Raw genomic sequence first — 288,358 nt, forward strand, 5'->3', positions numbered from 1 at the left:
TGAGGGAAAAAAAAGGTGTTAAAATACTTCATTTGGACTGTCCTCTGTCCCTAGCTTTTAATTCTGCTTTCTCTTTAATATTGTCCTTCTAAATCCTGTTCTCATCAATAATGCTGCTGTGAAACGGCTATGAGACAAAACTGGGAAACAGTACATATTTCTCCAAGTCTTTTCCATTTCCTGCCTGCCATTACAGTAATGTTCCTGGTATAAATGCTCAGACCAATGGTGGATGGGGAGGAGAAATGATAAGGTACGTTAGCCTCCTGTTAAAAGTACTCATGTTAATACAGTAGCAGTAAGAGCAGCTTTATCAGGTTATTATACTGGAGGACATACTGGCGAAACCATGTGATCTTTCTTTTGTGGTGTCATACAATGCTTTAAATGTGTGCTTCCCATAAGTCTTGCTGCAAGGGTCAAGTTTCTGTACTCTTCTTTATAAAATACCCCTCCAAAAAATATCACTCCTCATTTGAAATTTTACTGGAATCCTGTTAGCTTGACGATTAATGTGAGTTCTCCCAAATACTGTTATCAATGCACCAAAGTAAAACATGTGACATGGTAACTTCGCTGTGCAACCCAGAAATTCTGCAAGGCTTCCCTCTACTATCACTAGAAATTTGCATCTGTATTACCTAATGTTTCTCAGCCACTTCATTGTCCTTGATGAAAAATGAAAAGCAAAGAATTATTGACCAAGCAGCTTTCCCATGAAGGTAGTTGGAAGAGGTTTTATTCTATTATCTCTCTGCTAATGATATCCCACATTTCCCATATATCTTGATTACTCATTTGATTTATACACAGCCCTAATCATTGCTTTAGTAATTTACTTCATATCTGCATTACAAGTAAAGTAAACTATTTCTGTAGAAATATTGTAAACATACTTGTTTCCACTCATGCCTATTTTCACTTCTACCTTTTTTCACTTCAGAAATGTTAAATGACAAGACTGAGTAGTCAGTGTGTCTATTTTAAATATCAGAGAAGGTTAATAAGTGTAAATCAATTTCTTGGTGCTGGGGACAATGTTTTCCTACAAAAATATTAGTAAATTTAAAAGGAGGGGCAAAATTAATTTCTGAATTAGCTACTTCTGAGGAAAGCAACTTAAAACAGACTCAAAAGCAGTGAAATTCAATGGACACAGAAATGGAAGACCTTCAGTGACATGCAGTGATTAACCAATGCTGTGGATCAAACCGTGTCCTTGCTCCAGTCTTGACCACCAGCAAAGGACAAGTGCTGGCAACAGTGCCTAGCAATACAATCAAGCCATCTGCTTGCGCACGTCAGGTGCAGGAGGACTGCTGCAAGGCATCTCATTTGCTAGGTAGTGAGGTAACATATGGTGCCCTCACATCAACACCTGTGCAATACAGACCTGCAACCACACCTCCTGCACTACCGGGACCATTTCTTACCCTTTGTTCAGAAGGTGCTGCTGTAGGCAGGGGTTTGAGATATGCTAAAGCAGGTGCTTCTCAGGGTTTGCTCCTCCTTGCATCAGTGCATGCTTTGCCAGGCCAAGCATCACTCCACGAGGTGGCACACAGCTGGGCATCCTCTCCCAGTCCTTAACCAGAGGTGTTAGGAAATACTACGGGTGTAGTGGGATCAGTTGCATGCTAGGTTGGGATTATCCAGTAGTCTCTGCTCTCGGTCATTGAGAAATATCATGAGCTGAGCAGCAAAGAAAATGGCTAACAGCAATGGGTAGGGACAGCACTTTTTCAGACTCTCCAGGTCTCCTGCTTCAGCCACTGGCCCCTTCTCACTGGGGGAAACACAGGAGTGTCATGAGAGTACAAGGAGGGACAGGTGGCACAGAGATTAACCTGCAGAAAAATCTGTAAGTGAGAAGAGTGAAAGATCAACTGAAAGTAAATATTGACTTAATGCCTATATAAACATACACCTCTCCCTTCTTTTCAAAACCCTGGGGGAGAGACAAGCAAGTTTGAAACAAATCTCTCCAGCAGTGCGGCTGAGGCCGCTGCCCTGGTGTCATTCAAACCCCATCATTGTTAATCATTAGCAGAGATGAAAAGGTTAGCAGGGGAGAGACAGAGAAACAGAGCTCAACCCATAAATAGCACCTGCTTCCAAGAACCACCTAATGACCGCATCTTAGAAATCAGGGAGAGGCTGTCCAAATCCATTAAGGCACTTAGCATACATATGTATAACAGACCTGTCATTTTGGGTTAGGGAGAAAAGAGAACAAGTCTCCCAACACACTGGAAAAATATATAAAATTACAGACATTTTCAGTCAGACTGTGCAGTTCATGGTCTGTCAGCTTCTCCATTTAATCCCCATTTTCAAGCTGTTATTATTATTCAACTGATAAATTTGCTCTGGGTTAAGTCTTATCACAGAAGATTTTGGAAAAGAGCAAGCAAGCGACCTTTCTTTCATTATCCCTTTCTTCACAAGCGTTTGAAAACAATTTTGAAGCCATTTTAAATTTCAAGAGTGCAAGGGGCTACTATTTTACAGTAATAGGGTAAGGATTAACAAAATTAGGATGTGGGCAGCAATATTAAGACCTAAAGAAATGAAGCAGTATGAAATGCAAGTATACATTTAGACTGGAGACTGCAGTTTAACAGCTAAAACAGATTTCTGTCTATTGACAAGGGTAATGATGAAAACAATAAAAAAGTGAGCATAGATTAGAAATATCACACATAAACAGGGAAGTTGTGTTTGATTTTTTTTCCTGCCTTTTAACACATAAAATAAATTCACTTTTGGTGTAGCTCTTCAGAAAATGCTGGCACTTCTTCAGGAATTAATTTGGCCATTATGCTGCTAAGCTTACTCAGATAAACTGTTGCACCTGTGGGCCTATCCTGGGTATTTGGGAAGTAATGGAAACTTGAAAAGAGGTCAGTGATTTTTGCTGCACAACTCTGAAAAAACTTACAAGTACTTTTTTCAGATTGGTGTGCTAGGAATGGGGAGTATCACTTCCTGAAGGTGATTAAAAATGGGTAGTAACCCCTTAGCGTGTGCTACTGAAAGTGTGCTCCTTAACTCACATATTCACTATGGGTAATTTACCATACTACAGGTTTCACTCTCACCTAGATCAGTAGCAACCAAAGGTTGCTAACATATGGTCACCAGTTAGCAGCCAATGTAATGCACACTACCAGATGCAGGAAGCAGACCAAAATGAAATTGCTGTGAAAATGCATTTTCCTTGAAGAACTGCTGGTGCATATTTATGCTTTTTGAGTGTTATGCCTGCAGGAGCCCTGACTCCTCTGGGCAGAAACTAGGAATACTTGATCCTAAACGCATTCTCTTATGGATCCAGGCTTTACACCCGAGACTTTCACCTCACTTGGTTCCACAAACCCATTTTAAAGGACTGTTTAAGTTGATGGGAATTGTACTTGGGCATGCACACACACACACACACACGTTCTGCATGGCTCTCCCACAGGGACTGCACATTAATGCTGCTCCTGGTGCTGTTTCCAAGAGCAACATAAAGCCACAGATACCTGACAAAAGATCATACAAAAGAGTAGCACCTGTCAAAGAGCAGTGACAGATAAATAGTGCTTCTATTCCTATCATCAGTCTTTGAAAAACAGAGGTGAAACGTATTATGTGACAGCTTTGCTGATGCTGCTCAACTTGAAAAGAAAAGCAACTGGACTTTTTGCATAAGGACACAAAAAGCTCTTAGTTTCAGGATTGCATGGTATAAAGCAAGATTCTAAGAACAATTTTCTTTACATAATGCTTGGTAGGAAAGACTCAGATTTGGCAAAGTTTGCATAATGGAAATTTAATGTGCATGAATGTAAACTGTTACAGCTCTTAGTAGAAAACCACTACCGCTAACTGTTCCCTATGGTATACTTTCAGTTTCCTTTTTTAGGGTTTGTTGGGGTTCCTCTGCTTTCTGTGTTGTTACTCACTTTTCAAAAGCTACCTATTCTCTCCAGCATAATTTTTTCAGTCTTCCTCTATGTTTCTTCAACAAAGTCCCTGGCCATCTACTGAGTCTCTCTTTCCCCCCACATTGTCTCTTTTCTGCTCTCTTTTCCATCCCTTTTCCTTCCAGCTAACAAAATAACAGTAGTCCACAAGCAATCTGTAGTTCCTATCCAGTGGATGTCCTCTTCCTTCCCTCTGTTGTTCCTCAATCAGGACAGAGTCTCTTGTTTAGTTAAATTGACTTTCTTAGTGTTCCATCAAAATCACTGGAATTTTTGGCCTTACATGGAGCTAGGACTGGGCCATCTCTAATGTACCCTGACAGTAGCTGGGTCTCTGAATGAGATGTTCAGTATTTTTCATTCCTGGATTATTTTCTTTCTGTTGATTTGAAGCCATTGGTGACCCACAAAAGAGGGCCAGCAGGGTGAGGGTGACTGCAGTTCCTCAGGGACAGCAATCATTCATACAGTAGATTAAGTGCTGTACTTTGGCTGCAGCATGATGGAAAGCATCAAAGGTGTTGGCAGATAGCTCTGGAGGTTGTGTTGTCAAAAGCTTTGTTAGACACTTGCTATGAAATAATTCCACAAATATCATATCATCAGTACTTATATTTGCTTATTTTTGTGCTCTGTGAGCTCTGTGAAAGCTGAGACCTCGTTCCTGCAGAGAAAAATTATCATTCTCCACCACAATGTCCTGGTGCTGAGAAGTGTCAACAAATGAAACAGAAGTGAGATGGTCCAGAAACTACTCCACAAGTGGACTGTGTTGACTCCGCTGGTTTATGTTGCCAGAAGAGAAGTAGTTTACTCAGCGCTTTCTTCCCATCTGCATCTTACAGCTCTCAAGCATCACTTCTCTATGTGTCTGTCTGTGATATGAGCAATAAAAGGCAACGTCACCCAAATCTTCTTCCTTGATTTTTTTTCATGTGATATGACATCCAGGAATCATACTGTGAGGGAAGAAAATGGGAGCAAGTGCATGAAATCAGAGAGCAGCTGTAGTATTAACTATCCCTTTTCCTCATAGAGTTCTTGGCTGGCTTGAGTTTGCTAGAAGCAGCTCTTGAAATGCAGTAGCAACCAAAGTTATGATAGCAGATCATACTAATACTGTCTTTTTATCCAAGGATAAGAATAACTCTTATTTCTGCCTAAACTTGGCAGTGTTTCTAAACTATTCAGAACGTTTTCACTGAAATATTTACAGCAGGTAACAATTACAAGACAAAAGCCTATCATGCTATGATGTATTATAACAGATTGTGATTCCATGTACACAGAATCGAATTCTTTAAATCTATAAAATCACAAGAAGCACTCTTTTAACTGCTATCCTGAGTAAAATTACAGCACGTAATTTTTTCTTTCCAATGGTTAAGTTCAGTTCTCAGAACTCTCCATATCCAACCGTCTCTGTGGAAGACCTCAGTATATAATTTAGCAATTCCACATTTGCAGTGAAGAAAAGAGTGAGATCTTTCTTGCACTGAAAAAACATAATTTATTTGTGATATATGTTTACCCAGACTGAAGGACTTACTTCACACTCTTAAATTACATCAGAGCATCATCCACTGGGCACTTGATAACATGGTGCACTCTACCAAGAATTCAGCATTAGACTGGAACAGCATCAGTAATTAATAGTAACAACTTCACAGCAGAGCCAGTCAGAATCATCACCGGTCAGTGCTAGACTTACTGCATCTACATATCAAGCAGCTGCCTCAAGCTTGACTCAAAACAGGCCAGAACTGGTGCTGGCATGAAGAGAAGAAATGTCAGGGAGCTGTCCAAGAAACTGAACTTGCCCTTTATCTAGTTTATGTGCCAATAAGGAGAATGCGTATGTTAAGCTAGCTACTACACATTAACACACCAATAGCAACAGTGGTAAGAAATGCCTCCTTCTATCTTTAAGCCAAAAAAAATGTGTCATTTCCTCTTGGACCAGAGCCTTGCTACCATGATTCATGCTCAGCTCTGCTTGGTTACTACAACCCACTGCACCTTGAGCTACAGAGATGCAGAATAAAAAGCTAAAGAACCAGACACATTCATGAGAATCCTGACTGAGCAATGCCTTCGTCTACGAGGCCAGAGTAAGACTCATCCTGATACACTGAAAGTGTAATTTCAAACAAAGTCTTGGCAATAGCCCAGCCAATTTTTCTGAAGCAGATCATAACGGAACCATGGAAAAGTTCAAGGGAAGGTCTTTTATGTCAGCAACTAATTCAGTCACAGAATGGGTGAAGATATTTGATGTTACTCTCATGTTTACATCCATTGTCTAGACAGTCCAGTGAGAATAATGCAGACAGACGAAAGACAGAAATCTGTTCATCTCATACAAGGGAGTTCGCATTGCTTACATAGCCTCTAGAGCTTAAGGTACACTTTTTTTCCATAAACAATAAATTCTGTTAAGAAATAGCATTTTGGATTCCGCTTTCTTTGACTCATCTAGTGGATCTAGTTGGATGTGGTGTTGGGTGGGTTGTGGCTTGTTGTTGTTGTTGTGTGGCGTGGGTTTTGTGGTTTTTCTTTTTGTTCGTTTTTTTTGGGTGTGGTTTTGTTTGGTTTTTTTTTTTTTCCCCCCCCAGGTTGGACTCGATGATCTTACAGGTCTTTTCCAACCGTACTGATTCTGTGTGATTCTGTGATTCTGTGATCTCAGTCCAGTCGAGTCTCTCTCCAGACTGGGGGAATCTGAATTTTATCAGCTCCATGAATCACTACCGGCTTTCCTCACTTGTCTCCAAAGTCACCCAATTTCAATTCTTTGGACATGAACCAATTCAGCAACAATGTGAAATAAAGGGTGGAGGGTTCTTCTGATGCAGTGCCTGGCTGTGGAGTAGGGTTAGTCATCTAGAACCTGACAAAAGACTTAACAAGAAAGCTGAAGTAATGTCTAATTATTCAGAGGAGAACACTGAGTACATCCCATTCCAAAACAAGCAATGTCTTCCAGGCAAACTGATCACACTTCCTGTCATTTTCATGTAGTATCAATGATGTTCATAATTTTTATTAGATCAAATTATGAATCTAGTAACAAAAAGCATTCTTTATAGCATGAGTTTCTAGGATGACTATTACCATGCCTCATTTTGTTTTACCTCTAACATTTTTTTTAAATCAGGAGCATACTCATCTCTAGCTATTGAGATCAGGAACTGGTACACAGTCAATGGAGAGATGTAAGCAAATCTCTCTGCAGAAGTGCATATGGCTTTTCAATGAGTATACAGAAGGTCTAGGTAGACAGCTCTTCTGACTTAGGCACAGAATAGAGGCAAGTAATTGTCATAGGTATGTGGGATTGCTTTAGATCCAATTTCTTAACTTGCTAATAAATATTTAAAAGTTTCTTTCATTTTGTTTAGTGCCATATCCTCTATAAGAACAGAATTTTGTAACAAGCTCTATTTATAATATGTGATGGAAAACTTGTTTGTATTTTCTGTCACAGCATCTTTCAAAGATATGTAACCTGAGGAGAACCTCTGCATATCAGGCAGAGCCATCCAGTCAAGAACACATCTGAGGCACAGCCATACCCCTAATGGAAGTTTTCTGTCATTTCCAGGGAAGCCTAGAAAAATGTCCCACCACGTTGCCTCGCAAAACTTATTATGGCTTGAAGCTGCACAGACCAGGTATAAATCGACAAATTACCATGGCACCTGCAGCACTAACTGATGATGTAAAGCGGATGTATTTGTATGTACATAAGAGATTCAATATTGCATCTTTTAAAGACATATTTGCATTCTAATAGGATGTTGCCTAATGTTCTCATGTTAATATCATGCCATGCAGAACCATGCTGTTTGAATGCTGCTTATCAGTGCCAGCCAAAGCAGTCATAATCAGAATATAGAATTGACTTAAAAAGATATTTGGCTCTTACTAAGGTCATGCCTAATCAAATAGAATGAAAGAGTAATCCCCATCCAGTACCAGTTCAGATTTATGTGAGGTTTAACAAAGGATAGCCATTAAAATGAAGCAATTGGCTTTTACTGTTTCCAGTCATTCAGCATGGAAAGTCTTATCAAAACATCTGACACTGACTACCTTGAATTAATTTATTTCCTGAAATTAAATATGATTCACACTAATGAAAAATCTGGTGATTTACAACCAAGGTTGATTTTGTATTAAATCAACTGTTCTACACAGATCTTTAAAAAAAAAAAAAAAAAAAAAAAAAAAAGCGCCAGTCAAGGAATCTGTATTTAATCTAGTTAAGTAAGTTCACATAAAACTAACAAGTTGTACTACTGGCAGACCTAGGGTAAAATCTTCAGAAGTGTTGAGTCTAGAAGTAGGTTGCCAAATGTCTAGACATTTTAAAAAATGGGATGTAGGCTCCCAGCTCATTGCACTGATTGTCTAACACCTAATTTGTAAGTACTTTCCTTCCCACTCCACCCCCTGGCCCCAGGGTAAACACCTTGAGACAAATTTACAAAAGGACCAAGCACCTAATTTCAAGCCTCTAATCACCACTTTCTAATTTTAAGCAAAACAGTGTGTGTCTTCTAAAGTGCTGCCTCACTACTATTTATGCAGAAAGATACCTAAATACCAACACATCTGTGTTGTGAAGTGCCTTTGGTGAGTCTTAAGGGAGAAGCAGCTTCAGCTGTACTGGTGCAGCTCAGGGCCAAGACTTACCAGAAGGTTTTTCATTCCTCTGACTTCACCATACCTGTTTTCTTCCCCCATTCCTGTATCTGCAGCACTCTTACCCAATGTCCCATTTTCAAACAAACAGCTAATCCTGAAACTTCAGGTCACAAGCTCCAGCACGGCTCTCTGACAGCCCACAGGCTGTACTTGTGGATCACGGCCAACTCTATTGCTGTTATAATAACCTTTACGAAGAAAATCAACCTTAATTAAACAGAGAAGCACCATGCCTCCTATACCTTCAGCTCTTGCATTATTTCTTCTTGTCTATCTGTTGGCTTACCTGAATCCTGGGCTTCATACTGGCAGTCAAGTAGGGGGAACATCAACCATAAAGAACAGAAGACGCTATGGCAAATCCTGGTGGAACTTCTCTCTTGCTCTGGTGAATCTCTCATTTTTGAAGATGAGTGTGCTGTAGTGGCTATGAGCAAGCCACGCATAGTGGGTGTGAGCTAACGGTCCAGGCTATGTAAAATAAGCACCTTTGTTTGCATACGTTGAGCAATGGTTACTATACAAGTTAGTTAATTATCTGGTTAGTGTCCTGATACTGAGGGTGTCCTTCAGCCTGAGTAGTTTTCATGCTGTAATTGTCGCTTACCAAAAAAAAAGCTCATTTTGGCACTTTCTTGCCTTTCCAAGAAACTGTCCAGGCAGCAATATTGAAGTCCACTAGAACATCCTTAAAGAGATTTTTGGGGCAATTTTTACTCCATTCTTCACCTTGGCAAACAAGCATTTCCTGGGTACTCAGCTATCATCTGTCTGAACCGTGTTCCAGGCTCAACAGTGCCTTCATTGGTGTGTAACACCATGACTGAAACATAGCGTGTCCATCCTCTATTGCTTCATCACTAGTCAGCTGGTACACAGGTCACACAGCTTTGTTTTTTCTGCCTGATGGAGGCACCATCCAGACAAAGTCTAAATTTCTCCCCCTGTAGCAGGCTGGGAAGCAGAGAGCTCTGCACATCTTTGATTGGGATTTATGTTGCTGACAGTGGAAAAAAATACTATCAATCTAAATATAAAATTAATATTCAGAGACACTCTTAGGATAGGTAAGGAGAGGTAATCAGCTCTTGGTAGATTGTACAGCTGTACACACGGTAGATCTTTCCCAGAGAGTGATCTCTAAAAGAGGAGGCACCCCAGAAAAGTTCCTGAAAACTGTAAGTATTAAAGCTTCTTTACCTTTATTGGTATTCTCACTCCAAAATCCAACATTTAGAGAACTTTCAGATTTCTACATTTTGTGGAGAAGATGTGTGTCTCCCACAGACAGGCTTTAGTGTCCTACTGAAAGCAAGCGTGTGCCCTAGGAATACCTTTGTTCTGAGTCCCTGGTGCCTAAGGCTTATTTTGCTTTTTCTCTGCAGCTGGAGAAAATAGGAGCTAAAGTTTTACATAAAATGAATATAGAAGGAGGTTTACAAATTACAGTATATAACTACTATATATATGGAAAGAATGCTTATATTCCTTCCTCTTTTTTTGTTTTTGCCTTCTCTTTGCTCAAAAAGCTCCTCAAAAGCAGAGCTAGTCAATAGCATCCATCAAATGATGGGAGCAGGGGGGGTGCTCAGAGAAAAGATTGTGCAAATGTTTTGATTTAGTCAGCATTTCCTGGAGGTTTTTTCATTCCAATGAAACCATAGAAAATGAAAAATTTTGCTGCTGTTTTGCATGTTGAAAACTGGATTGGTTTTTTTTTGCTTTTTGTATTTGAGTTTCAAAACAGAAACATATCAGCAGAAAATATCTTGCTAATAGTAAAATCTTTCAGTTTAACTTTTTGTGGAAAGTCAATTTCTGAGAAAGAATGATGATTTTTTGACTGGTCATTCTTCGCATTGATCTTCCCCTGCCAGTGTGGAACATGTTGTCAGTGAATTATCACACAGAAGAAAATTACTTTCTTTCTTTACTGTTAGTAGTCACTAGGCCAGCTTGTCTCAAACAATATGAGGGACATCATTTACTTTAGTCCCAAATTGATTTATTCTACAGCAAGGCTGATGAATATACTGTTGACAATAGAAACACTGAAAATGAGCTAAAAAAAAAGTAATCTTACATGGACTGAGGAAATTCAAGTCTACCTCTGCTTGAAATATGTCCTTTACTTCGAGGTTATGCCATGTGCAACACTGGAAATGTTGGCTATTCAAGCCTGAGCAGGTTGAATTGACTAAGTTATGGTTTATGGCTCATAATGAAAAGGAATTACTTTAACACCGCTCATTTACTTCCCGACAGTAAAACTGTTATTTTGCCATTTCATGGCTCTGTCAGGTCATGTCACAGCCCTCTCTCTCACTTCAGGTCTTCCAGTTCAAATTAATATTTTACTATAGCCCATCCATTAGCAGTGTTATTGCCCCACCAATCTTATGCACCTAAGCACTAGCCAGTCAATATGTATAATTAAGTAATTAGATACAACTGAACTATTTGCCAACAGAAACAAGAATCACATTTAAAGCCCTGAATTACTACAGGCTGGGTTAAGGGATCTGAAAAGAAATACGGACTGTATGCTTATCACTTGTTTTCCCCACAAAAGCAGTTGTGTAAGGTCAGGATAAAACCTTGGCTCTGCCTCCTCAACACACTGAGCAGTGCAGCTGAACAGGCACAGTTGGTGTTTTTCTGCTGATTTGTTGCAAAATTGGATGCTGCTGGATAGCAGCATGAATGGATTTGTTTCAGCTTCATAAAGCTCCTAAGGTGCTCTAGGGTGATGGAGGTAGTATGACACTGTTTACTTCAAACAAGATAGGTAAAAGAAAAACACATATACCGTAATAACATATGTGCAGTCTTATTCTAAAGCATGCTACAGCCATGCAAATAGATTGCAAAAAAAGAAAATGTGGCCACACATTATTTAGGTAAGATACAGTAAAGACCTAACCTTCACCAGTGACTGCCTATGATGGGTGATGGGCTCAGAACCACATGGCACACATCTGCCTTTACTGCCAGTAAAATATGCCTGACTGGAAGTTAGCTCCTACCTTCAGCAGGGTATTTAGAGGTACACTCCAGGCCTGGAAGAGTAGCTGTGGAAGATATTAACAAATGAGAAGCTGGTTGCAATGGGGAGATTAATGTATACATTTTAGGATGAGCTGAAGTTTCTACTCTGTCTGAACAGAACTTCTACATTCTTCTGGGCCTCCTAACACCCCTTTTAATGCTGGAGAAGGAAAACAGAAGTCATCTGTACTGGACAGCCAGTGTGCTCGTGTGAGTACTTCATGCCAACAATATTCACACAGTAACACAGGAGGAGTTAGACAAGAGAGGAGCCACTAAACTACCTTTATCCAATTGCAATGTTCCAAATATCATGGGCAACTCCTGCAGAGAGGCTACAGACTCTCATCCCTCCTATAGACCAAAATACCAGCCACAAAGCAACCCTGTGCTTTAATGCAGAGGGCTGGAAATGTCACCTCGTCAGTCATTCCATATTCTGCTCACCCGTAGCTCCAGCCCTCAGGCCTGGTGTGGGTGAAGCTAGTTTCCCCTTTACAAGGGAAGGTAGCTTCAACCCTTGTCCCAACAGATTGAATGGGACAAAAGACACTTTGCAATGGTCCTTCTCTCTTGCTGTTATTGAACCATCTTGGGCTTTGTGTGCTATTTGGACAAAAAAACCTCACCCAGAGATATGTCTAACATGAGCAAATGTGCCTAAGCTTGAAATAAGGTAAAGTAGCTGCCTTGTGGTAATCATTTAATTGCTTTGTTATTCTAAGCTTTGTTTTTGCTGGCTCGGTGTGGCAGACAAAATAGTAAAAATGCATGTTTGATTTGTATTTGTCCTCTAATAATCTGCAGCTTAATTATACCATTTGGTTGATAGTCCCCTCTAGTAAGACAAATTCAAGAGAAAAGGATATGACAGAGCTGCATGAAAAAGACACAACTGTGAAAGTTCATAGTACAGGAAGCCATGGAAAGTAAATGGATGCATTTCTGATGGCAAAAGTAACCTAAACCTCTCCCAGGAAAACATAGTAATTTAGGCTTAAGGCATAACATTTATACTGGAAAGAAAAAATGCAACAGATTAAATAAAAACAGGCAGCGTGACTTGACGAGAAGTAGTTTGAAGGTTAAAGCGTGTCCTTGAGATAAGCAAAGGGGCAGGAGCTAATGGACAGAAAGGGACTCACTAACTGCCTGGCCCCATCTCAGAAGGCAGCTGAGGCTTGCTTTTTTTCTGGACACACTGCAGCAGTTTGAATTCCTGACCCACTTGGATGGAACAATTTGCCAAGAAGTCTCTGTCGCACAAGCCATCATCTGTATCCTGTGATTTAGCCAAACAAACCTTCTGTTTTGCCAGAAGCAAGACTCATCCAAGCTGTAGCAGGGGCCTTAGCACAAGCAGTATGGGTGGTGCTCTGATTCATCTGTAAAGTAGACTAGGACAGAAGGACTCTTCATCACTTTACTGCCTGCTTGAAACAAGAGAAGGAACAAACTTACTTAGTCTGGGCCACCATTCTAGGAGGCAAGTTGCTACAGAGCCATGAAAGTCATACAAATCCAGAAAAATGGGACTAGGAGGCACCTCAAGAGATTATCTAATTCATATCCTATCCCTATCATTGCATTGCTTGCTGCCACCAGAGATGTGGCTGTGAGGAAGCATTCACAAAAGAGAAAAATGTGAACCCAGGTGTGTACATACCCGCTCACAGCAATGGTGAAGGAATGGGAGACTGAATCTTATTTGCTACATATTTATTTTTGCCTTAGATTATGTAGCTTTTGTAAGTCCAGTCTAAAAATAAAATCAGAATGTTGGCTGATGTTACAAAGAACTTGATGAAAGGACTACAGAGCACTATTGAAGAATGAGTGATAAAATGATCCTTTTTTCCCACTGAGATTTTCACTCTATTCTTAACTCTGTTTATTTTCCCCCTCTGAAATGTTTTAATTACTTGAGAAGCAGAGCACACTTTTGAAGGAGAAGCTGAAAAATCCCATGTGTTTCCAAAAATTTCAAATTGTACTTCTGGTTTCTGGGCAGTCTACTTTATATCTGGGTATGGAAACAGCACAGCCTCAGGACGAAGATCCCTTAGAAAATTAATACCTAGGTTTAGTCTTGTTTGTTTATTTATTTTTTTTCCTGTTTTCTCAAAAGTACTTGTTCCAAATACAGTGTTGTAAACTCTCAATAGTATTTTTATTCAATATTGCAGTACTTTCACAGATGTTTTCAGTTTGGAAAAGAAAAGAATTGTTAGGAAGCAAAGACACAGTGTATCAGAGTATCAAAGCATGCAGATCTCTAAAAAGCTAAAGAAACTAGAAACTAATTACTGGTTTCCTGAGAGCTCTAAAGTGACTAAAGGAAGTTTTGTACATTTGCATCTTTTTTCTGGTGTTCAGTTCAAAGCTATGACTGCATATGTATTTTTAAAGAGGTTTCTTAATGTCTGCATCTGTAGTAATGCACTAGAGTAGCTGGGGGGGCTTTTCAAACATATTTGTTTTATTTATGAATTAGACACCCACTGTTCACTTTTGTTTTCTCTGGAAGCCTCTGTAAGTATGGGTAAGACAGTAGCTCATGTCATACATCTTTTAGATGCTTTCTTTTTCCTTGTCTGTGCAGAACTGGGCTACTTGAAATGAAAACTTTTTCATTTGTGAAGAGTTTGCTGCTAGATCTCTTTCACTTTTCCTCTAAAAATAGCTCTTCCACAGCTGAGTCATGGGTCGTGCTCTGATGTGAACAGCGACCAAAAAGCGCAGACCAGCACACAGCATTGCAACAGCAGAAAATATTTCAGCAACACAGCTTGGAAAAGATGCTCACACTACAGCTTCCATGAGTAGCAAAACTTTCAGGGTTACGCCTTTATGTGCCTTCCAGCACAACAGTCATAATACTGGCACATTCAGTCACTCCTTGCAAGAGCTGTAGGCTGACACCTTTACCATCTCAGAGCTGTTTTGCACTAAGTCATGGATTTTCCTGCAGCCTGAGTGAAGGGACATTGTTTTGAAACAATGAAACAACTATTAGTCTCTTCATCAATGACCTCAAGATGCCTCCAATGACCAATATCAGTCAAGAAAACTTTGTGGGAAGGTGTTTATTTCGTCTTAAGCCCTGACACAAGAAACATGGATGACTTACTCTTTTATAGCTGCTGCCCTACTCATCTCTGTTTGGAGTCCAAAGCCGGTTGCATTACTCATTGATTATGTCAGTCAACCTTTTCTTTAAAAGGGCAACCTATCAGCTTTGTCTGAATGTATGACTATAGTGCAGAGGGGACCTGATCTGGACTCCCACGTGTGCCCTGGCCACCCACTGCCCACTCAGACACAATGGCTGCCAACATGACAAGGCAGCAACATGCTGTGGTACGGCTTGTAAGGCTGGTCCCCAGGTGTACAGCACAGCCACATCCTTATTTCAGAACAACATAGATTAATGTAACCAATATAACTATCTCTTTGGAGACAGAGTGGCGAGAAAATCATACCCTCTAAAGATGTGGGTCTATGAACAATAGCTGAAAAACTTACATGTGGTCACCCTGGTCCTTCAGTGCCAAGATGAGCAAATGAGAGAAGTATCAATCCTCCAGACACAGTTTGTTACTGCTTTCCAAAGCTGGGCAACCCAAATAAGTACATGCTCCTAGCTTGTCACTTTGCAGTTGAAAATTCAACTGCTAGTGCTAGCAGTGGTGGAGGTCTACCAGGCAGTTGGTTGTGAGGTTTACTCAACAGTGGTGGGCATTTAGTAACATGGTTGAGATGAAAATTGGCTCAAGAGAATGTGTTTCTCGGCTGCTGTGGACCACCAGGTGCATCAGGGTGACCAAGAAGGACAAGAGCATCCTGGCCTGTATCAGAAACAGTGTGCCCAGCAGGAGTAGGGAAGTGATTGTCCCTCTGTACTCGACGCTGGTGAGGCCGCACCTCGAATACTGTGTTCAGTTTTGGGCCCCTCACTACAAGAAGGACATTGAGGTGCTGGAGCGTGTCCAGAGAAGGGCAATGAAGCTGGTGAGGGGTCTGGAGCACAAGTCTGATGAGGAGTGGCTGAGGGAACTGGGGTTTTTTAGTGTGGAGCAACGGAGGCTGAGGGGAGACCTTATCGCTCTCTACAACTACCTGAAAGGAGGTTGTAGCGAGGTGGGTGCTGGTCTCTTCTCCCAGGTGACAAATGATAGGACGAGAGGAAATGGCCTCAAGTTGCGCCAGGGGAAGTTTAGTTTGGATATCAGGAAAAATTTCTTCACCGAAAGGGTGAAGAGCAAATGTGTGTCAAACTTCGCCATGGACCAAAGGGCAAGTTGAAGAATCAGCTATAGCTGAGTAGCAGTGCATGACAGCAGGAAGTTTTGACAAGCCTCTGTTCTTTCAAAATAACTTTTGTCTCAGATCTACAACACATTAATTACTAGCATTCTCATCAGACACTTGACCCAGTCCATCAAGGTACTTAACGACATTAAGCCCCTTTTATTCAACACTGTCACCGAGTAAATATAAATGCACTGGCTAAGTGGCACATTCTGTGTTCAGGTGTTAGCCACCCTAAATGTAATCTTGTCAAATGATGGATGAACTGAAATGATTAAACTTTTGGGTAAGACTGGTTAACAGGTTAATTTACATTCTGAACAGTTGTTTTCAAAATTGTGTTCTACATTTTTGAAGGGGCACAGAAAATATGGCTCAATATAAGAGGTATATTTTTTTTCCCACCATGAATTATTTGTTGCCGGATTTACATCAAAGCATGTATCCGATGGTGTCCGATGAATCTTGAAAGCCAGCAACTGCAAATATACTATCAGAATATAGAAAATGGATTCACAGAGAGATTTATGTAAGGTTGTCTTGAAGTTATAAGAAGAAAAAATACCATACCAAACTTCTGCTGATTTGCCGTTATGAGTGCTTAGTCATGTATACATGTATAGTTCTAACAACATGTGGCTATGAGTGCATAAAATGGCATTTGCATTGATACCACCAGTTAAGAAAGTCAAGTCCACAATTAGGACAAAAATAAATTTTAATTACAAATGAAGGTTATATAAGTGTAAGTGCAGATGGAATAATTAGAACCTTTTTAGTGAAATCCTGAATGCTTATTCATGCAGCCATACAGAGTTATAACAACATCTGGTTTAATAAGAGAATAGAATATTCTTTTCATGTATTAAGTACCTGCTAATGTGAAAAGGAAACATTGCTCTGAACTGAATCACATGTGACGTGTACGCATCGCAGTGTTCTGTTCTGAAAATCATACTAGCATATTGCTAACTGATGCATGAATATTTTAAAGTAAGGAGCTGATAGGCAGTGCATAAAGTAGTAAATTAATTAATTTAATCTCTTAAACTGTGTCTCGTGTTGTCCAGGCAGTACTATGGCAAAAAAGTGACATCTTGCTGAAAAACAACAGACAGCACAAAGATGGAGACCACCCCTTTACAAACACTGCATTAAGAGTGTCCTTTAGAAGACTGTTCACCTTTTTTTGCTGTCTTTGATATCATTGTAACAAGACATACTGTAATTCCTTTTTAGCCTCTACTTACGACCACAGCAATCTGCCAACAAATTTTTTTATAAAAAAGGGCACATCGCTTCACAGTTACTGTGATGCTTTGATTACAAGACAAAATCCTGATGTTACACAGTCCGTAACAAATTTATGTGATTTTTGCTGTTAAAGGAAGAAATGCCCCTAATAAGAAAAATAGTTACACTTAGGATGTCATTGCACTGACCTCACCTGGTAATACTCCCAGAATGACTGTGCCCCAGAAGTATTTGCTAAATATCTCATAGAAGGAACAAGGAAATATAAACTGAAATAAAATTGCTCTCTATATTTTTCAATGTTAAAATTAATTTGACATGTGATTGTACTTCCTGTGTGAATGAAATATGCACAGGAAGTCTAGGAAGATAAGCTGTCTTTGGAGCTTAGTTTGGTCAAGAGAACTCGAAGAGTTTTACATTATTCTCTCTAGCTGGTGCTTTCTAAGTGGTTCCCTAAACACAGATAGCAAAGTTTCATTTTGAAACAATAAAAAAGAAATGCTGTATCTCAGTTTAGACTTGTAAACTGAAGACTTAGATTCCCTGAGAAAACAAAATTCTATTCCACAGAGTGATCTTTTTCAGGCTGTAAATACACTAACATTTCTAAACCTCACGTATACACTTCATTCATGCACCCTCCATATCTACTTCCTTAAAAGATGCCTTGTGAAAAAAATATTGCATTGACGCCAGCAACTAGAACTGTATGGAAAATATGAAGTATTGTGAGACTGATGTTAAAGATCACAAGAGCTAGCAAGAAAAAACACTCTCTTTCTGGAATACTACTATTCCAAGCAGTGTATTTTATAATAATTTTACCTTCTTTCCTTTCCTTTTTCAGTCTTACTTTTTTTACTTACAAAGTTACTTAAGAGCTATTATTTAATATCTAAATATACTTCTTGCCGCTTTTTTTTAGTAGCTCAGAGACCCCAAGGGTTTCCGCAGGTGAAAGTGATGCCACCTAAATACAGCTAAGGATAATTAGTTTCACACTACTTCATTCTAATTCAGCTTAGTTAAGGAGAGCAGATAGATCTTCCTAAATCTTCTGTGCTCCTGTACACAAATTCTGGATTAAATTAAGGCAAAGCCATCATAAGACTTCTCAGCAGTGTATGTAAGAATGGGTTTTGCCAACTGACTGTGGGGCAGAGGCGGGCTCTGTCCAGGACACAGGTTGGGAGTGGGGAGCCAAGCACTGTCAGGTTGCTGTGGCTTGCCAGAGCGGGGCTGGTGGTCATCACAGGGGCCGCAGCATCGCTCCTGTGCATCAGCAGCGGGTGGCTGACCCTTTCAGCCCTGGCACAGACAACGCAGCAGGGCCCTGGGCGTTCAGGTTCCCCATGCAGATTATCTTCTTTTTTGCGTATGTCTGTACGTGGTTCCGAAACAGCACTTCCCATGTAAACACAGAATACCCATAGGCACAGCAGCTTGTTGGATTGATCTGGATAGATTTAAATCCAGAACCAGTTCTAAGTCACAGGCAAAATTTGTTCCAGATAAAATGGTCCCAGTGCCACTGTAAAAAGATGATGAGGAAGTCGTGAATGGGAGAGATTTTGGGATACACTTGTCAGACAGAAGAAGGGGTTTGTTTATTTTACTGTTCTGGGACATCGGGTATCATTTCCTTCTCAGCAGCAGGTTACCTGCATTTGGGGACCCATTTGGAAAGATCAAGCTAGAGAAAAGCATCCACGTTTTCTTCACACTGGAGCTCTATTGACTAAAAATGTTTCATGAGTTGCATGCTTCGATTGAAGAGATCCATCTTAGTAAAGGCATAAAAGCAGCATAACAGCAAGAAAGAGCGCACTGAGATACGATTAAATTAGTATGATGCTTGCTAACCTTGTTTCAGTGAAGAAAAGGAGCCCTGAGTTTGAATCTGGGATTCTTTGTTCCCTTTATGGGCAGCAATTATTACGTTTTATATAGATATAGGTTGATTGCACACACGCACACACACAAATCCAACAAAAAAAAAAAAAAAGAAAGCAACAGAAAGAAGCCTTAAAAGTTTTTGCAGAAATTACTCGGAAATTCTCCAAATTTCTATCTGAGTCTAACTGAAGCAGTTGCATTCTCTGGCAGACCTTTTCTGAATGGTTTTAGTTCACTTTAATGTCTAACAATGTATTTATTTTTTGCGTTACGTAAGAACAGATTGACAGTGAAAGGTCCCCTATTACCAATTTGCAGAGCAGAACAGCTCTTTATGTGTACCTATTTTTTCTACCTTCTGCCAAATAACAACAGTTGTTTTTATCATCCAGACGATCTATGTATTTCATTAGATACCTGTTTGTACACCTCCAAAGTATTAAAAATACAAATGACCGTAAGAATCTCTTTCTCAGTCTCTCTCTCCTGTTTTTCCCAGAAGGACTAGCTTGATTATTTCACTCTATGCTTACTGTATTGTCTGTGTTTTTCTGAGTTGAGGTTTAGAATCTGAAAAATCACTTTAAGGGACAGTTAAATAACTACTTTTATATTTATTTGTATGAGAAAATCTGAGCCATTTTTGTTTCAGAAATGAGTGATCTAGTTCACATTCAGCTGCTATGGAAGTTCTGCCTTCATCACTTCTAAGCCTACCCCTATTTTATTGACCAAGCATACTGCAATTGTTGCAAAACATCTCTGTCAAAGCTATTTCTCATTACTAACCCCATGAAACAACTGAAAACACTACCCTACACAACCATTATTTTCAAAAGGAAGTGAATAGAAAATAGCAAACAGAAAATAAAGCACCAGCATAAATTTATCACATTGATTTTTGCTGCAAAGAAAACAGGCTGTTGCATTTCATACTTGCTGGAGCTTTATCAAGGTCCATAACTTTATTACTGGATATAATGGCCAACTGTCTTCCCTCTTCCACCAGTTTTGCATTTGTTGCATTATGTTCACTGGAGTATACTTCCAATATATCATGGTCTGGGATGACAGTCAGGGTCAATGAGAAGCCATAACCAGTTCCCTAGACATGATAAATATATCTTGTGATAACAGGAGCCAGGTCTGCCACCAAATGAATAGAAAATGGGCATTGTTTTAATTTTGTATTATTTTTGTTAAGTCATCAGAAGGTAGGTATGACTAATAATGTGAGAAATTATTGGTGCCAGAAATTCAAGAGCATTTTTGATGTTCCTGACACCACCGCCTTTGTTTGGACTGAATTGAATGGAGAGAGTGTATTTTGTCCTTGCTAGAGCCACATATTATTTGTATTACTATTTTCTTACCTTGCCACAGTAGCTCTCCCAGTGTACCTGTAGTGACCATGATCTCCGCGATACAGAAGACTGCATAACAGCATTCAGAGTTGAAAGGAAATAGCACAGTTCTCCATGCCTATTTATTCTTGCCCCCACATGAGTGCAAAGACCTATGCTATTCTAGCACTTATGCTATTCTAGCACTTTTGCTGTGTCGCACAGTCTGCTGGAAATGGAGAAGGACCGAGGAACAAGTTTGCCAGGTATAAGGGAGACCCAACATACAAAGAATGAATACACTTTCTTTTTTCTGTAGAAAGACAAAAATAATCTAAAAGAGCTGTTTCTGTGTCTGTCTCATTTGAACTCTGGCTGCCAGGGATCCCAGATGTAAGCAGCTTTGCGGTAGTGGCAGATGGCTTTTCTTAGCTTCTTGTCAGCTTGCTTACAAAACTCAAAACATCATTGCATCTCTTGTATCCATAGTGTTGTTTTAAGTGAAAAGGTGGATTCCCTTCATGACAATGGATTTCCAGTTGCTACAGGGATATTAGATGATGACGGCTTTTCCTAATAATCTGGAAAGGAAAGTATTTGGGAGTGAAAATATTTCCCCAGTTGCTATCAGGACTTTTGTTGTGTCTAGGCCTGCTTCTTTGAAGATGGTTGTTTTTCTTCTGGACTCACAGTTAGCTGATGTTACCGGAGGTACACAATGTCATTTTCCAGTTGAAAGGAATGCCTCACAAATTCTTAAGATGGGTTTAGGTTTACAGAAAAATTTCTTGTTTAGAAAAGTTTAAAAGGAAGATGGAACAACATTACTGAAGTTATAACCACAGCTCACTTCAAATAACCTGTCCCAGAGCTATGCTAAAATACAGATTAGACTTCTTTGATGATAAGCCTCATATCTGTTGCTCAAAGACTTCTATAACAAGCTAAATGGTAAGTAAGATTTTAAGTTATTGTGATGCCTTACACGGTCTCCAATCTTGGTAACACTGATAATGAACACACTACACATCTCAACGTTTTATAAAGTTTTGACATGGTTGTGCCATTATTCTCTGGAAAGACGATCGCATTTTTGTTCAAAACAGGACGCAGCCCATTTGAGTTGATATGGATTTAATTTTATAGATGCTATAAAAACCTAAAAATACCTCATGTTACTGATACTAAGAAGAACTCATTCTGGAGCTGTAGCAAGGCAATTTTCTGTTCATGCACTTCATTGATGGTGAATTCTCAGGAAAAAGGAAAGCATCACTTGTACCTGAGGTTTCAAAAGGCTTCTGAAGTCCCCAAACTGGATTGAACCTTCCACAATTCACATGGCAGGGATGATACAGGGATCTATGTGCTGTATTTCATCCCGAAGAATTAGCATGGAAGTTCTGAACATTGGCTTCACAAAACAACACTGCAATATTCTTTCTTTCAGAACCATGAAAGGCTTTTCCATAATCATAGATAAGTGGAACAGAAAGGAAAAAAATGAAATAGCAATGCATTTGGAGAAAACGAATTGATCTGGCTTCCTGTCACATGCCAAGCTTTGCTCTTTGCTTTGATGTTACCATAGCACCCCTTTTATCCTCCTTTGACAGTAGTAGAATGATGAAACTTCTTGAAACTTTGTGGAAAATCCTTTTTCTGTGTGTGAAGTTACTCCTTATTTCACCTATGGCTGGTTAAAGAGAGGGCTGTTACAAGAAAGCAACTGAAAGCAAATTGTTCTTGTCTTTCAGTGAGCAACCTTAGATGTGTTTGTTCACTATCTTGTTTAAAAGTTTTAGTCTCTGTAGCAGAAGCAGTTTCAGCATCCAGATCTTCCAAACCACGCTTTCTCTTCTTTTTCTTTTCCCTTCATGCTTATGTCACTGCTATAGCTTTCTGGCTCAGAGCTATCAGATTTTCAGCACTAAGGGTTCTCCTCTAGCTGACACCAAACTATAAGTTTATCTACACTCAACAACTGCAAACTCTCATCATGCTGTCACCACTGGTGCCCCAGATGATGGCAGTCACATAAATATAACTACTTCTAAACTGTAATAGCACAGTTTATGCCAGAAGTCCTCAGAAATATAATGTGAACGCAAATGAAAGAGGATAGTCCTCAATGCAAGTGTTGCCCACACTGATGGTGAAGCTCTTGTCATGAGATAAAACCAGTGTCCCCTGAAATTCTGATGCTGCCTCCAAAACATGCCCAAGAAGCCATCTAGTCTAAGTATTTCAGCTAAGCACTTGTAATAGAAAAAACAAGCTAATTCATATTTCTTGTCAGGTGAGTAAGTGAACTTTGGCACTTTTTCAAGGCACTTAGCTGGAGTTCCCTGGAAACAAAGAGCATTCTTACACCAAGGCTTTTTTTTTTGCCACAGAAGCAAAGAAACAGAAAAACCCAGTTTAATAACCCTCATAGCCAAAAATGACGATGCCTTTCCCTCACTGGATAAGCAGGAAACCCATGAGAATTTGTCTGAAGATGATGAGAAAAAGAAGCTGAAAACAGAACTGGGAGCTTAAATGTACCATTGCTGTAATATCACTGGCACTGCTTCAGCACTATAGTCAAGAAACAGCCTGAATTCAACAGAAGGAAAATTAATGCACTCCAGTACAAGCTTTGTGGAATTATCTTAACAGTTCTGTAATTTATGAGCTGAAAAAAACAGTATCAACTCAACTAATGAAGCATCAAATGCAGCTTGCTCTGAAGACATTAGATGATACAAATATAAGCAGGAATGGATTGAATTGAGTTTTGCTTAAGGAATTAATGGATAGTTAGAGCAGGTACAAAAAGGAGCTTTCATTGATCAGAAAGAATGCAACTCTGTGCCGCAAGAACTGAGAAATTAAATGTGAGTTTTAAAGGGACAAGTTGATGGTCTTGAGCACAGTTTTCAGGCCAGACCTCCTCACTCAAGGAAATTGGTTGGCAAAATCAAGAGAGTGCTGGATACATTTGTAAGACAACTAATCCTTGGAGAAATGAGGCTTGATAAACAGAAACTAAAATAGAAGATTTAATGAAAATGCCACTATAGCAAAATAACTCTTCCGGCAGCTATGAGACAGATACTCATGAAAGCTGTAATGAGTTTGATGAGTAACTTGCTTTTAATCAGCCAGCTTTTACATGATGACTTTTTAAAATATGCAATTTGGTAATAACACAAGCAAAATTTTTTAAGTAGCAGCTGGAGAATATGGCAGGAAACCTGAGGTAACAGAGACTTCAAAAATACTACTTGTTTGCATATTAGTCAGTTACTAGGTGGTTTGGTTTATCCGTATCTTGATTATATATTAACTGATGTGTTAAATGCCCCATTTGTTCAGATCACCAAAAGAAGCTGATTAGCATTGTGCTAATAATTCAGCACTTTTAACACAAAGCCTAAGAGTCTGCTAGGATACGGTTCCTCCTGGGTCCGGAGGCACAGTACTCATGACACCAAATGCCTTCACAATCTGTTCTTCCTTTGCTTTTAGAGATATCAAGCTCAAAATGACTGTTCTTATGCAGTCATTCAAATCTTAGGCATTTCCAAACAATTTCTCATCAGTGAATGCGATATCTGAGTCAAGAAGTGTCATTTTTGTCTTTGTTCAGATTGAATTTCTGGGCAGCTGTGGTTAGAAACTACAACTAGTTTCTACAACTAGAGGCCAGCTCTCCTGTATGTTGCTATCTCCATCTAAGGTAATCATGTTTAGGCACTGGTCTGGGCAGAAGAAGGGTGTTCTCCTTGGGAGCAGGATCTCAGGAGGCTTAGGCAGACTGGTTCATTCAAAAATCCAAAACAGTTGTAGGTACAAGCTGGGCACCATGTTCCTCTGCCATGACAAATCTGAGGTTCCTGTGGACCTGTAGAGAGGTAAACTGTTAGGAGGAGTAGAACTCCAAGGTGGCACACTGCAGTAGCTACAGCAGTTAGAGAGCAACAGAGGAGGGCTTACAGAAGTGCAGTTTTGGACTTGAATGCCTACATTTTTCCCTAGCTGCCCTACAGTCACCTTATCTTTTGCAGGACTTTTGAACTGAAGAATCATTATTAAAGATTCATTATAAGTTCTGACAAAAATTAATGAACTGAATAGTCTTGTTACTGTTCCATCTGGCCTTCCTGCCAAGACTATCTATCAAGTAGCTTTTCTGGTCCCAAGTCTTGGGACCCTATCAGCTTTCAATCTTCCTGAGACTGAACAGACCCTGCCTGACCTCTCTTGCCTCTCCTGTGAATGTCTCTTAATGATCTTCCAGGGACTCCTGCTTCCTTTTCTCCAGTCTTGGCTCCTAGACTGACTTTCTTATCCCCTCTGACAGGTGATATCTAAACAAGTCCTCTTCTCTTAGACTGCACTCTGGGAATCCAGATTTGGAAACGTCTTCCTTTGCACTACAGCCAGCTCAAGGTTCTGTTGCCCTTCCATGGGAATGAGCTATCATCAGGGTTGAAAAAGCATGATGGTCTCCCTCCTTAACCCTTACATGAAACAAGTACTTTTCCCGATGGTTTCTCCTTCCTGTTCAAGAAGAAAGGTATAGTGACAAAAAGAGTTTATTCTGGACAGTCTTAATGTTTTAGAAGCAAGGGACTACTCGAAAAATATAAAGGTATATACAAATCATCAGAGAAGTATGCAGATATATATTAATCCCTCATCAGTTTGTTAGTTAAATCATATTTGCCAACACAGCAGTTTATAATTTGACTGGTCTCAGACCACATACCCTGCAATCTAATGCAGTCATGTTGGCAGTGGCATATTCTTTTGCTAGACTTCTTACATGGAAACTCCTTCCTTTATAGTCAATGTTCTCTCTTTAGTTTACCAGTAGCATCCCAGTGCTGACCTGCACCCCAAATCAAGAGTGAACCATATTGCACTAGATAATGAAATAATGCAGAGCAGTAGGCAGTCTTTGTCCAAAGGTGCTTGTCACGTACTTCAGGCAAGTCACAGGCAGGGAGAACTGGGAGGAAAGACACGAAAGCCGTGGGTAGGATTGTGCAGTTGCAGTGACTCAGCCTGTGTAAGTAGGATTAGATGGTGGCTTTCATGTCATTACTCTATGTAAGGGGGAGTGCACAGGAGGAGCACCAAGCAAAGTTTGCTTCAAGAAGCTGTAGTCTTTCATGGGAATCTTTGTGCCCACAGGAATGAGTAATTCACTCATGCACTCTGCCCAGTTTATTTCTCAGGACAGAGCTTTCAGCACTCTTCCCACAGTACTGACTCAAAGCAAGAAGGGCTGGCACTCCCATGTTACAGAGATTGCTGGGTCGCATGAGGGGGAAGGAATTACCAGTCTAAATTCTGGCTCCAAGAAGAATTCTCTCTTCTATCTATACAGACACTCAAATATTAGATTACTTCAGTTAATGAAAGAGTACAATGTGTGTCGGTGTGCATGTGATAGAGATGACAATTAACTGCAACATTTCAATGCAGTCAAGGGTAAATACAGGTGAAAAGAGTTTATCTGCTTCTAATTTCAGCAAGAACAAGTTTATCTAGTTCTCATATATATCACACAATTAATTAATCCCTCTTATTTATTTACTTCTTCAACACTAATATAATGGTAGATAAATAATCTATTGCAATAGCAAAAGCAACTCACAAGGATAGCTGACAGTATAGTAAGGTTTTTGACAAATGTGGTTTTGAGAGTTTAATTTGAAAGATTTACTGTTTTCAAATCGATAATGAAAAGAAACTATCATTTTGGTGATAATAGTTTTCTTAATATTTTCTTACTAATGGATACACCTTGAACAGAATGATCTCTGATATTTTAAAGGATTCAAGTTATTCCTTAGCATCAGATCACTATGCACAGCTTTTTTTAAATGTGAACATTGTATTTGATACAATCCCAACTAGCTTAGTGATAGGTCATATTAAATCCTGGCACATTAAATCCTGAAACACAGCTGGTTGAATACAATACTTGCTGCAAAGGAGAGGTCTTCTATTCATTCATTAAAAAGACTCCAAATCCAGGATTATGTTCAGAAAACAAAAATGTCATACCCAAGGAAATGTAATGGCTTGGATTTGGGAACTGGGTAACCAGTAGCAACTGGGTTTTCTTTTCTCTTCTTTCAGCGGTGATGTAGCAATATTTGTTCCTTGAAATGACTGCTTGCAAAGGAATCAATGAATACAAGTATTGCAAAAGAAATCAAACACAGTAGAATAAAATCATACACTAGGAATTAGATGATAAACTATTAAGGAATCCAAAACCATCAAGTGCATTTCCCTACAAGCCATTCCTACTGCAGTAGCATAAACATCCTCAGTTCAACAATAAAAGGTTTCTTTATCGCACAACAGCTGAATTTACAGTCATCTTAGTTCTCAAGTCATGATCTTAAAAAGCAGCTTTAAAACTGACAGCAAGGAGACTAATAAATACAACTTTATATTGTTTTATCACTGGCATTGTAATGTTGGAGGCAGTGAAAGATACTTCAGTATTGTAATTCACAACTTTACCCTTGATACCTGACAGCCTTTTAGCCTCTACTAAAGAAAAACCCCTGGAGACAAAACACCAACTTGCTTACTTTCTTTACAAATGGGGCACTACTACAGCAAATTGTATTTTCCTTTAAAGCATAATAGCAATGTTCATTTTTGCTTCATCTCACCTAGGTCAATACAACTATTTTTTATACGTTTTGATAAAATCTTGATTTTATAAATACCAGAACTACTATTAAATGTCATACTGAAATGGCCACTGAAATGAGAAGTGTTAGACAATATTTTTTGCTGAGAGATTCTTCATGCTATCTTGATAGTTACTGAAATAATAGTCATGATTCCTATCACTGCATACAAATCAGTCATTCTGGACCTTTCACAGTACCTAATGAAAGAATACAGCCCTAAATTTGTTGACATACACAATTTGTTGCCACGGAAAGGAAGAGGAATACAAGCTGGGGCAGAGGTAACATACATGTACAGGTTACAGAGACGGGGAACTAGAAAGGGGAAACAGGAACTGCCTTTCGGTAGAAAGATATTTGGGAGAACATGGGACAGGAGGTGAGAGATGGGAATGGAGCTGCTTAGGGGACAGGCAAATAAAGTCTCGAACTAAAAACCAGGTCTGTAAAACTAGGACTGCAAAATACAGGTGCCCATCTCCATCGGATACAGAAGAATATGACTTTCTAACGGTTATCATATGCCAGGTTCTGTAGGGGTCCGTATAACATGCAGTTTTGTACTCCTTTCTATGCCTAGCCTATAGAGTTTTCCTTGACTGCTCTTCTCTCCTCTCCTTCTCAGCTCAGACCTCTCTTTCTCCCTCTCTTTCTCTTCTGGTCTATTATTCTTTCTGTCAATGTATTCCTTCTCCCTGCTGTTGATCACCTTCCCCTGGCCTTTATTCTCCCTTCCCCTCATAGCTCATTTCGTCTTCCTTTCCTCTCCTGCTTTCCTGGTGCCTGCTTCATGCCAGTGTCAGGCAGGGTGCCCTGTCTCCGCAGGCGGGGTGGGTGGATGCCTGCCGGAGGGGCTCCTCGGCATACAGCCACGCTCTGGTTGCTGCACAGCAGCTCTGGCTGGACAGAGCATCTTCCACACTGGAAAGCCAACAGCCAAACTCTGACAAGTCCCCACTGCACTCCTGAGAACTGACTTCTATTTTAGATTTATCATTTCTCTAAAATATATTTTGCAATGATGGCAAAAGGCACATTTCGGTTGGAAACTCCCACCCTTCCTGCCAAATTTCACAGCCTTGCTTCAAAGCATGGGCGTGCAGAGCTTCCACTGAATGACTGTATTGCTTATATTAACATGGAGGGGAACATGAGTATTTTTTGCCTCATACAGTTCTCAGATATGGCTCAACTTTGCAAAACGTTTAAATCTGAATATAAAAAAAAAGATTAAATGATACACTAATGAACACAGGGTTTTATAAGGCAATGTGCCAGGCAGAAATAGATAGGCTTCAACAACTTGCCTCGTTTAAAATACCATGATCTGATAGGAGCAAAGATACAGCTAAAGTGCTTAAATACAAAAGCTGAGAGGAAGTATTTAGAAGAGATAAACAACTGTAATGAAATAAAATTAAGGAATGGAAAATCTATAGCAGGAAAAAAATCTTCCCAGCATTGAAATTTGATTAGCCGTAGAATACTGTTCCTTTGGGGATGGTGTAAGCCCCATGACTCATCACCTAGTCTATAAAAATAGGTTAGACAAAATATTAGAAACATATGTCCTGCTGAATAACCCTGTGCTCTCAGAAGGAAGAACCAGATGACCGAATATGCCTTTTCCTTCTGTAATATCCATGAATCCAAGAGAATTTCTGTATGACTGTGCTATGGAGTTGAAGACTCTGTGGTTGAACAAACCAGAAACCTCACTGAAAGACCTGGTTCTGTCATCAGTGCTCGTGCCAATTAGCACCTTGCTCCACAGAAGCCCTCTCTCCTCTGAATTCCCCTCAAAACTGTATTCCAAGGGAAGAAGCTCATGGAAGAGAAGAAAATAAATGTGAAACTCCTTGTGTAGCAGTTCAAAAAATGTCTGAATTTCTTCCCCAGACAAAGGGGATGGAAATGCTAGAAAAGGGAAGGAAGAAGCAAGTACATAATCTGCTGAAAATTGCAGCTAGTCACCAAGGTCAGCACCTTGTCCTGCAACACCACGTCTCCTTCCCAGGAGCAACACTGCTGGCTCAGAGGCCTTATCATGCTGCTTACTCACTAGCAAATCTACACCTCCTCTCTCATCAGTAGAGGAATCTTTGCAAGGTGCTTTAATGACGATTCAGGAAGCAAAATTAATTTACAGTTTAAACGGCCACACAAAGCGCCATCATTAGAAGCACTCCTAACTGGCATGACCAACCTGCACTATGAAAAATGTCAAATACAAAGTTGCTCCAGAGAGCTCCCTGCAGCAGCAAAAGCAGATTGCCTAGTAAGAAAAAAGGCAAAAGTAAGGCAAAACAGAGGGTGATAAGAATTTTCATATTCAGTCATAAAAGTGCAAATGCTATACTTCCTACAAAGAGGGATGCGTGTCTCACTGCAATAGAATTGAAACAAGAATTTTCAAAGCAATAAACTGCACGAGGTTCAGTAAAAGGAGTGCAGAAATTTGTGTTGGTTGGTGAGCAGAATGAGGCTTAACAAATGGATCTGTTGCAAATGCTGCTTTTATTAAGCATTTGTAGAACCGGTTATTTGAAACAAATCATGCAGGTGAATTCTAATACTTAACAGGAAAAAACAGATACTTCAGTTGCCTTCTAAGAGTGATCATTTTGGATTACCTGCATTAAAAATTAGAAACATCATTATGAGGACTGACTCTTGAAATTATCATTTTGAGTTTACTTTCAAATCACAGGGACTATGTGAAAATCTGGACCTTTGCTTTTCACCAAACCAGACATAGATACATAAGCTTGTGCTGAAAGCATCATTTCTGGAACACCAATGTCTCTCTGGCCTGATACGCAACCTGTGTCGTTCAAATACAGCAGGGACTAAGCAGTGTCTTGTGACTGGGAGCTATGACTGGCTGTTGGATGCTCAGCATGGATGTGCCTACCCAAAATCTAAACTTTATTTGGTGCTTAAATAGCAGAAGCTGGAACTTCTTGAAAATCGTAGACTATCTAGTTCATGCTCTTCTAAGTCTCATTGATTTAATGGATACAGGTGTTTGTATTTGACAACATTCAGATATTGCTGATGACCAAAACTGCTGTTTCTCAAAAAAACTTTCCAACTCTGTTGGCAATGTCCTGAGTAGACAAAAACTTCTGTAGCAATGAAGTTGCGTTGATCAGTACTAGGTAGCTGAGGATCTTCCTGAATCCATCCTTCTCCTTTTGCTCCCTTACAGTATAACATTGGATCAGATGCTAGTAACTGACATTTGCATACAATCCCATACATTTGCTTTTGATTTTGCAGAAGTTGCCAACCAATTATACAGCTTGAGTTTCCACAGTTAATATAGAGACAAATTTTGCATTTAAAGCGGGAATTCAGCCACTTTTGTTATGCATGAGAAAGAAGCATAAATTCCATAATTATGACATCCGTTCTCCATTTTATGAAATGTAACTAGTAAAGCAAAGAGCATAAAAGAAAGGTTGGGGGATTTTGTCCTTTCTTTTTAAGGCCAATGAAACGGAAGGAGTCGGCAGTGGCAAAACACAGACAGAGAGAAGTAGAGGTGACCGGAGGGTTGGCATGACAAAAATGAGAGCATGCAGAGGCAGAGGGATATCCACTGTCTCTTCAAGAGTATCTGGCACAAACTGTTACTGTGAGCAGTTTGGCCTGACTAACATAACAAATGATGAAACCCAAGACTTAAATGCAGGTGGAGAAAATAACAGCGTTCAATAGAGATTTGTCATCATGATGGAGTGGAAAATGGGTAGGTAACCCAATACTGAGAGGTACCTGCTAGAGAAGAGGAGCAGAAGAATCCCTGGCTTAGACAGATTACCTCTGGAAGAACGTAAGGACAAAAGAAAGAGAGGAAGAAAGCTACCAGAGGAAAGATCACTGAGGAGGAGATTGGCTGCACTAAGGAGAAACAGAAGATGAGAACTATGAAGCAGCTCTTCCCAAAAGAGGGTGGAGAAGAAGAAATTAGGAAAATAGGCAAAGGATGAAACAGAAGGTGGCATAAGGATGATAGAGAAAAAATCACAAGAAAGAGGGCCAAATACGGAATGATATACAAACAGAAGGAAGAACATGCAGGGGAGGAACTTCATACGAACAGCAGAAGAAGCAGGTTTACATGACTCCTTAGGATAAATTGATGGGCCAACCCCAGAGCCGATTCTGAGAATGGGAGAGTGGACTGTCTGCCAATATTAAAAATGTGGGCATGTTTCTGAAAAGGTTCATCACAGGAGTGGAAGAGAAGGCAATGGGATGCATGACACTGACAGACTCCTACTGGAATGACTCAAAGACACTCATATACAACTGGAGAGGACTAGGAAAGAGATAGGGGGACTCATTGTCCAGTGCAATTCTTCTAGTCCCAGAAGAGACAAAAAGGTGGACAACGCTACAGGCTTGAGGACGAGTGGCTGGAAAGCTGCCCTGCAGAAAAGGACCCGGAGGTGTTGATTGACAGCCGGCTGAAGATGAGCCAGCAGTGTGCCCAGGTGGCCAAGAAGGCCAACGGCATCCTGGCCTGTATCAGAAACAGTGTGGCCAGCAGGACCAGGGAAGTGATCGTGCCCCTGTACTCGGCACTGGTGAGGCCGCATCTTCAATCCTGTGTTCAGTTTTGGGCCCCTCACTACAGGAAGGACATGGAGGTGCTGGAGCGTGTCCAGAGAAGGGCAACGAGGCTGGTGAGGGGTCTGGAGCACAAGTCTTATGAGGAGCACTTGAGACAGCCGGAGTTGTTTAGCCTGGAGAAGAGGAGGCTGAGGGGAGACCTCATTGCTCTCTACAACTACCTGAAAGGGGGTTGCAGAGAGGTGGGTGTTGGTTTCTTCTCCCAAGTGACTAGCGACAGGACAAGAGGAAATGGCCTCAAGTTGTGCCAGGGGAGGTTTAGGCTGGATATTAGGAAAAATGTCTTTCCTGAGAGAGTGGTGAAGCACTGGAACAGGCTGCCCAGGGAAGTGGTGGAGTCACCATCACTGGAGGTGTACAAGGAACGTGTGGATGAGGCATTGCGGGACATGTTTAATGGGCCTGGTGGTGTTAGTTGATGGTTGGACTTGATGATCTTACAGGTCTTTTCCAACCTTAGTGATTCTGTGATTCTGTGAAAATGTCAAAAAAAAAGTACAAAAAGATATTCAGTGAGAGACAAAAAACCAGAAACCCCTAAGAATGGATGCTACTCCATGGAAGACATTTTCTGACTTCCTTCTGTTTCTCCTGTATTCAGAGACACAGAACTTGTTCTAATTAAAAAAAAAAAAGTGTCAAAGTGTGTAACTTACTGAAGGCATCTCTCTTGCTACCAGCAATCCTCAGTATTCCACCCACCAAGTAAACACCTGGGTTGAAATGGGAACAGCAAGCTAAGACTAGCTATGGGGACTCTCCTTAAAAATAGCTTACTCCACTTAGGCAGTTCTTGCTGATGAATGCTGCCATGAGTGCAAGTAAGATAAAGGTCTGTGAGTTTGCATCTGTTTTTCAGGCCTCTGTCTGAAGTTAACTCTCCCAAGCCTCAGCTTTAAGATAGTTATTCTTCTCAAGTATGAGAAGTTTTGGTATTGTTTAAAGTAAATAATAAAACTGCCATATTTAAAATATTTATTTTGCTAAAAAAATAAGAAATCCATTTATGTTTCTGTGTTATGTTTTCCAGGTTCATTCTCCATCTTTAAAAAACACAAAATCTGTTCTCAATTTCCAGAATAGATTGAGAAAATTAAGAACATGGGTCTGATTAATGTTTCTGATTAACTTCTAAATTGGCAAATGAGAAACTTCATCTTGTGATAAGTTTAATCACTTACCATTTTTAATCACTACTAAATGCCAGTACCAGGCACTGGCATTAAAATATCCACTCTAAACTTGCATTACCTGAGGGGAGTAGAAACTTTTTTTGGAAACTCAGGGTATTTTTATCTGATCCTACACAAAATATGTTAGATTTGGCAGAAGGAGAAAGGAATTGTTTTCAATGCCAATGATAAATGAAGAAAGACAACTCATTTATAAAAGAAATGTATTGTGTGTTGTTGAGATAAAAGTCATCTTCTCAAATAATCTAACAATCAATACATTTTGAACCTTTGAAAGCTCTTTGGGAAAATACCATCTCTGCAATAGACCTCAGGTTGAAATCCTAATTATTTTAATGTATATATCTTCCAGCATTCACTTCTCTTGCTCCTTGTTAGCACGGCCCACATTCTGGGAAACCTACGTTTTTATGCACAAATGAAAAGCTTTTGTCCAAAGGATAAGTCGTGATCCTCTATATCCTCTCATTTTAGAAAGTAATGAGTATGGACAGCAAAACAAAAAGACAAAGAATGATTCTTTTGACTATCATCTGATGTATTCATAGCCCCTTAGTATTTACTCCACTCAGACACAAAAGGATTATTAACACTGTTAATACTATTAACTTTCCACTAAATGAGCCAGCAATTCACTGTAGGTGAAAACGTTTCTCACAATGACAAGATATGTTTGTGTGTTGTTAACATTTTATATGCAGAGAGAGAAACACACAGAGAGAGATTTCCATTCTGAAATGTTTAGCCTCAGAGACAGACATCTGCTACCATGATGTTTTAGGTCTTACTAATTTAAAACAGAAGAGTGACTTACATCTATGTGTAAGAATCACTTCAGATGTTCCCTCTTCAGCTGTTCCAGCCCATCTGCAGTTGCTGGTTACCAACATCCAAGGAGATATCTTGCCAAAGCACAGAACCACTGGGAAAGAATTATAATATCCTACTAATCCAAGCATGTACTTCTCCTTGGAGACCATATTTTGAAATTGTATTATTTGCCGTTTGTAAATGTCAGTCATGCTCTTAGACAATATGAGTTTCCTGGGGTAAAGAAGTAAGGATTTGTAGAAGAATTCATAGAGTGTAAACCAAGTCCAAATGTTCATTTCAACTTTCAAATGTTATCAGAATCATAAATGTAACTTAATTGGGAGATTAATTATTTCAGTGCTTCTCCCTTCAATCCTTTGTGGCCTCCATGTAAAGCAATACTTATCAATGAAGGAAAATGTCATCTTTTCTGATTTGTATTTCATTATTTTTATTTTTTTTTTTTTTAAATACTTTATTTACAAAAGAGAATGTATTTACATGGAAGTTTTCGTTATTACATTCACACTCTACATCAATACCTTTCTCATGATAAAGTATTGAAAACTCTACAGTATTAGAAAAGACTGCAATGTTTGGATATAGTCTCCTAACCCCAATAAAAGCAGCAGGTACTGATGATCACTGAAGTCTCCTAGGAGTACCATTAGGAACTACAAGGTGCAAAAGAGTGGATTGCATCACGTACAGTGAAGATTTCTTCCCAGCATCACTATTTACTTATCACTACTGAAGGTTTCTGTAGGATGGTTATTTTGCTAACAAATCCTATGCCATTAAAGAGGATGAAACTATGCCATCCTTTGCTTTAATCTCAATAGAATCTAGTGGAAAGGCAGCAGTGTTGCCAATGGACTAGTAACTTCACTTGGTAGGAGCACTCACTCCCGTTTTCTGCCTCCTGTTTCTCCCCTCCCCTTCCATCTTTCTCCCAGTGAGAAGACTAAAATGACCTTTGCAATAACATAAGGCTGTGTCATAACTTTCCACAGTAAATAGTGGATAAAGGAGATAATAGCTCCAGGACATGACAAACAGCCTTCCCTTTCTGAAGCTTTTCTTTTGAAGAGTAAATATGGAGCTATGTGAGGAAACCAGACTCCCAAATTCTTTGCATTCTAGACGTTTGACACAAGACATTCTGCAGTCTGTCCAATTTCTCCTTTCCAGCCATATATTTTCCATAGGGAAACCATACAACATAATATGTAATAAGAAGCCTTGCAGACATACTGTATTGGCTTCCACTAGGTTTTGCAAGGAAAATGCTGAACAAAGCAGCTGGTTCTCAGACCTGCCCCATTCCTGTCCAGACACACATGTGAGATCTTACTGAGACCCATCAGCATGGAGAATGGAACTGGAAAGAGGACAAAGGCACAAATGGGTGCTGAACTAGTAACTTTTCTACAGCTTAAAATAATCATTAGTCACTTCAAATAGGTGACCTCACCTTATAGAAATATTCATGATGTCATTAGAGTACTTAAGGTCAGGCTGTATAAGCTGGGGACAGCATGAGCTAAGTTGAATTCTATTCAGCTCAGATTTTGCCATCTATTCAGTCACAAAAGCTGTAGAAAAACTACAGCCACAGTGAGCAAATATGCTGTTGGATCTGCATAACTGATAACTTGCATCCCGGGAACAACTAGACTAAACCAGGCTAGTCACGTACAGAGAATTTTCATCACTAAAGTAGAGGGGATTATAGAAAGTATGAAGACAGGCTCATCTCATATGTGCAGTGAGGAAATGAGAGGCAACATCACAGCTTGCAGCAAAAGAAATTCTAACTGGATATAAGGAGAAAGCGTTCACCATGGGAATGGTTAAGCACCAGCACAGGTGCCCCAAGAAGGTATAGAATCTCCACCCTTGGAAGTGTCTTGTCCTCAGCTGGGCCAGGCCCTGAGCTGCCTGATCCAGCTTGGGTATGAGGTTGGACTAGATGATCTCCAGAGGACCTGCCTAAACTGATATTTTTTATGAAGTTAGCATTTCTACACAAAGGCTTTCTAACCAGGTTTAAACTCACTTATCTATCTCACTTTGATTTTAACATCTATCCGTACCAAAATTTTACCAATCAGGAAGCAAAGCACGTGAAATTGTAGATAAAATTCATCAGGTCCAAAGCACACTACACTATCTACCATCCCCAACTTCTCTTCTGACCACAGCCAGTTCGCATTTTTTCAGCCAAATTCAGACAAATTTTTTTGCCTTGAAGATTAGAACAACTTTGCAGAGCTTCTAGTTCAGGCCAGGCGAACCAGGAGCAGGGAGCTGATTTTGACACACTGGCAGTGGCTTTTATCTGCCTTTCTCCAAAACTGGCTCAGCCAGCTACCAGTCGCAGTTACTCAACAAGCTGACTGGCTCGTGCTACCAGCACATATATCCAAGGCGCCATTCACTGAACAAAAAGCACTAGGCTGAAATGCCACTTAGGCCAGGCCTACTCTACCCAATTCTGCTAGCAGAGCCACCCTGATCATGTGCCATGAGTCTGCAAGTGAGCAACAGCAGTAAATACAAACAGCTTCCTCAGGTGAAGCACTGTCTGATCTCCTCCGGAGAGATGAAACATTACTAGCACTCAGAGTCCTTTAGGCAAGAAAAGGTCCTTGCTCCTACCTTCCCTAGACAAACCTAGTACTGACTACCTCTAGACTGCAAATAAATTGGTGCAGAGCTCTTCCTCTCCCTTTAAAAAGGCTAGTCCCAGCCATACTGTGCACTTGGAACAGCTCCTGGACTGCTCCCAGAATTTGTCAAGGAAAGCCAACATTTACCAAAGCGAAAGTTGTGTCAAGGAGTCTCCTGACAGGCAGCACGAGAAACTGCAGTCCAGCACTTGGGTCAATGACTTGGCCCCGTTTGCCAGTGTAAAAAGAGCTAGCTTACCTTGGATATATCATTTACCAGAGCCTTGAGTATGATGTGTGCTACAGAAATCTCCACCTCTCACTTTTACCATACTTCAGAGGTTTGCTGAAGAGCTTTGTTTCAGCTCCCAACCTGCATTTCGTACCATGCCACGGTGCAGAACTCAGCACACAGGTAAAATTTCACAGTTGCCCAAGGGTTCATTCTAGCAGGCAATTGTATAGCAACCAATGCAATAGCAAACAAATGATGAATCATATTATATTAATGAGATATTGTGGGCAGCTCCTCTTCACAATATGATCTAATCTGTGGCAGGAATACTATAGAAAATTTGGAATTAACTGGATAAAGGTACTAAGAAGTTGAATCAGCTTGAATAGAGCACTTCAGAAGGCAATTTGAGCCAAAAGGTCATACCACAGAATCACAGAATCACAGAATCACTAAGGTTGGAAAAGACCTGTAAGATCATCAAGTCCAACCATCAACAAACACCACCAGGCCCACTAAACCATGTCACAATGCATCGTCCACACGTTCCTTGAACACCTCCAGTGATGGTGACTCCATCACTTCCCTGGGCAGCTTATTCCAGTGTTTCTGGAATACTCTGGAATACTGGAGAGTGTTTCACTCTCTCAGGAAAGACATTTTTCCTAATATCCAGCCTAAACCTCCCCTGGCACAACTTGAGGCCATTTCCTCTAGTCCTGTCACTAGTCACTTGGGAGAAGAGACCAACACCCACTTCTCTGCAACCCCCTTTCAGGTAGTTGTAGAGAGCGATAAGGTCTCCCCTCAGCCTCCGTTGCTCCACACTAAAAAACCCCAGTTCCCTCAGCCACTCCTCATCAGACTTGTGCTCCAGACCCCTCACCAGCTTCATTGCCCTTCTCTGGACACGCTCCAGCACCTCAATGTCCTTCTTGTAGTGAGGGGCCCAAAACTGAACACAGTATTCGAGGTGCGGCCTCACCAGCGCCGAGTACAGGGGCACGATCACCTCCCTACTCCTGCTGGCCACACTGTTTCTGATACAGGCCAGGATGCCGTTGGCCTTCTTGGCTACCTGGGCACACTGCTGGCTCATCTTCAGCCGGCTGTCAATCAACACCCCCAGGTCCTTTTCTGCGGGGCAGCTTTCCAGCCACTCGTCCCCAAGCCTGTAGCGTTGCATGGGGTTGTTGTGACCAAAGTGCAGGACCCGGCACTTGGCCTTGTTGAACCTCATACAATTGGCCTGAGCCCATGGATCCAGCCTGTCCAGATCCCTCTGCAGAGCCTTCCAACCCTTGAGCAGATCAACACTCCCACCCAACTTGGTGTTGTCTGTAAACTTGCTGAGGGAGCACTCAATGCCCTCATCCAGCTCATCGATAAAGATATTAAACAAGACCGGTCCCAAAACTGAGCCCTGGGGGACTCCGCTTGTGACCGGCCGCCAACTGGATTTTGCTCCATTCACCACGAGGACCAAAACCCAAGGATCAAAACTTTTATTTGCTAGGAAACTAGTAGGAAGTATGTCCCAGGGAGGTATGACACAGCAAATGACCTCCAAGTGCAGATATTGCAAGTGAAAATCCAATACTCATCTAGGTTTACACTACAAGGAATTTGCTTGGGAAGCGTATGAAGGTATGAAGAGTATGAAGCCCTACCCAACACAGTTATACTGACAAAAGACCTTACAGGAAAAACAACATTTTTTCTAAAGAATAGCTTTTTTCCCCTGGGGGCAGGTGAGTGGGAGGCCACAGTGGCTTTGCTATATATATAAATTGCAAATCTTTGCCTTTATATCCTTAGTGCTAATATACAACACTTATGTCTTTTCATTCCCGTAAAGCACTCCTTATGCAAACACAGGTTAAAGGTTAACAGTCTCCTGTAAAATTTTCTAGACTTTTATGTTTTAAAAAGCACCTTTCAGACAAAATTGGATAATCTGTGTGCATTTCTGAAGCTGTCATCCATGCAAAATTCTTTTGGCATGGCCAAGGCATGACCTCTTGAAGGAGATATTCTAGAATAAGCATATTGGTTTCATTCTCCTTCAAATGCAAGTAGGATATATACTATTTACTGCATAGGAAACACCACCATATAAGCAACCTGAAATTGTTGCTTGTTCAGGTTTGTAAGCTTTGGAGTAAAAATTAGTAAATCAAAACTACAAAAAAACAATCAACCATGTTCTCTGACAGCTAACAAGATTGAGTCAGATCTCTTGGAGGAGCTTGATAGTTGCCATATATCTGCATACGAAAATAGCCCCACTGCTGGCAGTGTCTATAACGGATGCTTCAGCATTTTCCTCCTCTGGTAAGCATGCTAACCTACCTGCACGGGGTTGCCATTTGAATTAAAACAGATTACTCTCTGTGTTCTTGGTCAGGGTACATTAAGCATGTTATTTAAAATGCAGAAATCATTTTTCCTGCTGACTTATCAAAAATGTTCCATATAAAAGTTTAGACTTAACTGGAACAAGATTTATTCTGGCCAAGTTTTTGGCTTGGCATCATGGAGAAGTCTGGGTAACTATTGTCTTATAGGGCCCCTGCATGGTGACCAAGTTTATCTAGCAATTGCCTTCAGTCATCTGCCAAACATAAAGCCAGGCAGAAATGTCTTCACAGACTTGAAACAAAACCGGAGGAGAAAGGGTTTAAAGAGGACTGCAACAAGCAGTTAGGCAGAACTGCAAGGGTTGTACATTTCAGCCAGGCATGTGTTCTTTTATTTATCTGGGTTTATAAGTGAAGATAACAAGAGGAGCCAAACTGTAAAGAACAAATTGTACATCTTTAGTACTTAAGTTCCACAAATATGTAATTCTGGATGTACTAGAAACAGATGCTGGGCCAAGACAGAGTCAGTTAAGAGCACTATAACAAAAAAGGAGAAAAACAAAAAGGAAGTATCAATAATATATTTCCATACCACAAAAGAGCTGTAGATCATCTTAAGCAATTGTGATCACATGGGCTTTTCATATTGTATTCCAATTTCTTCCACTATATTACTTATGGGACAGAAAAAACCTCTACAGGATTTTAAGCATCCTTCATGAAGAATATGCTAGTTTCAAATTAAATCCTGCCTATATGTATCCATTTATATAAAATACAACTGTGCAAAAAGCAGACCTGTGCTGCTCTGTGGCAAAGGTCCTTACCTTCCATCTACAGGCACAAAGGATACATCTGTCGCATTCGTGAAGGATGCCCCAAGGCAAGGTTCAAGGCCAAATGCACAGTTCACACACAGAGAAAGTACAGCCCCAGGTGCAGCCAAAGGCCACTTTATGAAGCATACCATGTGCCCAGGCATGTCCAATACGTTAGCGAGCTTCTGGACATCTTAATATGCACCTTATAGGAGACAGGCTCCCCATGGGCTGCCTGTAGGAAACCAGTGCAGCAGTTGTGTGGATTAGGAAGAGAAGTCGATCCTAATGGTGGTGTTTTCTGACACCGCTCGCAAAGCATGACATAGATAAAGCCATAGGATTCAAGTTCTATGTGACTGCAATTCTACTGAGCAAGGAAGAGCAAGATGTCTAAAGTTTCACCTGTTTTCTTCCACTTTGGTTCCTTCTACGCAAAGCACAAACTATTCTAGTCTACACAAAGAACGGGTCTGGCAAATGAATCCACAACTGAGGCAACCACCATAAAGATGAAAGTGAGCTCCTAGCTAGTGCTCACAGGCATGACCACAGACAGAATACACTACACTGCCATGGGCATATGAGATAGTGGATAATGGAGTCCCTTCCTTTCTAGCCAGACCAGAAGGGCCTTGTGAACATCCTGTCTTGTACAGACTGTGGGAGATCCAGATATAGAGTTTCTTCTGTTTTTCCTGTGTTGTTCCATCACATTTTTTCTAAAATAGGGCACATGCTATAGCCTGACCTGCAGCCCACTGGCTAGGTCTTTGGTGTTACACAGCAATTCCAAAATAGTAATGTTCTATGATCTGTGTTTTTCCATGTATATCTTTTACCATATTTGCTTAATTAGGTTCTGCATTATTATTTTCCCTATTAACACTTGTTCAAAGACAAGTTAAACCATCCCCTTGGCTAGTCTGTTTTCTTACCTGAAAATAGGTGTCATGAAGCATTAGGTTTCATTCCTAATACTACATTAAGATGAATGACTTATGAATGCCATGTTTCCATTTGTGTAGACTTGTGAGTAAACATCACCTCCTAAACAACAACAAAAAAACCCAGCAGAATATGGAGTGGATCAGAAATCTCTGACTAATTTCTCCTTATTCCTTGTTTTAAATGTATAAAATTCTTGCCTTTTTTATTATTATTTATTTGATTTGTACTCATGGCATTTGATTCATCCTCAGATTCACTAGAAATAGCCTTCTTTCCTTGTTTAACACAGGAGAGATGTTGGTCTTAGTTCACATTTGAAAATGAGTAATGCCACTGCTCAGTATCTCAGTCCTTGTGAGTTCCCACTCCCTGTGGGTGAAATTAATCTTCATGGGTGAGGGTGAGGGAAGAGGAGGATCTGCCCCGGACCTATGCATCATTTTAGTCCAAACAATAGGGTCTACCGGGAGCTAGCATGAAGCTAATATTTAACCCTTCCCATCAGAAACTGACAAGTCATCTACTAGTTTAAAGCCACGAATCTGAGGATGGCTGTCATCCCAGACCCTTGTCACCACGAAGGTGCAGCAGTCTGCTCATAGCCTTCATGTTACAGATCCAAGCCTATGACTCAGACCCATAAAAGGACTTAGATTTGTGAAGTAAGGCATAACCAGAGCTTCAGGCAAAACATGCAAGCCTCGTGACCTTTGTCTAAACAATCTGCTAAGTAAATCTTAGAGACCCGTAAGATTTGAGGCAGGCAGTTTAACCGGTGCTTCTGGCGCAGCTCAGCATCTGTGCGGACATGACTTAGAAACGTCACTGCTGAATTCAGTGCCTGACCCCCTCCAGTGAGGTCCATCAAAGCCCACGGATGCTCCCTACCTCAGTCCCAAGGTGCTGAGTTTAGCAGGCATGCTCAAATTAGGCCCAACACACCCCAACAGCTTCAGGCTCCACACCAAGCACAAGATCAGTGATTATGGCTGTGTTCAAACCTACGGTCAGCCAAGAGAAAGCTAGTGACAGCATGCATATCTGACAACAGCATACTCACTAGGTGTCTACTGGCGTATTTTGATGCCACTTGCCAAGCTTAGGACACACAGCTCCCAAAATGAGTAGTTCACAATACACTAAATTATTTTGGTTGGTGCCAGAAGTAGTAAGAAGTGCACTGATACCTCCAGGACCGGCCAGAAGTTTTGTATTTCAAAATTAAATTCTGAAAGAAATCACAGATCTGGTTCTCCAAAAATCAGACTTTAGTTTTCTCACCTGGACACTGCCTATTACAACTTTTCACCAGCTTAAACTTTGTTCCTCTCTCTGAAATTTCCATCAGCCATCACAGCTTTTCATGGAAAATTTCTATGACCGCACGTACAAATTACACATGTAAATTAGTGAATTATAGAGTGAGATGAGGAATATTCACTCATAATCAAGGACAGATTTACAGACAAATATTTCTGGAATAAAGAGCATTAGAAAAAAAGAATCCCATATATGTAGTGATATACTCAACGCCTGCTTTGAGGCTAGTAAACACTGAAATGTTATTATGTAGCTAATTTTACTGCCATTAATTACAATTGTCTTCCACCTAGAATGATATCTTGCACATGATAATAATGCTGCCTGACTGATGCAAAAATGAAATGAAATTATTTTTAAAAATCTTCAACGAATTTTATATTGCCTCTCAGTTAAGTATGTGCCATATACAAAATAAATAATGATGGGGTGTATATTACTGGCTGGAATGACATACTTACAGTGTGATTTTATTAACTTAGTCCTGAAACCATCCTAGACAAGTTTACAAGCTAATACAAGTTTACATCATATAGCATGCACTACCATCATACAGCCTGTACTTGAAGTTACCCACATTTCATGGCAACAATGAACAAAGTGATCAGCATTTCAAATATCACAGGAATCATCAATGTAATTAGTCACTAAGGAATGACTAGTACACATAACAGAATGTACTGAATAACTACCATCTACAGTGCTAATGAAAAGCACATCTATAGCTTATCTCATGATTAAAGTAACAATTAATTCAGACCCTGAGCCTTCACTCATACTAAAAACATGACTGTTAAATCAGATACTACAGGTCAGTTCTGTTCTCCATCACATCAGCTAATCTGAGGAGCTGTATAATTATAATCAGGAAATGCATAATTATAACTCGTAGTATAATTTGATCCAATGAATCAAAATATGTTTTGTATTCAATTAATTTGTATGCTCCCAAGAAAAGCAGAAAACATGAGATCATCTACCTGTTACTATTAGCCCTTTCCACGAACTCTTGTATCTTTATGTACCAACCTGAGGATCCCCTACTTAGTCACTGATTTCTTATACTACAAGATAGGTCTCTCTGCAACAGGATTTTCTTTCTTAGCTTCAGAAGCATCCTATATCACATTTACATTTTAATGGCTATGTAGCCTGCGGATTGTAATTTTCATATAGGTAAAGGTAGTAGTACAATTCAGAATTACTTTTCTCTTCAATGAAATTTGTCCATTTTTTTAATGTTTTGTTATTTCATGAGCATCTTGTGCACTACTCCACTAAATGAACTGGTACAGATTTTCAAATTTGACTACATTTTTAATGCATCAATTTTAGATGCATTAAGAAGACATCAATCTCTAAAAAAATCTCTTTAACAGTATCCAAGTTTGGGCACCCAAAGTTTGAATCCCCAACTCAGACTCACCAGTCGCTTTTGGAAATCAAATGGTCTTCTTTTTGATGTTCAATAGAATTTAAAATCAATTTCTCTTTCACCAATTTCCATTGGATGAAAACTGGATGATCTACTAGTGTTATCTACCCAGTTCTGTATTTGCATTAGCCAGCAATACCCACCCCAAGTTTTTGCTTTCATGCCAGCTATTAAAGTTGGAGCTTTCAGCTTCTAAGCCCTGTCCCAGTGAAAGTTTCACCAGAATCTTGAAGCTGATCTTCCCCTGGTACAGAAGAATTCAGATCAACTTTTTCAACATAATATTACTGTTCTTTCTTGCAATGAAGAAATTTATACAATTATTGAAAAAAGGCTATGAAACTCAGTTTAAACTAGCATACAGGAGTAGGCTCATCCACAACTATAAATTGTTTATATGGATATTTCTGATGTAGCAGTGCAAAACAGATGTTCAAGAGCCTGTCCGAGGATGATTCAAACCAAGTACTCGGGTGTAAAGCACCCTTGCAGGCAGAGAACATGACAGTACATCTCAAAACTCTTCCAGTGCTCAAAAGTAAAAGTCATCCCACATTTGAACTGTGCAATGGGACCTATTAGGAAACCTTTCCAAAGCTTACAGTTCCAACTGGAGGTTGTACAAGGCTTGATTGGGAGGACAGGGCAAGAGTTCTTCAATTTCTCATTGTATTGTTAAGGAGATCTGTAACCGTCTTACAATTTCATGTTCAATTATGAGCCGAGTTTAAGAATTAAAATAAGGGACAGATTTTCAAAACTTCTTAGCTCCCATAATTGAGGCCAGATTTTCAGAAAAGCCATGTATATCAAGCACAAAGTCCTTGGGAGTCCAGTCATTGGTGTCACAATGGGAATTGCTAAGCAATGAGCATTTAAAAAAAAAAAAAAATGATGGGCCTAAACTGGTTATTGCAATAGGAATTGAATGCACATAGCATGACATACTTCTCATTTTCAAAAGATCAGGGACAGATCTTTGACTCCTGTCAAAATTTTGACAAGAGTAAAAATTTTCTCTTGCTTAAGCAAGGCTCATGATCCTTTGACTCACAATCTTTCAGGTTATAAATCAGGAATGGGGTGGAAATGAATTTTTATCAAATTTCAAGATGCAGGATGGTGTCTGAATCACTTCCCCAAATCTGTAGTGCTTAGAAGATGGGTAGTGTGGAGGAAGAGTATATTTCTGATCAATCCTTTTAAATATTTGCTTGATGTCAATATTCCATTTATTCCAGATTTATTCTACTTAAACAAATCCACAGATGCAGTTACATTCTAAATTATTAGTTGGCTTAAAAATTGCACTTAAAAATGTTATTTTAAAACTGGTTTTCATCTAAAACTTCCCAGTGGTCTCTGGGAACTGCTATATACAGTTCTGGCAAGCACTGGCTTCACAGCTGCTATGAGCTATTTATTTATTTATTTATGCACCATCCTACTTGGCACAATGGGTTTGATTTTGTTAAAGGCATAGTGAATGGGCACAAATCAGGATTTTGAAATTAATACATTACTGTCAACTGTTAATGTTAGTGGCTGAAAGCCATTGCTCAGACCCAGAAGTGCAAAAGCCATAGAGGTTGCTCAGCCTTCCTCTCTCAAATCTAACACAGACCCTAACTTGGAAGGACCATCTCTAGCATCTCAGGCTCTAGGCCAACACATGCCTGACTAGAAAAAGCTCACAGAAATTACCTTAGTGGGAATATTTGGATCAGGAGTCATTTTCAGAACCAGAGCCTTAACTTTTGATCTTGCATCTATCATGTCCAAGTAGGCAGCTGACAAAGCACGAAGGGTGGATCTTACAGCAGGAAACACTTCTCACTGGAGAGGGGCTGAAACTCAGCTTTCCTCAGACTACCCAGTAGCTGTCAGAGTCTGTGGGGCTTTCTGTCACTGGTGACTTCAACTGTATTTAAAGCTGTAATTTCAACCCAGTGAAGTCACCAGACAGCATGCGTTGGGGCAGATGTGGTGGTGTTCACGGGTCAGCGATGGGGAACTGCGTAAAGCCTCTTGCTGATGCTGCGAGAGTGGCGCACCCCAACGGTGCCCGACAGAGCACATTACGATACCGGCCGGTACTTCACACCGGTCAGCTGTTTGGTACTTAGGGTCTGTATCAGAAAAAAATTACCCAGCAGATGACATAACTTTGCAGCCCATCCTGATGGTAAATACTAACTCTGCTTCTGAGGACTCTTGGGAGAAGTGCCTGGAAGGTGAGGCAGGACATTTTCAGCTGCAACTGGCATTTGCTGTGAAACGCAGGATGAACTATCCATCTCTGCACACTGTAATCAAACTGGAATGTTGTCCAACACTGATCATTGCTACAGTTACAGGGCCTGATCTATTTTGGGTCTAAAATTATAAGGAAATGTAGAATTTCATCAATTTGTAGGCTGGCCAGATACAAGCATTAAAAATGTGTATGGTAAATCAAGTAACTAAACAGAGGCAGGCAGACAGATATGTGGATTTTGAAATGCAAAACATTACGCCTATCTGTTTTGGTTGAATGACACATCCTTCAGCATATGATCTGGCACGTTTATCTGTAAAGCACCATGTGCATTTGTGGTATTGTGTAAGTAATACACTTCAGGCAATAACCATTAACTAACTGAAACAAAGAAAAATCACACAAAAATTATGGCACAAGTACTGTTTTATTTCTTAAAAAAATTTAAAAAGTAGGAAATAGAACATTCTGTATAAATTGTGGAGTAACACGTCTGTATATTACTCTTTTTTTTATTAGCAGTACACACTGTACTATGGTGTACTGATTGGAATTCTTAAAAATGCAATCAGTCTGATCACATTAAATGGGAAGGTTTCCGTAAAAACTGTCTTGCCCATGAAATGGAAAGCTATGCTGTTAATAATTTAAATATCATCTACCAATACTGCAGTGTCCCACTGAATAATTCAGAAGGATATTAGGTTCATGTTATGAGATTTCAAAATTAATATTTGCATTTTGCAGCCACCCTTTCTAACCAAGTTTCCATAAACATCCTGATGAAGGTAAATGAATCCATAATTTGATGTTTTGTGCTGGTAAGTAAGTGCAACTAGTTTGCAGGCTAATTTAAAGTTGGGGTTATGTCTAAATAACCACTGCTTCGGTCAAACCTCCTTTTGAATCAGTTGCTCATGTCACACTGCTACTGAAAGCTAAACCATTTTTAAGACCAGAAATGTGGGATCCCTACAAAATGAAAATACTAAGAAAGCTGCCCTAAGCAAGAAGATAAAGACTGCCATTCCTTAGAGAATTGAACTGGTACCCACTTTGGGCTCTTCATTTCCAACAAAGGGACCTGGCAAAGCAGAACAAGAGAGCACAGCTGAAGACTGCTGTCTTCTAGTGATTTGGGATAGCAGAATAGTCCTCAAGCAGCCTGTTACCACACTACCCACCTCACACACCAGGAGCTTCCAACACTAGGGACTCAGAAACAGCTGAAAAGACAGTTTTCCCTTCTCCCTCCTTGATTTTCCCCACAGCGTCAGACAGACCAGGATTCTGGTCCCCACATCACTCATTCCTAACATCAAAATCAGATCAGTTTAGCCCACATCCTCAAAAGTATTTGCACACAGCCACATTCTGTTTTGTTCACAGAAGCACTGATGAAGGGCTTGCTGATACCCCACTTTTTGCCTGACACCTGTCAGACTCACCGGGGCAACCACAGGCAAGGCAGTCTGGCTGTCCCTCTGCTCTATCCTGCTCATGAACCTGGTGCTCTGCACCTCAGTGACTCACTCATGAGCTACATGCCCAGGCTTCCTACAGGCAGACTGTTTACCACCTGTTTTCAGTGATTACTCCCCGCGCTATTGATTCTTCCCCCACTGATTCAGTGCTTGTTTGGCGTCACTTCTTCACTGTCTCACCATACTTGTGTCACTTCGCCTCCTCCTTCTTCCTCCTAATGGCTTGCACTTTTGTCTTCTATCTTTTTCCTTCCTCCTCCTTGCCTCATGCCTGTTCTAATCGCTTGTTCTCTTTCTCACAGCATTGTGTTTCCACCATCTCTTCTGCTCTGCTCTCCCTATCTATACAAAGCAAGCTTTTCTTGCTTCTTCCTTGCCATTTGTCTTGCTCAACCTTGGCACTGTTTCCTACCTCATTATCATCTCTGCTCTTCCATGATTTCCCACTCAAGCCTCACTTCTATATTCTTGTTTGTCTCCCTCCTGCGCCATGTAACATTTCACCCATTTTCAGAAGTCAGCTACAGTGTCTAAATGTCTCCCTTGGCCCTAGATCCCTGCAATTAATAAAACCACATTTTTATGTTGGCCTTTTGTTTTCCCCTTCACTCTGCCCATTGACATTCCTAACAAAAAATAGCTGGAGCATCAGGTTTCTCTTTTCCCGTTCACATCACTTCTAGCTGTCTCTTCATGCTCTTGTATGTCATACGCAAGTCATGACCTCCTCAAATCTGGCTTTTCTAAGTCACAAACCTTGTGCTGTGCATATCTCAAACAGTTATTAAAATGTTCCTTCTATTAAGACTTTCCCCCTGTTCCTTCCCTTGCTCTTTTTACTTCCAGTTGGATACATTTAGTGTGAGAAGATTTAATTTGATTGTAAAGTCCTGGAGGATGTTCCTGACATGCTCCGGTTTTATTTACTGTCTTCTATACTCAGGTTTCAGTACTGCTTGGGACTTACATGTACCTCTAAGTGACAAAGAATAAATGCAAGTAATAAGATTCAGTTCCACTGCAGTCTGCAAGTACATTGCTGGTTTATCACTGTTCTAGTCTTTCTCTTGGTATGACTACCTTTTCCAGTCACAAGTTTGAGAAATTACAAAAGCAGAATGATAGGGAGAATACAAAGACAGAGCAGGGGACTACCAGACAGGAAGAAATTAATAAACTAAAAAAGCAAACACAGGAAGGAAAGCATCTGGTGCACTTGCCAGTTGGTGGCCGTATCCAAGATCTTCTGTGATCAAAGACTCATGCTTATTGCATTCACTGAAAAAGTGTCTTGCATATTCCTGAAGCTGAAAGCAAAGCCCTGGGCCCATTACAGTGACTAAATTTGAGATGTTGAAACATTGACTGATTTCTGAAAATTTGTCCTCGTTGTCAGAAAGACAACATTTGACTCAGTGAGACTGGTGGAAGCCTCTTTTCCAGTTAAACTACAAAAAAACCTCACAAAAAATTTAAGTCCCCCTGATGGCAATATACTTCCTGCCCATCTCCTGACGACTTGAGACAAATGAAACAAAACTTAAGGACCATTTCTGACTAGCTCTTCATGAATTATAGAAAACATATCTTATTCTTCCCCCATTGTGTGTTAACTGATCTAGGAGAACGGGTATCTTCTCTCCAAAGACATTTTATTTGGTATGAAGGGAAGCAACATATTTGAAAAAATGCTCTAGAAAATTCATGAAGTACCTGGAACTTTCCTTCAATGGGGTTTCCTAAAAGTTGTGGTTTCCTGGCCCCTTTACTGGGCCATAGCAAATGACAACACACCTCCTCCTGGTCTACCTTCTTCTGATTTGCAGTTCACCATTGTACTGGGACTAGAGCATGAGATGCTGTTATGACGTACACTTGCTGTCCTTGAACCTTATTGCACATAGTAAATCCATAGCTGTGTAAGATGAACTTGCTTGGGGATCATCATTTAGATAATCAGAATAGCAGAGGACAAAATTTAATCTAGGATGGAAATTAATGTTGTGGAGAGAATACAGGAAGATTTCTCCTATTACTTACCACTGCAGCCAATATAAAATCAGTGGTTTCTAACCTGCCATTTGCGGTTTTGCTGATGCAGCCTAGATTGTCACAGGTTATTGCTTCAACAAAGTCTCTAATCTACACCTGCATTACTCGTTTGTTCTCACTGGCTGTACAGAGGTTTACTTCATACACCCTTAAAGATGTGGCCAAATGTGCCCCTGCATTGCCACTGTAGTATCGATCAGAAGGCATTTTGAGCACCACGCAACATTTACTCCACTAAGCTGGCAGCAACAATCTGTGCACAAAATGCATCTCACAGCCTACTTTCAACAATTCCACTCTGGCCAACAGTTTTCCAAGTGGAGAGTAAACATCTGCAGGCATATTTGCGTACCTATACAACCATAACCACAGGCATGGATAGCATCTGTCTCTGTCCCTCTTACAAATGTAACCATCAGTGGTTACTGCTCAGCTCAAATTGGTGGGGCTTGGAAACACTGCTGCTCTTAAAATTATTTTTTTCATGTGCATCTGTTGCCTTGAGATCCTCTACAATCTTCACTGCAGTCCAAGTGTGGGAATAGGAGTGAGACCATGTTCATGTCTGCAGGCCACTGAAGTATCAGAACAGCCCACACCCTGGCCCCAGGACAATCGCACCTGCAGCTTTCTATAATGTGCAAAAAATTTTCCTAAGGAATAAGGAGTGAATTAATTTTGCATTTTTCTTCCTCTTCATTGCATCTCAGTTGCTCTTTCAGTCTGCATTTTATCTGCAGTACCTGCAACACCATTTTGAAAAAGAAAAGGTATTTACCACCAGGGAAGGAAATAATTACAGGTTCTGGGTGTACTGAAGTACGTGGTTAGCTGCAAGGGAGATATGCATGCTTCAGTGTTGCTTGAGATGGAAGCAGGTAGAATTACAGAAACTACTGGTCAAAAAGGCTAGTGTGACCTTTTGAGAACCATGTGTAATGTTACACGACCAGGCAGGAATATAATGTTTATAAACAAACGGAACAATAATCCTACCAAGGCCTTTTGCTGAGACAGTTACCAAACAAGCTGAGTAAAGTCTGCCCACAAAAAAGCACAAGATAATGCAGCCATTAGTCAGCCTGAATGACTGTATCACAATTAAACCATCATTATATGAGGGGCATTACAGCAAAAGCAATGTACTAAGAACTGCCTCGGTATAGCATGAGTTTGTTGCTAATACAGATCACATTCCAAATCCACTTCAGCATGTGGCACACAGCCAAGTGGAAGAGTATCTGCTGTGAGCTCATCGTCCAGGGGGAGAGGGAGTGGGCTGCAGGAAGCAAGCTATAGCGAACAGCCAGTGCTGACCGGGTGAGCCTTCTTCTCACTCAGCCGGTGGCTCCCAGTGGTTTAAGATCCGCTGCCACCTCCAGTGATTACTACGCAGAGGTGTTCATGAAAGCATTTGCAACCACATTCTGCCTCTAGCTTTCTTTCACTCGTCTCTCATTCTTCTTACTGGAATTAACTCTTCTGAGGCTACTCAGTGCTTTAATCATCCTTCACACTACTGTCTTGCAGTGGCTGTGATCGTGGATTGTTTATTAATCTCAGAATAGCTAGAAGAGAAGTGCTTCTGGGGCACCTGACTCTTAACTGCCCAAGGCTTTTCTCTTTCCACCCTTCTCAGTACCTTCTAAACTCAAGAAAAGTACACCTCTCTGCACCTGAGCACATACACTTCACTGAGACAAATGAGAGAGCTGTTTGTACTAGTCTGCTGCAAAGGCGTCTGTGTACAGCTTCAGTTTTCAGGGAGTTGCAACTGAGGAAGCCTTCCCATTTGTACAGTTGTCTCCTCTTTTCTTCCACCTTGTTCAACTCATCTGTCACTGACTACATAGGTAATCTCAAAAATAACTAACTTCTTTCAGCTTAAAGTGAAATCCACTTCACTTTAAAGTCTTCTTTTGTGTGATGTGCTGCAGAATATTGCACCACTGCTTACTGCAGTATTAATCATTCTTGTCCCAAGGCAGCATATCCTGAAAGATCTGTCTCACACCACATGGTTGCTGAGGCAATTGCAGTTATTTCAACGTGCTAAGTTTGGCATCTAGGTCCAGGAGCCTATCCAGAGGGTTAGGTCCCACTGAATCACCTGGGAGTCCTCAGTAAACCTTTTAAGGGTTGAGACTATGGTGTAAGTGAGGTGATACCTTGTGCTTGAGCTGAAAATACTTGTACAATCTGAGATGCAGACAAATTCTCACACTGTTCCTGTGGGTTTGCATCTTGTGGCTTTCACTAAAACTTTGGGTTTAGGCAAGTTCTTACTTTGTCTGTTTTTATGAAACTAGCCATGCCTTCAGCTACTGTCTGAACTTATGTCCGTAACACCCTGTTTTATCAACTGGGAAAATTCCTCCTTTGCTTTATCTGCCATTTTTGCTGTTGAATCCTTATGCGAGACACCTCTGCTTCTCCCACACATGCACAGACCTCTCATAAGAGGAGCTAATAACACCATGGCCTTAAATTTCTTGGCTAGGGCGTGAAAGTTGGACTTATCGCTAAATATTGAAAATAAGTATCTACATTCTCAAGCCGCTACAGTTATCTCTGGATCCTTGGGTTTACTTATGCTCTGTATGTCACAGAACCTGAGTTAGAGGGAGGCCACCTAACCCTGGAGCCATACTAGATCTTTGCCCAAGACAGATCAGCATTACTGCTGACCTTAAATTATACCCAGTTTCAATGGCCACTGCGCAGCTTTCCAAGCAGCAGGGAACAGCCGTAATGCTGCAGCCGTGCACATTTCCCACAGTGTGCCTTCCGTCCTGAAGCAGTCAGGAGACAGGACCCAGGGGAAGCATGTGCTACCAGCCAAGCAGAAAACTGAGTAGTCACGGGCAGAACAGGTACCTAAAATTTAATTTGTACTGGACTACCTACAAAAATTTCTGGTCTATTAAGCTATATCATTCCCTGTGCTTTGACACCATTACTCACAAGTGACCTCACTGACCATTTAGAAAGAGTTCTGGGTCAGATGCAATTCTGCTCTGTTATTATATTTTATGCACCATTACTTTCTCTGGTTTTTGTGATATGTATTTTTTTTCAGCATGAATCCCCATGGGAAGCAGTAAAGTGAAAGACAATACCAAACTGTGCTAGGTTAGATCCTGTCAACCTCGTAATCCATCCCTGAGAAGTGCAACACCCGACTGCAGTACAGCACAGAAATGCTTTGTTTTCATTATAGCTGATTGTGTTTGTTCAATTAAATTAAGGCACACAATAGTTCTGTCTAAATCAGTGCTTTCAGTTTTGTTTGCACAGGCAAAGGGAAACCTCAACCCTTTCAATACAACCAAGAGCTACCTATTCAAGCAGAAGGTCCCGAAAGAAAACATTCCCAAAAGGGAAACCAGAATTTAAAACCTGTTAAAACCTTCAAGCTTCAATGCAATCTGTTTTGTGGTCCCATTGTTTCTGCAGAAATTTCTTCAATACACAGTCTAGACGGTAGCCTCGACAGGCTTATCTTTTATTCATGGAAGACGAGGGGAGAGCAGGAAAAGAGAGATGATCTGGCTGTTGCAGATTTCATTGTACACCCACTCAATTCTTCTTGTTTCTGTTTTGCTGACATCAGTGTGTTTTGTCCTTTTGCATCTATATCCATCACCATATGTCCTCTGTTCACACATATGATCCTCAGGGAATCAAATAGCAAAGTATTCCAAATATCAGATATTCAGATTTCCAAATGGTCTGTCCCTTGGACCATACGCACACTCATTAGGTGCATGTCCCCGCAACAGAACAGATGCAGGTTTTCACTCAAAGTTTTAGACCTCTTTTCCACAAACCATGGCAACATGGGGCTTTTGGGTCAGTCTGTGTTTAACTTCAACTTATGTTGTCAGTCCCGCACAGCGCTGACGCAGGCAGTGCCCAGTCTGCACAATGCAGAAGCTAAAAGACTTCCACTGCCCTCTCCTGATCGCCGGGGGGCAGGGAGAAGGGGGGCATTTTTATGCCCTGCAAACAACTTTCCTTTTTCTGCCATGGGAGCAAGTTGAGGCCAAGCCATGTCCCCAAATCCTTCTGTCCTCCCCCTCACTCCACCACTGACCGAGGACTAACATCTCCACAGGGCAAATCTGGGGAGCAGCAAGAGCAGGGCTCTAAGCTGAGCAGGAGGAACACACCTTGGCAAGGCACCAGCAGCCTGCAATTGTCTGCATGCCGTGGTGTCCTCCGGTCTACCTCAAGCCACCCTTGTACCAAGCAGAAGGAAATGGAGGAACAGCACATAGGCCCAGATTCTTCTGTGACTGCGGGCATGCTTCCTACTTTAATGGGGGTCTTGAGCTCCCCCTGGGAAGTCTCCATTGCTTTAATGAAACACAGGTTGCACGCTTCATGCGCCCAGAATCTTCTCATCGGTCTGGTTCCTGGGCTTAAAAAAACCCCAGCTCTGCTGGTAGCCGTGACTTCTAGCAGAGAAGTGATATTTTTGAAATAGAAGGCAAGGAGATTCCAAGGGAAAAACAGGATGCCTGATTGTGCACCTCAGGGAGAGACTGAGTAATGCCCGGTGGCAGTAAACCTCCGCTCACTGCTGAGAGGGACAACTGTGGACACGGGTGGAAGGTGGGGAAATGACACCAGAGAGAGGGGAATATAAATAAGTTTGTATTCTTCCACTGTATGCCACACTAGAAATTATTTTCCAATTGCCACATTCTTAGGCATCAGAGAATGAGGAAATTCAACCTTCTCTCCCTTTTAACATGTTACACTTTGGCAGCTCACAGCAGTTCATTTGGCAGGCGTGTGCACCAAATGTTCCTTTCAGTCTTGTAACAGATGGAGTACATTACACACAGTACTGCATGCTTCACGTACAATATCTAATACTTGAACTAGGGAAGGACATCCAGCAGATCCCACTGACCACAAAACTGCTTCCATATCGCTGGGAGGGAAGAAGTCTATAAATGAGTTAGAAGTAAATATTTTCTCCACATGGTAAATAAAGGTATACGCCTGATTCTGCAGCCTTTGTTTTCAGAGAAGCAAACAATTTATTCTTGCATCCATATTTTACTTTGGGTATGTCCCACCTGACATCTAAACCTAAATAATTAAATATCCTCTGACCTACTTACATTTATGGTATAATTCTTGCAGGAAGAATGAGTATCAGATCATTTTACTGGCTGTTTGATTTTAGTGGCTTTCGTGTTATATTGTTATGTATGCCAAAATAAAATATTAGCCACACAAAACTGTCCAGGACCATAGGCTTTTGATTAAATTACAGATTAAGAAATTTTACTCAACGCATAGATCAAATCTAAAGTTACTGGCAGTTTCAAGTACAACTTAGAGAAGATTTTCAGAAATGCTCCTAGCAGACTGATGGTTTCTGAGTGCCCACAACAGATCAGTTGACAGAGCTAAAGAAAGCACCTCTCAAAACATGGCAGCTACCAGGTGCACGTCTACTGTCAACCAGGAAGGAACAGTAAGTGGGTAGAATGAGAAAAAATAACAGAAGGACAAAATATTAAAATATAAACACTCATGGGTTTATTATTTATATATTCAGAAACTGAAGGAGGGATTCACACAGCTGTGAATCACACAGCAAGTTAGAAACTACCCATGAGTGTTTAATATATACAATGTAACACCCAGTACAATTTAACATATGTATTTAATATATATTAAACACTCACGGATCGTTTCTAATTTGCTGTGTGATTTGAGGTGAGCTATTCAATCCCTCCTTCAGTTTCAGAATCTGTCAGATGGGGACAAAAATATTTGTTGCTATCACTGGTCCAGTCTGAGGATGCCCTCATATTTGAACAGCAGCTATTCATGTGTACAGTGTTACAGTTATTCTCACTGAATTATAGATAGACCTGTGAGTACTTCAGCTACTCAAACACCCATATAAGCCATCGACAGGAAATCCTATCTTTTTCACTGCGGAGCGGTACTTAAGAAACAGACTATGGGTCCATTTTCTGCTCTGTGATCAACATCGCCTCATCTAGAGCAGGGTGGACTGCAGTGACAAAGAAGTTCACTGTAACATGTATGCTGCAGTGTTAGCTGCTGCTCAAAATGGCTTATCGGAGATCATGGGAGACTTCCTACCCTCCCCTGAGATATATGGGGAAAAGTTAATGTCTGCATTTTTTTTATACATGTATATATGATTAGCTCCATATTGATATACATCCTGATATGAAATAAGTCTGGTATATAGCAAAAGTTAACGCTTCATTTATGAACATAACGATGCATTGCTTGACCTGTCTGATCCCAATTATCTGGTGGACAACTGCATATGCAATTAGACAGTAAATATACATACATGAACAGGTTTACAGTACAGAAAGTTTCAACAAAGTAGTTGACTTTATTTATTTTCCTCTTATTGAAGATAACAATATTAGATCTACAAGAAAACCTCCAGAGCCAAATACTTTTCTTCAAAAAATTCATTTCCTGCTGCCACAGAAACAGTCGTAAACTGAGCAAAGCAGAGGTACAAAGTTAGTGTTCATTGAATTCTTACATTCCAACAACTTATCCAGGCCATGAAGACAAGATAATCGGCAAGGGCAAATAGAAACTCTTAATTCCTGGAAAGAGAATAAGAATTTACAAAGAGGAATATTTCTGCGTTCAGCCAAGCCTTGCCTCTTTGCTCCAAGTGCAGATGGATTTTATTGTAGGGAAAAGAAGTGCCAATAAAGCAAGTAAGTTCACACATCTCTGTAAGATACAAAAAACGCTGTTTACAACAACATCAGTATGTAGATGTATCATTTCAGAATGAACGTATTACAAATCATTTCAGGCATGAAACTTCAATCCTGCTTGAGAACTCAGCTGCACCTATAAAAAAAGTTAAAACAGAGCAGGCAAAAAAAAGAGTAAAAAGCATAGCAGACTGGCTGTGACCAGTCCAAGTCCTCTCCTCTCACACACAGACACATATGAATCTCTCTGGTTCTGCTACGCTGTTGAAGCTAAACAGGGGAAGAATTGTGCCTCACAGCCCGGACCACTCTTCGGGACAGGGCTCTTGACTGTAGAGTGGCATTACGAGAGTGCTGAGGACTGTGGAGCCCTAAGCATGACCAGGGCCTGAAGGGGGCTTTTATAGTGTTAATAATAATGATGATATGGACAAAAGCGTTGATGACAACGCACCACTAGCAGTCAGACACGGAGCTGTGCTACTAACAAAAACACTGCAACAGATAAATTACCAAGCCTGGGCTGCCAGAGCTCTTTGCATTTGCTGGGGCTTTTTCGTACATGCAGTCATTTATCTGGCCTTCTTCGTTCACTATTTATGTGCAAGACAGCAGCTGGTCTAAGCAATGCCATGCTGTTGTGCTCTGAGGTGAGCTAAGCTTATTGATTTCCTTATGCATTAGATCTAACTCCAGAGAGAAGAGGATAAACACGTGCAATATATATAGAAGGTGTAGGACTTATCTGCACAGTTCAGTGACAGTAGTCCAGAACTTGCTCTGCCCACAACCATGACTTGGCAAGTCGTAAGGCAGGTCCTCTCTAGAAGCCACAGGAACACACTGACACCATGCTGTGCCTGTGCCCTGCTGAGTACTCTGACTCGTGGTTATTGTCACAGTTAGATGACATATGTCACAGATCAAAGAGTGATCACTCTCAGCTTATCTATCACCTACCAAGCAGTAGTGGCAAGAAGGGCAGCGTGTCCCCCTTCAGCAGCAGCAGTTCACAGCCAGACCATTGACTTGACCTGACGTGAATATGAGGGAGCCAGCAGCTGGGGTACAGCACAGTCTCTTGCAAGACTTCTGGTGGAAGCTGTTGCATCTAGCCCAGCTAAGACCAAAAGGGAGCCTAATGAGAGCTCAGACATAGACACATTCCTATTGTTTGACCCATCTTAGAGCACTGCAGCATCTGGTTTGCAGATAAACATGTAGGTATGCCCTTAAAATATCTGGAAGAAATGTACTCATAATGGAGCACATCTTTCCAGTATGTATGCTCCTGTCTTCTGTTTCTAGTACACTGAACACAAACCTACAGTGTGGATTTGCTGTACAAAGACTGAAAACTGACCATTGAAACAGCAAGCATCTTAAAAAAACCCAAACAAACAAACAAAAACACGAAACACAACATCAACAAAACAGCAGTGGTTTTAGCCAATTTTCACTCACAGTTACAAAAGCTGTGCAAAAATATTAATTCAATACCTGTACTTATGCCCACAGGCATGAACATTTTTGTTTCTATATGCTGAGGGTCTCAACCATCACTTTAAAAGTTTATTAAGACAATAAAAATATGTTAGCCTGTGGGTTGATATTAGTCCTGAAGGCCTTTGCTAAAACTGTGAACAGAGTTGAAGAAACTACAGGTTTGAACTAGGTCATATCAGATGTCATCTGCTTTCTTTACAGTCTGTATTTCATTCTTTTTGCTCTCCCTTCTATTTGATTTAAAAAACGTTTTTAATCCTGGTCCCATCAGTGTAGCCTTCTCAAAGAACATTTCTCATGATACAGAAGGTTTACATATGGGTGAAGGTAATGAAAAAGTCATTTATTTCCAGCTTTGGGGCAATTCACAGAAACCTGCCTAGTGACTATGCAGGTTTGTAAAAACAAATCATTTGAGTTCTTCAGGCCCTAGGCTTCTTGACAGGTTATGTCTTGGCAGGCATCTATTTTATCTTTCCGAATATTTGACAGAATTTGCATGGCTTTTTGACAGCTAAACTCAATGTTGCTGGGAGCTATTATTTTACTGCAGCCCTGGTTCATCCTCCTCTATCTGCTCAACCATCCTCCATCTGATGTGGGTAAGGATTTTAAGACCAAATGCAGCTGCTTCAACAGGAATTCTGCCCTGTCTTCAAACCTGATACCATTCTTTTCAGCCCACAGAATGAACAGTTTTGGCACAACTTTATGGTGTTGACTCTTGAAGAGAGGATGATGCTGTTAGGTAGCTACAGCAGTTTTGGTTTCCAGTTGTATGCCCTGCCCTCCTAGAGGTCACCAACATGCAACAGTGACATCTGAACTCTAGGTGGAACAGCTCCCAGTTCATGCCTTGGAATACTAGTTGAACCTGGACCAAGTTTTATATTGCTGCTGTAATGGGCTGGAAACAGCAGTGGCCCCAGTGGCTTCACCGGTCATCATCCAGATGTTGTTCTTTGCCATAAAGGTGGGGATCTCCAAGAGGGGGCTGGGAAATAGCTGGGGGCAGTATGCCTTCAGCACTGGGACTTAAACCCACTGCTTTAGCCCCCTATGAAAAACTATGATTGTCCAAAAAAGTCAACTGTTCATTTGACCTCTACTCCCACTTAGTAATAATAAATACCTTAACACACATTAACAAATTATTTTTATGCTTCTTTATCTTGTTTACAAGGCCTTTGCTAGATTCTAAGTTGGCTGAGATAATCTTATTACTTCAGTGGCCAAGGCAGCTCCTTCCTGTTGATGTCTGGTCCTGGGCCTAGAACAAAGATTTCGAGTTTAGACCTCTCTGTTGCTATCCACACCTTACTCTTACTTACCTTATTGTGCTGCAGTGTGGTCTTAATCATGTTTCCTCTTCCAAACTTAAAAAAGTTATAATGGATTTGCTTTTTAATCACTATCACTTCCTGAGAGTGCATGGGACTGGCATTCTTTGACTCTAATTAGTCATCTGTTGGATTCTAGATGACATTTAACAGCATAATCTCTGACCATAATACCAGCGTGAGAGCTGCCTATTTGGAAAAATGACTCTTTTCTCATGGGATACTGTTACTGCTTCTGCTAAAGGTGCTGCTCCAGCTGGAGCCCTAAAAATAAAAGAAAGGGAATGATGACAGCTGTTTTCTTATAGGGTCTAAGCTCCAGGACATCTTCATCTTTCAACTAAAACTGCAATGGGTATTGTTTGACACTGAATTAAATCTTGTTGAACCTGGGAAGTTCAACCACTTCCCTTCACTGAAGATAGATGTAGCAAACATTAAGTACATTTTCCTGCTGAAAACAAAGGCAAAGGAATGCTGTTGCTATAGGTAAAGGGGATTTGATATGTTTTTATGGATGCTGGGAAGTTCAGGTAGAAAAGGAGTAAGATGCTAATAGAAGACAAAAAAAAAGTAGATTTGCTTGGGTCCCAAAAGGGGTATGAAGACAGGCTTGGTCCCAAACAAAAAGACTGTGAGGAGGAAATGATTGGATTCCTCCTCTACTCAAAAAACCCACATTTTCTGTGTCATTACGAATAAACAAACCAGCACAAACTAACCCAGCTCTACACATGCTCTCTCCTTCTCACTGGAATATCCTAAAAAGTCCCAAACATTTTCTAGGTACTTGGACCAAAAGGAAGACAATTATCTGTGTTACGTCTTTCGGGAAGAAGGAGAATTTGTGTGGGTAGATCTATTCCCTGCTGTTCTACATTTGTTCATATTTCTGATGAGTGTATTCTGGTTAATTAAGCTTTACATAATTTGTTATTTAAATAATTGCTAAATCATTTAATTGTTAAGTAATTGTAGGGTCTAGATCTGGAAACAGGTGGAAAAAAGAAATAGCATAGTTGCCCATGGAACATTTTCAGTCAGGTATTTTACTCTTCTCCCATTCTCTCCCTCTTCTTTCCCTATCTCTCAGGAGGATGGGGGTATTCCATAACTTGACCCCAATTACACCTTTGCTCCAGTTATCTGACTTTTCCCTCTCTCTTACTGTAACCAACATGTCATAGTTGTATATGTGTGTATATATATAAGTTGTATAGTGTGTGTATATATATAAAAAACAATCATTACTTGGAGACACCTGGAAGATTTTCCTAAAAGAAAAGCAGGGAGAAATGAGCAGAAGACCATGTTTTATAGCCCACCCAGAAGACCAAAAGCTTTCTCTTTTCAAAACAATACCCCAAGAGCCTGTTCTGTAAATAAAGCCAGGGCCCAGATCCAATGAAAAAAATAAATCAAGAATAATTAAGAGAACTTTACAGAAAAAAAACCTTGAAAGTTACCTTAGCTTCCTAAACTGTCCATTACTGACCTGTATCAAACTAAACTTCCTTGTTTAAAATGAAATATAATTTCATTATCAAAACGATTTGACTTCTCTCTATCCATCATTCTTTTCTCCACCCACAGTGGGTTGCCACATGTTTAGAGCTCACTGAAGTGGGATGCTTACAGAAGAGAAAGGAGCTTTTCTACTAAGTAAGTGCCAGCAAAACCACATGTTAAAGACCCTCTTCCTTTCTTACAGAAGGGGAGAGCCAATGATATAATTACCATGGATGGTGCATGGAGCACACTAGTCTTACACTTTACAGTTTTTATTTTTCATGATAGACTTCCTGTATCTTATTCTTCTGGGTAATTTCATGGTTTGTGCTTTTAAAGGGGGAAATGGAACTAGTTTCATCACAGGTGTTGTTGACTGATAAAGACAGAGAATAAAGTCTATTTTTAGAGCTAGCTAGCTAATAAGGAGTTTAATTGTTTATCACTGATGTTCCAAGACTCAGATGTTGTGCTAATTGCAATAGATGGTCTGAAGCGCAAGCAACAGATGCCATAAGTGACAAGACATGAAAATGTTACATCAATGTACTTAATATATCCTACCATCTACTTCAAAAAAAAAAAAAGAAAAAAAATAAAATCTCAAAATGTAAAGCTTTTCTTCAAAAAGATCTATTACAGTTGGAATTGAGCTTCATCCAAAATACCACTTAGATTACCTGATTTTTAACACTTACTAAATGCAAGAAAAAGATTTTGAAAATACAAAGTCCATGGAACATGAGTAGTGCTTGGGGAAATTTCACCGGGAATTTTTAGATTTGTCTGTCTCCTCATCTTGTTCACATTTACTCTTTATTCAAGTTGAATCACTTTAAATTGTCCCTGGATGTCATCTAGTCCAAACTTTACCCAAAGCAGGGCTAGCCTCCAAGTTGGATTAGGTTGCTCAGGGCCTGGCCCAGGAGACAGAATCTCCAGGGATGAACATTGAGCATCTTCTTGGGGCACCTGTTTAATCACTCCCATGACGGACAGGTTTTTTTCCCCTTAGAAACCCAGTTATAATCTCTTTTGCTGCAATTTGGGACTGTTTTCTTTTGTCCTTCAAGCATAGACCCCTGAGAGGAGTATGGTTTCATCTTCTCAACAGCCCTCATTTTGCAGCTGAAGACTGCAATAAGAACCTCTCTTAGTATTCTGAAAACTAAGCCAAACAAACACCTCTCCCTCAGTCATGGAATATGTTATGTGCTCCTGGCATCTTAGTGACCTTCTGCTGAGCTCTCTCAAGCTTGGCAGTATTCTTCCTGTACTGGGGTCCCAAAATTGGATACAGTACTCCAGATGTGGCCTCACAAGTGCATAAACAGAAGGGACTAATCACTGGTGGTTGCATTCTGGCCAATGCAGCCCATCTTTCATATACAGTGCCCATCTAACTCACAGTGCTGCTAGTACTTAATATTTGTCTTTATAGGCACTCAGGATCCAAACAGGCCAAAAATTTGTATTTGTGTAAAGCCCAGTTGAAATAAAATCTATAATATCACTTCCTTAAGGAATCAGTAAACAAGTGTTTAATGTAGTATCTCTTCAGAGAGTGTCTGATAAGGGGAATAAATCTACATGCCTGAATCTAAGATCATAAACCCTTAAACCACGTCACACGGAAGTCTTGCTATTTCAAAACCTCTTCTAACCTCAAGTCTCCAGCCACTAATACACTATGCAGAAAGCAATGTTTAGTACAGTTCCAAAATAGCTGGAGTTAGAAACTAAACCAAGCATTGGACTTTAAACTGGTTTGATGACGATGTTGTTGTCACTACTGTTATTCTAAAATGTGCATTTACTCTGAATAACTGCTAGTAATTGAAGACTAATTTTTGCTGGCAATTTGAAAGGTGTAATTCATCATGGAACATTTCTTCTGTTCCACTCAGATAATTGTACATATCGGTCAGTATGGTAATTTCTTTTCTTTATAAGAAGAGCTGGTGACATGTTGAGTATGCCTGTGTACACAAACTTGAAGTATTTATTTCAAGATATTTCCTTAAGTTATTCACTTGTTTGCACAAATAGGTTCTACAAGTAACTGAAAAGCAGTGGACAACCAAGTCTTCATTTCCTCTCTTACATGTGCACTGGATTCTTCTTACTAAACAGAGCTTCCCAGAATGTTTTATGTACAGTCTATTTAAACATATAGATATTACATAGTAATGTAATTGCTAGTCTTCTAGAGTAAGTGATGGCCTTAGATAATTTTCTTTAACTTGCTTTACACTATCTCTTCCTAAGCATAAACTACTTGTCCACTAAGCAACATCTGTCAAACATAAGGTATAAAAAAAAGGAAGATGATTTATTTTGTTTGCTATGACAGTTTTCGGGAAGGATCTAAAATGCTGTCCGAATGAGATCTTTTTCATGCAATGTGTTTTCAAAGTCTATATAGGCACAAACAGTGATTTTGATAAAGTTTACAATAATGTAGGGATTGAACTAATAGTTTCTCTGGTCAACTACCAAAACATTAGACAGAATTGATAAGCAATTACCTATATGATTCTGAAGCCAAAACTGATCTTGCTGTTGTGAGAAAGCACAACCACAAAATGAAGGATAGAAAACATTTTTACATAAGAAGGCAAATTCTATTCATGTTGGTATCACTGAAACTAGAGAATTAATTGTCTCAACCTTGGGGTAGAAAAAAGTGAAAAAATAGCTGTTCACCTATGCAGAAAGAGCCTGTATCTCTGAAAGGCACATCAGGGAGAGCAAAGACAGTCTCCACCATTTACTACTTTTGTTTACCAATCGGCATCTCCATTTCTCTCTTGAAGTTTAATTCTTCGAGTCCTGTGCTTCTAGCACACTGCAGCCACACATCTAGACATGTTGGTCAGTGTCATAGTGTCAAAAATAGTTAAAGACATATTTCATCCGGAAAAAAGAAAAAAAAAAAAAAGGCTTTTGCTGGTATATGTTAGTAAATTTGCTTATAAATTGCAGCTTTGTTAGGAAAACCTGTTGGTTCAGCTAAACTCACGAACACTATACTGGCAAATTCTTTCTATTGGACATGAGTCCTTTTTCCAGGATATCTTACAGAGGAATGGAAACTACTTAAAGCCAACCCATCTCCCAGGAGTCTGAAACTGCTGACAGGGCAGTCAGGCTACTGGTGGCCAAAAGCAACCCAGCTAACTGTGCGAACCACACTTCTTCAGAGCAGAACTAAATTACACCATGCTTAACACCAGTGTCTGGGTACACTCAGTGTCAACACTCAGGGAACAACCCTGTCAGAAAAACATTTTAAAAATTCATGTAGACACCTCCTACATAAAGGAGAACTTATAACAGCAGATATGGGGGAAGGAAAAGGAGTATGACTGAGGGGAAAAAAGAGCACAAAGTTACATAAAAAGTCAGTGCACAGAAGAATCTGCAGAGTTCTACGGAGCAGAAACAGGTATTTCCACTCTGAAATGTAGCTTGCCAATGAGAACAGTTCAGTTACAAAAAATTCACTTGGAGCAACTGTGCAGCCTAGATTAAAACTGTGAATTCACAGAGGAATTTAGCTTCCATGGCTGTCAGTCCAGTATATTTGATGCTCACTAAACATTAGAAAAAAACCTAAAATTTTTAAATATCATATTAAGCAAAAGATTATGGTCATCATGAAGAAGACGGATATTTAAGAGAAACTAGAATACAAAGCCAAGCAGCCTGAATTGTCCATATTTGATTAATTCACAGAAAAAATACCCAGCTGTATTTCAGTTTCAGCCTTTATAAAAACAGCTACTTCTTCATCTACCAGAACAAATTTTGCACCCACCTGTCAAGAAACTGATCAACAAAATACGCTGTAAAAATTGCTTAAGATTCCTAAATAGACTATGGAAAAAACAAATCCTAACTTAGTGACCCTTCCCAAATTTTCAGTATTCCACTCGTAGCAGAAGTGCATTTCACTGCATAGATCCTCTTTGAAACACTAAGGTCATATATTGTCAAATAAATTGCTTCCTAATTAATCAGCTTGGGAAAAAAATCCTCCAAGAAATCCTGTTACAGCATGCTCAAGTAAGAAATTTAATTCCTTTTGCCTTCTTATATTCAACAAATATTATAATAAATGAGTGTGCAGATGGGAATGTTGCCCAGAACAGGGCCTGTTAAGTGAATATCCAAAAATTAAAAGTATTCACATTAAACACATGAACCTGAGAAAGAAGGAAATTTCTTAAGGGAAGAGAAACATATCTGATGTACAGGGAAAAGCACTACACCATATCATGTGACCGCTCTTTTCAATCAAAACTAATAAGCCTTTTCAATGTCATATATTAAGTAAGTACAAAGAAGTACTCAGAAATTATATTACCAGAAATTGCTTAGCAACTTATTTCAAATAACAGACAAATACAAAGAAACCACAAATCCTTCACAGTTAATAGAAAGAGAACATATTCATTTAATATATGATTTGAATCAAATTATTGTCTTGCATCTCCCAGTTCAAGTTTCCATGACAACTTTTTTTTGCTCATGAATAGCAGGTAGTACCAAAGTATGATTCAGATGTACTCTACATTTTGAGTTTATAAAGTAAGAGCCTTAGTAAAGAGAATATAAAATACACGCTTATGACGTTCATTTTACAAAGTACATCAACGTGCGTTACAAAAAACACCACAACTGTGATGTGATAGTAATTATTTCAATTTAAACTCCTGACTGCTGGCAACAGTGGCAAATACTGAAAAAGCAAAATTTTGGATTAGTTGAGGTTCATCATTCCAAATCAAGCCTATGTTTACAAAATATTTAATTGCTATAAATGAGGCTAGTCAAATTTCTTTCAAATTTGAACAAGTTTTGCTTGCGACTGAAATATTTCCATATGTAGTAGGTCTAATCTTGAAAACCATAAAGCAACTAAAACTCTTGTTAATGTCAAAGTATCAGTATATGAATGACCAGCATGAGAAAGTACAAGGCTATTCTACACTCATTATGTGAGCTGAGTGGTAAATGAAAAGCAAAAAGTTTATAGTAAAAGTAGCTTTTTTGTCCCTCCACTGACTGTGGTGTCATCAAACAGAAAATATTTTAAATAAATGTATGATTTTGGGGCCTTTAGTACCTTTGTATCCAAAAATACCCCAACTTTTGAGGATGATAGGGTTAAAAGCCTTGAAGCTGATACAGCATGAGACAAGGAGCTTTGCAATATAAATAAATGAGCTGGACTTATTGTTCAGGATAAATTCTTCTTACTCGATTCTCTACCTGAGTTCATCAATTTGAAAACCTCCTAGAATTAGTAGGGTAGATTTAAAAGAAAGCATTTGCAGTTACCAAAAAGGAAGTGTTCAGCTTTCCCCGAAGGACACATCTTTTTTTCTGTCTCCTGAAGTAGCTCTGGAGACAGGTGCAGAGACACATGAGCTTGCTCAGCACAGCTTATTAACTCAGACTCAGAGCCATGGTAATGAAGCTGTATGATCTGCAGGCCAACACTGGCCCACTTCCAGGCAACTTTAAGTGCAGTCACAGCAATCATATTCACTTTTTGCATCTGTCCATAAAAATGTACTCACAGCCAACATTTCAGCTTCAGGTATTCGTTCTGGTTGTCTCCATGTTTAGAAGCTCAGCATGAGATACACCAGGAGTGAGTTTTAGAGAAGTTAAGCACTGTGCACATTTAGGCATCAGCCATGTTAATTCCCAGGAAAAGAGCTGTTTGTTTGTCTGAGTTTACTGGCCACATTTGAAAAGACTGGCCATGGTCAGTGGTTTTCAACCCGAGGACTCATGCATTATTTCTAACGAAGAAAACCAAGCCTATTCTCAACAGGTTAAGGTTGAGAATAAAAGGGACATCTAGCAGAGTGCTTTTTAAAGGATCTGCAAGGTGAAAAACACTGGCAGCTCTACCCAGGAAGGTATTCTGCTCACTGCCATGGAGCATCACTCCCCATCTCCCACTGACTGTACTGAGACTTCTCATTCCACTGAGTCACTGAAAACACAGATCACGTGCAGAAATTTTTCTGCCCTCTATTTGTCAGTAACATTTTCCTCTATGACTAATGTCTGTGCATGGCATTGTTACTTAGCTTTCTGTATCTGCACAGGGCATCTGTTTTCTGTCGCCTTGTGCTAATGAGTATTTACTCACAAAAGATTGTCACCAAGCACTACTTCAATCTGTTGCAGAGAAATGCTGATTTCAAGTGTTTCAGAGTGTTTGCCTGAGGCATTCATTTGACCAAGGCCCTTCACTTACTTGTGAAAGAACACATTTTTAGGCACTCTTAACCAGCTTCTGTTGTCTTTTGTCCTTCATCCAGAGATGTTAAGAATCAAATTCTGTAAATAAAAAAGTAGGTTTATCACATCACATTTGTACCACATAAACTCTTTCCCCAATAGTCTGTACACAGGCTTTCTCAGGTGGTGTTTAGAAGGGCTGATTTACTAACATGAGTCAAAGTCACAAGTAAGAGGTAGATAATATCCCAATTCAGAACTGTGTTGACTGATCTCAACACAAGAAAACAATAGGAAGAAAACATGGAGCACAGTCGAGTCCCGAATAGTTAATCCTAGTATTTTAAAGGCAAGCTCAGTTGTTCTTCTATTACATATATAGTTATATTATCAGCAATTTCTACCAAAAAAAAGGCATTAAGAATACTACTAAATATTAAGAAAACCACTGAATGAGGTGTTATGCAATTCCTTATAGTGTCTATACCATGTCATCTCACTTCTATACACTACACACACCATATGTATAAAAATAGAATTCATGAACACTAAAATACAACATTGTATAGGATCTGCAATGTTTTTCTCTGTTTACAATATTTTTTTTATGTATCATGTATCCAAATTTTTGTGCTACAGAGGAATCATAAAGCCATCAATAAACTATATAAGCTAGCTTTTCTAAAAAAAATACTGATTTGAAGTTTTAAGTCTTTTAAAACATAACAGTTTTCAAATGTACTAAACATCGCAGCTTTAAGGCATATTTCTCCAAAAAATTCCAAAGCTAGAACAAGTACTGGATTAAATTATATTAATAATGGTTCATGAATAGAGATTATTTTGGAGAAAAAACCTACATAACTATGTATTTTGAAAAAGAGAAGGAAACAGTTCTTTGTCATGCTCTTGTTTTCCCCCAATCATCTGTGTGTTTAGTGATTTCAAAAGTTGGAATAAACCTTGTAGATGATAAATTAATGGGCACTGCACATTACTGTGATCAAAGTCACCAGATAAATTGTAGGGGGTTGGCCTATTTATCAGATGAATAATCCCACATTCATATAAATTTTTAGGTAGGCCAGATGGAATGCAGCATGAGTAAGTCTCTCTACCGAGGTTTTACCTGGAAAATACCTCAATATTGCAGCACTATACAAAACATGACAGGTCCAAGATAAAGAATGATATTCTCTTTTGCACAATGTAATGGGCAATTTATATTTTGTGACATTACACATCTTTATAAAAAACCCCAAGGATGTGCTTACAAATATTTAAAATCCAGAGAATATTCCAACAACCTGTATGTGTCATCTTTTGGACCTAAACCCACTTCCTACCAGTGACCTTTTCTATTAAGACCATAATGAGATAAACACATGGTGACTATCTTTCTTTAAACAAAGGCTTGATTTTGATGTATTAGGTTATCTCTACAGCAAAGAACACAAACGACTGAACTTGAGTAGAAAGTCGTAAGTGCTCCATTAGCTCCATTTTGTGCAAACAGTTCAGTGAACCATACTGAATTGTAGTAATGAAGCAGCAAATATTTTCAGCACAACGCATAATGAGTGCCTTGACTTGGAAGTTAATTCACAGAATGCACAAAAAATATTACCTGTATTCACTTCACGACGAATTTCTGTGTGCATGTATGTTTGCAAAAGGGGGTGAGCAAAACTCTACAGAAACAAAGAGGTTATGTTTTCATGGCAGCCATGTGAAGTACAATTGTGATGGCTGAACAGATCAAGGGCCTGGCATAATTACGTTAAACTATCATTCTCTACAAGACCACATGTATTAGAAAGTTTTACTCTGCCAGGAGGAAAAATCTGCTTGCTCTCCTCTCCATCTGCTTCCAGTCTCCCAGGGCGACCGTGAGGACACAAAGGGATCCTCTTCACACAGCCCCTATTCACACTGCACACTATTCCACGCACAGCAGCTGATGCAAAGCTTTGTGCCACACACTTGTGTAGCTTTATGTGCTGAACTGTGTGAGCTGCACAAGCTGTGTGAGCCATGGGTTCTGATCTTTGGAAGTTAACTATGTTACCTGTCTAGGGATAAGAAGGGCTCAGTCTGTGCAGAGCATGTTCTCTCAGGCTGAGGTACTGCACCTCACTCTGAATCAGACAGAAGTAACTCTGAAGGTGCTCAGCAACTCCCAGCATCAAGCCCAAAACTTAGAAAAATAAAGATTGGTTCTGCAGTGGTGGAACAAGTGAGAGCTTTCTCACACGCTCAAAAGAAGATATAGCATTTAAACTGGTCAGAAGTGGCTGACTTAATATGGCTGCAAATTATAGCCAACAAGCCTTGGCATCATGACTGCTTAGAAATTACGCCTAAATATCAGCAATCTTCAGCACGAGAGTGACACAACCCAGCTTTGCACATCTTTAATTTTATTTTCCTCCACTCTAGACACAATAAGTGTTATATTAAAAAGTAAAACAAAACACTTCACAAGCTACTTTAAAAGTATATTCAAAGGTTTTGGTTATTTTGCATAGAGATAAAAACAAAAAAGGGGTAGAATCATGATTTCTAAGGATTCCACTACTTATGGAATCTCTCCATCACTCCTCCACACTCTTAACGTGCCCAAAGCCATATCAAGCCCTCCATATGATCTTCAGCATCTCCATCACCTTTTAGCGTACATGACCAAGAAGGTCCTTGTCCTTCAAAATGAAGGTCATGCAGTTGTTTCTTTTTCTGCTTCTTAGGACAAGTTTCCATTTATAAAGTTGTGTAGTGCTTCACTTAAATCACAACACATGATGATGACTTTCATAAAAAAGCACATGCAAGGACACATGATTTTGTCATGCAAAAACACAATTTGGTTGACGATGCAACACAGCAAACTTTGCTGAACTTCTTCCAGATCATTTCAAAGCAAACATAAAGGTATGGCCAAATTTTCAATTCACTTGAACCTATGCGCCTAAGTCCTCATCTTCTTGACAGTATATATGAGCTTCTGTTTAGTATTATAGCACTGGAATCAAGACGATTTTCCTTTCTAGTGTAGTATGTTGCTGCCAAGAGTGAGTCATCTTAATCACATGGCTTTTTAAATAGCTAGTACTTGCTTTTTGAGTTGAATAAATTAAGCTTTCTGCAAGCCTGACCTGCTGTGGCCTCTTTTTAATGTAACTGTTTATCTTTCTAAGATCAGATAATGATAATACACAAATGCCTAGTTTCTGAGATCACTTACATTTGTGTAAATCTGCAGTTTTGCATCTGAGTTCAGTGGAGTTATTCCAGGGATAAAGTGACATGAGTTTGTGAATGTCGCTTGACTCAAAATAGTGCTTTCTTTGACAGTTTTTTAACCCAGGCCTAAAATACAACTATCCCCTAAAATCCTCCAAGTTATGGCTTCCATGCTAGCTCAAATATGCAGCATGTATAGTGCCCTACAAAAAAAAGAGAGGGAAGACACCCCAGCACTAACAAAATTATGTTTTGGTCCAATCTGCCTTCAACTGCATTTTTCTAGAGATGGTCAGGAAGCAGCTTAGTTATGCAGTGCACTCTAGCAGTCAAGTGCATTGTATTGCTTCTTTAGAAGCTAAGGTACTCTCCACTTAAAATAAAAAAAATCCACATATCAGTATTTTATTTTTCCCTCAGTAACTAACTTGTCTTTTAGCTAAATGCTTTTCATACCTAAGCTAACTGGTATCTGCTTTTACTTTCCATTTTTAAACAACTATATAATAGCAATGTAAGGAATGTAAAAGTATATGGACATATTTTCAGATTACCTTTAACATTCAGATTTAATTGTATCCCTCTTCTCTTTATTTTCAAATCACTTACTTTCTTAGGCCCAGATCTTACATTTATGCACATTTAACCTTAAGCACACAACTAATAGCACTGTTACCCTGCAGGCATGCAGGTAGTCTAATGAAACTATTTTCACTAGCTCTTCACTACAGATCAGGCCTTCAGACAAGTTCTTGAGGCTGGAAACGGCATTTTTAAGGATTTTATTCACATGTAGGACAGCAGGCCTCCATTCTTATTTGAGTCATCTGAGCACTACTGAAAATGGAGAGGTAATGGGCAGAGATCTCTGAAAAAACAGCCTAGATTTAACACGTGATTTCAGTTTGAACCTTGCATGTTTCTTGGTTTATCTGTAAAGAGCGGAAAAAGGAGATTAGCCTCAAAAATACAAAAGTATGTCCATAAGCAACCTAGGATTTGGGGAAGCATCCAGAATGAGCATCAGGCTGTGCTAGAGTACACGTCTGGCTAGGCTTCAGCATCAGTGCTTATCAATTACTGGGGCTTCCACACACACTCACGGATTCCCCCATTTCAGGGGCAAATGCATGATCTGACACTCACCTTCAGGGCTGCGCACAGTGGGCAATAACATAGCTACTCTGCAGTCAGAGGTTTTCCTGGAGATGATCCAAGCAGGCTTTATAGAGGTAACTGCAATTTCAGCAGTGTGGGGTTCTGTACAATCTGTCCCCACAAATAAACACTTGTGCTTCTAGCTTCTGCAATGCTGCACACTGCTAAGGCTACATTATTGTTAATGCCCGAATGGCCCAATTTAACCTTGCATGTCTGCATAAGCGAAGGTCATACATCCCTCTACATGTGCAGTAAAAGAAGTCAAGACTTAGACCCAACCTCCTATCCCCCTACAATACTACAGGATGTTCTTGTTTGTTCTGGGTGAATATTATTAATTTTTCTGGTTTAATATTCTTTAATGTTCCCCATGTAGATCTGGCCAGCCCGATACATCAGCAGTCTTGAAGAAAGATCTTACTTACATTTCACATTGGAAGAATTTCTGGTTTGAAAATATTGATTTTCTCATCATCTAAAAGTGTATTACAGGGTGTTCTGTGGGTACCAGACCTAACAAGAGGGCTTCCTATGGGCTTGTGTCCTTTGTTCTCTGCACCCTTAGACAAAGCCCTCACAAATCAAGAAACAGAACACGCAGCCGCTAATATGCAACTGCACGGGTGACTGTTGGCTGCCTAACGGGCTGCCAAACAGAACATCTCACAGCTGAGTTGTCTGTCTTTTTTTCTCAGTGAGGGCTTCTGCTTCTACAAACCCACTAGTTTTCACTGTATCTGTAGGAATATACTTCATGCTAAGTTTTTTTTTCTCCCCTCTTGAAATCAGTTGATGTCCAAAATGGTTTAATAACTATGGGAAGGCCTGGCAGCCAGAAAGTCTGATCACAAAGGTTTAGCTTCCTTAGGAAAACAGGCTGACAAAAAATACTTGTAATAATAATAAAAAAGGAACTTATAATGGGTTCTTCCTTCTGAAAAATCCTTCTGGACAAAAACTGAAGAAATGATTAGATCTTTCACTTAAGCAAAAGCATAGACTGTAGGCTTTTTTACACTCTACTTCCATTGAGTGGAACAGTTGTGAGGCTTAAAGAATTTCTGGCAAGGGAAAAGTTCTAAAAAAATGATTTGATATGCAAAATCTCTAATATTTACCACATTTAAAGACAACATATTATTATATACATTGTGATAGCTAGTCTTTGCAGTAACTGTGCCTGTGTTCCAGCTGCTTGGCTGCTCCAGCACAAGTTATCTGTTGCCTGCTTCTGGGTTGTAAACACTTCATGCGGTATGGGGCTATCAACTATCATTTTCCACATATTAGCACACTGCATAGAGCTTTCAAGCCTTGCTGGTCATTAGAGGTACTACTAGCTTTAAATATTAAACAAAAAAGAAAAAGCAGTGCCGATAAAGTAAATCTATCATTCTTTTAAGCTACTCAGCTGCAATTCAGGCATGGCACACTATCCGTCTTTAGCTTTTCATGGTAGTCTTTCCTTCACATAAGCACACAAAACCGAAGATTATTTGGTAACTCCAGACATTCTGCCTCCTATTCATTAAAGCAAAAAACCCAGCAACTTCAGTGCACGTTACTTTTGATAGCTTGGGTTTTGGAAGTGGTTGAGTGATAACATACTATCTCCCTTATAGCCATATGCCAAGGAAGTTCCCTATGAAGAACTACAGTGACAGCTCTTTCTGGGAATCAGACCATCACACATTTGAGATGTATACAGATCTATTCTCTCGGCTACTTATGTTCCTGCCCATCTGCTGGAGTGGCAAGGTGCCTGCTTGTAGACTGACGTGGCAGTTTCAATAAAGCAAAAATAACAATTAAAGAGGAAAAAAAAAAGCTTCCAGCTGATGCAATACTTCCAGCACTCGTACTTCCACAAGGAATCCCTCCTCAGTCACAGTGATACCATATGCTTCTTTCACACAACACCTAGTGACACTTGTGCCACATTTCAGTGGCAGGAGAAAAGAAGACCGTGAGTTCACAGCTGCCAGGATGACAGACTGTATATAGCAGCAGAAACCTGAGAAGTACACTAAGGCAACATGTGGTGTCCAAACATGTCACAAAGAAGCAAAACTGATATCTGTGGCTGGTAAAAACATTTATCTGTGAAGTGTATCAATTGTAACTGAGATGTTCCAATTTGTCTTCTCTAACTCCTTATTAAAAAAATAATGTAAAATAATTTCTTTAACTTGTGTCTCTTAGGCAGGTTTTTTGAGCATTCTGTATTTATTACTCTCCTGGAACCTTCGTATCAGTATGTCTGCATTAAAATGAAGTAATTTCTGACAAACCCAAATTTAGTATGGGATTTGAAAGGCAAGATGACTTAATTCCTGTTTGCGTATCATCATGATAACAAACATTCAGCAAGAGAGATTTTGCTTTTGTGCAGGAACAGGGAAACCCATTGTTTTCAAAGGACTTACACAAGTTGACATTCAGTAAGCAACTCCATGAAGAATGTACAAAAAAGGGGATTCAATTTATTCCTTTTAGATGAGCTGACTCTAAGGTTAACAGGAAGAAAAGTTGGTTAACGCTCGTTTATCCTACCCTCCCTGAATCCAGTGAGCAGATCTGCTGAGAAACAAAAGCCTTTCCTGTAGTCACTTCCTGGGACAGAACAGAGTTTTTAAGTTTGAAGTAAATGTAATTTTGGGCGAAATACTATCTCAAAATGCCGTATCTGGTTGCCAGTTTAGAGGTAAACTTCCAGAGTAGCTGCATATATTCTAGATTTTAACCAGTTGAGATGGTTAATACAACACCACTAGGGTATTGTATGTCACGTTTGGAAATCTGCATTTATTCCAAACATTTAAATAACAAATTTGAACCTGATTAGGTAACAGCAGAGTCCTCCATTGAGAAGTCTGAGTGAACCAGCAAGTATACATTGGTAAGCAAAGCCAGCACTAACTAGTGATAAAGAGGCCAACCAGCATAGTGAAATAGTGACATCTATGTTTGAAAACTGTTTTCATATAGATATCAGGGTGCTCTGAAAGGCTTCCAACTTCATGCCCCTATCGCATCATATGTGCAGGTCTTACTGCATCCCAGTGCAGAATCAGGACTTGGTTGACCATAGGTCAGATCCACAGAGGAATATAGGCACCACTATGCTGAGTGTACTACAGTGATACCACATAGCCCTTGGCTTTAAAGCCTATCTCTCTCTACCCTGCAAAGGAGGAGTTAAATATTTCAGAATGAGCACCAGAAAAAAAACAGTATTTTGAGGAAGTACTACCTTTAATGGTCAATAGAAAGGCTATGACAAAAGTCTTACACTTCCGTTTCCAGAGTTTTGGCATTGAATTTACTCCAGCAAGAAGGCGTATCTGCAAGGAGGTGTGGGTATTTGAGGGATCTAGCTCCTCAGTTGGCTCAGCCTGGCATGCAATCAATGTGCATGCCTGCATTGCAGCTGGGTATGTCCTCAACGTTCCCTCAACACAAACATCATCTATAGTATGGACACCTGTGGCCAGTGACTATTCTAGTCTAAATTACAGCCAATAGCTCTCGAGGACAAGTGAAAACTTGTATCCCACTTTCCTGGTGAATAAAGCTATGGAGGTTTTCATATACATGGGACAAGAACTGAAAACCTATTTGTGTTGCAGTACAGATGAATACCACAGTGCATAATTTATCATTTATAATTCATAGCTCATAATTGCTCTTAGTGAATGGGACAAATATTGTAGATTAATACTGACATTTTTCTTATTGCAGCCTGAAAGGATCTTCTACTCTGCAATTTCCTAATTAAACAGGATGTGCAATCACAGAATGAAAGAAAAGCTCTGATTATCTTAGCCTATGTCAGACCAACACATTTTTCCAGTGAAACTACAATGGTGAGGGTTAATGAGCAGCATTAGTGTAAAATAATGTTAATGCTGCATTTTACCACCAGCAGATAACATTATTTCTCAACTACTGCAGTCTCACAACTGAAAACTTCATTCTCTGAATCACACAGTGCTGCCATTTAAAAAGAAAAATCTCCTGGGATTTTACATCCTACTCAGAAAGAATATATTAAAATAGACTGAAACATCCAAAAGATCAATGGTCATCAAAGAATATTATAGAGGTGCATGGCAGAAGAAGGGGAGGGAGAAAGAAAGAATAAAAATGCATGGATTAAACTGATTTCCAGTCCTGTGGGCTATTTGCAGCAAGCCAAGGCAATTTCTCCAGCCTGTACTTTCCTTCCAGCTGCCCTCTTTCCTGAGGGCTCAGTGAAAGCAGGTCACAAGATGCATGCATTGTTACGACAGCTGCAGCCGCAGCCTGCACCTAGCTGCCTCCTTTTGAAGGATCCCTAAGAAATTGTCACTGATCTATTCCAGATTTCTAGGAAGTATCAGCTCTACCATGTAAGCTGAAGAGCACTGTAGTATATGCATAACTGCTTTTTCTGGTCAGGGGCTGAGAAGTAGGGCTCACTGCTACCATTAGGGAAAACAACACTGCACACTGCCTAGAAAAATTGGCCATCAGGCAAACCTAGGTATGTGTCAAAATATTCTGGATTTATAAGGGCACTACTTCTTTCCTTATTTGTCCAAATTAGGCAATTCCTAAGCACATCAGGACTAGGAACTTCTAGCAGGGACACATGAGGACCAGAAATGGAAATGTCAGAACACTACAGAAAAGGCAAGATGCAAGACTTGAAGTGTCATTTGTTAACTTTTTTGAGGTGGCCATTTTAAATACTCCTCTCACCAGAAACTTTGTGTGTCTGTTCCACACACTCCTATGCTTCCATTTCCCCTGCTTCCCAGTGACCCAGAAACACAATGACTTATAAGGTAAGTCATTTTATATAGACAGCAGCTTTTACAGTAATGATATGCCAGCACCCTTTTCAGAGTGAGCAATGCTGGCAGCGCAGTGAGTGCAGGAGGAACTGTGACAACCTCTTAAACCTATACAGAACCAAAAGGCAGAACACTGATGCATTGCTTTGCAACACAACCATGGGCTCCATTCTGACAAAGCCAGAGGAGCCGTGATTATGGAACATATTTGCCAAGGAAACCTACTGGTAATTTGAGTACCCAGATGCCCTCTCCTGATTAGTTGGACAAGAACAAACAAGCCCTTTTCTGTACAACAAACCTAGGATCTCTTCCACTCCTTTCACTAGAAAGTGAAAAACAGGGAAGAAACAAGTAGGTGTCCCTGGACCTGTTCAAGGGACTCTGCAAACAGAACACACACTGAAGACAAGTCAAGATATTGCCATCTTTCTCACTGTTGTCCTGCTATTTCCACAGGGCAAGAAGAACCTTATTCCAAGAAAACAGAAAAAAAGGGGTCAAGCAAAACCTAGAAGCCATACTTCAAATGTGCCCAGTGCCAAATGAACTGAACACCCTACTCCTGGCTAGCATGCAAAGTGCTGTAATAAGACTGAACTTCTGTGGGAAGAAGAAAACTACTTTCACAAACCATCCTGAAAAGCTACCAGCACTACCACTACTACACAGTGGTAATTTAGAGAAACAAATAGTTATTATGTTTACTCAGTGCCCACTTTGACTGAGCTTCTCAACAACAACTAAACAGTTCAAAGCCATAACAATGCCGGCAAGGGTGAGTGGGTGTATGTTTACGTTAACTAATGTTTTGAAAATAAAAGCTATTTCTAGAATGTGTGAATGTATCAGGAATTAGAGTTAACTTTTCCAAAACAAGTGCAGTGTATATACCATATACAGAGCAAGAGAGTGCCAATATACACACAAAACGGCTTGCTCTGAAATGAATGGGTCCTCCTACACAAAAATTAACCATCTTTTGGCTTCACAAAAGACGCATTCTCACAAACAGAAGCCGGGGCAGGTTCACTTACCAGCTCCACAGAGCAGCTGAGCAGTTCACACCAGGCTGCCGAGCAGAATTGTGTACACTCCACGCCAGGGACTAACACGTCATTTTCCTGCACCAGTTTCAAGCTTTCTTCTTAACTCAAGAGTAAAAAGACATAAACTGCTGTGGAGATCTCTGCACCAAGCAATTCCTGTACTGACTTTCTGTGGCTTTTTCAATAAGTGTAAGAATTATTTATGTCTACCTGTGGAAACATGTTAGCCTCAAGGCATATCTGAGGGAGCAGTCTGTGATTTGGCACTGGCACCCCGATTCACACATTAGTAAATGAGCCCTCTTTCGGGAATGCTCAGAGTGTTTGAAAATCCAGTTTACTAACTCATTTGCCTGAGCCTGGGTTAGGTAATTCTTGTACTTGTTTCTGCCAAACTTCCAGTCCTAGAAAGAAGTACCACAAAAGAAAGAGTCAATAGGTGGATTCACATCACAGGGGAGAAAAGACACTTGGTCAAAATCTTTTTTTCATCCAGGATTACCTAGTCTATTGACTTGTTCATAGTAAAAGAAATCATAGAACAGGAAAGAAAAACTCTTCATGCTGAGGAAACAAGCTCCAAATGCAATCCACCAGATGAAAACTTGTGATACAGAGTGGCTACAGAAATTTCTGAAAGAAAAAAGTATCACACATTTAACAGAATTCTTAAAGCACCAGTATTTTACTGGGTTTTATAATTAAACATAGTTAGTTATTCAGGCTACCAATAGAAGCTGAGAGGAACTTCAGAAGAGCCTGCACAAGTCAGCTGAATAGGCAAATACAATGGCAAACAAATTCAGTAACAACAAATAAGAAGTAAAATATAATGGAGAAAAAACTTTACCCTAGGAGTCCAAAAATGTTTCCAATTAATATGGAATCAGAGAATAGAATCATAGTATCATTTAGGTTGGAAAAGACCTTTAAGATCATCAAGTCCAACCATTAACCTTACACTGCCAAGTCCACAACTAAACCATGTCCCTAAGCGCCTCATCCACACGTCTTTTTAAATACCTCCAGGGATGGTGACTCCACCACCTCCCTGGGCAGCCTGTTCCAATGTCTGACAACCCTTTCAGTGAAGAAGGTTTTCCTAATATCCAAATCTAAACCTCCCCTAGTGCAACTCTTGTCCTATCACTTGTCACTTGGGAGAAGAGACCAGCATTCACCTCGCTACAACCTCCTTTCAGGTAGTTGTAGAAGGCGATAAGGTTTCCCCTCAGCCTCCTCTTCTCCAGACTGAACAACCCCAGCTCCCTCAGCTGCTCCTCATAAGACTTGTGCTCCAGACCCCTCACCAGCTTCGTTGCCCTTCTCTGGACACACTCCAGCACCTCAATGTCCTTCTTGTAGTGAGGGGCCCAAAACTGAACACAGGATTCGAGGTGCGGCCTCACCAGTGCCGAGTACAGGGGCATGATCACCTCCCTGCTCCTGCTGGCCACACCATTTCTGATACAGGCCAGGATGCCATTGGCCTTCTTGGCCACCTGGGCACACTGCTGGCTCATATTCAGCCGGCTGTCGATCAACACCCCCAGGTCCTTTTCTGCAGGGCAGCTTTCCAGCCACTCGTCCCCAAGCCTGTAGCATTGCATGGGGTTGTTGTGACTCAAGTGTGGAACTCGGCACGGCCTTGTTGAACTTCATCCAATTGGCCTGGGCCCATTGATCCAGCCTGTCCAGATCCCTCTGCAGAGCCTTCCTACCCTCAAGCAGATCAACACATGCACACAATTTGGTGTCTTCTGCAAACTTACTGAGGGTGCACTCGATCCCCTCATCCAGATCATTCATAAAGGTACTAAAAAAAACTGGCCCCAGTACCGAGCCCTGGGGAACACCACTTGTGACCGGCCGCCAACTGGATTTAACTCCATTCACCACAACTCTCTGGGCTCAGCCATCCAGACAGTCTTTTACCCAGCAAAGAGTGCACCTGTCTGAGCCACGATTCGCCAGCTTCTCCAGGAGAATACTGTGGGAGACAGTGTCGAAGGCTTTACTAAAGTCCAGGCAGACAACATCCACAGCATTTCCCTTGTTCACTAAGCGGGTCACCTGGTCATAGGAGGAGATCAGGTTAGTCAGGCAGGACCTGCCTTTCATAAACCCATGCTGACTGGGCCTGATCACCTGGTTGTCCCATACGTGCTGCGTGATAGCACTCCAGATGATCTGCTCCATAATCTTCCCTGGCACCGAGGTCAGGCTGACAGGCCTGTAGTTCCCCAGATCATCTTGCCAGCCCTTCTTGAAGATGGGCGTCACATTTGCTAACCTCCAGCCCTCTGGGACCTTCCCGGTTAGCCAGGACTGCTGGTACATGATGGAAAGTGGCTTGGTGAGCACTCCAGCCAGCTCCCTCCCCTGCATGGATCCCATCCGGTCCCATAGACTTGTGGGTGTCTAAGTGGGGCAGCAGGTCGCTAACCATTTCCCCTTGGATTGTGGGGGCTTCAGTCTGCTCCCCATCCCTATCTTCCACCTCAGGTGGCTGGGTACCTGGAGAAAATTGGTCTTACCATTAAAGACTGAGGCAAAGAAGGCATTAAGTACTTCAGCCTTTTCCTCAGCCTTTGTCACTGTTTCCCCCCACATCCAGTAAGGGATGAAGATTCTCCTTAGCCCTCCTTTTGTCACTAATATATTTACAGAAACATTTTTTGTTGTCTTTTACAGCCATCGCCAGGTTAAGTTCTAGTTGGGCTTTGGCCCTTCTAATTTTCTCCCTGCAAAACCTCACAACATCCTTGTAGTCCCGAAGGAAACTGTCATGCCACTGTAGCCCAGTGAAGACCTTTATTTAACGAACAGGTGCTGTTAGGAAAAGGAAGGGAAACATACAAGTCCATTAATGAATGGGAGATGGACAATAATAAAAATAATACAGCACTTCTGTATAACCAGTAGTGCAGACTCAGCTGGAATTTTGTATGCCATTACCAAGCATTCTACCTCAAAACTGTTGGGATTATTTCCTAACAAGCTCAAGAAAAAAAAAATAAGAATAATGAAAAAGAGAGCCTGAAAGACAGGAATGCCCCTCTTCCATGGAACACTGGTAAATCGGTAATAATATGTAAAATAATGAAGGCACAAATCCCAGGAACTTCTTTATCCTGCCTCCTAATACAAGAACATAGAGCTGAATAAAAGGTGAGAAACTGAATATCAAACAAATTATTTTCTTATTCAAACTGCAAATATGCTGTGACCTGTGTTAGCACAAGGAGCTACTGAGACAAGAGCTTAGCAAGACTTGGCCATTTCTTTGGCTCTCCAGAATATCTGGAATGCTGCTAATTGATGTTAACATCCTTTGAAAGATATAGCAAGCTTCATGCTTCTGGAGTTTAGTCAACCTCTAACAGACTCACAATCCACAGGTGCCTTCCCCTAATTCAATTGGTACTGACAAAAAACAAGGTATGCTGCTAGACAGATCACTGCTGCACTCAGGTAATTCCTATGATCCCAGCAACGAGCAGAAACTTGGCATTATTGTCCTGTCCCTATTCCTCAGCATTCTTGGCATTACACTGACCTCTGGTGGGTTGCAGGAAAAAAGAAGGTAGAGAAATGAAGTGGACAAAAAGCTAAGGAAATCACACCTGGCAACTTTGGTGGGAATTCAGGGAGGGCATGCAGAAAGCCTGGTGTTGGAAAGTGCTCCAAATCACTCAAGACAACAGGCCAGGAGCAATATCACACTAATGACTCACTGGTCCCAAAGCACTTTAGAGAGATCTGTGCTTCTACTCACAATGCTCCCTCAAGATACTCTATCAGCTTGTGTTAGGATTTTCCTATAATATCACTAAAATACTGTGTACACAGCAGGCCCTTATTCTGTATGAGGAAGAAAAGAACAGGCGGATCTGCAAGCTTGTTATGCAACGCACATCCCAAACTAAAGTGCGTACGTTAAACTCTAACCTTTCTTGGCTCTACTAAGGTTATATTTAATTATTGTGGTTTATTTTATTTTCTTCTTGCACATTTTAATTGTGCCTGAAGCCAAATCACTTTGTTTTAGGAGTCCTCATAGTTTCAGTGACCTGTTTTGTGGTGTGCTGCCACAAATACTGGCACTGACAAAACTCATGGAGCAGTTAATTGATGCTGGGAACAGGAACAAGAGGCTACAAGGGCAGGAACTGGTTTTCTTGCTGAAGAAAGCACAACAGTGAATTATACCTTTACAGGGTAGTGTTGGAATTCACTCAGGAAAACTAAGGACACACCCAGACAGAGTGGAACAAAACAAGACGTTTATTACAGATTCAGATTTTGAGTGCTTATTACTGTCCCAGGAAATCAATGACTACTGAAAGGGATGAGGAGCCAGAACTGTTCCTACTGCACTGCTCCTGCAGAGTGAGACTGAATATTGAATTGGGTCAGATTATTAACTTCACTCTTCCTTGCATGTAGTGGTAAATGTATAAGAAACTAATGTAATTTGACATGACACTTTCAGTGGGAAAAAAAAGCGCCCTCATCTGAGGATGTCAGTTGCTGGCTGTTGAATTATACTTTGAAAATAGGAAATAAGAGTGAATGAAGAGCTCATTGCTGCTGCACAGTACTTTCTAGAACTGAAGCCAATGCCGTCAAAAGCCTAAATAAGCTCCTTCAGTGCTCACTTGTCAGAAATATTCTCAGGTCTGGTAAGATACTTTAGTGATAAGAAGATGCCTTGTGTGCACGCTCAGGAAGTAAGTGCTCAACAATATTTAAACAGAAAGGGAAAACCTCACGTCAGTGCTGGATTCTAAGCAGCTCAGTGGAGCTGGGAAACACAACTCCTGTCCACACCTACTTAGAGACACAGGCACCTCGCTGCTGGAAGACTGCAGGTGTCACTCACAAGCTGGCTTTATGGATTTAAAAGAAAATTTTGGAGAAGTATACATCAGTGAGTGTAGATATTACTACCACTCCCTCCCATGTTTTCTCCATTTGGCAGAATGACAAGTAGTGCATGCAACACTCTGCAGGTCTTTTGGCTAGCCAGATGATGATTTTTCACAAAACCTTTAAGAACTTAGTATCTCTTTAGCCCTGTGACAAATCTGGCTGAAAACAGCTTTAAAAATATCACTAACTGACACAAAGCAAAATAATTTCAGTGATTAAATCATTAATCACATCTTTAGGAAACCACACAGAAAATACTATCTCACTATTAAGATCAAAGCCAAAAACGGCTGAGTGTCTAATGTCTCAAGTCTTTCACTAGGTAGGTAAGCTTTGCCATCTTAATCGCTGCAGGGTCAAGTTCTCCCCTTGTGCCCTGTGGCTAAATTGACAGACCAGAATACCTCAGCCACTGCATGCTGCAGGTCAGTGGTTTAGCTCAGATTCCCTGTAAGAGGCCACAAAAGATACAACAGGGCTTTGTATGAGAGCAGCTAATTCACTTCTGCTAACCATGCAACATGTACAGTCATCTGTGGCACAACAACGAGGCAGACTGCTGGGACAGCAATGTCTTAACCTGCCAAAGCACGATTCACAAGCACCTTCTGTTAAAGCTCCTAGATACTTAATGTGGCAGCAAGGTTTTCATTTCCACCACAAGAGTATATTCTTATCCACTAGATAACTACGAATTACTGTTAATTATGCCCTCAATTTAGCAAGTCCTGGTTTCATGAGGACAGTAGTAACAAACAAAATGTTCACAGATTCAGAGATTAGGAATTCATTCACTGTCATCATCTAGAATAGAGGCCACAGAACTGACTGACATGAAGTCATTCCTTTTTTAATTATATTGCCACTTTCAGAAAAATCCTATCCTGGATTGGACTATATCAATCAGATTAAAAAAAAAAAAAATCCAGTAATGCAGAATCACTTCCTGTTCTTTGTAAATTGTTCCACTGATTATTTTTACTGTCTTGCAAGTTGTTCAGTAAGGAGAGGAACCACGGGATTTCTGACCAATGTCCCTACCCCATGTCTATCATATGAAAATAACTTTGGCCACTGTTTTCTTATGGTATCTGATTGTTTCAGCAAGTTTGTGGACGACACCAAGCTGATAGGCTTGAGGGAAAGGATGCCATTCAGAGGGACCTTGACAGACTCAAGAAGTGGGCCCATGTGAACCTCATGAGGTTCAACAAGGCCAAGTGCAAAGTCCTGCACCTGGGTCCAGGCAATCCCCAATATCAACAGAGACTAGGGGATGAATGGATTGAGAGCAGCCCTGCAGAGAAGGACCTGGGGATCCTGGTGGATGAAAAATTGGACATGAGGTGGCAATATGTGCTTGCAGCCCAGAAAGCCAATCATATCCTGGGCTACCTAAAAAGAAGTGTAACCAGCAGGTTGAGGGAAGCGATTCTCCTCCTCTACTCTGCTCTTGGGAAACCCCACCTGGGGTACTGCATCCAGCTCTGGAGTCCTCAGCACAAGAAAGACCTGGACCTGTTAAGAATGAGTCCAGAGGAGGGACAAGAAAATGGTCAGAGGGATGGAACACCTCTCCTATGAAGAAAGGCTGAGACTTGGGATTGTTCAGCCTGGAAAAGAGAAGGCTCCAGGGAGACCTTATTGTCTGTCAATACTTAAAGGGAGCTTATAAGAAAGACATAGACAGGCTTTTTACCAGGTCCTGTGACAGGACAAGGGGTAATGGTTTTAAACTAAAAGAGGGGAGATTTAGATTGGACACAAGGAAGAAATTCTTTACTCTGAGGGTGGTGAGACCCTGGAACACATTGCCCAGAGAAGCTGTGGATGTCCCATCCCTGGAAATGTTCAAGGTCAGGTTGGACAGGGCTTTGAGCAACCTGATCTAGTGAAAGATGTCCCTGCCCATGGCAGAGGGGTTGGACTAAATGATCTTTAAAGGTCTCTTCCAACCCAAATCATTCTGTGACTCTATAATTCAGTAAGAACTTCTGGGGACACCTGAAATGACCAAGTTTTTCATATAGTCAGTTAGTGTTTTATAGATAGAATGTTTTCTTATGTAGCGATTCGAGCTCTCCTGTATCCCCAGGCACAAATAACAAACGTCACAAACATTAAAGATTTTTTCTTCACTATACTGTTCACTTATGTAATCAAATCTGGACTAGTTCCATTTGACTTGAACTTCTGTCCAGGCAGCTGTCTGAGCTGCAAACCAACACGTGACTCTGTCAGCAACACAGAGTAACAGATCTCCACTGACTTACTAGCTTGACTGCCAGGAACAATCTGATGGGTATCCTCTGCAAGACCAACTACTTCTGTATTTTAAGTATCACTTTACTCAAAGTGCTGACCTTTATGCATGCAGAAGTTAGGCTTGAGGCAATGCTTGACACAATCTTCTTTATGGAGAAAACAGAATTTTGCACGACAAGCCAAAGCTACTGAAGGTGAATCTGCTTAAAATTAACGTTATTTTTTAGTTTTGCTATAAACTTAAACAAAGAACTAATACACCCTGCCTCTTTCAGAGATACGTCTAAGCATAGTAACACAAAACCTAGTTTCTTTAAAGCAAACTGAGCCTAAATTACCAAAGGAAGAATCCTGCACTCCTGCAAGTCTGTACACTTCTCCAGAATGCTGTGAGTGGTGACATTTGCTTGCCCCTCAGCTTTTTCTTATTTTTTTTCCCCCAACTATCAAGGCTGCAATGAATCATGCCTCTTCTGTAACACTTGGTCATTAAGCAGCCCTTTTATGACCTCCTGTAATTTAGCTAAGACGTCACACATCAGGCTGTCCTGTGGAAGTGACTTCGCAACTGTGCCTTCTGGACGCTAGAGGTAACCACTCCCTCTGCTACTCCCAGGTTAGGAGGAGCTAGAAGATGCAAGCAGGCCACAACAGCTGTAAGAAGCAGAGCAAGAAAGGCAGGTAAGAGAGTCGTACAGGTCTCAAGTTTCTCTACCAGTAGCCTCATTCCGCTTTTTCTCCAGACAGTCCCAGCTTACACTCCTGGTGTATGTAACTGCTCTATTCCCCCCTTCTTACAGTCTTTCAAACATGGTATGTACAGCCTCCACCTACAGGGTCAGCAAATCTAGGAACTGTGCACTCAGAACTGAGCCTCTGCCAGCATTCAAGATGTCCAGGGCTATTGCACACTTTGCCTACCTGAACTGAGGTTGGTTACTTTGCACGTGCTCCTCCAGCTGGGAAGCAAACAGCAGGGCACTACCAATACTATCACAAATGAGCAATACACAAGATCAGGATGTTTAGGTGCAGTGGTCTCACTATGAACCTCACGACCTTTCATGAGAGCTACTGCAAAAACGCATACCCAGCATGCTCAGAAGGGAAACTTAATGCGGCCTGTGAGCACAAGGATCACCTCCCACCATGCGAATCCTCCAGAGAGTGCTGCCCTAGAGGACGCCGTGCCTGCAGCAGGGAAGCATAATGGAATGAGAGCTTCAGACACGAGAGTCTTCTGAGGCAGCGTAACTGTACCATCACGGGCCCAGCGTGGACCAGCCACACTGGTGGAGGCCCCACAGCGTGGACAGCTCGCTGACGTAAATACGCCCCGCACGCGGCAGCCTCCTTGCCACAGGAGAACAGTCACACCGCTACACTTCCCACCCCAGCCATTTCAGCTCCAAAACCCGCGGCAGCGGCGCCGGGGGAGCAACCGACCGCCACCGCCCCCGGGCAGGGAGCGACCGCCACCGGCGGCACGCCCCCCACGCTCCGGCCAGCTGCGCCGAGGTGAGCGCGCTCCGCAGCCCACCCCAGCCTGTGCGCCACGCCCGGGCGGCGGCACTGCGCATGCACAGATGGCTCGAGGAGCTGAGGGGGGGGGGGAGCGCGCCCCGCCCCTTCTCCCCGGGGTGCCTCCATCGCCGCGTTCGCGCAGGTGGGCAGGAGCGGTGTTGTCCCAGACCTCTCCGCCTCGCTCCCGACGCATTCGCTTGCTCGGGACTCCGCCTGCTGAAGGGATGGAGCCTGTAGCCTCGCGTCTGTGGAAGACCCGGCACGGGGCCTCTGCGCTGCGGGAGGGGCTGGCGCAGGGCGTCCCCCTCCCCTTGCGTGAATATTGGTTCACCCCTCTTGAGGCACGCTGAGCGCAGCAGGGGGCGCTGGTCTCTTCCTCAGGGCGCGCGGAGGCTGTTCGGGGGTGGTTGGGGCGCGGGGCCGGCACGCGCTCGCGAGGGGGAGGGTGGGGACGGGGGGGCCGGGCCCGCCGGGGCGGAACTGAGGCGCCTCAACGGTCCTCAGCCTGACTGGTGTCCGCTGGCGGCGGCCGCCCGTGTCAGGGTGCTCGCTGAAGAGGTAGGCCAAGCTGGGGCGGGCGGGGCGGGGGTCCGGGGCGGGCTGAGCCGGTAACGGGAGAGGGGGGTGGCGGGCCTTGAAAAGGCCTCCCCGCTGCGGGAGGTGCAGAGGGCACGGGAGCTGGGAGGGCTCGGCCGGGGCTGGAGTGCTGTTTTGCGAGAGGAGCAGTCGTGCCGCTTTAGCAGACGAACGATCTGTCCTTCCCTCTCGTTAGTCTTGTCTCCATGAAACAAAGCATTGCGTGAATCGGTGGCCCTTCTCCCTCTGGAGTTTGTAGTTCCGAAGGTTTCTGTGTAGGCTTCTCACTCGGGAGAACTCTCCGAAAGCTTACCTTTCGGAAAAGTCAGTTTTCTACTTCCTTTACGTAGTTGGTTTATGCTGAACTCTTCTGGGCAGGCTTTTGCCATGCGGCCAGCACTGCGTAATCTTAAATGCACCGTATCCCTCGATAGAAGGACCACCCATTTTAAAGGAACACTTTTGCAGTAATCCGGAAAAGATGAGTAAGGCTGTCATACAGTCACCTGTGCCTGGCTTTCTGAGATGTTGATGGGTTTCCACATAATTCCTGGTTGCTGTAGCAGGCTACTGGAACTCGTCTAATAGAGCAGCCCTTAATCTTAAAGTGTGCTGATCGGGATGATTGGGGCCTTTTTTTCCGGGGCGGGGGGCATAGACTCTGCTGTCTGTCCTTTGAAATCGGGCAATTATTTCAAATATTTCTTTTTAGGCTCCTTGCACTGTTTGTGTATCTCAGTCACTTTTCCAAGTGAAAGCGTGTTCTGCCTTTTCTTTCAGATGAAAGCAGTGGAAGTCTGTCCGTGGCCTAAGCAAGCACCAACGTGACCACAAGATGTCCCAAGAGCGTGGTGTGCTTGGCTTTTCTTATTAAATGCTTACTTTGTGTAAAACATTATTTACTTGTGAATTTTTAAGTATTTGCTTGTTGATGAATTGATCTTTTTATATGCTGTTAATTTAATTTTGCAGAGATGATCAGTTCTGATACTTAGTTTTTTGCCTTTGTGTTGCCCATTCATTCCTGTCCAGAATGAATGTGGTGTCAAAAAAGGCAAACAGGAATTCTTGCTCAAACTTAAGGAGCTGGTTGTTTACCTTTCTCCTCCCTGTTTTTGCAAGGACAAAAAAAATCCCTAGAAATTGTATGGTTGAGCAGTTACATAGTAGATTTTATGCTTCAGTCTTTTTAAATGAAGAATCTGACAGTTATTAAAAGAGAAAAAACTAAAATGATAATGGCCAAGTCTAGCATTGTTTAGCTGTCTTGTCTATCATGATAACTTACATCTGTGCTGGCAAGTAATCACTACATAATTCAGACTCCTGCAGTGGCCTCTAGTTTTTCTATTGCAAAAGGATATCTCCAGCTTCAGAATACTCAGCTACAGAAAAGATTGAAATCTTCTTTAACAGGGAAAAATGTGTTTTGCCTTTGTGCATTTGCCCTTTTGTTATTTATGTCTGGTGTCAGAAAAGTATAAAGAGAATCCCTCTGTAGGCCTGTTCGGTATTGGATAATAATGTATTCAACTCCTTTGCTGTACATAGAACAGTCTTTCCTTGATGCACTTTTGAAAGTGTGAAGTATACTTTAATATTGCTAGCAGCAGTGGCTCTTACCTTGGTGATCGTGGGGTCTGTTCCTACCAGAAAGCTTAATGCTGTGAACGCTTCTTACAGAGTTGTAGTGTGTTTTGCTGGAAGTTCAGAAGCTCACAGAGATAGCCCTGTGTGGTGAAAGCCTCTGAGCATGAGAAGGGCATATAGGAAAAAGTTACAAAGTACTGATTGCTCAGCTGTGCTGCAACTTCCATCATGAGGTGAGTGACAATAATTTCTTGTGCAGCTGTGTCCTTCGACCTTGTCTTATAATGAAGCAGACTTTCTGTTGAAAAAGTTCTGCAGAATGACTTTGGAGCAGAAATGAGAATTGAAACATTGCGAGTGAGTTTAGCCTGATGACTATGTTCTCAACAACAAAAGCAAAGTGGAAACCCTAAAGTAAAAATTTTGGTGTGAGTGGCTTATTAAAAGCAGTGCATGGCTGCCAGTGTGTCCAAGAGGAGTCTGTGCTTTTCCATGTTTGGTTTTTGGGGGTAATACTGTGGAGCAGTTCAGAATACAATGACTGAATGTGTTCAAAGACTGGTGAAACATGAAAGCTCAGAATCTTATATGCAAAATGTTACTTCACTGTAAAGTCTTGGAAAAGCCAACACTATTGAAAAGTTGAGTAGTGCCTGTGAGCATGAAACTCAGTGGTACAAACAAGGCATTAATAAAAATTGCGTGTATTATCAAAGATTTCTTCAGTGCTGAAACTGTGGTTTGTGTAACCTGTGTACCCACAGGCATGACAAGTAATCCAAGTCTTTGAAGCCAGGAACTTCTTGGTCAATATTGGAAATGTAGTGTAAGAGTGACCCAGTACTGAGAAATCATTATGGTAACTTACCTGCATTTCAGGGGATGTAAACCATACTGAGTAAAGACAGCCTACTCTAAATTTATAGAGACTAAATTGAAGGTGAAATTCAGAGTTCAAACTTAAGTTTCAAGCCAAGCTGAAGAAATGACTGATTTTCTTGTAAATTAGAAAGGGTCATAATATTATGCCACATGCTACAGAGTGGTGTTCTTGTTGACTACTTTGTGCAGTACTTGGTGAAAGGAAAAAGTGCTGGAGGGGTTTTTTTGTTTGCAGCAGCAGCTGACTTTTATGACTGTGAACAGACTAGTTGCCCAAACATAGGAAAGTGCAGCAGTGATGAAAGGGTAGATTGAATGCAGTAGAAAACCAATGAAAGATGTCGTGCTCACACATCTTGTGCAATTATGCTTCATTTAAATCTCATTATGCAGGAGCTATGTTCCAGGACACAAAAAGAACCAAAAGTACCTTTTGCATATTTGTTTGCATTCTTGTTTTTGTTGTTTCACTGATGCATCCACCTCTCTTAGGGACATAGTGAAGAGGAGGGTGCTGAGACATAGTGCTGCACAGTGATATTTCCAGGGGAGAAATTTAAATACTGTTCAAGAAAACTTGGAAGAGATAAAAGTTACGGAGAAGTTTCGGGAAGAATCGGGGTGGCATTTGGCACCCATTAATGAGTCTTTCGGATTATTCAGGCTTTTGAGTGATAAAAAATTTTGTTGCCCTCTTTTTTGTTTGTTCTTTTTTCACTGTGCTAGAAATTGAAAATACTGTACAAACTACTACAGAGAGAAATATAGATTGTATAATTGTGTGGTGTTTGCAGTAGCAGGTTTCAAAATGTGATTGCAGCTCTGGGAGAGCAGACTGATTATTTGGCAGCTGCTCACAAAGACAACATGACAAGCTCTTAAGCCAAGCTGTGCAAACTGAGCTGAGTCAAGTTCTGAAGGAAGTCTTTGATCCAATAGTTGTCCGTGCTGAAGACAGATATTCAGAAAAGTGATTTCACAGCAGCTACCAGACTGGTTGATTTGGAACTGTTTAAAGAATATATGCTATTTCCTGATGAGAAATTACTCGAGTAACTTTTTGGGAAAAATAAATACTGAACCACCTTCAGTTTATGCATGAACATGCACATGTTCATATGTGATGCAAGATCCACTACATCACTGTTGGTTTCCTTGCAGGAAGGAATGTACCAGAAATCTTCAGTGGAGTGATGCAATTCCTTCAAGCTGGTCACAGTGCCCTTGAAAATACTAGAATCGGAAAGTTTCATGCATTGAAATGTGAAGATCTACTTGAGCAACGTGAAAAACACAGATGCACTTAATGCTTTACCAGTGCTGTTGATGGAAAATGAACTGGTGAAATGTATCCCAGACCTCTAGCACCATAGGCACTGGGGGTTTTTGGAAGGCTGAAGAATAAGATGGGCACTCTTTTTATGCGAATCTGTCAGACACTGGGAAGCGAAATGTGTATTCCACTGTAAGTAATGTATCTAATAACAGGTTCGCTACTTGTTTTTCAACATAAAATTACTAAATCTCATATTTCTATTATTGGCTTACTGTTTTCTTAAACTGTCATACCATGCACAGATGTATCTGTGCATGAGTTACAAAACTTCCTATTGATTTCTACCAGCTAGAAAGTGTTAGAACTGCTGCCAACTTGTAGTTAGGATCTGAAATCTTGCTTAGATGGGCAAAGAGCCTCTTTTGCATGTAGGCTCTTTAAAAATTAGATTTGCAGATTTTAGCTTTTGACTTTTTTCCAAAGGGATGAGGGGGAAGCTGATCCTTGTAACTTTCTACCAGCCTCAGGGATCTAGAGGATGTTACTGAAAACAGCTGTGTGCTACATGTGTCCAATCTCATACTGTATTTATGTTTTTCCCTAGGAAGAATTTTTAGAACCAGCCTGACATCAGTGGCAGTCAATGCCAGACTACTCCGTAAGAAACAAAAAGCTGTTAAAAAGATGGAATATTAAGCCTGCATGTAGTACCACAGGGTGCTTTTAACTGTATTGGGGCAGTGTCTGGTAATGTTTATATAGACAAAAAATAAAGATTTGTGTTTCTGTTCTCAAAGTTTCTGTCTTTCCCAAGCTATAATAGCAGTTGCTTCTGTTTGACGATTCTGACTTTCTCTACGTTGTTTTTGGGATACCAGTTAACCCCTTCGGACTAAATAAAACCTAGGAGCTATTAAGTAGATGGGAGGTGATCAATGAAACCATGGTCTTCTGTAGTACTTAAGAGATTGGGTTAGCTGAGATGTGTATTGTGGTGAGGAAAAGTAGAAATTAAAATTCAGCAAGCCCGGGTTTAAAAATAGCAGGAATGGTATTTCTCTAAGATGGAAAACTGCAAGCTTGGTTTATTATTACCTTCATCAGCTGTGTAGTATGGTACTTGACGTAGAGTGAAATACTGTGGGGATAACAACTGGAATCCCTGCTTGTTTTTTCAGGAAGACTTATCATAAAATAATTTTATCAGAAGAGCAAATGCTGAAATTACCTATCTTGCAATGTCTGATTTTTCAGTACTGAATGTAAGCAAATTACTAATGCGGAGTCTAAGCCTAAGTTAGTTTTTGGTTTGTCAAGAGGGAAGGAGGTTTAGACAAGAGTAATTAATTTTTAGTGATCCAACATGTAATTATTGGATGCACTTGAAAGCTTAAGGGTTTCTGTTAGGGATTATATTCCCTGAAGATACCATCTGTTCAGGAGTTTTGCTCATGGGTCTTTGTTCTTAAAGTGCAAGACTGGCAGGAATAGCTTATAAGACTTTTTTTTTAAACTCTTGAGAGCAACAGCTAATGCCAAGTTTAATGATGGCTGTCTAAAATGCTAATTCCCTTTCAACAAAAAAAACTGTAGAATCTTAAGCTTCAGTGTGTTAATACGTGTTTCATAGTGTGGTAGAACAAAGGAAAAGTGAGGTAGAGGGAGGAATAGGTGGGTGTAAGGGGTGCTGGTGACTAAAATAGTAAAGCTGGTAAATGTTAAGATGGTGTTAAGCATTAGGACTGCCTTTTAATTTTTATGAGTGGCTAACTGGATGTACCCTTGGGAAAAAACCTTAATACTCCTCCTTTTTTTTTTTTCCCCTTCCCGTGTTTTACATGAACACAATGCCTGCCTGACTGTTGAAGTTGATAGTATTAAAAACTAGAAAGGAGGACAGATTCTGAGGTGGTCTAGGACAGCAAGAGAACAAAGATCTGTGCAATGGGTTGGTGTTGCACCAACCCTCCTTTCTGATACCTGCCTCCAGTGCTCTGTGGAAGAGAGCTGTCAGTATTAAAGGCTGCAAATCAGAACTCTTGAGAGGTGTGCACCGAAAGAAAACTGGCTTGTACTGAATTCTTCTTTAACATTTTAGCATGCTGCACCTCAGTCAACTAAGGCTAGCTCTATTAAATGAAAAGTCTGTATCAGTGGGTGACCTGTGGGGACATTGTTGAATGTAAATCTTACCTCTTTTGCCTAGCAAAGGGGCTCATCTCTAGTAAATTTAACAGTAGTATTTTATGAAGAATATCAAGTACACTCTGATGTCCTCACTGAGGAAATAACTGCATAGCCCTAGCTATTTTTGAGATCTTAACATTACAGCAAGTAAGGTGTATCATCACATTTTGACCAGCTGGGAGGGCAGTGGTTTTCTTCACTCTTGTGTTGGGTCTGGCTGAGATGGAGTTTATTTTCCCCACAGCAGCCCTCGTAGTGCTTTGCTTCGTATTGGTAGCTAGAAAGGTGTTGATCACACACCAGTGTTTTGGCTACTGCTGAGCAGTGCTCACACAGCATCCATGCTGTCTCTCCAGCATTCCCCCCTCACCAGTAGGCTGGGGGGGCAAGAGACTGGGAGGGGACACAGCCAGAACAGCTGACCCAAACTGACCAAAGGGACATTCCATACCATATGATGTCTGCTCAGCAATAAAAGGTAAGAGAATGGGGTGGGGGAGGGCATTTGTTTTAGTGTTTGTCTTCTGGGGCAACTGCTAGGCATACTGAAGCTCTGCTTCCTGGGAAATGGCTGGACATCACCTGCTGAGGGGAAGTAGAGAAAAAATCTTTTGTTTTCCTTTGCTTCTGCATGTGGCCTTTGCTTTTACTTTTAAACTGCCTTTCTCTTGACCCACAAGGTTTTTTTCCATCTTCTTTTCACTCCCCCCACCCCGTCCTGCTGAGGAGGGGAGTGATAGAGGAGCTTGGTGGGCACCTGGCATCCAGCCTAGGTCAACCCACCACACCTCTTACAAAGGAAACAAGTGCAGTAGAGAAATTAAAGCAGGCACATTAAGGAGAGAGCATCTGCCACACTGGCTCTGCATTTCTATGTTTGGTTTGACAGCTTATGTAGTCTACTGTTGCTTTCTGGTGATTTTTAGGTAAGAAAGGGAACTGTAATATGGATGTGTACTGGAAGTATAAAACTTAAGCTGACAATTTTCTTCTACCAGGAAAAATACTTAATCTGGAGAAGCTGTATCCTCAAGTGGATTTTAATTGGTACTACACCTGTTTTTACCAGATGGTGTTGTCAAATGAATCTGTGTTTCTGAAGGCTTTGCTCCTTAGTGTAATGTAAATAAAGCACACAGGCAACAGTGGAATGCCCTAAAAATTCAAGTTTTACTTGACTTTTAAATAACCTGGACACAAGTATTGACACAGCCATCTATCAAACTCAATGTAAAATAAAGCACACAGTTGCTTCATGAATACTTAATGTACATAGAACATACGCATCACATTGATATGTTTATGTATGCTGTTTTCAAACATTTTTCTAGGGAGCTTTGAATTAAACAGGCTTTCCCAAAAGAAAATGCTATCTATTCAGTTCACTACTCACCTGCATAAAGATGATTGATTTGGCAACTTAAATGGTAGTGATTTTTTTTTCCCCCCCATCTTCAGTGTAATGAGCTCAATTAGAATACAAGTTGCAAGGTTATGGATATTTTAAGAAGTGCAGTGTAGAAAGGCTAGCTCCTAATAAAAGAAACCAGCTAACAAGCAAGGGGACCAATACAGGCTATACAAAACTGCTTTTGTGGTGTGGTTAGCAAGCCCTCTTTATTGTATAAAATACATGTGTTGCAAAGAGGTATATCTATGTTGTACGTGTTGCTAATTAATAAGTGAGGGAGTTCCATAACTTACCTATTCTTAGCACTTACAGAAGTCTCAGAAGAGCTAAATGCAGAGGCACAAAGTTAAAATCGTTGGCCTGAGACCAATTCAGCAGACTAGAAACAATTAGGATGAGAATGTCTTAAATATCAGTCCTTGTGAGGACAGGTCTGTATGGCATCCAATCCCAGGGTAAACTTTGACTGACATGGTTATACATCTCCTGTCTTTTGCCTGACTCATCAGGAGGTACAAGCACTTTGGACTGACCTCCAAATTCCAGGTCTGAAAACATAACTGCCTCTAGGCCATGAAAGCCCCAAGAAAGCTGGGGAAGGGTAGCAACAGTGGAAAGAGCAAGGTGTAGCTCAGAGTTGTAAGAGGCCAGCCACTTACAGATGTTGGAGGGCTGGTTTAGGGCTACAGAGCATAGCTGGCACAGTGAGTGCTTTCAGTGATCAATCACTTGTTAGGTATCATCTCTCACAAAAATAACAAGATCACAAGAAAAGGTGCCTTTCCTCAAATGACTTGAGGAAAAGAAGCTTGACAGGAAAGGAGGCTTACGTATATTGAAGAAGTTTCTTTGCACTACTAGCTGACAGTGACATCCTTGTCCAAGTTTTGCCTTGTTCTGGCCCTGACAACATGCAATACAGGTGCTAAGCTTAGTTTTTCTTTTGTGGATACAAAACTGTATTGTAGTGCCCCAAACTGAGCATTAGACTTGCTAAAACCTGCTTCCTACAGTCTCATGGGAGAAAAGACCACTAACTCAAATCCAGGATTTTTTGTAAATTTATGATTTAAATGCAAAAATATTTTGGCTTGATTACAAAACAACTCTCCTGTGACTTGAGGATTGAAACCTATCACTATTAGACTAGACAGAAGCCTATTTTCTGATGTAGTGGGATAAGTAAAATACCACACACTTGGCTGATGGTATCCAGCAAGAATACACAAAAGCCCACAGGCAGATGACAACATACAGGAAAAAATGAGGCTGGATATAAACCTTACAAGTAATTTTCTTCTTTATCAATACTTGAGAATAGGCAAGATACAGACACTATGTACAGACAATTCTCAAATAGTAACACCACAAATCCTCCTAAAGTAGTAGATATGTTCTACTTGCCTGTGCCTGAGTAAGGAATGCAGAATAATAGTAATGATTTAGAAAGCAACAAACTACAAGCAAGTGCATAGTGCTCCAGCTTGGAACACCTTGAAGAAATAAGGAGTGGCTTTCATTGTAAACACTGTAACCAGTTCTTGTGTGGTTTGTCCTCTTTCAGTATCTTCCAAAAGATTGTGATGCTCTAGATTAATATGTATCACCACAATCTTTGCCACAGTGATGGGTTTTTTTGTGGATTTTGTTTGTTTGTTTTTTTAACTGGTGCTTGTGAGACTACTACACAAGGTCATAAATAGATCCTAAAGGATCACTTTAAATCAGAGCAATAATGAAACCATTTAACAGACGTACTTACAAAACAATTTGAGCAAACACTTTAGGCCAAGCCCAACAACACCCTAGGATGAAATTCATAGTATATTCAGAAAATGCCGAAGAACCTCCATGAAAACAGAATTTTTACTACAGAGGGGTTCTAAGCTCTTTCCTTCCCTTAGATTTGTTCACTGTGGCTGAGGAAGCAGAATTGTCCAAAACAAGTGATCAAAGAAAAACATTTAGTGGTCTGGCTTCCCTGGCACGATGCAACATCTCCCAACCTGCAGACCAATCCATGCTGCGATAGGAATATACAAACTGTATGGCTACCACCCTGGCTAGTAGCATCCACCTGACCACCTGAGATCATGAAGCAATAAAGAATCAAAAAATGAAGTGGTAAATAAAACACATCATACAAGGTTTCACTTCCCATTTTTTTTTTTAGTTAAAATGTGTATTAGTAATCCCATGCCTCTTGTAAAGCATAACTTAGATGCCTTATGCTCACTCCAGTTCTCAAACAGTACTGCTTTTCTGACAAGGCTGCAGTCCCCTGGTACGATGTTGCTAGGGGTAGAAGACAGACACAGGATCACTGCCAATCACTGAAGGTGGTGGGGGTTGAGTTTAAGGAGGACATGCAAAAAGGCACAAGAACTACTACAGCTGTTTCCAATGCTGTTTGATAAAGTCAATATTTAGTTTGGGGATTACACTTAGCAAAAGTTACTTTCACATCACAAAGATTTTACTAAGCTTCTTCATGAGTTAGCAACACCAGAAGGCTCATTCATGTACTGAGTGTGGACAAATGGGAGGCAGAGGAATGGCTTCAGCTATTTGTACAGAGGGATAGGACAGGAGAAGAGCTAGGCATGACTTCAGATACAAACTAGAAGAGAACCTGCTCAGTGTGCAGCATCATTAAAACTTACTATTCCTACCGTGACAACAGAAAAAAATTGCAATCAGCATGCCTGAAATACTGCCTTTGTCATTTTATCGTAGTAGAAATGGCTCAGAGAAAGTATTGGAAGGTACTAGCATTGATTATTTCATATGAAAAGAGATTAAGGCAGACTTTGCTAATCTAGTTTAAAAAAAAAAAAAAAGGTTATTTGCTAGCTGTCTTAAATCCTACTCTACAAGTTTCATTTAACCAGTCCTTAAGTGCCTTGCTAAGCAATCTTAATACAGTGGGTCAGTAAATATTCTCCAGTTTTTTTCCAAGTGTGGTTTACTATAAGGTGATAGATGTATTTCTATGGTATGGAATGTGCAATTAAATAGTCCCTCTACATAAAAGGGCATTCAAAATTGAGAACACTTAAAACTACCAAGGGAAACTAAGTCTGTATCACCTCTGGAACTCTCTGCTACAGGGTGTTACTGAGTCTATTACTTTTGAGATAAAACGGATTGAGTCAACATTTGTATTAACAATACAAGCATCTGTTGTTGTGCTAGGCTAAAATAAACCTTGTAAGAGCTATCAGTCCTTATGTCTCAGGACACAAGTTGATCCCCATATAAAATTGTGAAGATAATTCTCCCCATATCACACTGTATTGCACAATTGGCCAAAAACATGACTATTTTGCTCCTCTTGAAGCATCTGGTCCTGATCACGTCAGTTAACAGTCATTTTTTGGAAAAAGGCTATTCAGTTACAGAGCAGACCATAAAGCCTGTTTTGTTGCAGCAATTTTTTTTGTTCGTTTTTTGGAAATGTAACTGCTGATCATTCAGTTTTGCTACGACTTTTCTTTTTGGTTTTCTAATTAGGCAGCTTCTTCTCGATCAGTCACACCACTAGAACGGTGTAGGTGATGAAAGCATTGCTTGGCCTTCCCAGCAAACAGGCTGCGCTTCTGAGTGTCCTGAAGAAATTGCTACCGTGTCAACTTCAGTTCCTTCCCTTGCACACACATACAAATTCTCAGTTTCCAAAGAATAAAATCCATTCACCATCTTCAGTTACGGCAGTCAAGTCTCCACCTTGGAGCGTGACACCTGCACAGTTTTTATGATCTTAGTGGTGGACTTTCCATCAATGTTGTTAGTGGATAGCTGAGATGCTTCTTCTATTAGGCTGTCTTTAGATCCATTCTGTCTCTGAAGAAAACAAATTAAAACATGTTGTTGAAAAGGTACAACAGAATTTACTGTATTTTGATAACTGCTGCTATGACAGCCTTAGGCTAAGTATATAGCAATTTTTATATATATATATACATAAATATATACACAACACCCCACCCCCCCCCCCCCCCCCCCCCCCCCCCCCCAGGAATATTGAAGTCTCTACATTTATTTGATCAAACAGAACTTTTTCCCCCTCTTGCCTCCTCTCTCCCCTGCCAGCTGCTGCCCCTCTGTGGTATTTGGATTAATATTCCCTATTCAGGAAATGCCACCACTAATTATTTGGTATTTAGCAAAACACTGAAAGCAAGCGCTCACAACGAATTAGTGGCCACTGTTGCTAGGGGGTCTGGGGCAGAGGGAAAAGAGAGGTGTTTGTGGACACCGAACATTGTAACATTAATTCCTTCCAGGGGATGAATTCAAGCCACATTGTATTGGATAAGAATGGAAATAAGACAATGTGAATTTTGTATTGGATAAGAATGGAAATAAGACTGTGAATTTTGAACAAGACTCAATCACACAAGTTACGTATTTCTACAAAGCACGTGAACGTGCTTAGCCTTAAATATACCAACTTCCCCTTCGCTGCTGGAGCAAGTCCTTACAGACACATCAAGGTTAGCTCCTATTTTTCAATTTCCATCACATGCAGGAATACAAATAGCCTTGAACTTAATTCCTATCAAAGAACAGGTAGTCTGTTAGCTAGCCTTAAAGTGAAAAATACCTGTTTATTGTTTTAAAATTGTTCAAGCTTAAGTTAGTCTAACTGCTTATAAGACATGACATGTTTTGCTGGTTGTATTCTGTGCAGTTTCCACACCACATACAGTATCAGCATGCGGTTTTGGTATATCCACATGCCAGATTAACAGACATCATGACTCGTGTGGGAAGTTAGATAGAAATGTATCTGGAATTCTCCCTTCCATGTTTTGGTTTTCCTTTTGTGTGCTTGTACAATTGTCCTGCAAGTGCTTTTTTGAATATCATTTGCTTCTCGCATGCTGAGCTTAATAAAACTATCAAAGCTGAAAGATACGGTACCATAATTTATGATGAAAGCCAGTGATTACAATTAAAAAGGCAAGTTCTATCCTTTTTAGATCTGAATAACGTAAAAACCTATTCAGCATTTGGGGCAATAAAAGAATAAAGAAAAAAAAAAGCAATGCTTCAAGCCCAAGCAAAAAAACTCTAAGAAAAGCTCTAAGAAAAGGTGAATAAATGATAGTTGTGATTACCACTGCATCCTAAGCACACCTGCATATTATAACAAATTGTGAAAGTTGATTCTCCTCCTGTGGAGAACAGGGTATCATCTTAAGGAAGCATCAAACTCAAACTGGGAAAGAGTCCTCCAGTAGCAGAAGCAGATGTTCGCAGGGGCATATGCTACAAAACTACATGTATTTGGAAATAAAGTAGCGAGACGGCAAAATGTAAAATTTCAAGTCACACTGCTGCTGAAAAAACCTCAGCCAGCTTTAATTTTCACTGAAAAACAAAGATCTAATTTAAATAAAGCACTAGTCCCTCCCTTCCCTCCAAAAAAGGAAAATTGCAAAGGATGCACCATTACTAACCTGTTGAGTCAACTGGATACTGGGACCTCTAGCATCTGAAGATCGTGTAACAGGCAGTGGAGGCACCAGATCAGTTTTTGCACTGGAATTACAACATTACAGAATGGATATTGCTATAATGAAGTAAACTAAAACTGTGCACAGAAGAATAATGAAGCTGACCCAGAGAGCTACATAGTTCTGAAAGGCAAAATCCAAAATGCTTATCATCTGAGCTGAGACATCCGAAAGCTATCGCGCTGATCCTCAGTAGTAAGCGGGCATCTTCGGGGTATAGGTCGTCCCATCCCTTCTTAAGGGGCCTGTCTCCCCCTGGTCTACAGAGGCAGCCCAACTTCATGAGAGATGAGTCTCACCTGAAATCATGGGTGTGCCACACCTCCTTCAGGGTGCAATCCAGGTAAAACTAGCCTCTCAAGTGGGCGATATCATCAGGGGACTGTTTTTGATATTGAAGGCCTTAATAAAATTGAGAATGGGTCTGTCACTTTTCCATTCGTAAGTACACCCTTTACAAATCAGTCTTCTAGGAAAGACTGATCCACCCATTGCTGAAGAGGGTTGTATTAGATTTCCCATGAAAGAAATTACAGAGTTAATACAGATGACATCTTAACTCTATTAAGGATGAAGTTATCTGGAAAGCAATTCATGAGTTCTCATCCCTTAAACAACTTCATGACCTACCACTGAACAGCAGTATAGGTTTATTTTGGCTTTTTCAGTTTTTCCCTCTTCCGAGTAGATCAAGCAAGCCTCTGTGGCCCAAAATAGACCAGAAATGTTTTTGTACTTGTTTGAGTCATTTAGCTCTCAAGACCTACTATTTAGAGGGTTGCCTAAATCCTATGCCAGCAACCAACCACGTTTATGCCACTTGTAATCTAACCATGATCTTTGAACAACTTTTGGGCCATACTAAACCAGTCCATTGCTAATAACCACATTCACATACTTCACTTCAGACAGGACAGATCTTTCACCATCAGAGCACTGGGACCGCCGATACTGACGGTAGCTTCGAGGGGAATGTGAATGCCTGATGCGGATCGGGTCACCTTGAGTCCTAAGAGAGACACAGAATTCACAATGGTAAGTTAGCAAACCAGATCTTTGGCACAAAAACATAAATTCAACTGCAGACTGAGAGATCCTCCCACCTCTTATTAAAATACAACAGATGGCTTCTTGCACTGGCTGAATTTAAAAGGCTGATGCTTTTCTTACGAGTCTGTATTTGGGATTCAATGCTTTAGAAGTGCAAAGGTCACAAACTGGCACACCCATATTTGAGAATGAAACTACTTAATAAAGAATGCATTAATAAATACAGCTTCAACATCGGCCTTTTCTGTTTAGTGGTGCTGTGGAAGCACATTATAATGCAAACCGGGATCCCATTTCTGCCACACGCAGCTGCTTGCACTGTCACATGGCATCCCAAATGGGCAATTATCACAGTGAAATAGATGGCCATTCTTAGGGAAATAGCTATGCCCTGGCAGCTGCCCATGACAAGTAAGGAAATGGGTTGAACAGGTCAAACAGTGCCTTAGATGATCGGAATAAAAATTTAAAAGGAAGTAGAAATTTAAGAAATAAATGGATTTGCTTCTTTGCGTTCAGTTCTCTCTGTTTCTATAGTGTCTAACGTAAAACAGATTGATGGATGGCATAGGGAGACACACAGAACACACAGACAGCCGGCTGGTTCATGAGTGTGTGGGAGAGACAGGGAGACATGAAGATGACTTTTTTTGTACTTTGGAAAGAGAAAATACCGGGTTTTAAAATTATAAAGTATCCCCACCCAACCCATCCTAGATGAACATTTGGAGTATATAAAAGCTTAGAGATTATGTGTAAACCCACTCCTATTTCAGTATGACAGAGATCACTGCAAAATAAGAAAAGTGGGCTTTTATATTCACAAAGAAAAATCCTGATATAAACTCACTCTATTTTAGTGTATGGAATTTCTTTCAGTTGCTCCTCAGACAGGCCAGATGGATCTACAAGCTCCTTCCTAGAAAGGATCGGGCAAATAAAAAAACGTAACAGTAGCTACCAACTGCAAAACCATTCTCATTTTTATTATATTAGGCTGAAAAGATTTACTGAAACAAGCTGTTGTCAGCCCTGAAGCTATCTTGACATCAAAATCAGAAACCAATTAAGAAATGTCTAACTTCACCTTGATTGCTTCAACTGCGTGTCGCATCCTGTTCCACCTCCCTCTCACCTCCCTGCAAATCTGATCTTGTTACTTCACAATATATATGAACATTGTTTATACCGAACATCGAATATGCTCTGGAATAGCTAACTATCTTCCTAACTGGTAGTTCTATAGCACGTGGGGCCTCATCCTTAAAGCGTCAGTATTACAAACAAGGACATTTTGGAAGCTCCAGAGGAATAAATGTCTAAAATGCTGTATTCTTCTTTGATAATTCACCTACATAGAATGGTCATCTGTATTCAGTGCATTCAGTGATCCGCAGTATCTTCTACACATAGCAGATCTTTAACATCTGCATAATTTACTGTGGCACATAACTAAATCGGAATGTAATGCCTTACAGCCACAGTGCAGGGGATGTGAATAACTACATTAGAGGCAAACCAAGCCGCCACTCGGACCCTAAAAGCACCGTACTTACTGAATATGTTTCCACAGTTCTTCTTTAGCTTGTACATCTGGGCTTCTCCTATAAATACCAACAAAGACAAAAAAGGCAGAATTGTGAAAACCATCGTCTAACATGTTGCTGTTCCAATAACTTCTAACAGCACAGACCCTGCACTGAAATCATGGTAAATGTAATCTACCAGTGACTTCAATTTTAAGGTTTGTTATCTCAGAAAATGCATTAAACTTTGTCACTTTATTTCAACTGAAAAGTCATTTCTTGAACAACAGGCTCTCAATCACAAGTCCTGTTCCGCTAGCCTTCAGCAAGAGAATGCATAAAACATAGACCACAGCAGAACTTCCCGAGCCAAATCAGTGCCGAGCTACCGCCACCCCTTATCCAGCTGCAGACAATGCTTTTTGGAATAACACTTTTTTTGAAAGGCCGTCAGAAATGTCCTGTGGCCCACAGAGCCCTTCGTGGGCAGGAGGAGGGACAGGCCACACCAGGCTGACACACCAGTAATCTTTGGCCATCCCCAGTGAACACCAGTAAAGAGGACCCGTTGCTCAGCTGTGATCGCAGTACAGCCTCTCACTTTCTCGTCTTTTCCAAGAAGGGTTTCTGCTCACTTCATTTACCTTTGTGATGTCCAGGACAAAAAAACAACGACGAAAACCAAACCATCAACCATGCATACTCACGCACACAAATATTTCAGCAATTATTTCATTCATGGAGAAAGTACTTAGCCAAAATTGTCATTTCCCTGTTGCAGACACAGAGATGTAGTGAAGCAAGCCTGAATGGCATGCCTCACATTTTCCACTGAATTACAGAAGATACCATCTCCAAAGTGGATCCCCTTTATTTTTATTTTTATCTTATTTTATTGCAGGGTTAGTGCAAAACCACCACTGTTGCTGAAGTGGCATCTAGAATTCACCAAAACCCATGCAGCGTAACAGACTGCGTTAAGCATTTTACACAGTGGCAGGGACTACATTTGCATGGAAAGATCAGGTAACTTTTTTCATTGGGATTATATAAACTCGGTGTCGACAGCTAGACAGTTTCACACCATCTGAGATGTGAGGGATGCAACTTTTAGACAGATTCAGCATGCATAAATGCTCCCACTGAAGTCACAGTTTCTCAAAGATCGTCTTACATCATTAGATCATATAATTTGCTTATTTTTCCTTAAACAAAAGGAGCTATCATATTCAAATATGCTTTTGGAGTGATATAATTCAAATTTAAATGAAGATCAAGGAGGACAGCAGAGTTCTGCATTTCAGCATCTGTTAAATAGGCTCTCTCTTGCCCAGTGACAGAGCTGTATTGGAAATAATTCCAAATTGCTCTCCAGCACTAACAGTTTCACTGTTTTCTTATTTCACCATTACTGTGTTTGGCTCGTTTCCAGACTTCAGCCTAGGAATAATGTTCGGAGACACCTATATTGCAATAAATGTTTTACAGTTGTGTAAAGGCATGGTAATGTTTTGAGGGGATTTTTTTAGATTCTACAGCTGCAGAAGTACTGGGAGATATTAGTTTACTGCTTTATAAATACCAGAGAGACAGAAGGGTGAGAACAACCCTACATTTGTGATTCCCTTGTGGCACTAATATGAACTAATCCATAACCTTCTCAGGCTCCAAGGCAGCAGTGGCTTTCCAGGCAGCATGATGCAGCCGCCCTAGACGATTCCTGTCCTTGATGAACCACTCTGCTGTCCGACCCGACTGCATGGCAACATGTCCGTCCTCATGATGGCAACAGCTATGGCCATGAGTTGCTTGCAATCTGATTTTTCTCAGCGTTCAGAGCTTTTTGTGGCTTTATGTGTTTATTATAATGCATTTAGTTTTCTCTGATGTTCATTTCTCCTATCTCTCCTCCTCCCTTCTTGCATTTACTTCTCCTTCTCTCCTTTTTACATCTGTCCATCTGTTTTTAACTCCCTGATGCAGTAGTTTGGTATGCAGTGGCATTTAACAGCATTTTTCACCCCTCAGTTTTGAATTGATTTCTCCTTCCATGCAACCCCCTGCTCACAAAATAGCAGCTGCAAACTCTGCATTCACCCTGGGGCTGGGAAGATAGGCATTCTCTTCTGAGGCTGAATAATCAGGCAGTGGGGAATGTGAAAGCTCCCTGAAAAACTCCAGCTTCTCCAGGGAGGCTTTGTAATGCTTACAAGCCCCAGTTTGCCTGAGGAAGCAAAGCCTCAAGGTCGCTCCCAAACCCAAGATCCCCACAAAGGAGGGCATTGTGCACACCACTGACCCACCATCTGAGCACATCACGGCTTTTACTTATTCATGGAAATACAACAGTTCAGGATGTGTCCTTAAGTCTTGCGTATCACCAAACATCATGTGAAGCCTCACCTACAGTAAGAAATATTAATTTGTGGGGCAGCGTGGAAAGAGAGTGGTTAAACTAGAAGTCATCTTCCTTTCTCTGTTTTCTAGGAACTGTGCCTCCTGCTTTCTGTGGCCAATTCCAGGCATTTAATTCTGTGATCTCTGCCATTCTCGCTCCTTCCACCCCGGCAACTACGCTAATAAGGAAGCCACTGCTGTAAACCACAGGTTTAGCAATAGGGCATCCCATGGAAAAAAAAAAAAAAAAGGAAAAGGGCTAAACACAGTGCTTCCTCAGAGCAAACTGCTTTTATGAATTCCCATCTTGACATTATTTATCTTCCATCTGTTTAAGAAGTGTTACCATACTGGGATAACTTGACGGCATTTATTCAAGTTAACTCCCCACAAAAGAATATCCAGAAATACGATACAGATGAGGTATCTTAATAAAAGCATTTTCCTTCCAAAGGCCTGTTCCTGCTTCCTTTGAAGGCAAAATGAAGAAAAGCTTACAAAAAGAAAGGTCTTGGTAAAGTGAAATGTAGGTATTGCATATACTGCACAGGACATTCATGTTTGCATAGTTCTTAACAGCCCACAACAAAGCAATCCTTCTACTAAATCTTTAAAGCCAGGTCACAATCCCTCTTTCACTTTGTTTTCATCTTCTTACTGTCAATTGTTTTAGAACTCACAGTTTTGACATATAATGTATACTCAGATTGTCCTATTGCGGTATCTGAATCAATAGCTTCTGGACAATTTGTACGCTAATCAGATTCTCCAATGCACAAGAAACCTAATGGGAATTCCCATTAAGTGATGAGTCTCCAGGGGGTTTTTTGTTTATTTTCATTTTGTTTTCAAAAGCTCGAACAACTCTACACATTAATAAGGTGTACATTATTTTTGTGCCTGCATCTGCACCCTTGTTAATATTTCAGTTTGAGTCACAAATGGTAAATTTAAATAGCCATGGAATTTTAATGGCCATTCCTCTTAATTATAAAAAGCCCTTTGGCTACACAGATGTTTTACATGAACTCTTGAAAATAAACCCTGTAGAACTAGAATTGGGAGCTCTCTCTATTTGCTGATTCCTTTAGGAGAAAGAAAGGTCAAATACTTGTCAAATATTTTTATTCCTGAGACCAAGGAAACACCACCCCCCCACCACCAATGATTAATATTACTCATTATCAAACAAATGAAATGCACTGTGCAAGGCACAGTAACAAATATTTCAGCCATCAGTTTACACTTCCGAAGTGAACCTCTAGTTAAGCTGGCTGCCGTACGGAACTTAATGTGAAAGACTTATCTGTACTACTAAAATGAAGTGTTTGTATCAACTGTTAAATGTGCAAACTGAAATGACCAGATTTAAAAATAAAACCAACCATACCCTACACCCTAGGGAATCACATGTTTCCCTTACCTCTGACCCGCATCCAGTCATGTAAGCAAACAGCTGAGCCAAACTAAATTAAATAAATGCTTATACCCTACTGCAGGTTAACAGTTAAATGCCTTTTACTAAACTTTTTTTAAAGCACTTTGAAAGGAAATCCCATTTTACTTTTTTTTAGTTCCTACTTGCATATATTAAGGATCTCTGCCACACTCGGGAGATTTGGGCTTATTTCGTTGCTTTGGTTTTGTTTTTTTAAACTGAAGAGTGAGACAAAAAGGAGGAATATATTAATCACTAACACAATAGGGAAAAGAAATGAGAAGCCATCCAAAATCTTCAGGATTTCCTCATTTCTTTGCTTCCTCTAGGATCTTTCCTTGTTAAGTAAGATGCTACATGTTTACGTTTACTGCTAATAGTAGTTTAAATAAAATATAACTCAGAATGTCACTGTGCTGGAAAATAAAAGCCACTTCATAAGTTAAGTTAGCCACAAGAGGGAGCCCATGCTGTCCAAGCAATGAAATTTACTTGGCCTATGGGAAAAAAGAAAAGTTGGCTATAAATTTAATCTAACCATTATTAACTGAGTACATTTCCTAGTTTACAGCACTTTCTGTATAGAGTAAAAAAATGTAAATCAAACTTAATCAGCTATATTTTGTGGATTCCATACAAGTGAGCTTTAATATTCCTGATTTTTAGTAATATATCATTGTATAATTACACCTAATAACGTTTGACTTTTGTGCAGCTGAAAGTGAACAAGTCCGTACAAAGACAGTTAAAGTAGAAATTCCAACATTTGGAATTTTAATGGCAAATTCTATTTCTCATAAAAGAATGAAAACTGTGCACTATGAAACTGGAGACAGAAATGAGTTCTAGGAACACGGGCAACTGAAAACAGAACTCAAGTGGATTTTAATACTGGAAACTTCAGTCCGGATTACAGTTTCAATCAGTATGAATGAAATAATCATTTAAGGCACTATACAGTTTCCCCTGGAAAGTGTTATCATGAAAGGTGAATTTAAGAAAAGACATGAATGGGAAGTATCTATGTAAGTGTGTTACAGAGGTCACAGGTTACATCATCAGCATCAGGGCTGGACAACTCATCCATTTTAGCCAGGCAATGAGGGTGGGGATACAGTTTCAAAGACTGCTCTCTTGCCTTCTCTCCCAGTGCCTCACAGCTGCTCTCCTGGCACTCTTCAACACCGCTGGCCCTGCCCTGCCTTGCCTTGCCCTGCCCTGCCTTGCCCTGCCCTGCCTTGCCTGCCAGGCATGCTGATGCTGGCGCTGCTCTGGGTGGTTGCTTGGATGGCAGACTAGGCTGGACACAAACATGATACAAAACAGTGTGTCTATACCCCAAAAACAGGCCATTAAAAGAAAAACATAAACTAAAAGAAACCAGCATTTTCATTAATTTAAGAAAATTAATTTTAGAAGCTGACAACTTCACTATGTCAAAACCGGCTGTCAGCAGAACATCCCTGTCTGGCAGCACAGCTCCATCATGGAAATCCTGACATCAGGGTGCAATAAATCACTGACTGCTGCTTGCCAATGGTAATTTGACATGGAGACATCAGTAGCTGGTCTCATCTGGAACAATACCATAGACATTATATGATTAAACAAGTGTGCATGCATTTCACAAAAATGCCTGCACCTATCGTACAAAATCTGAATGCTTTCACAGACATGTTGCCCAGAAGAGGGGAATCACCGTCCTCATTACAGAACTAATGTTCAATGAGCCACAAAACCATCCAGGACTCCATTCAAGGTGATGGAGAGAGTTCCTGACGAGCCCAGTTACAAAGCCCTTCACGTGTTATTTGTACCCTAAATTGAAATCGCTGTACGAAGGGAGTTTGACCACAAAGATAAATCTGCTAATGTGAGAACATGCCACGTGAAAGTCTCTGTTCCTCAGCAGCTGAGAGCCATCGCTATGCTGGAGTTATTCCTCCTGCTTTTTAACATGCTACAGAAGCATTCTTTTTCCTTTCAAAGAGGGCAACAGTTACATACGATCGAGATCTGTGCCTGGATCGTCGGTAGTTTGGATCCACCTGGTTTTTCTCCTTTTGTCGCCGTAGTACAGCTTCCCACTGAGGAGCTGAGTCAACCATGTCATTTTCTTGCCGTAATCTGCAGAAGAAGTACCGGGAGTTTAGTCTGAGGTCTCTGACACAGGATGCTCTGAGAAGCAATGGAGTATTTTTTTCCCCCACAAAAATCCAGCTCCTGCAATTCAATACTTTAACTTTTTATCTTGCTAAACTTTAACTAATGTTCCCAAACTACATTAAAATGTAAGAATCTGTATCAAAGAAAACTCACTGCTTTGCTACTTAGAAACAGCGTAAGCCAAAAATGAGATGACCCTTTAAAAAACAGGATTACAACTTGAATTCAATTTATCTTCCCAGCCCAAGCCAAACATCTAGAATTTTTTTCCTGCTTAAGTATTCAAGCCCACCTCATCTACAGCAAGTGTAAACCCAACATAATGATACAAGGCTCTACTACTACAACTTTTCCAAATACTTTGTTGCAGCACACACCTTCCTGTGATCCAGGGAAAATCCCCCAGGGATGCCCTTGGTGAGTTCCTGCTCAGAGGAAGTGATCCCTTCACCCTGACCTGCAACAAAGCCCAGCATGCATGCAGATCCCCCCAGCTGCCCCAGACACACATAATCCTGCCATTGTCACTCCTTCTGCACTGTCCCCTGTGGCTTCAGCCCCTGTCTCTGCTTGTGTGCTTCTAAACGACGTAACATGTCTTTTATTTTTTCTTTTCTTTTTTTTAAATTCATGAATCCATTATTGGAATGTAGTATAGATTAAACTAATGTCAAAATTCACCACGTTTGTTAGCAGGCTGAAGTAACTCTATGATGACACAACCAGCCAGGGCAACCAGCGTGCCAGTGTTTGGCCATTCAAAGCTCTACTGATGTTTCACAGTTTTGAGGTTGCAGATATGAGTGGTGTGATGAAATGCTGAAATGAAACAAATGGATATGCCTGGTCACAGCAGTGAATTTAAAATTCAGCAGGGATTTAGAAAGAACCCTGGAAAATATCACTCCAAGAGTGGGTTCTCTGATAGGACAGTACGACTGGTATACTGAAGAAACCAGAGGAGCTTAACAAAAAATGGGAAGACTGACAGGTAAAACAAAAAAGCCAACAGAGATAAAGGGATTACACTGGAGACGTGACTGATAAGAAATGCAAAGCATGCTGTTGTTGGTGCTCTTCACTATAGATGTACCTTTATCCTTGAGTTTTGATAACTAATCAGGCTAAACTGGCTATGCATGCTGCTGCTTTTCCTTTAATCAGACCTTCTCTCACATGCATAATGAATTTTGAGCTGGACCCCAACTACTGTAAACAGCCACAGCTCTACCAAATGGCACTGAGCATCTGGAGAAGACTGCAACATCAGGTTTTGATTTCTAAGCAAGTCTTCTTAAACCAGTAATCTGGTGACAGGGATTAACATAAACTATCTAAGGATTTCGTGGAAGAACTCACACAGCAACAAGTAATGAATTGTGATTTTCATCCTAAATAATCCACTTTGTGGAGACAGCAGTCATCCCACATGGTATAAACACTAACAACTGCCTCACACATACGGCAGTCACTTGCACAAAAAGAACACATGCGGCTACCAGACCAGCACTGCTGCTGTGGGTGGTGGGTCTGCCCGCTTGCCAGCACCTCACCCCATCTCTTCCGAACAACAATTCCTCTAACAGGTCAAGTAGGCAGCTGTGCTCTAAGTAGGCAGCTGTGCTCTGAAGGAGGCATTTGGATGCTTGCCATAAAATAACCAAGAGCTACTCATTCTTCTCAGGGAACCCACACAATACAGCAGAACACAAGGTCCGTACTGTGGCACGGAGCACATGAGATCCTGCACCTCCGTGTTCGAAGCCACGCTTCCACATCGACCACAAATGACCTCTTGTTAAAGGGAGTAAACACATCATTTCTGCTCTGGTCCATTCTACTAATCTAGTAGATTAGCATTTACTGCTGTGTGGCAAGCACAGTCCTTAGCAACAGATTCATTTATCTCCAAATACTTCATATTTCTACTCTGCTTCCTTTCTTCTATTTGTTGTAACATACAACAGTGTTCACCATTGTTACTTATCTCTTTAATTTGAGCAAAATACCAAAAATCTAAATATATAAAGTAGCATGGCACCTATTAAAACAAGCAGTGTCAGCACACTCAAAGTACTGTTGTACCACAGCAGAACTCTACTAGATGGAGATGGAAAGCAATAAAGCATTCACTTCGCAGCTACAAAGAAAGGTACTATGTTCATATTTAACAATGTGAAGGATGACCAAGGTAACAAAATCTCTACACAAAATATATTATTTAGATGCAATGATCAAATCACAACAATTTGGGGGCTAAATCTTTAGCTCTTTGGCAACAGAGATGAAGACAACAACAAAAAAAAAACCAAGAAGTGGAAAGAAATTTAACTCAAAACCTAAATTTCTATTTAAAAATACTTTTGACAAAAAAGTGTTGCCCTTGTACTCCAAATCCATTAGAACTTCCCTTTCATTCTTTTCACTTTTTGGTCCCAAAAGGAAATAAGTTGATTTATGTCCTATGGAAAAAAAATCCTTGTTACTGGCATGTGAAATAAATCCAGTTGAGATTAATAGCTATCAAAGTGACAAATTAGGCATTGTTTGCAGAAAGACTTGATAGTAAAATGAAAAGTCATAAGACTATCATCATTAATCTGTTGACTTAGAGATGTTTTTTCCCCTTTTCAGGTGATACAATAGCAAGCTACGTTTATGCAATGATAAATTCTCTTAAGCAACTCTGAAGTCTTGATTCTTGAAATCTCATTCAAAATATTTGAGCGTGAACTTATCATTTAGGTACAATGTACAACAATGAGGGGCTCATTGGGGATGTGAAGGTCAAAGGCAGCCTTGGCTGCATGAGATGGTAGAATTCAGAACCCTGAGAGGAGGGCAAAAAACAAGATCACAACCCTGAACTTCAGGAGAGCAGGCTCTGGCCTCTTCAAAGATCTCCTTGGAAAAGTCTAGTGGCATAAGGCCCTGGAGAGAAAAGGGGCCCAAGAAAGCTGGTTAATATTCAAGGATCATCTCCCCCAGGCTCAGGAGAAGTCCATCCCAGTGAGTAGGAAGTCAGGCAAAAATGCCAGGAGGCCTGCATGGATGAATAAGGAGCTCCTGGCAAAACTCAAACACAAAAAGGAAGCATGCAGAAAGTGGAAGCAGGGGCAGGTAATGTGTGAGAAATATAGAGACATTACCCAAGCATGTAGGGATGACGTTAAGAAAGCCAAAGCTCAAATGGAATTGAATCTGGCCGGGGATGTCAAAGGCAACAAGAAGGGTTTCTCTAAGTAGAGAGGTGACAAAAGGAAGGCTAGGGCCTGCTGCTGAATGAGGCAGGGGACCTGGTGACACAGGACATGGAAAAGGCTGAGGTACTGAATGCCTTCTTCACCTCAGTCTTTACTAGCAAGACTGGCCTTCAGGAATCTCAGGCCCCAGAGACCAGGGGAAAAGCTGGAGCAAGGAAGACATAACCTTGGTGGAAGAGGATGAGGTCAGGGAAAACTTAAGCAAACTGGGCATACATAAGTCCAGGGGTCCATGGGTGCAGAGAGGGCTGGTTGATGTCATTGCAAGGCCTCTCTCAATGATCTTTGAATGATCATGGCAATTGGCAGAAGTGCCCAAAGACTAGAGGAAAGCAAATGTCACTCATGTCTTCAAGAAGAGCAAGAAGGAGCATCCAGGGAACTACAGGCTGGTCAGTCTAACCTCGATCTCCAGAAAGGTGATGGAGCTGCTAATCCTGAAAATCACTTCCAGGCATATGAAGGACAAGAAAGTAACCAGGAGTAGTCAGCATGGATTCACTAAGGGGAAGTCATGCTTTACCAACTTGAGAAACTTGTACAACGAAATGACTGGCTTGGTAGATGAGGGCAGAGCAGGGGATATCGTCCACTTGGACTTGAGGAAGGCTTTCGATGCTGTGTCCCCACAAGATCCTCATAGAGAAGCCGCTGAAGTATGGGCTGGATGAGCAGACAATGAGGTGCATTAAAAACTGGTTGAAGAGCCGGACCAGAGGATGGTGATCAGTAGCACAAAGTCTGGTTGGAGACCAGTAACTAGCAGTTACCCCAGGGGTCCAATCAGTTTAACATATTCATGAATGATCTGGATGATGGGACACAGTGCACCCTCAGCAAGTTTGCAGATGACAGCAAACTGGGAGGAGGGGCTGATACACCAGAGGGTCGTGCTGCCATCCAGAGGGACCTGGACAGGCTGGAGAAATGGGCTGACAGGAACCTCATGCAGTTCAACAAGGGAAAGTGCGAAGTCCTGCACACGGGGAGGAACAACCCCAGGAACCAGTACATGCCAGGGGCTGCCCAGCTGGAAAGCAGCTTTGCAGAAAAGGAGCTGGGCATGCCAGTGGACACTAAGTTGAACATGAGCCAGCAGTGCGCACTTGCAGCAAAGAAGCTGAATGGTATGCTGGGCTGCATTAGGCAAATTATTGCAGCAGGTTGAGGAAGGTGATCCTTCCCCTCTATTCAGCACTGGTGAAGCAACACCTGGAGTACTGTGTCCAGTGCTGGGATCGCCAGTACAAGAGAGATATGGACACACTGGAGACAGTCCAGCCAAGGGCCACCAAGATGATGAAGGGACTGGAGCACCTCTCCTAAGACAAAAGGCTGAGAGAGCTGGGACTCTTCAGCCTGGAGAAGAGAAGGCTCAGGGGAATCTCATCAGTGTATGTAAATACCTGCAGGGAGGGTGCAAAGAGGACAGAACCAGGCTCTTTTCAGTGGTGCCCAGGGACAGGACTAGAGGCAGGTTCCCTCTGAACATCAGGAATCACTTTTTCACTGTGAGGGTGAGCACTTGCACAGGTGGCCCAGGGAGGTGGTGGAATCTCCCTCCTTGGAGATACTCAAAAGCCATCTGGAAATGGTCCTGGGCAACTGGCTCTACATGGCCCTGCTTGAGCAAGGGCGTTGGACCAGATGACCTCCAGAGGACCCTGCCAACATCAACCATTCATTCTGTGATTCTAATCAGATGGATCTTCTAAGTATAGTCAAGTAGAAGACTATGCTCCAGTACACGCTGTCTACTAATTTAATATATTTTTATCCATACAATAAATTTTGACCACAGAATTAAAAAAAGCAAACAGGTTTCTTCTGTGATTGAAATATGCTCATCATAGGTTCTTCCTTAATTTTGTATGAATATCTGCTTAGGGTAAAACATTCACATGACGGAGTGAACCTCAAAGACTGATTGAGATCAAGTAAAGAGTTTCTCCCTAACCTTTTTCCAGTGTTTTACTTTCAAAAGTTCTCACCTGCATTTCTGTTTTTCTCTGATAATTTGTTTTCATCTGATAAATAGTTCACAGTGATCTATTCTCATGTGAACAATAAATTCTAGCTTTCTGTGTTCAGAAGCAGATTCTTTTGGGTAATGTGAGTATCCAGTTATTTTAATCCAATAAAATAATACAACTTTGTGTCTGCTTGTGCCAGGGACTTGGATTATCATACTGGGAAATAAATTAGTATTAATCTATGCAACAGGTAAAACTTGAGTAACAACAGTTGCAAGCCTTATTATATTGTCCCATTTAACCCTGTTAGGGCTGGCTCACCTCTGCTAACAGAAAACCTATTCAGTGCCTCTGCCCTTTCAGCTTATTATATTCCTGCTGTGGCTACTAACAAAATGCAGAAATTCATTATGACTGGTGGTTTTCCTGCACCTGATGACAAGGAACAAGTCTGAGACCTCCAGCTCATTGAGTACTTGTTTACTTTAACATTGATAATGACTTTTGATCTGGTCTGATTTCAAGTAACCACCTAAGACCAAGAGATGCTGCAACATTAACATTTTTGATATATCTTACATTTCTGAAAATGTGAAAAACATATGAACAATACACACAAATTGTTTTTTCTTTTTAAGTACTTTTCCATGAGGTGAGGAAGGGATGGTAAAGGCTCTTTTATTCTTCAGAAAATTATAAGCAGTACTTAATCCTTCTTACAATTCAATCTTTATATTGCAAGAAGCTCCTAAAAACATTTTTGTGTTTAGTCTCTAATCTCCTTCACTTGCTAGTGGAGCTCCCTGAACAAGAAGTTTCACAGGAGAAAAAACCTGGCAAGAGTGTTCTAAGAGAAAGGGATACAAAATACGATTTACCTACTCATTATTGAAACTATACTCAGCATTTCATTCAGACTTCAGAGCTCACCTAGAAAACAAATCTTCCATGCACATTAGGTTGTTGTTAGCCAAGTATCTCACAAGACTGTGCTCTGATTTAAATAAACTCCAAAGATATCTCATGGCTTGGCTATGCTTATACCAGCCCATGTGAATGTCAAAATTATTTTTTAGTCTCTCTTTAACTACTGCAAGACATGCTTAAAATAGTATTATACTGCATACTTCCGCAGCACTATCTAGTATGTAATTATTTCTAAGAGCTTCCAAATATCTGAAAATCATTTATCACTCACACTACTGCACGTGAGACAACAGGAAACTATGGCAACTTGTGCAGACAGCTTCTTAGAAAACTTGCCTTACACAATTCTTCTTTTGTTCAGTGACAGTTCTTTTACACTCCGTTTATGCAATATGAAGAAATTCTATGTGCTTTTTAAAAATACATTTTCATAAATAACTCTCAAATACTGTTATCTCATGCGCAACATAAAAGTCGCCGTTTTAAAGGAAATTTTTTGCTACAATAAATCAGTTGTTATGCTAACATTTTCATATCAGCAACAAGAAAAATAGAATATAAAACCAAAACTTGCTAGCATGACTTAATATTAACTACTGTTGTCCTATTAAAAGCTGACACTGTACACATTTTGGGTTTAAGCCCACACTTTACATTTTGAAAATTAAAAATATTTATACAATTAAATGCATGTATTTAAAAACAACACCGAGTTTCAGATCCATTAAAATATTTTGACTATTCTCAAAAGCTTTTTTTTTTGCTAAAATTCTGCAGTTGAAATTTTTGAGATATTGAAGTATACGCTGTGAATATCTTGTCATCAACATGAGCCACTTTATTTGCATTAATATTGCAAGTATTTTGTAAATGTGCCCCATATTTGATTTTGCAGTTCATTAATGGAGGGTATGCATTCATTGCATACACCTATGATGTACTTGTATTTTGGCAATTATCTCTCTTCTTATTCAAAAAAGGACCTTAAGCTGTCTCAAGGGGACTGTATACACATAAAATATGTTAGATTCCTTCTTACTAGGTCTATCTCAGAAAAGTCCATCTCCATTTGTTTGTGTTTTCATGTCTCTGTGTCTAAAATACACAAAGGTCACCTGTTTCTCTTCTTCCGATGTTCTCTGTTGGAATTTTCTGATTCACTGCCACTGCTGGTGTTACAGCGAGACCGTGATCTGGAAAGGAGAAAAGCAACATCTCAAGGTCAATTTATCTACTAACACCTGAAGTACTGAAGTTCTAAACAAGGAATGAACAACACTGTGAAGACATTACGAGGAAAATCACATTTAAAAGACTACAGAGGGCTTGTCTACACCTGAAAGTCTTACTATCTTTTTCTCATTAATAGACTGGGAATAACTGCTTCGAAGGTAGTGCGCCCAGAGTGCAGTGTCAGGTGAGTGCTATTTTCCTTTTGCATCATTGGACTGCATTTTTGTTTTTTCGTTTTATTTTATCTCTCAGCATTCTTTCTGTATATGCCACAGTGAAATGTTTCTTTGAGCTGTGAAATGTTTTGTCTTTAAACTGCACGCATTCTGACTCTCTTCTTGTATATTGTGGGACACCCAACAGCACACTAATTCTGGTTTTGCAGGCAAAACAAAATGCTCACCAGATCTGTCTTTTTCTATTCACTGCAACTTCCATCTGGCTTCAAGTAAGTTCATATCATTTTTCAAGTGTCAGGCAGTATGGAAGAAACACCACTTACACTGTGGTTCTGCTGATCTTTATGAATACAGAAAGGCTGAAGTCTACACATCGGCAGGTGTGTGCATCAGTACAGCTTTGGGATGACCTGATGCACAACTATAAAGATGATGCATCATGTGAGGAAAAAGAACTAAAGCAGTTACTTCTGTATCACCTCTGACTGTGAAGCTTCAAATGGTAAGGTGACAGTTATGGCTCCGATTATTTATTACTGAAAAAGACGGGTGGAACAGGCTGATGCTGAACTTCAAGAAGAAAATGGGCATATGTCTACCTACAAGCAAACTCCTCTCAGTACAGAGAAGAGCTTGGCCACTACTATCTGAGACCTTTAAATCCCTGATTGCCACCAATCAACATTTTGGAGCAGACAGACCAGCTATCAGAGCTCCGGTCCTAGAAACCAGGACTCTGTTACTATACCACTGGGCTAGGTCCTAAAAAATGGCACTCTCATCAAAACCTGATCTGGACCATTCCTTAGTGTGATGATGGTCTGTGAATGCCTCCAAAGACAGACACGTTTGTCTGCAGCACTGACAGCCCAGCTGATTAATGCGGAAAGTTGACCAATATTAGCATGAGCTGGCCTAGAAGGATTTAGGATATCAGGAGTTAGAATCAGCGATGATTTTGCTACAATGGAAAACAGAAATTCTCTTCTGAGGTCTCTGGGCATGAAATAGGAGATATAAAAGGATGACTCCTGATGCTGCTGGCAGACACATACTTTCTCGTGCCTCCTGGCTTTTCCCTTGCTCTTTGATGAGCCACTTTCATAAGAGAACAGATTTGTTAAACTACACCTCAAACAAGCTGAGGAGTGAAGGCAGTTCATTAGATGTAGGTAACAGGTAAGGGGAAGCGTTTCATGACAAGGTTGGAGGCTATTGACAAGCACCTGTTCACTGCATGTTCTAACAGTTTAGGGAGAAGAGCCCAAACAGAGCAGACAAGAGAGACTTCCTAGGGAACAGAATACCTGCAGCACGGACCTCCCCTGAGTGTCCTGTCTGGTCAGGGACACATCACTCTACCTGCTGTCTCTGAAACTAAGACACTCTTATAGATGTCCTTCTGACACTGCTGAGAGTCTCATGAATTTGCCCATAATACCAGTGAATTATGGTTGGTTTTATCAAATTGCTGTGTCACTGAATGCCTCAGAGTCTACGGAGTCTGGCCTCCCACCTCTCCCAAACTAGGAAATCATTAACTCAAATAGCTCCCATTCAAACAGAAATGTTTTAGAATAATAGGACAATCAAAGCTGAGGAAAATCAGTTCAATCCAGCTTGTCTGTAGGGAATAGGCTTGGAAAATTGAAACTTTCCCAGAGGAGAAGCAGAAACCTCTCCCCATCCCCAATTTCCATGGCTCATAATTTAAAGCTATTGAGAGGCTCAGGATAGCCAGTTTCCCAGGTAAAAATGCACATTTCTGGGTGAACCTGAAAGTGGGGATAAGAAAGATGTATGTTACTACAGAAGAACGTAACCCTGAAGAAAGAAGGAAGATTAAAAGTTAGTGTCCAAAAGATAGTGGCTCATGCACAGAGAGTTCAGATCAGTAAATGTCCCAGAACTGCAGCAGACCTTACATGCCCAAAAGTATACCTTTTTTTCCCCAAAAAATCTTCTCAGATATTTAATAAATATTCCACTAATCTTGAATCTTAACATTACTAGGTCATCCAAGCAACACTGTTCTTTCACACTTCCATGTCATCGCAGCAACTCTGTTCTTTTACATTTCTCAGCATTTCAAGTATTTTTTCACTCTGATCTAAGCAATTTACCCTGTAAGGTACCATGGCAGGAAAAAAAAAAAAAAAAAAAAATCACACTGTGGCAGACGAAGTGTAAGATAAAACATCCTATTTGCTCAAATTCAAGATAAGCTTTTCTCTAGCTTTTCAGGAATGGAAATCTGATCCAGCTTTTGCATACTGCACATCAAATTACCTTGCATTCCCTGTCAGGAAAGCACTTGCAGGGAGACAGCAGGGCTGCTGAGCTGTCAGCTGAGTGGCAGCTGCTCATGCTGGCTGTCAGAATATTATCTTTCACTGAATATTAAACAACAGCTTTTACTGAACTGAATAAAATACCAAAAATGGAAACAAAGGTGGTTTCCTAAGTCACGTGCAAGAACACGTGAGATCATCCTGACCTCTGACAATCACAGAGCACCTTTCATCCTTTTCTCATGTCTTCTTGGTCACGCAATATATTTTATATTTTGCAGGTGGTATATCTATATGGTCTGACACGGTGGGTGTTGGTCTCTTCTCCCAAGTGACAAGTGATAGGATAAGAGGAAATGGCCTCAAGTTGCACCAGGGGAGGGTTACACTGGATATTAGGAAAAACTTCTTCACCGAAAGGGTTGTCAAACACTGGAACAGGCTGTCCAGGGAGGTGGTGGAGTCACCATCCCTGGAGGTATTTAAAAGACGTGTGGATGAGGCGCTTAGGGACACGGTTTAGTGGTAGACGTGGCAGTGTTAGGTTAATGGTTGGGCTTGATGATCTTAAAGGTCTTTTCCAACCTAAACAATTCTATGATTCTATGACACAAGGAGCAAGAATGAAGGCATAGCCAGTTTAGCAAGAGAGACAGAACAAATTCTGCCCAGGAAGGGGCTTGGGGGATGGGGTGGGTTGCAGGATTTGGTACTTCAGAGAAAATGTTGACAGAGAAGGCTCATATTCTGCTGCAGTCCTTTTCTGATTAAAATGAGAGAAAAGTAGCAGAATTGTGAGGAAGTGAAGAAGGTCTATTCCAATATACAATAACAAACCTGTACATTTGTACTGTAATACAGCAGGCACAGCCTTCAGGAAGGCCCCTTCTGAGCACTGGGGTTTTCCACCTGAGATGCCTAACTAAATCCTCTCAGTTTTATGTGCTGGGCATCCACCATGGGACTATCACTGGGAGCCTGTAATGGTAACATCCTTCAGGAAAATAATCTGTTATCTAATAGGTGCAAAGTACATGAGCCCTTTCCCTGACTTCCTGTGATTGTCCCCGAGATGTTTGTATCTCTGCCAGAGCTCTTTTCCCATGCTGCAGCAATGAATCAGATCCTGGGAGTGCCTCCTCTTCTTCGCAAGCTTCAAGAAACTCTGACATCAAATGTACTGCACTGCCTCCTTTTTCCTGCAGCCAGGGCAGGAGCACAGGAGCAAGGAGAAGCACAGCACAGAGTCATGGCAGGCAAATGTGGCACTAGAGAACTCCAGACGCAAAAATCTGTCAAAAGCTGAAGTTGTCGAAGTTGGCACACCCAAATTCATATCAGCTTTTTATTTGGAAATGTGACAACTCAAGACTGCACTGGAAAAAAAAAGACGCTTAAGAAAAAATTCAGCAAAAAATGCACAAGACAGTGAGAAGACTGTAAGAAGTTGCATATGCCTCTGCACCTACCTTTTGCAGGACAATGCAGCTCAAATGATGGTACAATTGCTTTCAAAACAGATTAATTAAAAGTGAACTGGGAGCCTGGAGAACTCAAAACAAAATCTGCAAATGCAAAATCCAAAAGCTAGAACTTCTGGGATTGACTTTCAAGTTGCAGACAAGCCTTCAGTAAACTTCCACAAACTGCTTCTAGTACGGTGTAGTAACAATGTGGACGGCAGCTTGTAGGAATCTGTGCTGTAATGAAGTTATGCTACAGAGCATTTTAGCAAAAGTAAGGTAGGAAAGAAAAAATTAAATGGGCGGAACACAACAAGCCTTTTAAACCTTTAAGAAGATGGGGGGAAGGAAGGAAGGGAGGGGACGCAGGGAACTAAAATATGATCAGTACCTGTGCTATCATTTCATGGCTGCTATAGAATATATATTTACCTTCTCCTTTGCTTTAAATCTGAATCTTCACCACTGTTTTGATTTTTCCTGTGACATTAAGGAAGTTTTAATGAAATACCATCAGGTCACTTAACACAAATACACAAAAACTCCCATCTTTAAAAAAAAAAAACTTTACAAAGTTTTTTTTTCAGTATGCTTTAAGGCAGAGAAAAAAGGGCATGTGCTTGTTTTAAACTCTTCAGGAAACCTCTACAATAAGTTGTGAAGACAGGATCCCATTCAAGCTTTCATTGCAAACCCCTGACTTGCAAGGTTAAGCACGGTATGTAGCCTTTAGAGTTTCCTACTGTTACCAGCATAGCAAAGCCTGAGGTTTTCCTCTTAATTCCAGTAAAGAGTGCATAAACAACACAGCTATTGTTATTAAACAGTTGAAAAGGAAAGTGCACGAATAAAACCAAGATTCAGGAAGACATAATTAGGTTAGAATCTACCTACTATTGTCAGTCTTCACAGTCTCACATATGAGATAAGACTTAAAAACACTTTGTTGGTGTGGTGGCCCAAGAGAAAACTTGCTATTGGCATGACCACCTGTCCACCGAGTAGATCAGCCAAATGCAAATCCCAGATGACAAACACTTGACATCTCAAAAAATTTCCTACTGCATAGTGTTCTTTTCTTGGTACAAGACAGTTTTGCACTGCACATCTTTATTCCTTTGTTTTTACAGAGCCCAACAAGTCCTTCTGACAATTAAGCTAGCAATGAATCAGAAAACCCATTCAGGAAAAACATTGCTATTAACATTTACAAGGACTCTATCCAAAAGGGTAAATCAACATAACCCTATTGTCTTACAGAGCGCCATGCTGATTTACTTTAACTCAGGCATGAGGTCACTAGACATACACCATGGCTGAGTTTTTTCACTCCTGTTCTAGACAGCTAATGGCAGATAAAAGGTCTGGAGCAGCTCAGAAACCTGACAAATATAAAAGCTCCACATCTAACTACATTTCCTCATAGCTATAGCTGCATCTTCAGAGATTCCTTTGCAAACCCTGGTTTTGAAAGCCAAACAGGTGATCACTTTAGAGCTGACAGAAGCAGATGTCACTCCGAAGCGCTGGCTAGTAAGGCCATCCTAGAAGACTGTGATGAATATGGCACAGTAGCTATGCTTGTCTATACTTCACAGCAGATCACAGCACCAAGGCACCTTAGTGACAAAAGCAGCTTCTCAGCAGGACAAATCATCCCAGGTAACATGTAGTCTCTCAAAACTTCAGAACTGTCCCTGTAATTTGCATTTTGGACACACTCCAGGACACAGAGTACAGAATCTCCATCAATTTAATTTTACTTCTCTAAGTTACTCAATTCAGCACTCACCCATTAAAAACACATTAAATATCTCATATTTGTATTTTTGCTGGCATACTCTCTAATGTAAAGTAATTTACACATGGGACTGTTGAAGACAGCTTTATGGCTCATTCATTTAATCTTTTTTGCCCTTAAAGCAAAGCAATGTACTTAAAACAAAACACCGCTCTGTATTAGAAGCTCGTTGTCAAGCAAGCAACATCCATCAATCCTTTCCTTCACATGGGAAAAACAGCTGCAGCAACTGAAAGTAGCTTGCACATGCCAGTAACACAATTTCTCATATTTTTAACATCATTTTGCTAGTACCCAGAACAGCACAAAAGCAAAAAGCTGATAAAAGCTTCCTTTCCAAAAGCAGATCTGGTATTTTTGCTCAGGTTTTTTTTGGACTAACAACTGGCCCCTAGAGCACCCCTTTTCCCAGGACCCAACTGTGTCTCCAAAACCTTTACTGAACACAGAGCATGCAGGACCTCAAACTTTCCTCTGTGAGAAGCTAAGAGTAATTAACCCCGGCACTCTTACCTCCTCCGGACTGGCTGCCCAGACTCATTCTCACTGCCACCTGATGGGTTCCGTCGCCGAGAGTAGGGAAACTTCGGTGATTTATTGCGATCACTGGGAGAATTATACAGCCCACTAGGGTTAAAAAGGAAGAGCAAACACTCGGCTTTAAAACTTCCAGGAGAATTAGGCCAGCTAACTGAGATTCAGCCTACAAAAATGAGAAGGCTCACAACACACGTTTATATATATATTCAGCTATACATGTATGTATGTGTGTGTGCATGCTATGTAAATACAGATGGTACTGCTTTCCAGCAATAAATACTTTACACTGAACCTTGAAAATGTAGGAGAGAGACCTCCCAGCATTGCCACGCCAACAGCTCTAAGCTTACAAAATGTAGAACCAAGTATATACATATTCTTTTAGCATAATAAAATTTCTGTGCTTTAGTATGAGTTATCCAACCCAGAGCTAGGCATTCAAATGCACCTCTGTTCTTTATGTTTTCCATAGAAGACATACGTCTTCATCACAAAGCTAATGCTTGGGACAGTCAAACTATTTTAGCTCCAGCTCTCTACTGTTCATCCATGCAATCCACTGCCAATGGTCTGAAGGTGTTTCAAGCTTCAGGTTATGTACTTAAGCCTGGGTGGGACCCAATGGGTTGGATTGTTACCAAACTAGATGTAGACTATCAAATGCCTGTATAGATTATCCTGTGATACCTTCCTGTGGACGTATAAGGATCTCTTTCAACAGTGTAACAGAGCCTGCGACGGAGTACCTATCACTCTAAGGTGGTTTATTGATATTCCACGACTTTTTGGAGGAAGGATACTAAACTTAACTACACACCTTTATCTAACATTACTTAGCCCTTTTCACAACAGCTATGTGGTAAATATAATATTCTCACCAAATTCCAGTTAAGGTGTTTCTTTCTGTTTTCTTAAAACCCTCTGGCCTTCAAATTGGATACATTCTTCTTCACCTGCTTTTGCAGACTGCTGATTACAGCACTGCTGAACGGCTGAAAAGTTGCCACAGTTCATCTCAATGAGAATTATTATTAGAAGCTGTGAAAGTCTCTGTGCAGCATACAGCCTGCTTATGTGTCTAAAACTGCGTAGTCCTTTAGAACAGATGGACTTGCAAAAACCCAATCCTACAATTCTTTGGCTCCTGAGAGCAATTTTAACACTGGAGCCATAATGTGGCAAGCTAACACCACTTCTTCTTTAAAACTCACGAACGAACATCTATCGTGGCAAGAGAATATTTGCACACTGCCTCTGAAAACTATTGATGTTTACAGAAGGAGCACAAAGTGTAAACCATCATGGTGGCCCAAAAGATACACCATGGATGGATCTGAATCATCACATAAAAGCAGGGCCATACTGGATTACACTTAATGCGTCGTCTAGTTCAGTGGCCTGTTTCCAACAGTGTCTGTAAGCAACCACCTATAGGAAGCAAGAATTTGAATACGTATGACAGCTCCCCAGTGCTCCCTCAGTCCCCCACTATTCCCAGTCCAGGGGACTTACTGAGCCAGCTGCTATACCTCTGTCTTCAGAAGCCCTTGGGGATTTCTCTTCCACACTCACTCAGCTTCTCCCAGGAATCCATTAACTTCCAGCATCCCTTCTAAAGGAGGACCACAGGTCTCCTACTCACAGTGAGTCACTACTCACTGCCTTTCTCAACACTTTTAAACCACCTCTAATAGCTTCATCTGAAGATCCCAAGTTCTTATGCTGGAAAAATACAACCCTGATCTCCTTCTCCTTTCTCTGTACTACTCATGATTTTCTAGACCACATCCCCTGAAGTTATCTCTTTCCCAGACTGAAGAAAGAATCCTGCCTGGCGTATGCTCCTTGTATAGATTTCCTGCACAGCCATTCACACCTCTGATTACCCTTTGCTGCCCCTCTCAAAGCCTTTTCCTTTTCCTGAGATAAGGACATCAGAACTGCACTCACAATTCATGGAGCAAACATGTGATCCACAAATTTATGTAATGGCATATTGCCGTTATCTTGCTTTCCTAATAATTGCTAATTGTTTTCTGACTGCTACATAGTTGATGTTTTCATGAAGTTATTCATCGTAACTCCACAGCACCTCATTTTACTCAGAAATCTAGGGTTATTTTTTTGCCCCCATGTGCCTCCCTTTACACTTACTCACTCAGCATCATCCACCATCTAGTGACTTGTCACTCATACTTTAGGGATCTTTCTGCCACTCTTCACAGACAACTTTCACTCTCACTATGCTAAACAATACTGTCCCATCACCAAACCTTACCACCCCTTTTCCAGGTCTTTGACAAATATAGTCAATCGCAGAGGTCTATGAAGAGATCTCTGTGGAAAGCCACTGGTGACTGTTATCCACTGACCACTTCCTCCTACACCTACTTTCCTAATTTTTAACAGATTATTTATCCATGACAGGACCTATCTTTTTATATACAATACAGATTTATTGTGACCCTGTTAATGCATTAATAGACTATATCAATATCCTTCAACCAATTGCCATGGCATGATATTTACCATTGCGCAATACCCAAGACATCATGCCTCGCCTTACCTCTGTGGCCCATTTTCCTCCCACGGTGCGCTTGTTTTACTTCTTTGGGTTTCTGGACTGTTTTCATTTTTCATCTTTTTAAAGCTAAATAAAAGTACAGATACTTTTTTTTTAAAACCCATAGTGTACAGACCACATGCTCTCTCCCCCTGACCTCTTAAAAATTAATCTTAAAGGCACAGTCATTACAGAGACGCACCCTGGCATATAGCTGTTTGCCTGCTATGTGAAAGAGGGCAAACAGCTGCTGTGTTGAACAATCTCTCCTAAAAAGAGAGATTGGAAGGAAAAAAACCAAGAATTGAAAATCAGCTCTACAAGCTCATAATTATGGCTGCACTGAGTCAGAAAAAAGGTCAATTGTGTCTCAGAATAAACAAGAACAGATGCTTAGGCAAAAAGTCTAGCAATAGGGCAAATATACAATATGCTCTCACAGTCTTCCACAACATGCAGTTAACAGATTATTGAACCAGAGACTTTATCTGCTTCTTATTCTACATAGCTCTTGATGGAACTTTCTTCCATGGATTTACTTAAAGACCTCTTGAACATTTTTGAATTTTTGGCATAAATAGTGCCTGGTCTAGCACTATGCTCCGGTATATAACTATGGCACAAACAATTATTTAATTTTGTTTCACAACTTGCATCCTGTCTTCCTCACTAGTTCTACGCTTACAGAAAGAAAAAAAAGCCCTATGAATGATGGTTGCCTAATCACAAACTCCACCCTGTAATTTTTTTTATAGATTTTTAACAACTGTCTCATCTCTTTTCCAAGAGAAAGAATCACAGACTATTTAATCTCTCCCAGTATAAGAGTCACCCCAAACGTCTGATTATCCTTATTATACTTCTCTATCATTTTTCCAGGTCTACAGTACCTTCTTTAAAATGGGAGCAACAAAGGCAGAGATGATAACCATTCAAAATGTGACAGACTACAGGTTCATAGAGTAGCATATCCTTCTCATTCCTTGCCCAGTAACTCCTGATGTTTTCTCTTTGCTAGACACTAAGCATAGATCTGACAGCGTGAAGGAGCTGTCTTCACTGACTGCTGCAAGGTAAAGCACCAGGACAGTCAAGATAGTCACCTGGCTTAAGAGATATATCAGTGTTTGTAACCAGTCTCCCATTGTACCTACGGGAGACAGGGGAAAAACAGCAGGATGCTCCAATTCTTCCTATTCCTACCATTCTCACAGTGTCAGGTTTTACAACTTCCAACCCACTAATGCTCCTAGATAGACTGCTCACTGCCAGTCCAAGTGCTGCAAGGTGGCTTCCAGCTGGAGCACCTATCTTGCGCCAATCGTCGCACCCATCTTTGCGCCAATGGCTAGTCATGCTTTTCCTGCACCATCACCTCTACAGCTCACTTTCTACATGAACATGCAAGTTCACCTTATACAGAACTAGATAGCCACATTGATTTCCACTAAGCTCTTCAAGAAGTATTACTGACAACAACCCACTACAAGCATTAATACCACATATCTTTCCAAAGTGCAACTTAAGCAGCAAAAAAAAAGCTTTACAGATGCTTACAGAGAGGAAGACATAAGCCAGAGTTCTTTGCCCAGAGCAGGAGGTGACAGACTCGGCTTTATGAAGGAATTGTGACTACTTAACTCACTAATCCATTTTTAACCTCAGCCTTTGGTTACTACAGGTCACTGAGTTAATAATTTAATTCTCACATAGAAAACAAAATGCAAAGCTATGGTAAGTCATCAGGAAAAGAAATTAAATCACACTTTATCAGGTAATTCATTTTCTTAATACCGCACCCATTAATTATTGACTCATGTGCATACAATCTATTCCCAGGCTTAAAAACATGTGCCTGCTACAGACTAAGCAAGTAACTCAGGTAAGTATGTTTCAGTCCTGTATTGCAAAAAAGCAATTGTTTTTGCACAGCATAAACTACTGATTGAAGTTGGGCTTAAATAAATTTGAATAGTATTCTCAAATCTTAAAAAAGAGAGAGAGAGAAATGATCTTGGGAGGTGAATTCACTGCATTAGATTCCGCAGTCATTATTCATTCAGAGCAGACAAATACTTTACAGCTAGAGAGCTACAGCATGGCAGCTCTTTAGATAGTGGTATTATCTCCAGGAATGCAGTTGCAAAAGAGACTGAGTTCATTCAAAGTATTTGAAAAGGTTAGGATCTGAATTTCATGTGAGATTACTGCTGTTGGGAGTTTTAATGATTTACCTTGAATTTATACCACTTATGCAGAAGTGACCAACTATGTATCTCAAGAGTGAATGAGATGTTAAACTATGAAAACTCAGTTTGTAAGAGCTGCTGAAAAGATGCTTTGCAAGCATGACTGACAATTAATGTCAGAATTACATAGGATGGAGTAAACTACCAAACTGTAAATGCTTCACAAAGTATGTGTGCTGTCTGTCACGCATACTAAGCCTGGCAGACCGGAAAGGTGTTTTACATGTGCAGACAGACACACAAAGATAAACAAATCAATTTCTAAACAGGAAGCATGCAAGAAGAACAACTTCCAACACTTTTTTGCTGGAAGTGACTAAAAACCTCCTGTGTTTCAGTCTGTGCCCATTGCCTCTGGTCCTGTCCCTGGGCACCACTGAAAAGAGCCTGGCTCTGTCCTCTTTGCACCCTCCCTGCAGGTATCTATATACCTTTGTATTGTTTTCTGCTCAATGGCCTAGCTTCAGCCTGACCAAGTGGCATATTTCTTCTAACCCATGATCAGTATTATTTTCTAAGCGCTAGAATAGTTGATTCAATTTCCCTCAAACTGAGGAAGCAATTGAACTCAGTTCTTCTTTTTTTGGGGCAACTGTTCTAAATATTAGGCAATAGGAAACACTATCCACCAAGTACTTGCAGTAAATCTTTTAGACCCTTCTTCAGAGGTCAGTCCAGATACCTAGTATGTGAAGCCCACAGCTTCAATGGAGATATAAGGCCAGAGGTGCTGAGCTCAAAAAAGCCTGTCAGGGTTACTGGGCATGCAGAGACAGACATTCAGGCAACTAAGCAGAAAAGTTAGGTGCCAAGTTTTTGACTCACTCTTTTGTCAGATCACTCTTTTTTGATTCTGGCACCCATATTCCACCTAAAGTTAAGGGTGGAGGTATAAATCCTTTTCTGAATCTGAGCCTCGCCACTTTCTCTCAAATATGCCTAATAACCTGTGCACTTCAGCAGTGATAATTAAACACAGCAGACCATGCAAGTCCAGAGGACCCCTGGCAATTCACTTCTCCCAAGGATCACGCACACTCACTCATGAGTTTTGCTCTGGATTTACTGGTGTAATGGGTAATGGACTGCAAGATAACAGCACTGCTCAGAGAGAGGCCATGCCCAGCTCTTCCCTGCCCACACATCCCAAGCAGAGCTTGCCCTGTGCAGAGGCAGAAGACGCATGCCCTGAGGGCCCTGCAGCCAGCCCACAGCTCCCAGGGGGGAGACACATAGGACTTCACAGGGCTATCCTGACCAATGCCCCTTGGGCCATTATTTGGTTTTTTATCTTTAAAACTGAGACTGTTTGCATTCCTGTTAACTTGTCCAGATTCATGGGTTTCCAAACTCTGTGTCACCTGGAACCCCCGTTCCAGGTTCCTCAGAAGATCAGGGTTTGTTAAAATGAATTACTGGGCAACATTCTCTGACCTTTGTCAACAGAAGATCAGACAGTCCTAAACCTAATGACAGGATAAACTGTTACTAATGATTACTGAATGTGTTGCTCTATCCAATGCAACACACAATCTCTTAAAAGCTGGAAGGGAACTGCTGGTCTACGTACCTTTTCACAGGGGAAGGTGCAATTATTTTGGTAGTTCCTTCATTTTCCCCATTTGTTGCAATCTGGCTCATGTTCTTAGATCCTGAAAAAAAACCCATAAACAGAACAGTCCTGTAGCATATATGCTTGCACACCTATTCAGCACAATCACCTACTGAACACAGTGCAGCATGAGAGATAAAATGATACACAAGACATCTGGTGCATGCTCTACTGGCTAAGGGTGTATAAGGATCATACTTCTGTGTCTTATCCTTATTTCTAGTTATACTACATCACAAGAAAGTTTAACATGGGCAACATTCATTACTCTTCCACATGAGACAGAGGCGTTTGAAGCTGTTCTCACAGGGATACTATGCCATTGCCACCAGAAGGGAATTCCCTGTTCAGTCACCGATGAGAAGAAAGGTGTGAGGAGAATACAGGGTAAGAAAAAGCTTGGGGATCTCCAAGATTATCACCTCCAGAAACAGATGTTAAGTAAAACAACAAAGTAACATCACTGATGATGTACATTAGCTCTGGAGAGGATTCTGAGCATGTTCATTGAAGATAATGAAACAGATTGACTGAAGCCAATAAGACTGTTAACAAGAAAATACTACATCCTCTGGACACAAGCAACAGCATCATAGCGTTGTTAATATAGCGGTACAAACTGAAAGCCGCCTTGTTTGGCTAAAACTAAAATGTAATGTCTGAAATTAACCTGTGGCAAGATTTTGCATTATAAGCTTTCTCCACAATCTCCCTCAACTTTCCATACCACCCCTTTGACATACAAAGTCTCTGGACTCTCCTCTACTTCTACACAAACACTTGAGATATCCTAAGGCATCTTGTCTCGCCATGAGGTTAAATCACCTCTCCTACAGGTCAAATCTGCTAGTCTTCTGCAGATGCCTCATACGCTGCAGAGGGTCTCAAGTGGCATTAGTCACCCTTGCTTAAGCAACTCAGCCAAGCCCTTTACATGTTTGACCTTACCACTTCCAATGATGTATTTTACTCCTTTCCCTACTTAGTTTTTCAAACTAATGGCTGGCAGCGGAGGGGAGCAGCCTGGGTCCTGTCTTGTACAGTATTTGCTCCTTCAAGGCATTTTTTGCTGTTTACGCAAGCATAAGCACTAGGAAGAATTTGGAATATTCTGAGAAAGGAAAAGCAGAATGGGCACAGATTCACAGACAGAAAGGAAAGTAAAGTTTTGGCATTCTGAACGAATTCTCTATTTTATATAGTAGGAGACAACCAATTCTCCAGACTCTCTGAAGCACTGCACATCTGCCCGTACAGTTATTATCTGTTATCAGGAAGGAAGCAATAGCTACACTGCCACTATGACCTGCTTGGTAAAAAGACAGAATTACTGGACAAAAAACTTTCTTGAATTAGTGTGGATAAGAAAATGATGAGAAAAAGAATCCCCGACCTTCATTAAGGCCATAAAAGACTGCTACAAAAATTCTTCCTCTGACCTCTAAAAAGAGAAGGATGCCTACAGTCAAAAATCACAAATAAATAAAGACAACAGCACATAAGAGCAGGAAGCAGAAATTTCCCACCTTTAAGGAAGGTACTGGTAGTGAAATGAAAATGGAGTAGGTCAAAGTGTTAAACTACAAGGGTATCTCTGGGTTACTGACCATACCTTTTTGCATGCAGATACATTTAGCTTGCCTTTCCTAGGCTGTCAAATACGTAAGATAAAATAACCCACTACAGTAATTTGGCCCACAGAAGTACTGAAATCAGAAAAGATAGGCCTTTTTCAAACAAAGGAAATAAGTTCAGGACTTCACTTATTACTGAGTAATTCAGGTAGCTTCCAATTAAGCCCATCAGAGAGCTCATAACTTGATGGAGCAGTAAGAACTCATGTTCCAAAACAGGTCATAGCTATGAAACAACTGCCAGAGAAAGAGCCAAGGGTCAAGTGCTATAAAAGTAATAGCCACCTCCAGAACTGATCCTTTGCTAAGTTTGGCAGTAGCCTTACCGTTCTGCTGACACCCGGTCATCTCTGGGTGTCAGGTGATGGGTTTATGCGATGCAGAGTCAGTCCACCCGAGTGCAGAAAGTCTGTGATCCCTTTGCAACTGCTTGAGTGCCCTGCACAAAGGCTAGTGCTGCAGAGCCTGCATGGAGCACCTCAGCTTTTTGAGCAGCCAATATTAGTAAATCCTTACAAAAGCAGCAGCTCCTTCTCACTGTTGAGTTCCCTGGTTACCACTCTGCTATATTAACAAGTACTTAGTTGAGGGAAAACCAAAGAAAATACAACGTACCAATGACTATCACACAGAGGCATAATCCACACAGAAATACAAAATAGGTTTCTACTGAGACAAGACCTCCTTTAGCCATGTTTGACTCCACTGCTGCCCACAACGAGGACTTTTGCTTTGATTTTTTAAAAAAAGCTCTTGCTGTACAATTCTTCTGTACAAATAACAAGCTTGATTAGGAGCTTTCTGTCCACACTTACAGAAACTGTAATAATTGTCTTTAAGTATGTTCCACCTTGTGTATCTTTTACTAACTACAGTACTGTTCTACCAACATAGACCTCTGTATGATACAGTATCTCTAACATAAAAGAATAGACTCCAGAAAAACTGCCCAAACACTAACACCATTGCAATAACTTATCTACACCACTGTTCCTTGCATGCCAAGGTAAAAGGCCTCTCAAAAATACCTTAGATAGCCAGAAATCTTGAACATCTCACTTGTAGCAGGTTTTCTTGATTGTTTACCTTTTGTCAGATAAGTTACTGTCAGCATTCACTGCACTGAACTTTTCCAATAAGGTAAATGCACACACTTCAGTTCCCTTTTACAGCCTTCTTGATGCTGATTTGCGCATTCAATTTAAATAGACTATTACATTTTTAAAAACTCAAATTTCCAAAACCTCAGGAGCCTGGCAAGCTAATTAGCTTGTCATGCCTGTTTCTTATCAACTAATCAACTAAAACCATTTCACTGACATTATCTGGAAGTAGTGTTTGTATTTAAATCTATTAATGAGAGCAGAAGATAGTGTGATCAAGAGGAAAACATGCCGTAAGAGCTCATGCCTTGCACTGTGTGTTACTAAGAGCCTATAAAAATGAATGGACTTCCATATGTCTACACTAGCATAGCATACTCTGTGATTATGCTTCTTTTCCAAATTAGTTTCCAATCATGTAGCCTCAAAGGTCTGTGCATCTCACACCACATGCATGAAATGCAGAATCGGTCACATCCATCCTTCTACAAAACCTAGGATTTAAAATAAACTTTAAAGTGTAAAGCTCAAAGTAAATAAATAAGTAAATAGATAAAATTGCCCCAAGATTCATTTTCTAAAATTTAACTTTCAAACCCAGTCTCACAACTTTCTGGGAAAAGATTCGTGACTTTGAATGCCCAGACCAACAGTTCTAGCTACCATGACTAAGGTTGGCAAAGCAGGGTAATGATAGGCGCCTGTGGTAATATGTAAGTTAGTCAGGGCAGGGACTGTGACTGCCTGAGATTGCTTAGGGACTATTATAATAGAGACAGTACTGTAATTTTAATACCTACTCCCGATTCTCTACCTGGCTTTTAAATCAGAATGGCAGCACTTACTTTACACTAGTTTATACAACTACGCAATGTGCAATGCAGGGACAAATCAAGTCCTCAGCTACCAAATAACAACAAACCCTAAGCAATGTGTTTTCCACCACTGAATAAACTCAGACCCACGGCAACATGTCTGGCCACGTCAATGTTCGTCTAGAGAGGACGTTCCCAAGGAGCTTTTCATGTGCAGCAGTGAAGAATAATGAATACTTTCACCCTACACACTGTTGCAAAAGCTGAACATTATCGGTCTTGCCCTAAGAGGGTAAGACAGAATAATGAGGGATCTTGTTCCATGTTTGTGTTTATGATTTGCAACCAGAACAAAACACAACTGTAACTCCCTCTCAGCTGAAATGAAACGGGGAGAATAAGCCAACGAAACAAACTATGCATATCTAACATGTAAGACTTTACAGAACAAAACAAAAAGATCCTTCTCCAACTGAACACCAACTTGAACGCCAGCCTAAACACACACCAAAAAAAATAATGCACTAATATAAAAACATTGATTGCGTAGCCATTGAAGTTTCCCCGGCCAGACTTTTCCACTAACCCTAGAACAACTGAGATATGAAACATATTAAGCAAGTGGCAAACGGGAGGTTACTGCATTTTAAACCACTGTAATCTGGATTCTAGGAAAATAATCTGCCATGGTAAAGCCAAACTGTCTACACTGTCTATCCTATCAGGGGAATCAGCCATTGGTAGTGGCTTTTACACAAGAAAGCTAGTTTCCCTTTGTTCGCAGTATCATCTCCTCCAAACCCTCTCTTAAAGCACAAATATTTTTACTGAAAACATAAAAGTAAGTGTTTTCTGTCATTGTCTTGGCACCCAACCCAGGGTTCACCAAGTGGCTGCACTCCTAATGACTTTAGCGTACTTTAATGGACCAATGAGATAAAGAAACTATTAGCTGCTCAGCACTGCGAAAGATAGCTAACCACTACCTTCAGGTGACAGAAAAAAAAAATGTAACAAACACATACTACCTAACTGCGAATAACACCAGAACATGTATACAAAAAGAAGAAACAAGGGAAAACGTTTTCATGAGATGCCAGAGGTTAAAGGCTTTAGCACTTCACACACACCTCTACAATGGAGGCAATGCAGACTGCACACGCTACAGCCATGCATTTGTAGCTACTGGTTCATCCAATTGCCCCCAAAACCACTGCTCTGGCTGGTCCCATTATTGGCACCAACAGATAAAAAACCAAAACAAAACCAAAATGCCTAATTGAACTGGCTGCAAAAAGGAAGCTTTTCATGCACTTAACTCTGCGATCTTAAGGAAAAAAAATAAAGAAGCAGGTGAGGAAAGATGCTGAACTCGGAGAAGGTGGAAGGAAGATAACTGCATAACAACTAATTGTAAGTTGCTACTGGGTTTTGGGAGAATAAATGGAACTCTGATTTTCATTCCAAAAAGCTAAATTATAAGCCATGTCCTGCTGGATGCTAATTTAAGTGGCATTTGGCAGAAAACACCTTAAGAAATATGTAATACATGCAAACTAAAATCACCCTGTTTAAAATGTTGAACAAGGCATATTTCATCTTATGACACCATACTATAAACACAAAATTAAGAACAAAGGACTAGCCATCAATGACAACCATCGGCATAATCTCATTATGCAAAAGGAATATTTATTTTAAGAAGAAATGTCATATTAGTCTCTCAAACATTTCAGTCAGGGAAAGTTTTAAGTAATTCATAAGACTGTTTACACACCACCAGGCTCATTTCTGAGATAAAAATTATTCTGTAAAAGTAAAATCCACATTGGATTAGTGTTTTTAAACAAGTGATGCTTCAAATCCATCAAACAGACTTGATTCATTGTGTGAAATGGACTTTGCTGTATCCAAGAAGCAGTTTAGGTGAAAAGGGGTGGATTTATCCTAGTAACACGCAACAGACTGTCACACAGTGTCTGACACATGGAGAAGGTAGTCTGCCTTCAGCATCTCAAAGACCATTTAAATGGAGAAAGATTACTAGATGATTATCATTGTGAATACCCAAATACAAAATGAAAAGAATAAAGAGTAAAAAATATGCTCATTTATAGGGAAAGATGGCATTTGAATGACATAGCTCTCTTCTTTTAGCCCATATTTTAAGTGGGAAGTGAAACAAATTCATTTAATTTAAAAATCATTTGAGGTAATACATCTGCCCCAGTGGAAAATGACTGCACACTTGGAACACACGAGTAATCAATAAAGTTGAATTGAAAGCAAAACAACCCAGATGGGAGGATATAGACTACACAAATACATACGAGTAAGATGGTGAAAAAGGAGCCTTTTCATTTTAAAGTAAAACAAAGTATTTAAATCCACCAAAACAACAAACAAGCATTACCCAAAGAATGCTGCCTCACATTACAGCAGCAGAATAGGCCTTGGGAAGATTTCAGTTTTCCTCACAATTCCAGTCAAAGAGACCAAAAAAAAAATCAACGAACACAACACTCACAGGCTTGGAGCAATATAGACTGACTTTCACTGCTGCGCTAAGGGAAACATTATTTTCGACTAAGGGCTGAGTTTCGGCTGACAAGTTTACCTCTGAATAGCCACACAATTTTCTGCACAACTGAACTGGGGACTAATGAGGTGGGAAATGCTGTTCATCTTGAACTACTACCCTAAGAATGGGACAGTCCAGCTGAACAAAAGTTTAAGTCACTACTAGGTTCAAGGGTGAACAGCTTCTTGTCCTCTTAGGCACCCATTGACAAACGCAAACACAACAAAAAGGTATCATAATCAGAAAGCAAAGCAATCCTTCTCTTCTTAACTAAATAAAATAAAATTTTTTAAAAATTCTGTCGTAAACTGCTTGTATTTTCCAAGGGCAATACTTTTAATTACAATACACTTCAAGACCTACTGCAGCTAAAAGGTAGAACACAGCAGCTTTGTTTCTGAGTCAAAAGCCAGCATCCAGAATAAACATGGGAGGCTTCCAGATGTATAAACCTCTTCTCTTTTTAAAAATGGGGACTCTTAAAAGTTTATGATACTGTACTAACCCATGATGAAGAGAAATCTTGCTTACATTTTAAAGCCTAGGTAAGTTTTTTTCTCAAACTGCTAACAGACATACATATGTACTTAACTCCACGCACGAGTTTGACTGAAATCTGCATGACTGCTGTCATAGATGAAGCTAAGCATACACACGTAATCACATGTACAACTGGAGCTTGACATTAGAAAAGCTTTTTGCCTCTATTACTAAATTTCAGGAAACATCCATTATTATGGGCATGACTCCTGTGATCCGTGTTTAATCTCATACATTTCCTCTGACACCTGTAAAAACTTCTAGCTTCCCCTGACATCTTCAGCATGCAGAACAGATTTCCAGCTCACACATCTGAAGCATGTTAAAATTGCAGAGGGCATGGCACTAACTTCTGTTCCACTTAATATCAAAATAAAGGGATAGTGCCCTTGAATTGGGAAGAGGATGTACGAAAGAGACACCTTGGGTCAAGCAGCTGGAACAATGCGATACCAACCAAGACATACAGGTATAAAATTCTTTAGCGAGGGACAGGACTCCTGAAAAAAACCCCCATGTTCTCACTGCCTGTTTTCAAACTTCCCTTTCATACTTTACATTAGACCTACAAACATGGGGTTTTATCATGTTTGATCCACACCATCTCTTTTATCCACAAAGCTGGAGTTTTTAGATCCAGTTAAGGTTAGGTATAAATAGTGACCTAAGGCAAAAGAGAGCATCTGTTCTGAGAGATCCTTGAGGACAATGCATCAGTTCTGAGTTGCCTCTCGAAAACTAAATGAACCAAAGAAGACACCTCTCCACAGGCCCAGCAGAGAAGGACTTACCGGTCTGTTGTGCTCTTTTGGGGTATGTCTTGCTGCGGCTTCTTTCAATGCACTGGTCAGGCCGCGGGAGCTGCACAGAAGCGTCTCTGGTCATTTGCAAAGATGTCCTGCCACTTCAAAACATGACAAAATCATGGGAAAACACTTGGAAAAATGGTCAAAGAAACAGAGGATCTTTAGAATGAAAAAAATACATAGTGTTCGGGCAGCATGTTTTGTTAGCTGTTCCCTTCTCATCCTAGCTATGGTTCTCCTGCAGAGTAGCACTACCCTGACTTTTGCTTTGAATCAGTCGTTGGAAGAATCATCAACAGATTGTACCAATCTCTTCTAGATACTGGGTATTTTCAGGAGGAACTAAGCAACTAAACCAAAATGCTGGTTTATTGGGAAGAGGCTAAGATAGTGTGACCTTTTGAAACCTTGAATATTCTAACATAAGACTTTCTTAAATAATTTGATTACTTCCTCAATTCTTTAACTTTTTATCTCAGGAAAACACATACTTAACATTGTTCCGTTCCAGTCAGTAAGGGGCTACTTCTCTGCCATGTGGCATGACAACTTAAAGGGCACGGAAAACCCTGTGCAAAGCAAACTGTAATAAAGTACTCTTGCTAGCACAGGCCCAAATGGTAATAAATTGTGTAGAAGTCCTGATTCCAGTTTACAGTAAGGCTCTTCTTCATTGCACAATTTAAATGAGCTATTAAGTTTAAATACATTTTTTAATGCTCATTTTAATGTCCATCTTCATGTGACTAAGCAGAATAAAGTCCTCATAACAAAAACTGAAAACAGGCCTCATATTCATCCCCAAAACTCTATGTTTGCTTGTGGAAACTTAATACACAAGAGAAGTAATTGTTAGTGTTAACTCACAGTTGCTTAAACACCTGCAGTTCAATGATTTAGAAGTAAACAGGTAATATACCAGCAAGTGCCAAGCAACTACACAGGGACTACATATGTAGATTTTCTGAGTTATGCAAATAGGCTCCACTAGGATGATCGTGTTCTCACCAACAGCCCCACAGGGGTAGTCAGCACTGCAGAATTTTTATCTTCTCAAAATTTGTAAAAGAATTAAAGGACAAAACCCCCCGAAATTCTAACATTACATCAGAGTAATGCTGTTTTTTGATATTCAGTTTAATGGTTTTTTTGCTCCCAAGTTAGCCAGAAAACACTTCTACTTCTAAGTTCAGCAAAACATGCCAGTCCTGCAAATTCCAATTTTAACAAAACATCTGGGGATAAGACCTTCCACTCACACTAACACCTCCAGGTATTAACCAGAGCATCTGATCTTAAGACAAGGAAACTGCTTTCCTGAAAACTGTCTGCCACCTAATGAGAAGTACCTAGAAGATTTAAGAAAAAACAAAGAAAAAAAAAAGGCAAAAGACAATATTATGGCCCCCTTACATACACAGTCAGACGGCGCTTTTGGCTAATGATGTATACAGATACACAACACCGTCACTGCTTTTGATGCTACAACAGGGACCAAAGGCAAAGAGGGAAGACAGTCAAAGCTGGTGGACAAGCAAAGAGAAGATTCTCGAAGCACATGACAATGCTGCGACTGCTGCTCTGAATTCCAAGACGAGAGTTAACACGTCAAACACCAATTGATTACCACTATTTATCATTAACACTGTATAATCAATATGGTGCAACTAGATGTCACAACCCACGATTACTAGATCATCCACTGAGGTCACAGGGAGTCCTCAAGAATCCCTGCAGCAAAAGAGGGAACAATTCATACTAGAAGGGAAACATATACTTTAATATGTTTTAGACAAAACTAACATTATAAACATAGCTGTCAGTAACGACCATCATCCCAACATGGCAATCCATACCACAGATCACCCTTGAAAACTTCTTAAAAATGGAAGATGAACTTAAATGCACCACCAGCAGGAATAACTCAAACGTAGTTAACTGCTTCATGGTGTTTTTTTAAAATTGATTGGAAGGTCCTGGTAAGTACAAAGCTTTCTCCTCCCCAGCACCAGTGTCCTGCTCCAATTTGCCAAAATGGTCCAACATAGGAAACTCTCATCCGCAGTACTCTGGCAGGAATCCACTGAACTCCTGTCTAATTTCACAGATAGGGTTACATGGGTCAGGATCCAACTAGAAATCCCTAAGGAAGTACAATCATTCCCCTATTATCTACAGTAAGAAGAAGCTGGATCATGCCAGATAATGCGATAACCCAAATAATCTGTATTATTGTGAAACACGTTGAAGAAGATGGGGCAGAAACACACCGGTGATCCTGGCTGGAGACAGTCAAGATTCAGTCACATGAGCTCAGGCTCAGCACTGGCATAGTCATCTCTCCATCAGTTACATCTTCCTTACAAGCAAGATCTTACATCCAAGGGTAACAGACAGTTGACTATGAATTCTGACTGACTGATGACAAGCGTAATAGAGCTACTATTACACACTGCTATTAGTACTTACCACAGATACTAACTCCAATCCAGGAGCTGCTAGAGAAATTGGGGGTTATGGTTTTCTTGGTTTTAGAAAAGTCTTCCCAAGAGGCAGTGACAAAGAACTGCCCAACTAATGATTTTCAGCCTTATCCATTATGATCCATGTATTTCTTGAGTGATGGTGGAAATACAGACAGGAAGGAGACACAGATAGAAAAGCCAAAATAAACCTAAACAAACCTGGTATATTTGCAGGCCATGGAAAAAAAAACCCAGTAGGATTTGCCATTATAGTAAATAGGGCCTTTTCACCCAGCAGCTTCAAAATAACTACAAAAGATGGAAAACTATTTTTGTCCACGCTTGGCCAACAGGGAAAACAAAAATGAAAATGGAGAAAGAAAGGGGCCTGGCTTTCAGATGTGGTTTCGATTTGCTGGTTTCCACCCTCCCTTTCAGGTTCACTGAATAGGCAACTCTAAAGCAATTCTAAAAATCAGACCATAAATTGGTCTGATCAAACCATAGATCAGGCTCAAAATTGCTCAGCCAATGTGACCGAATTGGATCTAAAACAGCGGTCACCAATTGCCAAATCAAGTGCCTTACTCACTAGACAAAGACCCTGTCATTTCGACAGACTTAAAAACATAAAGTCTCAATAAAACTCAGTAAAAACTATTGGGTTTTTGACATCTTACAATTTTAACTACATCCTATATTCTGCTAGTCCTTTGTAGTACAGCAGCTAGAGGATCTTAAACCCACTCCCTCTGCCACATCTTCCTCTGTATCACAGTATTATCTGCCCTTTCTGTCACACTGTCTGCTTGGTTAACTCAGGCTAAAATTGAGACTAAGTGCTCCCTATACACCCTTAGTCTGAGGTTTACTGCATCTTTCAAGGCTTGCAGCCTTGAATGCTTATCCCATTTTGACAGCTATTCCAGTTAGAAAAGTATCCCCATCTCCCTTCAGATCCGCCCTCATTTTTATTATCAAATCAACAGCACTGCACCACCAGTACTGCTACAGGATTAGACATAACCATGCAGATCGAGAGCCCCTGCCATAGCTCAACTGCAGCTGTAAAGAAGGGCATCACGGTTACAGACTTTATACGCTTCTTTGCACCAACCCTTTGCTAATTCCCAGAAAAAAGGCGGCAGCCAACGTGCCTCCTCGTTTTGGTATTCCCCAGTTGTCAGGAAAAGCCCTTTAGGACATGAACACCATTTCAGGACTTATAAGGAAATTTTGACTTAAAGCATTGCCAATGCTGCTCTCACTTTCACTATGGGCTACAGCAAGCCCTAGCCAACTCTGGGGATCTGGAAAATGAGAAGTAACTCACATTTGCCCCAAAACTGCCAGACTCCCAAGGGGAGTCTGTTAAAAAGGCCCCGATTCAGGCTTTTTCAGCAAAACTGCTCTGAGTCATCGTCTGGGTGGGGTTTTTCTTTCATTGGAAGAAAAGAGGAGAAAAGAAGGTATGAAGAGGAATTAATTGAAGTTTAAACAATGAAATAAATTCACCTGTACCGATGTTTATAACCTATGGATCCAAACTTGCTGAATTTTCTTGACAGAGAGTTTGATTCATTCTCTGGCACTCTACGTAATTTGAAAAATAAAACAACAGCGTAAGTTACATAGATAGGTCTCAATTACAGTCCCCTTCCCAAGAAAAGAGAAATACAAACTTCAGGTTCCAAAAAAATAATTTTCTGCTAGTTCCTCTTCATCCCTACCTCCAGGCAGACTCCAGTGGGTTGACAGCCCCATAAAACCACATGTTTATGCCCTCCCCTTTTGTCTACATTCCTCTTTATTTCAGGGTCTACTGTAAATTGCTGGCAACAGCAGCCTTTTGCTTAATATATCACAGGAGCAGGCAAAAACATCATGCCACAGTAATGAGACTGCAGGAGGGATTCTGAGCTTACTCATTTACAGCCCCACAAAAGCCAGCCCGAAGCATCCCATCGACCAGTTCCTAGCTAGACACCTTTACACATTCCTGTTAGTGTTTTTGCAACAGTAAAAGAAAGTGTTTTGAGATGTGTAATGTTGGAAACATTTTACACACTTCAATAAATAAGCAAAACATTATGGAAATTCAATGAGTCATTTCTATCAAAAAAACAAAATTTCTGTGCACTGTAGGAAATAGTAATGTCTGAAATCCAAAGGCTTTACTCAAGACAATGCTGCTACAGAAGATTTGATGGTTAAATATGTAAAAACATACACAGCAGCTTAAATCCTGCCATATACGTTTGTGGATACTTCTGTTAAAGCCTACTTTATGCAACCTGAGATACTATTTCAGGAAGAGTTCTAAGACAAAAGAAACAACCAAACTACCCAATTTTAAAATTACTGTTTCCATCATTGTAAGAAAAGGGAAGGCATCAGCTTTTAAGAGCATTCTATAACCAAGAGCAAAAATGTGTTTCCAGGAAGCAAGTCTGTGTTACACCACTCTGTAAGTATAACAAAGTTCTTACTCAATATAGTCTCCCTCCTTTTGGTAACAAAACCACAACAACTTCTGCATCACTCACCTGAAAAAGGTATGATGTTCTACACAGCATTTCCAGAGATGTTTGCATGTGATCTTGTTACGTGCTTCAAAAAAAAAGGAGGTTTCATTGCACTGAAAACAAAACAAAGCAATACTGCTATGAGGGTTCTGCCAGTGAAGTGAATCTTCATTTACTGAACAGAAGAACCAACCATCTCATATCAATGCACATAAGAAAAGGCACCAGTATGAAGAAAAGCAGATTCTATAATTCTGCAGAACTCTTCATTTAAAAGAGGTTTTCTTTTTGGTTTCTCATTGCCTGAAAATAATTATTTAAAGAATCAATTACTTAGATACAGAAAAACAGAAGAGAAAGGAGATTACTGAAACACTTCTGGTCCTTCATTCTTGTTTGTAGATATCAGCTTTTTTCCTAATTAAAAAGCACAAAGTTTTTTTCAAATAGTATGTTTCTGTTGTTTTCTGAAACTGCACCTCAGCTGTCAAGAAAAAAAAAATATTCCAAGGCTCTGTTTTACAGTATACAAAAAGGCAAAAATAAGTGAAAGAAAGAAACTCAAAATTTGTGATAAACTAATATGAAACAACAACCCAGAGAGAAAAAGCACTAAGGATACGTGTAGAGAAGAATGAAGGTAAAACTGGAAATAAAAAAGATGAGAGGAAGGAAAGATAAAAAAATAAATAAAATTACCTAACTTCAGAATAATTCAAAATACTAGGAAAAAGGTCAAAGGTAAAAGCCACAAAATCCATCTTAAAACCTCTTAAGGAAGACAACAAAAAAGAATATTCAAAGCTTAAAATCTAATGACTGGAAATTGGCAGTCAATACAGCAGACGTGAGAAAAAGGCAAGGAGAGATGAAAGAGAAGTCAGACATATACAAAGTATAAAATACTTCCAGCAGATAAGAAGAAGCAACCGACACATCACATTGCTTGTTTCCAACAAGCTAAACATTCAAAGATGTTCACATAAAACACACTTCCATGTATCTATCACTCAGCAAACTTAAGTGCTCAGTTTTGTATCTGAGATTTGCACAAAGAATGAGTAGCATGTTACGATACCGTCTGTAACAAAACTGAGTCCTAAAACCATTTCCCCAATATGTGAATTACAAAGGGAGTATGATTCATACCACTTTAGGCAGCTGATTTTGTGTTAGTTATACTTCTGCAGTGCCATGCATATGTAGGCAAGAGCTCTGGCAAGTTTCTCCCACTCTTCATTTAATGACTTATGGTGACCTGCAAGCACCTTGCAAATTGTGAACTAATTCAGAATGTTCTCTAGAATTCAAAATTTCATCTCTAACAAAAGCCAATTGTATCTCTATTAACGGTTGTCAGGCAGCCTCACAAAAATCACAAATTACCTGCTCAAGCAGCCTTTCCTCCACCTTGAAACAAGTAACAGTAAAAATGACAAAACTTTGCACCTGTGGTTAGAATAATTGAGATTTCATTCCCTGAACAAAAAAAAAAAAAAAAATTGGAGACATACACATGAGCTTATTTTCTCCCATGGATTATTTTAGCTAGTTTAATGGCTGGCTGGAAGAGCATATCCAAGGAATGAAAATCATCTTTAGTCTTCTCTCAAAAGCACATTTTCCTCTCTAGGGCATCACACCAAGAAAGAGGAGTACAGTAAGACATACAACCACCGAGAATACTGAAAACCGGGATTTATCTTAGATTGCTATGCATAGCATAAAATGATTATATAGTAGATTAAACCCATAAATATATTCCTACAGTTCCTTCAAATACAATTTCAGGCTTGATAGGGATCTTCATCTCTCTGCAGGACTCACAAGGTTTTTAACTTGGAGCAAAAATAAATTTAATTCATAAAAAGTAAAACCAGAAACTTAAAAACTGAAGCTCTTTTAAAACAGAAACAGAATCTAAGTAACTGGAGAAAAAAGAAAAAAAAAAGCTTTCTGGAGAATCTTGAAGATTGTCAAGGAGAAAAACCTATTTCCACCAGAATTTAAGAGTAACCATATTGTTCTTGTTCCTCTGGCAACCAGAAACAAGGGTCTACCCACTGAAAGATCATACTGCATTTTTACAAAGTTTTAAGGAAGACATGTCATGGGGTACTTTTCATTTGCTTATTTTACATGTAACAGAAACGTAGCTTCAGATTTTATAATTTAATTTACATTACAGTTTCTAGATCAGACTGTCATCTGATGTGATCTCATACAAACCCACACAACTATAGTCACCAGTGCACTTTTAAAGAATAATGTCAGATCAGGCCTGTGGTATTGCAAACTTTATGCAATACGATGAGTCAGTTTAACTTCTGTTAGGAAAGAACTAAATGACTCACTTTTAATATGCAGGATCTTGATCCTCCTTTGTCCACTCATAAATTTTACTTTTAGGCAAAGAATCCTCCACTGCACTTAAATTTATTTAATTACATAACCTCAGAGGAGAGAGTTTGTGGGTTGGGGGAAGGGAGGGGCAGAAAGAAACCAGGGGTGTTCTGTTTTTTTTTTAAGGTGACTTTTTAAAATAAGGTATTTCTGCCATATCTTATTATTAGCCCAGCTTGAATACCACTGGACTTCAGGGAAAGAGTCCCATCAAGGAAAATGTTCTACTTGGCCATTTTTCCTTCATTTTTAACTTAAAGTTTTAGAATTTTCCCATATACAGAAGAAACGGCACATAACACATGAAAATCAGTAAGTGACTGAAGAAAGATGGACAGTATTGCCGTATGATTGAAAGATCTGACCACCAAACATTACTGATTCCATCACTTGAAGGCATTATTTTCATAAATGGTGGCAGAAAGCTCATCTCAGCTGGTAAGAAAAAAATTTTGATGATTAACTATGTGCTGAAACATCTATACTTAGTATGCAGCAATCAAAGGCACTCAGGAAAAAACAGCACAGCCCTACAGATCAAATTTATCAACAAGGTATGGTATTCAGATCTGGAAAATGAAACAACTGTTTAAAAAACAGGGGATGGACCACCAAGCTTTCTGATAACACACTGAGGTTTATTTATTTGAATTTGAAGGAAAAGCACATGTCTGAAAACAATCGCCTCAGAACGGATGCTTGTAATAAGTCAAATAGCACAGTTAAATTTTACTGAAGAGAAAGGAAGCCTAAAATGTTCCTCTCCAAGGTCTTTCACCAACACAGACAATTCATAGTTCTTTTACCATATTTCACCTTTTATATGAAGGATTCAGTAACTTACTGCAGCTAAGTCCAATATGACATTGCACACAGCATATTTAGGTTTAGGACTTCCTCCACTTACTTTTTAAGACTTTTAAAGGCTTGCAAGAGAACTGTGATTACCCTCACAGTTTATAAATGCATATATTAAAATTAAGCAGTACTGAAGGCAGTAATATCTTCCACGTTTAATCTTTCTCCCCTAAGGGAGTAAATTGATTTGTATAGGTAAAGCGAGGACAACCTTACCTGTTAACACCACAAACTTTTTTTTCCAGTAAAAGGCAACATTTTTAGCATCTTGAACAATTGTAATTTCTTACAAATAGTGAGAGTTAGCTGGGGTTTTTTCTTATTATTCTCATCTATCTGAACCAAAAGAAACAAAGTCCTGTTGTACTTTTACTAATGATTTATAGGAAATGACAATTCCAAACTCATTCGGTGTTGTTTGGTACCTCACAAGCTACTCCCTGCTACTCATCCTGTTGCTTTTGGAGTGCCCAGTGTACTAAAGGTGAGGCATTGTGAACCGTGATGGCTCACTGTTTCCAGAGCAGTCCTGGTCGTCTGCACACCCTGAAGATCTCCTCTCTCCTTTCAACCAGCTTTGGTGTTTGTCTATTCTTTCAGGAAGCCACCTGTGCTCACCAAACAAGCAGAAACCCACTTATTTTTGTACAGTATTTTTTTATCACATTTGTGACTTGCACCAGCAAGGGAGGGGGCAGGACCACATCGCCAGAGGCTGCAAAAGGAGAGGCATACCCGCTGCAGCAGTATCTCGTTGTTGAGCTCTTTGACTACCTTCTCCTAATCCTGAAAAAGGCAAGGCACTAAAGAACTGTGAGGACAAACATGAAATACTCCTCTCCTTTTAAATGCTTTAAAAGCTTGTCCTGTAGTCTCCAAAACACGCCAAAACTCATACTGCCATAGCCTCACTACCATTTTTACCCACAGGAGGAGAGATAGACTAGCACAGGGGTTGCAGATAGCTTGACTATAGTATTGGCTTATAAATAGACGGGCACCTAAACATGTAGCCACAGCCCTTATCTGTTTTATGCTGCCTCTCAAGTCAGCCAGAAGACTGATCTGGCAGAGCCGCTGAAATCTCCACTAAACAGCTGGTGATCAGCACAGCGCTCCACCACAACCCCCCCAACACTTAACTGAAAGACTGAAAGCGTGTTACTAATGCCTTCGAAGGAGACAAGTCAGAGGGGTCATTGCTCTACTTAACCGCAAAATGCCTCTGGAACTGCTAGAGCTGACATACTAGTCCAGGAGTGCCCACACTGCCCTTTGCAAACAGCTCCCAGCTTGCTTTGCCACGCCAGCATGATTACACAACTTTCAAGCTCAGAGCTGCTTTGTGCCCAGCTAGCCTTTTGTGCCTCGGCAGGGCAAGCTCAAGTCCACCTGAAGAAAAGACACATGCTTAAAACAACAGTTCTTCCCTCCGGGGGCCAGAAGATCCCTTGTTTGTGAAGTTCATGGATTACTCCAATGGTAAGTGGGCCACTGTCAGTAGACTTACACCCATTTCGTGGAGCACTGCACCCATCTACAGATCAAAAACACTTGGAAAACCTATGATTCAGAGCAGGCTTTAGCAGCTATAACTTACGACAAGACATATATTAGTTCCCACCAATCCAGGCTCAGAAAATGAAGAAGAAAAACTCAAACACAAAACCACAGTAGGAACCCTGCCAGGTCACACACCACTCTTCCTAGTCAAACTGAATATTAATATAGCATAAGGAGGGATCTTGCCCCATTACAGAGCACACTGCAGGTACATGTAATATACATGCATGTACATGGAACAGAAATATTAACACTAGCTCTGAAGCTACTGTTTCCCAACATTATTCTTCGCCACATTAGGCTCATACCTGGATACTATCAATCATTAACTCCAATAGGAAATACTCTGTCTTTACATATTTACATAATGCATACCAATCATAGCTTATGTAACAGACAACATATTCTTACTGGTTACACAAGGTCAATCTTTAAGAACATTATACAAGTCAGGAATTAAAATTAATAATGCTGTGCCAGTTTGCATAAAGCATGTCAAGATTGAAACAAACATCTCAGCCTCATATTATACCAATTAAAAAAAAGACTAAAGAAGCACTTACAAAAAAAAGCTGACAGTAACACCTTAGATGAATTTAAGTTTATGCAGGAATTTTAATCCTAGGTCTCCTTCAAAAATGTTCATTACCGAAGATTTTGCTATCAAGCCTTGAGCCAATCTTACAATCCTTCTACGATGGCTCAGAAAGTGGTTAAGAAAAGGCAAGAAAACCTCCAACCAACCAGAACACACCAAAACCATTCTATATGATGTACTAACACTGCTGTGCTTGCTCACCTCCACCCTCCACTACCACTCTGGCTTAAGTGGGTGCAAATGCAAATGATACAAAAGTAATTTGTAATTCTTAAACCATAATAAAGATCAAAATGCAATTCTTGTCTGGAACTGAAATCTAAGCAAACTTGGACTTTAGAATGGGAGGTACATCTCTTCAAACCCTGTTCAATCTTCCCAAGAAATTGCTAGAGGAATAAATCAAGTTCCTGCCTAGGACTTGTAACTCAAGATGGAATATAGTGTGTGACAGGGCAAGAAAGGGTACAGCTGAACCACCTTATTAATGTAATCCCTTTTCAGACTTCTGACACTTACAAAAGACAGATTAAAAAAAATAAAGCATATTTCCCAGGTTTTGTGAGAGAATTTAAAAGAACACAAAAATCTTATATTCAGACAACTTTCAGCCACCAGAATGGGGAGCATTACGTGCTTTGGAATTGCCCTAAACTTCCTCTAGCATGCATCAGTGGTTGCTACTGCGCCTGGAAACAGTCTTTACCAACTTCACCTTGTGAATTCAGCTGAGCTGGGCCTCTTCATCTGACTAAGCAAGACTGCAGAGGAAGGCATGTCTTGAAAACGTGTAAATCATTTTCAATTGCACAGTTTGGGGGTTTGTTCTGACTTGAAAGAACCCAGATTTCAAAATCCCTCAGAACAAAAATTTCAGACTTCGAAAAGACCCATCTCTTACAACAGAAAATAATTAAAGGAAGTGCTTTGCACATGCAACACTTTCTGGTTTGGTGAAAGAGAAACATGAAAAGTAACAAGTACAGAAGCTTTGCATAAACTCTGTGAAGGAGTGAAATCATTCACTTGCATGTTCAGACACAGTGCAACCAAAGTAAAAGGTGCTGTTACAGAAAACAGTATGGGGTTGTGGGGAAGAGCACAGAAGTACTTGGTACCTACAGGCAAAAAAGCTCCACATCTCTCACTCCTGCATATTATTACGTTTATGTTCCCAGCCTACAAAATCTATCAAAGCACGTTTTTTCTCTATTTTGTTTCATGTCCTTAGTTGAGAAAGAAATCTAGGAAGCAAGCCGTGTTCCTCACACGGGGAAAGCAGAGGAGGTGTGCTGTGCACCCCCTCGATCACCCACTTCCACGTAGTGCATCCATTGCGCTTAGGCTCTGTTTTGCTGCATCGGGGCAGGGTTGGCCTTTGGCAGCCACCTGTATGGATGGATCATTTCCAGCAAGGTTGCTCAACAGACATCTATGCTACCAGGAATTGTGCATAGGCATCAGATGCATCTCTCAGTTTTCTTAAAGGGAACTGCACGAAAATACACTTTTCTCACCTTCAAAAATTCTTTGCAATTGTTTGTCATGTTCAGGGAATCCTTCCGTGCAGTCCTAGCAGGGGGAGGGTTCCTAGTTTCATGCTGATACTTAGTGGTTTCATGGAAAGCCTAACATGTTTCTAGCTCAGAATTCACAGCACGAGTCTACTCGGGGGACAACGAAATACTGATTCAATGATTATCACCAGTGAAAAACTCAGCTGCTCCAGGTCATTAGTCTCACATGTCAGGGTAAGTCATGGATGGCCAAATATTAAGGGCAGCATATTGTTTATGAAGGAGCAATAGTAATACCTTTAGGGAGAAAACATATAATACAAGCAAATTAGTGAAAGACAAAACTAAAATACCGATGGTCGTGCTTGCACACAATAGCAACATGTATGCAGGAAAAATATTCAAAAGTTAAATATATAGGAAATGTTCTCATGGAAGAGATATGAAGAAGTACAAGAGATTACACTACAAAACAGGAAAGGTGAAGCACCTTTATTGTAAGACAGTAAGCATAAATACCTTCTGCTCAGTAAACCATCAAGTTTGTGAAGAGTAAAACAATGTAAATAACAAACTCATCAGCCATAAACATGGCTGACACAGGCACCCCACAGTGTATTTTTTAGGTAGCCAAAGGACATGGACCTGTACGTTTAGACTGCCATGTCTGCCACCTCTGAAGGAGATCAGGATGCCCACTTCCACCCCTTTAGTGGGAAGCACACATTCAGATTCTTTTGGTAGGTCTGAAAAGATCTCAAACAAATTTATTGAAAGGGAGAACAAAGAAGTTGCTACAAGTAACCTCAGGCAGGGGAAGAGCAACACTTCATCGGTACTAAAAGCACCAACAGCTTCCTCTTGATGAGCAGGGGTACCCGTGAAAGGTGCCCATCAGTGTGAATAAAGGTAGCTAGTGTGTGGAATCATGAACCAAAATCCAGCCTACACAGAGTTTTCACTACAATATGGAAAATGTGATTCATAAAAAGCAGTCAATATACTCAGAAATAACCTGCTCTTCTTACTACATTACGATAACTCCTTTGCTATATACTCTTCCTGAACCTTTTCTGGCATTCTCTCCAATTAGCTGGAAACATGTAACACAGTCCAGACTTGGTATACCACATCTGAAACAAGGAAAGTATTAATTCCCTGGGCTGTAAAGTGACATCCCAGGAGGCAGGATGAAGTAAAAAAGGCACATTTACTCTATCATATACTGCAAACTCATGTCCCACATGGAAGGACAAAGTGATAGCATTTATTCCAAAAAACAGAGGAATAAAAGAAACCTGTGAATTAAGTTTTCAAGGAATACTGGAACATACAGTCGTATAAATACACTGATGAGCTTTTCCTCCTCTGGGTGCAGAACAGCATAAATTATTATGATGGCTTTAATCCAGAGACTAAGGTTACTGTTTAATTATTCCAATAAATAATTTTGTTCAAAGTAACACCAGCAGAATGTTTAAAAAAAAGGGACAGGAAGATTTTTCTGGGCCATTTTGGCTTTTCCTGATCTATGAAGCACTGCAGAAACACTTTAAATTAGTATTAGTGGCAAAGGAAATTTTAATGATGGTACACACCCTTGTACTTGCTGTTCTCTTGAACAATTGCCTAGAAGTACCTGTTGAGACTTGAAATTTCCAAGTTCTGTCAAAGTGTTTACCTTATGATCACAAGTGTTCACCAGCCATCAACATTCACAGTCTGAACTTAAGCACATTGTCGAAAGCTTCCAGATTTTCTGCTCAGAATGTTAAACTGTTGCAATTCCACATGGTTCAGACAAAAAACTATACATATGTGGCATCAAACAGAAACTACAGCATCACTTCAACGCAATTCACTCTAAGTCAAACTCGGACTTGTTTATACATGAACAGGCATTCACCCTTCTCATGAAACATTGAGAAAAGTTTTCCCAACCTTCAAACAACTCTCCGATTTCAACAAACACACCATCAGAAATAAAATTCCCATAGATCACCACACCAAATAGAAACAAACCACTTGGGAGTAACAAAAGCAAAAGTTGCCAATACATCTGTAGAGGCACAAGAAATGCTGTCCATGACAGAACCAAGACAACCAGTCAGGGGCACAGTTACATTTCTCAGAAAGTACTGAACGTACCAAACGGCCTCATGGAAAAATCATGGATGAGACTAACAACCACTACATAGATAAATGAAGATACATAGATAATCAGTAAAGGGGAATACTGCCAGCAGGTTAATATTTCTTCAAAACTATAAACTTTCAGTCCTGATATTCCAAAGAGACCTACAAAGCATTTTTAAAAAATAACTCAGCAAACTAAACTTGTAACTCAACCAGATACCAAAAATCACAGACTGACTGCAACTATTTGACTTATTACACTTCATAATTTTCCCTACATCCTCAACACTCTCCTCCTCCCCACCTGCCCCACATGTTTCATAGGTGATAAATATCTTCCTCTTTTTTCCACTGACTCTATCTTAAAACCTCGTCTCTTGCTATCAACGTGCTATCCTTGCTCCTCTGGAACCAACACTGCTTTCTCTCAAATGGTCTAACAGCACAATGAAGTTAGCCTCTGACAAAAGCTACATTGTGTTGCTGCTTCTGTTTCCAAGCTACAAAATTACTTGTCCCTCACAGCTTTGTGAGTTTTCCTCCATCCACATTTTGGTTAATATTAGCTTTCCCTGGAGATTTAGCCTAGTTTAAAAGCATTATGTAACACCGTAAACAAGGCATTGCAGAAGTAGTCTACTCTAATTTACAGAGCAAGATATAAAATGATAAAGGTTTGTTGTAAAATTCCTACTTCAGCACTGTTCTGCTGAAGTTCTCTCCCCTTGCCTGCAAAACATGGACAGAAAATCGTTCTTCCCCCTCTTTAATAAAACTGCAAGCACCATCAGGAACACACTACACTTGAGGATAAGGTAATTTTCTTGCAGTAACTATCAATAAAATTAATTTCACTTTGATGGTTTCTTGCAGTAAGTTTCAATAAAATAAATTAGACTTTGATGGACACACAGAATTTCTCAGTTCATTAGACCTGCGATTACTTTTTTTTTTTCTTTCAGGCTTAAATAAAAACTTACATCTTTTCCCAGGACTCTAAGTTCAAACTGTGTTTCCTTGAAGTGAACTTTTGTAATTCTAGGCCTGTAATATTGGAAAAAAAAAGACAGAACTTCATGAGACTTTAAATTCATGCATAATAAAAACATAAAGTTGTATATATTTACATACAAAGACAAAAAGGAATTCACAGGTAGATTATTTTTCTTCCAGGTACACACCAGATATCAACAGCAAATTAGCAGTATTTAGACATTTCAGCGTGACTGTGGTAAAGGTGAACTATTTTTTTCAATACTTGGATTATCAAAGAATTACTAAAAACCTGTATAATCCAGACAAAGATTAGGAATTCCAACCACACTTTTTTTTTTTAATACAATTAAACTTTCATGTAGAGATCACAAATCATACATTTCCAGACAACAATACTGTTACTGGTTTAGCACAGACTGCACATTTAAATTATACATACCAGAAATATTTTCCTACTTGTTTTTTATTCTTGTAGACAACAACTCCTATGGGTGTTAATCCTAAAAAATATTCAGATTTGTTTTCACCCTAGAAAGTAAAAATATATGTCATTCATACAGTTGCAAGTTGTATCACTGTAGCAGTGAGGTCTAGTGAGGAAGTCAGCCTAATGACTGACTTGAAAATACTGTTTCACTCTTTGTGCAAATGGGAAAATAGTACTTGATCTACTGATGAAAACTCCTGTATGTAAGCTTGTAGGCATAGAGGCAAAGAGGCAAGAAAGAATGGCAGTGAGGGAAAGAATGGGAGATTCTACATGCCATGGTGAAAAAGAAAAATAACTTTTTTTTTTTTAAGGAATTACTTTTGGCTATTTGGCAAATGGCCAAAACTCAGAAACTAAACTCTTTATTCAGCTACGAATGCAACAGACATCCAAACTTTCAGCTGAAGCTAAACAGTTATTTTCTGACCTGTTCTACTATAATATAACCTCACAGCTGCCTTCTCCCTCCTAAAATAGTATCACCTGCATACTACTACCAAGTGAATTAGTTCCTTTGAGAGATTCAGACCATTTTTTTGTTCAGAATGGGTAGCGACATGCAAGGAACAGCCGCATGCATCATCTCCTCCAAAAGGAAACCGTTCCTGAGGTCAGTATCCAAATCGCAAACAGCGTCAGGAGAGAACAGGGTGAAAACCCTAGCATCGAGTGGCAGAAGGCCCCCGCCTCCCCGATTTACGATCAATAACCAAAATCAGATGCACCCGACACTTGAAACAATGCAAACCTTAGTGCATGAGGTTAAAACAAAGTCAGCTGCAAAAGCTCATTCATCTGCCTACTTGAGGCAGCGATGAAGAGCCCTGCAAGCTCTAATCCAGCAGAGCACAAACTGCAAAAAATATCAACTGAGATGGACTGACTGTAGAAAGTGTCCTTCTGTGCGACTACTGAAAGCTGCAGCACACCTCCGTGAGCCCCGCCTGCGCTCCTCAGTGAACTAACTGCTAAAGGCAACTTTACTTTTAATATGACCAAGCAAGGAAAAGAACTACATCTCTTCACATGTTCAGCTTCAGTCTCAAATGAGGGCTTCTGTTGCTGTTGTAATATAAATAGAAGTGATGATATTAATGGGTCAGACCTGGGCATATTACAACTCACCCCTCATTACCCAGGCAGGGATCTCATTGCACAGCAAAAGCAAGCTAAGAGAAAAAAAAATTCCAGGCTCTGCTAATTTAATATGATTTTGTTGGATCATGTTGAATCTTGTTCCAGTAACTCCCCGAGCTTTCTATGGGTGGGAAGGGCACAGAGCATGGGATAGAAATACAATTAAGCCACAGGGTGCATTAAAAAATACTTCATAGTGTGGGCTACACAATTTTCAGCAGGAAATACATACTTAATCTTCTGGTAGTATCTTCATTTCTTTATTTTCTTTCAAGGAATTTTACAAAGTACTGACATCTAGCTCAGGGAACTATCTATATTACAACTCCCCACTTGAACCTCTGATTTTCTTTTACTCAAAAAAACCTGCCACAAGCACAGTTATTCAAACAAGACAGAATGATGTTTCCACCACGAGCACATAGCCTCCAGGTGATAACTTGGATCCAATCCTAACATACATACTGTTTTACAAAAGAAGTGGAGGGTTTTGCTGAGCCAATACAGACAACTTGCAAGGCTGCATCATACAGCAGAGGAAAAGCTGGAAACCTACTCTGGATCTTTAGCAAAACCTTAACAACAAATATTAAAAAAAGCCAGGCATGCTGCTGGTACCCCACCCTAGTTTTTGCAATGGTATTGAAAAGGTTTCAGGACATACTTGCTGTTATTTACACAAGAATAACGTGCAAATTCCTGTGTCAAAGGCAAAGGTTATAACCCTCTCTCGTCTCTCCTGACACTTGTACTGATTACTTCTTATTTATCTGAATTGCTTTTTCCAGAGTATAACTGATTGTCTTTTATAGATGTAATACAATCACAGCCTTTCATCTGAAAACCATTAGGCTTCTGTATGTATGAATGACTGAATCCCCTCAGCCTGTAAATATGTCTTCCTTCGCATTTCTTAAGTACAGTGTTTCCTTTCAAGTTATTCTGTGGCAACTAAACTATATAAATACTGTCCCCCACATTAGTACAAGAAATTTTTTTTCATTGTTACCAAGTTTAAAATTTTTAAACAATACTTACATAAACAGGATGGAGATCCACTCCATACATTTCCAGGGATTTGGCTACCCCTAAGTAGTTCACTTCTGCCTCAGCAGGAACTTGACCCCTGTAAACAAAATTCTGTGTAAGAAAGAACTTTGCACTTCCAGTCAACATATTAAAATAGATCATAATAATACAGTTTGCTGGACAGCTATGCAACCCTTTCTACCATTTGTTTAGACTGTCATTATCCTTTCAGCACTCTACTTCGGCTCGCTCCAACTGAGACTGGACAGTAGGCACAAACTTTTACTAAACTCCCTGCTGTAAGATCCTACCACAGATATATGCTATCATATATATAAAGTATGCCTACTACAGTGCCTAATCTTTTCCCTGCTGTCACAAACACACTTCAGACATTCCATTTTTAGGCTTAAATATGCAAAATAGTTTTTTTTCCAATAACTACATGATTATTAATAAAGCAGGAATGGAATCATTGACTGGGGTACTATTTCCCCACAGCAGTGCTGTGAAGTCACAAAGGATTTCTGAAAGCAGGGTTCATGACTTCAGATAAAGTATTTCTTTCTTCACAAAATCTTGCCTACAGGAAGTCTGTAACTGGTAATACCCAAGTCTGCTACTGTTAAAACAAAGTTTGGAGTCCGTCTCAAGAGATTACCAGTTTCAAAGATCCAGCTTGCCTTCCTATCTGCAAATATCAATTCATCAGTTAAAAACTACCATCAGCTGCATGCTGGCAGGAAACAATGGGGGAAAACTGGTGGGGAAAAAAACCAACTGGCTACTAGCAACATATTTGACATTACTGAGGAAGGATTTATTTTCAAAAAGAACAAAATGGATAAATAAATTCAACAGACATCCTCAGAATTTAATTTGTTCTTCCCTTAATAACTGCCATTGATACAAGAGCAAGACACTGTTGCAAGGCTGAAATAATTGAAGCTGCATTTTCACCTTCATTCCTTTTTGATACTTCTGTGAAAGCTACTGGACTGTTTTTGGGAAAGTACGGCACATCTTGTGAAAACATCAACTCAAAAAGATGCATCTCCTGCTTCACCCTGTGATTGTTTTCTTGGGGGAATACTTCAGTGCATTTGCTACTTTTCAAATTCAAGGTGTGAAGCAGAGCTCAACATTTTGACTCAACACCTGAAAAAGCCCTGCAATGTGTACATTCTTGCTTCTTGTTTCCCTATTCTCTCCAGCCTAGCAGCTACTTCCCAGGTTTTTCCAACTTTGTGTTATGCCTGACAAGGTGAAAAACACATCCAATGTGAAAGACATGAAACAGCAGTGCTAGCGTAAATTCAATAGCATAGGTATTTAAAATGCCTTCTTTCTATCTGGGAGATGGGCTGCTTCAGCCCATCTTACCCACATAGCAGCACTGATACTGTTTCAGGTGTTAGCCCTTCTATGCAGAACACTGGATATTCAGCACCTCAGTGTTGTCACATCTGACATGTCTTTTATCCACTTCTGCTATAAAAATCTACTCCACAGCTTGATTTTTTGTAAATTTTGTTGGTAGCTCGCATAAATGTAAGCAAAATGCTCACTGGAGCAGTATTGTCTTACTGAGTTCCCAAGCAGGCTAAATAACAGTCGTGAGCAAAGTGGATTACCCCATTACCGAATTAGTGCTAGAATCCAACACCAATTAAAATACCATTGTTAGTGTTTCCTTACTGAACATACTTAGAAAAATGCTGATGTGCTTATCTCACTATTCTCACCTGTCTCTGGAAGTACCAAAAAGCTCAAATGTCAAATAAGTGTGTGCATGTGTATAAATATTTTCACAGTAATACATAATTTATAAGAAAGCGTATTTGCAAAAATATTAAAGGAAGTAAAGATGTGAGCTGGAGCTCCTGAAGGAAGCAGATGGAAGCTGCAGGAAGAAGTCCTCCCAAATGCAGATGGACAAGACAAAACATGAGGGGGAGAGAGGAATGTCAGGGACTGAAACAATTCCCACCATTACAAAGGGTAATTGTTTCATTTTTACCATGTATGAAAACACAAACTCTACTCAGCATCATACAACCTGACAATTCACCCCAAAACTAAAACAGTCTTTGCAATTGGTAATGACAGAGCAGGCAATGTAACAGCCGTGCAGCTGACATGCACGGTTCATTTAGGTGGACAAAGACCACCTGTGTGCCACTGATGGCCCTGAACAATATCGAAAGCTACTCTCAAAGCCAACTATCAGGGGCATTTTAGCTTTCCTTATGCCCCACTGTCAGCATGTAATACTGATTCAAAATACGCCAACAGCTGACTTGTGAAGGATCAGTTAGTCCCAGATCTGCTGCAGTCTGGAGCAGGCAGTGTTAGAAGGCCAATACAAGCTCTCCCATTTGCACTGAGCGATCATATATCCCTCCTCCAGCACCACAAGTGTCCAATTCCTCACATGCAAGCCCTGAAGCCACTGCTTGCTCCTCCAGATACGCATGACAACATAAGGTCACCTTACTCTGCTATATGACCTTGGGATTGTCATGCTGGTTTATAGATGGGATGACAGTCGCAGTAGGCAGGCTGCAGAGACTAGACAGAGTCAGAACCGCCTCCCCACCTCTGACTTCCCTCACCTTGCTTTAGAAACTTGCTCAAAAAACATTCCTGAATGAATCCCTGGATAGCTATTTTGCTGTGGAAAAAAACTGAGAGAACCTGCAACCAAAACTAGTTTATCTGGACATAACTAGCTGAAGTAAGGTACATAAAGTGCAACAGCTGTCTTGCAAAAAAATCTCAACATTTCCATGCTGGGCTCCAGAAAGGACAAAGAAGTTCTTCCAAACCATATCACAAACCTGTCTCTAACATGCCTCTGGTAGGCGAGATAATTTGGCGTATGGTCTCAGCCATTCTAGCTTCAAACTTCTTAACTAAACAGACTGCTGTCACCTGTGCAGAAGTCAATGCTAGCAGTGCCGATGATGACAGTCAGGCTGAACTAGCAATGGGTACGCTTTAGGTTTCACACTCTTTTCTGATGCTGCTAAATCCCTGACACCTAACTGTAGCCAAGCAGCAAAAGAGTATCAGAGCTCTAGATCAATAAGCGTATAGAAACACTAGAGACAGTGTTAAGACAGTTACCACTCCTCTTCGCAACCACTGTTCCCCCGGCTTCTGAATTTCATCGTCAAGGCTATAAACTTTTTGAGGCAAATGGGTCTTTATCTGTTTTACTACACTCATGACTACACAAACTTGAGAGAGAGGAATGAAGGTTGCTTAGTATCAGCGGCCTGGTACATAGCAACTCATCTCAAGTTTCATTTCTTAAACACAACCTCTGTGATGTTGAACTAAACAAACTCTCTGTGACTCAGTTTCCAGTCTCTGGAACAGAAAAAACCAGTACTTTTTTACTTCACAAAAGGACCTGTAGTAAGGCTCTCCTTACGCATCAATTACTGTAAGGCAGTCAGGCAACCACACAGAAATTATTATTGAACCACAGACCCGGTTCCCTGAAAGAGAAAGCTCAGGTCATTGTGGCAACTGGCACAGACTCCAATTACAGCAGAACTTTTCAAAGAGAACAGCTGTTCCTCTGAGTTAATACCTATTCTCATTAAACAAGGCACAAATAACACTAACATGCAAAACTACAGGCAAGAAATTGTTTAACCTTTACCCAGACTGTGGCCTCATTATAGCAAGAGAATCAAGAAATCTAAATCTACATACAAGATGGATAGCTCTGATTATCTCTAAATTACTTTGACAAAGGGTATGATGAACATACTCATTACTGTTCTCATCTTAATAGAACTGCACCTGACTTGGATTTGTTAGAACAGGCTTCTTGACACTTACCAGGAACATGAACTTGGAGATAAGCAAGTAAATGTTTATTTTGGCTTTATATACGGTTGAACTTCTGGCATATGTTTTATTTTCAAAACCAATTCCACATTTTGCATTTTTGAAGGCACTGTGGTCTAATATTTGGAACGGCAAGTTGGGAAGTCAAATTTCTCTGACTTCCAGTGCTTTCACACAGTGACTGGTCGTTCGGCCTCTGTTACTCATACACCAAGAGTACTTCAGTCTAAAATTAATATCACTGAAAGTATTTCTTATGTAGAAGGCCATTTCTAAAAATGAGTAAGTGGGGCAAAAAGTGGCTCTGAATTGCTGGGGATTTTTTTACATTCTTTGAACACCTAGAGCCAGTGTAGAGTTAAACCTCCTCTTTAAGACAACTACTTACACAGCTGCTGCAAATGCATCTAGTATTTAAGCTATATTCACACAGGATCACTTTCTGGCTCTGCCTTCTTTACCAGAAATTATGTTCTTTGCTCCAACTTCCCTATGTGATTGCTATGTTTTTCCTCTCTCTGTTGCTGCTTTTGTTCCTCTCTCAAGCACTGACAGAACCGATGGGGCCAGAGGTTACCCGTTCTTATCTTGCTTTATTTGCTGGGCACTCCCGTCCATCTCCTGGTTGTCCTTGCAGTTTTGCTTTGCACTTCATTGACAAGTAAACAAGGACGGCACTCTATGCACAAATTAGTCTGACAGAAAATCAACTGACTCCGAAAGCAGCATCTTGGGATCCACCATCAGGCAGAGATTATCCAGAATGTCAATGACAGTGCAACTCACATGTTTTGTGTCCAAGGTGATTATGATGCCAATAACTGGAAGATGGCAAATTGAAGTTTTGCAGTCTCTTATAAAAATGAATCTGTCTTTTCCACCTTTTGCGAAGGTTAAGTTGGGATTGCATGAATCTCCCAGGTCTGTCGACATACATGTTTCAGATCTCTGCAGCTCTCCTTTGTCTTGTCTGCAGTGCGCCTAATATTCTCCTCCTGCAATGTCTTCAACAGTTGCCCCTGACAAGTACCATTAACTCTAGCTTATTCCCGCCTTCTCAGCTCCTTCTCATACGTAAGAAATGTTATCAGGTACAGTTTCAATGTCTGTGAACTTCTGTAGTGCCTTGTGCAGTTTAAAGCAAGATTATTTCGAGGCCCACCAGATACCCTGTGTTTCTTTAAGGTCACATGCAAAGTTTTGGAATTTCTTTGTTTTTTGTCCAGAAACAAGCATTTTAAATGCCCTGTGTTATTCAGTGCTGCCTGATGACTCTGTTTCTAGGTGCTACTTTTTTTCTTACAAATCATATGTTCTTCCTTACAGTGGAATCCATTATACTGACCACTGCCAATTCATTTTATGTAAGACATGTTCGTTAATAAAATGAAGGGACTGCATGCTTATAAAACCAAACTGTCTCTTTAATTCACACAGATGTTGCAACTGAGATTATCACTTAAACCATGGACATACAAACTGCTTTCCTGGTACCTCTTGCAATGTGAGCTGCTCCCACAAAGATTCATGCAGGTTGCTACAAGCACTCCTTCATTACCCCAGCTAAGGATCTGGCAAGAAAATAGAGGCTCCATTGTATGAAGCGCTGTACATTACCAGTTTAAAAGCAGTTTTGTCCTAACAGTTCATTTGAATACAGAGGGCAGTACAAAGAAAAGAAATGTTATTATCCCCATTTTACAGACAGCAGACTGAGGCATGGGCAAATAAGTAATTTGTCCATAATTATGCAGGAAATCTGTCCTGGAACAGGGAACTGAACTCACAGATTTTTATTTCATTCTTTTTGACTACAAAACTAAAGGGAAACCAGAGCGCTATTAAAACTGCTGGTTCTGAAACACCCATACCTAGGTCTGACAGACATCGTATTTCCAGTTACTGTCCTACTCAGTTCCTAAAGGAACAACTCCAAGTACATAAAATGTTTTCTGTTTCTGACGGACATAACTGGATGCCCTGTGTTTCTTCCTCGGTTCTAGAGACCTCCAGTCTGCACCACAAGGTGCTCCCTTCCCCACCTACCAAGCGCCTCCGAATCTGATGTTACCTGCCAAGTTCCCAAGAGTACTGAATTCTTACATCAGAGTTTTGTGTATCCGCTCTATGGCATCCTCCAGCTCTTCTTTCTGGTCTGGAACAAAGCGGTACTCCGAGACATAACCTGCAGTGTGCTTATACGGGTCATAGTCCCCCAGCTCAGCTAGAGGACACAAGAAGAAAAGAAAGGTCACCTATTTTCAATGCTTTATGTTAACCAAAACCTACATTATATAATCTACTTATTTGTTGCCAAGCCACCTCTTTCCAACTGACTGTCAATTGACCATGCAGTCATTTGAAAAACCCAAAGACAGTACAGAACTGTTCATATTAGCACACATAAAACAATAAAAAATGTCTTCAGTCATTTTAAAAGAGAAATGGAAGGTGCAAAGAGCTAGCGGTTTTGACAGGAAATCTACCACTTCTACAGGACTAGATTGTATCTACAGGACTAGATATAATTTTGTCTAATTAGAAGAAGCATAGAAGCAAAGTCTAGTTTTTGGAATACCTATGCCCTCACGATAAGCTGTAATATTACAGACAGAACTGATCCATATTCTCATGGGGACTCCTAACACAAATGTCAGTGTGGGAATGCGAATGGAGACAAATATCCTGAGACACCTAGAGGTACGCCCTTCTAAGGGTAAGCATCATTTCTTGTGAGGAAACCCAAGACTTCATTTTTCAATAAAATATTGATATATTTCCTGAACATTAAATTCGCTTTCCAAATCAAAATAATTTTAAAAAGAATTTTCTTTAAAAAAACCACTAATGAATAGACGATATATTTTTCTTTGAAACAACCTTGAATTTGCATACATTTGTCTTATCAGTTTACATGTTGCCATGCAATTATAAAATAAATACACACCTTGGTCAGAACTCACTTCTACTGATCTTAACTCTAACTGCATCTATCTGAGAAAGTCTGCGAAAGTTACTATTTCAAATTTTTAATAACTCTGAGTAAAGTGTGTATAGACTGGGCTTCTCTAAGAAAAGCTTCATGGAAGGTTTCTATCTAATGCCCACTAAGCCAAAAACATAGCCGAAAGGAGGCTTCACGAGCCAAGAAGAAAAAGACTCATCTAATAACTCATGTTTCTTTCCAGAATTTAATGGTGTTTCTAGAACAAGACAGTGATCTGCTCAGCAGAGATGTTGAGAAGTTTCTCTAGAAAACCTCCTTAAAAACAACGTGGTCCTTGCCCATAGCAGGAACAAGAATAGGAATGTCTACAACAGCAGCCACTCGAGCATTCCCAGTAGGAAAATTGGTATACCATGCAAACTGTGCCATGGGTACTGATTTTTCCACCACCACCACTATCGTAGTCTGCAGTCTTGCAGGAGGAAACAATTCATGTGCTAAGGACAAGATCTGCCCAGAGACAAAAGATGACAGGCAGGCACAACCTGCACAGCAAAAGCAGGGCCCACAGCTGGAGCAGGACATGGGTAGAGGACTCTGGGAGAACATGTGGCCCTGGCTCCTCCTGCAGATGTCGGCAGCTGCTAGCTCCACTGGGGAAGACACCACTGATATCATTACAGAAGCAGAGCTTCTCAGCTGTTACTGAATTCCCACAAACGCACTCCATCTCAGTTTGGAAAAGAAAAAAGCACAGTCTGGCACATCACCCTTGGAAAGGCTGTTGGCCTTGGTGTGATGCTTTGGGTTCATACTTTCAGTATGTGACACAGACATTCCTCAGGTGTCTTTATATACTTTGAACAACTGCAGGCCCTAAATAAAAGGACAAAGCTTTTTACAGAGTCAGTGGGAATGTATGCTTGCTGGTGCCAGGACTAACTTTAACCCACTGTATGTAATCTTTGCCATGCTTTAACTTTCCTCTCTCACGTGAGGTTCCTCATTGTTTTCCAGTAGAATATCTGAGATTAGAATCACAGGAAGAGGATTTTACACTAAAACAACTACTCCCCATACTCTAACCACCTTACAAAGTGACTAAAGGACAAGAATTTATTCTTTTTACTCACTTCTCATAATATGATTAAGAAGTTGCCATCATTACACATTTTCCTTCTTCATACTTGCTGTATTTTTTCAGGGAGGGCACATATGCCAGTAAAGTGGAATGTTGCATGGCAAACAGTTTTTCAGAGTATGGTATGTGACATTTCTTAGATGGCAAAATTAAGTTAAAAATAATTGTACAGAAATAAAAACTGCCTGAAATTTTAGCTTTTTGGAAACATATATAACACACCATGAAATTCTGTATAATGCTTACTCCCATTTCATACACAAGTTATTCTGCCTTGTTCATGTAATACGGAAATGAAAGGAGGACTGGTTTTTATGTTGCATTAAGTGTTGTTGAGTCACACTTGGAACACCAATAATACAAATAATCTTTGCTTAATACATATCACTCATGAGAAATCTAAATCTAACATAGAACAAATTACAGGTGCAGGTCCCAGCATGGCTCATCACACGATTTTTGGTTACCAATTGTGTTTGAATACAGAGCTTGAGCTGTAATGTGAAAGGAATAACTAACTGGTAGACATACAGCTCCTTTCTAATTGATTGCTAGTTCTATCAAGTATGCAGGATATAACATTCATTTCTGAAAAGCTAACTACTGATGGGTGAATGCAGATAAATGACAGACAGAATTAAAATTCTTCACTTCAGGTCAAAACACATCCTCCCTTCAAGCACAGGCGCATTCATTCCAACATAATGTAATTTTTGAAAGAATCTTTTGACAGACTTTGTCAAATAGCCTTTGGAGGCTGCCAATAGCCCGTCAAATTTCTAAACCTCCTGACGAAGGTTTTGTCATGCTCTATATGCAGCCCGGAGTAAGTCATAAAGTCTTAAGTACATGATAAGGTATTCCTCAGCAAGGCAAAGAGTGTTTGGCAGACTCTTCAGACTGACTTTTCAGTTTCTTCTTCACATTAACTTCTACATTGCTTCCATATTATCTGTTCAGAATGGTCATCTATTTACAGTTCTTTAGCTGGAATCAGTCATACTAGTTTTGTTCTGTTTTGAAATGAATGCATAAAGTGTTAGTGAAATCTTCAGTCACCACTTAAAATTAATCATAATACAGGATTAAAAGAAATAAGCTCTCAGTTGGTCAGACGAACTTACACTGAATTACATATGCTCCCAGCTGTGCTGCAGTGTTGATTGGACAAGGCAAGCGACCCTGTAAAACATCTTGCTTGACCTGCAAGAAAAACTGATACCTAAAACACAGAGAGAAAACAAAGCCATTATTTCACTATTGAGTCTGATGCGCCAAGTAATGTTTCATCATCTTCCAGTTTACTGAAGACATACCACGTACCATAACTATGCAACAGTCAAAAACTGTATTCTCGGAATGACTTTTCCCCTATTGACCTTGAAGTAAGAACTAAGTTTAATCTAGTGAAAGAACCTAGGTAGGGGAGCACTCTGCAGTTTTCCCGCCTGCTTATACTGTGCACATACATGTCATTTTACTCCTAAAAATGAAATTTCTCTCTTTTGACTTTCATAGAACAGTCAGGAAGTGGGAAGAGGGTTAGGAATCAGTAAAATTGAACAAGAAACCTACCAAAGGGGTATTGGATACTTCTTGTCCCAAAGGTTTCCTCTCCACACACCAGAGTATCAACTCTACAGCAGCAAGCAGATTTGATGGAGTCCATACTCCATGACAAAAAAAAATTGGATGGGCATACCATGAGCAGCTAACTGTATCTGTCATAGCATAGGGTACTCCCCTTCTTGGAATCGAGTATCAAGGGTAAAAATGTAATTTTCAAAGTCATAACCTGCTTCTACACTTGATGAAGCACATACTGAGACCACTTACACTGAAACAATATGCACAAAACAGATGGGAAAGTAAGGACAAGAAAACAAGCCATCATACAAAGGATCTGCTTTGCAGACCTTTTTTGCAACTCCCCATACTCATTTATATGGAAACTTTTAAACGCTGTTTGGGTTTTGTCTGGTTTTATTGCAACAGATTTACGAAGTATTTCACATCATCTTAAGCGAATTTCTTGACCAAGTTCATACAAAAGGTTACAATACTGAGAAGGTAACTTTTTAAAGAAAAAAATCGTCATCCATACAAGCATATAGCTTTTTCAATATTCACTAATTCAACTATATCTACATAAAGCCATTCACCTACACTGCAAATCCTTTATTCTGTGTTAGTACAAGTTTCTCATGAAAGCACCTTGGAACGATCTGTAAGTTCAAAGTGCATCTACGCTGATTTCAGGGACGTTTGCAAACTGCAGGTTATATGACAGCTGATCCACAAATCATTTAAGATCCAGTGAAGTTTACTAGACTTTATCAGCCCAGATGAGCCTCTGAATAAGAACACTAGTGGCTTTCTGGTTAATAATCCCCCAGAATTTGCGCTGTGACAGATATTACAGTAGGAATGTCCATCTTTAACAAAATGGCTAATATTGTCCACCTTAAAGGATCAGGGCACTGCTTAAGAATTTTCTGGGAATGTCATTAGGCAACACAAACCACACACACTCTGTGTTTCTTCACTCTAATCAGTATCTCAGTACTGCTTCTAGCTTATGCTTGCCAGCCCTACCTAGACAAATCTTCTCTGTATGAATAATGGTAATGACCAAGATGATTTTACATCTACTGTCACGTATACAGGATCTTCTTTTTGTCAGGAAATGCATTTCTGATATGCACCTGTCTTTCTGTTAGCACTTCTGCATCTCTACAGTGCAGAGCTTCATAGGAGATGATGCTACAAATGTCTTTTCCATGTAGCAGGTATCTCTATTTCTACATTCTCATAGTGTAGTCTCAAAATAAAGCAGGATAGGAAACTGCAAAAAAAGACACACCTCCCTGCAAAAAACAGTTAGAGCCAACTGTTAAGTGCTTAAGTGACTCCCATAAAGTGAACGATCTCAATTCCCAGTGAAGCTGTTAAGCTTCTCACAAAACCAAGCCTTTTGTCCAAACTTGTAGCTAAAGCGCTCATCTTGTGTGCTGTCAAGTGTGTCATGCGTATGTAATAGTGCCTAAGCACTAGTTTGCTCTAGCAAACACATCCAGCAAATGTTAATATGAATCACCACAGCATTAGCTTTTGCTTACAAGCCAGACAGATTTTGCTGTGAAGCAATTACAAATTTGACAGGTTTTCATTATTTGCAAATAGTAATCATGTAACACCACAGATCATCAACATTTAGTAACAACAGACTGCTCTCTCAGTCCATTAAAATAACAAACACACGCTCCAAAGAAACATATAGCTTAGCACAAAACGGTTAACACCACCACTGGAATTACACACTGAGGCAGGAAATTATTATAAAGAAAAACTGGGCCTCTAATCACTCCTAAGCAGAAGGAGGTTTTATTACTGTTAAATTTTTTTTCTGAAAAGGTATACTTTCCTTCCAAGGTTTAAGAGCATACAGGAATAAATGCTCAGAAACGTTGAGGGCATGTGACGATTCAATGTGTTTTGTTGAAGCGTGTCAATGCAAGCATACTGCTTTCTTATGCCCTCCCTCTGTACTTTTTAAGGTGCAAATTCTGCGTGACCAAACACTGCGCAGACATGAACAGAGGCTTACTAATTATACCAAAAATGCTTCTCAACTAGATTTGCACACCTAATCAGCAGTGCAAATCACTGCCTGACCTTACCACAAGGCAAAGAGAAACAGTTTTTGAAAATTTAGCCCCTGTCAATTCCCAGACAGAAATCCACCCTGCCTCCCAGGTAGCAATCACAATAGGTTCACTGGACGAAGCTCCCTTCCCAGGGCTATCTGTCTTTCCCTGTAAGCAGGGTTGAAAGTGCTTCTGGAAAAGTACAGGAAAATGCATCAAACTTTCACAGTACAGGGACATCACACTGAAGCCAGCTTATGCTCTTTTACCTGCAAAGTCACAGCGTTTATTGTTTTTACCAGGCTAGCCTCAATCTTGTTATACTGGAGACTTCTGTTCTCGCTGTGCCAGTATGGAAATAAAAGAATTTTCTCACTCTGGTACAAGAAAAACATTCTGCCTGTGCTGCAACAACTGCCACCTTTGATTAAGGAAAATTAAAAACCCTGTGTGCATTCTAATGAATTCTCATGTGTCATATTCCTAGGACATCAAAAGAAATATGTTGGCATTAGTGTGCAAGCCAGCACACCAATTTTGTCCACCTACCTACCCAAATTCTCAAATTTCCTTTTGAACCTAAAACTAATTGTCTCAGACCTTTCATATATAAAGCAAACAGAAAACCCTGTGCGTGAGAGTTAAGGCAAGTATGTGTGTGTATGTGTCTGTGTGCATGCGTGTGCATGTGTTAGTGTGTGCATTCTCATATTTTGTAGAGGCCAAGCTTAGTTAAAAGAATCAAAAGCATGCAACTCTTCAATTTCCTTCGCATATTTTTAGAAAGACCAAAATAAGTCCTATTGAAAAACAGTTCTGGAATTTAAGCTATGGCCAATAAAAAAGAAAATATCCTGTATTTATATTTGATATCCAAATAAACTCTAAACTTGATTATAGCACAATATAAATGCAGATGTGACAACGCATTCCTTAAAAAAAACCCCCACAAATGCACATCAAGTCCCTTTGATTTTTGATGCACCAGAGAGCACCTTTTCATCTTGGGCTTCCAAATAGTTGTCCATACCAACCACTGTGAAGCTAGTCACAATTCTCTTTCTACACATACATGTTCAAGCAAAAACGTTCACATGCTCAAGCAAAAAAAACCCAACAAACCTGCCACACTGCAACAACATGCACATGGCTGGAACAGATTACCACCATGAAATCAACACACTATACTCTTATTAAGTACTGTACCTTGTTATTTCTTCTTTAAGTTTACATGGATCCTCTGCATAGAATTTAATGCCAAAATACAGAGTGTACGGTGGTCCAGCTGAGGGAAAAAAATATTCGGTGCAAAAGTTAGTTGTTTTGAACTGTTAATTGTTATGAATTGTTACTAGCTGACTACAGAACAGCTACTAAGAAGCCTATCTTAGTATTTTATGAAACTTGAAAGTTTCAGAAAAAAAATCTTATATCCATATAGCAAATCTGTACATCTATACTCATTATACATGAGGAAAAAAAATAAGAAAAGGATTTTTATTATTATTTTTCTAGTCTTGTGTTTAGTTATTCACAGCTTGTCTGTCTACTTGGAGTTTTTGCTTATTTTGGAGATCTGACTTTAGATTTCATTGCTAACTTACTATTTCTCCAAGATTATTTTTTTTTTACTCCTTAATTTTGACCTTTAGATACTTCGTCCATTGCAACTTTTTGAAAAATGTAATTGTGCATGAAATGTGATTCCCTGCCATAACTAGTAATACAGAATACTAATCCCTTCCACACTTTTAAATATCTTAAGAAGCAACTTCAATTATGTGCCACTTTAATTAAGAAATATTTGGAAAAGCTTTTCTAATTCACCTTTTAAAGATGTTATTCTCCCAAAAGATTCTGTTAACTCAGAACTGAAATTCTTACAGCTACATTCATGCCATGCATGCTCCACTGTGCGTCTTTTTATAGAAGGTCTCCAAATCCTTAGGTAAAATAATTTTATTATATTCTTTAATTATAATAAAAATAACAGATCTTACATCCCTGATATCTGAAGAGTGACAGTAAGAGCAGACATTCTATTACCAGTAAGAGGCACTACTTTACTTTCAGAAGAAGAAAGGTACCTAAGTTGATTATGGTATGGTACAATATGGTAGAGGTATCACAGCTACTATAAAATTATACAAGTTAAGAAGAACACCATTTATTATTCTATTACCAGTAAGAGGCACTACTTTACTTTCAGAAGAAGAAAGGAATCTAAGTTGGTTATGGTATGGTACAATATGGTAGAGGTATCACAGCTACTATAAAATTATACAAGTTAAGAAGAACACCATTTATTATTCTAAAGTAAAATTTAAGCACAGAGAAATCTTTGGACAATAATCACAAAAATTATTGGAAAATGATGGTATGTTCAACCTATGTGTGAAGTTTTGATACAGCTATGAACTACAGTAATAAACTTGTTTAAGAACCATCAGTCTGTTGTGGCTAGAATATAAATGTTGTACAGGTTGTATATATAGAACATTGCCTCGGTTACTTATCTTCAGATACATTCTTTAAGGTCAAATTAAATACATACTGTTTATCAATTCTTTATGTTCAGCAAGGGTCTTTGCAGGATCCAGCCAGTACTGTGAGACACATAATTATGGAAATTAGTCACTTAACATGGAAAATTAATACAGAACAATTGCAATTCTATATTTATTCACATATTTATATTTATTAGCAGACTGTCACAATTCAGTCTGCTAATGACAAACTTGTGCCAGCTTCTGATAAGAGAAACACTGTCTGTACAAGTCTAATGCTGCATATCTTCTCTGGGGGTAGGGGTCTTCCTGAAATGAAATCTGTTTGGTAAAAGCCACCACATCTCAGGCTCGTGACAAGCTGGCTCTACAGAAGTATCATTCTAAGTACCCGTTGGTGTCTCATCTGCTATTGCTAGTATATGGATATGCAACCTTGCCATTTTCTTCCTGGAAGATTAACCTAAGTAGAGTAACTCTACATTTAAACAGCAATAACGAAGCATGTAAGACAGGACCTACGAGGAAAGAATGAAAGGGCTTCACCTGTTTTCTGAAAAACAAAAGACCGTAGGGGGAATCGGCATAACAGCACTCTTCCAACACCTGAGAAATTGCTGTAAGAACATAGTGATGAGTTTCTCTTCATGTCCACTAAGTATGAAGAAATTACTTAACTAGAAGCAAAGAAAAATTACTTTCGATTTTCAGAAATGGTTTCTAGTAGCAGGAGAGTGGATGACTGGAAATTGGCACCAAGGTAGGGAGGGCAGAGACTCTTCCACTAGGTGGTTTACAGGACTAGTTGGAGAAATGCGTCAGAGGTGATCGAGGTACGCTTAGTACACCACAGAGGGATGAACTGTTACAAGGGTTCCCATGTCATTTGATCAACAGACAATCCGTAGTATAATTTCTCACTTACTACTCTGCCCCACCTTTATCAAACTTCTCATAAAAGTCATTCTGATGTTACTGCTGACTACAGACCAGCTGTGTACTTTTCATTATGACTACACAGGTCACCAGCACGCTGCTCTCGTAATGCCTCCAGCAACTTATTTCTTCCTTAGTGTGACATTTCAATGATTCAGTTGTGGAAGAAAGTGCAGAGGCAGCTGCCAAGATAATTCTCATCTTCCTTTTTTTCCAGTCCTCTTCCCTCATACACAAACTTTTTGGACCAGCTGAGATTGGCACCCCTTCTTAAAACACTGGAAACAAAAGGGCTGCAGAACACAGCTGCTACAAAATGATTCATCAAAAAATATCCCCCCCTCTATCCAAGGAGCTTCTATTAGAAGGAGTAGCATGAAGAAGGGAGGGAAAAAGACTACAAAGCATTTGAGTGGAAAATTTCAAGCAACTGATTTCGTAAGTGGTTGTAAACAACGGTCATTATTTTGACAAAACATGAAAACAAACTACTTCCATTAGCTGCTGAACCACCTGCAATAGAAACAGCTGTATGTCTTGCTCTTGGCCATTGCTATTTCAAATCCAGGAATGTTTGTTAAGAAAATTTCCTAAATGTTGAAGGAAAAAAAAATTCAGTACATGCTTGTATCGAATACATCCAATAACTACTCAAATATAAACATTCTTAACCTCAACAGAAGGTGGGAAGGAAAGAAAAACTTGTCACACTTGTTCAAACATCCTGCTAGAACTCCCTATCAGCAATAATCTGAGCCAGCACAATAGGCTGATAAAGAGATTTTACAGTCAACAGGTGGAAAAAAGGCAAAATTACTCTGCAGCGCACATTCTGGCTATGCAACACGGTCAGAATGTGGTCTGACCTCTTCCCAAAAGTGGCATCACAGTATGAACAACATATTGTCAAGCTAGCTTGCTTATCATTGACAGCTTTGTGTTACGTTGCAGGAGTTTCAAAATCAGATCAAAAGCTATCACAGAATAATTCCCTCTTTAAGTTCTCCTGAAGTAAACTGAAATCAGCTTCAGGATACATTGTCTTACAGTCCTCTCTGCAGGTAAGCATTACATGCATAGGCAGGTTGATTATTTGTAAAAAAAAAAATATAAATATTATATTGACGAAACATCATTCAAGTTTGCAAGTTACAGATTTCTGGTTGTCCCTGAAACCTGAATTACGTGACCTTTTGTATCCATGTGATTCACTTGCTGCCGTGAGACAAAGCAGAACTGAGCCAGGTCATTAAAGACTGTATGGGCACTTGTAGACAATAAAATCAAAACAGAGTTACATTAGAAGTCTTAATCCTCACTGGGCTGTACTTGACTTGCAAATCAAATTATATTGTTTGTATGGTCTTCTGAAGGCAATTTCCAAGCTTGTAGGAAGGAGGCAAAATTCAGAGGGAAAACTGCAAGTTCAGACTCAGAGGGAATCTGAAGAGAAGAGAGGGAATGCATCTGGTTACTTGTGTTGCTAAATATTTCCTTTCCTGCCCCCAAAACTGAGCCGGCAAGAGGAACTGCACTCTCAGCCATCATCCCTGTAAGCAGATTGCTGCTACTCGTGCTAGTGAAAATAAGCATCAGCTGGCACAAGGAAATACGCTCTACCAAGGCTACCACAGACCTCAAGATCTGTATGCTGCATAGGTGAAGTTGAACACTTCAGCTCAGACCAGTTTACTGCTGGGACAGAGAGAGGTGGGGAAGAGGCAAGAATCTTGTCTTCTCATTTCTCCAGTAAGTATTTAGCATTGTGGCAATGCCACAAACCCACACTTAAAATCACTGTGTAGCTATTTATTATTTCAAAGGCTGCCAAAATTTTCCTGAAGAATGCAAGGGGTGGGGGAAGGAGAGGGAGATTTCTGACATTTTATTTGTAAGCCAAAGACAAATGGAATTTTATGGATAATGAAAAGGCATTTTTCAATCCTATTTTAAACAATAGACATGACAACATTTACAAAACCAAAAACCCAGACAACAGAGCCCTCTAAGCATACATACGCAGGCATACATAATAATGTGTATTAGATACCTGTTAAATGTTTGCATATACATATAAATAGTGTTGGCTATAGTTACAGTTTTGAGCTCATATGTTAAAGTGCCAAGAGAAATGGAACAAAAAACCGGAGTGTCTTATTAACCCAGTACACTTGCACAGCAGGTGCAGACAACAGACCCTGAGTCCGTGAATGCCAAAGTAGCTCCAACATGCAGCCTCACTCTTGTTATCTGTTTGGCAGCCAGCGTGCCACTACTCAGGGATTTCCCACCTGTATCTCTCCTGCACAGACAGCAAAGGTTATCTGACTTATAAACAGCTCACCACTAGTGCAATGAGGCAGCCCAGCATATACCCATTCAACTTCAGGGGATAGATTTTGTGAATCTGAAAGGGGAATTTAACATCTACAGAAGATACAGGAAAAAAATAATGATTTCTAAATAGTCCTTATCAATGCAACCATCCAATTACTAAAGTGATGGCTGCTAGTGTACTAATTGTTATTTACAAAGACTATATAGGTTTAGTTTAATAATTTTTTTATTTACTAGGACTGATCATAAATGTACGATGTTACTAAAGAAGATAATTCCCTTTTAATTTCTACATAGAAATTATAAAAAAAGATCTTTTAAAGTACAGCTTATCTAAGAATAAAAAGGCTCTACTGTCCTTTGTATTTTTACAGATCTGGCTCCCATACGAGCCAAGTGTGTAAGCAGTATGCATCCAAGCGCCATGCAGTATTTTGTATTTAGCCCTTTTAAATGACTGCAAGCATTTTTCCACAAATCTGGAATCTTCATTCCTTGTATCTCATAGGGTTAAATCTGGGTCAAATTCCATGAACCTGTTTGAAACAAAATATTAACTAGATTGAAATGTTTGCTGTGGTATCAATCAATGAAGTGCCTGGTGGAGAGAAATGTATCAACTTCAAACTAAATCCTGGGCTGTCTTAATTAGATTCTTACGAAGCTGTACCCATCATGCCACACATGCCAGTTTTTGTTTACATTTACAACAGGAAAAAACACAACTTTGAAGAGAAATCCCAGTATTTTTCAATTATGATTTGAAATTATCAAGATTTTTCCACAATCTAAAGCAACACTAACAATTAGAACTATTTTGTCAGTTTTTTCTGCAAACTTTTAGTGCAAATAATCTAAATCTGCTAAGCTCAAGACATCCTTATGATATAAGAAACATATAAATCATCAGGCAATTCCTACATACAAACATGTATTTAATACTTCTGTCTTTTCTTTATTAGAATCTGAAGTTATATTGATTACATTTAGTATTAGATCACCAGTGTGAGTATCCCGTGGATCCTGCTACACTCTCAAAGTTTACTCTTACCACCTTTAACTCACCTGACCATCAGCTTTGTCTAGGTTCTTTTAATCCATTAACAATCTTCTAAAATATCTAGCTTCTAATCAATATTATCAGTCTCCATTTTCTTTCCACTGGCTATGCCATCTATTTTAACAAGCACAACAAGTCTTTTTTCTTTCTATATAATTTAGTATACCACGCTTGTGGGCAAATGTCAAAACACAAAACCAAAAATACATATAAAAACAAAATACAAGCTAAGTACAGTTCAACTGTTTTTCTAAGATCTTGACATCAAATATACACTACATTGTATGACAGTAATTCCCTAGAGAACAGACATTTTTGACTGTAAACAAATCTTCTGTTAAAATCGTGCCCTTCTTTCCATCGTTAAGTTACATACAGCCTGTTCCATCTGTTACTCTATCCAGTTCGGTATAGTAACCTGGCAATCTGAGCACACTGCAGTTACTTTATTAATCACGCTGGTTGGATCAAGAAACATCTCTCCAATATATGAGTTTGCACAGCAGGGATATGCAACTCATGGCACAGGCTTCTGCGCTCAGCTTTGCCACAGCTGGCCTGACGGATCGCTGCAGCACAGCGGCTCACAGCAGAAAGCTCAGCTTCACAAGAAACTGAGACCAGCATCTCCCCTCTGACTCTATGTGCCCTCTGGGCTACGCAGCTGCACAATATATTGCCATGGGCTACCTCCTACCCGCTGTGCTCTCACATCTGTACGCTCAAAACACAGCTTCCTCATAGCAGGGGGGGGGAAAAGACATCTATGCTACAAAGTGGATGCATGGTACAGGGACAGAGCGCTGCCCATCTCATGTTAGCTCCAGATCTTGGAGCAGTACACGTGTGTTAGCACAGCCCTACGCTTGAACTAACTGGGGCAGGGGAAATGAGCTTGGCTGCAACACTGAATTAACATGGTGATATGGCTTTCTGTATTTCTATTTCTCCCCTTAGAGCCCTAAGAGAATATCAGTATGCTGTACATTGTGAATACAGTATCTCAGATTAGCATTCTATAGGACAAGAAAAGACGGAAATTTGCATCACAGCCTGCTGTACAATGCAGACATGCCTCCTGCAGCTTTAGGTTAAGCAGGTTTACCATGAGAGTTCAGATAGGGATGGCGAGGGGGCAACCTCACCAATGTGAGATTGTGAAGTGCAGCCAGGTTTCTGGAAATAAAAAAAAAAAGTTTTTATTATCAACAAACCTTTAAAATGCTTTTGGATCAACAAACCTTTAAAATGCTTTTGGATCAACAAACCTTTAAAATGCCTTTGGATCAACAAACCTTTAAAATGCTTTTGGATCTCTAGTTTTCTTCAATAAGGGAGTTTCAAAATCTATTTTGTAAGAGAAGTTCTAATAGCGTGACTCTTTTCAGCACGCTTTTGTGATTTGACAAGGGAATGCCTTTGGAGTTCAAAAGTGCCCTTTCCCTCATCAAATCCTGCTCAGCTTTTCCTGAGGTACTATGCGTTAAAATCGCCATTTCCATTCTGTCTTTCGTGTGCCTCAAGAAAATACTGGCCTCCTGCCAGAAGAGTAATTAATTAGCAGGACTATCCTAAGGCACGCTGGAGAAGGCACGAAGGCAGCAGCAGAGGGACTACCTGGGGAGCACCTGGGAGCTGCAGCACAGTGGGAACCAGAAGTGAGAGGGGCAGGGGACCTGCACGGCCCTCCCAACACGGCTTACCCAGCACGCGGCCTCTCCTCCACTAAAGGAGAGGTACATCACTGGGCTGCTCCTTTCCCCAAATACTAAAGCCATGAGAGACTAAAAGGCAGGACAGCGTTTCCTCAGCCACCTTCAGCTTCTGCAGCACAGATTCTGCTGACCGCGTGTCTCACCCGAAAATAGCGGATGGGGCACAATGTCCCGCATTTCTGGCAGATGAGGCAGAAGACAAAAATGCCCTGTCAATCACCACCCAGCTGACCATCCACATGAAGAAGCATAAAGACTATCTGGTCTCAGCTTAGCCTAACTTGAGCATCAGCAGTCTCTGCAGCAAGGCAAAAGGCACAGGTGAAGGGCTGATGGCGAAGCACACTGAGACATTCAGTGGCACTCAAAGAAAACTGCCTTTTAAAGTATTTGCACCAACAAAGGTGCTCATGTACTACACTGAAAAGCACCATGCAGTTTGTCAACCAAAGTACTCAGAGGTTAGGAAACACTGCTGACAAGCTAGAGCATTAATCCAACCCCTCTGTTCATTCGGGTGTAGTTTTACACTGTAAGATTTTTAACTCATTATTAAATGTTATATTTTTATTAATCATTACAAGATACTTTTTGTTTTTCCTTAGGAGTCCTGTCTTGTTCAGAGCACAAGATAGATACAGCTTACGCTGTTCTGGCAACTTGTATTCTTCCAGAGCTCAATTCTGCAAATTAAATACTGTCCTTTTACCATGGGAGAGTTTGGGGGAACCTGGAATGTCAATAAAGTGAAATTTGTGCAATATGACCAAATTACTACCCTAGAGACAGTGTCATCCAATTTATGCTTTATCCTCCTGTTCACGGTCTTTCCAGTGCCATGCAGTTCTGTCAATCTGTTTGCCCCATCCAGCTATTCTCTCTCACATGCTAATTAGTTTATTAGCTGTTCAGGAAGAGGCCATTTAATGTTATGCATTCATATACTACATAGCGCAGTGAAACCTTATTCACTGATTAGGGCCCTACTGGTACTACTAAAATAAATATGATACCACCCACGTTAAGAGGTAGCACACCAATACAGCATTTAAAAGACCACCTGGAAGTGCTGAGGCATGCAGAAGTAATGGGTAAAATGACTAAACAAGTTCTTTCAAACCCTTAATAAAAAAATGTTTCTTTTGTCACTGGGTTGCATTCTTTATAATACATAGTTTTGCCCACCCTGCTTTATTCATCATTCAGTTAAATACATGGTGTGACGAAAAAACTGACAGAGCAAATAATAAAATATCCCCCACCACAAGCAATGTATTAATAGGCAGCCAAACCTCCAAACACATTTCTCTGTCTGAGACTAACTCAGGAGCATGGTTTTAAAACTAATTAGCAAGGTAACCTTTTTCCCCTTCCCTTAGGAAAACTACTGTGGCCGATCCAAAACATAACCAATCCAAAATTCAAATCTAGGCTCCTTGCCAACCATTACAGGACTAATTCCGACAACAGCCCAAAGAGTTTTAGCCATATTCAGTGTGCAACTGGATATATGTTTACAGCTAAAGCACAAGGTGTTGTTTGCTGCGTGGAAGCTTTCCCTTTATACTGGCCGTTCTTAAGAGCTCACAAGATTTCACTACAAATAGCAAGCTAGCAACAATTGTCATGAAACATGTAAAACTGAACACAGCAGCATGGGTTTACTCATTTATGAACCTTCCAGATAACACAGCATCAACTTTTAATTACCCATACGCAGACAAACAACAGGAACAGGCATTTTCACAATAGTTTGCTAAGACACAGCCCAGGTGCAAAGCCTGCATCACAAACCTGGCACCTACATGGTGGCATCTACATGGCGGGGCAGGCGCACTCTGTAACGTGCCCCACCGTTGTGGGCTCTGGTTGTACCTCCTGGCTGCTTCCCAGCTGCGTGTCAGGACAGAGCTATGTGTGCACCCCTCTCCCACACACCTGGGATTTCCCTGCGAAGAAAACCCACAGGCTGGGGGAGACCCACCTTGCTCCCGTCAGGGGACCGAACGCAGGCAGGCGGCAGAGATGCCTGCCCACCGGTGCAGAAGCCAAGCGAAACATGGGCTGGTAGACCTCTACGGAGAGGGAGGCTGGAGCTCCATGTCTGTGCTAGTGCAAACTGTATCCCCACGGCATGACTGCTGTCGGTGCAAGAGCAGGCAAATGAGGAAAGTGGGATGAACGCCTTCCTAATCCATGGGAAAAATCAAGAAGCACGGTGGCTTCCTGACCTTGGGCTGGCCAGAGAATAAAGACAAAGGCTAACATTAAATTTACACCAGTAGAGCGTCATGTGAGAGAAAAAGGCAAAAAGGCTGTATTTGTATTTGGAGAGGCTGAGTTAACAGGGTTACAGCCTACAGCTCACGCACACTACCATAACACAAAATGCACTGGTATCATATAATCAAATCATCTAGTCTGTTAGCAAGATGCATCCTAAAATGTGCCTTTATGTGTTAAGCCTTTCACAGAAGAGATTTAATCTTCTCTTATTTTCATAATGCCATATTCACCATTACACAGCATGTATACCTCTGGAAATGTTCCCAGCCATAGCCATTTCTATTTTATTTGCCTCTACAGGAAAAACAGAAACACTTTTGAGAGCAAAAGATACCCACCTGCTCTTCACTCACATCTCAATTTCCTCAGGAAATCAAAAATACTGTTTTTAACAGTCTACCTTTAGTTCACAGCTGAATCTGACTTTCATCTCCACAGAATGAAACTTGGTTAGAAGCTTATCAAGGAACTGAATTCATAAATGTCTAGACTATGGCACAGAAATAAAGATATACTGAGTAGGGCAGTCTGTAGCTCTCGGCAGCAATCAATAATCTTCTGCAAATACTGTTCTGACTTCAGTCTCTACATGGTCAACTTCTGGTCAACAGAAGAAACTGGCAAATATTTAGCCAATTCAGTAACTTATTATTATTTTTAGATGAAACGTGACATCTCTTGAGGTCAGGGTCTTGTGCCATAGTCTCAGCACAGAACAGTGATTTTAAAAGCATAACTGCTTGACTTAATTTAACCACAGGCCAGGCATTATTCTGTTTATAAAATTAAGGTAATATTAAGACCATGCTATGAATACAGCGCTGGTCCCACCTGCTGAGCATCCCCTGCTCCTCACCTCTGACTGCAGTAACCCTGCCCAGGCCACTTTTGGAGGGACACTCCAGATAGCACTGCCCCAAGCCACTGCTTGCTTTGGCTGAAACATCTCAGCCTGGTTTAAATTTTCTTGCCTGCTTAGGACTGTAGTCTCCTGGTGGAAAAAGCTCTCAGACGTCTGGTGAGCCTTCCCTGTCAAGAAGGTTCAAGAGAGCATGGGTTCAAGGATGCAGAGATGGTTCAGGTGGAGTGAAAACATCATTGCCAACACCATGACTCCTGGGGCTCTACCAGTGAACAGGCAGCCACCACATCAGCCATACGATACCCTCTGAAAGAGGCGTTCAGCAAGTGGTCCAAGTGAAGCAGCCTGTGACATGGTCAGGGGCACTGCTTCCCAGACACCACAGGGCCAAGCGGAGCCAGACAGAATAGTGCACCAAGCACTGGCTTCAGGGCACAGTATTAAAAGTGAAAAACATTAATCCTACTTTCATATCGTAATTTTGTACTATTTACACCTTCTCCATTTAGTTTTCAACAACATGTAGCATTTGATTCTCTTCCAGCCTAAGATATTAACGGCTATTCCAAGACTTCAATGCAAACAAACACAAAGAAATTACTACTGGAAACCTGAGCCAGGAAATAGTGAAAGCTAGTGAAAGTATGACAATCTAACACTCTATAGGCAAATGACACAAACAGGGTAAATTTTATACATGGAAAATCCAATCTGCTGTGTCTTTTACTCACCGTTTGATGACTTCGGTCACAGTAGCGCAGTCCAAAGTAATCAATCTCCACTAGGTTTAAGTGACGAAATACGTAGCCCAGGACAACCGACCCTTTCGTTGACTTCTGTGGGAAAGAATTTACAGAGCCTTTTCACAAAGATGCTCTGTCTTTGTCAGCTATGTGCAGTGGCATTCATGCATTCAGTTAGCTTTGTCAAAAAAAAAGGAGGCAGTTCCCACTGCCTTTAACAAAAATTTCAGCTGTACAGAAGAAAATATTTTGTCCTCACACATGTTTAATCAATAATTCTGTAAATACTATTAGGTAGCTGGCAGGTCACTAGTTACAAAATACAAAACAAAACGAAAAAATGCTCACATGTACTTGCATACTTCGCTTGGTGAACCTAGCATTTTTCTAGAAAATTTCTGTTCTCTGATCAAAATTCTACTCCCCATGATATATTGTAATTCTAAAATCATACTACTCTTTCAGGCATGGGCCTGTCACTCAAACTCTGACAACGAAGAACAGGAGGCAAAACTTTGCCCTTAAGATCTAAATTATACATCATTAGCTGCTCTGTTACTACTGTTTGTAAAGAAGGTTAGGTTTTACTTGTTTTCTGTTAAAAATATTTTTGATAGTAGATGTGGGAGCAATCCAACACCCTGAATTGCAATAATCCCGTTTTTTTCTTGAATGGTACTTCATTAAGGGTCTACACCGGTATTTGCAAACAATGCTGGGGACAGTATTGCAAACAACATTGTACTGTTCAGAATGCATTACAAAAAGCTCACTTCCACCTGAATGCCTCTTACTTGTTCACCTGGCAGCTAACAACAAACAGACTAAGAACACTGAGAATAATTACACAGAATGATCCCCCCTCAGAATCAATTAGAGCCTTTGACTATTACAGTCCTAAATTCCATAAGAAAAGATGGACATAACTCATATTTAGGTTTTGGTTAACTGTTTCATATTGTATAAACTGCTAGACTGTAGTAAAATCACCGGAGAGAAAAGAACAAGAAGAGGAAGCTGTGGGATATTGTTTTTGCTATGTCACTTTTTAGCCTACAAACAAGTAATTTCAAAATTAAAATGGCAAATAATAATATTCATTAAAAAGATCATTTAATTTAGCTTTACTGGTGAAGTATCAATGACATAACGACAGTGAAGATGCATCCATTTTTTTTCAGCAGGTGCACTTGGTCAGGATTTGTACCTAGCCACACGGGCAGGGCCAATACAACAATTTCACGTGGCCACTCACACTCTAAGCAAGCCATGAAAAGGTCAACACCTCTGGTATGCTGGAAATTGTGTATCCATACTATTCACCAGATTTACTATATACTTGCTTAAACCAAGAGATGTTCTTGAAAGGTTCTCAGTGTGTAGCAGTCTAAAACCATCATATATGTTGTTTACACTAAGCAACTGTAATTACATATTCCCTCAGCATGTACAGTAAGACTTAATGATCAGCCACAAAACAGAGAACAATTTGGGGGAAAACATGATTAAGGTAAGCAGACATTCACTAAATCTCATTTTAGCATTTTGGATAAAGCAGAGCAACACAGTGATTTTATCATCAGACTCCTCAACAAGAAACTGAACTTGGGTTTTAAGAACAACGTGAGACAAGAATCAGCCCCTCCTAGCTATACAGCGACTATCAGGAGCACTACAGCAAAAAGACAGAAAGAAAACAAAACACACCTTGGAAAAAAGTTTTAAAAATACAGGTTAAATTATTAGACAGCAAGGATTCAAGACTGAAACTGTAATTGTCCTGCCTCATTTTATCTTTAAATCAGTTGTTATTCAAAGAAGTAGGAGAGATGTCCCACTAAAAAGCACGTAGCTATCTCATCATTCATACATCATATAGGGCAAATTACCTTCACCATTGGAACTGTTTCCACTGTAATTTAAACAGTACAACAATGTCTTGGGAGCCTAGGATTGGATCGGTTTCTTTAGAAACAGACACAGGAAAAGTTCAAAAATAAACAAGCAGCCCCGACTCCAAATGACCCACGCGGATAAATGATGGCAACACTTCTAACTGGGTACTAAACATTAAAAGAATATTATAGACAGAAGGAGCTCCACCATCAGCTGCGCAGAGCCACAGAGTTTTGACACGGTTAACCAAAGAGTAGTTAGTAAACCCTTGCAGATGGCATAAAAAGGGCTGCCTGCACCATGGCTTACAGGGGACACAAAGAGGTGCCCACCAAAGGCATGCTGAGCTTCTGTGATCATGAAGCTCAAATCTGTTTGCTTTAAATAAGCTTCCCCCTCTTTGTCTGACCATTAACATTATTCGTAGTGTCAGTTAGTTTTATTAGAAAAACTAAGAAATAGTAATCCAGTGGCAAAGATGCAGCTGTCAATTTTCCATTCGGGCATCTTACAATAGTAATACATACTCCTGGGAGTAATCAAAGATGCAAACATAACAAAGAAGCTTAAGTCTCACAGGAGTTTAACTTACATAACTCTGCACCAGTTTAGGATTCAGCCAGCCTCCTTGGCTGGAAGTCATCTTCTTCAGCTGAGGACTGCAATGGGCTCTACATAAAGACTCTTTGGGACAGTCTTCCTCCTGTGGAGGCTAAAGCTAGTGTGTTATCCCCAAGAAACAGACACATTTCACACCTCGTTTGGCTGAAATTGAAGACTCCCTTCTTTCCTTTCAGAGGTAAATGGTAACAACGCATAAAAAGCTTTTTAATTGCTTTTTACTTATATTGCTAGGCTGAGAGAAAACATAAATGCCTGTTAATTTATTCTCTTGACACACCTCAGTTAACACTTCCATCGCTGCAGGTCCTGCAGAAACAGGTTGTGCGGAAATGCTGAGCAAAACCATCCAACTTACAATGGCTGGGGGTTCTCCACCTCTACAGCAGCAAGATGCTCAACGCTTTGGTTATCCTCAGCCAAAACAGACTGTGTGCAGTAGTTTCCCTAGCCCTCCCCGCCAATCTTTTCACATCCTTCAGCAATGCCTGCATGTACACAAGGCAGTGCTTTACCAGGGAGCTGCCAGGATGAGAGTTAGCAGGTATCCCCACACCCCTCTAAACTCACCTTCCTTAACCTCACGTTTTCCCAGCACTGAGGAGCGCTCTTCAGGTATAACACTGACCCTTGCTGAAACCACTGCAACCTCATTTTCAATTGAAGTTCTCATTTCAAGCCACATGATTTCAGGGTTTCATGCAATTAAATAGCCTCTTCAAGTGGAGTTAAGAAAGCAGTTTTGCTGATGAATCCCTAAGTAAGTGGCTACTTCTCAGTCCTGAAATATATTTTTACTGCATCTGAAGAAAGTTTTGCAAACTAAGAAAAGCCATATTATTTCCCCTCATAAAATCACAGCAAAATTCAGCAAAACTGCAAACTAAAACTATCAAAGATGTTAACAGGATTACATCCACATCATATGGCATTGCAAAAATTAAATAATCTGCCTTGCATTAAGCTCAGACTTGCTAAAGGCTTGCATTCTTAGGGGTAAACACAAGTATACTTGAAAATATCATCAGCAATGCTTTCAAGAGAGAACAAAGAATTGTTCGAATGAGTCATAACATCTTGCTTTACACGTTAGCACCGTGGCTTCATAAACCAGAAAGGCAGGTTTCTACTGGCTAAAGAAAATGACAGCCAGAACATTCAGGAGAGATCTGATTCAATTGTATTTTTTTAATCAAAAAGAAGTAATTCTTTTAAAAATGGTACTATATTTTAACATACTCACATTACTGCATATTAAGTCACTAGGTATTCTTATCTTCCACACTGCTCATTACTTTTTAGCTCCACTGATGTTTTTCTAGTTGGATATTTTCTAATTTTATCTTTTGTATTGTACACAGCAGTGCAGGCCAAATGAGATCCATGATCGATGTTAACTGAATTTAAAGACAAAGCAAGACCTGCAGCAATGTCTGCCTCAGTAGGATGCTAGTCCCTCTCTCTAAAGAAACGTCGTATAGGTAGTGAAGCCTCTTTTTATTAAAAACAAAATAACAAACAGATTGCCTCCTTTAGTTCAAGCACCCATCATGAAACCTTTCTCCTGAAAGTAATTCAATCCACAGACTCTACCTCTTACAACCTCATAAATGCTAAGGAAGATGCAGATGAATTCATGAGCCTTCACTCAAAAAAAAGGCTTAAAACTTTGGCTGAACATAACCGTTGTCTTTTGAGATGCCTCCCCCCACCACGACCATTGTTAGAGTCCATTGGAAAGTGACACCTGATGCTGAATTAGTTATTCTGCTTATATGCTGGCAAGAGAGAATACAGAACAAGAGCAGAAGGTTTCTAGTGCTGAACAAGGGAGTTCATATTAGAGTATGGAAAAACAAGGAGGATGCTATGGGGGACAACACACGATCATGCTGAGATATTCAGAAACACCCGTGTAACATCCCCACATTTCCCTGTCAAGTACAGGGCTGCGTGGGTTATGCTGCTCACAAGCTCTCCAAGCGGGAAGCACATTTGATCTGCTACCTATGTGCTAGGCAGCAGCTGGTGCCCATGCAATACACGAGGTGCTCTGCACGTGCTGGCAGCGGAGCGCGGGCAACAGCACTTTCCCCGCCACTGCGCAGGGAAGGGCAGAGAGCAAGCACAGCTCTTGACTTGTGTCAGCACCGCCCCACGTGCACCGACCAGCCGGACAGCATCAGTCTGCTGGGGCAAACCTACTCCAGACAGTAAACTTTACGCAGCATATTCAGAGACCAAACTGCAGTATTTTGCCCTAAGTAAAGGTTACTAACGAGAGATGAAAATTACGCACAAAAGCAGCATGCAGTCATGCAACTGAGGGTGAGCAGAGCCACCAGTTCATCCCATTCCTGGTAGATATGTGTCCCCAAACAGCACTTTCTCACTGTTCTTCTGTGTCTATTTTTCCTCCTTACCTCAAGATCAGAAAAGACCAGACACCACCGCAGTTTTCCATCACCTTCCATCTATAAAAGCAGCAAGGCAGAAGGCTCTAAAATCAAAGTTCTTGGTGGTCTTCACCAACATAGAGCACGCAACCCTTTTCCCCAAGGCAGTCAACCAGCCACGCCTCAATTTGCACACTGCATGTACAAGCAGAGAAAAATCTTTAAATTAACAACACTAAATATTTACAAACATTCACCTAGATAAAACAGCTTGACCTCAATTTGCAGAATGCATGTCCAAACAGAGAAGAATTTACATCAGTGTTATATGTGCAGACATTCCCCAACACAATCACATAACAGAAGTAAATACTTTCAGAAACAGGATTTAACATATGCAAATGTAATACCACAGTCTGCCCTAAGTATACATCATACAAATGTACCATCCAAACTGTAATAATCCATCCCTCCCTCTCTCCTTGCCTTTCACTGGCAACAGACATGCCAACCTGGTTTCAGGGTTTTTTTCCTGAGAACTCCTCACAAATTTATAGACACATGCACAGACCTCCCCATCTGTGTTCCCAAGAACTCAACATAGGACCTCATCTGCCTGCTGGATGTAACCTACAGCGCTGACTTTTAAGTGCTGTATGCTAAGATGCCTGTAGACCCGTTTTGTTTTACTGATGGTCAATCTAATCCGTTCCAGTTAGAAAATGCTATTCTAGAAAAATGTCCGAAGGTGCATCTTATTTGACTGGTTTTGCAGTTAGTGTATCTGCCCCGTATTCATAAATACCTTCAAAAATCCACTTAGGGCCAAACCCCCTAAGAGAAGGGAAGATTCCTGGGAGCAGGGTCTCCAGCTAGTTAAACCTCTCCCCTTGTAACTACTGGCTAGAGTGCACTTTGAGGCTTTGTCACAGAGAGATGTAAACTGATCTACTTGACTCTGAGAAAAGACACAGAGAAGAAAAAAGTTATAAAGAAATATTTCACAAAATATTTGGCTTATGGGAAACTACTTCAGCTCAGTGGGCTCCTTTTTTTGGGGTAGATATAAGCAACTATATTTACTCAGTATAGCAATACAATTTGCACATTCACACACATCATAAGAAATGCTCCAAGCAGGAATCAAAGTCCAGTGCAGACAACAAAGGGCAATTAAAGCAAGCAAATAAGTAATGGAAAGACAACTAAATTTTGGAAATGCGACTAAATACTTATTAATGCTTTAAAATTGATCTCTCGTCAGCCATGAACAATATTTTGTAAGATGGCAGCAACTAGTTCTGTGTAGAAGGATTCCGGCCGTATCAATTTTATTTAAAAATCTCTTCACTAATCTATCCCTTAATATTAACATTATCCAGTTCATTAACATCTACATTTACCATATGACAGATAATTTACAGTACCAATAATAACGCATTTCAACTTTTCACAGAAAAGAGCTCTTCAAGAACTGCGTACCAATGATCATTTCCATCATTCCCATGAATTTTGAATAATTTCTACATCAAAGAAAGAAACCACTATAATAATAAGAAAATTAAAAAACATAGCATACAACCATTCATTTGGAATGGTTGAGATGTTGGTTACTATTATTTTTCTACTTTTGGGAAAACACACTTCACACATAGCTGTGTGACCCGGTGTACCTTCTTGGCAGGCAGGGTCTCTGTGCGTCCTGATTAGGGATGCTCCAAAAATAGACCACAAGCACCTGGCAAGGCAGAAGACAAGTACATGCAAATTTATAATGCATGCACTTCTCATCCACTCTTACAAATTTATTTTAAATAATTCCCCATTAATATGAAAGACGCATCCCTTTAGACCCACCAAAGGCTGCAAAGCTGCGAGACAGGAGGAGACCCTTCCCTCTCAGAAGCTGTGAGCAGCTCCGTAGTCGAGCAAGGCTCTCATGGGAGCGTGGTGGAAGAGGAGAGCTCACGTCCCAGCCCTAGGCTGCCTGGCAGCAGGCAGCGGGTGCCTGGCGGGGTGGGAAGGGGGAGCCCAACGTGCCAGCTGCTCTGCAGGAAGCCCCTTTGCAGGTTGCCTGCAGAAGCGCGCTGCCCTGGGACCAGGTGCAGCAGAGGTCACACTGCCCGGCTTGGAGCAGCACCCGCACGGGGAGCCCACCGAGGCTGCTTCACCCTAACCTCACCTTCCCGCACCGTGCCACAGCCCCCCGCGGGCACGTCCCACCAGCAGTACAAGCAGTGGGGCTCTGCGATTCTTCCCCAAAGGACAGTGCACAAAAACACTCTTGCTCCAAACCCAGGGAACACGTGAAACCCTGCAAGTGAAACCACCTCTCAATTGCAAACTGGACATTTTGATACTGAATTCAGTGGAGTCTACACAGCAACCAATCAACAACTTTTTTATATATATGCTTGTAGTTCATATATTAAAGTGCTTATTTTCAGTTTAAGACTCACCTGTGTTTGAAGATATTTTCACTGAAACACATACTGTCCTATTACAGTCTATGCAATAATGATTTGCCACATCCCCAAAAAGCTTTTCCAATATGTTATATCATTTTAACTATTTAAAAGTTTTATTTGCAGCTCGATGGAGTTTAACTTCTCATTTTGACTGACACTAGAGAATTACTTACTCCTGCAATGTTGATAGAAGGCAAAAGGATACATTTGTTATCCTAAAAAATGCACGTACTTTTTCTATACAGATTTGATAACTCAATTGCCACTGATAACTCAATTGCAACTGATTTGATTCTACTGGAAATTTAATTTTCATTAAAATTTCTCGTAATAACCATCTGGAATTTTGTTTGAAAAAATCAAATATTGAAATTTTTTTAAATGCCCTTTTTTTTTTTTGTTAAATAGACATTCCTCATAAGAGCAATGGAAGATACACTGCTGGTATTTTTGTTCTAAAAGTAGCTTTCTAGATATGCTTGTCAGCAAACCCCACACACAAAAAAAACAGTCAACATGTTTGCACCAGGACAGGAATAAGTTATCCATTAGCAGGCTGTAATGGCTGCTAATGGGGAACTCTATATACCTGCATTCTCTCCTGCCTCTTCTAGAGTTTCTGGCTGTCTGAAGGGCTGTGATCCAGTGCCACATGCTGCACGGGGTTATATTACCATTTCACTGGTACCGGGCTGCATTCAACTTTAACAGCCTTGACTGGAAAAAACAAAAAAGCCCCTCCATGGGGAAGGAAGGACTCTAACAGATCTGCGGGAGCAGAGGGGGATGAAAAGGACATACCCGTCACAGCTCCTAGCTGCTCTTCACCCTCTGACTAGTGCTGCCTGCCCCCTCACGCCACACTCCCAGCAAGGGTGCCTCATTCAGCTGTCAATCAATTCCTGAATCACTGCGGATTTCAGCCCTGCATATTCAGCTAAACCAGAATCCAAGCCAGGTTTTTTTTGAAGAATGATACCCCTGAACATAAACAAACACCCAAGGCAAGCGTAATGTTCAAATAAAGACACACAAAGTAAAATCTTAAAGCATTTAAGCAATCTGCAAACTGCTAATTCAGCTTCTTGCATGTATGTACTGTGCCAGTGTTACCATCAAATGTTCTCCCCCCCCCCCCCCCCAACTCACACAGGACTATCGTTGTCTTCTCCTTGGCATCATTCCTCATCACTGGCTGCCAGTACTCAGCTCCTTAATTAGACCTACCTACCATGTCAGGGTTGGGGTTTTTCTTCTGTTTTTCCCTAACCACTTCCCAGTTCCTTGTCCTTTCCTACCACCTGTCTCTTTCCAAACAGCATCTTCCATATTCATACTCCCTTGCCACATGCATTGCCACTTCCCTCAGCCTGTCATCCCCACTTGTTCCCGCATATTCCTTGAACTCCTGGTGCACTGAATCACAGGCCCTTCCTCCCTCCTCTTCTTTGACCCTTTTCCAACCTACTCCTTTACTCCCTCCCACCACTTTGGCCCTTGTCCCCACATGAATCAAGCCAGGAAATTTCTCCACAGTGTTGTATTGTTGGACAGGTAACACAGAAACACATCTGGCAGCTCCAGATGCAAGAAAATTGTTTTCAGGTCTGGTGCCCAATCTCAAGCACCAGAAAAAACAGTTACACAGATGATGCGGTGGCCAACGGGACCTGATGGGGACAGTAAGAGATAGCATGCTTACAGGATTTAACAGACAAAGTTTGAGGAAATCTCTCCTGAGAGAGATATTTCAACATCACAAGCGGACTTATTGTGGGCATATCTTAAAAAGAAGAGAGAACAACACATCTCTGGCACAGCGACCATACTGACAGCAATTATCAAGTCTTTGCTTCAAGGGTTTCTCAGACAAAAGTTGTCTGGATTTCTTTTTCTTTGCAGCCAATTTTTTTCCTTGCTTCAGTCTTGGAAATAACTAAACTGTTTTGAATGAAACTTTGTGAAACAACGTAACTCATCACAGAGTTCAAAACTTGATTACTGGCAAACCCACAAACAGACCAAACAACTTCAATAGTGGTAACAACCCTCTCCCTACCACCTTCCATTCAGGAAGATCCCACGAGGTTTTCAGACTGAATTTATAGCTATTTCCTCAGAGATTTTATTAAAAAGTCAGTATTATTCTGACTAGTTCTTGGGCATGGAGCTGTAGTGATAACCCAGCTTTCATCCTCTGAAAAAGTAAAGCACAAAATATTCTGTGTGGTTTTAAGGGAAACTGTGGCATATTTTAGCCAGTTCTTTTTTTTCCCCTGTGACCTCCATTCCTTTCCCCTTTTAGTAATTAAACCTTTCAAGCAGTAACTTGATGTTAATCCCAGTGATTCAGAGAAGGACACTACTTTCTCACTGCTTAGTCTTCATTTGTCCCCTAAAATGGTTAGTATATTTTGAAGTGCCTTTATATGCTATGGGAAAACTGCGTATACATAAGAACAGACTTTTGCATGATCACAGACAAGGAATGGTAGGCCGCTGTTCAACCAGTCAACATTCAGTAGCTGCTTGACCATCAATACTAAATCTGTGTTTAAAGTTTATAGCATATAACATTACAGATAGCCTTCTGAAAAATCTTTTTATTGACCTGTTAAAATTTCAGATATACTAGTTTTGATTATGCATAGAAAATGAGGTTTCATATGCACTGTATATCTTTAAAGATCATCCGGAAGGATTTTTCTAAAACTGTATGTACAATCGGTCATGATTAACTTATAAACTCATCAACAAAAATAAAATTACCACAATCTCTTTATTTTTAATAAATGTTTAACATATCAAAGTTGTTGGGGAAAGGTGTTTTTAACATGAGGATACAAACCAAAGAACTGCTGCATCTTGGCTTTGAAATCTATTCCTACAGAAGGTGTTTGTTCTTTGATACAGAACCTACAAAAAACTGAACATCTTATACATGGTATAATATGATTTCTATCTATTATGATATACATATATATCTTTATATATGATATATATGTATCTATGATATATATATTGATATATATGCTGCCTGCCCAGCTGTGCTAACGAAAATATTCCACATACTGAAGAAACAAAAATAAAACAGAAACCTTACTTAATCAGCACTTCTGTAATACATGTCCATGAAGGAGAATATGAAGAGATTATATACATGTGCAACATTGGATGAATTTCTTCACTCCCAGCTGACAGGCAGATTAGTGATAAGTATAGCATAAAGATCTATACACAAATATGGCATACAGAATTTTGCAGAACCAGACCCTTCTTTCTCTACATTTAGTAGAAAACTAATAAATATTTCTGTTCATTCGCAAAAGTGTTCAGAGATGGGAGCACTTAACCTCTCAATGCTCATAATCTAAAATACTGTGACTAATGAAAAATGCATCCCTGCAGCATCTTCAGTATCAGACTCAAGAGGTTAATTAATAAAATGCCTCAGGCATGCTATCCTTTGCTAACAGGGGTGGCTATCTGCTGTACTCCATGACTCTGCTTACACATCTCATGTAAGAAGGGAAACAGTTTTTAAAACAGCTTTCTCAATACAGACGTGAAATCACAAACATATTTCACGTTAGAAAAAAAATGTCGATTAATACCAGAAGACAAAAAAATTCTGTTCAGAATCCACCAGTGATGTGAAAATAACTCATTCAGCTTTTTCACTCAGAGGGAATTTTGATAGAGTGAAAACCTGATCCTGTTTAAATCAATATTAATTTTATTACTGACTTTTGAGGCACGGGATTTTATATTGTTAGAAATAAGATTTCAAGCCTTCGGCCTAAACTCTGTGTAAGGCCAACAATTACTCACAGTGGAGCTACTGGAGTCATGAGCTTAATCACCTTTGTTTGGACACAAGCAGTAAACAGCTCCCAGCTCCCTCCCAATAATCTAACAGAGTAAAAACTGATTACTGTAATCAAAGCAAAATAAACTATGAAACAGAAGACTGATTGTAAAAGCTTTTCTGTTTAAATCACAAGGTTGCAGGTAACCACTAGTGTATTGTCAGGAATCTCCATCAGAGTATCTCCAGTTCTGCTGCAATTGTACCCTGCCACAAAGCACTAGATAAACCTCAAACAATCATGCTTTAAAGTGAACTAAAGCACTGAATATGCCCAGTGCACTTCTTTCACTGCAGGCAAATCACAACATATTCTGCAGACTAGACCATTAAATTTCAAATAGAAAATTACCACTTTCATTTTTAGCTTGCTTGAAATGTACTTGGTTTTACCCATTTTTTGAAGCCAAAATGATTCATCTCTGATCTGTGTTGAATACAAGACTTTTGGCAATGTTACTTTTGTTTACATTAAATAGAGCTTACTGTGTGATTTGGACATGATCCTATTCACACTGAAATCCAAAGGCAAAAAACCCCTTTTGTTTGAAGACAGGAGGCTCACATCCTTCAGTTTTGATCTGATTCGTTGATGATAAAATAATATGGTTTGCTTAGAGTAACACTTGGAGCATATTCAGCAGGACTGAATAAAGTAATAGCCCCTAGGTTCACCCTTGCATTTTAGGTAAGAGGCACCAGTTCTGTAAGTTTTTAAGGCATGCCACTTCATGTGACCTCAACTGTGCCTATACTCATCACTTTGGCAACAGGCTAGTAAATGAATATGCCCAGGTGGTGCTTCTTGAAGTGCTATTACGAAGTCAGTGACACCCATATTCCAGAATAAAATATTACTAAGCACCCTTCCTTGTAAAATAAAGATTTTAAAATTTTGCATAATTTTTTTTCTGGTGATATAAACTCTTACTCACAAAACTTCTCTGCTGACAATAACCACATCAGGACAGTTACATGAGGCAACACCCAAAATCAGAACTTTAGAATATCTGTATCTCTCAATGTAAGCAGTTACAATGTATACCTAAAATTATTTTTAAATAATTGTATTTGTTTAAAAGTTGAGGAGGCTGTTCTATTATTTAAAGCAGCCCCCAAAATAGTGATGCTTTCCAGCCAGGGTGAGATCTGAAACTTCATCCCATGTAGCTAATAAAAGGAGGACGGATAGTAAGACTGCAAGCAAACTGTTGTCCCACTGAAAGGTGCAGTTCTACATGAGTCAAAACCTGCCAGGTAGGTTTCAGTAAAATTTTTCCACCACAGAAGTCTAAACCAAACATTTTATTTCCTAACAGGTGTTAGCCCAGTATCCACCTACACCACAGTAAAGATTGACCCCAGCACTATTTCTCCCAGGCTCTGCTCCCAAGCCACCGTGATGTACCACAATGCCTCAGCCACAAAAAAGGACTAAGGCACACATTTATCTGCACAGTAAACTCTACCTTACAATTTCGCGCAATACAAATACCTACAAAACTAATGAGGACAGTCTCACTCAACTTGCCAGTTGTAACAAATCTAGCTGCTGCTCACTCAGGTGCCGAAGGTGCCACACTTCCCCTTCCCTGTGCCGAAGAGATGATGGAGGCCAGCTGACACAGCTGCACTTACTCGGCTGAGCTGCTCTTGGGAGCATAACTCATCTGGGTTCACTGAAAATAAACCAGGCTAGCACAGATTTCTCAGTTAAAATGTACAGACCTAACGGATTTTGACTTACCAAAGCCTGCCGATATCTCTGTCAGAAACCTGCTGGGAATTTTAGGCTACAGGTATCTAATCAGTACTAAAATGAACAAGTCCCCCAAACCGTACAAGTTACACTGGGGTAGTGATCAGTTATCCCAGCCACAGCACAGGCCTCCAAGGCACTTGGTATATCCAGTTATGCAAAACGCATGAGATTTTAACGGAAAGTTGGCCAACTCCTAGACATAGTTATGCTGTTAATAAAAGAGCCTTACATCTAGCTTGGGTCTGGGAGGAATACAACACTATGCCAGTGATGTACATGTCATGGATCCAGTTATTAAGGAGGAGTTCATTACCTAATGTCAGTGGCTTTGACACTTCTAAGGCCAAGCCTGGACCTGCTGCCATGCAACACCCCACAAAAGGCAGTGATTGCTCTCTTTCATGGATGACTAGACAACACTATCGCAGTATCTTCCCCGTATTCTGATCTAAATTTAAAAAAAAAAAACAACCAAAAAAACCTCACTGATAGAAGGATGATCAAAGATCATCCAGGTTAACTAACAAAATATGGAAAATACACAAGTTGGACACAGAAGGTTTGCCTTGTCCTAGGCACACTCAGACATTCTCCCAGAATGAAGAAGTTCTCACTTTTTTGCATTCGAACTGTTCATATCTATGCACTTTAGCTTTGTCTGAAGGCTTTTTTAAACTCAACTATTACCTGGCTGTCACTGCCTTCCATGAGAGCAAAAACTTCTCCTGGGAACGCTGTGAAGAAAGGCGGCACTGACACCATGCTTTGAAGACGTTATCAAAGCCTGAAATAAGCTGCTGACATTTCCTCAAGAAAGAGAGTTGATGGATTCAGGGATGTCACATCTTGGCACAGAAGCAGCACAGTATGATAATCAAGTGCAGACAAAGGAAAGCAAGTAAAATACGAGGAAGCATCACCTCCACTTGCACAGCTGCATTGAGAATGGTCCATCCAGGCTGCTGTACTCAGAAACCAAGATACACATTTTGCTCAGTTCAGAGTTGCTGCTTTTGGCAACATCAGTTTTTGAAGCAGAAATAACATTTGACTCTACTGTCTTGCTAAATGAAGGGAACACATATGTTGTCCTGTTCAGAGCTGCAATAACCCAAACAACACTAGAGCTTTCAGCTTAGGTAGGGCAACATCACTTAGGCCAGATGATTTTATTAACAACACTGTAGGTGAGAGGGGCAGTTTCTTACCACTATATAGCTGAGGTAATGCTTTAACGTAGGCCTTCTATAACACTCTGCTTTAGTCTGTCATTACAGGATTAAATCGTGCTTTAAAAAAAACCAACAACTACAAAGAACAAAAACATTGCATGTTCTTACTGAAACGAGAGTGCACCTAACATTAAAGATAAAAAGGCAAGAGTATGTTAATATTCAAAGACTGAGATGTCTGCACATTTGTACTGTCTTCCTTCTGTCCACATGTATTTTAAGTGTAATTATTAAAGCTCCTCCTGATCTGACAGGGAAGTCTTCTATCGAATTCTTCCCTCTGTACCTCAGTAAGAATCAAAATTTTTCCATTTTTCACCTCCACATGTACAAGCATGATCATTCCTCCTTTCTGTAATAAGAAACAAAATGCTACTCACTAAAATGCTTATTTGTGTATCCACTGGAACCTTCTTATTTTTTGGCATAAATCCATCTAAGTCAATAGAGCTGAGCTATGTTAGAGAAGAACTCAGCCTTTTCTTCCTAGACATAATATCATCACACAATACCAAGATCCAAGTAGCTAAAATAGGTTAATTACCCAAATTATACTAAGGAAGTCTACACTTCAAATACACACTAATGCACCTTACATTCATTATGCAACTGCTTCTTTCAGGTTAGAAGAAAAAAAAATTATACACCTCATCATGAAACCCAATTTCAAGTTCATTCCTTAAGGATCATAAATGCATTGCCATAGATTAACTGAACAATGGCAAAAGAAAAATCCCCATCTGTTTAATTTTATTAGTGTAACAAGTCCTTAGCAAATCAAGACTTTCCAGCGTCTTCAGCTGATACAGATTAGAATAGCTCCAGTTAGGTCCACACAGCAATTCACAACACCTGAAAACACCCAATGTTCAAAGCAGTTGGCTATACTGTTCCAGGTGACAAATGTAAAGGAAATGTTTGAATAGTTTAAATGCACAGCTGTTGAAAAGTCAAAAACATTGTTGGTATACGAAACAGCAGAATATTGTAAGCCTTATTGTGTTCTTCCATACAATGTTTGCTCTCAGATCTGTCACGAAGAAGAAAAGGTATATAACTCCACTGTCAAAACCAAGCAGCATAACTAGGCTTCAGAATGTTTCAGTGTTTGACAAGCCAACTGGTGACACAGCCGTTTTGACAACATACACACTCAACTCATTGAGTCCTGATGCTGCATTCACTGCACAAACAAGATACTACTCAAAAAAACCATACTTCACAAAAGCATTTAAACAGACAACATTTACCAAATTAAGCACTAATTTAAGACCTAACGAACTTAGACTGGAAAACCTAAGATTTGTGTTTTATGAAAACCGCTATTTTCCTGCCAAATTCTTCCGGTAATTTACTCAAGACAAAGATGCCTCATTAAAAATAACAAGCAGAGTAGATTGCCACTAGAAGTATGAAGAGGACAAATATTTCCCTCCAAGTCATTTTATAGATATTATAATACCTATTTTTGCCTGCCTTCATAAGTCAGAACTGAAATAGCTAAGATTGTTTGCAGTCAGTCCAGCATATTCACATCTCTACCGTTCTGGGAGAGTTCTAGGCTCATTAGGATCAGAAGTTACATATCAAAAGTCTTGATAATTTATTATCATCATAATCTAGACAGAGATAAAAGACAGCTTTTTTGCATATTACGTATGGGCAGGCATGAGGAAAGTCATGTCTATTCCCCACTCTGTCCTGGCTGCCTGAGTTATATCACATTGATTAAGCTTCCTCTTCTGTAAAAATGCATTACGAGTCTGAGCTCTCTACCATATAAAACTTAAAATAGTTTTGAAGAAAACAACGATTAAAGCCATACAGGTAAACAGGATGCAACAACACACATTTTCGCTGATACTAAGGAACTACCTACCCTTCATTGCTGATAAGTGATTTTCAAGAATAGAAAACACTGTACGTATCACGAGTCTGAGCTTCACTAAAATATCTGGTTTGGTATCACATAAGACGTTATTAATTACATTGGATAAAGTACAGTTTAGTAGAGGAACTGTAAAACAGACAGGCTGGCTAAAGAAAAATGACAGCAGATTTTCACTTTTTAAAGGAACACTTCCAAAATAAATTCCTCTAAGGTTGAAGGTGGAATATACATCACTTAGCATTTTTTGCACTTCTGCAGGTAATACAAATGCCAGTCTAAAATTAAGAAGTACAAAGGAAGAGGATAGACACGTTTTAGAGAAAGAAAACTACCTGGAGGACAGGATCAATAGAAATGAGGTGAAATTCAACCAGACAAAATTGCAAGGACCAAAACCATACATTTCTGTTGCAGTGGGAGCATCACTAAGCACAAATAAACAGGGTACAGAGGACAAAGGTGTATTAATCAAACACAGCACCACTAGCACTTATCATGAACACCCCAAGCTAGCAGTTTACAAGATGGTCCGATGCAGCTTCAGTGAAGGTGCAATTCACCACCGTTTCAATATTCGGCTGAAGGGCAGAGTGCTGTAAAGTGTTCTGGTAGCCCAGCCACACAGATTACCACACCAATGGGAACCCAGCACGCCTTCTGAGTTTTCCACTCAACTTGAGGTTTCTTTTATACTACACTACTGTTCATGTAAAAGCAAGGAATGTTTGTAGTCTTACAGTCATAAATTAAACAAAGATCCCTGGTAGGTTAGAGACAAACGGAAACGACAGCAAGTTCACTCAAGTCCTGTGCAAAGATAAACTGGGATGAAGTCCTGCAGAGGACCAGAAAGGTGGCTAGTGGGCTGCAGCACGTGAACATACAATGAGTGTCTAGGAGAACTTGTTTGTCTACATAGCAGAGAAGTCAAGGGAGGATGTAGCTGCAGTAAGAAACTGACAGAGTCAGACTCGATTCATCAAAGATGCACAGTAAGAAGAGGAAATGATAAGAAGATGCAGTAAGGGAAATTCCTTACTGGAGAGTGAGTAAGTGCAGGAACAGGTTACCCCCAGGCTACGGAGCCTCTGCCATTAGATACAGTCAAAGCTCATCTGGGAAAGGTCCTGAGCAATCTGCTCTAACTTGGAAAGCAGCTAAACTACATGACCTCCAGAGGTTCCTTCCAATTTAAATGATCCTATCACATAACTTAACAGCCATACATTACACGATCTACAGAAAAGAGTAATGCTCCATCACTTTACTAGCATTTGGCTGAAATTAGACTCAAGCATGAGTCCATGGAAATAGTTTGGGGTAAGGATGCCCCTACCCCTGGCTTTAAGTGATGTTGTAAGGAACCTCTTCCTCATACAGAAAATACTAAAAGAAATGTATATAACCTGTATCACTATGAACACTGGGAAAAAAAACATTGGGAAGTGGTCTGCAAAACTCGCAATTCCTAACAGAGCCTGTATAGGCACGTAGTCAACCGGCATTATCAGTACTTTTTTACTGAAAAGTTTAAAAAAAGTATGCTTACTGTTGCAAGACAACAAAATATTCTTTAGCCAAATGCTATTGACTTTAACTCTGAAAACATATTTTAAAAGTATAAATACACAAACTGAAAAATATTTTTATTGAAGTGTGATAGTATATGATTAATTCACAGAGCACACACTCATAAAGACTACCCCCTCCAAAATATTTTATGTTCATTTTTATATTGCTTATGTTTATATAAAAGGTAAGCAGGACTTCAAAAAAGTTATCCAAAGCTCTTAGATATTAACTACAGCTCTTAACTACAGTGAAATATTCTAGTGTTAACCAGCAAGTCTGCTTACCTTGAAAAACAGACACACCAAAAGACAGGTTATACATAAAGTAAATCATACCATTAATCTCTGTTTACCTTTAGCACAATTTCCAGAAATGTTACCTCTCAGCAGTTTCAAAAGAGAATAGTCAGAAAACTCTAAGCACGCAATACTTGCCTTGAGTTCCTTTAAATAATTATTAACAGAAGTCTCTTAGTTCAGGCAGCCTACTTTCAATAAATTACCGTGCTGCTAACAGATCCACTTTGAAACAATGGCACAAGCATCTCAGTGACCCACATAGATGCCATTTCAAGCACAGTATGATCTGATAGCTTAGCATTAATTATAACATAGAAGACTGACTTTGCAATTCTTACATTTACTTTTGTCTTTCATGTTTTTATTCAACCAATTCAGCTATACATACTACTATGAACTATTACTGTTGAAAAGAGAAAACTGTTTGGACAGCTTACACTGGGCTAGCTATAATCACCTCTATTGTAACAGAACAATGCTTTGACTTTCCTCTGGGAAAGGCAATGCAACACGGAATTTGCTTACACTTACTAACTTGATGAGGAAAGCAAACCGGTCCCAACAGAAACTGGAAATTAATCTTTCACTTTTCAGTAATTACTGCTCATGAACTGGCAAAAAATAAAAAAGAGCCATACCATTATATACAGCAGATATGTCAGAACTTACACTGAACTGTAGCTGTTAATAGTGTAATTTCTGCCATCTGTGTCACAGAGCCAAATTTGCTATGTTTTGGAAACATTCTGTTGATAAAGAAAACCATCTCTCTTACATGTAACTTTTATTAAAAAACATATACAGTTTTCTTACTATAGCTTTATAGTTCAAGCATTTCACAGCTAAATCTGTGGATACATCAATTTTTCTTCTTAAAGCTTAGATTATTCTTCATCCCTCATTTATATATGGAAATGAGAAAGACGGTATCTGAAAAATACTAAGTTGAATACCAAACTCCAAGTATCTTCATGAGATTTTTTTCTTTTCCTTTTTTTTTTTTCCTAAGGGAGAAAAAAGTGCTATCTGCCTGCAGAACTCAGGCAGACCATATAACATCCTCACACTTCAAAAGTCATCTCCAAAACAACACTCGCGAGTAATTTAATTATTTTTAAAGTTTTTAAGCCCAGATTTGTTAAAAGCTGATTGTTCTAAAGACAGGACATGTTTCTTAGCTGTAACAAGCAAGGTAAATTTAAAGTGCTGGTTCAGCTAATAACCTGCTACTTACCGTCACAACCATGTTAAGTTTCACATTTAAAGTGAAGTTTCTTTCAAGCCAGCGTACTCCTTAAAACTTTATACTTATATGCCTTTCAGGGAACATTTCTAATACTTCTTCGTTTACTATTTTATACAGAAAAATGTAAGAAAACATTCTGAGCTTATGTAATTTCATGACCCAAAACATCAAGCTAATGCCCCAGGGTGAAATATTATTTCGTAACATCTTCATAACCTCTGCTATATAGGCAGCTAGCTAACGGATGCCTTCATCACGTTACACCTGTCCACCGGTTTAAATAGGTGCAATCAATTAGCATGTAAGACGTCTGTGTTAATAACGCACAAGAAAAGATATTTATCTTACTGGTCCTTCATTTCCTTGTCTTTATAAAGCTGTTATAAGGAAAATAAATTAAGTCAAAATTTCAGCCCAAATCTGTGGTACTGCAGCCCCAGGCTCTGTTTTGGAAAGGGATATTGAGATAATTGGACCCCACACAGATACGCCAGCAAATCTTGATTTAAAGCTGTTGCATTAGGCATTGGTCCAATTCCTCTATATAACAGGAGAACTGAATCAGGTCTCAATCCACAAATTATGGTGTGGATGAGAAGGTCGTCTGTTAGTTGAAATCACACCGTTTTCCATGGGCAGGTTCCACAAAAGGAACACATGAGAATTTTAAACATGAGAACGTACTTCCAAATGTTTCAAATGACCCAGTTTAAGAATACAGAAAACTGGCATTAACAAGGAATACTGACATTGTTGGCTCATTCATCCGTATGATAACACACCTAACTATTCAGATCTATTGCCTCGTCCAGACCTCCTGAATTCTTTGAAATCCAGCCACAAGGTCTACAAGACACACACATCTCAGTGGCATCTCAGGAATGCACGAGTCCTCCATGTCCTCCATCCAGATCATACGATACTGGCAGGTCACAGAGCTACCTCGAGGCTGAGGAATATGCAGAAAACCTGTTGCAAGCTTGAGAAGACCACGGCCAGGCACCAGTGCTTGCCAGTCGCCTCTGGCATAGGAAGTCATGGAGCTGTTACCATGTGGGATGCCAGCTTCCCAGCAGAGGACTTTGTTACATGCAGGGAAAGAGCAACTCTCATGATTAGCATGTAAAATTTGGCAAGTTTGACTTCAGCCAGTGCTTGCATCATCCATCCAGAAGGACAGAAGGTGAATCAATCCTCGGCCATTTTAACTCTTTGAAATAAAAAGACGCAATAGGAGGCTCCAAGACCCAGTTAACATGTATTTCAGTTAGAAACTTTCAGCTTCTTTGAGAAAAAGATAAACATTATGTAAACTTCAATTTCATTCCTAAATTGCTGGCCTTTAACCAGTACAACAATGCTTTAAGCAGAAACAAAATCTTGGCTATGTATGAATCCAAAGCCACACTAGGTCTCATTCTGCTAACTCAATCTCTAGGAGTGTATTTGAAAAGACAATCTCCACTCTGAGATATGATATACATGGTATTAGTTAAAAAAGATGCAAGAAGAAAACATACTGCTCTGTGGAGCATGAAACAAGTGAGTTTTGCAACTGCATGTATCACAAACCTCATGGAAAGACCTGGAGATGTCTTCACGCCTGCTATACTCTACCCATACAATAGTAATAAAAGTAGTCTTATTCACTATAAACTATTAGTAACACTTTGGTAGCCAAACAGATCTCAACATACGCACTTCACTTTTAAGCCCACTGAAAAATTTGATTGTAGTAGGAAGAAGCTTCAACAGAAGACAATAAAGGGTACATAGCTGGATGGGTGACTTCTATGTTCCCGCAAATACTATGACATTAAATAACTGGAAAAAACCCCACATGCCTCTACGGACAGACAATGAAGCAGACAGAGGACATACTCTTTGCAGTCCACCGTGATACATCTGTGCCTGTTAATCTAAATACAGTAAATAAAGTTATAGTGAAGAAGTAAGCCTATGTGGGGCATGTAATTAGAGAAGAAGAAAGCAAAAACTCAAAAAGCAAGTCCCCCTTAGTAGAGCAGATATGTCAATGTTCAAGATGTTAGTAGATAAATACAAACACACTTTACAAGGTACTGAATTTTATCCATACATTAATCCACCACCCTCCACTCTTCAGAGCTTTAAAACTTTCATGTCGGTCACATTCCAAAATAAATGATCAGTTATTCTTTATCAGCATTAATTTCTCATATGTTGTTCCAAAATCCACTGACTGGAGCTTGCAATAAGAAACAATCACAAAGATCTTCCGCGAATAACAAATGTTGGCATTTTTTCCTCCTTTCTTCCTTTTTTTTTTATTTTTATCAAGGGAAGAATAGTATTATAGCGCACTAAAACTAAAAAACATAAAAGAGTAGTTATTTTACACCAAGTCTATAATGCCATATAAAACCCTAAAAAATGAAATTATCAAGAGTGTCAAAAAGCTATTCCTTCTGCAGCCAGAATAAAATTATTTGTATTTGAAAATGCATTAAAAGCAACAAAATAAAATTAAAGATTATTAAAACAAGCATAAATAGCTTTTATAATTAGTTCATTTTTAAAAGACGGCAAAGTATTTTTGAACTACATACAGTGGTAGAATAAACCAAAATGCATCAACTGAATGCTACAACTGGGGAGGGAGAGCAGTCGTCCACCATAACTACTGCCAAGGACATTATGACTTTTTTTTTCCTATTTCCTTTTATCCAGTACTGTTATTCATTAATATGAGCAGCATTACCATAACCCTTTACAGTAACTTATTATTGTTCTAATTCAAGGAAACACAAGTAATATTTTTTGTCAAAAATCTTTATTGTTATGGCAGGTTGACTCGGCTGGCTGCCAGATGCCCACCCAGCTGCTCTCTCACTCCCCCTCCTCAACTGGACAGACACAGAAAATAAGATTAAAAGCTCGTGGGTCAAGATAAGGACAGAGAGATCAGTCATCAGTTACTGTTACAGGCAAAACAGACTCAACTTGGGGAAAAGTGATTTAACTTACTGTCAATTAAAAATAAGAGTAGGATGGTGAGAAACAAAGACACAACTCAAAACACCTTCCCCCTCTTCTTCCCAGGCTCAACTACACTTAATTTCAGCCTCCTCTACCTCCTCTCCCCGCCCAAGCAGTGCAGAGGGACAAGGAACAGGGGGTGTGATCAGTCCACAACAGCTCCTCTCTGCCACACCTTCCTTTCCACTTTTCCCATCCTCCCCTCACACAGGCCACCCCTGCAGAACCCTGCCACAAACACCTTGCCATGTAAACCCAATGCAATTTTGTAAACAGGTAACAGAATAAGCCTTTGGGAGTCTGATGATACGGTTCAATAATGATGTGATTCTGGAGGATGGGAGGGGGGAAGGCTTTGTTTAGAGGTTTCATAACATTTCAGCTCTAGCACCAGAAATTTCATATGCAACATTTCCTTCCCCAACATAATTAACTATGCGGGGGGGGGGGGGGGGGGGGGGGGGGAGGGATCAGCAATTTTCTTTGTATAAAATAAATGGGCATTATGATAGGGATCTGTTTTTCTCCCACATGCACTCAATTAGAAGCCTGTTATAACCACAACACTGTACTGGAGAGCTCTAGCAGTTAGAAGAAGTTAATCTGCTCTAGCCAATGTTAGAAAGCAATACTACCAAAAAAAAAAAAAAAAAAGAAATTAAATTAAATAAAAATGGGGTGAATTATAAATTCCAAAGTACAGTTTTTAGTAGAGAACTGTCTTCCAGTTTCAGGCAGGGTTTTACAACAGTTTATCTACAACCTATAAGATAATACAAAACCACCGTAGTAAAATCCATAAACACCCCAAAAACTACTAAAGTGACAAATAGTGCAAGCCAGTGACAAATAGTGCAAGCCAGTTACTTGCAAAAATAACCTAAGTCACTTGCTAAGACAGGCTCTTCTGAAAGCATGCATTCTAAAAACTGCAAAGGGCAAGATCATCTATAACAAGAAAATTATGCCAATTTTATCAAGTACAGTTTGTGTCCCAAAAAGCAGCAGCTCTGAAAGGGTCTTGGGCATCACCGTGACGAAGCAAATGAATGTGAGATCACAGTGATGCAGTTATTAAGTGGGGGCAGCAGGAGAATACAACAGCCCTATGAACAGAAAAGTATCTGAGTAGGAAGGTGGCAACAATTTCATATAATTGAAAAAACACAGCTAGTTCTTTGCATCTATACTTCAAGAAATTAAAAATGGTTCAGACTGGGGTTTAAAAAAAACAGAGAAACTGTGAAAAGCTGGTCATTTGGAAAGGGGTGAAAGAAAGTTGAAATATTCAGTCTACCAGAAAGAGATTAGAGAGATGACTCGGTCAGTGCTTCCCAGTATCAACACAAGGAAGACATCTGACAGGTGGGCTTTCTAACAACAAAAGACAGAGTAAGGTCAAATGGGTGAAAGATATTTTCACAAATTTAAATTAAACTTTAAAAAAAAAATTAACAGTGATGATAACAAATATGTTGAACAACCTAACAAGCGATACGGTAATTCTTAATTTGAAACCTTATATTCTCATCACTGCCTTTTTAAAAATTGAGCACAAACTACTGGAGAGGCAGTACTGCATATATTTAAATTATCACCAAGTAATGAAGACAGAATGGTTTCTGGGTCAGGACTGCTAACAGGATGTCACCCTAAAATGAAGGATGTACTTACTGCAGTTACTGATCACAGCTCCAGGGAAGGACATGTAGCTGTCTACAAATACATCAGAAGCACACATATTCTGAAGACTAGACACCTGATTCACGCGTTCATCTTACCAGTTTCCTCACAGCATTGCCAGCGACGTTCATCTGCCTAACCAGTTGCCAGCACCAGTAACAATAAACCTCCTGACTTCTTGTTCTGCCAGTGGACATCAACTACACCACGCTGCAAAACATTCTTCATTTGAGAGCATTTCCCAGGGTACGTTTTCTATCAGCAGGTATCATGCTCCACACATACAAAGATAAATGGCTTTCACCACGCACTATGTATTATTCACTTTCACCTATTTCTTACCACTCCCCTTCCACACAAGATGTTTCCCCTTTACCCCTGGCCACATCCCTGCATCCTCCCCCACCTCTTCTCCACTGTCAGCAGAACCTAGCAGACCCTCCTGAACCCTCTGCTCCTACCCAGTGCCGTGCTGCCACCCGTGCCCGCCTCCCCCCTGCTACTCTCCGCTTATAAATATTTACCTGAAGCTTTATTTGCTCATGGTAGGGGAAGACATGGGTATTGAATGAGTTTACATGGGTGCAGGTACACTGAAGAACTGGAGTAGAACTGGAAAAGGATAGATGGAAGGGGAGAAATAATGAATATACACATGCTCTGTCAAACACATCACTAGCCAAAGCACACCTCAACAGTTCTGTTTCTTCTACATTAAGCCCCTTTTAACTCACATGATGATGGACATCTTACATGACTACTCTCATTCCTAATGCCGCCCTCTTAGGGCGAGCAGAAGGGCTTATTGCCAGTCAAACTCTCCATAATCACAGAATCACAGGATCATTAAGGTTGGAAGAGACCTGTAAGATCATCAAGTCCAACCATCAACCCAACACCACCATGCCCACTAAACCATGTCCCACAGTGCCACATCTACACGTTCCTTCAACACCTCCAGTGATGGTGACTCCACCACCTCCCTGGGCAGCTTATTCCAGTGTCTCACCACTCTCTCAGGAAAGAAATCTTTCCTAACATCCAGCCTTAATCTTCGCTGGTGCAAGTTGAGGCCATTTCCTCTTGTCCTGTCGCTAGTCACTTGGGAGAAGAGACCAACACCCTTCACCACAAACCCCTTTCAGGTAGTTGTAGAGAGCGATGAGGTCTCCCCTCAGCCTCCTCTCCTCCAGACTGAACAACCCCAGCTCCCTCAGCCGCTCCTCATAAGACTTGTGCTCCAGACCCCTCACCAGCTCCGTCGCCCTTCTCTGGACATCCTCCAGCAACTCAATGTCCTTCTTGTAGTGAGGGGCCCAAAACTGAACACAGGATTCGAGGTGCGTCTTCACCATCCTCCTGAATAGCAACGCTAAGGATCCAGAGAGACATTACTGTGAAAGTGAATGAACAAATTATGTACCATTCGGAGGGAGGGGTGCAATCCTGAAGCTAAAGACTTCTGTGGTGGAGGAGTTAATTTCTTTTTTCTGTCCAGAAGGGGTGAAAAGGCACTACCAGTTGGGAAAACTCTATTTCTGCTAGATCAAAGCATTGGCTTTGGTGGTGCTCTGATTGTCTCACTGCATCAGGCAGCAGCAGAAACTACAGAAACTTCTGTGGGTCTCCTCCCGAGAAAGGTTAAGCTAAACTTTACATGAAACATATACCACCCATTGTGCTTTATGTCATAGCTGTATTACATAATATCATACAAAGAATATGGATGATTAGTCAGTAAACACACTAGGTCACTTCATCCCACTTCAATACCAGATACCATTCTCTACTTCCAGCAGATTACATCCCTTCACTACTCTTTAGGATTTATTCACGGAAAAGTCATTTTGTTTATAGCAAGAAAGCTGTACTGCATTCAAATGCTGTTGGATAAAAGGTGCTCCCAAACGAGCCCGAACTATGTGAAAGGGCTGGAAAAATGAATTCTATATTCCATTGCAATTGCTATTTCAGTAGATATCCTGAGGCTCTGGGTTTCATCATATGAAAGATAAAATAACGAACAAACATGACAGCAGCTCAAGAAAACAGTAATTTCATTTCAGGTATAAAGGAATATTCTAATGCATTTTGTCTAAAAGAAGATGAATGCCAATTTTTAAGCACTTAGCCTTCTTGGGGTTCTTTTACCAGACTGGCTGTTCTGTCAGATCTGGCTCTGCAGGTTTATGGAACTATATAAGCCAGCAAAAATGAGCTAAAGGATGGGTAGTTTTATATAATGATTGCTCCAAATTTGAAGCTACATTGAAATTAGCACTTAAAGCAGAAATAAAATCCTTTTCCTTCACAGTGATGGGGGGGTTTCACTTCAATTTGACACAAACTGCCACAAAAAACACACTGTCTTTTCTTCCTGTGAATGCTGCTTTTTTAAGAATGTAAAGAATTTCTAAATTATTTAGATGAAACAAACAGAAGCAACTTCTGAGCAGACCTTTTCAGACTTCATCGTCTTTGTCAGGTTTCTGTATCTATTTCACTCACATTTTTTTTCTGTCTATGTAATACCAGACCTCACAAACTCCATGTTCACAGTTATCTTCGTAAGTCAGACATAACGTACTCTGAGGTTTTGAAGTGTCACACTTTGACTTACATATGCAAGACACACATGCAACTTAACTTGTCATGACTGATTTGATCTACACCAAAAATAGATCATGGATACTTAAAAACCGCCCTTCAGTTCTTCTCAAAAAGAAGTGAACAACCAGGAGGAGAATGGATTTTGTTTTAAAAAAATGATGGAAACTAATTGTACAAATTCTAGTTGGATTTATTAAAAGAGGTGGCTTTGTTAATTGCCATCAGCTCTAAGCTCCTTCCAAACAATTCTGACCACTGCTATGCAGCAAACCAACCCTCCCTCTTTCACCCTGCAGACACAGGCATGGCTACACAACCCACACGCACACGCCTGGCAGGTAAGCCACACTCAGCTGGAAGCCCTAGGAACAGCACCAATGTACCCAGTATTAGCTGTTTTCAACCAACCCTCAGCAAGTTTGCAGATGACACCAAATTGGGTGGGAACGTTGATCTGCTGGAAGGTAGGAAGGCTCTGCAGAGGGATCTGGACAGGCTGGATCCATGGGCCAAGGACAATTGTATGAGGTTCAACAAGGGCAAGTGCCGGGTCCTACACTTTGGTCACAACAACCCCATGCAATGCTACAGGCTTGGGGAAGAGTGGCTGGAAAGCTGCCCCACAGAAAAGGACCTGGGGGTGTTGGTTGACAGCCGGCTGAATATGAGCCAGCAGTGTGCCCAGGTGGCCAAGAAGGCCAACGGCATCCTGGCCTGTATCAGAAATAGTGTGGCCAGCAGGAGCAGGGAGGTGATCGTGTCCCTGTACTCGGTGCTGGTGAGGCTGCACCTCAAATGCTGTGTTCAGTTTTGGGCCCCTCACTACAAGAAGGACATTGAGGTGCTGGAGCGTGTCCAGAGAAGGGCGACGAAGCTGGTGAGGGGTCTGGAGCACAAGTCTTATGAGGAGCGGCTGAGGGAACTGGGGTTGTTCAGTCTGGAGAAGAGCAGGCTGAGGGGAGACCTCATCGCTCTCTACAACTACCTGAAAGGGGGTTGCAGAGAGGTGGGTGTTGGTCTCTTCTCCCAAGTGACTAGTGACAGGACAAGAGGAAATGGCCTCAAGTTGTGCCAGGGGAGGTTTAGGCTGGATATCAGAAAAAATTTCTTTACTGAGAGTGGTGAAGCACTGGAATAAGCTGCCCAGGGAGGTGGTGGAGTCACCATCACTGGAGGTGTTGAAGGAACGTGTAGATGTGGCACTGTGGGACATGGTTTAGTGGGCATGGTGGTGTTGGGTTGATGGCTGGACTTGATGATCTTACAGGTCTTTTCCAACCTTAATGATTCTATGTGATTCTTTGAACCCTGTTATACTGATGACTCTTTTTATGTGAACTTTAACAACAGACACAGATGCATTTTGAAAAGACTAAATTGAAGAGTTCTGTTTTGTGGGACCTCTCTGGCTGAGTGAATGGGAAAATGACCTTACAAAATTTGCCTCTTGCTTGAAAGCCATGTGCCTTAGACAAAAAGGTGTCAAGCTGTACTGAAAGCAGTCATGCATTAGCCTTCAGGTACTGATAAGCACATAAGACATAGCAGCTGAGGTCTACTTTCAACACAGTTGGGCAACAGAATAAAGATTTCAATCCTGTAGCCTGTTTTCTTAAAGTAAGTCTTTTTTATTCCTGGTACAAACCCAAAAGAACATAGGTAGCAACTGGAAGGATGGGTAACCCTGGAGCTGCAATCAGAAGGGAGAAAGCCACAGATGCATTAAATGAAGGCAGAGCAGAAGAGCAGAAAGAGGCACAGGGAGAGATAGCATGGCTCCTTCTGTCTTCCCACTGCAAACAGTGTGCCATGTGTGAAATGACAAGCACCGTGTTCAGCTCTGCCTTCTCCGGCCTAACATAGCAGGCAGCACAAATGCCTGCTTTCAGGAAGCAGCACATGAGCTCTGCACGTCCCTGTGCCCCATCCTCCTACTCTCACACTGTTGTGAGATACCAGTTGTGAAATTGTTGGCTCTGCAGAACCATCATCTGATCATACACAGCACGGTGAGAAAGACCATACATAACGAGCACATGCAAGCAACCAAGGAGAGAGAAAGAAAAAACCCATATGCTCATACCACCTAATAAAAACAGAATAAAAGAAAAAAGGTAAGAAGAGAGCAGGGGTGAAATAGGAACCAAGCAGCAAACAAAGTGCACAGCACAAGGAAAAGCACAGAAAAGTGTCTGTCAGGCATCAATTTATTGTGCAGTTCATCCGTAACTGGTTTTAAAAGCCTAATTTTTACTTCCTCTTGGGTACTGGGTGTAAGCCTAATTACAGAACACTCCCATTCAGGGGAAGTATACAGCATGCAGCCTGGATTGGCTTTATATTCCCATCACACTATTCGCCACCGATGAGGCAAAAATCCCATGCCTTCTCCAGTCCCTACCTTCTCCGTGGCTTGCTGCTATTACACAGACGAAAGGATTAGCTGGTTTAGTATTTCACAAACAGAATACAGGACAGAATAGAAGTTGTGAGAAGTGATCTAGAAACAGAGCCTTTTTGGCAGTCTCTGTTTGCCCAAGTAGGGATGAAGGGAAAATGACAATTGCTATGCCAGAAAGTTACTAACATGTTGGTAACCACACATATAACCTACAAAATTCTCTGAAATAGACCCAGATGTGCTGTTGAGATTTGTTGTTTATTCACTTTTAAAACTGGCCAAGACCATGTTCGTTTGTGACACTGTCAGAAGCACACCTGACTTGATCAAGCCAAGACTGGCACCCTGCAGTCATGTCAAGACAGATTACTTCCACAGTGATGCTCCACAAAACCTGTCATGAGCCGGGAACTGTAATACTGCTATTTTCTTCACAAGCCCCCGAACTATTTAAAATCCAGACAAGAGCTATAAACCCACTTCTAAACATTATGCTAACAGAAACTCTGGGAATATTCAGATTATATCCACAAGCTTCCCAGCCTGGCCCCACTTCTACTCAGAACACACTGCTGCACACAAACGAAGCACACAACCACACCTGGCCTACTCCGGCAATGCATTGTAAACACCATTCAGAAAACCAAAAACAAATGAGCTCTTTGCTTCCAAGGAGATTTCATGCTCCCTGCTATTGTGAAGGTTTTGCCACTGGGACAAGCAATTCTGTCTCCACTGACCTGATTTCCCTGATACCTTGTTTTTCCATGCCATAGGCAGAAACACCTGGAAATACATCTCAATATTAACACTATAAAGCTAGAATCATCTCTAGTATCCAATGCAAACAATGAGAAGAGAGTGATTAATGATATTTTAGATCAGTCATTAGCCAAATGGAAAAGAAAGACTGCAAAGAAAAAACACTAGAGAAGAAACTGATAAAAAAAATCATAGATAAGACACATACAAATAACATAAACCATACAAAAGATCTATTCTGGAACATTTACAAACTCCATAGCTTACAAGTTTAATGCACAGTCAATGGCAATCTACAAAGCTATGTAAGATATCAAACATGCCACTAACACTTGAAAACCATACCTGAAAATCCTGGCCTTATGTTTTCTGAAAAAGATACTGGAAAATGCAAAACCATACACTACTTTTAGGATTTAAATGGCTAAAAATGTACTCATGCAGTCACATAACATCATATTAAATCATGCTTTTTAATGCAAATACTGTTTTTACATACTAAATTAGTCTCTTGACAAACACACAAAGCAATCTTTATGGTATGCATGTGTGCAGAATTGCATCTAAAATTAAAAGATCCTAGTGAATACTAATGTTTTGAAACTTCTTCTACCAATTCCAGTTCTGCTAGAACAACATTTAGGTAATACAAACAGAGCTTTTTTAATTCCTTTTGCAAAAATTTCACATACATACACATTTTTTCCAGGCCCCCGTCAAGATTATCAAAGGTCTTCTTCAACAAAGGAGAAACTGACAGCAGTCCGACCCCCAGCCTTTTCAAATCAGGGGAAAAATTTCCACTGACAAAACAATTGTGCATCTAACATAGATCACGAACTATATGAGGGAAAAAATGCAAAGAGCTGTTCACAAACATGCTCTCATGCACACAATAGAGACGTAAGGAATAAAGCCACAAGTGTGGGGTGGGGGGTTTTTTGGAGAACTCACTTGGCTGTCACAACACTGAGTGCCACATTTAACTATGTTATATATATAAACATACAATTCCAATTCTTCAAATTTACAACATCCTAGTCAGCAAAGATGACTAATACTGTACGTTACATGGCAACACATCTGTAACTTTCATCCCATCATCAACTAACTCACATGAAAATACTGAGCACCTTCCGTTCCTTTACAAGGGGTTCAAAAAACTTTTCCAGACTTGAGGGATGGCACGTGTTCTACAGCAGTTCAGCAGTTCTCCAGCATACTGCACTCTTCAGCCACTAGTCTCCTGGAAAAGAGCTCTGGTCTATCAATTACTTTTTTAGATAGATGGATAGATAGAGACATATAAGTGTAAATATATTTGTACTTTTTTTAATATGTAAGCTATATATATATATATACACACGTATGTGTAATCTACACACAGACACACACACACGCTTAGCTTGTTTATCTACCAAGAATTGCTACTGCTAACACATCTGACTTGGGAATAACACTATCAACAACTAGCACTGGACTTGCAGGATACTAATCCCTCAAAATGTAAAACGAGGAAAACATGAACTAACATAACTGAACCGCCACCATTAAGCCCAAGCTTAATTACAAACTGCCAAAACTTTATTGTTACTCCCAGTCTAAACTGCCCACCAAGCAAACTACTGAACTTGCCAGCTCGAAGGAAGCAGTATTAAAGAAACAGGGACACACAATTCAACCATTTTATGCATGATGGTAAAATGTGTGAGTCTGTTTTATATGAAAACTCAGTCCTTTCATTAAATGAGAAAATGTGTATTTTATACTTTTTTCACCAAATACTGCACAGTCAAGCATGGAGCTTCAATATAATACCAATTAAAACAATTATTTGACTTTACCAAAAATGCATCAGCATAATTACTCCATTTTGACATTAAACTATTAATCCATAGCAAATTTACTGATGAAAAGTAAAATTCTGGGGAAAGAATGAAAAATAACTTTGCGAACAAGCTGACACTACATTATAAAATAAAGATACAGTCAAAACTGTTATGTAATGGGTTTGTCTGATGACTATCGTTAGTAAACATTTTGAGATTATGGATTTTTTCTCAGTGTTTTCACTGCATCTCCTATTACACAAAAGGCAGAAAAAGGTTTTGAAAGGCATTTTGACACTGTGTAATTTTTTATTCAATTTTGGGGTAGTATTTTCAGTAACTACTTAGTAAAACCAAACCAATTACAAAACTCAAACCAGGTAATTTGCAGAGAACACATCCAGATGCTTGAAAATCCAGAAAATTAATTTTCACAATCAATATTTACTCAAAGTTTCAGATTTCCAGTTACACAGCTTAAAATACTGTAGTTCACTATAATCTTAAACAAGGCCAGCTTCTGTAAACCAGACAATTATTTTTTTTCATCACTAATTAATCCGCTGAACTGTAAAGTGAAACTTTTTCTTGCTGACAACAGGCTACTGCAACATGAAGTTGAAGTAAAAGGAAAAGGGAAAAAGAAGAAACCATACTTTGTTCTGCTTTTGTGATAACATTATGGCAAAACAGTATTACACATTTTAAGATGTGTCTTCTAGAATGATAAGCCTATTGAGAAGGCTGCAGAGAACAACTCCCCATGTACTAAAAAACACTTTTCTTAGAACAGGTACAATGCATTGGACCAACACTTTATTTTTGTAAACTCTTGTAATGACATACCAATTCCTAATGCATTACAAGCATGGTTGCAATAATTCTAGCATCAACAAAGATGGAAGTCAATACTGGGCCTAGATATAAATCATGAAGTTTAATAAAGACATAAAGCAGCAAAGTAACACTAGAAACAGTATTGGTGATAGCGTATCATCAGTGGAGGTGCCTTTTTTTTTTCTTTAAAGAAACAATAGCTCTAGAAAAAGACAATAAATCAATTCCTAGACTTCAGCACAAACATTTTTAATAATGACTCCCAAAACAGGGCCTTATATACAGGGGTGAAGGAAGAAGGGTAGATGTAACAGCATTTGTTAAAGTATTTCTGATGCAGAGGAGTGGGGGAAAAAAAACAGCGTACAGGCTGAATGAAGTATGACCTGACTTTATTGTGTAACACAGTATTCTGTGATTATTTATTGCGCTTACTATTCATATGCACTCAATTAAGTGAAACAGCACGATAAAACTCTTTTCAGCAAGATGAACAATAAACTCATCTTTTATAACTTAAGTAAGGCAACTAACTTCTCTTCGGAATCTTCCTATTTTGCTTGTGCAAGCAACATTTTTGCAAAGGCTTGAGTGACAAAAATATCAGGACCTTTGACTTTCAAATGACACATGTTGTTTATGTAAGTGTTTTAAGTAGAGAAGGTCCCCGACAAAACACACTGACTTCAGTGCAGAGGTTGTAATGCCTATCTTTAAAATTACAGGGCTTCGGATAATGGCATTCAAGCTTTTTATCGTGGGGATATGGAAGTATTTGAAGGAGGTCAGCAGGCGCTCGGTCCTCCTCTGCGCACCAAACAGCTCAAACTGGAAACTCGGCAAGTTCCCCGGTGGGGGCTCCCCGCTTCAGGGCGACCTGGCAGGCTGCAATCCAGGAGATCCAGCTCCACAAACTCCTGCCCACAGCACCTTCTCAGGGTGGGGAGAGGGAGCGGCTGGTATAAGCCCTGTTCTAGCCATAGCCAGGTGGCATACGACTCCTCGGGAATCACAGCCAACTGGAGTAAATTAAAGTAGTCCTCAGGCTACCTTAGGTAGGGCTGGGCCAAGTCAGGAGAGGAGAAACACACAGCTGTAATTAGGATAGAGTTCAAGGAACACATTCTCTCTTAATCAAAAACATTTTTCCTCTTAATTTGGTTGAACATTAATAGTTTTACAAAGGTCTTTGTAGCCTACCTCCTGTCCTTCCCATCTCTGCAGCCACAGATACAAATACTAACAAATCTAGGTGGGAAGAAGCATGAATGGAACAGAATATTACCTCTGCTCTGTCATTTATATTTCTACTGCACTCAGGATTTTTGGATCCTAAAAGAAGGGGCCAGATGACAAAAATTCAACTGCAATCTCCTTCCCAGGAGATTCATCAGCTAGGTAACTCAAAACAGGCTGGCCCTGAAGACAAGCATCTCAGCAAGCCAAGAGCCAAATCAGAGACAAACACAAACTGCTATTCTTAACTTCCACAGAACTTCGGTAAAACTGAACCCAAAGTGGAACAACACTGGAAAATACTGGTTCAACACCCTTTTTCTGCTTCTGTAATTTTGCTGCCTGGATAGCAGTTGGCAAGAAAGGTGGTTAATACCATTTACAGATTCAGCCTAATGTTACACTGTCAGAAGAACAACGTGACCACAAAGACATTGGAGAACTTTTCAAATATGAAAGATGAGAACTGCCTAATAAGAAGCCGTTACACATTCAGGTCCTTCAAAGCCTGAGACTAAACTGCAAGTAGCTTTGCCTGTGGAAGACATGAGTTCACTTCTAGGAACTTCCTGAAAGCAAAGGGCTCTTCTAGAAATCATGAGTTTTCCAAGATCTTTCTAAAATCATGAGGTTTACCTTTGGGAAGTGAATTCATAAAAATTTTTTAAAATGGGAACGGACACTGGATGCAACAGTGTCACGGAGATGTCAAAAATCAGATGCATAAAACCAAGCCAACAAACTTAAAAATCAAGTCTGCAGAGACAAATAAATTTGTCTATAGCTGCAGGCATTTTTTTTAAGGGGAGAGGGGTCAGGAAGTTGGCAGAGCTGGTGGTGAGGTTTGTTTGCGTATTTTTTTGCTCTGCTTCTATTTGTGGGTTTGTTTTAAGTCAACCGCTGTTCTTTGAGGTTGAAGAAAACTACAGATTTTTGCCTGAACACATTTCCAATCTTCAAGGTCCTCTCAGATCTTCTGACAAAGAACTGTATGAGAACTTGTATCTGGTAGAAGGACTTGTATCTGATAAGATCTATTTTAATTAAAATATAAAGTAGCTGCTTCACACCACAGTGCTTATTTCCCCTCACATCACTTGCCCCTTCTGCTCTATTAGTGTCATCGTCATGTACAGAGATGAGACACAAGGAGACTGCCAAAATACTGTAGTTCCCTGTGGTAGGGATTGTAAAAAAATATATCTACTAGTCCCTAACTCCCAAAACTTAAAGTCAAAATAATGAAACAAAACAGAAAAAAAAAAAAGAAATATAAATTCCCCCTTTTTTAACTGCAAAGACCTGAAGTCCAGACCCTCCCAAGGGGATTAGACTGGTAGAAGCAAGAACTGCACTCTGCTCATTTACATATCATCTTAAGGCTTTGGCCAGCAGACCAATCTTACCAGTTTTCAGACTCCTCGACATCTTCTTCAGAAGACTGTTTCATATCACATCTTCTGGATTTCTGCTGGATCCCAGCCTGGCTCAGTTTAAAGCTGCCTTGGAACAGGCAACATTCTGCCAAGCAAATAGCTCCAGGGATAGCCAACATGAAGCACAGAGATAATGAGATATGCATTCAGAAAGTGTGTTGTGGTTTGGAGCAGGGGAGGAAGAAGCTGCCAAAGCTTTCGCAGAGTCACACGGTTAAGTTCTCTCTGCATGGAGACTGTCAGAAAAGCACAGCAGAACAATAATCTTCAGAGGCAGCAGCCTGAGGACCACTGCTGCTCGACCTCTCAAGTAAGAGTACCCATACACAGGCGTAAAAGTATATGCTATTAAAAATGTGTTAACAACATTAGTTGATTTGCTGCACACAGCAAGAAAGGGAATCTATGCACAACCTTGTACCCAGGGATGAAATTGCTGCTCAAAGTTTTTTTGCCTTTGTATCGTTGACAGTGCAAGGTATATGCTGTCCTGTACTTGCTGGGAGGCCCCTGTCTCCCTTTCACTCACCAGATTAGGAAAAAACAAACCAAAGAAGATTGGTGGAGACTAAGAAGGTTGTTTAGATTAATTTAGTCCTTTCTCTTCATCATCCAGGAAGGAAATAATAGAACAAGAAGAACTACTCAAGAAAGACAAAAGAGAACTGCAAATCAGGGTTTCAGTGAGGACACACTGCAGAAACAAAGATGACGTTTCGCAGTGGTACACAAAAGCATTGAGCAGAAGAGAAACAGCTAAGGTAAAGCCAACCAGTCCTGTATTTGCCCCAGGTACATGAATACGAGATGGTAGTGGAAGACATCTGCATACAACCCAATGCCCAATATATGCATACCCTCCCTTATCTTGGGTGCCAGACAATTGCCTGAGTGCCTGTCCCTACCCGAAGTCAAAGCTATCCAGCATTTCCTAGCGTCAAGTCTCCTAACATAATATAAAAAAGCATGTTAAAAAAGGTTAAGGATCAAATGTACTCTATGCAAAGACCCACTGAAGTTAGGAAAAAAATGAAAGTGGCTTAACTGAAAACAAAAGTGACCCTGGCTAGACATCAGGGAAAGCTTTCTAACTACAATAATAACAAAGGACTGCAGCTGAGCTCCTGGGAGGCTCCTTTAGTCGAAGTTTTCAAAAACAGACCAGACCAAAAAAACCTGTAAAGAATGAACCACATATTTGTGAGCATGCCCTCCTGTAATGTAATTCACTATAAACTGACTATATATCCTATTCATCTAATTCCCTTCTACCCCTGTTGCTCTATAAAAGCCATCATAGGCGTTGAGAAATGATGACTTTACCTTCCAAGAAAAAAAGAAAAAATAATCATAACACTTGCTTTAATTCTGACCTTCCTCACAGAAATATGCAGGCTTACTGGTTTTAGGAGTCAGCAGGGTTCATGCTTTTAAGTTTCTCTTTGCAACCAAGACAACAGAAAGTTTAAATTATTTTAAATGAGAGCAAGAATGATATTCCCAGACTTTTCATTGAAGAAAACACCAATGTGAAATCCACTATAAACATCAGACAGTAACACTGCAGATTTGAAGACTTCCAGAGAAATAGCAGACCCTTGAAGATACCTATGTAAGGTGAACAACTACTACCACAACCTCTGCAGGCTCTTAGTCAACAGCGAATGAAAGGTAATGCAACTAAATCCTCTTACTGCAATCTAAACTGAACTGAATTACTAAATATTTGCTATTCATGCATGTGGATAGCTACCACAGCTGATCACTTACCAGCTTGATCATGTGCCCAAACCTTCCGATAGAAACCTGTAAAAATCAGCAGAGCCTACAGATATTGAATACAAGTAAAAGATATACATACTATAGTCCCACTGAAGAACTTAATTTTAGATAGGGTAACACACCTACCTGAACCACAGAACTTTCAGCTCCATGTCACTACATAAATGACTCTGTGACAGTCAAACCTTCCTTTTGAAATACAGTTTTAATATGTTCCTATGTGAAGAATTACAGTATTGCTTACAGGCAAACATTTCTTTGTCAGCAGCAGCTGTTCGTTAAAACTGTTAAATCCACATTTAATGATCTGCGAATGGATTTTTTTCTTGTTAAAAATACAGACTCAACAGCATAACATCCTCTATCTTCCATTTCTAGCAATGAGTAAGAAAATGCCAACTCATAATGCTAAGATGCTGCTTCCCAGTTTCAGCTCGTGGGTCTAGCTCTCATACACAAGGCATCATAAAGGCACGTCGATGTAAGTGATACTGTTGTACTGATATTTACTCTGTAACTGGTAATTCAGGCCTTGAGACAGCTTTTCAGAATTACCTGAGTGCCAAGCACGGTCTTCAGTAAAGGCTTTTGAAAGACTCTTATGCAAGCACCTGAATACTTTTGAAAATAAGTACAATGCCTGTGTCCTTTGTGCACAATTCCAGTCCTGCCTATGATTACATGATACAAGATACTCCCCATTGACATCAACAGGGTCTTCTTCACCAAGATTCTTTCAATTTCTTCTTCTTCATATGCAGAATTTTTTTAATTTTAATTCTGTTTGCTTTGATACCTTATTGCTTAAATGACATTTGAGATAATCCAACAAAGGATAGTACTATTTTTTTCTGCTACAGAAGAACATCTGTGAGCTGACTAAACCCTAACCACTGACTTAACATATTTTGTCTTAATCAAACCAGATAAAAATTCCCAGTGTCACAGGAGGATATAATTCCCAGTTGAAGCAACAGCCCAAAACCAGAACAAACCTTTGTTCAAAATAAAAAATCCTTTTAAGCAGATCCAGCCTTCTATTTTAATGAAGTAGGTTAAAGAAAAAAAAAAAATCACAAAAATCATCTGTTCCACCAGGGTTCAAAGAAGTCTGTTATTTCTCCAAAATATTTTTTCTGCTCTAATCCTTAGTCGAGATAGATATGTATATGTTTCAAGGTGCTTTAACCTTCTCCAATGTAGTCCTCTTCGCAGAAGTGAGTAGCCTATATAACATGAGAATTATCATAATGTGTAGCCAAACAGACTACAGGGGGATTGTATTTTTTTTCCCCATGAAAGCACATCCAGTTAGCCAGAAAGACAATTTTTGCACGTAGATAAAATCTCGAGGTTTGGGGGTTTGATGGTCTGGCAGGGCTGACGGGTTGATCAAACAGGTTTGCTAGATTGTGGGTTCTCTGTTTTGATAAGGTCAGTACTTACTGTGAAATTACCTGCTAGGCCTTTGGCAGATGAGCTACCTTTGCAGCTTTGTGTCAGAGATGCTCAAAATCTTCAGGCTTGCCTAGAAACCTTCAATTCACACTGCTCCTGGAACCACAGTGTACCTCCCTCCCAGCCTGCCCCAGGCAAGGGCTGTCGAGCTGCTAATGCTAACCTATTATCTTTCTTGCTTAAGGAAAGGTTAAGCTAGGTAAGTACTTTTTATCGGTATAAACTGTTTCCACGCTCTTTTACCTTTATAATTTTTTTTTGCAATGAAAACAGAATGCGCTTAACCAAAATTGTGACAGCCATGCAAGAACATCAGTCCAGAGCTACCCATAATATGTGCTTATAATTTGGGGCAGACGGCTGGTGCAATTTACTCACAGCAGAATTCCGCAAATTTATACTACCAGAGCAACAACCCCAGACTAACCAGCTATTCTACCGCCTAGAGACAATATTGAGTTGCCCGAACTGACAACTTGGCCTCTTTTCCCCTCCACCCCAACCTGCTCCCCTCCCACACTTGTCAATCTGCTCAGCCATGTACTGCTGCAGCCCTGGACTGAGATCTCTCCCGGGCAGGGACTGCCTTTGCCTTGGCCACTTGCGGAGTACTTTGCTGCTTTACCGGTGTGCTCAAGTGCTACCAGGACTAAAACAATGCATCACTCCACAAGAACTCCAGCCCCACCGTTGTGCAGGAGGAAACAGCTGTACACTTGAAAAATAACCTAAATCTACACGTATCATGAATGCTGGAGCATAAACCAATAGAGTCAAAGGCATTGCTTAATTAAATGTTCAGTCCCTTCTTCCACATTGAAAATGGCTAGTGCTCCAGACAGAGTGCAAGGCTTCCTTTGTGTATTCTTAAAACAATCACTACTGCAATTTCCTTTAAATAGTTCTTCTGGTTCCCCCCTCCTGCTTCAGACTTAGAACAGCTAAGAAGAATTGTGCTTTTCCCTGCATTATGATTTTTCCTCCCTTTTTGCAAGCCTGTACTGAATAGAAAAAGCCTGTATCAGGCCAGTCAGGTTTCCTGTTTCCCCGTAACTGTTCCTTACTGACTTCAAAATGCAAGCACATTTGTATGCACAGTGAACTTCATTGCAAACACCTGCTTCTTAAAGGCACTGTACACTCTGCTTGCTCCTGTAATTTACTGCTTGAGTACATTCTTTCACTTCATTTTTTGTACACTCAGAAATCAATGTTCAAAATTCGATTACACTGCTTTTCTACAGTTCAAGTGATTTTTCTTATCCCTTACTCCTTCTGTATGCAAGGAAAGGAATATGAATCAGAGCAACCTTGAGATAATAAGTAGCAGCCTGTTAGATGTCCTTCTTCCTACAGATAATAATACTAAGTCCATCTGCTCTATGTGGTGAGATTTATGTAAGAAAAAATGCATATTAAGATGAAGAACCTTAATCCACTATAGGCAAAAGCAGAAGAAACTCCACCGATTTCAATAGAATTACATCAATCCACTGGTGGATTAGATACAAACACACACACAGTATAATCACCTCAAGTTGAGCATGGAGATGTGCACAGCATACATTTACATAACTGAAAGACAGGTGAATGCAGTAATGAATGCTGGCTTGTGCTTCCGTGACTTTTCAAGAGTATGCTTAAACTTCAGTGGAGCAGGCATTTAAAAATCTAGCTGTTTTGAATCATCATCAAGAGCAGACACATGATAGGATTAAATAATACTGAAGAAAACTTCACCTACCCTTTTGATTCTGGAGTTTCTTTGGGTGCATTACTTGCTTATGAAAAGTTCTGCATTAATATTCTTGGAGGGAGGGTTCCATAAGCACACTACACGTATGTCACACGCAGCAACAAAAGTATTTCTGTATGCTGCCCTACTGCAAAGCTTCAACCCTGACCTAGGTAATACTCATGTACAAAAAATGAAATTTAAAAACTAAAAATTAAAAAAAAAAATCAAGAAAATAGAAAATGTCATGGGCTCAGACAGACTATGCAACAGGAAAAAAACCACATCTATAACAAAAAGCTGGGTTTGATTCATTTTCAGTTAACTCAATGTAGGTGGTTTAATTCCCTTCCAATCAAACCTTGCTTTCAACAAAGTATGCCAAGTCAGAAGCATGCTTTCCTGCAGGACTTCTGCCTTCTTCTGGAGTTTCTGCATGCTACAGTAAAAATTCTGAGCTCTTACAAAAACACAAACAGGACAAATCACTGCAAAGAAAGATTTACAACAAAAGAAAGGAAGTACTGAGGAACTTCTTTCCTTTTGACATCTTATAGATTCCTCTCGCCAGACATCTTAATTTCACCAAGACCCCTCCAATTTCTGTACAGACGCAGTATCAGAAATAAACCTATTCTTTTTCTGACCATCCATGCTGAATTTGTTCACCTGTTCACAAAGCAGCAGACACCATGAACAAACATGGTTTGCATGGTAGTCTGTCTTTAAACAAAGACTTCAGGAGACAGTTCGTGAAACCTGCTTCTATAGCAGAATTTTTTCAGGAAAGTAGGAAAAGAGAAAAAACAGATTTAAGATCATGGAGTAAAGATTCAGTCATGAAAGCAACAAACACGGCTTTCATGCTCTAAAAAGTCAGACTCAAGATCTGAATGCTGATGAAAGACCAAGGATGACTGAGAAAAAGTTTAACTTCTTTAAAAGATAGAAAGTTTATACATTTCTTTTATGTAAACAACATCTAACATCTTTGTACAAGATCTAACACATTTTATTTTCAGTGTCATCATTTACTAATAGAGCCTGCTCGCAGAAAAATTGAGTCCAATTTGGCTCCTCCTGAAGCTGGTGCCAAAGCACACCAAAACACCTACTGTCTCCATTGGAATTGAAATCGGGTCCACAATTTCAAGTATTCCCAAATCCGAGAAAGGCTTTGGTAACTCACTATTGCTTTCACAAGAAAAAGAAATGTTATTACCAAACCGCTGCCTGAGGAAGAAAATCGGCTTTTGTGGGAACAACCCAGGGACACTGGAGGAACAGCTGAAGACATCACAAGGCCAAGAGCATTTTCTTAATAGCAAATCTCATCCATACCTATCTGGAGCATTGGGAGAGCAGAGAATACCCCCCATTTTTGGAGAAAGACAGTTTGTAGACGTGATTTTAAAGGCACTATAGTTTGTCAAGCCTTAACACAGAACAGAAGAACAAAAGACTATTCAAAATAATCCAGAATAAATGAGGTACCTTTGAAGGATACCCAAAGCTTTTGTTTCCAAGTATGATTCCCATAGCTTTAGAGCTTGCTATATTCCAGGTGAAGAACGTACACACTGAAAAGAGAACTGAAGTGTTCAGCCAACTTAAATGTTATACACGAAAAGAAAAGGCATATGGGCATGTAGGGGAACATCTAGGTCCTGCTGAGGGACTTTTAGAGAGAGAAAAAAAGGGTAAGGGGAAGAATATGGCTGAAGAATCTGACATCACTTCAAAACAGAGGCAAAATATTTGATCTTTTGAACTTCAGGGCTTTATTCTATCCTGAAAATATTATTAAAAAACACCTTTAAGCCCACTCCCTCCTCCCCTACCCATAGCAGCTGATGCAAATTAAACCTAAAAAGCTGAGGGCAAGTCAGGACATTCACACACCTCTTCAAAAGTTTCCACTACAAGGTCTTGTGGCTTTCTTCCCTTCCTTCACAGAGGAAAGAGCAATACAAGAAAAGTTTTTTGCAAGTGTAACCATGCTGTCAATTTGCATCTCTCCTTCACTTGCCCAGGGCCTTTTTCTCCGGATCACCACTACTGAACTTAGGCTACCTTTCTCCTATGACCCCTTCTGAAGTGTCCTGATTTCCTCTGAAGGGAGATCCAGGCACAGTTGTCAGGATCTTTTGCTGCACGGTCCCCAATATAAACAGCATGGTTTCAGTCATTCAAGCCACCCTTCAACACTACCCACCGATGCACGCGCCTTCAAAGCACCCTGATACATACCACTCACCCCTTACAGTCACGCTATGACAATCAGAATTACGACAGTCTGAGACTCAGCTTTCTTTTATTCTGGCATATTGAATAAACAAACCAACCATACAGACAAAAGATTGTCTTTCAGCATCAAGCAGACTTCAAAGGACCTCCAAAGGGGGAGGTCTGGGCTGCGTGCAACACAGCATAGATGTGGCCAGCTGCACCACTGAGGCCAGGATGCAATGGGCTCCTTGCACTCCTTCATACTGTCTTCCCAGGTAGAACAGACACTGCCACAGAAAACTGCAGGAAATGAGAATCTGACAGGTCCTCAGCATGAACAAAAACTGAAAAAGTAGTAGCAGTCATGGCTTTCCGGTCCCATTTGGTTCTGATATATGACTTCCTTTCCTTCAACAGCCTTGATGAGAAGATTACACTACTTTATAAACAACAGCCATCTTCTATGCTATAGGCAAATAGATAATGCCACCGAAACAAAATTAGAGCAGAGGCAAGGCCTAATGCCATATTCTTCTGTCTCTGGTGTTGGCCAACACCAGCTATTTTTTAAGATAGTTTAAGATGCCCTCAGTATGAAGATGTGGAGAGTCTGCTTTCATACTATGTATCATACCAATATTCAGAGATTACCTCTTTTCAGAAGGGACATCTAACCATTTGCTTCAAGTTGTAAGTCAGTGCTGAACTCATTCCTCATCACTCACTTAAGTGTTCTTCCTAATTTTTTTAATTCTGAGTAGCTAGTTTCACCAGTTTCCTGTAGTACTCAAAAATGGCATAAAAAAAGTGTATTTTCCCTTAGGGTTCTGAATGTAGCCCCTTATAAAGACAACTCTTGTTCTGGTATTCTGAGGGGTAAAAGAACTAAACCCCATTACATTCCTTCTAACCACCATTCATCCACCAAATAGGAAAGAAGTTTGTCGCAATATTTTTGCACTGTGACACTGAGAATGTGAATAAAACCGATGAACCAAAACCAGAACTATAATTTTTCCACTTCTAATTTATTTATAAGATTAATAATAAACTAGATCGTCAATATTTAATAAATAAGAAGTGGGTTTTACTACAGATAGAAAATATTTTTGGTGACACTACAAATAACCTATTCTCAGACATAAATGAGAACTTAAAATGAAATATATAGTATGTGGAAAACAAGAACTAGGTCCAGTGTTTTTTATCTGGACAATCTTTCTTCTGGCTCAGTCCTGCAAGATGCTCAACTGCCTTTAGTTCTGCAAAGTGTTAAAGCATGTGCTTACATACGTTAGTAGCCATGCCAAATTTTACCACTAATTACATAGGGAAACTGCCATTTTCTGCCTTCCAAATACTTTTCATGCAATTGAGATACAAAAGATCCTCCTTTTCCATTACTAAAAGGCATTCTGTCTCATACAGCCAAAGAATTTGTCCCTCAGTGCATTCAGTTCTCATTTTCCTAAGAACACAGAAAAGACAGTAAAGTGCTGAGCCACTTATAATCAAACTGGCTTACTCAACCACATACGGATTTTACCCACATACCCAAAACTTCAAGAACATGGGAAGACAGTGTCTTCTTGTCTAGCTTATAGAGCCATTTGTAACCCTGCGAAGTTTAAAAGGTAAATACTGACAAATAAGTAAGTACACGAACCATACAAAATATGGCCCATTTTTTCCTCCACATTAGTAACTATCCATGACTATAATGACTTTATTACATATTTTAAATGTAAGCAGGAGGAGCAGCTGGATTTCACAGAATGTAAAGGATTGCCCTTATTAAACATAACTAATACAAATACCTGATAGGAGGGAGGGTTTGCTACTTGTATGCACTTCCCTCATGTCACACCAAGACAGAATAAAAAAAATTCACCAGGAGCAATGAGAAAGAAGGTTTTGTTTAAAAGGAATCCTTACAAACCTCTGAGACTTCTAACTACCAACCTTTAATGTAACACCCCTGGTACTATAGGTTAGTGATGCATTCAACTCACTAAAGATTTCTATGAAGAATGATCAAAAAATCCCTACACAGGTATTTTAAATTTCAGTTGTTATTTTCAATAACGATGATTTATACTACCAAATCAAAGAAACTACTGAGATGTCTTTTTTCCAGCTCTGGAAAGGTACTACTAGAATTACATTTCACAAAAGGTCTCTTCCCCTGTCATCACAGCATTTATTTTCCTCTCTCACTCATACTCCCAACTGTTTCTCAATTTCTAACCTCCCCAATACTACTGGTTTTCTTTTCCTTTCCTCAAACAAAGAATGCAAATCCACTGGCTGTGTGATTACTGCTGCCTGTGTTCCCTTGTACGCCTCAGACTGGACCATCCTGACCCATTTTCTTACTCCCAAAAAGTCACTAAGCACAGTCTACTTCTGACCAGTGGGACAACAGGCAAAACAAGGTATGCTATGTTTATGGTGATATTGAAATTTTAGCTTTAAAAAAATCAGTATTTATGGTCACAAACCAAGCAATACAGCCTTCTATCAGAGATAAAAAAAAGCACATTTCCCACTTGGCAGAACAGGCAGGTTCCCCTCTTAATGCTGCAGCAAAACCAAAGGAGCTAAACTCTCATTTTGCAATGTTTCTATTGGTTTCCCACTTGTAAATAATAGCATGGGTTGACCCCAAGCATGTCCCTTTGACCTTAGTGCCTACAGTGTTGAACCATCCCCAACACAGGATGCAAAGGAAGAAGTGGAAACAAAAGAACAATCAATACTGAAATTACAATCTTCATTTTAAACTATGAAATTGAATTGGTATCCAGCAAGCACAAGATCTGATCAAAAAGGCAGTATCTAAAACGTGTACTAGAAATGTAGTCTGCAAAATTCTACCAGATGTTGAAATATGATTATTCACCTGCAGAGATCTCACTTTTGAATAAAATGCACCTAATATAGCTGCTCTATCATTACAAAAATGAAATCCTTTTGAGGAAAATAAGAGTTTTAATTAAAAAAAAAAAAACACTGACAAGAATAACAAAAGGACTATGCACCAGTAATCTCTCATCTTTCTACCAAAAACATGGATATTAGTAATGACGCAACATGACTGATATGTAACTTCTCAGCTTCTCATACGTGTTCAATACCATCCTGGCAACAGATATTTTACAGTGTGAAGTGACATAAAACTACAGCTTCTTCATGAAATTCTCTTTCTGAAGCACCTTTCAAATTATTCAGTCTCTTCAAGAGTTCCCCTCATATCACGCGGTAATTTTTAGCAGTTTAATTCTCTAATGTAAGAAATGCTCAATCCAAGTTACAGAATTCCAACAGCATTTAATAAAAAGGCCACCTCACACAGCTTACATTTGCCCTGGTTATATTAAGAAATTATTGCTCATTGAAAGCAGCGAAACAGACCCCTCTGACAATATTATTGCTCAAACCTCAGGTTGACTAAGAGGTAACTTCATTTAAAAGTTAATGGATTTTCTTCTCGCTGTCATGCTGGTTTCATTAATTTAGTTAAGGGCACCTAGGGAAAATAAAGTGTCTTACTGTTCATTTATTTTGTGGTTATCCCCTTGGGTATTCAAAATTGCTGGTCTCATCTGTAAAGATACTGGTGAAATTAGTAATCTATTTCAAATATGTGACAATAATTTTGGGAAATAGTTAATAGCAAGGTTTGCGATCCCTTTTGTTCCTTTCATTCTTTTTTAACTAGAATTGTGCACTATTTCAGTCCATTTTTTGAGGACTGAAATAGTGCACAATTCCACATGCATCATCTTGTACTCAGTGTGCAATCAGATGACTATTTTATACCCATAATAGATATTTAAGAAAGAACAGCATCTTTCTAATATGGATGTGCTATGTATCATAATTTACATTTGGGGGGGGGGGGGTGTTGCTTTTGTTACAAACAATCCTTAGGTGTAAGGTATCTACAATATTAAAGAAGAAAACATATACTTGTTTACAGTTGGAGCTTGACAATATTACCTGTTTAGTTTCCCTGCTGCTGTGCAAAATACGCACACATAACAGAAAACTGTAGCTTTATAAAGAAAAGAAATTACGAGGTTGCCAACAAGACTTAGAATGGTATCGGTTTTTCCAGATACTGTTTTCAGCATTTATAAAAAAAAAAAAAGTTGAATTTCAAGGTTGTGTCCTTTTAACTACTTCACTTTTTATTACCTATTCTTTTCAAAACAATACTCTGAATATCTAGAAGAATCTGCCTTGAAAGTATCTATTAATCAATACCAAACAGGGCAAAGGAAAGAATACGTTTTAATATGCTTGAGCTTTGATATTACAGTTTACTAATTATTGTAGGTGGTAAGCAAATTAACATAGGTGGAAAGCAACTGCGATCTGCCATCAAAAAGATTTTTAGGATTTCTGAAACAGCATACCTGCCTAATTAAGAAAACTTCTCACAGAAAGATGCTTTCCTTTTTAAAAAATGTGGAAGTATGAAACAGCAGAAATCACTATCACCAAGAATACATTCCATATTCACACAGCAAATTACTACCAATTTGACTTTTAACGTCAATTCTCAATTAGAATAATTAATACAATGTAAGACCTTTCTATTCGTAGGGCTCTATTTCCTGCTGACAAGTGCATTCATTAAGCATTTTCTCCAGGGAAAAAAATAGGAGCCTACCATTCCCATATTGACTCCTTGGAGCCCATAGAGCTAAATTAGTTTGATCCAAATGTGCACCCCACATTTTCTGTATATACTAAATTTTGAAGGCATGAGGCCTGGAACATTTTGAACTGCTCAGATTCAAAAAAAAAAAACCCAACAAACTTTACTGGGGAGTGAAAAAAGAAGAATAATGACAGAATAATCCCCAGAAAACTTTCTAAGAAATTGTAAGTTTAGCTATTTCAATATATCATACTAAATCATATTGTCAATTATTCCATAAGTTTTATTAACAACATGTATCATATTCTGATGAACCCATTCATGTTTTTTACATATCGAGTCATTTAACACAGTTCCTAACCTCAGTCACTCACTATTTCACGTATCTGTGTGTGTGGTTTTTTGATTAATTTTAAACCACGTTGAGATGTTGAAGCCTGCTTTTAGATTGTTGGATCTCATTTTGTTAAATTCTCAGTAAATCATCATGAAGAAAAATCTGTCTGCTTATTTCCCAGATAAAAACCACACACTTTCTTTGGAGACTGAGTACCTTATATGGAGATTCTTCCTGTAAGTGTAGCTTACAAACCGTGAAACGCACTTCTGTATGGAGGGCCACATGTGGAGGGCCAGAAAGCCTTGTATATCACAGAAGTACCAATTAACACCTTAACACACCAAGTAAGTGGTATGGTGGCCAGAATATCACTATTAGATGGTACTACCTAATAAAATAATGTTACAGAACATACACTGTAAATGGAGTCTTGCAGGAAGAATTAGTGTATCTATCATATTCATCACTTCTCCTACAATGAAACTTTGCTGTTGGCCCATCACACATGTCAAATTAAATAGGACTTAGCACAAAAATAGTGCTCAGAGAGGAATTTCAAAAGTGTAATGATCAGATGGCTTAAGACTAATTAGAGAGCTTGTTCACTGGAGAAGTAGCTAATATTTTTTGAAGAACTTTATTCCAACCAAAGAGATACAAACATAAAATAGAGATGTTTCATAATATTTTAACTTCCTCAGGGAAAAAAAAAAACAAACATTTGCCTTAAATAATGTTTTCAAGAAGAGTAAGTAAAGGAGTTGTTAAATTCCTGTTACATACACATTACAGGATGACCATTCTTTCTGAAACAGCTAATCACAAATAGGCTTCATAGCAGTATTTTCTAAGGGCCCAGAGGTTTCCTTGACCTCCAGTAACGAGTTTGTGCAACAAGGCACACCAATCTCCTTCTGCAAGAACAATTACTCCAATTCTTAACAGAGTCAAAATACGTAATGCCCACAACCCATCAGTCGGGGATCATGTCAAAACACTATTGACATGTGACATCAACAAATAAGCTACACCTACTTAGAAGGTAGTACTGTACTGTAAAAATGCCTAAGTCACTGTTTAATCTATCTGAAGGTGAGGCGAAGTAACAGTCCTGGAAAAGTGATTATTTTTCAGTTAACAGCTGATTCTTACCATATTTGTAGCAAAAACCTGTTAAAAACCCATTTCTTAATTGGTATCTTGGACATCCTTTTTAGAGGAAAAGCTGCCCCAGTCTGAGACCATGTACCTTGATTAGACAAAATGTACCAGAACCTGATAAATAGCCTCTTTTAATCCAAAATTGTTTGGACTAACAACTGCCATTGCTTTATTATCTCAAAACATGCACTCTCCAAAACATCTCTCACTGTTAGTGTACTATAGGGAAACATAAAAATTGAGATTACGAGATATTTGATGCCCTTCCCTGATTACCTAGCTATTATCAGCCTGCTGTAAACCTGAAGGCTAGAGAGCCAGCTTCCACATTTTCACACAACAGTGCTCTGACCTTAAACCACATAAAGGGCAAACAGCAAGACAGCACTGGTAACAGTGAGAAAACAGAAACAAACTATGAGAAGCAAAAGTCAGTTTGAGCAACTACAAGGAAGAGATCATCACAAACCCCTCCAGACAGCACGGCAGACTGGTCAGCTGCTACCAGCCTCGAAGGCTGGGAACGTTATTCCTGGCTCTGATGTTGACCTGTTGCATGACCTTGGAAAAGTCACTCGACCTCTTTGCACCTCAGCTTCCCCACTTGGACCCAGAAAAAAACAATCCTTTCCTTTCCCTAACAAGCTCTTTGAAGTCCATGGAGAAGAGACAAGTATCTGTAAAATACACTCAAAGTTTTAGTCTTGTGCCACCTTTGCTCATTGTCTTAATTTGAAGTACAACTTAAAGCCCACTATAGTACCAAGAATGTGTTAATAAAAATGGTAATTCAGAAATGTCATATTTTGCTGCGTATAGTTGCTGTCAAGCATAGCAAGCCAAAAATAACTACCATGCAAATCAGTTCAGAAACAAGTATCCACTTCATGCCCATATTTCAGGTTCACTGAAGAAACGAAGTTGCCTAGGACTCCCACAGTCACAGAGCTCAGTGGAACCCTTCAAAGCAAATAGGACTAAGTCCACTAACATCAATTAAGTAGATAGAGAATAAATAGCTGTTAAGTTGTGGTTTTTATTTCTAGCAGACATGCATCTGCTTGGGGGAAAAGAAGAGAAAGAAGTTGCTTGTATAACCACTTAAAATCTCTGCTCTTGTAATAGCTCAAGATTTGTGAAACAGTACCAAAACCGTAAGTTTCCTCTGGAGCTGTGAACCCAATTAAAAGTGTGAGGACAAAAGAAAGATCACGTTTAGGATCTGAAGTTCTAAGGAAACCTTTTTTTTTAAAATAAAATACATAAGAACATTTATAATCTATACCTCAGTGCCAAAGCTGAAATTCTATAAAAACAAATATGAGACTGTGCATTTTTAGATGTGTACATGCTAACAAAAGAATTAAAACAAAACAATCATATTTCAAGGTTAAAGTGCCAAATGACAGAACATGACAAATTTTAAGTTCTGTTTTACTAGGAAATAATTATACAACTTCAGTGGAAACCTGTAGAATAAAAACAACGTTAATGCTCCCTGAGCAGTTTAAAATGGCATAAGCCAGGACTCAGTTGAAAGAACCAGTTCTGCCCTCCTCCAGCTGCGAAGCGGATCAGGGCACCAATCCAGCCGAAGGCAAATCCAGCAAAAGGAAAACCAGTGGTTACCCTTCAGCTGGACATGCGCTGCTCTTCACACGCTGCTGCACAAACACTTGTGCGAGTACAAAGTCAAAGAAGAATACAACAGTGGAAGCCACTGGTTAGGCGAGAGCTGTACAGTTCCCCTCTGCAGGCTTTCAAAGGCTCATAGAGCTACAGCACTGGGGTGTGGTTTCACATTATACAAATATAATCTTAAAAAAAACCAAACCCAGGCTGCTACAGAAAGGGAGATTCTCCTTTCCCTCAAGTTCCCTGCTGCGCAGTCTCAGTGCCTAGCCCAAAATATTAACAAACTACTACTTTTCTGTCATATCCGCACGCTGTTCCAACTGACTTGATGACTGCTCCACGGTTAGATTCGAGACAGAGAAGGAGCAGCAGGTGGAAGGGGTGAAGTCTTTAACATCATACCACATTCAGATCACACTAAGAATGGCAGGAAACCACACCCTCATCTTAAACTAGATGATTCCCAACACTGCAAGATATACATTCTTAAAAAGAAGTTGCATCTTCAGACCCTTTCTTTCCCTGGGGACATTAATTTTTCTTAGACACTGCGCAAACCCATCACCTTTCCAGGTTTGGATTCACGAAGCTAACCAAAGGACTACCTTTGCAGATTATTCTTTTAATACACTTCTTCCGCAACTGCATGTTTACAGGCAACAAAAGCGTACATGCACGCACAACATACATACCCACGTCTGCAAATATAAAGGTAAGTTTTTCAGAAGCGTCTAAACTTAGACTTCAAAGACCCTACGTAGGTACTGAACTCCAGCATCACAGTGATTTGCTTACTCCTCTGTGCTAAGCATGGATTTAAGAACCTATTTGCAGACAGTTGATTCAGCAAAGCTCAATAATTCTCAATACATGTAGAGCTGGTAGCGCCACAATTATAGTTAAAATTATATTGTTAAATTTAGACTCCCTCTCCCCCTCTCCGGCTTCTCCTTTCCCCAGTTGCTTCACCAAACTTTAATCATTCCAGCTGAAACGTACAGGCATACAGATTTTCGTTCTTTGGGTGTCTTAGGTAAAATAGATCAGCACCTTCCAAGAATAAAATGTAGATGAACTGACTTCTTTTTTTGAGATCCAACACTGAAACCACATTCTTACGTTGCTAATAAATTCAAGTCCCCAGCTTTTCGAACAAGGGCTTCAAGTGTCCGGGAGATGCCATTTGCTGTCATCAGGTTCAACGAAACAGGGCCAAGGTAAGGGCCTTTAGAAAAATCTCAGTTTTCACATGCTCTGTCAGGGCTCATTAGCGTTTGGCAGACGACTACTTCGAAGAGTTCACCCGCGCCGAGCGCGCTGCAGCAGCGCAAGAGCTCTTCCCACCGACCAGGCTACCGGCCGCAGGGCCGGAGACGAGGCTGCACCTTCACCCCTCCGCCCGGGAGCCGGCCCCGGGGCCAGGAGGAGGCGCCCGGCTCTGCCCCGCGGCCGACGGCCTCTCCCCGGCGAGGCGAGCAGCTCTTGGGAGGGCACGGCCGGGAGCCGCGGCCAAAGGCAAAGGCAGAGGGAGTGACTCAACACGGGTGCGCAGCAGCCCGTGCACAGGGCCGCCGCCTTTGTTTTTTGGTAGTAGGTACAGAAAAACACTTGTGGCAAGTGTCCCGAGTGCTCCGGAATGGTCGGCACCTGCTCCTTTAAACGAGTAGCTTAAAGTCTCCAAAGCCACGTCTGCCCCACCGGCACGCGTCTTCCCGACGCATCTGTCCCTTGCGCGACCGCGACGGAAGTTAGGAAATTATTTTTTCGCCTCCCGCGGGACCCCGAAAACCCTCCTTCCTACCGCCGCTCCCTTCCCGGCTGCCGAAACGCCGTGGGGAGGCAGAGGCCGGCGGGCAGCCGCACCGCACGGCGCGGAGCCCGGCCCCGGGGGCTTTCCCGCAGCGCATCCCGCAGCCCCGCCGGCCGCCCTTTACCTTGATGCCCTGCTGCTGGGTGGTCAAGGTCAGCTTGGACTCGTCCAGGAGCAAAACTTCGCAGTAGAATTCCTCCGGGACCGCGCAGAAACAGCCCATGCCTGCTGCGATGGCCGGGGACGGGGCGGGGAGGCGGGAAGAGCCCCGAGCGGCGGCGGCGAGGGGCTGAGGCGCAGCCGGGGCTGGGCCGCGCCCGGCTCCGCGCCCGGCTCCGCGCCCGGCTCCGCGCCCTGCCGCAGCGCCTGGAGAGCGGCGGCTGCTAGGGCGCAGCGCCCAGCCCCACGGGGCGGCCCTCCGCCGCCGCTGCCGCCATCCCGCGGAAGAGCCTGGACAGGGGGTGCCGGGCGCTCCCTGTGGGAAAAGGGGAGGAAAAAGACCGGCGGCTTTTTAGGAAGGAGCCCACGGCGCAGCCCTCGCCCGCGGCTGCCTGTCACGTCGGCTCCCCTTGTCGCTGCCGCCCCGGGGAGGTACCGAGCCGCCCACCCGCCCCGTCCCCCGCCCCGTCCGCGCACGTTTCCGCGCCTCCTCTTTGTGTGGAGGAGCGGGCGCTGGCGGAGCCCTCTCCGCCGCCGCGGCCGCGGGGTGGTCCCCGCCCGCCGAGCGCGTTACCTGCGGCCGCGGACCCTGCTAGCGGAGCGCGGCGGCGGCGGTGCCCGGCGGGCGCGGGGCTGGCGTCCCCGGGCTGCCCGCGGCCATGTAGGGAGGGCGCCGGCAGCCGCTCGCCTCCTCCCCCGGCGGGGGCGGAGGGATGGGGGCAGCGCCACCGGGCGCCGGGAGCGACCCAGCCGACGGCCAGCCGACGGCCGCCTCCTGCCGTCCGCCGCGCGGGGCTCCCCCCGGGCGGACGGCGGCGGACCAGCGCGGCTTTGAGGCGGAGGGCGGCAGACGGCACCTGCCCGGCCGAGGAGCCGCCGCCGCCGCCCATGGGCTGGCTGCTCCGCGCCCGCCCGCCCGACACCGACACCGTCCCCGTCCCCGGCGCAGCACGCGGACGGGCCCGCGGCACCGCGCCGCATCTCACGGTATACCCCACGGGCATCCCAGGTCCAGAGCCGGACCCTCGCTGCTCTGTCCCGGGGCTCGGCTGTGACGGGTGTCGGCGGTGCGGCGGGGGCGACGGTGCCGGCCCCGCTCCCGGTCCCGGCCCGCCCCCCTCGGCCTCCCCCCGCCGGCCTCTGGCACCGCTGCCCCTCGCCGCGGCGCGGCCCCCGACGCCGCGGCAGCACTGACCCCTGCCGGGCCGCGCTGCCCCGTGGACCGGCGGCGGGGGCGGGCGGGGCGGCGGTGCTCCCCGGAGGGCGTCAGGTCGGGGGGCGAGTTTTGTCTCCGCACTTCGTGGGGAAGGGCGTCAGGAGGCAGCGGTGAGGGTCCGGGAGAGGTTGGCTTTAAAAGTAGCCTTGGCAGGAAATGTTTTCTCCAGCACGCTGTTAAGTACTGAGCTTGCTACAGATATACTTAATTTAAAAACCACCACCCCTGTAGTATTTAAACAAACAAAAAAAAAAAAAAAAAACCCAAGAAAAGGTAGACTATAAAAAACTTGCAACTGCCTTTGCAGTTGCTCTCTGCAGTTTCTTGAGCACACACCAGTCCACCTTTGTAGTTCAGTTGCTGCACACATCCATACTCGATGATTTTTCCCCCTTAGGCAGAAAGTTAAGCCCTGATCCCACAAGTGCCTGTGCATTTGCTTAAGTTTGCATGCATGAGTCGTCCTATTGAAGATCATACAAAGTTTGCATGTGCAAATTTAAGAACATGCATAAAAGTTTCCCTTATGATAGTTAACTTGCTCGTATTGCATAAGGGAAGGGCACAAGGAGATTTCTCGCTTGACAAACCCTACTAGGTAGATAGGTAAGTGACACAGAGAATGGTTACCTCTGCTTTTAATCCCTTGCCCTAAATAAAACCCTGCTACTCCCAGGAAATACCACTTCCATTTTCTTCTTTGGTGCAGGTAGTGTTTAAACTTGGGCAGTGGGGTCTTGGGATCTCTGTAACCATCCAGTAGCTGCAAAAACAAGTGTTCCTTGAGCATGTAAAGATTAGGACAACAGGTATCACATATGTTCATAAAAATACAGCCTTTTGAACAACTTATGGAATATGAAGTCTTGCAAAAGCTTAAAAATTCAAGTTCCTAGCCTTGTTTGTTGGCCAATATATATCCGATGAGAATGTCATCCAGACAGCACAAGAAATTTAGATAAATTTATTCCTGGTTTTCTAAACACATTTTTCAAACAAGGTTCTTGAATCCTTCTGACAGCGGACGGTTTTCTAGAGAACAGATGGTTTCTTTTTCCCTCTCTTTAGTCTATTTAGATCCATATATCATGCACATTATGACATAAATTACCCCCTAAGTCAGTTAAAGTCATTATGTATGTATAAATCACTGATCAATCAAGTGAGAGGGAGGGCTCAGTGAACTCAAAACCTGTTTTAAAACCTTTAATTATAATTTTTAAATGGCTCGTATAGCTACATCATAATCCCACAGCTGAGCAGTTTAAATCAAGGGTAGTCTTGGTTATAAGCAGTCCAAATGAATTATTTCATGTCTTCTGTTTTTAAAGATCCGTTTCACGCTACTGCACATTAGCTGATTGGTCCACAGGGAATATATACTACGCATATAATATATGTTCAGCTGATGCCAGTGTGTGGAGCACAGAGCCATTAACATACGAACTTACCTCCTAACCAGCTACTGCCAATAACTAGCCGCTGATTCAGCAGCAGTACCAGAACCTACTATTTGAAGTAAAAACCTGGGAGGGGGTGCTGGACTGAAGAAGTGAGAAAATCAGCCAGGGGAGCAGAGGAAGAGGGGATGGGATCTATACTAGGAACCAGTATGAGCCCTGAGGAGCTCAGGAAAGCAGAACAACTGTTATTTATAGGGACAAAAATGTAGGGCCCAAGCTTTGCTTGGAGCTCCATACTACATAAGACCAGCCCTACCTCAGTATTTCAAGTATCAGGCCAGCTCACGACTTGTGAGGAACGTAAGATAGTCATCTGTTCTCCAAATCCATTAGGAAACTGAGCTCCTTTTTACTTCTCTCTAGAAGAAAAAACACAGGTCAAGCACCACAAAGGAAACTTGCTGACGTAGACTCTCATCACACAAACACTTACGGACATGTTTAACTCAGGCATGTAAGTACAGGACCAGGGCATAAAGGCATTTTTGTCCATTGCCTGTTTGTTGAGGTACCCAGTGCAATTTACTGCAGCCACTGTGTTTCGGCATACCTTCATCAAAATCATCCATTTTAGCTGCACTGAGGTATTTTCAATGTGGTCATGTAAACACGGCACCGAGCACCGCAAAGACTTCCATCTGTGAAGGGACCTACATCCATATTCTAACATACCAGCAATGAGACTAACTGTCCAAAAGAAACAGGTTAGCATTATCTGGTTCCTCACTAATTTTTACACAGTTTTGCTAACAAATGTTTGCTGCTAGTAGTTGAACGTGTAGTAAGAGGCTTGATGACCTGTTCCAGCCATTATCACGATCACTTACCTCTATCACTGTTACTTACCAATCTGTAGAGATGCAGTTCCTGTATCTTATCCATGTAGGCTTCCAGGGGACGAGTGAAAAGTTAAAGCAAGCCATGGAGCAACCTCTTCATCTTCCTCCTCATGTACAGACAAGTCTCCTGGACTCAGTGCCTGGCTCACACAGTGAGCAGAGAAAAGCACTGAGGTCTAATGCAGTAGGTTTAAAATGAAAACAGAAGGCAACAGCACATACTGTCTGGTCTAAATGTACAACCCTGAATGCATCTTCCATTAAAGAAAAAAATTCCCACCAAGAGTACTCTTCAACAGTTATTGTCCAGTAGGGTCAGGGGTGTTTACAGGAAAAATAAGGTACAACTCCTGCAGCAGCACTGCACTGCTCTGGTTCAGCACGCGCCCACCTGCCCGTGCATCACCGCCCCTAAATGTCTGCAGTCCTTCCAGAGAGGTTCTCTGGATGTTCAACATGCTGTTGAGAGCTATACTTATTTGTGTCTCTTCCACCCAAAAAGAGGACCAAAGCAGGCAATGGAACAAGAATCATTTCCACATAGCATTTTACAGCATTCAAAGGCTGAAGTTTGAGTGTGTTACAAATGTGCGTGAATTCACATTTCTTGTTTCACTAATGAAGGTTTTACTTAAAACACACTTATGGGTGCTATCATCTAATGATTTCTCCAGGTGTGTTACTACTACACATCACACATGTATGCATCCACTGCACAGTGACAATCCATAGTCAAAAACATTGTAAAAATACATTTATTCATATATTGATCAGTTTTGTATTTCCTCCAAAAATGTCATGAATTGACATTATGCTGTACGCAATACACTTAGGGAGCCCTTAGAGTGAGACATGCCAGTCAAGACCACTTACATATGAGAAACATTAAATTAAGACCAATATTCAGATCTGTAACACAGTGATAATCAGAAAAAAACCCCCAACTTAAAAGGTCCCAAAGTACACTTCAACAGCTGATTAAGTTTATTAGTACTTCTATAGCAATAAACACCTTGAGGACCTCTGAACTGACATGGCACTGAGTAAAAATCCATTGTTCTTTTTCTTTGCTTGTTCAACAAGACGCTAGAAGATTGCAGCACTGCAAACATACAATAATTAAGGAAATCATAAGCATCTCTCACTTTCTGATTTTTTAATAAAGAAAATATTATATTAAATATAATTTCTGCACCCAAAAATATAAAATAAGGCTTTCCGGATATTAACTGTAAACTACAGAGCTAAAATGAGAAACTGCAAAATCTATATACTTCTATCAAAGCAAGAAAAATGTCTGTGTTTAGCTATTGTTTATTGAACATAATTTTGTGTGTGATGTGGTTTTACAGAGCCTCTGTCAAGATTTTGACAAGTTACCCCTATGCAAAGAAGAACCAGATGATCCTGTTTTATTTTGCTTATGCTTAGCTTCCTCGGCAGAACATAAATATGTTTTAATAGTAAAGATAATAGGGTGGCAAGATGTAACAATCTGACTTACTAAGAGAAAAAAAGAATACATTCTCTCCAGGACTTTACATCATGCTCTGACAATTTAGAATGGTACCTTGTGGCCCCAACTGGCAGAAAAATAGAGGCTGTGAAGATCTGTGGACATTTAGGAGGTGAGCTTCCTGTGGAGAAAGCATACCTTTTTCAAAGAATACTACCTAATGGATAAATTGTCACCTTTCTTGGTAAAACAGGAATGAGTAGACCCCTGCTCAAGCATAGAAAGGAGAAGATTATTGTCTCCAAACTACTGCACTCTTTCCAACCACATTAGGTGGTAGGAGCTCCAGAAGTATATCTTTGGGGTAAGACAATGAACAATGATGTGCCAGAATCTTCATGCCCAGTGAGCTGGTGCTATGCCTGTTCCAAGGCACTAGATATATTCTGACGTTCTTGTAAAAGGCAGTTGTTCTGAATACACTTAGTGAAGCATCTTTTATCCCAAATATAGGCTGGCCATGCCGACTGGCAAATTACAAGGGACTCAGGTAATAAGTCAGTCTGTTGTTGTTTGAGCCCCACGCTGTTCAAACACAACAGAAGCCATGTTCGTCTGTAACTATCATCTCTTCTTTTCCTCTCCCTCACTTTCTGAATGCACGTTTTGCGGGGCATCATTGCCAAGAGATCTGCAGGTCTGCTTCCCATAGGGTCATTAGATCTCTACATGCCATGGCAATAAACCCAAGGACACACTAAACCTGAGCAATGACTTAGGCAAGCCAAACATAGGCTGAGAGGATTCCCCCAGCCAGAAGTCCAAGCCAGTTCAGGGAGGCAACCAGTCAAGACCTAGTTAAAGTGACGCAGATGCCAACTGAGATGAACATTTTAACAGGGAGTGTCTCCCACCCATAAAACAGAGATAGTGTTTATGTAGACAAGCCATCATCAGTAGGAAGCTCTGCTAGAGAAAACTACTGACTACTGTTATAAAGTTTATTAAACTCATCACTGTGGACCTTAATTTTAAAAAAGTCAGGTCCAAATTTTTTTTACAGATATTAGAGCTTTATTCTGTTTGTCTTCTGATGTCTCAATATTACAACCACTTTCATGATTAAGATCTTCAATGCTAACCTTAAACACAGTTTCTAAATTAAAGCTGTCATTCTCATATAGCTAACTTGATTTCTAATATTGTGAGATGTATATTAAAATAATATCAGCTGTAGTATGCAGATTTCACGTTTTGGATAATCTGGATCTCCAGAGATTTTCTAATACAGTCTGGACAAAGCATTGCCCTTCCTGGAAAAGCAGTCCGCTTTAGCTGTAGCTTGAATGCAGAAAATGCAGTCATTGTCCGGAGAACATCACCTATCATGAGCTATGATGAGATGGGATGGTGATGGGATGCTGTAGCTAATCAGAAGAAATAAGTCTTTTCTTCAGTGACTACACTTACCTGCATTGATTTCATAAGCAAAAGGATTTCAGCAGCTCCCTGCAACTGATCAAGGAAAAAACCAGCTTGTCATATATCTTGTAGACTCAGATACTTGATAAGTGAAAATACAGACTGAAGCATGTCACATGTAGCCTGCTGTGACTTCCTTTCAAGTTTCCTTTCTGTAGTCAGAGGGTGGGAAGGATTCCCTCAAGCTTCTACACCAGTCACTGAATCTGAGTGATGCTGAGCCTGCAGACGGATTGCTCCAGCTCAAAGTCAGACCGGACCACTAAACTGCCTAATTGATTTCCTGTTTGTCACATCCCCTTGAACATGGGAAACATTTCTTGCTGCAGAGCCCAGGAACTCACTCCGATAAAGTGTATTTTCTGTAATTGTCAAGTCAGGCTGAACAACAGGAAGATCTGGAAAGTCTGCCCCTTTTCTGGGAGTTTGTTTATAAGTGTGGTTACACCTGACTGACATGTTCGTGTGTGCATCATTTGATAGCCTTTGATTCTTTCCTTAAAATATAAAAAAAAATGTAAATGAGAACTACATGGGACAGGAAGTCCCTTAATAAACGAAAGAAATTAAAGAACTCAGCTTGCCTTCAGAAAAAAAATTTCTCAGCCCCTAAAGTTATTTAAGAAACTGGATGAGGTAAGTAAGAGGTTCACAGCATTTTTAAAGTCCTGGTACTGCTGCATTTCATATTGTCATAGGGTAAGTCTGACATGGCCTTTAAGAGTATAGCATTACTTACTCTTCATCATCATTCTGTATATAGCTATATAGAGTCTAACCTCCTGCCACCCTGCTTCTGAGTTCAAGTTACTTGGTCATGCTAACATTCAGCTGTTTGAAAAGAAGCTCGATTTCCAGTATAGAGGAGGAGAGAGGAAAATACAAGGAAAGGGCAAGAGAAAGCGGAGGAGGAGAAATACACTGATCTGTTTGTTGTTGGGATGGGAAGAACTGCAAAGTCAGTATACAATACAGAGGTGAGAGCTAGGAAAACAAAAGAAACAATGAGAGGCACATCAGAGAAGAGAGAAACAAAAGGCAGAAAAGTGGAAGAAAAAAGCATATAAACTGAAAAACAGAAAGAGGGTGGAAGTATGGTAAAAATGCTCTAAGCAGGAGATCCTTCTGTAGGAGCTGGGCCTCCCAAACAGGGACAGAAAGACAGGATCAGACTGGGTCATGAAAATGTAAACAGCTTTGATGGAATTGAAGTGCAAATGTTGCTTGCACAGGTCTTACCCTCCCATGTAACATTTTGCCTTGAAGGCAACTGGAGTGTGGTCTAAACGCCATGGGTGTTCCTCCCCATTATCTGCTTCCAAAGCCCTCCTGTGCTCCTCACAGTCCCAAGCTGCCCTCCTCTCCTGGCTTCTTACTTTTCTACATGATGTAACACAATCTTTAAACATATGCTTCTTGTGTTTCAGGCAGAGAGCTAATGATGTGTCTCACTGTAACTCCTCCTAACCACGTGGGTTAAACAGCAAGGCTTATACTAGTTGTTCACATAAAGTCTTTTTGGCATTTGCAAGGCTTTTTTTCGCAGCTGAATTACAAAATGAAGCAATTGCTGATGAAGAAAAATAGGTTTCTATAGCTCGAAAATAAAAATGGATTTTGTCCCATTCTTGGAGAACAATGCGTCCTGCATTAGATGTTGGTAGATGATCCTGAATATTTCAATGTTAAAGAGTACACCTCTATGCATAGCACATTATACATATTACATATAAATTGACCACAGCATGGACATTTGTATATTTTCTAGGACACAAAAGTAGTAATGTTCCTCAGCTAACACAACATGTAAAATGTATTACTATTCTAATATATGCATGTTTTCAAACCCACCACATTACAGAATAGCACAGATTGCCAGGGATTGATATAGCAGTGCTCCAAGGATGTAAGAGCTCTGTACACAGCATCTGTGAAGAGAAGATTAATGAGATTAAGCCTTTCCTTCCTTACTAATACTTCTACAGAAAAGCTTATTCTTTACTACCTGATAGTCTTCCATATTCATAATACCAAGTTCACTGACAATGTTTCCACTGCTGCTAGCACACAATGAATTCTTAATTTGCTTGTGCATGCATTTTATACCATGTTCATGCTGTTTTGATAGGGTCAGGATTCCTAGCATCTTATTTCATTGCCAGAAGAGCATACCTGAAATACCATTTTGAATGGTTGCTTATTTATACCTTAAAGTCTGTTAACCCAACTGATGCTTATAGCCAAGTTCTACATCATTCCTTGCATATTTATAGATGTGTGTTTGCACAGACTATAGTGTTACTAAGTTTACCAATTAAAATTTAAGCCTAATTATGTTGTACTTCTGTTTGCTTCTGTCTATACCATCAAAAATTAATTAATAGATTAATAAAAACTAAGTAAAAGTCTTTTATTTATACTGCTCTCATTATAGAGGTGTAAAGAAAACCAAGAAGGCAATACTGACTGCATACCAATCATTACCAACGCTTCAGTTGTGTCGTAAAAGTTGTAAGGAGTGGCAGAGAAATGGTTGAAACAATTCTGACGTTTTTAGAATAATAATTGGGTCTTCTGAAGTGATTGTTTCATCTACTACTTCAAAGCTTTGAAAGCAAGTATGACACTACTCAGCTTGATATCAGCATGAAGTTTCAGGACCAGGATCCCATTTCAGGAACAAATTTAAGAAGCTCGCCCGCTTCTTGTTCCTTCCTGTGTAATCCTTTTGGCCATGGAACAACCAAGTTTAGAATACTGTTGAGCAGAACTTGTACTGGGTGCAGGTGCCCAGGTGCTGGCGGGGGGCAGCTGCGGGGGTGGCCTTTGTGGGAAGAGGATGGGTCTGCCCCACACACAGACAGTTCCAGCCAGTTCCAATGGACCCACCACAGGGCACAGCTGAGCCCCTCAACCAAGATGGTGGTGACTCCATTATAACATATTTAAGAAAGGGAAAAAATGCTGCACAGCAGCTGTGAGGGAGGACTGAGAAAAAACTGAAAAACAGCCCTGAAGACACCAAGGTCAGTGAAGAAGCAGCGGGAGGAGGTGCTCCAGGTGCTGGAGCAGGGATTCTCTTGCAGCCCGTGGAGAAGACCATGGTGGAGCAGGTTGTCCCCCTGCAGCCCATGGAAGACCACAGCGGAGCAGATATCAACCCTGTAGCCCGTGGAGGACCCCACGCTGCCACAGTTAGAGATGGCCTGAAGGAAGCTACAGCCCACAGAGAGCCCTCCAGAGGAGCTGTGGCCTGTGGAGCGGAGCCCACGCTGGAGCAGGTTTTCTGGCAGGACCTGTGTCTCTGTGGGGGACCCACGCTGGAGCAGTCTGTTCCTGAAGGACTGCACCCTGTGGAGAGGATCCATGCTGCAGCAGTTTGTGAAGAACTGCATCCCATGGGAAGCACCCACATTGGAGCACTTTGTGAAGGACTATATCCCACGGGAGGGACCCCAAGCTGGAGCAGAGGAAAAGTGTGAGGAGGGAGGAGCAGCAGAGAGGAACTGTTAGGGACTGACCTCAGCCCCCATTCCTCTTCCCCCTGAGCTGCTGGGGGGAGAAGGAGGTAGAAGAGTTGGGAGAGAAGGAGAGAAGTTGAGCCTGGGAAGAAGGGGGGAAGGTCTTTTAGGTTTTGTCTTGGTTTCTCACCGTCCTACTCTATTTTTAATCAGCAATGTATTAAATCAATTTTCCCCAAGTCAAGTCTGTTTTGCCCATGACAGTAATTGGTAAGAGATCTCCCTGCCCTTATCTTGACCTATGAGCTTTTAATCTTATTTTCTGCCCCTGTCCAGTTGAGGAGGGATAGTGAAAGAGCAGCTGGGTGGGCATCTGGCACTCAGGCAAGGTTGACCCACTGCAGAACTGATGATAATTCAGCTGATGTCAAAGTGAAACCTTAGGATCATGCTATCAAAAGATAAGCTTGGAAGGGGTCTCAGGAGGTTTCTAGGTCAAACTCCTGCTCAAAGCACAATCAGCTATGAGGCCAGACAAGGTTGCCTCAGGACATCATTCAGCCCGATTTTTAAAACCTCAGAGGATGGAGACTACACAGCTTTATACTCCCACACAAGTAAATGACAGCCATCAAGGCAGATTATTATTTGCATCTGTATAAACATGCACAAGACAGCCACCAAATCAGGCACCATGTTAGTTTGCATGAGTGTTTGAACATACCAGATTTCTCTGACCACAGAGCATTCACTTCATGAGTTTCTTCAGCACAGGTATGCCTGATGCTCTTTAGACAAGCCTCATATAAGATTAATAATTTGGCCATAATCACAAAGAAAACTCATTAACAGTGTGAGCTTTCATTTTACCGTCTCCAAGAATGTAAGCTTTGAGTTCATGGAGGAAATCTGAGCAACTGAACAGTTGCTGGGTTTTGAGGTTATTCAAACACCTACAGTGTTAGCCACAATCTGCACAGCATTTGTGGGATTATCCTGTGTATTTCTTCATAGGCAGAGACATACCTGGTAAAAGGATACTGAGAAGTTATTCAGTTATAATTAAATTCTCAACCTTGTCGAGAGTTTGATTGCTGGTTAGTCAGGATCTCCAGCTTATTGGGAATAACACTTAGAAAAGTTCCTCCATGCAAGTTTTTTCCGGGATGTCCCTCCATGGTATCAGCTTGCTCAGAACAGCTTGCTTTAATGAAGAATCATTTTGGTTTTCCTCTTCATCAAGGGCTGGATGCATTGGTAGGACCACTACCATCTAGAGGTAAGCTAGACAGAAGACATGATCCTTGAAGCCAGCCTAACACCACAATCCATCCTGTGAAGTTTGGTTTTAAATAAGCCAATAGCCACTCATCAGGTCCAAGCATAGTGAGTTCAGGGTTTAAACTCATGGACAGAGAAGCTGGTGGTTCTTTATCTGTGGAATTGGTTCATAACATCTAAAGCCACTTCTAACACCTGCAGCTGATCTTGCATGAACTCCTGTTATACCTCCTGATACTTCATTACTCAGTCTTCTGAAGGGCAGCATGTACTCAATACCTTACTACAGCTAGGACAGTAGTTATTCACTTTGCAGAGAGTATGTTATGACACGCTGTCAGTAACAGAACAGTGGATTAGGAGCAATGGTCATTTTTATTCCTATGTTTCTCCCTCTTAGTAAGGCAGATTCAGTGGAAGTGTGTTTTGCTAACTATGCCACCTCCGGTAGGGACTTATTGTTCCAGGTTACTCTTCCACACATTGCTTTATCTGAACTGGGCAAATAAAAATTACTTGCAAAAAAATATGATTTCTAAGTGAAGGATATTCTTTTTCAGCAGTCTTCTGGGGCTATTAATTCATCAGCAGCCTAGAAAGAGAATCACAAGGTTTCGTTTTCCGTATGCCATTCAGAAAAGAGACTCCCCTTTTTCTGCTGTGCTGTTAATCAGCTGACAGAAAAGAGGCTAAGAGCAGCAAGGTGCCTATTGCTCTTCTTCCCTCTCCAGCAACTTGTGTGAATGGTTAGACAAGTGATTAACTGATTGATTTACATGGCAAAATCCTTGAGCCCATAAAAACAGTTGTCTTCTTCACAGGATGAGTTTCCCACCGGACCATTTTCTTCTGACATCCAGCATCGGTTACCACTGCCTCCAGAATCAGCACCTACTGTGCACTAATTTGCCTTCAAGTTTCATTTTCCTTAAATATCCATTATTTCCCATTATAATACTAAATCAAAGGAGATCAATTTCTGAGCTGTTGTGATAGGAAACTCTAATACCTATTTATAACAATAACAAATGTTGAAAAAATCATTAAGGGAATATAAAATATAAAATTTAGTATTTCAAAACACTGTGAAAACATAAAAATAACCGATTGATCCTCACAAAGAGGAGCAAGTGAGATGGACAAAGGTCACTATGCTTTTTTATAGCAAAGAAAACTGAGGTATAGACAGCAATTTCACCAGGGAGTTATGCTGAGTCAGTGGAAGAGTAGGAATTGCATGTCAAATGCCAATCTCTTATGTGTAAGCAAGTTGGTTATTGCCTTTTGACATACCATTTCTCCTCATCTCCTCCACAAAAAATGCCTATGTTTAAAATATTAGTGAACATGGTAACTCATGACTTCTGAAGAGAGTGTAAGTGTCATGTTAACAGGCCCAGAACATTAGAAGGATAGCTATATTAAATCATGTTTAAAAAAAGGCAGATTTCAAATCTCAGATTATCAAAATCAGAAATAGTTAAAATTCAGTTCTTAATGTTCATTGTTCCATTATTTTTAGTTTTACTTTGTTTTTCATGTAGTAAAAAACTCCTATGTGTGTCCTATGATAATATTTAGATTCCGACTCCCACAGGGTTAATATCAGTGGGAGCTTTTCCCTGAGGAGAGCATGTTTATAGATCTGGAATTCAGCCTTGAATTTTGTTTCCTTCAACATGGAAGAAGTGGTACGGAGACTGTGTGTGAACCAACCTGTGTCTGTACAATAAAAATGAGAAATCAAAAAATTAATTTGTCACCTTACTCAAAGACAGAATGATATGTTCCTGCTTTGTTGTCTATAATCTAGGGTCTTCGGACCAATCCAATTTTTCTCCTCCAGAGAAGCCAACAGGAATGAAGACAACCAGCAGAGCACAAGATGTATATAATTTATATACGTTACATAACTTGTGCCCTAAATGTCTGGAAATCATCTTCTATGACATTAATTAGACTGCAGAGTGAGGGTAGGACATGTGAATTGAGTCAGTCTAGCCAAAAACAAAGCAGCATCTTTAAGAGCTTTGCTGAGGCTGTTGCAAGAAACCACTTGGGAGTAAGAACATGCCTGTTTTTCTCATGGATCTCAGCCTTCTGCAAATACAGCTTCTACCCATCTATTTTGCTGTGCCATAGGACTCATGTTCTCAATTATATCCTTTTGCCTAAGAACTGGGCATTTTTTTTCATTTGCTCCTGGCAAAGACATTGTTTTGATAGGACTGTGAGAAGAGTAAAGACCACAGCAAACCTCTGCATGCTCCCTGATGACAGAAAGACAGCCAGATGACTGTGGCTGCTGTCTAATCACTTTCAAATGGATCATTTAAAAGACAGCCTTCAGATAACTACCTTGTGATGAAGTATCAGGAGTGTGACCTTCATACAATGAATCACATGGTCCTAATTTGTTATACTGCTACTCCTCTTTCCAGAAGAACAGGCCATTTTTCACTCCATAGTGGTTAAGCTGTACATGCACAATGAAAACTAAAGTCTCGTTTCTGAGTATGGTAATGCCAAAGTGTTTTCCTATGCTTTTGTTTCTAGATAGACCAAAATATGGGTGCGTAAAATTAACAAAACCAGAAGGAATGCAAACACTCCTGGATTATCAGGTACGTTGTGCCACCAAAACCCGATCATACAAATATTCATGAAGATTCATGGTAATAAAATTTCTTGTGATAAGCTTTTAAACATCTTGAAAGAAATCCAAAGACCACACCAAAGTCAGAGGTGCAAAAGAAGATGACTGAATGTTAAATGGCAGTAAACTATATTAGTAATTCTGGAAGCAGATTTCATGAAAACAGCTTTCTGATAGCATTTATAGCATGTCTAATGAAGCCTTCTGACACTCCGCATCTTGTTCCCAGTTCTTATATAGTACTCAACTATACGACTATAATAAAAATAAAGAGTATGCCACCACACTTTACACCATTAGAAAAGAAAACAACAAGGAATTATGTATTATTTTCCTCCTTTTCCATGAAAGCTGGAATATGTCTCCAAATAAATACACAAGCTGATATTTAATGCCTAGACTTATCAGGCAGCTGTAGGGGGTGGTTGTCATCTATTAAATTATGAGACCAAGTCTGTTAAGTTTTCCATGCACACCCAGCTCAATGAATTTTATTCAGTGCTTGCTGACAATCCTTACAAGCAAAACTAGTCAGACAAGTGATAGCTCCAACTACTGGTGCTATTTGTTTTGTGGCAGACAAAGAGGCATTATTTTGAAGTTGATTAATATTGGTCATTGCAGCCAAACATCAGGTTGAAGTCAAGATGATCTGTCACAGTTGAGTTACTTGCCAAAAGCAGCTGACAAGGAGCCAATGTTTCCCCCCACCTTCCCAACTAAGGGGACATTATCAAGACAAAAATCTGATTTAGAAAGAGATTTTTCCTTTGCTTGTCATGTTAACACCACATTGTGTCACTGAAAACGTGATTTTTTCTAGATTAAGTTTCCCTGTGATTTGTTCTGGTTTTGTATGTGCTCCTGACTAAGCTCAATCACTAAAGCAAGCTGACGAGTTTCATATCATTTCACTCATTCTGTTCTGCTACCAAAAGCAGGTCTGTTGCCTTCAGCTTTCAATACTGAAGAAAAATAGCTATTTGGGAAAAAGAGTTATTTTTCAAAATTAAGTCAAGTATCACCAAGTCACAGAAAGGCAGAAGACTTGAGGTTGGCAGGGTCCTCTGGAGGTCATCTGATCCAACCCACTGCTCTAGCAGGGCCACCTAGAGATGGCTACCCTGGACCATGTCCACATGACTTTTGAATATCTCTAAGGATGGAGACTCCACAACCTTTCTGGGCAACCTGTGCCAGTGCTCGCTCACCCTCATGGTAAAAAAGTGTTTCCTGAAGTTCAACAGGAATCTCCTGCGTTTCAGTGTGTGCCCATTGCCTCTGGTCCTGTCACTGGGCACCACTGAAAAGAGCCTGGCTCTGTCCTCTTTGCACCCTCCCTTATATACATTGATAAGATCCTGTCACAACCTAAAGGGTTACATGGCCTGTGGGTGTGTAGAGATCACAAACATGGGTTTCTAAGATTCATTAATACACAAGGACACAGAGGCTTTTATCCTCTAAATTTCTCTACGCTATTACAGATTACTACAAATATAAAAAAAATCACTGCTAGCAAGTATACCTATGACTAACAAGGAAAAAAATGTATATATATCAAGCTATTACAAATTACCATCAGTAATATAGTATCAATCAATAGTATGGCAGCAAACAGTAAGTAATAGTAGCAAACGAACTGTATAACAACAACCAACAACAGCAACAGCCAAGTAGGTATATACTATTACAGGTTACTACAAACTTACCATTAGTGAAGCAACTTATCAACAATATAGCAGCAGATATAATTATGATAGATGACTTATATGCATATATAAGAATGGTATCAAGTGAATTAGGCAGATTTTGGAAGGGCCCAAACCATCCCAAAGGGGAGGACAAACCGATCCCGGCAGGGGACCCAACCATCCCAGAGGTGGGAAGACAAATCAAACCAACCGCAAAACTGGTCCCAAAAGAGGACAAGTAAGATAAACAGGCAGAGTCCCACTTCAAAGATGATCTGCGTCACAGTCTGGAGTCAGCCAGGCACACCCAGTGAGAGTCTAAGACCTCGGAATTCAACCTCTTTAGCAAAGGAAAAGTACATGCAGCACAGCAAGTTCTCAGAAAGAGAGGCTCCATTCTGGAAAAAAATTAAGTTCTGTTTATATCATAGAGACATAAGAGGGCTTAGGACATCACCACTCCAAGTAGCCAATAGATGCTGTTAATTTCAATTTTCCACCTTAAACAGCCAATAAGTGATGCTGTTTTCTTTTCTTTCAGGCCAAATTTATTTTCCCAGACTGTTTCCACTTTTTCAGACGGTATGTTGCTGTTACAGTTTCTTTGGGTTTTTGCGCTAATTGATGATCTCGCAGGATGTCTTTGGTTTCTGGGTACCCCAGCTGTACTTCAAAGAGGCCAGCTGCACTTCCCAAGGATGTTTCTGGTTCCAAGGCCTAGTTCCCAGGCTCACAGCTCCCAGACTGGCAGGCATTTTCTTTTGTTCAGTAATTTTCCCCAGGCTGCCCTTATGCCTGCTCGCATCAGATCCCCCTGAGCCTTCTCTTCTCCAGGCTGAAGAGTCCCAGCTCTCTCAGCCTTTCTTCATAGGAGAGGTGCTCCAGTCCCTTCATCATCTTGGTGACCCTTCACTGGGCCCTCACCAGTAGCTCCAGAAATAAAGGTGAGCAACCTTGAAATACTTAGAATAGATCTAATTTGTCCAGCTGATTTATGTGTTACACATGAGTTTATGTGGTACATACAGGTTTGTACGGTATACTTGAAATAAGATAGCATTTTTGAACAAGGATATAAGGTTTGGATCGATTAGAGTCTGTAAAATTCTCCACCCTGACTGTAATGTCTGATTCTGATCTGGTAAGATTTTGGTAGATAGATCACAGACAGGAAAGGATGTTTAATTTCAGGGGGGAAAAAAAAGTACTACGAAAGCAATTCACAGAATAATTTTTTTGGGAGGTGCTGTTGACTCTCTTGAGGGACAAGAGACCTTGCAGAGGGATCTAGATAAACTAATCTAGAGCACTGGGCAATCTCTAAGGACATGAAATTTAACAAGTTAAAATGCCAGATTCTGCAGGTGGGATGGAGTAACACTGGGCACAAGTACAAACTGGGAGCGAAGTGTCTGGAGAGCAGCCCTGCAGAAAGGGATCTGGGGGTGCTGGTTGACAACAGCCCCACATGAGTCAGCAGTGTGCCCCGGCAGCCAAGAGGACAAACCGCATCCTGGGGTGCATCAAACACAGTGTAACCAGCCGGTCAAAACAGGTGATTATCCTGCTGTATTTTGTGTTGGTGCAGCCTCACCTTGAGTACTGTGTGTACTTCTGGGCCCCACAATTTAAGAAGGATGTTAAGGCACTTGAATGTGTCCAGAGGAGGGCAACAAAGCTGGTGGAAGGGCTGGAAGGCATGTCCTGTGAGGAGCGGCTAAGGACTTTGAGCTTGTCTAGTTTGGAGAAAAGGAGGCTGAGGGGTGACCTCATTGCTCTCTACAGGTTCTTGAGGAGGGGAAGTGGAGAGGGAGGTGCTGATCTCTTCTCCCTGGGATCCAGTGATAGGATGTGTGAAATGGCTCAAAGCTGTGCCAGACATTAGGAAACTTTTCTGTACTGAGAGGGTGGTCAAACCCTGGAACAGGCATCCTAGAGAGGTGGTCAATGCCCCAAGCCAGTTAGTGTTTAAGAGGCATTTGGACAATGCCCTTAATAACATTCTTTAGCTTTTGGTCAGCCCTGAAGTGGTCAGGCAGTTGGACTAGATGATCATTGTAGGTCCCTTCCAACTGAAATATTCTATCATCTGTTCTGTTCTGTTCTATGTGAATCTGTCATTGAAAGACTTCTCTCATGAAGACAAAGCCTTGCTCAAAAACTAAATATCCATGGACTGTAAACTCATCATTTATATTTGAATCAGTCAAAGTAAAGCTGCTTAAAATGTTCAATATAAAATCATGCCTTTCGCACAGAAGTTTAGGTACATACTAGTTTTCGTTGTAATTCTCTTTCAGAAGCCCTCAAAGATGACACAGAATTCCCAATCTATTTTAATACATTGTAAATTACTTCATAGAAGTAAATAGTAAATGGCTAGTAGAGAAGGCAATTCCCATCCTTGGTAGAAGGGGAGGATAATGCAATATTAAAGGACAAAAGCTCAGGGAAAGACTGATGACCTGTGTCACAGTAGCTGTGTAATGATGCCATCATCTGTCACCCTCTGCTCTTCTCTGCATCAGAAAAACCTGTTCACATCACTACATCAGTGAACAAGCCAACAGATACAGAAAAGAAACATCATGTTCAGGGCAGACTGAGGCCAAGAACAGTCAAAAGCGCACCAGCCCAGGACCCAGCATAGCACAGTTTGGTACCTAGGCCAAGATCTGAGCAAGGTTGACCAGCCTAGTCCATAACAGTAAATGGGACAACAGGGGCAAGAAACAAGAGTAGGAACAAGAGCTTAGACATGAGGTAAAGATCAAGGTAGGAAGACAGGTCAGAGCAGAGCTCCAAGAGAAGCCAGAAATCTCTGCTTGCTTGCTAGTTAGAAATCTCTTCTCTGCTTGCTAGCTAGTTAGAAATCTCTTCTCTGCTTGCTACTTAGAAAGCTGTGCCTGGCATGGAGTCTGTGCCCCATGAGTTCGGTAACCTTTGCCAAAGTCAGGCAATTGCTCTTTACAGGTGGGCAATTGCTCTTAGCCAGTGCAGATTGGAGCAGCTGAAGAGGCGTTAGGGCTGCACTCACTTCATGCAGATTGAGTTTCACTCATTTATAGGAGAGAAGGATCAAGGTAGCCAAGACCAGTAGTCCCAAAGATGCCATGCTCTCGTTTGTCCTGATACCCAGTCTCGATAGCCTGTGCAAAAGATTAATCTGCCTTTTGCAGCTGTGCAAACCAAATGTACAGGTTTTCCCATTGTAAATAAAACCATGAGGATGTTGCTGATTCATTCCAATTTCTGTGAACTATTACACTTGCAGATTAGTAAGAAAGATGGATATTGTACATGCACTGTAAAGTACAGGGAGAAGAAAAAATTGGCTGTGTAATGGTTTCTGCAAACCATTGTGGCAAATTTAGTAACCATTAATATTCCTGCAGAGACTCTTGTTTACTTGTAAGCACTGAATAAAGAGGAGTCAGTCCAAGGTTTATTTCTAGTTGTCCCAGGGCCATTTAATCTTCTTCCACTAATACTGACAATCCATCATGCTGTATTTGTTTCAGTTCATCACAGGTATTCCTGCCTCGTGGTTATGGATCACAGGGATAGTAACATGAGAAATTGCTCGCTTCCCCTCTAGTACCGCTGGAGCCGCACAAATCGTTACACCACTAGATGGCATTCAAAGCATGAGACATAAATGTCACGGCAGACTTGTCTGGATTTCCTTGACCTCATGAGCGATAAATTGTGAGGCCATTACGTGCCAAGAAGACCATTATGTTTTATTCAGTGAATTCTTAAATAATGATACTGATGCCTCAAAGGAATCTTGAAATAGAGAAGCACCAAAGTCATCGAGCTAAAGGGCCTTTCTCTCTTCACAGTGTTGTAGAAAGCAGGAATTTTGAAGGACAGTATGACCCTTGAAGTGAAATATTGTATAAAATATCCCAGAGATGTTCCGATGAGATAAAATAAATCATAAAATGGCAAGAAGATTAGAAGTCTATGGCGATGGAAGCAAACGACTATTTACATACACATGCAAAGCATGTGTACCCTTCTTATCCCTACACCTATGCCTCTTGACTTGGCCAAGAACTGACAGCCTAGCCTCCAAACAGAAACAAACCCGGACAGACATTCTGAGCTCAATCTTCTTCATCTGTCTGAAACTACTTTATCAATTCATACAGAAAGGAAACTTAATTTTAAAACACAGGTGCCACAGTTTAAAAGTAGAAAGAATAAGATCTTAATTACAGTGCACTGCAGAAGAATGCCTGAAAGTTTCAGTTTTCTCTCTCTTGTCACATCTTCCTTCTGTTTCTCTTCTTCAGGCTCCCACAAATATAAGTACACACACCTACTATTAGTTTCAAAGTTTAAGAGAATATGCATGCAAGAGGTGGTCACAGGTAGGCAGTCAGAGGTAGTTTTATGCTACCTTTGTGCATTTCTTAAAAAGACCTAGCAGCATCCTGGCAAAACACAGGGGGGACACCTTTCCTCATTCTCATTTCCCAAGAGTATCTTCAATTCAGCCTGCGCCAAAAGAATGTGGAAAAGGGACAGGATCTTTATGTCAACTGTCATAGTGCCTGGGGAAGGTCAGTTAGCAGATTTGGTGTGCAATCAATTATAGAAACTCTACAGCTCTTATGTTGTAATAGTGTTAATGTAATGGAACGACAGACCAATAATATATTGGAACCAACTGTAAGCAAAAGAGAAACTAGTCTGTTATCCAGGACTATTGTGGATCTTCATTAGATAATGGTTTTTGTCAATTAACAAGTACAAGGATTTCCTTTTACAGGAAAAAATATTGATACATTAGAAGACTAAGAGTGTGAAGTATGTTCCTCTCTGATTTTTAAGGGAGCAAGTAGTGAATTGCTTGTGCTACAAACTCTTGAGGAGAGAGACTTTCTCTTTGGTTTGTGCAAATTGTCACATCTGTGCTACTCCAAAACAAATCAGTAATCATCACCATAATAAAAAAAGGCAGTCACAGAGATGGTCAAAGGTATCTGGAGAATCAGTAGATGAAAGATGGCAGGCTGACAAAGGCAATGTCATACAGAAAGGGCTCTCATATACTTAGAGCCGTGCCCAATGGAGTAATCAGAGGACATAAATAAAATAATGCCAATATCCCAGAAGCCCAAAAAAAGACAGGGCACAAATAAGGGCATAAGCACTTGTTTCTGAAGGAGAATGAAGGCATGACAGTGGTCATTAAGGCCAGTTTTTAGTTTATTCAAAGCAGTCTTGGCTGATCATGGAGTGAAAACCAGATTGTTAGGACCTGAAGAGAAAAGGATGGGAGGAAGTTCTAGGTTGCTAGGAACATACCACCCTCTGGAGTTTATAGAAAAATCAGACAGGGACCAGGGTAAGTAAGGAACTGGTCAGTAAGGAAGACAGAATCTCTCTTTTGATTTTCAAAAGTTTAAAGTCCTCTGCCCCATGAAGGACTTGAAAGGTAGCCAGCAAATGCTTGCAATGACAGTGAGTTCTCTGTGTTTCCCATGTAAGTCTGACTTCACTGTGGTACATGTAACCTCTGCCACAAAAAACAACATTCACAATTTATATTTTATGACCTATTTGAAAGACTGAAAAAAGTTTGTTACCTTATGACACATAGTGGTCAAAATACGTAAATCATTCTGGTATTTCATGTGCTGCTAATTCTTTGAGCAAAGCATAACAGGAAATTCATTATGCTAATAATTTTACAAATGCTAGAGGCATATTTTTTATGTGAATTCCCCGTTGAACTACCTTGACTGTTCCTCAGCATGGAAACCTTCAGACGCCTTTTGAAATGATGTGTTGAAAAAGCAAAGATGAAACATTCAATACAATAGAGTGTAACACAGTGGTCTTTAATACGCTATTTATATCACCTTTCCTCATTAGCTACAGGGGCATATGAAATTATACTGGACTGCTGCATTTACTTCAATAAAATGAACACAAGCAGTAGGTTGTGGTGTATTGTCGCTAGCAAGACTAGAACTCACATGGCAAACCACAGTGTCTGTGAAGGAAAAACCGTTCGGCTCTTTTATGGAAGAAGTACCATAGAATACACAGAAACCTAATCCTACTTCTTTTTGTGATCTAAATCAAAAATGCTTATTGTCTCCTTAGAAGTAAGTTTCAAGTGCAAGAGTGGATTAGCTACCTGGAATAGATCTGGTAGGATCTGCCTAACTTATTTCCACCCGTTCATAAGGAATCTTATTACAGATTGGAAAATGACCTGAATAAAAGAAGTTTATAGCCACTTAATCCAGATTATTTTGTTAAAATTATTAGTTCATCCCATAAAGGCACCCCAAGACTGAGGAAACAGAAATAGCTCTCATGCCTTCTGTGTGATGTAAAGTAATACCTTGAAACCCCACAGTCCTCACTACATCTTGCTCTGTTTACGACCAGGTGTGTCTGGCGTAATCCACAGAGCAGGTTCTGAGGCCCACTGTGCACTGCATCCAAGTTGCAGAGATGTTATCTTTCAAGCTGTATGGCATAAAGAAGCCCAAAGCTGTTCTTCTGGTTGAGTTAATGAGTTCACTGATTCAGAGCAGGCTGCTGAATATGTCTATTTATGAGGTTAATTTTTACTTCATAACTCAGTAGCTGTGGTTTTCTTTCTCTATTCCCTTACCCCTTTCCAAGCTTAACCTCTCTCTTTCAGCCTTATCTTTGCTCTGAGAGTTTCCCTTGCTTTACCATTTCTCCTTTCTCTCTCAAGTACTCTCTCTCCACATTCCCACATAGCCTGGCTCTTCTTTAAGACTTTCACCAGGGGTCAAACAAGCCTGAACATGCAAATCCTCTGATAAATTGGCAGGGCGGTGGGAGGGGGGTGAAAGCTGCACAAGCAGCTGCACAGATAACCCCTGAGCGATGGTAGCAGTTGCAGGCAGTTGTACTGGTGCTTCTGCAGCTTGCATGCAGTGGAGGTGAAGGAGTTTGTTCTCCTCAACCTCAACATGTTTCAAACATGACTGTGCTCTGATATTTCCACATGACTGGGCTTTGGCTATTTGTCAGTAACAGAAGAGATTAGGAGGAGCTGGACATCAAAGCTGAAATGCAGTGTTCCTCCATTTGCCTACAGTGTGGGCAAAACAAAAGATCTGGGGCAACAGAGTGGTGAGATCTTTGATGTGCCTGCCATTGTAAGCAGGAGGGAGCTGCCAGGCAGGACAGCAGGCAGCCAGGCTTGCTGCTCTCCTGCTGCCAAGGAAATGGGCTGATGGGTGCTGCTCCAGCTGGAGCAGCCAGCTTTGACCTGGGGTAGGTATTGCCACATGCTGCTGCTTCCTCAGCAGCAGCAACACATCGACTGTTTGGCTTTCCTGGTCTGCAGCACAGGCTGAAAAGATAAAGCATTTTGTTTCTCTCAGCAGTATGTTGTCCTTGATGGCTGTCTTGAGTTAGCCCTGTCTCTATATTATTGAGGCTGCAAATTTTTGTATGTCAGAAGATGCCAGAATTAAGGTTAGGTTGTATATGCAGTTGGAGACAGCCTTTAGTTACATCTGCTTTGTCTCTGCAGAGGCCATGCCTTGAGTCAGCATATAGAAAGGGCAACATTTGATAAATTGCTATTTTTTCTACTCACTGTCAAAAGTTTAGATTATAGAACCTTAGGGTGGTTTTCTCTAAATTGTAAAGCCCATCCTTCAAGGGGATTTGTATGGGATTTTCTATGAGACTCCTTGCAACAGTGTCCAGCCGCTTCACAAATACTAATAAACTCATAAAGTACTTTCAAGATGAGTGGTATCCTGCTGATAAACAACAGAGCTCAGTAGCACTTCTGGAAGCTCTTAGTCCATTGCACAAAACTCTTCCACTGTAGCTAATTGAGTAACTGATTCAACATTAGGATGCTTTGCTTTCTGCAGAAGGTGACAAAGCATATGACCAGGGACTGCTTTGCCTTTGAGTTTCACACGTATTTGTTGGCTGTAAAGGAATAGTGAAATTCAGGGCACACGCAGTCCAACATGATACACGGATTCCCACACAAGTGCTGTATGAACTAGTTCCAGGTCTAGCTGCATCAATGCAGGACTTGGCAGCCCAGGAGCATCACCACACCAAGGTGGCTGCTGTTCCGGGATCCAAGCTAGTATCCTGCCAAGAGGTGCATGACAACTCATTGGCATCAGTTAAAGCTCACGTGTATCCAAGGTGGAATAGTACAGCACCAGGCAGGGCTGTGGACTTGGACACACAGATTTGTTTCCTCTCTATCCCTCAAGCTTAATATCCTCTTCTCTGTTTCTTTCACTACGTTCATCCCAGCTGCATTCTTAAACCACCTCTCTTTGTCCTGCTCCTGTTCTCTTCTCTGACTTAGTTCCCATATTCCCTACTCAGGCTGCTGGTCCCCATCCCAGCCAGGAAATTCTGTAAAAATTCTGAACACCAGGTGTCATCCCTGCCTCTGTTTCACCCAGAGAGCTGCAGGCCAACATCCTTCTCTCTGCTTAAAATTAAGCTTTAACTGCAGGCCACAGACATATTTTTATGTTTTTTCCTGGTTATATATTACAGTACCACCCATCCGACTTTCCAGCAAGAAAGGCTCACTGAGAGCGGGTGTCTCCCTTATTTAAGGGTGTCATGGCACAATAACCATAGGAAATAAACTTTCCTGTGGCTCCTCATAAATACACATGCACTGCTAAAAAAAAAATCTCCCAAAGCTTTAAGGTATTAGAATACAGGTTACTATTCTAAAAGAAAGTAAAATAAGCAAAGAAGCAAAACTTGTAGAGTTACAGAATCAAAGAAAGCACAATCGGGAGGGACCTTGAGAGATCATCTCATTCTTTGTAATTCCTGGAGCAAGTGCCTGTCCAAGACTACTCCTATCTCTTTTGGCAGTCCCTCTCCCAGTGCTTCACTTCCCATTAGAACATCTTCCCCAACACCTAGCTAAAATCTCTCTTGTTCTGGTTTAAACCCATTACTTTTTATCCTCCCCACTTTGCACAGGTAGAAAAGTGTTTGACTTTATGGCAGCCTTTTACTTAGCTGCAGATTATTATCGTATGCCCCATCAGTCTTCCTTAGGCCAAAGAACACAAGATCCTCTGATCTTTCCTTACTGGTCATATTTGATCATTTTCAATGTCTTCGCCAGACTGTCTCCAATTACTTACATCTTTTTTAAGGGCAATACCCAAGCCTGGGACAGACTCCAGCTGAGCTTTACCAAAGCTGCGTTGAGCAGACAGATTAATGCTCTATTACACCCCAAATATCCTGTTGTTGCCACGGGCAACAGCAAGCAGGAGTCACAGTGGCTGAACCCCCTCCCATTAGTGAGAACAGTATTTGCCACCTAAGCAGAATTGAAAGAGATAAGGAAGGTTGTGGAAAGTGGCCACGCGTGGATACAGAAAGGAAAACACGATCTGAGTTCGGATAAAGGAGCAGCTGAGGCGAGTGAAGGCAATACCACAGGTAAATGAAGAACTGGAAAACTGCAAAGTCACTGAGCAAAGAAACTGTGAACATGTTATAGACTCATTAACTGAAAGGCGATGCTTACGGGTGTGCCCAGATCTCTGGCTTGTGCCCTCTCCCGCTTCCCAGGGCTCCAAGCTGTATGGTCAACAACTTCATGCTGTGCACTCGCGTCTGTATCCAAAACATCTGTGTGTATGGGGGGCAGACTGCCTCACTGGCGAGCTGCTCAACTAGCCATATTTATTACCCATTACTATTCTCACATACACACATCTTGGAATGCTGTTTCCCTTTCTCACAACAGCATAACTGTTTATTTTTTTAAAATGAAGCTTTTCTTGTAGTCCAGTGTTCTCCAGTTTCCTTTTTGAAGGACTGCTGCTTCATCACCTTTCCTCATTTTTCATTAGTGATAACACTTACCTGCCTTGCCCTTGTTCCTTCTGAATGCCATCCTAATTATTTTATTTGCCAAAATAATTTTGATTTCTAAACCCGTCCTCCAGTGTACTCACTGTCCTTCCCACCTTCATTTCATTGCAAATTAAACAAGCTTGTACTTTGTTTATGCAGCTCACTCATATTCTTTCTTCAGAGCCAGAGCTTAGAACTGGTAAACTTCAAGGCAGTATTTAGGACCATTTTTTTTAGTTGTTTGTTTAGGCCTTGTTTTGCTTCCTTTAGTAGCTAAGGTTGAAAAAGGCAGCTTTTCAGCAACAACATGTAATTTTTGCCCCACCTGATTTTTATTATAAATTAAGTTTTTAAACAATTTTTAATAATTCTAATCCAAATGACTAGATCTTGTTAGTCATATCAAATGACATGGCTACTGCATATGTGCCTGTTTCTCAACCAGGGTTACAAATGCCTTCCTAATCACTAACTCCTGTTTGATCCAGAGCATAGTCAGCTACAGCCTCTGTCTAGCTTATCAAACACACAGCAAGTATACAACTTAATTTTTTGTGACTTTCCTAGTGGACAGCTTCTCAAGTCTTATTCTACATCAAGATTACTGTGAGCTGAAGAGAAAAAGGTGTTCTTTAGAAGATCAGAAGAGGAATTTTTGTAAGTACCCGAATTATTTAATACAGATGTCTCTATTTCAAGAGGATAGTAGGTCTAGAAGTTTGATTCTAGTGAGAGTCAGCCTCCTTCATACCTCTGTTTATACATCTATTTATAAAAGGAGTTCAGGCCCCAAATAATGCAGATACTTTTAAAAATTTTGCTGTTAAAGAACAACTCCTCAGCTATTACGAATGTGAACAGAAGACCAGCATTTAGTTTGTTTACCTCCATTTTTGGGGGCCTATCTTGTATGTGCCTAATTAACTATGGCATTGGGTTACATCCTACACTGTAAAAAAAATGGTGGTATTTGAAGTGGGTGTCAAAAAAAAGCACCCTACAAACTTAGTACTCTTTTGATAATTGGCGGTTCCCCTGTACAGCAATTTGTGGTGTTCAACACCTGTTACAGTAAAGAATAGCTGATCTTATTACCTGACTTTACTTAACTGCACTTCTAGAACAAGAAAAACTCTCTAGCCTTCTCTAGACCAGTTGGACAGCTCATCTCCACACCTTTCAGAAAATGCTTTATATAGAGACACAGGTATAAAATTCTAATAAGCACAGTATATGAGCAGTTGTGTTGCACTGACTGGGTATAGAGACTAATGTGGCAAACAGCATGTGTAATCCTCTGCTGATTCACAGGGAGTTGCAAGATCTCAGCACCTTTAAAGATTACGACAAACTGAAGGGCACCTCCTGTAATAGCTCTCTCTTAGAGGAATAGTGATAAAGTTCTAAAGAGAAGTAGCAAAATACTTCCTATTGGTCAGATCCATGCAATGTGAGTTTCAAGTCCACAGGCAAAAGCAATTTGCATCATGTCTGTTCAACTTCTTCAGAAAAGTTTGTTTCTAAAAATATAACACTTGATTTTCTCAAACTGACATTACTTTTTGTTTCTCCATTCTCCCGTAAAATGCTGTTGAGTTGCATTACCTTTCACTGGATTTTGAAAATTCAAAACAATTTTCATTATAGAAGTCTCTCCCTTTACTGTTTCCATTAATAGGATCACTACATTCAGAAAGATGTACATTTTTTGAAAAATCTAATTTGGTTCTGTTTTCTTACCTTTACTTGCATAGAAGAAAGCTCAATTACTGCCACCCAGTCTATTCTAGACTACCTTCTTCAATTTCGTTAAGAAATTAATTTGAAAGATTGCTGTTTCTGTCTCTGAAATGTTGTGAAGGATCTTACGAAGTCAACCTTTCTTTATTTTCCTGAGGTTTCTCACATAAAACTTCTTTTAAATCCCTTAAAAAAACAGATAGTACCTTAAATACCGATGTTGTTATAAGTACATTGTGGTCATAATAACATGATTTTTCATTCATAAGAAGAGAATGTCAAAAGAACTTTTTAAAAAAGGCTATTTGGAGTGAGTTGCGTGCATTTCATTTGCATGTGACTCAGGAAGTGAAGAAGAAATTCCCCATACTTAGCTGATTCTCCTCTATCTAACATGAAAAGATAGCTACAAATCCATAAATAAGTGTGATATGCTGTAGTGGTGTTATTGCAATGTCATTCATTATAAAAATGCTGCAGGCATCTCCTTTTTACCTGCTCCTTCCTTCAGTATTTTTATTCCAGATAATAAGCATAAAGAAAATAATCAAAGCTATTTTTGTCTCTATATGTATGAACTTAGTACGCTTTAAAAACACTAAGCTAACAACTGTAGAGAGACAGATTTCTTCTTTTGAGTAGAAAGGGAGTAGCTCAAGCAGAAATCTTTCAAAGAGCATAAAAAGGATCTGATTCACTGTTTTCCTGCATTTTCTAAGATTGTTACCCCAGTTATAAGTGGAAAAGTTTCATAATGAAAGCAAATTATGAGCAGGATCCCCAGCAGTGAGCACAGGTGACTATATTGTCAAATAACTCCCAAAAAGGATTTGAAGAAGAGGTTTAACACGAAGGCGAGGAAATTTGCTGATAATACCAAACTATTCAGGACAGTCTAATAGAAAGCTGGGTGACTGGGTAATAAAATGTTAAGTGAAATTCAGTGCCAGTCTCCTGGGAAAACCAAATGTCATTACAAATACCCAATAATGGGCTCCAAATCACAACATCTAGCTGAAAGAGAATTTTGAGTCATTGTTCTCTGAAAATGTCAGCACCATGTTCAGCTGTGCTTATAAAGGCATGTAGGATGCTAAAGGATAAGTAACTAGGGAATGTTAAGAAAGGAGTAGAGGATAAATTGAAAAATATCATTATATCATGGTATAAACTCTGCCATTTCCACATTTTGAACATTACATGCAGGTCTAAAGCATGTAGTGGAAGTACAAAAGATAGAGGATTTGGTAACAGGAATGGTCAGAAGTGTAGAACTAGTACTACTAGTGTAGTGTATGTTTATATATGAGGTTAATCCAAGTAGAATAAGACCCTTCAGGCTGGAAAAGTGGAAGAGAATGCAAGGGGAAGCTGAACAGGAGATAGTTGCTTACTGTTTCTCGTAGTTCAAACAGCACGTAATGAAGTTATCAGGCAGCAAGCTTACAATAAGTAAAAGGAACATAACACAGAGCTAAGCCAGGGAATTAATCATCCTCAAATACCAAGTAGTCAGACTAGGAGTGGGATTAGAAAAATTGACAGTAGACAAATTCAAGGGTTGGTATTAAACACAACAGATAGGATTCAACCTCCAGCTCAGCAAGTTCCTCAATCACTGATTGCCAGATACTCCTTACTTCAATACTACATACTTTCAATATTATGTAATTTCCTAAGTTACCCACCAATGGACACTGTCTGAGATGAGTTACTGGATGGTCTTCGTTTTGACCCAGTTCTGACTATGTCCCTGTATTTTTGTGCAGTATAATCTAAAATACGCTGGGTTTAGGGCTGGAACTGACACAGGACCAGCCACAGTGTCCATGAGATATAAGCGATTTCAGGCATGGGGAGATGCTTGAGAGCAGCACAGAGTCTATCCCTGCATTTCTATGACTTTGTGGACTCAAGCTGTCAATACCACAACAGTGCCAGTTTTAAGAATGATCATTTATTAATGTAAAAAGACAGAACCTGAAGTCCGGTATGAATGTGACTGAGATTTCCAATTCATTTCCCACAGGCAATGTGCAGTCACCAGAAGCCAAAGACGTGGCTATTACCCAGCCAGGATCAAACTCTAAGCAGAGTTCCTGTGGTCAACAACTTTGTATCCATTAGCAAATTCCCAGACTCAGCCAATGACTTTGTCTTCAAATTTTTGCAATGGTAGCAAGCCTTACTCTAATTTTGGATGCAAACAGTGCCATTCTTAGCATTAGGAAACTTATGCCACTGATTAGGTAAGAAAATAAAAGAAGAAGTGTCAAAGGCAAAGATTCAAATTAAAAAAACATTGGAAAAATGGGAAGAGAACTCTTAGGTGATTACAGTAGGATAAGCCTGGAGGAGACTTATTTTTAGGAAGAAAAACACATGTATCTTGAGGCTGATCTGACAGGCTACTTCAGGCTACAAAGCTCTGCAGAAAAAGGTCACCACACTTCTTACTAATGTATTACTTCTCATACTGCTCACAGCAGCAATCTCTGGCACGCAGAGATCAGCAATATTAAAAGGCTACAGATCATGAATCATGTCATACTCTGGTCTCCTGTCAACTTCAGCTCATGTCTCTCACAGTATGTTCGAATTTTTAAATTTTTTTTTTTTTCATATTAAAAAATTAAAACATATTGTAAGCTACATGAGCAGGTAGAGGAACAGGAAGATAAAGAGGTCATGATTAGGGAAAGATGAACAAGTAATACAGAAAGGTTATGTAAATAAATGTCTTTAATAACAGCAGAGTTTTTTAAGTAGAATTTCTGTTGTCATAAGTAATGATGATAAGGAATTAAGCAGAATATCTGTTGTGATAAGGAATGATGATAAGGAATTTCATAAAGAGAAAGTGATACGTTGAACATCTGCCAGTTCTTTGCCTTTTACCTCATGACCCAGTCTTTTGTACTTTGAATGAAACAGCCAGAGCAGCAGCTGATAGAAACTTGAAAGGAACTTGCCCAAGTGTATTTTACAGGTTATGCAAACATAGTGTTTATTAGACAACCAATTACTTCAAAAGTCAGTGTGTTTACAATGATTCATATTTCTCCTCAGAAAACACTAGTCTGCCAACATCCCCAAATACGCTCAAATGCAGAATGAAATGTTGGGCTTATACCAAAACAGAACATTCTGATTACTTTTTTTTAAGTATTTGTATAAAAGTGAGGTCTTAATAGAAAACTAAAAGCTTGGACTTCATTCAGGTGAGATTAAACTAAATCTTCAAACTCTGGAACTCCCACAGAACAAAAACTACAGTTTACAATCAGCTTTCAAATAAGGCTCCTTTATTACCACTTAAAAGTTTTCCAGCTTGTTTATCTAAGGGTGGAGGAATGAAGTGCCCTGCCATTAAGCCCTAACAATAAATGGGTATTTTCCATTAGTTAAAAATAGAAGTCATTCTTCTGGTCACGTCTAGTCTTCAGATTTTGTCAAGTACTATCCCTTGATATTTATTCTCCACAGCTCTAGGAAATCAGGTTGACCATTAACATTTTGGATGGTCAGCATTCCCCCTCAGGGTATCCTACTCATCTACTGAGCTTTCCTGCCAGTTTAAGCTCAAATCAGGAAAAACCTTTTGCTGGTAGAATAATTCTTGCAATGTGACCTAGTTGCTAGTTATGGTAAGATTTATCTAATACAATGTTTCACTTAAAAGCTTTTTTACTGTTATTACTGTTTAATAGCTTGGGGTTTTTTTTTCCCTTCCTTCCTGTACACACTTGTGGGATAAAATGAATTCAGGTGTCTTCTCTTTGAGTGAAATGTTTGTCTCTATCCAAACTGACAAAAGATATTTGAATATACTCTCTTCCTAGTTAGAGTAATTTTTCTCCTTTGCTGGATGCAAATTCTTAAAGATTAATTCCTCCATTACAATCATACCCCAGACTGATGCACTTCATATGATAACCTTGTTGCATACTACCCTTTTATTGAACCTCTAATCTCAGCACAATCTTATTTGCAGCCTCAGCGCATAGCATATATGTCACCTTGATTCATCCCGTCATTGGATACCAACTGCACAGAAACACAGCCGAAGAGCCGTCACACCCTGCACGAGGCAGAAGTAACCTTCTATGAACAGAGAGACTCATGACAATGCCAGACCCTCAAACTACTTCTAGAACTGCTCCTCGCTGTCATTGACGGTAATATGCTAACCTACTGTTTCACAAACAGTGTCTGTTCACAGAAGAATGTTTTGTTTGAGTTGACAGCATCTTTCCTTAGAAAATGAGATTGCTATTGCAAGGCAGGCAATAATTCACACACAAGAAAAACTGGCAGGCTTTTTTTCCCATGAAGCACTAGTTTGTGCCAATAATACACAAAATATTAAGAAATCCACACATCACCAACTTGCAATGAAACTGTTTCTCGTATTTCATGCCAGTTTGGTTTTTTTCCAGGAAGAATTAATCCAGTGACACAGTAGGAGCTCACTAATTTGCACTGCACTGCACAACACAACATGAGCTTGCAGGGTAGGAAGACTGTCTCCTTATAAGCAGGCCAGTAGTTCTATCTCTTCAGAGATATGAAAATTTATGGCTCGGCCTAAAAATTGGGCATTATTTCCTTTCACTCAAATAATGGCCAATTATAGGTATTATGAGAATGAGAAGATATGAACGACATTGTAAATACAGACAGGATGGAATATTCTGAATTCCATACAGTTAGAAAATGTGATATGATACAGAATTTTGTTTCCTGCTTTTAAAGACTCTGTAGCTAGGCTTGCATCACTCATGAAGTCCATGAGGATGGGTCTGTGCACCTTCCTTAGAGTCCTTTGACCTTAGTGAAAATCCATTCTGCACAACTTGTTAAGAAAAAGGACCCTAGCATGAAGCCTTCAATCCTGTGCTCCAGTGCAATGTCTACTGCAAAGAAAATTAAATCTGTAGACTATAGCTATGCTTTCTCTCTTTGCCGCTCCATTTTCCTTGTAACCTTATTTTCCTTACTTCCCTTGGCTAGAAAGCTAATTGGAGAACACATTGACCCAATTTTACATGCAAATTTAACATGTAGAAGGGGCAAGAAATTTAAAGCTTCAGCTTTCACAGCAATTATAATTTAAAACTGCAGGTGTTTATGCTAAGATGTAATAGTGGAAAACTGTATTTGCATGCAGGGTAAGTTATGAAAATGAGCTTTTTATTAAGACTGCAAATTATGTTAGGGTCAAATAAAATTATATGAGTAAACTAGGCAAATAAAACTAATTCCATTATGAGGAGTTTCAGAAAAAGAACTCCTTTATGCTGGCTCCAGCAGCAAGATAAACAGTTACCAGCAGTATATCATCAGAAAAATTCATTTGCTGATCACAAGCCTGAGGGAACTGCACTGTTACCTAGCAACTAGTGAGAGTAGCCTTTTTTTTTAATAAATTAACGCCTTGATGAGTGTCAAATGCATAACTGGTCTGCAGGATTTGCGGCTTATTGCTGGTCTGAGTAAGACTGTTTCTGACCGCATGAGAATGAAAGCCATTTTTTTGCCATTTCAAATGGCCTACACTTGGCCTCTGAAGACATAAAATTATTACACACCTCCCTTCATAACCAAGATCTCCCATAAAGATGAATCTGTCATGTTACATTGTGTCATGTTGCAAAGAGCCTCAGCCCAGAAGAGACCTCTGTGTCCCTGGGATTTCTACACAGCCCAGCTTTGGTTGAGAAGTCCTGGATTCCCATACAAGGAACCTACTGTATATATTTTACACTTCTTTCTGCATTAACCAGTGGAAATTTTAAATGTGGTGCCAAAGTAATGCTGCCACAGGGGACCCTTGAAGATCCTGTGTGCATGACACACCTTTTAGTTTGTTCTAAAAAATACACACTTTGAAGTTTTTGCGTGGCAGATATGAGTTGAGAAATAGTAATAGTTTTCTGGTTGTGAATAAAAGGCAAATAGTTGGGCAGCCAGCACATCCAGTGAGACATGAACTCCAGTTAGACCCTAGAAACTAGGGGGCTCATTATGCAAATGACAGTATGTTTGAAACAAACTCTCAAATTGCATCTATTGCCTAAATGTCAGGAGACAGTAACAACCTACCACCAAGCCTGACTTATTAAATTTATTTCCTAGAACTGTATTTACAATGGATGAAATACCTAAGATCAGTCCTGATGACAGACATCAAAACGGATCACTCTCCTACAGCAACATAAATCTGGAGTAAGTTCACTGAAATTAATTGAGCTGTGTATACGTGAAATCAGAGTGAGATCCTAGAGGTCACAAGCTTTTGACAAAGGACAGGAAAGCCCACGTTTTTCAAGGACTGTACTTAGAGTTTTTTAGTGGGTAAATACAGAAGCACCGCTGTCTAGAGTCAAACAACCTTTTTCTGTCCTGACCTCTGCACCTGAGCCAGTGAGAGCTGAGCGTGCCACATAAATTCATACAAAGCGTAATGGATGCAGCAGCAAAACTCAAAAGAAACAGAATCAGATTCAGGGCATGAAGGGCACTCAGGATGTGGTGAACAGAAAAAGCAGCTTCTCACATGGCCAAGCCTGGCAGATTTTGAAAGCTGTGTAAAGGTAAGCGAAACTGCAATTTTTCAGAAATGTCAAATCTATTCCAGTGCAAATACACGCAGGTTGGACTGCAGATGTTTTTTTCTGTATACATCCTCTTGCTACACAACAAAAACACTTATGTACAACATAGCCTCTTTTCATACCACAATCCTGATATATTGTAGACCTCTTAAAATGTCTGAGGAAAGATCTTGAATATACCACATAACTCTGGTAGTTGGCCAGGACTTTTTATTTGCTTGTTTTGTGATCCTTCGACAAAGTCCTTCAGACAGGTGACTTTTGCTCTGCAGTATGAATACCCAACTAGCTTCAATATTAGAGAGAAGAACACCTTCAGCAGGAGAGGCTGAAAGTGTCCCAAAAGAGAAGGAACATCTTATGTAAAGAGAAAATATGCGGGCAAAAGAAATTATAGTAAATTTAAATGAAAACTAGATAAAACATTAGAGAACTGGTTACAGAAATCTGTTAAAAGAAAAACTATGTGATAAAAATTCTAAGACTGGACATTTTACAGAAAAAGATTCTGAACTGTTTGCAAAAAATAGAGGTCAGAGAAATTATGCTTGTATTAACTGGAGTGGAAGACAATTGCTCATGAAGGGACCATCTCTCGCTTTTAACTGCAGTTTAGTATTTCTCATTCTTTACCTATTCCAACCTATTGTTTTATCTTACAATGCCCTTATTTGACAATAATTGTCTGTATTGTCTTAACACTTTCACAAACAGCCATCTTTTGTTTGACAGATTGACTTTTAATGATGTCTTTTCTGAACTCATTTTGCTATTCCCTGTGCGTATGTATTAACCTTACTTTGATTTGTTGCCAATGTGCTGATACAGCACTAATTCTGGTTTCAGCTTATTAACTGTAAGCAGGAGTTACACCTGAGTCCTCTTAATGTCATGAAGAAAATCTAATTCTCCTACCTCTGCAGCCTGAGTCCTTAAACCTCAGGATAATGTAGCAACCTGTGAAGCACATGCATTCCTACAGGCAGCGCTACAGAAAAATGTGATAAGTAATTAGGTTTCATGATTTATATGTCTGTTTCTTCTAGATCCTACTTGCTTCAAAAGTTCTAATGTTTGATTAATGTGGTCTTCCTTTTGATATCTCAGCTGAAAATACTAAGTCCTGGGTGAACAGATGGTGAATTAAATTGAATGATAAGAGGGAAGAAGTTAAAGCGCTTTGAACAAGAAAAAGGCAGGCACAAAATGGAAACTGCATTTTCATTCCTTAAAGGGGAAATACAAGATATATCTCACTGACCAAGGGAGGGCCCTCTTAAATATTCCATTTCTTCATTTGTAGTTGTCTACATATTTAATTTTTAATATTTTTAACTGAAGTGTAGCTAAACACTGAAAGCTCCAGTTCTTTCTCAGAGAGTTGTGTCCATATCAATGCTAAAAATAGAGCATGCTTCCTCAGCAGCACTACCTGTTCGGTCCTGGTAAATACTGTTCTATCCTGGGAAATACTGCTTCAGTGACGGTACGCAGCACTGCCAAGGCACCTAGCCCATGGACTCCAGATGTATATCACCAGATAGGCAGACAGAATATCTCTGTCCCTTTAGTGGAAGACGAAGGATGATTCCTTCTTGTTGTCAAGATTTCTGTAGTAGCCTGATGGAGTTCCTGTAGAAACTCTGCATCTGTCACCACGACTGCAGGGATACAGCTGAAAAGACAGGGCAACTCCTGATAATGTTCTGCTTCTGCTAAGTTTCTGTGGCTTGTGTCACTAACATCTGGAGTTTCTAGTAAGGCTATCATATATCTGTTTTACAACATCCCGTATCTCCCATGCAACATGCTACATTTTACTGATGCATCAATAAGTCCAGCAGCAGATGGATTTTTGTGTGCATGAATGTTTGTGTGCATCTCATCTGTGAAGTTATGCCTGGCTGTGATAGCATTTCAATATATTGTGTTTCCTACAGCCAGTCCACTTGAAGAGACTTTGTTCTTTCCTTTCAGCTGCTAACTTTTCTTCTCCAACTCCCATTGCTTAAAATAAAACCTTTGAACAGGAACTTTAGACAGTTTTACACACATAAAAAGCAAGCAGATGTATAAAACATTTTTTAATTCCTCCCTATATCTTTCTGGGTTAGTTCTTAGAAGATTAAAGAAAACTATTAAGCACATGCAGATGTGTTCATTTTATGTTTTGCGCATCTGCTTTTTCAAAGTGGAACTTCTGTGGAGAAGCTGCCAAAAATACAGTTTACATCAAATAAAACAAGAGCACCACAACACAAGTAGATTTGTAAACAACCACACAGAAAGCTACTAAACTCCAGAGGTTAACCTGAAAAAAAAAGAAAAAAAAAGAAAAAAAAGGACTTTATTATGGAGATTGATATATCAACAGCAAATGATTATAAGATCTTCTGGTTTGATCCAGATATCCACCCCCACAATACTTGAAACAAGATATTATACAACCATGATATTTGCATTACTAAGATCATATTGTGGGTCAAAATTTTATTTATGCTCCTCTGCCTATCATTTTCCATTGATTCTTCCATTCTTCCATTGACCAGTTTGCAGGGCAGCTGGCCACTAAGAAACATTAAGTCCTGGCACTCTGGTGGGATCGAGATTATCTGAACATAGTCCTTCTCACAAAACAAATGAGGTACAGATACCCATCAAACATAGCTGCATCTATGTTAGGCATTTGTGTATCCCACCCTTGTTATGGCTCTAGTCATAGCCTTAGAAGAAATAGGTTGAGTGATGCAGTTGGGAGTGCCTATAACAAATCACATTAAGATACCTCAGAATGTGGTGACTTAGATCTGATTTTCAAAGGCGCTGAGCTTTAGAACTAAAGCAGTTAGGTATATATTTTTCAATCCTTTCCAGGTGTGTACTTCACCACTGTTACCCATAAAGAGCTAAAAAACATGTATGCTTTGGATCAGTAGATTGCAATGTCAGTTGCAGAAAGAAGGAGAAATTCATCATTAATGCCAGCTAAAGCTAGATCCCGCTCCAGTTTCTCTGCTGTGACAACTGGAGGCTGCATGTTCTGCAGATAAGTGAAATACATGTGCCTCTAGAATGTGTGCAAAGTATGTGTGTGTGCGCTCCAGTTCATTGGATACTGGGAGAACCGAAGATCAGATCAGAATATATCAGACTTTAAAAGATGGCTGAGCCTTCTATACCAGATGGAAAAAGATGTGAAGAGAGACAGAGGCAACAAAAGGAACCATTACAAATATTTCCTGTTCAGTTTCGCTGATGCTAGCAACATGAGTGTGCAACATAAGCAGCTGCTTAAGCTATTTTAAAGTTGCTTAATACCTGCTGGAGATGAAGTTCCGTATTTTAAGATCATGTTACTGGCCACACTGTCACATGGTGTCACTCCAAGTACTGACAATACGTGGTAATAGGGATTCAAAGGTGTTAAAAATTCTCTACTTCTATCTAATTTTAATTGCTATTTTAGCACACAGAATATATTTGGTTTACTATTCTTTTTCCTAAACAAATAAATGCAGTGTATAAAACACAACAGTGCATAAATATTACAATGCTCAGAAGTTTTTCTTCATATATGATTGACCACAGGAATTACTGAGATGAGAAATGACCCAAAATGCATAATTTAGACTTTAGAATTTTTTTATGACTCAACAGTACTGCTTAATAATCTTCTTGTTAAATGTATAGTTTCTATACATAAATATATAGAAGGCATTCATAATGCTTCTGCAATCACTGGGAGACAGCTCAGTGTCTTCAGTATCCTCTCTAAATTTATTTTTTTTGGCAAAAAACCCCCACCCCATACGCATTTAAAATTCTCAGATACAACTCTACAGGTACCACTGCCTCACCTAATCATCTAGGCACCTGTTCTTTGGGTCCAGGTCTCGCCCCATAGGCAGGTATCACCACAGCCAGGTCCCCTGCAGAGCCCGAGCTGGCTGGCATGCCTAGATCACAGCACCATCTGTGTGCAGAGTCAGAGAAGAGGTAGAGGATGTCACCTTTTGTGCAACAGGCTGATTGCTAAAGGAGCTATGCAGAAAGGAAGAGGTTTGTCTTTGTGGGCCTCCAGAGCGCAAGGGAAAGCAAAACCCTTCTCTCCGGTTTTTGCCTGGGTTTTATAAAAGTTCTGATGCCACCTGCAGGTGAAATTTCCTTTGACACCCATCTCCCTTTCTTTTCTCTCCGCCTGCCACATGGTCTCCTCCATGCCCTTTTATCTGCTCTGGTGCTTACCAGAGGTAAGCTTACCAGAGGCTTACAGAGATGCCTTAACTGAGTGACACAGCAACACCAGAAAAACAAAAACAAACACCCACCCTCCTTTTCCTATGGTAATTTCTTCCATGTAGTGAATTAAATCAGTTTATGGAGCTCCAATTAGTGTCAGGGGCAAGTGTTAAAGGAGTAGCACTCAGGATCAGAATCTGTTCTTCTTTTGGTGCCAACAAGCTATAATATTAGCTAAACCCATGTCATGCAGCTGTGTTTTAAACCAGTGGCTGGTCACCAGGCTAAAGGCTAGGCTGTCCTGCGTAGGTGTCTAAGAAAGTTACCTTCCACTCTCCTTGCTGGAAGTGTGCCACTATATAGCCAGGAATACAACTCTAGGAGATCACAAGAAAATGAGCAAGTGGAAAAGAGGATCGGCTTGCAACATAATGCAGTTCAAAACAGGACATTATTTATTCTTGCCACCTCGTTGCTGCTTATATGAGGAAAAAGAGAAGCTTAAGTGTTCTTCCTTACAATTTGCAGAACTTCACAATTTTTTCCTTCCTGATTTGTTAAATATCCATTTCACTTCTTTACACAGGGTCTTAACCAGTAACAAAAGCATAATAGATTACCCATGACAAAAGTAGGTGGTTTATGGCAATACAGTGATATTTCTGATCTGTTTTCCCCATTTCTGCTTCCAAAATAGAAATGTTAATAGAATGGAATATCCATGCAACTAACCACTGTGGCATTCTCAGAGGAACATTTTTCCCATACATTTTACCTTTAATCTGAAGATTTGGTTAAAAGATCCCTTTTTCATAATACTCATTATTAGTTTTTACCTTAAAAAACAAAATCTAAATATGAAATGAAAGACTACTTACAAACATGCTATTTCAAATCTGATGTATTTAATATGGGTTTTAATAAATGCTTCCTGTGCTCATCACAATTCTGCAATTAAACTGAAGGAAAACATTCATTTTATGCTGACATTGCACTGATGATAGGACCATCTCCACTATATACATGTTTAACTCATCCATTATTACATTACTTAATTAGGAAAAAGGAAATGAAGTAAAGTCTCTTTCTCCCCGGGTGATCAATTAGACTTCCCTATTCTTTTTTCCCTTCACTCCTCATTATTAAGATTAAAATGAAATTACATGGATTAGTTCCTATTTCCATCTGGAAGCAGGGAGCTCTGTTACAACAAGTTATTGGACTAAAATGCAAAATTTAGATTAAGAAATAAAGCCATAGCACTGTAACAACTGTTTGGTTTAAAACACGCATTTCAAGGGAAATATTCGTAAGCTTATTTAAGTACCGATGAGTTGATAGTCCAACAGCAGGAGGACTGAAGATTGCAGTGAAGAATCTCAGTTATAATGCTGTTCTCCTTTTCTAATTATTCAGCAGGATGGTTACCTGATCTCATATTAGTACAAAGTTAATTTCATTTGTTACACTTAAAACTCCCATTCTATGAAGATTAATGAAAAAGTTGATTGGAAAGGCAGTCAATAATTAATAAGCCTGATGCCTATCTAGTGCATACATAATTAGGAAAGGTTTGACTATTCTTTTTTCATGAACAGTTCAAGAAGTATCTTGTGCCTAATACATCCATCCAGACATCAGCATCTAGCGTCCATATGAAAAATTGACTTCAAGATATGGCAAGAGGTTGCCTGGCAACAGCTCTTCTCTTTTATTTTGAATGGCATTTTTGGGGCAGAGAGTGAAGAAGGGAAGAGCTGGAAAGGAGGTTCGACTCGAGAGGCCTGCTCTGATCTAGTTTCCCGTGTTACTATAGGACTGTGATTCTGCTCAGTATGGATGTGGATCCCACATGGGACTGTGTTTTGCAGCTCTGTCAGTACATTCGACTGCGCACGGCTCCGCTTTCCCTTTGTGCTAATTCAAGCTGTGTAGTTTCTTCTTTGACCCAGCTGAACAAGCCTCATAAAGATACACAAATAAACCGAGTTTATTTTGATGTTGGTCACATGGGGAAGAGCTGTGATGTCTGGCTCCAGAGAGGTGTGCTTTCTCTTTGGAATACATGCTGGGATAGTCATACTGAAATAAAGGATCCTCATGCAGACCTGGGCTTAGTTTGATTTCTGCAGATTGCACAGCAGTCCTCCTTACTCAGCTCCCCCCAAGGCTGCTAAAATGTTCAGCTCTGCTCACATGGAGTTCATTGAGTCTTGGGACTATAGGCAGCAAATACACATTCAAAATGTCCTTTCTCAGAATACCTGGGACCTGTGTCCCCATGACCCTCAGCTTAGGGTAGACAGAATGGTTCAGTCACCTTTTTAGTTTTTTGGAGTGCTTTGTTCTGACTCAGTTATAAGGCAGTTGATCTTTAAATAAAAAAAAAATAGCCCAAAGGAAAAGAAAAGGTGGAGAAGTTTGGGAAAACAAAATACACCAACAAAGCAATACACTGAGAAGGCAAGATGTGAGCTTAAAGGCATGTTAATATGCAAACAGAACACCAAGAATGCTGAAGAGAAGATAAAAAGGAAAAAAAACCCAACAATAAAACCCAGAGAACTTAGTATCAGATATTTTATTTTTCTATCATGTGTCTGGACTATCTACAACTCCAATATATTTCTCTACAAAAGCAATAGTGGCTTAGAGAAAAAATTGTGTGACTGACCATAAAACTTTCATTGGGAAAAACAAATCAACCCTTGCAAAATCCCTAGATATTTTAACAGCAGCAAATCAAGACAATGAGGTCCTGACTCTGCTGCTTGTGATGCCACCTTATGAGCATGGTAATTTTCCTCCCCCCCACTGTGCTGCCATTCTCTTCCACCTATTCCCTCCAGGTAGCAAAAAAATGAAATCACTTGTTTCTTAAGTCACTTAAATCATTATCCAACAGTTTCCTCTATATCCCATTGGGTTCATATATTAAAACAGCCATTCTGAAAGGGTATTGCTAACCTTTGAGCTTTTGACTGATTTTGCCCTTGTCAAAAAGTCCTATTTATCTTACTACTTCTGTTTTAGGGGTTTTTTTTAAAGTAAATTCAGCATGCATGAAAAGCACTGAGAAGAAAAGCTCCTGGTGTGTTAACTTCCATATTAAAAGGGGTCCTGCTTTACTTTGTGTGGATATCCCAGAAAACAAATTATTGTGGAAAAATATCAAGCAATTTTTTCATACTTTGCTGTTCATGAATGCCAGATGCAACATTGGAAGATTTAGATCCATTTTACTGGTTTTGTTTTGAGGTAAAATAAAAGAAAAAAAAGGTGAGATAAAAGCAAAAGGATCAACATTGAGACTGAGGAAACGACCTTATTATGAACTGCGTTCTCTAGGTGTGCTTTTAAGCTTACACTTTTTCTTTAGTTCTCTGCTGTTGCTTTCACTTACAGTATTGTAGGTGATAACAACAACAGGAAATATTAAAAAATACCAGCTGCATGCAACTGATGGCCTTTTAATGCCATTATCATTTGGGCCTTCTCTGAAACATAGTAAAACCTAATCTACACCCATGTTCCCGCCATTTGATATTTTAAAACGAAAGGATCAGCACAGATGTGTCCCAGGGTCAGAAAGCAATTTACTGTCTGTGATTATAAAATCAGGATTCATGCAAATGATAATAACAGTTGTTAATTCATTTAAACTGCAACTTTCTGAACAATTGCCCTACTACTGGCAGAGAGGTTTGGTGTTTTTCATATTGATGTTTGAACTAAATAAGAAAAAATGGCATTCACTTTTTCTACGCAAAAAAACATTTCACGTCTGAATTCTGATACGGCCCCTGAGAATGACTGCAACCTTTCCTAACACGGTATTATCTGGAAACTGTGCAAGTATAGTATGTATTCAACTATGAATGGAAATACAGTTAAGCAAAGGATTTGGGACAGTAACCTGTCAACCCAGCCTGAAATTCTCTCTCTAGTAGCAGCTCATTGATAGCTAATTTCTCAGAGATGCCTTTCAGTGGTATATGAATGTGCTACTAATTTAATCTGGAACACGTTTTACTAGTTTGCTTTACAAAATGTCAAAGGCAACAGCAGTAAAGTTTTCATAAAAGGCAATAGATATAACAGCTGTTTCCCACTTTGTCTACTGCAACTGTCACTGTCAAGAACGAAATTCAATTGATTTAACATGGTTAGTTCTTGATAAATCCACGCAGGCTCTGTCTTACTGCTTTATTATCCAAATGCTTTGAAACGGTCACATACACTTTGTTCCTGTATCTTCCCAAGAACCAGCATCAAGTGGGACTGCTCTTCATGTGGTCCCTTCCACTTGCCTTTTTTAAAAATAAGTATCAGTGTTGCCTTTCTCCCACCCTTCCTTTTTCTTTGAAGAGATCTTGAAAATAATTGCTGAGGTTTACAGAGTGCTGACAGGACTACACATAACTTACGCTGTATTCTTTCAAGGCTTTCTTCCATTTTCTTGCCAGCTCTTTAACCCTTAGTTAAAACTATGTTTTGTTCAGGCAGTGATCATAAATAAGCTCTAATTGCCTTTCTATGAAGAGAGAAGCAAAAGAGGTAGCTGAATGCTTCAGCCTTCTCTGCTTCCTCCATTATTTCCTTTCCCCTTTGGTACATTGCTGTCTTGTATTTTCCTTTGTAGCCCCACCCCCGAGTTTACTTTACGTTCCACATTTCTTCAGCCCCTGCAACACACTGAAACTCAGTCTGTGCATTAGTCTTCTTAATTTACTGTTGCATGCTCAGGCTAATCCTTTAAATCCATGTGCCACTTAGTTGTACTGCCTTAATAACAGTATAATTCAGGCACACCATCTTTCCAGAAAGAATTTAATGTCAGCTGAATTCAGTCCATGCCATTTCTGCATTGAAGTACAGGTTTTAGCAGCAGAAGCTTATGCATGCTGGCATAGCAGTGTCTCCATCAGTAGTTGTAATACTAAGGCTGCAGTTGGACTGTTTTTCCCAGAACTCACATACTGCCTTGCCCCCAGCAATGTCACTGCTCTGCCTCCACTCTGCCTGCAGGTTTGCCAAAGTGGTCTTTGCCAGGGTCAGGTTAGGAAACAGACAAGTAGTTCATCCAGCAATTCTGACAGATGGAACTAGCAAATTGGGAGAGCCTGATGGGCAGCAATCCTCTTCACTGACATGGCTCTTTGTAGACACAATGTGTGTCTGCTCCCTCTTACCAATAGGAAAATACACTCCTAGCGAAATTTTACACCAGCATAAAATTAAAGTGTAAGCCAGATCTGTGAATTCCAGTGGCAAAAGGTATCCCTCAAACTACATGAGTCAAGTACAATGTTTGTTTTCATCTTCCTTTCTGGAGGAACTGCCATTAAATGTCTAACAGTCATCAGGAGTATCACTGGACTGTAACCACAAATAAAGTAGTGGTGTTTTCCAATCTGCTATATCTTGGCAGAATTGAACATACATTTAAGTATTGACATCGATATATTAGTTCTTTTTTCAGCTGACAAAACAGCTGAAACAATTAGTGACTTGGCTAGAAAGAACAGATGTTTTCACGTGATCACTGGTGATTTGAGCTATGGAAACAATAAATTGATTCCAGTAGTCATTTGCTACCCCAAATATCCCAATGCCTGCCCTGTTATTTTCAAGACAGAAATGAAAACGCTTTAGGAAAACTGAGAATAAAAAGGCGACTGCAACCAAGTGGTTCAATTATTGATGGTAAGTATCATTTGCAGATGACAGTACTTAAGTTAACTTCGTCAACCACTCTGTTACAAAGAAGGGTAAAATGAAAATGAACTTTTGTTTCCATTTAATTGCCCAGCTCATAGACTGAAAAATACATTAAAGTACAGTATAGGTAAGTATAACCTGATTTGAGGGTTGTGTAACATTTTTTCCTCACCTATCAAAAGAATTTGAGACTCCTGAGTATATTTAAATTTGTAAGCCTTGGCACGTACATCTGGTTAGGTATATCCCACAAATCATTATTTCTGTATATTTTAGTTAGAAAGATCTCACTATGTTCTGCAGATTTTTGAAAAGATTAGATTATTAGATTGCCCATTTGCAGTTTTTTATTTTTTGTAAGACAAACGTTAGAAAGACAAGTTATGTTTCTTTTACAAATTGCTAAACTAATTTTGTGATAGTGTTAAAAATGTGACTTTGTAGGTGCTAAATTTTATGATGTAGTGTGCTAACTGAAAAATAAGCTAGGAAGCTATTGGCAAATTCCTTGGTTATGAATTTCCAAAACACATTTTAGCAAAGCATTAAAAATAGCAAGTGTTTTCATCCAGTGAAATACATAATCTCTCAAATAACTAATCTCACATTTTTGTTTGTCGTTATATTTCAATGACCAAAATTACTTCAATGAGCATTAATTCCTCTTTGTTATAAGAGGAAGCTGACCTTTTAGGAAACAGTAAGCCTCAGATGCTCTGAGAAGCATCTGGTAGACATGTAGAGTTGGCATCTAGGCCTGGCGGGACTGTCTTGAGAAAAGAGCATTACATGGTAGAATGCTGCTTAGCTGGCCTGCTGGATTTCACTTCTCATGTTAAATTGGTTGCAGCTAGAACATAATCTCGGTTGCAGGCATTGTTTGTATAATTTTGTTTAAATATATTTTTACCTGTAACTGAGTTTCTAGCTTTGAAATTGAGAACTCAACCCTTCACCTGGCTAACAGAAACTAGTATGCTTTGCTTGTATAGACAAAATTAATACAAACAAAGTGGTGTTGTAGACAAAATCACTGAGCATCTGCCACCCAAGGCAAATTTGGGAATACAGGTGACACAGCATGTTTCTTGCTGTTGCCTGGGCCTATTTGGAGACTGGCATGCCTTCACACTCTTGCCTGTAGTCATATACCTGACAAATCCTACCAGATCATCTTTGACAAGGGTCTCGGTGGCAAATTAAGTCCTTAGAAGTTTAAACCATCTAACTAGCACTAAAGAGATGCAGATCATAATGTTAGGCTTCTGTTCTTTCCACAGCAACCTTTTCTCTGAATGATCATATTTTCTACCAAGAAAACAATTATCTAGTCTAAAACAAGACTTAATAATTTACATTGTCTAGCTCAACCCCTAAAAACTTGACTGTTTCATCACAGAATCACAAGATCATTAAGGTTGGAAAAGACCTATAAGATCATCAAGTCCAACCATCAACCCAACACCACCATGCTCACTACACCATGTCCTGAAGTGCCACGTCTACACATTTTTTGAACACGTCCCATGACGGTGACTCCACCACCTCCCTGGGCAGCCTATTCCAGTGCTTCACCACTCTCTCAGTAAAGACATTTTTCCTAATATCCAGCCTAAACCTCCCCTGCCACAACTTGAGGCCATTTCCTCTCATTCTATCGATAGTTACATGGGAGAAGAGACCAACACCCACCTCACCACAACCCCCTTTCAGGGGGTGGTTGTAGAGAGTGATATGGTTGTAGAGAGTTGTAGAGAGCGATGAGGTCTCCCCTCAGCCTCCTCTTCTCCAGACTGAACAACCCCAGCTCCCTCAGCCGCTCCTCATCAGACTTGTGCTCCAGACCCCTCACCAGCTTCGTCGCCCTTCTCTGGACACGCTCCAGCACCTCAATGTCCTTCTTGTAGTGAGGGGCCGAAAACTGAACACAGTATTCGAGGTGCGGCCTCACCAGTGCCGAGTACAGGGGCACGATCACCTCCCTGCTCCTGCTGGCCACACCATTTCTGATACAAGCCAGGATGCCGTTGGCCTTCTTGGCCACCTGGGCACACTGCTGGCTCATCTTCAGCCGGCTGTCGACCAACACCCCCAGGTCCTTTTCTGTGGGGCAGCTTTCCAGCCACTCGTCCCCAAGCCTGTAGCGTTGCATGGGGTTGTTGCAACCCAAGTGCAGGACCCGGCACTTGCCCTTGTTGAACCTCATACAATTGGCCTGGGCCCATGGATCCAGCCTGTCCAGTTCCCTCTGCAGAGCCTTCCTACCCTTGAGCATATCAACACTCCCACCCAACTTGATGTCGTCTGCAAACTTGCTGAGGGAGCACTCAATCCCCTCATCCAGATCATCGATAAATATATTAAAAAAGACCGGCCCCAGTACTGAGCCCTCGGCAACACTGCTGTGACCGGCCTCCAACTGGATTTAACTCCATTCACCACAACTCTCTGGGCTCTGCATCTTCCTTTTTATTCACATGATAAATGAAGGAAATAATTGATACTCCTTAGAATAGGTGAGTGATTGCTACTGTCCGTGCTGTTCTTGTTTGTTCTTTTTTTCTGATAAATGTTAGCTTTGGGAACCAAAGTTCCTGACTTGCATCAAAAATGAATCAAAGGTGCCTGTACTTGAGTCTGAGCACTGAGACAGGTAATGTAAATGCAGTCATCTCAGCTCCAGGGAGCAGACTTGCCCTCCTGAAGGGCATCACCATATTCCTTCCTTCATCACCATATCTTTCCAGCTTAAGGCCCCTTCCTACAATTCACTAATATCTTCAAGTCTGACGAAAACTTTATAAATAATATAGTATGCCAAGTATTTACACTGTATATATACATTTGATTAACTCCTAGCTTGCGTTTCAGTTTTCCCAAGCATACCAATAATAAAGGTAGCATGCATTTAGGGTGTCCTTTTTCTAAACTTCTCTTCCCTCCCTATGGGTTTCCGTTGGTTTAGGGCTCCTACTAGCAAACCAGATGTGACAGGTTCCATTTACAAGAAAATATACTATACTGTTCGATTAATTTATTTATGCTACTGAACAACCATTGCATAAATCTGTCACTTTGGATGCCGACTTGTAATCAGGGGCCTCTTGGGTTAAGACTGCTTACAAGGGTAGTACTGTCATCTGCCCATCCTTTACCAGTTGCACAGATATCTGACAGCTGCAACCTCTAAACTATGGGAGTGATTATGGTTACTTTAAAATCTTCTGCTATGAACAATTGTGTTTCAAGATCTGGCTGTTGAGAAACTGAGCTGTCTGCATAGCAGGGAGGAATGGAGCACCTCATCAGCCATCTCAAGTTAGACTTTCATTGCTTGTCAGTCTGACCCTGCAGCCTTTGATTCAAATTGATGGTTAGAAATGAAAGATTTCAAGAATACTTGGAACCTTTTAGTCCCCCTATATTTTTGACTTTTTATTTAATTAAACGAAGCAATTTTCCTTTTACAATTTTTTCACAAAACACACTTTATTTTTTGCTACTAAACAAAACAAAACTCAATACATGTAAATAAAAATTATAGGTGCTATCTATGCCAGTATAATTTCTCATTTCTGAATCTCAAAACACCTGACAAACTTCATTTACTGATGCTATGGATCCACCATTGTTATGTAGATAATTAATTGCTTACATTTACGTATCTTATTTTAAAGCTAGAACTGAGTTGATTGTGCAGGAAATAAAAACAGGCTACATTTTTGCTACAATCCAACCAAAACAAGAATATCCATGCTTCCTTTACCTACAAATTTTTAGGCAAAAAGTCGTCTGTCATCTCCGAGACTGATGAAAGAGTTAATCATGCTGAAAGGATCTAATTCTATAGCACTCCAGCCCTGCAAAATCTGGGAATGCGGCAACATTGCAGCAAGAAGAGTCTTGCTGAGCAGCTAAACACTGCAGATTGAGTGATCAGGAGCTCTGCAGGACTGGAGCTTATGTGCAGTTCTGCTGATTTGCTGAACTCTGTGGAAGCAGAGAAGTAGAATCAGCAGCCTGTGATGAAACTTTTCATCTCCCTACAATTCAGAAAGCTAGCCCAGCAGGCTTTGAACTCATCAAAACTCAGACTATGCACTTGGAGCAGGCATTTTAAGATGGAGCCTATTTTATCTGAACGCTATATGTTTTCTGATCATAAGTACAGAGAGCTATTTCAGAGACGCCAAATCTTTCTATAGTTAAACAGTTCCCTTTTAAGCTTGACTTTTTACACATGAAATATTTTTGGATCAGATAAGTTCTACAAAAACATTAAGGATTCATTTACATTTACAGTGAAGAAAAACATATTTTCCCTTGAGGGAGCTGGAAAGCTCTGAAAAACATACGTTCTGTCACACCAAGTTTAATGGAAGGGGCGTGATATCTTGTAACTGCCTCTTCATAACATCAGTATGTGCTAAGGTAAAAAATAGTACCAAGCTCCTTTGCATGCAAATTTAAACCTTCCTTGGACATGTCTTTTCTCTTAGTGACTGACTAACTGGTGTTTAGGCATTTACTGTCCTTACCTGGAGTGTTATTTTTTCGAGGATTAATAGCCTAGCTTTACATCTGGCTCTTAGCCCAGAGGGTTCGCTATTTTCATTGTGTCTATATCTTGATCTAAACAGTATTTGTATAGATAACAACCAGAAATATAAATGCAGTTAGTTATCACAGTTTGGGATTTATGCTGAGTGCTTACACTGCAGTAGAACTGTAATCCCCTTTGTACTTGCATATTAAGTAACTTCATTTTGGAAATAAATGTCATAATTATCGTAAGGTAAATGAGATTTAAAACATTAAGCTACTTACTTTGTTCTTCCTTCGTGTCTACAGAACTGCTTGGAGGTCAAAGGCTGATGACAGTCATGTGAAGATCAAGAAAGATTTTTGTCCTCTGAAGAATATTAACACATAGAATTTTGCTTAGAAAGTGGGTAGCCTTACTGAGACTATATTGCGGTACATTACATTAACTGTTGAACAGCCATTCATTTCATAAGGCTGTAATTTGTTTATATTGAACATAGTCTCATTTCAGCCTCATTTGGAATAATCACATGCATGTCATCTTAGAACAGTTTCACCACATGGTTGTCACCCACACATAACTCAATAAATCTAAAGAACGTTATTAGTATGGGATTTCCAGACAGGATCACATTGCAAAATTGTGACTGTATTTCACTCATCTATTTCTAGACTGAAAACTTATCTCTAAATTATTCAGTGCTGTGCAGAACCAGTATGTACTGCTTCCAACTTATCTGGTTTTACAGTTTACTGTTAATAGTTTGGTCATGGTACTGGTACATTTGACCCCTTGTCTATATTATACCATAATCGACCTACTGTTTGCTGCCCAAGGGCTGCCATGCACTGCTACACCTGCAGCTCATGTGGGGCTGCTCACTTCAGATCTACACATCCCTGTGTCCATTTCAAGCACATTAGCAACAACCAAATATAGCACAAATTTTCATTTCCCAGCTTCGTTTCCTGGAGTGAGTTAATACTTGGTGTAGACTGGGGTGGGATATGCAGAAAATTCCTCCTCACTTTCCCACTTCACTGGAAAATCACCTGAGCCAAATGCCTTGCAACTGCCCCTCATGGCTGTGTGCAGGGCCAGTCAGGCACCCAGTTTATCTCTTCCTCATTATCTCTTTTCCAGGTAAGCGTTTCTTATTCGGACCTCCTCACTCACCAAAAGTTTTGCACCAGAAGGTGCTGATCCATTTATGGCCTCAGTAAGAAAGGCAGTCAGACTCTGTAAAGTATCATTTAAAATGCTATTTATTAGCGCTAACTCTGTAAAGAACAAGAGACTAGTATAGACAATCTTACATCCCTGTATATGCTGGCAACCTCAAGTCGTGCAGCACTGAACGAGCCTTCGAGCCATCCACATGCAACACACAGTGCAGAGCCCATCCGTAGGCAGGGTTACCCCATTTTGGTTATTTGAGCTATTATGCGATTTTTCTTTCAAGACAACAACTCTATGAGTCGTTACCAATGCCAAACAGGAAGGATGTTCACAGGAGAACTTCTTGCCACACTGTTAGATGCGGTTTGCCGGCTCCTCCGTTCCAGTGAGCTGGCTGCGTTCATCCTGCAGCCGGGGAATTTGTGCAGCAGAGCACAGCCCCAAAAGCCAGCCTGTACGTGCAGCACAGCGCAGCACAGGCCTGGGCTCACTCGGGTTGACTGTTAGATGGATCGCTAACTGCTTGATATATAATGCTTTTCCATTCAGGATTGCCATAGCTGGTTACTATTTTCAAGCCATCGTGACAAAGCAGTGTTTGTCTCTCGACAGTGAGCTGGGTGGACTGATGTTAGAGCAGGACATAGACACTCATGCGAACAGTTAATTCCTTCCACTTTATTTTTCTATCAGAAAGAGAGACATGAAGTCTGTCTTCTTTAAAACTTTCACGGGTACAAAATGATCAGTTACAAATTTGATCTGTACATGAGTCTACTTTTTCAGAAAGATAATTATATAAACATTTTATTGATTACAATCGGTTTTTAGAAAAAGATTGCACACTATATCTCATGTATAGGCAACTTATCTGGAAGATTTTTCATAAGCATTTGTATCTGTTTTGTAAATAAGGAGTACTAGTCAGTAGACATTAACTAGATTTAGGAGTAGATGGATCTGTAGGAATATGAAGAAAGCCTCAGGAAATGGGTGGTGAAATACATACGGATTTATAAGCTGAAGGCATCCCCCATTTTTTTCTGTAAAGCTATTAATACAGCCATGACAGTTTTATTGTTTCTTACTTAAAGGACTATCTGTGGGCTGCAATTTTCAGAGACGCAGAGCCACAGCTGGCATATAATGTCCAATGTTTCATGCACAGCTGCTCCAAATACTGAGCCTACCAGCAAATTTTGCTGCTGATGGTGTGACCTCCATGGGTCACACTAATTATGGAAATCTTGAAAAACATTGGTTTCTGTCTATTCTCCTTCTGATTTTTACATTGGTGTTGTCAGAGTAGGCAATAAGCTTTCCCTCCTCTGCAGATCTATGTTCAGGTGTAAGTGGGGACATGGAAACAAGCAGTTGTTGTGACGTGTGTGACCTGTATTGTCTCTGTAATTTTTTGGCAGGTCATTAAACATCTTTTCTTGATTTCTGCCTTGGCAAAGTTTTGGTAAATTATGTGATATAATGATAAAAGAATAAAACAAGTTATTTCCATTACTGTATCAGCAACTTCTCTCAGAGATTTATGGCAGACAATTTTCTTAGCAAACTCTTTGTTTCAAACTGCAATAAACTGATAGCAGAATGAATGTATACAAGTAGAACAAAACTGCTGAAGAAAGCAAGCTAACTATAACAGTATCTCAGATTAAAGAGTTTTTTGTTGTTAGCTAGTAGTATACCATGGTACTGCCAATTCTGAGAATTCAAAACCCAAAGCCAGTCCACGAAAAACATAACACTGGCTTTAACATATATTATTAAAAAAAAAAAAAAAAAATCCTTTTTTACATTTCAGACCACACTCAAAAAAGTCGTCAACAAATTCAAGGAATTTGTTCCTATGAGAATGAAATCTAAAGGGGAAAAAAGGGTCCATCAAACTAGCAGTTAAAAGAGATAATATTAAAAACAGTAGTGAATTATTCCAACAAGCAAGAAAAACAGGAATTATACTATAAGACTAAAATGGTTATATCAGAAGCTTGTTAATGCCCTGAAAACCAAAAAAGAGTCACACAAAACTGAAAGCAATGACACATTGCTAGGGTACGGTACAAGATAATAGCTGAAGTATGTAGGGACAAGTTAGAAGTATTCAAAGGATCTTTTCATCCTTTCATTTAAAATAAAAAGTATTCTGACACAATTTTTCATATGCATAAAGTTTAATAACAAGGTAGCAGGAACACATCTTTCAGAAAAGGAATTGAACAGGCTAAAAGATATTTAGATGTAAATTTGAAAATGTTTTGAAAGTGTAAGTAATTGAAAGCAACAGGGCTTGAGGAAGATCACCCTACAGCAAGGTTCTTTGGTGAATTTTCGGCTCCCGCATCTGGCCACATTTTCTCTCACAAGACAAAGATAAGTCATTTGAAAAGAAGCTTTCTATTTAATTTTCTCAAGAGGAGAAAAAGCAGAAATTGAGGAATGATTATGAAACATGTGACATTTATAGGAAATACCCTTACTATAATATGCTCAAGGCACTCTTAAATCTATTATCCAAGCAGCTCACAATATTAAAAAGTTTGGATAGTGCTTCGACAAAAGCTGTCTCCTTGACAATTCTCCCCCAATAGCAGCTAAGTAAAATACATGCCACATTATTTGTCCTTTAACATTTCTGTGACAGTTTTTTCCTGCAAAATCTTATTTTAATATTGTAATCTGAGGGAGTATCAAACTGTATTACCACTCAAAGCATTTAAGAAAAACAGTAGGAAGTAATTTTTCATACTACAAATGTTAAACCATAGAATTTGTTAATACAGAATGCTATGGACATTAAAAACATACATTCTTAAAGATCAGTTGGACAAACTCATGGAAGAAGAACTCTGACATGTAGTTACAAGGCTCAGGAAGACCTGTAGGTCACAACTGTTTTGAGTTTGGAACAGTACACTAGGAAAAATATCCCTATATACTTCCTTCAGTCTTGGAAATTAGTGGTTGCATTTTTGAAACAAAATTAAGTGTCAAATTTTGCATTCATTTAGCTCTTCAGTTATAAGCGCTCAAATAAGATGAAAAACATTCTTTTCTAATCTGGCACAGGCAAGCAGCATTCAGATATGATACATAATTCATGTCTGTTGAGCCAGTCTTCAAACAGTAAATATTTTAATACAGAGGTAGAATTTTCATTTTTTAAAGACAGATATCTCTACAGATGCAGTAAACTCCAAAATGCACTGCCAAAAAATTAATATAGATTTAATACTTAATATAATGAATTTTGCTTATGTCACTTAGGCAGAGCAAGAATTATCTGGTAAAGAAGTAACATATATTAATATTATGCATATGACATATTTACAGCACAGCATGTGACTGTACAAAGCAAAAGTGGCTATAGCACTTGAAATATTTAAAGATGAGAAAGCTGTCAATCAATCTTAGCCTCTGGGGAAAAATCATTTTTATCCAAAGCAAAAAAACACAACATGGATTAGAATGAGTGATTAATAGATGGGACCCCAAAAATAAGAGCCCTTGAGACAGGTAAAAATACAAGACAGGACAAGCAGTAAAATTTAGAATGCTTTTTAAAGAATAGGTCTTTGTATATTTTTAAGTTAATCACACATCTGTGTATTAGTGAAAAGAATGCAACTTTGCAGCACTCATAGTGTCAGGATGTTGTCTGGAACCCTGGATTCCCTCAAGAGAGATGAGGTACTGTTTAATTCTACATTCATCATACAATTTCCAATCAACCCACTTCAGTCACCTAGAAGTACCTTTTGTATCCTCTAGCATTACCACTACTACCAGCTTAACCTCAAAACTGCACTAATCACAATTATGTGACTGCTTGGTCAAACAGGTAGAAAGAGCTTGTATTTGTGCTAAATATCATGCAGATGTCTTCTCCATAGCCTAGTGATTAGTACTCTTACCTTATCCTCCCAAGACTCTTTATGTGTTTTATGATGAACGCTCGCTCAGCATAAACCAGAAATAATCCCCACAAAAGGTTCAGAATAGATGATCACAATGATCCCCTCTGGCCACTTGAGCTATTAGCTTACAGATCTGCAGGAAAACATTGAACATTTTTCTCATAGGGCTACTCTCACGAAGAATTGAATTTCTGACCAATGCTCTACCAATGCTGCAAGTAAACAACCTTAGGGTTCCTCAGTTGAGGCTCTTCCTTTGCTGTGATCACTTCAGACATCTATGAAATACAACTAGATATTGGCCAAAATCCTTTTGGCTATTAATAAATGCCATTTCTGGTTAGAATCATGTTTTAGTAAAAACATTTCAGATGCCCTTATGCTACAAATAAGATGGCTTCATTCCTGACCTTATTATTTTTCCATTTGACCGTCACCTTCCTGACAGATCAACCCAGCTAAAAAACTGTGTGTAAAATACTGCTCTAAGCAAGTTCTGTATTAAATTTTTTAACCTTGAAAATAAACACAAATCTTTTTTTACCCCAGTAACTCAAAAAGTAAAAAAAAATTGAATTTTTTTTTCTCAAGTTTTCTTTAACTATTCAGCTCTGATTAGAAACTACAGGCATACCTGAGGTTGAATTAAACAAGCGAACTGCAAGCATTATGACAGCAGTCTCTATATAAAGTTCAACCTTGGTAATTCTGAAGTATATATAAAAGACAATATTTCTACCATGATTTCTAAAAATCCATCTCAACACCCCATGAAAGGAAACAGATCTATGATACCTAGGCTATGGAGGGCAGTAACATGCCCCTTTTCACCACCTTGAGGTTGCCTTTATTGAAGGCAAAACTCCGAGGTGGATATAGCTCAAAAGGCATAAATTAAAGCAATGAAGCTTTTGTCACTCTTTCCCTTCATTCACTCACTGAATAAAATAATTTCCTTCATAATGCAGCTCTGGTTGTCTCCTATTTTACTTTCCTTTTCTCATGGAAAATAGCTAAGTTCACTTTTAGTATTTTTGGAAGCTGCAGAATACCAATGACACGGAAGGAAAATACAGTGACTGTGCCATTATGGAGAGACTGATAGAAAAATACAAGATAATGAAATGCTCCCTTGATGTCTCTGTTTTTAAGACACAGGTTTCCTTACTTCTATTTCTTTCTCCTTTTCCTTGTGTTGTGTTTTCCCTTTCTTCAGTCCATCCTTCCTCCTTTTCATTTGCCTAACCTCCCTCTTACTGTTTTTCCATTGAAAACAACATTCGAACTTCCGTTCTTTCTCATCAACTCCAGTAAGAGGATATACCAAAAAATCCCTACACTTCCTTTGGGAAATGACTAATCACAAGGATGGATTTTCACTAATACTCTAACATGAACAAACAGTGGGAAAAAGTGCCTCTCCCTCCTAGTGAGTACATTCAGGCTGCTTATATCACAAATGTGGCTCTAGGAGTGGTTCAGTCCCTGTCCTGCTGCTCTACTTGGGAACATTTAGGTGCAGGAGGAAGCATTCATTTGGCAGAGGTGTGGCCTTTTTCCTTTGACAGTCCTCCACGCCAGTCCACAGAGATGGCTGGTTGCAGAGAAAGCAGACTGAAAGACCCTTGGACAAGAAGGAAGCGCCCAGACTGACGCACTAGTGCTACCTATCACGGCTGCTTATCTCCCCAGACTCCTTTAGTCAAAGTCAAGAGGGTGACTCTGAGCACCTAATGTTGCAAAGCAGGTGTCTAAAACAAGCGGGTCTGAATACATTCCCTACAATTCTTTTCCAGTGCTACTTCTTTGGAAGAGGGAGGCTGTAGATATAACCAGAGCAGACTGGACTGACTAAACCAGAAGGCTTCAGTCCACTTTCACTTCTTTTTCTTTTCTATTTCCTTTATAAGCAAAGGTTGCTACACTGTACTTGCTTGACACCACAAAGAGCTAAATAAATTCCTTAGATTGCACTAGCACTGCAAATTATTATTTACAAAGTATCCAAGAGAAAGTTTTTTTATGGCAAGTAATTCCATGTTCATCCTGTGCTTACTGATGCAAGGTGTGACCAGCACATGTTTCTATACAATCACCCTCACTGCAGTTGTATAGTGATACTAGTTTGAACACTTTCTCTTAACACTAATATTTGAAAGTGATGCTGAGTTGCACACTCATGCTTATTAGAGTAATTCAGCACATTAGGAGGTGTTCAGAAACTGGAAAATATAAGGGGCAATGCATAAGGGGATATTTTCTTTGTAAAATATATACAGAAGCGGAGCCATTACAAAAGGACTGAATGGCAACACAGAATAAGCAAGAAGTGTGTACTTGAGGAAAAGCTGTCAGGCAATATGCCTGTGTCCATGCTGTATGGGCACAGCAATCACCAACATGCCAGAAAGTAACACTATCCTGCTGGTGATTCTCTCCAAACCAACTGAGTCCCCTGAGGCAATGCAATATATTGGAAAACAAGATGCATGCAACCTACATGATGACGAGTTCCCTTTGTTGAAAAAAGCAACCTGCTTTTTAAAGGAAATGTCATATACCCAGCCTGTCCTTCATTATTTGCATTATGTGTTGTCTAAAGCCCACTGGTATTTGGGAACCAAATGGTAGATGATGCTGTAACTGGAATATGGCAGAAACACAGTTCTCTATGTTGTGCGGCCTCCATGGTCCTCTTGGTTTAGCTCAGCACTGCCAGCACACCCATCTGTGTGTAAAATCCACCTTTTCTTATGACTTCCAGCTTGAACTTCCTGAGACTACTGTTCATCCTGATGTAAATTCAACGCAGTGTTTTCTGGTTAGAATGTGGATGAAATGGCTTGTGAATAGCTTGATGATGATTTAATTGCAGCCTAAAAGCTTAAAAGAGACCAGTGACAATGTGACAACTGTAATTTTTATTCTGTTTCACATTCTTCAGCAGCATTGGTTACTGCATAGATGCACCTGGAGATGGCTATTTATAGAAGAGAAACAGAGAATACATAGAAACAGAGTTGCTATAGCCTGCCCTTTCCATTTAGCACAACCGCCCCCCCCAACAACCAAACACAGGGAAGAAGGAAAAATATGATATCATTATCCTGTACTTTTTACCAATTATTTTAAGACAACAACAAAATAAATCATTCCAAATAATTTCTAGATCCCAGACAGACAGGCCAAAATTGAAACTACTCATATGTGGAAAGCAGCCTTATGTTTTTATATTTAAGCCTGATCTTTTTTATTAACTTAACTGACTTCCAAACAGTGGTTCATTTCTGAAACAGAAAACATCCTTGTTAGAATACATACACAGAAGCACCTGTATTATGCCTTTTGAAAATGATTTTTTTTTATTTACTAGGTGGTTCATTTATTGATCTAAAATGACTTTACAAGGTGCTAGACAGTAAGATTTCATTTGGAAATGTGTATTTATTTTACACGGCCCATCTGTTCTTCCTTCTTTTCCTTACACTATACTATGTGATACAACAGCCCCTCATTAGAAGAAGGCATACTTTTACAGCCTTAAAAACCTAAGTTTACCTTTCAAAGTAAACATGAATTAACTACTTAGTATGAAGGGGGATTTGCTTACACTGAACTCCCAAAGAAAATATGACTGTTCCTCTTAGGTAGTGTATTGAACCTGACCTGGAGAGCATTCCACATTCAGGAGCTAGTGATCAACGTAACAGTTAACCCGAGTAGGCACAGGACTGTGCTGCACTGTGCTGCACCAAGCTGAACATACAGGCTGGCTTTCAGGGCTGTGCTGTGCTGCACCAGTTCCTTGGCTGCAGAATAAATTCAGCCAGCTCACTGGAATGGAGGAGCCCGCAAGCAGCTCCCGCTGGGTACTGGCAGTTATACCACCTGCCTGGCCTTGCTTGTATCTAACAGGGCAGCAAGATGTGCTCATTAGAGCATCCTTTAGGAGCAGAGTTGTTTTCTTGTAAAGAAAATATATAATAGCTCACGAGACCAAAAGGGAGAGCTTCTCTCCGCGGACAGGATCTGCTCTCCACAGTGTGCCATGGGAAAATCCACCTGGATTCGATCCGACGCTGCACAAACACAGGGTGCCTAACATCTGAAGGGACATAAGATTTACTCGCTACCTATATTACTCTTCTCATTCAGGCTAATTAAATCAGTTATCTTATTAAGCCATTTGTTGTCGAGCCTTTCTTACTGCTCCAGAAAAAGCCCTGCACTGTCACTCTGTCAGCTCACCCCCTCATCTTCCACCCCAGTACAGAGCAGGCATATACATGGCATGAGGAGACAGGTATGCTTGCATAGTTCATCCTCTGCTTTTGATGATTTTAAAATTCTTGTTTCTATAGGAAAGTTTGTACATATTTGCCATCTTCAGCAATAGTTTCAAGTTCAGATCTCAGTAGAATTAAATAATTGAATTTTATTGATTCTTCTGTGCAAGTTTCTAATATATAATCCATAGGCTGTAATAATGGAAATGTTTACATAAACCCATAATCTTGCACAGCATTATTCCTTCAATGCGATAAACTTAAGTAAATGCTCAAATGTTTCCGTGACCAAGGCCTGAATTTCTTGCAGTACCATATATTTGATGGTTGAATTCAGACAAACCTGTTAACCTCTCTTTCTTGTGTCTGTGTTTCCTTACCTATAGTACCAGCTGAGAAGAGGAGATTTCTGTAGACATGGTAAGTAATCAGAGAAAATCAGAAAGACATTAGAGGATAACTGAGAGGAGAGAAGGAAATGGTCGAGACAATAGTAATATAGATGTCTTTATATGCAGGAACTGCTTTAAGCCCACACTTCTTTTAGTCAAAGAAAATGGTGTAAATATTTCTTCTTTAATATGATGAAAAAATAAAGGCGTGGATATCGAACAGTTATTTATGAATCAACCTGGTTCACAAGCTTGCAGCCAAATATTTTCAAGGTCTCAAAATAAGGTCCTCTCTCAGGCCAAATTCTAATTATTTATCATTATTTGTTAATGTTACTATTTTTTTGTTCATTGCTTTAATTTAATATTCTGCCTTGAGAACACACAGAAATTTAGGCTGCCTTTTAATGAAGTTTTACATTATGAGACATTTTGAATAATATATGATAATGGCTTCATTTCAGGAACTGGCAGAATTCCTAACATAATCATGTTAAGCTTGATTGAATAGTATTTCCAGAAATTATATAGATTTTGAGAATTCTGAAAATACAAAACATTAGATGGGAATTTCCAGATTGCTAGATGCTGATTTTTTCGTAACTGTTAAATGATGCTACCAGATGAGGTTTCACTCATGTCAGAGTTGAGGACATACTTACTTGCCCACTCTTCAAATAGGTAACATATAATGCATATATTCTGGTTATTTATTTTGGTGTCCTATAATAGCTACACAGCTACAGGTAAGAAGACAGGTAAAATTGACGTCCTGTACTATTCCGTCCTTCCTTATTTTCTCTATCTAATGAGCTGCATAAGAAGTGAACCACAGATTTTTTTCATAGGGTATTTATAGTTTAGCCAGTTAGATTATGTCATGAAATTGCATCCAGGACAGAATGTGTATAGGAGGCAACCTCTCTATTAAGATGCAAACTGTTCAGTCAAAGTATTTAAGAATCATGTAAAAGCCGTCACAGTGCCAGAGGTAATTAAACTGTGGTTCTAAAAATAAAAAAAGT

At 40.2% G+C, this 288,358-nt stretch overlaps 1 protein-coding gene, 1 long non-coding RNA gene and 1 other non-coding gene across 4 annotated transcripts; 2 read left to right on the top strand and 1 right to left on the bottom strand.

Moving 5' to 3' along the window:
* Positions 1-86,354: 86,354 nt before the first annotated feature.
* On the top strand, positions 86,355-90,963 carry LOC132320770 (uncharacterized). 2 transcript variants are annotated; one of them, XR_009484588.1, is made up of 5 exons: positions 86,355-86,415; positions 87,214-87,284; positions 88,117-88,256; positions 90,067-90,370; positions 90,786-90,963. It is a non-coding gene; the product is annotated as an uncharacterized LOC132320770 (long non-coding RNA). The 2 variants fall into 2 exon arrangements; XR_009484587.1 differs by lacking the exons at positions 86,355-86,415; positions 87,214-87,284 and having other exon boundaries at positions 87,402-88,256.
* On the top strand, positions 87,434-87,562 carry LOC132320806 (small nucleolar RNA SNORA13). Its single transcript, XR_009484604.1, has one exon. It is a non-coding gene; the product is annotated as a small nucleolar RNA SNORA13 (small nucleolar RNA).
* A 6,253-nt stretch (positions 90,964-97,216) lies between the features above and the next one.
* Positions 97,217-229,318, bottom strand: EPB41L4A (erythrocyte membrane protein band 4.1 like 4A). Its single transcript, XM_059833838.1, has 24 exons — positions 229,220-229,318; positions 177,202-177,306; positions 167,322-167,373; positions 165,974-166,052; positions 162,245-162,342; positions 159,136-159,256; positions 153,178-153,265; positions 150,952-151,040; positions 150,497-150,560; positions 140,463-140,554; positions 139,432-139,509; positions 135,406-135,549; positions 129,654-129,678; positions 127,931-128,004; positions 124,115-124,198; positions 121,522-121,635; positions 119,640-119,687; positions 115,157-115,234; positions 107,720-107,839; positions 101,908-101,955; positions 101,202-101,270; positions 100,200-100,310; positions 99,245-99,326; positions 97,217-97,622 (listed from the first exon to the last, which is right to left on the bottom strand). Exons 1-24 carry the CDS (start codon positions 229,316-229,318, stop codon positions 97,494-97,496), a joined length of 2,091 nt encoding a protein of 696 aa, XP_059689821.1. The 3' UTR covers positions 97,217-97,493.
* Positions 229,319-288,358: the final 59,040 nt, after the last annotated feature.

The sequence above is a fragment of the Gavia stellata genome, chromosome Z (genome assembly GCF_030936135.1).
Source record: "Gavia stellata isolate bGavSte3 chromosome Z, bGavSte3.hap2, whole genome shotgun sequence".
Taxonomy (NCBI): Eukaryota; Metazoa; Chordata; class Aves; order Gaviiformes; family Gaviidae; genus Gavia; species Gavia stellata.

Coding starts and splice junctions, on each gene's coding strand:
- EPB41L4A (XM_059833838.1), bottom strand. CDS start 229,318: ATGGGCTGTTTCTGCGCGGTCCCGGAGGAATTCTACTGCGAAGTTTTG. Junction 177,307..229,219: donor CCCAGCAGCAGGGCATCAAG/GTAAAGGGCGGC, acceptor TCTTTCCCACAG/AAGTCAACGAAAGGGTCGGT. Junction 100,311..101,201: donor ATTCCATACACTAAAATAGA/GTGAGTTTATAT, acceptor TGTCTCTCTTAG/GACTCAAGGTGACCCGATCC.